At 39.0% G+C, this 280226-nt stretch overlaps 5 protein-coding genes across 11 annotated transcripts; 2 read left to right on the top strand and 3 right to left on the bottom strand.

Moving 5' to 3' along the window:
* Nucleotides 1-404: 404 nt before the first annotated feature.
* yap1 (Yes1 associated transcriptional regulator) lies at nucleotides 405-36086 on the bottom strand. Of its 2 annotated transcripts, none has more exons than XM_047391987.1 (8): nucleotides 35289-36086; nucleotides 32620-32855; nucleotides 17667-17785; nucleotides 17000-17116; nucleotides 8609-8763; nucleotides 5397-5524; nucleotides 4313-4425; nucleotides 405-3163 (listed from the first exon to the last, which is right to left on the bottom strand). In XM_047391987.1, exons 1-8 carry the CDS (start codon nucleotides 35487-35489, stop codon nucleotides 2928-2930), a joined length of 1305 nt encoding a protein of 434 aa, XP_047247943.1. In that variant the 5' UTR covers nucleotides 35490-36086; the 3' UTR covers nucleotides 405-2927. The 2 variants fall into 2 exon arrangements, with proteins under 2 accessions (XP_047247943.1, XP_047247944.1); XM_047391988.1 differs by having other exon boundaries at nucleotides 17000-17113; nucleotides 35289-36084.
* Nucleotides 36087-41115: 5029 nt separating this feature from the next.
* cep126 (centrosomal protein 126) lies at nucleotides 41116-56207 on the bottom strand. Of its 3 annotated transcripts, none has more exons than XM_047390888.1 (11): nucleotides 55896-56207; nucleotides 55526-55666; nucleotides 53344-53489; nucleotides 53145-53253; nucleotides 49920-50055; nucleotides 44836-46768; nucleotides 42932-43050; nucleotides 42520-42577; nucleotides 41514-41708; nucleotides 41347-41411; nucleotides 41116-41253 (listed from the first exon to the last, which is right to left on the bottom strand). In XM_047390888.1, the coding sequence occupies exons 1-11, from the start codon at nucleotides 55928-55930 to the stop codon at nucleotides 41176-41178; spliced, it is 3015 nt and encodes a 1004-aa protein (XP_047246844.1). In that variant the 5' UTR covers nucleotides 55931-56207; the 3' UTR covers nucleotides 41116-41175. The 3 variants fall into 3 exon arrangements, with proteins under 3 accessions (XP_047246844.1, XP_047246845.1, XP_047246846.1); XM_047390889.1 differs by having other exon boundaries at nucleotides 55547-55666; XM_047390890.1 differs by lacking the exons at nucleotides 42520-42577; nucleotides 42932-43050.
* A 4998-nt stretch (nucleotides 56208-61205) lies between these two features.
* Nucleotides 61206-65098, top strand: LOC124884683 (short transient receptor potential channel 6-like). Its single transcript, XM_047392739.1, has 3 exons — nucleotides 61206-61409; nucleotides 64647-64865; nucleotides 65082-65098. Exons 1-3 carry the CDS (start codon nucleotides 61211-61213, stop codon nucleotides 65096-65098), a joined length of 435 nt encoding a protein of 144 aa, XP_047248695.1. The 5' UTR covers nucleotides 61206-61210.
* A 142-nt stretch (nucleotides 65099-65240) lies between these two features.
* On the top strand, nucleotides 65241-68834 carry LOC124883728. Its single transcript, XM_047390980.1, has 4 exons — nucleotides 65241-65539; nucleotides 65970-66083; nucleotides 67917-67959; nucleotides 68157-68834. The coding sequence occupies exons 1-4, from the start codon at nucleotides 65486-65488 to the stop codon at nucleotides 68291-68293; spliced, it is 348 nt and encodes a 115-aa protein (XP_047246936.1). The 5' UTR covers nucleotides 65241-65485; the 3' UTR covers nucleotides 68294-68834.
* Nucleotides 68835-71194: 2360 nt separating this feature from the next.
* LOC124883739 (Down syndrome cell adhesion molecule-like protein 1 homolog) lies at nucleotides 71195-256940 on the bottom strand. Of its 4 annotated transcripts, none has more exons than XM_047390994.1 (35): nucleotides 256732-256940; nucleotides 243610-243930; nucleotides 224196-224342; nucleotides 144448-144594; nucleotides 143800-144078; nucleotides 141340-141615; nucleotides 139983-140282; nucleotides 120805-120947; nucleotides 120461-120590; nucleotides 116214-116492; nucleotides 115028-115156; nucleotides 114744-114923; nucleotides 113285-113490; nucleotides 109872-109968; nucleotides 109618-109746; nucleotides 109338-109505; nucleotides 109116-109186; nucleotides 108388-108628; nucleotides 103147-103293; nucleotides 102091-102246; nucleotides 97683-97822; nucleotides 93477-93630; nucleotides 89826-89943; nucleotides 89450-89613; nucleotides 89232-89330; nucleotides 85143-85331; nucleotides 83481-83609; nucleotides 83167-83325; nucleotides 82860-83018; nucleotides 79571-79601; nucleotides 79308-79426; nucleotides 79051-79203; nucleotides 78574-78768; nucleotides 78166-78474; nucleotides 71195-77335 (listed from the first exon to the last, which is right to left on the bottom strand). In XM_047390994.1, exons 1-35 carry the CDS (start codon nucleotides 256772-256774, stop codon nucleotides 76758-76760), a joined length of 6285 nt encoding a protein of 2094 aa, XP_047246950.1. In that variant the 5' UTR covers nucleotides 256775-256940; the 3' UTR covers nucleotides 71195-76757. The 4 variants fall into 4 exon arrangements, 3 of the variants coding, with proteins under 3 accessions (XP_047246950.1, XP_047246951.1, XP_047246952.1); XM_047390995.1 differs by having other exon boundaries at nucleotides 79090-79203; XM_047390996.1 differs by lacking the exons at nucleotides 71195-77335; nucleotides 78166-78474; nucleotides 78574-78768; ... (12 more) ...; nucleotides 102091-102246; nucleotides 103147-103293 and adding an exon at nucleotides 104526-105424.
* Nucleotides 256941-280226: the final 23286 nt, after the last annotated feature.

Raw genomic sequence — 280226 nt, 5'->3', positions numbered from 1 at the left:
TAAACATCTGGAGATTGGGTCGTCTAGGTCTCCGCCTTCGTTTGCTGCCTGATCCTCTTTGCACCAGAATGGTCTTTTTACGTTTTTTTGATAAACATAAAAAAATACCAAAATAGTTTTCACAAATATTGTGCAGTTATGCACAAACAGGCTGTATCGTTTAAAGTTATTAAAAAAAGGTCCAGTTTTGAATTTGTTTTAGCTTTTCAGCAAATGTGCTTCTCTTAAAGTGCATGCATGTGGTGGTGACTAATTATAAATTTACTTAACCATCACTTTATATTAAAATTGTGCCTTTATGAAGTTTAATTAATTCATCTTTAACTGTTTAACTGCAAAGGGGTGGTAAGAACAGAACATTTCTAAAAATGTCAAAGAATAAAAACACTTTGAACCACAAAAAATAATTTTAACACAAAGTATATACTTTATTTAAGGCCAGTTTCAAAATATATGAAGAAATGTATAATGTAACAGAATGTATTGTTCTACACATGCACATATCTATCAAAAATGAAAAAAACTGTCATTAATGAATATAAATTCATTTTGTGTGCATTCAAAAAACTAAATAAAAAAACTTTAACTTGTGATTAGTTCTAATGCTACAATGAGTCAACAGCTAATAATGTTCTTACAATTTACACTAGGTAAGGATAAAATCAGATGTGTGACGAAAGTCATTGTTGCGATAAAATTAAAACTAGCCATGTTATGGAAGCATTGTGGTGTACCACCTATTTTAGTCGCATTGCTTTCACCAACACCGCTTAAAATCCATGAACACGTGGTTTCATGATCAGTAAAAATCAGGACTAAAAGGAAGTTCTCAAACAAAATAACAACAAATAAAAAAATGTTCATGTCCTCTAATCTAAAATACATGTATATGCATGTGTTCCATCAAGTTAATGCTATCAGTTCACTGTTGGCTGGCAACAGAATCAGTGTGCCATCCAGCAAGGCCTCAATCAAGATTATCCAAAGGTTACTGCAGTTAATGCACAGGTGTAGCCATCATGTAAACATCGGCATGACCATGAGAAAAGCTGTCAGTGTGTCGTCTGCACAGCCGCTGGAGCAGTTTTGTAAATTATGTAAACATGTGCACACTGTTCGACAATCGCTTCTCTGTTCTGAATCCGTCGGGTCAGGCACTCAGCCATCTAACAGAACCTGTCAGCTAGAACTACTCAGATGTGTCCGTTAACACTTGAAAACACAGAAATCATCTCATTAGCTTATATGGTTTTGTTCAAACAGAGAATGATTTAAAAAATGGCGACGTTTCTCAATGATTTAAGTAAAAATAAGGGTAGTGTCATTAGAAGAAAAGCACATCTTTGGAATCCTGACTGAAACATCTGATTGTTTCTGAATTATCCCATTAAAAATAAAACAAAACACACACACTGTGTAACTTACAGCAATTAGCCAAACTCTTCCACTACATTACGCTTAAGCATGACTAAAACCTGCTTTAACTTGTCCAAGCCCACTCTATTAAACATTCCTGCTTTTATAAATGCTCAACACAGTATCACATAGAGGGTGGTGGGGGTCAGTTTCAAACATTGTGAATTCATGTAATTCATGTGTCCTGTTACATGCTTGAGTTACAGTGTCTGTTGGGCCTTCTGATCTGCCTGTTTTTGGTTCATATTTAGCAGAGATGGCAAAAAGCTGCTTGTGATGAATACAAATACAATAACACTAATAAGTATGTCTAGTAAAGCAAAAAAAGAGAGAAGGAAAACAAATTACCACATATATATATATATATATATATATATATATATATATATATATATATATATATATATATATATATATATATATACATACATATATATATATATATATATATATATATATATATATATATATATATATATATATATAAAAAGCATGCCGGAGTGCTGAAACAACATGCTGCGATAAAGGTTGACCCTATTAAGATATAGAAATTAACACAAATACTAGCAAAAAAACGCCATTTGATCTAAGCTTTCATACGTGTGGCAAACTACAAATAAAAACACAAGGTTAGGCTTGGATAAGACTGAGATAAAAAGAAGCTAAGGGTTAGAAAACATCCCCATAATAAAAGTATAATACAGTTTGATTATTAAACAGTTAGGAATCATGCAGCTTATATGCATGAATACAGCCTGACGCCTGTTGTTGAATTATACATACTGGGTAAATTGTTCGAGTCGCTCGCGTCTTAAAAAATACATCCGAAGGCACTTGATCGATCAACGGTTTAACTTAGACTTGCTGGCACAGCCAAGCAGCAATGTAGTCAGTCCCCTGCTTCAAACCCCACCCCCTACCACCCACCCCAACAAAAAGCAAAGCCACTATCTCCAAATCGCGCCTCACATTACCTTTGCTCCAAATCAGTATTGTTCTTTATGCTTCAAATACATCATTTTTGGTTTTTCAGGCTTGTTGGAAGAAAACAAAAACATTTGAGGCAAACATAAAGCTATTTAACTAAATTCAATAGTCCCAAACACAGATACTTTGTGGCACTGCAAAAACAGAGCAGCTCCAGAGACTCCAGGCGGGAAGCAACTTGGGAAGTCCTTGCAGAGGAGCACATGCACTTGGTCAGTTCAGCTATGATCTGATAAGCTGACAGCCTTGTGAACATTTTTGGGGCCCTTGCATAACTGTCTGTTCATAGGCCAGCCTTGAAGACACAGACAAGTTTAAAAAGATAAAAACACTAGTGAAAAGATCCGAATACTGCCTGAAAAGAGGTTAGGCCTTACGCGCTGAGAGGCACAGAAGTTCAGAGAGGCTCGCTGAAATGTCTGGTAAAAGCATCTATGAATCCTTCATAGATCAGAGCAGGCAAAAGTTCAGAGTGCAGCGGTGAACAAGGATTAAGGTGCGCCCCACCCCTCTGCTCGGGTCCTCTATAACCATGTCAGGAAGTTCTCCTTGTCGATCTTGGTAGCTGCCAGTACAGACTCCATGTCGCTGAGGATGTCGGAGTTCAGCGGCTCCTGCAGACTGGCCATCAGCTCGTCGCCCTCCACCGCCATACTCTCACCCTCCAGTGTGCCCAGATCCACGTCTGTTCCCGGGATGGCGTCCAGGTAGTCAGGGAAACGACTGGGCTGCGTTGCAATGAAGGGTGGGAGAGGGTCTCCTGATAGACAGAAGAGGAAACATTTTTTGACCGAGCCTCAAAAAGAGGTGATGACAAAGAAGTAATGAGTTTGGTGTTAATTTCTGTTACAGACAGGAAAAACAGTCATTTTCTTTTACTGTTTTCATTCTAGCAACACACTCAAATAACTTTGCATCTATGCATATATATGAAAAAATAATATTGAAGATTCTATAAAAAAAACAATAACTTGATGCCCAGGGAGGCAACAAAAGAAGCTAACAAAGTGCTTCTTCAAAGAACAGTTATAATTGTAATAAGATTAAAATACATGAAGGTGGACTCGACTTTCAAATAAGGTGACCTCTGACTCCCAACAAATAGTTGGAATTCATCGGAATTTATTTAGGGTTATCAGAGGAAATGGGGGTTGATTTCAAACACAATCCACCCTTTTCAGGTTTTTTTTTATTTGATAAAACATTTATTTGAAAAAACATGAAAACCGTGCATCATTTTCCTTCAGTTCATATTTCTACACTCCTTTGTGTTGGTCTGTTACATGAAATTTTAATCTTACAAATGCTCTGAGGTTTGTGGTATAACATGACAAAATGTGGAAATGTTTAGGAGACAATTAGACAGTGCTTCCTCCCAAGTTTGGTGCCAGAACTGCAGATCATCATCAGCAAGCAGTGTAAAAGTCAGAGACATTCATGGTGAAACTCATGGCTTGGAAGACTTGCACATGGGTGAAAAACTTAGTGTTTTTAGGAAATTGAGAGAAACAAACTACAAGCAAGGGGACACATTTTCCATGGAAAGTTGTTCATGTTCATTGCCAGACCTCAGACTTTAAAAATCTCGTTTCACGGAGGCTGTTGTGTATGCTTAACTGGCCTGCCTGCAGTCCAGATCTGTCTTCTATTAGAAAAGAATCAGAAATATTCCACAACTGCTGACAAGCTAAGGCAATAGGTTCGGAAAGCCACACAGCATCAGAACGGTTTGTATCACTAGTTGCAAAGCAAAGAGTAATTCAATGAAAGACAATGTATCGTATCTTCTTTAATTTTTGAGGCGTACCATCAACATTTCTTAGCATGCCAAATTGCCACAATGTTCTGTCGGTTTTGTTGCCAAAACATTACTGGAGATGCAGAAGAGCTAGCACCAAGCATAACTTACCCGTATCCATCTCGTCCACACTGTTCAGGAAGTCATCTGGAGTGCGAGGAACACTGTAGCTGCTCATACTCAGTCCGCTGTCTGTGCTCTCATCCCTGGAGTGGTAGGTCCCGCTGGGAACCGAGAAACACGGATTATAAACTGCATGAGACAAACTAACTTAAACCGAAACTTCAATGCGCTTTTTGTCTCAAGTTGACTGACTTTTCTTTGCTCTCAAATGAAGCTGTGTCCAGGACCTTCTGTATTTGATCATTGACATCTATTATTATCATAACGAATTCTCATACACCAGCTTCACTTTTTCACCCAACATAACAGAACACAGGAAGAAAAGCAATAATGACAGGGACAACAGAGAGAAAAGGAGAAAAGAAGATATTTGACAAGCCTATACTAATTAGCAGAAAAATATGTAGGCAGAGTATGGCAGAGGCAGGATGAATGAAGCCTTTGTGAGAGAGCAGGGGGAGAGAAGGGAAGGGGGGGGGGGGGGGGGGGGGGGGGTGAGATTAGTTTGGCCTGTCTACTGACCGGACCACATGTTCTCATGGCCTGCTTGCTATTCCACTCTTTCCACACTTTGTCTGCTCGTAGACTGGAGCTTGAACTGCTCAGAATTACAGTCCTTTATGACGCTGCGCTGCATTTACATGCAGAAAATCCTGGTGTCCGTGCAAACCAGCTGCTTCCGATGTGGCTCTTCACTAATAAAGGCCTAACAAAGTGCTTTTCATAACACGCGCCACCATTTTAGCTCTGATTTACCTTTATTGCGACAGCTGTACACCAGAGGTCATTGTTGCGCAGTAAACCTCCAGCCTATCTGCGTCTGTGTGAGTCATTAACATGTGGATTAAACCCAGTGACAGGCCCTCTTGTTTTTACAACTTGCGTAATTCGGCCCTGAGCACAGCTCCAACGGCCAAGCGCACCGATACCCTCAAACGGGATGCAGTAAGCATGACGAGCTGAACCAGAACTGGAAGTTTTTTTGGCAGGCATGCTCATGTGAGTCAGATTCTGCTGCAACAGAGGATGACTTCCTTCATTTTCCTTACAGAGCTCTCTGTGTGAGACTGACCTGTTGAGGAATGGGTCCGAACTGTTGACAGTCATAGTCCGAGCATCTTGGGCCAAAGGGGAGGACACAGGGTTTGTGCTGCCGTCTTGATCCATACTGGTGGGCAGCTGGTTTCTCAAAGCAAGCTCCTGTGGGTGATGACAGAAACAGATTTTGAACAGCTGCAGGATCCTAAAAATATGCCTGAACTGTCTAATACCATGGTACCACAGTTGGTACTTGGCTTGTGCATATTATGGCATTCATTATTTTCAAGATAAATACAAACAAATCAACTGTGATGTGCAGCTAATAAGCAAAAAAAGCACAAACAGCCAAAAAGATGGAGTTTATCAAGCCATGGATTGATAAAATCCCAGAAGGAACTATAGAGGAGCTAAAGAGAGAGTGTTGGTGGCTGTTGTTACCCCTAAGGTCAGAAGCTAAGATCTGAAAATGAAACTAAACCTAAATTACCGTGAGAGGAGTTTGAAAACCAGTGAGATTCATTATTTGGCATGTTCACTGCCAAACCTAGCTTACTATTAACAGTGCATGCTAATAATGTACACTTCTGGATTTTTCTTCCACTTTCAAACACTGTACATGTTCACTAATGTACGCAAATAATCTTGTTATTTTTACATGGCATTGCAAAATTATTCATAAGCATAAAACTTTCCCACATTTATTCACATGTACAACCACACGACTCTGTATTTCATTTAAACTACTGGATTTTTACCTTAGGGGTATCAAAGTAAAAGGGGTCTGGATACAAAAGCATGCCACAATGTTGAGATTTTTATTTGTAAAAAAAAAAAAGAAATGCTGCGCATCACCTTTCTTCCACTTCATAATTGCTCACTGCTTTTGGTTGGAAAATGTAACAGTAAGATCCCTGAAAGTCAGTATTCCGAGTGGGAAAACTGTGCTTGTGATGAGGCTGGGGTTGGTGGGAAAACTACAGTTTTCCCAAAAACAATTCCAGCTTCTGGGGTACGTTCTGGAAATGTTTTTTTTTTTAGCTCTAGAGGTGGAGATTTCACCTTCTGACTAAAACGGAAGTAAACCATGAATAAAACCACATCTACTTTTTTGTTTTCTTGACATATGCTGAAACAGCCCAGATCTTGTGTTACTACTCTTGTTAAATCCCTATCCACATGATGATACTCGTTAGAAAAAGTTCCACTGGTCTTACACCTCCCTGCAACCCCCTCTCAGAGTGTTATGTTACACAAGGGGTGAGCTGCCACAGTCCGAGACAATTGTTTTCTACACATGCTGCATCAGATAAGGCTGAGGATATGATGTCATGTTGTTCTTTTCCAACTCCTTCAACGGGAAGGTGAAATGACTTGACCACAGTCTCTATTTTGAGAATATGCTTTTACGAGAAAAAGGCAAAAGGAATGCTGGTATTCGCTGGGGAGTGAAGTTTCTGCACAATAAGTTACTACCCAACAGCATTGGGGGGGGGGGTTCCTTGCAGTTTGGGATATAACTTATTTTGGCAGCTCTGCAAAACAGGTCCTACTAAAACAGAAGTCACAGATTTCCTTTTGGCATTTGGGTAAAACTAAAACGTGGCTGTCGTGTAAAAGCAGCTGCTTTTATTTTCTGGTTTACAGTCATTTTGTTCTATAATGTTTCATCATTACACCACCCTAGATTTCTTTCTCTAGTGAGATTGGAAAGTCGTATTCCGTCCAGCACAAGAAGTCCTACTTCCCGATCAATGAGGAAGGTAACATCAGTGCCAGGCTTTGCTAACTTGATAGACAAGTTGGCTAATCCGCAGTGTTATCTGCGAAGTCACCCGTTGAGACTTGAAACGGACTGGTACTTTCAATAGCAGGTTACTGGATAAAGCAAATCCACTTCCAAATACCAAATTAGGTGTTGATGTGTTTGTGCACAAAAATAGAAAATAAATAGGTTTCATTGTTAATCAATGCCAAAGCCCTACACCTTTTCCCCTGTGACTAGTCATAGATCCTGTTGGGTCTGACCTGCAGTGTGAGCATAAACGGAAAGTTTGAAGGCGGACAAGAAGGATTCTTTTGTGTGCTCTTGTAAATCTCAAAAAGAATCAACAAGCTCCACAAACTAAATGTAAACCATGTACAGATGGCTGTAATAAATACTCGTTAGAACATTTAAAACCCTGCGACAATTACAAAAGGGTTTAAATGTCTGACTTGAACATTGAGTGCATCATAATTCACATTTTTATATCAAACATTAACTCAATACCAAAGCTGATACTGTGTGAGAGGTCAGGTAGCCATGGCATCAATGCAGAAGAATTAACAATGGATAAATGATCTGACCTTTCCTTATAAAGACCTTAATCTTATTAGGATCTAATTCCAATTTTATTTTTCATTATTAACTCTTATTACCTGTTTTTTTATGCCAACTTGGGGTTTAGATAACCAAGAGGTTCATTGCTGCTGAAACAATAGTATGTTTTAGTATTTACTAAACTTTATCACCATATTTTTATGCACGTACAATTTTAGGATAAATGAACGCACGTTTACAAAATACTTTTGTAAAGATAAAAAAATAAAATAAAATCAGTTAAACATTTTTAATTATCCAGGAAAAAGACTTCCTGCTGCGGTAACCTTTCTGTGGAAACAAATATTTCAGTCGTCCAATGTTTGATAAGAACTCCACAATAACCTAGTTGCTTAAACCTCAGCACAAGATCAGATTGCTATATTCTCTTCACAGCTCAGTGCGTGTACACACACGGGTCACTTGCTACACCATGAACTTTAAACAACCCATGTGAACGGCAGGGTAAACAAAGTGTCCAGCACTCTCATTCATAACCATAATGCTCTGTTTCTGGTATTATGACACAGCCCTGAGTAAACCAGGAGGTGCTGCGGCACCACCCTATGTGGGCAGCACTGACATGTCACACGTCACTGTTGGAAGTGATAAAATTACCACAGATGACTCACACGGCAGGATAGTTGAACAATAAAATCTGATCAAAGAGGCTTAAGATCCACCACTATGCTCGTGTACACATGACTCACTGAAAGGTCCGTTGAAGAATTACAGCCTCTGAACAAAATAATAATGCTGTTGCCTTTATTGAACCGGTGAGTCACTGAGGGTCCAGTGTAATTTTTTGGACTCACGTAAACACACTGAAAGGAAATGATCTTTCCTGAAAATTATAGGACTGAGACTGAACCGTGATGGCTGACCTGTGGTCTGTGCTGCTGCAGTCGGAGTCTCTCTTTCTCCATCTGCTGCAGTCTGAGCTGGTTATTTCCTCCCAGGACTCCACCATGGGTGCTGGAAGGCAGCTGCCCGGACGGTTTCACCGGAGCACTCTGTGTGATCTGCTGTTGGTTCAGTGCTGCAGAATTCAAGAAAAGTTCAAATGTGAGACTGTAGCATATGCACAGTGCTGCTGGTGCAGTTTTGTATTTATTTACTTATTTTTTATTTGTGTAAAAATAGTCCTAAAAGAAATAATATGAGCATGTATTCAGGGAGGGAAAAATATACATAAAAAAAATTAAAGCACAGTAAAACCTGTTTTGGATTTCCCCAGCCAGATAGCCTATATTTAGGTAGTGCATGTTGCATAAAAATGTTTTATTTGAACTTCTGATGGGTTGTATCACATTAAACCAGTGGCACATATAACTGTGCAATCTCTATTTGTGGACATGTTTCCTTAAAGTGTAAAAGCAGAAAAAGGAGAGAAATAGGTTGTTTTAAGCACAATGACTAGCAAATCCCACTGGTTTTTCCTGACATGCAACTAGAACTCGCTCTACTTGGGTGCAATGTCATGCTCTCATCCAAGCTCCACCTTCTAAGACAAAATAAATGCAGCAATAATATGTCCAGGATTTTGATCTTTGATTGGTATTTACCAGCAGCACTCTAAGCAGGAGGTAAACACAAGACTTTAAGGAGGATTTGTTGACATTTGGGGAAATTAAAAGGCCAAAAGAGTTTATGAGCAGAGTGGCAAACTCTGTTCACTTGTGAAATAGTGATTGTGAGGGCAATTCTATGAAAGGGGTATGGGTCCATGTTTAAACTAAATTATGAACATTAATACAAAAAAAAAAAAAGAAGAAAAACAGGCAGATCCATGTTGAAGCTCTTTGGTTTTTACAAGAGTAATGTAATTTAATGCAATTTCATATGTAACAAGAATATTCAATAAAAATAGGTCACTAGTCTGGAGCATTTTGATGAAGTGTAGTCCCCCTTCAAATATTAGGTTATAAAAAAGAACCGAGGACGGGAGAAGCACTGCTGACACCTTTTAACCCCAAAGCAGCGGGAGCACCTGTCTAAGAAGTCATGTGTTTACTCTGTCAGCAGTAATATCCATCCACCAGTCTTAGCTTGGTTGCCATAGTAACCAAGTGATGCATGTCCATCTGTAAGTGTTCAGTTTTCATGGTAACCAACTGTTGAAGTGGCCAATAGGTAGTGGTACTTTCAACTAATTATTGAGTTTGGTTTTCAGTCAGACCTCGTTTCTGTTTTAAAAAGAACAAAACTAAGTTGAGAAAAGGTGCCAAGACAGCACCAGTTTTAACTGCCATCTGTGGTTTTGGTGATGGCAACAGAAAAAACTAGTGATAAGCAAGCATGAGAACCAGTTTAGCACCAAAACTGTTTTGCTGAAATAAAAAAAAGAAAGTTCACACTACATGACACATGTTGCTTTGACAAAAAACAAAAAACAGGTTCTCAATCAGATCATCAATATTCCAGCAACTGATAAACTTCCGTTTTGCTCAGCACTTGGCTTTAAACCATGACAAAACATGACTGACAACTTGCACATTTGTCAACAAGTTGAGCATTTAGAACCGGCGATCCAGTGCAGCCGGTTGTGTGGGACAAGAAGTCCCAGTAAAGATTTTCTACCAACTATCTGAAACAACCATTCCTGTAAGACCTGATCCCCTCCCACTCACTGACTAACACAAGCTTTGTTGGCTTTCTACATTGCATCAGGCATGACATATCCTTTCATTATGTCTTTTGTTTCCACTTAAACAAGTCTGCAGATCATCCCTGAACACTGACCTCCTCCTTCCCCCAGCCTGACGGGTCCTCATCAGCTGATCAAATAAATCTGACATTGCCCTCAGTAATATAGCCCTACATCAGCTTGTGTAAACACAGAACCACGATTAACATAAGTTTCTTTCACACAACGAATGTAATTGTATTGAGCTTTAGCAAGCGAACTACGTATTTACAATATCAAATGTTGTGATAAAAACTCAGCTGTTCCCCAGTGAAATCTTTGTTATTCTTAGCTTTAGTGGGAATGGACCTAATAAACATAAGGCAGCAAAGCAATGCCCCAGTCTATGCATGCGAAGTAGGTCACACGCTTTATCATTATAGTAGAGACAGGGGAGTTCCAGTAATGGAACCAATGAGGTGCGTCGTTTGCGTATGTACTTCAAGTAACATCTAAAACAAAAGCTTGATAGTGGCACAATTTTCATGCGTGTCTCTGTGCTGCGTTGTCCTGCCCTCCCCGGCACCTTTCGCATCCCCATTCAATCACTGTCTGTTTACACCCCAGCATGAGCTGAATGAACTGTAGCTCTGGGCTCTCCCTGGGAAGCTCTGAAGGTCCCACCCTGCCCTGCCTCCTGTATCACCCCCTCTATCCCTCTCTGTGTCCACACAACCCCTCCCCCACGCACCCACATGCACATAAACAAACAGAGTCACAGAGTTACCTCCCCTCTCCAACACTCATTATCTGAACCCATAGGGAGTGTGTTACTTCTCTCTGCTTCTTATCTTGTGCAGATACCGAGGTCTTTGGAGGCTGGATCTTTCCGGCACCATGGCACCCTGTTCTCAGGACAGTGTACCTGTGCATGAGCAATGTCAACACGAGTGCACCCATCAAGACCCAAGCTTTGACGAACAGATATATTAAACTAGTGGGAGCCAAATGGATATACTGTGACTGCACATTTACAGTCACAGTAAACTGCATCAACCTGGAAAATTTGTTTTTAATTTAGATTTACAGACACACTATAACAGTACACATACAGCACCTTGCAAAAGTATAAAACTTTACAATCATTTAGTTCCACGTTTTTCTAGCTTTACATAGATAGACACAAAACGTTTTTTACCCATTCTTCGCACAATAGCTGAACCTTAAATTGGATGGAGAGCTTCTGCGAACAGCAATGTTCAAGTCCTGTCGTAGACTCTCAATTACAGTTAAGTCTGGACTTTGACTGGGCCAGTATAACATGAATGAGCTTTGTTTTAAATAAGTCCATTATGGCTATAGCTATATGTTCCTGGTTGTTGTCTTCCTGGAAGGGGAACCCCCACCCTAGTTTCAAACCTTTTGCAGCCTGGAGCAGGTTTTCTCCAGGATTGCCCTGTATTTGCATCCATCCATCTTCCCACAACCTATGACTAGCCTTCCTGTCCCTGCTGAAGAAAAACATCCCACAGCATGATGCTGCCACCACAATGTTTCACCATAAGGATGGTGTGTTCTCAGTGGCAGTTTTCTGTCATAACCAACGTTTCGCATGCAGCCCAAAAAGTAAAGTTTTGGTCTCATCTGACCAGAACGCCTTCCTACACGTTTGCCATGTACTATCAACAAATAATCCCATCTGAGCTGTTGATCTCGACAGCCTTCCCAAAGTTGGGACTCTTGGCTGCTTTACATGGCTATAGGACTTCTTATGTCTTTTATGTCTTATGTCTTTTGTTTCTTCTTGCTTCTGTTTCATAAATACCAAATTTGGCTAATACTTATCCTATCGACAGAGTCTATCATCTGTGTCCTGGATCTCTTCAGCTCCTCCAGTGTTGCCATGAGCCTTTTGGCTGCTTTTCTGATTAACACTTTCCATGCTGAGGTTCAAGTGGACGGTCATGTCTTGGTAGGGTTGAAGTTGTGCCAAACTCTTGCCATTTTCAGATGATGGACTGAACAGTGCTCTGTGAGATGCACAAAGCCTGGTGTATTGTTTCATAACCTAATTAGTGATGTATGATATATCTGCATTAACATCGGTATCAGCTGATGTTACGTATTTTTTAAACATCTAGGTATCAGTCCCATTAGTAAAATTGGACTGATAATAAGAAGTAATGTTATTTATGTTTGTGCATGTGTTTTGGGAGGGGAGGGGGTTAGCCATGTGGTATTTGCTTGAGCATGTGACATGATAGTGATGCAGCGCCGGATTGTGGGGTGTTTAACTGAAGCAGAGAAGCAACGTCAGTGGTGTGGTTGTTTTTTTTGTTTTTTTTTTACTGAACAGTTATGAATTTAAATGGAATTTTTTTTCCAGGGCTCCTGAATTTCTGCTACGCATCCGAGTCAAGGTTTCCCTCACAGACAAAACATCAAGAGGAAACTATTCACAAACAGGGATGATATCTAATTGAATCCGTGGGAGACAGAGGTGGAAAAGGACGCATTTGGTTCAGGATGATAGTTTGGAATAAGCACTGTGTCTGAACATTCAGGATGTGACTGTGTGCCCGTTTGTTTGGTGTAAATCAGCAGCACATACAGGTGGTGATTATCGGTGAGCAGAGCCGATAAGAGACTAGTTAATGCTGTCTGCCTTTTGTCTTCTTCACGCACTTCTGCAGCACAAAGATCCAGCAACTTAGGGCCTTATCAGCCGATCTCTCTAGCAGACATATGCAGCACAGGATCAACTGGGGCAGGTAAAGCTGAGGGTGTGCCAGCTGTAGGAAGTTCTTAGTATGACCAGTGCACTGCACCTTTGAAGGTTTAGTAAATGTTTGTCTTCTACCGACTTAACAAGTTTAAGAAAAGGCCATTTGTGTTTCTCGTGTCGAGACAAGCCGATGGAGAAATAATCTGGCAGTGAATGAAACACACCTTTGTTGTGTACTACACAAAGGTCTGGGTAAAGCACAACAATAAGGTGCCTTTCAAAAGTATTCAAATTTCTCCACATTGTGTCATGGGTGCTTTATTGGGGTTTTGTGTGATATACTATTGCAAATTATTGTATAATTGAAGCAGAAGGGAAAACTTAGATGGTTTTCAAAATTTATTAAAAATAAAGATTTATATTCAGACCCCCGACTCTGACCTCCACAAGTTAAGTCCAAGCATTCTGAAGTCACTTAATTAGTAAACAGAGTCCAGCTGTGTGCAATTTTATCAGAGTTAAATATAGATGTTCTGTGAAGATCTAAGAAAAAATAATAATGAACAGCATCATGTGTACAACTTTACAGCAGAGTTAGGTTATAAAACTATATCCCAGGCTTTGAACATCCAATGTAATGTTTCAGCAGCAGACCTACCAAGACATGGCCATGCACCTAAACTGACCGGTCATTTAAGGAGAACATTGATCAGACACGCAGCCAAGGGGCTGGAGGAGCTGCAAAGATGCACGACTTGGGTGGATGAATCTGTCATCAGGAGAACCCTTAGAGTGGCAAAGGGAAAGTCACTGTTGAAGGAAAGTCCTAAAAATGTCATTTGCAGTTTACTACAAGCCATGTAGAAGACATGTAAGCCTTAACCTAAAAGGAAAACTAATAGTACCAAATTAGGTACTTTTATAGGTACCGAACAAATTCCTTGAGTACTACCAAGTACCGATTCACGTAAAATCAAACGGTACCATGTTTCGGTACCTAAACGCATCACTGTGACACTGAGGGAGCGGAAAAGTGGGCGATTTTCTATGCCGGACATGAACACAGCATTGCACACACAAGAACGTAAGGACGTCAGTAGCCGCTGGTACCGTCAACAAAGCATGGCTGATAGAAAGCACTCAAAAGTATGGCTCCACTTTTCAAAATGCAATGCAAATTACACTCGCTGCAATATTTGTGAAGTGCAAGGCCAGTGGCGGGAATACGTCTAATCTGAGGAAGCATCTGGTTAAGAACAAGATTTGAAGAGTTCACAATTTTCGTCAGCCTCAAAAATACAATACAACTCCTGCATTCGGCACCGTTGGCACGTCTGTAACAGTCAGCAGTTAACAACATGACTGGGTTTTAATTGTGCATTATTTTGAAGAAAAAAAACAATGCGTAGACAGTTGAGAGTCTTCATGTTGAAGAAATGTTTGAAACAACCGAGATGCTACAATACAAACAGCAGGATTCCCAGGTTCTGGGTATCGGTACTGTATTAGTTCAAATGTGAAAGGTACCCATCCCTAATCAGGATGGAGCCAGGACAGGCCAGTCCTCTATACCCATGTATAGAGGCTACAGTCCTCGAAGCAACCGTCCCGGGTTTGAGTCCCGGACCCGGAGACCTTTACCGAATGTCTTCCCCCTCTTTCTCCACCTATTTCCTGTTGGCCTACTGTCGGAAAAATAAAGGCCTCTAGTGCTGCAAAAAAAAAAAAAAAAAAAAAACAACAACAACTGATCTTCACAGATGTATATTTAATAGAGACATGTTCCAACACTTGCAACTGTAACTGCAATGAAAGGTGGCTCTACAAAAAACTGATTTAGTGAGGTTAATAGTAATGCACATACCAGTTCTCAGAAATTTCAAAACCATGGTCCATTTTCTCTCCACTTCTTGTGTAATGCACTACATTTTGTTAAATAATGTAATGTTGTAAAGTGACTGAATGTGAAAAGGCTCAAGGGATGCCTTTTGTGAAGTGCTGTGTCAGGAAAACAGGACCGAATATCTAAGAAAGTTTTATAATATGTTATTTTGAGGCCTGTTTAGCTCAGAGTTTTTTAAAGTGACAACTTTGTTGATTAAGTAGAAGCCTAAAAACTTATGCAATCAAGAAACTTCTGCATTGTCCGTTTAAAAAAAATAACATGTCCACATCAGCTAGCCCCTTTTAAAGCCAGTCACTGTACACTTAATACTTGTATTTGCTGCTTGCCACCTCTGTGGGACCTTGAAGAGGAGGTATACTTATCCCATTGGCCTTTTCCCTCTACTATCCCAGTCTCCCCCGCCCCATTCGCCTCGCCTCTCCCAAACTCCCCCTCCCCCGTGAAAAGGTCTGGAACAGATTAAGAGTTGGACCGCAGAATAAAGAGGCCTGGCAGAGATTCAAGTCTGTCTGGGGCTTGAGCAAAATGGGGCCGTGCCTGCGCTGGGCCTCACACAGGGGAAAGCCAGCCGGCAACAACCCTTAGTTAAAGGCGCTCGGCTGCTTTTCTTCCTAAAGCTTAAATTAGCCTCTATTATCAAAGGAGCTAGCATATAATTGGAAAACCTACAAAGCAGGGGAATTAATTGCAAAAATGTAAAGTATACACTTGTAAGTTTGACTGCTACAAATAAAAACCGGATTTTCCTTCTAGGACCAAAAATGAATGCTTTAAAAACATTTAAAAACAATTGATATGGAGGTATAAACTGAAATCATTAACTTATTAAATAGTCACATTGGCTATTTAATAAGCGGGAAAATTGTCTGTGGCCCCTCATGAGTTAACAGTCTTTCTAACTCTCCCCAGCTTTTAGGGGCCCAGCCGCCTTGTGTGTTCAAGACTTAAAAATCTTCAAAGAGCTTTGCCACCGCAGCCGGCATCTCCCTCCCCAGCTGCCCTGCTCCCCTTACAACTCTGTTTTGAACTTTCCAGTCCGCCCTCAGTGCACGACACGACTGCTTACATAAAACCCATGCTTTGAGTGCCTGGCCTCGATTAAAAACGAACGCTAAAATTAAAGAGGATAACATACTGCACGCAGATTCACACATGTTGCCTTTGTGAACCTGGGGGCCAGCTTCCATGGGGAACACGGCTGCAGTGAAAGGATGGCACCTGAAGCAGAAATGAGTCAGAGTGACACATGCAAGAGCCTTGATCTCTGCAAGCCTTGCTAACACATGGGGGATTAGCTCATTCCCATGGCTGCAGAGACGTTTCAGCACATGTACCTGGACCTGTCACTAATTCACCAATGCCAACTGTCAAACTTCAGCTCGGCCAGAGGGATCAATGGCTAGCTCAGCTGTTGGGCCAACAATAAAATGGCTGACAAAAGGTTAGGTGGGAATTTTAAGGGGATGGAGGGGTGGGGGCTTCGGAGAAATCTGGTTTGAACCAACAACTGTTGATTGAAAGCTCCAAACAATGTAAGCTGATCAAATGAACTGTGACTCACGACGAGATTAATCACTTCTTACTGCGATGAAAACTTGTTTTAGAAATAAGCAATGATATAATTCTTCCCAAATTACTTTTTATAGATTGGTTACATAAACGAATAAATAAAATGAAACTGATCTGAGATCTCAAAGCAACATAAATGTAGTTTTTTATTTTAGTTCAACTACAAAGGTTTTATTGTGCAGCGATTTCTCATAGTGCCTGTTTTTAGACTGAAACAAACACTACTGTGATTGTCTGACACATTTACATTTGTGGTAATCATTAAGGCTGGCTCAGGGTTAATTTCACCCTTCAACAACTTATACCCCCCCATTTCATCCCAACCCACTTCCATTTTGTATCTGTGCTTGGGCCTTTGCTGGGTCACACATGTAAAAAATATTTGTATGTTCTCCTAATTTTCTTAAATCAAGGAATTAACAAGACAAAAGGAACTTTAGTAAACTCACCATAACGTGGCTCAAGTCGTGGGTCCAGCCAGGATGTGGTCTTGTTCTTGTGGTTGATATAGTAAATTTCTCCCTCTGGTGTTATGGCCTGTTCCCAGCCATCAGGAAGGGGTCCTGCTGGAACACAAATCGAAATAATGCTTACCAGATAATAGCAAGTCACAATGACAAGATTTGCCTATACAGCATTTTTTTGTGCAACATCAATACATGTAACTAGGGAATACAGCTCTGTATACTAGCCACATAAGCTTCTAAAATAAAAGCAAAGATAAGCTCCAAAATCGTTTTTTCATAGCTCAGATAAATACCCTTGAGAAGTCTGATTTACCAACATTTGAAGCTTTTTTCATTTAACAGGCAAAACTGAATCAAGTGGAGACAACGGAGCTACCTCATTTGTAAAACACTAGTTTTACAAATGAATGATACTCAGGGCTCTCAAACAATACAGGAGACATGTAACATTCTGCCCAAGTCTTCTCTAACCTGGGGCAAATTCCATCTGCATGGTCAAAACTAAGAGCAGCGACAAGCAAGAACTAGACCAAACCTGTTTTCTACTCTGTGCTTTGCAAAAGCAGCTGTCCGTAAGTCCATTGTAATAATTCTGAGTTAAAGCAAAAGTGAGAAAAAAAGTTAAGAAATTGTATGATATAATACACACCATTGGCGGGGTTCATAAGGGTTTGTTGCTGGACTGGCACAGAACTGGGGGGAGCAGGCTGATTCATCTGGAGCAGGGACTTGCGAGGATCCTGCCAAGTGGTGGTTTTATCAATGTGGCTGAAAAAGAAAATACGACAAAATAAATGAATATGTTGCATTTAGATTTTTTTTCTTCTCTTTTAGCAGTACAAAGTTCAACCCAGGAGCATGTTAATGACTCAGCAGGTTTTTCTGCATAACATGATGTTACAGGAAGCCAAAGTTACTAATCTGACTCAATACTTCACCACACACTTAAAAATAAAAAAAATAAGATACATCTTATTCCAAATAAAGTTGTGTATCATCAGCATACATATGAGAAGAGATGTTGGAATAGCCAATAATATTAGCTAGGAGGATCTTACAGATATCAAGTAAGAGTAACCCAAGAATAGGGCCTCGAGGAACCCCACATGCAAAGTGACACAAAGTGGTCCTGATCCACTAAATGAAATGCTTAAATTAGCTTGGTGTAAACATTTTCACATGCAATATGACCTTTGTAATAAATACAGTCAAAAAATGGCAACAGCACATGAGTGGAGCAGAATATGTCCTGAGAGCTTCCAAGAGGCTGTACTTGGTTTCAAAATGGCTATTATAAATGTCAGACAATGTTGCTTCATCTATTTTTCAACTATCTTTGCCAGGATGGGACAGACAAGGTGGGGGGAATGGGGGAGCATTGTGTGCAACTCTGTGAAGGCATCGATAATTAGTGCTTTGTTGGCACTTGTTGCTTGATTAAGATGGAAAGCTAATACAGGAAGCCCTCCTCTCCCAGGCAGGACCCTCTCTATTGAGGGAGGGTCAGTCCCAGGGCTCAACGCAGGGGGTCCCTTTTTCCTGGAAGCGGCTCGGACACCGCGGAGTGTCAGGGGTTTTAACAATCTGGCGCCACATTTACAAAGCTTTCACCTGCTTGACAAAAGCACAGACTGAGCTACGACCTAAAACCTAACTATTCACTTGTTTTGTTTTTGAAGCATCCTATTTAGGAGAGCAGCCCGACCCCCTTCTCCTCCTCCTCCCTTCTCCCCATTTGAAATACAGAAGGCACCAAACTCCAGTAGCTTGTTTGTGCAATGCAACAATATTGTTTTATTGTTGTACTGGTGAACGAATAAGCAGGCATGACAAAAATAAGACTTTATTTGTGATGCCAATAAATACTATCATTAGACTTTAATAACACCCCTTAATACGGATGTGTTCTGCTGCCTGGAGTTAATTTGATCCCAAAGTGCCATTAGGCCAGATTCTGGAACAGCTGGGTATAGTGAGAGATTCAGAAAGTTTCTCTTGGCCTGCCCAGTAATCCTAGCCTGCCAGGCCACTCTCCATCCCAGACCAGAGAGTGAGTGGGCCTGACTCAGCAACTCCTCCCCCTGACACAATGAAACCCATTTTGAAGCCCCCCTCTTGTTTATGCTTTATTGATCAAAGGAGCTGCCAAATCCCTTCCCAGCCCCTCCCCCAGCCCTCACACAAACACACACACTAACACAAACTACACACAGTGAGCTAGAGCCCTTCCAACTGAAGGTGGCCTTTAAGAAAGTCAGGTCACATGGAAAAGAGTGGAAACAACAAGAGAAGGAAAAATAAGTTTCCAATTACATTTAAAGAATTTAACATGGCTACATGTACAGTCCCTAGGACACCAATTTCATTTGTAAAAAGTCACTTGTTCTTAAAGCCATTTTTTTATCTTGGCTCTTAACCCCGTTTGAGCCAGTCGACTTATAAGGTGACAAATTAGGGCCCCTGATTAAACCAAAATATGTAACTCCAATAAAACACATCTACCAGCAGGAGGTCACTCATATGAGGCCTTTCCTTTACAGCAGACTAAGATCACAATTAAGAAAATTGTCTTAAATTGCCAGTTGTCAAAGCAGGTACAAATTAATGCCTGCTCAGTATAAAATATTCAATGCATTTTGTACCTGTAAAAATCAATCAGATTTTCGTAAGAGAACACTTTTCATACAGCATAAAACTGCAAAGGTATAAAATTGCAAAGGGGCTAAATGAAAAGCATTTTCAGTATTAATCATATGCCGCATTTAAATTTGCTGGATTACCGCTCTTGTCTTCATTTTTGCTGAATGGAAATCTTAAAAATGGTCTATGCACTGCTGGATAACAGAAGCAGCAAATTTTCAAACATTTACAATAACATTTTCCTTAAACACTTATTGAATATACACCCGACTTATTATACGTTTATTGAGCTTTAAGCTCATTAATCGTGATAAATTACTTGTTTTCTGAAAATTGTTTTAATAATCTCATGTAAAACTGTAACTACAGGAAGTTCATTGTTCTATTTTAACATGCTTTTGTTTCTCTTTTTTGTAAATAGTTGATGATGACAAATAGGAGACAAAAACAGCACAAAAGTGCATTAAGACTTGTACAGAATCTATCTATCCACAGGCCCTATGAGTTGGTGTAGTTTTGTCACAGTTGGGGTGTCTATCCTGCTCCTACGCGAAATAAAGACAAAAGAAAAAAATACAAAAAAAGTGGGGAACGGAAACTGTGGGAGAAGACTGGTAGCCAAGCATTAAGGTACCGGAGAGGGCCTATTGTAAAAAAAAAAAAAAAAAAAGGAGGTCGGAACATTTTGGCACACCAACACAAAAACAAAAGAAAAGGAAAGGCACAACCTCAAAGCTTCAAAACATGATTTTTTTTCTTTCCAGACCTGTGCAAAGATCTTTGAGTAAATATTTAAAATAAGATACTGTCTTAGATACTACATTTTGTCTGGATAACAACTTTTTGTCTCTTCATCTGTGGAAACAGTTATAAACAAAGCCCTCAGTTCAAAATAGAAGCAATGATAATCTAGAGTATGTGATGAAATCCAGACGTTATTTGAACTCAATACTGCACTGTATTCAAAGAGCTTAAATGTGGGAATTGGGAAAACGGGTTAATCAGTTACCAGAAATCAGTAATTCACCACCAGCTTTTAAAACTAAAAGATAATCCATTCAATCAAAGCTGCCCGGAACTGTCCGTATATGGCCAGCTGTACAGCATGTCCCGTGGGTGAAACATAAAACAAAACAACGTCATGGCAACTGTTGGGACGGCTGGAGGCCACCAGTTGCTGTTAGGAATTGCTGATGAACAGTAAGTGCAACAGTCACAACTGCTCCCTGCTGCCTTCATACATCTTTGATGCCATCCGAAGCTTTGCAAGACTGCAACTGCACCTTTCCTAAAAATCTGTCCTGACTTTTAGAGGAGGCAGTGGATATAGAACAATGCTTGTGAATGGAGATTTTTTTATTTTCAAGAGATGCAACAAACAAAATTTTGTGGCAGTTTCAAAAGGGTTTACTAAAGTTTTAACATGCCAATACTGTTTTTAAACTTTCCAGTATCTCTTTAGGAAGTATAAGAGGGCACAAACACAGCACACCAATTATTATTTATATTATCTGCTAAAATCTTGCTCTCTCTTGCTGTCCCGCAGCTTGAGTGAACCACAGACTTGTCACCATGTAACGTAGAGAATAGTTTCCTTTTTAATGGCTCCTTCTAGCTCTGTGCTTCCTCTGTTTTTTTTAAAACATCCCACTTATTCTCTGATTGGTCAAAGGTCAAATTATTGAGTTTGTAACTGACTAGTGACTGGTCAATTGCCAATTTCTTGGAGGATCATTACTAGCATGCTAAATGGGCAACTGTTCAAACAGATCGTCTGTCGTCAATACGTCAGACTCGAGGCCATTTTGTCCTTCTATATACTGACCAATACGGCATTGTAACTACCTCATTTGGTGGCTTAGAAGCATAATATCAGTGGGTTGACTTCAAGCCTACATTTCAGAAATCAAACTTAAATGGCCAGAACACATGTTAGGTTGGAAGTGTTTTCTATAAAGCAGTGATGCACGAGGCAGTTGTCAATTGTCAAATGTCTGTGATTGGCTCAGACTGGTGATAAGTAGGTCAAATACTGAAAAACAAAACTCAGATTTTTATCTCGTTGAATAAATGCCTCAATTTCTTTTTATCATTTTCAGTTGCATTCAGTATTTTATGGCTAATAGAAGCGTTTCATTTTATGGTGAAAAAATATGCACCACAAAGCACAGAGGGCATCAATGAATGGGTTGAAGATTTAAATGTTCCTGCAGGGGATTCGTTTGGTCTTATGATTTTACAAAAGAGTTGAGGTCATTAATTTCAATCTGTAGTCCAACTTTTCATATGCATTTTTGTCACAATGTAAAGTACTTTGAATTGTATTGTTGCTGAAATGTGCAACACAAATAAATGTGCCTTGCCTAATGTTTACTGCAGAAAAAAAAAAAAGAAAAAAAAAAAGGGGTTTAGCAGAGTAGCTAATTATTTTGCAATAAAACTTTTCACTCTCAAGTGTCTTCTTCTAGCCCTTTAGTAAGAGTAAACATCTTAGTTCAATTCCCCTTTTTATTATTATTATTATTATTATTATTATTAGACTGATCAATTGTTTCTTGTTGCAGTCTGGGTTTTGAACAGCAGGCCAGAGTGAGATGTCTGCATTTCTATGTCCTGTTCTGTCAACCTACAACTATCATCAGTTTTTGTTACATCTCTCATTGATTGTTACTAAACAGAGCAAGAGTTGGGCTCATAATCCAACTTTATCCAATCTATTGTTCAAATTATCTTATACTAATATCCCAGTTGTTAAATAGGCATAATTTTAGCAGCGCTATTTATGGATATCTGTTCTAGACAGCCTAAACTTGACTTTGCCTAAAATATTTAGGATATAAATTTCCATTATTTTTCTCCAATCAGAAGGATTTGGTACCTAAACATAAGTTGTTGCACATTTTGTGTTGGAATTCTGATGAAAGTAACGTGGAATGGGAAGCCCATCATTTCAAATTAACGTTAAATATCTTGGTCACACCAAGCTTTAATATAAGTGTGCTCAGTAATAAATCATCTTTAGGGTTTAAAGCAACTTGAAACCAAATTGAATGTTTGCTCCACTGACGAATCTCATTTTAAAGCCAGACGTTAATATCTGTGTTTCTCTGGTGTAGAATGGGAGGGAAGCCATGGAAGTGCAGCAATGATGAAATGCCCCCACAGCTGAGTTGTCAAAATGTAAAAAATGGACTCCTCAGGCCGCAGGGGCTCCACCCTGGGAGTGTAGGCTTGGAAGGTGGTTGAGGTGGATGAGTGCAGAGTACACTGAGGGAGGCCAGATGCAATCAGTCTTCTGTGATGAGGATGGTCACCTCCTCTCTGGTTGACTAGGGAGGCCTGGCTGCCTCTCTATCAGCAGGACATCATCAAGGGAGATTATTTAAGTGACCTCGGTGACCCTGCTCTGGCTTTAAGTTTCCCTTTGAAGGACGGCTTGTTTCATTAAACGTTGTAATGAAGAAACTAATCACCAAAGTACCAGGACTGAGCTGTTCATTGTCAGAATGAGTTGAAAAGAAAAGACAATGAAGAAAGTGTCATTTTAAGGTTACACTTGTCAATTAATCAAAAACGTTATCAAGCGAGGGGACAAGACAGAAAATTCACAATTATTTAGTAGATGAATATTACAACATATGTCACATTCTAAAACTTGTAAATGTTTTTATTCTATAGCACAAATGTCCTTTGCTGTGAGGCTGAGCATTTTTTAGGAATGGAAAGCCCAACCTTGGAGAATCCACTTCTCAGATACTGCATCTCTGTGGAGATGCCCTTGGCGACAGTGGAGGCATTGATGTCTGAAACAGAGGTGTTACATCAAGACTTTGTTAAACACTAGCTTGACTTTCTCACAGTCCCGTTTGTGTACCGAGCTGACAGGCCACAGTTGAACAGGAAGGTTCTTGTCTGTGTGTGGTCAATAAACCAAAAGTTTGTCAAACACAAAGTTGCTCCAAATGAGGGCTTCACACAGGCTTCACATTGGCTTCCAGGTCAGTCTTCCCAGCGACATTTGTGACCGACCACATGGCCTTTGCTTCAAAACGGCTAAATGTGGAATCCGACTTGTGGATTGTGTACAGTTAAAGTCCCGACAAAATACTGTGCATCACATCAGTATGAGCCAAAAAAATGGCTAAAACCTGTTTTACACAATCCAGTCAAAAACAAGACACCAAAAATACATTTGATAGTGAACAAAGGTGTCTCAGATATATTAAGGTTTTTTCTAAACTGCTATTGCATTTATGAAAAGAATTCATCTATTATAATACAAAAAGTTCTATCATTTTGATAATACAATAACATAAATGGTTATTTTATTTCACAAGATAAAAAAGCATCAATTAAGATTGGTCAATTATTTCCGTAAAAGTTGAATTGTAGGGGTGCACCGAGAAATTGGCGGATTTTCAGCTTGATTGGGCCAATGTAAACACAATGAAAAGAAAGGTAAACTGCTAAACTATTTATCAACCTGTTGAGTGCCATCCACGAGGATGCAGCAAATAGGTGCAAAAAACCATCTGCGGTCAAAGAATGCGTTCGTCAAACCACATTACAGTAATATATTTGATCAGTTTTTGTCATTGTTTAAACAAATTTGAATGATGACGACACCCCCCGACCCCCATTGTGGGAAACCAGGCCCATAAAAACATTTAGAAATCCAAGTGTGAAAAGACAAAAGTGTCCATCAACACAGAGCTCTACCTGCCCCTGAGGGCACACAATAGCCTCTCCCTCAAAGCTCTCCTCTGCTTAAGGCTGACTTCCCACGAACTAAAAGGCCTTTCAAAGCTGCATTTAATAAGCCCCGGAAACAGTGATTACCCCACTAAGTTCACCAGTGTGTCTAAATTAGAAACCTTCATTAGTTTATGACCTGGCCCTGGAGAGCGCGGCTCCCCCACCTCCCTGCCTCAGCATCAAGCAAGGTGATCCAACCTCAGTGCCCCTGCTGCCATAAATCAAAAGCCGCAGTAAACTGCTGGAAGAAAGGTCAACAGACTTTGTTGACAGTATTCCAGTCTTTGTTTTTATTTAACAGATGAGACAAAGAAAATGTTTTAGTAGATTAGCTCATACCTCCTATTTCCATGTGCACTGCAACTACCTGTTCCTGGCAATGATGTTTTGATTTTGACTTTTTCTTGATAAAAGGTTTTTCTGTTAGCTGACAAGTTTTGTTTCCTGGAGATCTAACACCGAAATGCTCTCATTATTTTAGTGCTGCTATATTTAAAATAAAAAGGGCAGAGCTGGCAGATTAGAACTGTTCAGGTGTAGAGAACATGGCCAAATATCTTAACAAAGATGATGTTACCCCCACCGCCATCTTTAAGCTTCATGTCAGCCATTTGTCCATTTTGGGAAGGCTCACATGAGTCTCAACAGGCCTGTGGTCTGAATAAAGATCACAGTTACACTCCTGGGACAAAGAGAGGGCCAGAGTTTCTCCTGGCCCATCTTCTAGTCATCGCCACATGGCTGCCATTTAACTCCACCGACACAAAAGAGGCATCATCACAGAGCCACGGCTCCATTCATTCCAAATCAGAGACGGACTTTTAAGGGGAGCAGGATGGAGGAATCTCCTGGGCCATGGAGACTGTCAAGGAAATCATTACCCACAGTGTACCAATAAACAACTGAGAAAGAAGGAGAAACTGCGTCTTCCCTTTCACGCGGAGTTGATTTATCTCTTCGGACAACAGCAGTCAGAAGAGTGAAATGTGAGCCCACACTCTGCTTGGTTCTGCTAGCTGGTTGAACTCCCCCACCCCCACCAGTCCACCCCTCTGCTCGCCCACACAAACACTCGCTGGCTCTGATTCACTCCCTCTGCAACACGTCTCAGTCAGACAACCCCCGTTTATAAATAGGAGAATGTCTTTTCCAGCAGGTCCGCCGAGGCCAGGCCACCTTTATGTCAGATGGAGTATGGGCTCTTTGATGTGGGCTGTTTGGAAGACTTCTCCTGGCGTTTCCGTGCTTAAACACAAATCTTCAGTAGAACAATTACTGCAGTTGCATAACACACCAGCTGAAACAAGAGATCCTAACTGAACTTTCTGAAGTCCAGCAGTTTCGCAAACTTGTCTGTGGAGTTATAAAACACTGTCTTTTCTGACAAGGCTCCATCTTTATTAAAACACAAAACTAAATATTAATTTTTTGTATAGCTCTACTGACACAAGTTGTAAAAATGCTTTAGTTTTGTTCAGCTGTGTCTTTTTCAATGTCAAACAACTACTGTATATGTTTAACTGTGGTGCCGGTCATAACGCCTCAGTGTTATTTTGCACTTTTGGCTGTTTGACACTTTTTTGGATAATAAAAGAAATCTTCTGCCATTGGATGATTTGCATCGACCACATGCCAGAGAAGCATAGAGAAATCAACTGGAATTCATCTGGAATATGATGAGTTTTAGATTTATTTCCCCGATCAGTAACTGGCCAGTCGGAATTTTTTTTTATTTCGATCATTGTACGTAATCGTTACCAGGTTGCGCTGACAACAGCCCTCTTTAGTAAAGAAGCAATTACTGATTGAAGAATTGATCTATTAGTAGTACCAGTGAGAGGTTGAAAGTCAGAGGAAGGATAGATTTAAGTAGCAATCTAATTAAAAGGAAACTATTTTCTACAACATGTCAAGACACGGGGGTTGGACAATGAAACTGAAACACCTGGCATTTTAGTGTGGGAGGTTTCATGGCTAAATTGGACCAGCCTGGTAGCCAGTCTTCATTGATTGCACATTGCACCAGTAAGAGCAGAGTGTGAAGGTTCAATTAGCAGGGTAAGAGCACAGTTTTGCTCAAAATATTGAAATGCACACAACATTATGGATGACATACCAGAGTTCAAAAGAGGACAAATTGTTGGTGCACGTCTTGCTGGCGCATCTGTGACCAAGACAGCAAGTCTTTGTGATGTATCAAGAGCCACGGTATCCAGGGTAATGTCAGCATACCACCAAGAAGGACGAACCACAACCAATAGGATTAACTGTGGACGCAAGAGGAAGCTGTCTGAAAGGGATGTTCGGGTGCTAACCTGGATTGTATCCAAAAAACAAAACTACGGCTGCCCAAATCACGGCAGAATTAAATGTGCACCTCAACTCTTCGGTTTCCACCAGAACTGTCCATCGGGAGCTCCACAGGGTCAATATACACGGCTGGGCTGCTATAGCCAAACCTTTGGTCACTCATGCCAATGCCAAACGTCGGTTTCAATGGTGCAAGGAGCGCAAATCTTGGGCTGTGGACAATGTGAAACATGTATTGTTCTCAGATGAGTCCACCTTTACTGTTTTCCCCACATCTGGGAGAGTTACGGTGTGGAGAAGCCCCAAAGACGCGTACCACCCAGACTGTTGCATGCCCAGAGTGAAGCATGGAGGGGGATCAGTGATGGTTTGGGCTGCCATATCATGGCATTCCCTTGGCCCAATACTTGTGCTAGATGGGCGCCTCACTGCCAAGGACTACCAAACCATTCTTGAGGACCATGTGGATCCAATGGTTCAAACATTGTATCCTGAAGGCGGTGCCGTGTATCAGGATGACAATGCACCAATACACACAGCAAGACTGGTGAAAGATTGGTTTGATGAACATGAAAGTTAAGTTGAACATCTCCCATGGCCTGCACAGTCACCAGATCTAAATATTATTGAGCCACTTTGGGGTGTTTTGGAGGAGCGAGTCAGGAAAGGTTTTCCTCCACCAGTGTCACGTAGTGACCTGGCCACTATCCTACAAGAAGAATGGCATAAAATCCCTCTGACCACTGTGCAGGACTTGTATATGTCATTCCCAAGATGCATTGATGCTGTATTGGTCGCAAAAGGAGACCCTACACCATACTAATAAATTATTGTGGTCTAAAACCAGGTGTTTCAGTTTCATTGTCCAACCCCTACATGTTTATGGTCTATTTAGGCTGTGAGCCAGAGAGAGCCATACTTTGAGCAGATAACAGGAAGGCTGAATGCTGTACAGTAAAGTTGTTCTGTTTTATTTCTTTGAGCTCTCAATCACTGTTTGCAATGGAACAAGCAGAATCTGAAAATGTTGACAGCCTTTGGGAACTCTCATAGTGAGAGTATAGCTCTACATGCTACTAAATACACACCTTTTAATTGTTTATATAAGATAGTAAAGACAGTTTAAAATATAAAACCCTGTAGTCATTTTTTCTTTGTTCTTAAACTGGTAAAACCATCCATTACTGTAACAATAACTAGTCACTGCTAGGGGAAGTAAGGCTACAAGAAATATTCTGAATGCTGCAACCTCATATTTCTTAAAGACAAATCGGAATCAAACTGTTATCGGAACAACTAAAATCAGCCACAAAATCCTAATGGGTGCATCTCTACAATAGATCCAACTTGTACCCGCCTTAAACATTTCATATCTGCTATGACAGACAAGGATTTAGGGTAATTTTCTTTCATAATAGCCTGTCATAAGGAAATGGGGTTATACAACAGCAATAATGAACATATAACAGCTGGAGGTTATTCATAGTTATTATGGTTTGATCATAATAAGGGGGGTTGTAACCTCTCACAATTATATATATATTGCATGTATGTCAAGAGTCCAAAATGAAAACCAGAAACACAGTTAATAGAAATATTGCATAATTCAAAAATTCAATTCAATTCAAAAATACTTTATTAATCCCTAAGGGAAATTAAATGTTGTTATAGCTCATATTATGTATAATATAATATGAAATCTTTAAAATGGCTTGGTTGGGACAAAATGATGTGTAGGTGTGAAACAGTGAAATGAGGTGGTGAAGGGGTGAACTGACCTCAGGCCATTTAACCAAAATGTTTAGCAAATATCTGAGTCTCTTAATAACATTTAAATTTAAACATGGGGCTAAATCCCTTAATTAAACAATGGGAGACCTCACCCCAAGTCTTGTTTTGGTATCAATCAGGACTGGGAAATATGACGTAAAACGAATACTATTTTCTTCTTTTTTAATTATTGCACAATGTGTATCACAATACATTTTGAGATCTGTCTTAATAAGTGTGTTCTTGTGTATTCATGTAGTTATGCCTACAGTCCAATGGCAACTACTGACTCATAAACTTAACAACAATAAAAACAATACAGTTTAGGACTATCCTCCGACATAACCCAGCAGCAGAGCTGGCTGTTAACCATTCAGTTCAAAAACAAAAGTTAAGGTGCAGTCGGGCTGTCCAATTTAAAAACAGTAGAATATGGAGTCCACACGTATTATGCAAAAGAAAAACAAAACATTGAAATCAATGGTAGTTAAAATGAATACTGCACAATAAAAAACTGATTAATTAACATTGTCACTGTGAGATTTCACAAATAAGCCAAGTACAGTCACATCACAAGGGAACCAGTGATGAGACCAGCCTCTGCAAAAATATCTACACCTCTTGAATTTTTACCTCTTCAATGTATTTTATTGGATTTTTTGTGAAAGACCAACACAAGGTAGTGCATAAAAGTGAACTGGAAGGAAAACAATACATGGCTAAAAGTCTGAAAAGTGTGGTTTTCAGCCCATGAAGTCTATACTTTGTGGAGCTACCCTTTGCACATATATAGAGAGGGGGTCTTTTTTTCTACCATTTACTTTTCTGGGAAAAAGCTCAACCTCAGCCACTTTGGATAGAGAATATCTGTAAACTTCTATTTTTAAGTCTTCCCACAGTTTCTCAATCGTATATTGGTGTGATCATTGACTGCCATTTTAACACATGAATATGTTTTGATCTAAACTACTCCATTCATTGTAGCTCAGGGTACACACTTAGGATTGTTGTCCTGCTGGAAAGCGAATCTCTCCCTAGTCTCAAGTGTATTGCACCCTCTAACATGTTTTCTTCCAGTTTTGCCCTGTTATCATTCCTGTACCCTGCTTGGATTCCCATAGCATGAAGCTGCCACCACCATGATTCATCTTGGAGATTGTGTAAGACATTTTATGAGGTTTTCTACCACACACTTTGCTAGTAGGCCAAAAAGTTCTGTTCTGAACTGCTTAGACCAGAGCAACTTCCTACACGTATTTGCCATGTCACCTACATGACCTTTGGCAAACTGCAAACTGTATTTCTTACAGCTTGCATTCAACTGTGACTTTTTTGCCACATTTGTGAAGAGCAGACCAATATTTGTCACAGTCGAGGTGAAGCAATTCAATGTGAAAAGGTTCAAGGGATATGAATACTTTTGCACAGCACTGTAGATTAAGTACATTCTGTAAATCATCCACCCCTTGTTTCAGAAAAGCTGCCTTAAGCAAAAAACTGTATGCATTTAAGCACTGCTTCTAAAGAGAAAATAAACAAAGAAAACAGACATATCTGTAAAAACTAGAGAACCAAATGTTTACAGGTGGTTCATGAAGTGTGAATTTCATAAGGGTAAATTTTCAGGTACACTTGTTTTGTTTCCCCCCCTTTTTGCAATTTTACAATTTTAGAAGAAAATCTTGGACAAAAAAAGGACCAGATGTTCCCCAGATGTAAGACTTTTAAACATCTGGTAACGAAACCTCTTTTTTTGATCTGACTAAATTTGTAGCCATCATGTTTTTTTCCCCCTCAGACTCTTTTGTTGCTGGATAACGTTTCTAAGAACTCGTAACTTTTTGCCTTTAAAAAGGGCAGGAATGACATTTACTGAGCTCAAATCTTCTCTAAACATAAGCTGCAGAGCTTTCAAAAAGGTCTGGAACATTTCACAAAGGCTGGTTTATATTAACAGAAATTGTTGACATTACATCATTTTTATGAATAATTAAAACTGTACACAGAGCTACACAGTAAATACGTTGAACAACCTATAAATATGGAGAGTATTAAAACGGGGAAAAAAACTTCCAATTCCATTTACACATTTAAATTTTGTGACAAACTGAAATGCCTCGCACGTACTTGCTACCTACACATTTACTTTGAATCGGCGATGTGGAGAAGATCAGCGGGTTAGCAGATGAGTATAGCGGGGCTGTCTGTCCTTTGCTGTCTGGAGCAACTACAGTGGTCCATTGTTTCTACTGAAACCTGAGACCAAGAAAAGGAACTCCACATACAGCAGAGGTCCTTCAAGACTTCTCTTGTACGCCACCAAATTTAATAACCTACAATCTAACTTTCGCAATTGTCTCCGTATCAGCACACTGGCCACTATTGTGCACTGTAGTTGTCAATTTTATTGTCAGCACAATGCATGGGGGAGAACTGCAGTATGAGAGAGAGAAAGATCTTCTTTGCTAACTGCGACTATTCTTGACCTTTACGGAGACGTAAAAATGTTGAACCCTCTAACAAATTTGAAGGTTTTACTCCGTGATTGTCAAGATGTTGAGCTATATCATCACAAGTTTCTAAACTTCTCTGTTTAACCTTAAAAAGTTACTGAACTGTAACTTTGAACTTCAATATTGTGTTTAGTGACTTTGGGAAGATTATAATAATAATAATATTAAATAAATAAACTTAAAGTACTGTGAAAATACCTCAGCTGGCTAACCTTTAGCTGCTACAGATACAACAGTTAGCATATGCTTCAGAGTTCGTCTTCGAGCTAATCTAAAGGGCTATTTTTTATCCTATTAAAGCTATTAGGTGTAGATTATTGAAATAAATATTTTTTAAGACACCATTTAAAAAGTCATGAAATCTTTACTCCATTTGTGAAAACATAAAAAGGAAAAATCTTCAATGCCTTTGTTGAAATTAGGACAATGTTTGAGGCAAAGATGAACAACACAATATGTAGACCAGTGAAACCTTGGAATATTCTGCACCCATTAGATTCTGCAAACCATAGTTTGTGACTTTTGGAAAACAAAAAAAAAACAACAATTGTTTTTCTGTTTTCCCTCAAACAAAAACCATAAAATCTTTTTTTTTTTGGTCTTGTAAACCAAATATTGTGTAGTGCTACCTCACCTGAGCTGGATGTACCATCATCCTCTAACTAACAAGGTATTGGCAACATGTAACATCAATTCTTGCCAACAATGATAAAACGAATGTTAAGGATGTCATGATCCTATCAGGCCATTTTAAATACTTACTTGTTTCAAACCCACTAGCAAGATATGAAGCTGTATTTTTAATAGCAGCATTTTTCACAATTACAGCAATTTTTTGTGTTGCAAAACTGTATTAAAAACTCTGTATATTATCTTGTTGATCTAATAAATTTGAGTTTTCCCTAACCACCCAAGCAGTCTACAATACAGTCTCAGGTGAAAGACACAATGCATTAATAATCACTGCTCTCTGTGCTCAGATAAGCCAAGACAGCGCTATGCAAAATGCAGCTGAAACACTACTCAAGAAATCTTAAAGACGTTCAAAGCAAAGCACGAGTTTTACAAAGTAGATGAACAGGTTTTTTCTGTCATTTTGAACAGCACATGATTATCTGAAAGCACCTTTAAATAAGTTACAAACCAAGGGATCAACAAATCATATCGAAACAGAGAGCAGACGTGCTAGCGTTAGCCTAGTGTGTCAGAAAACAGCTTCAAATGAAATGTTCGCAGCACCACAGAGTTTATGTAGGACCTTTTGTTGTAGGTTGTGTCACATCAAGTACATTTAGAGACAAATGATAAAGCTAAGTAAATTTTAGATAATATGCTGATAAAGCACTATTGTAACCTTCTTAATTGAGTACCCATGTAAGAGCAGTATATAGCTGCAGAAACCCCAGTTAAGACAAAACATTTATTTGTGTCAAAAGAAGTGAAATTATTCTAAAATTTACTGTGGTATCTTACTACACCACTAAACTACTGAGTTTTTCAATAAGTTTGTCCCAATTCAGCTGCAAAATTGCAAATTTCTTCTGTAAAGATGCAAACATTTTAAGTTTTTATGGGGACTGCAAAAAGTAAGAAAATTGCTACAATCATACTTACTTAAGAAAGTATCTCTGGCCAGAGGAAGTCTTGGCCATCTCCCACCCTGCTGGCAGGGGCATGTCATCAGGAATCTCATATGAAGACTGACGGAGATGTTGAGGAGAGGCCCCCGCAGAGGCCATTCCAGAGAGGGAGCCACCATTAACAGCTCCCAGCTGCAGGGAGGCTGGGGAAGAGTGTGCACGGACGTGGTGGGGGGTAAGCACTCCGCCGCTCCCAGCATCAGTGCTGGCCTGTGAAAAGGATAGAAAAGACAATATCAATTCAACAAGTCTGTTTTTATTACATATTAAATTTGTTTTCGTTGTTTTGAACAGTGTACGTGTTCCATAATATAAAAAGAAAGTTTTGTTTAAGAATAATAGAAAGGATCTACATAACACCATTATGAAAAGGAATTTTGGAGAGCATTAAAAATTAGCTATTGAATTCTTTGAAATGGTAATCAAGCATATTTGTTTGTAAACATAATGTTCACTAATGGTTGAGTTCTAACACCATTTACTGCTTTGTTTTGGTCATTCTACCAAAACATGTTCATTTGAATTTATGAAGATGTTGGTTAAGTCACCTAAACAGTAAGGCAATGTTTATGTGAGTTACACTGTGAGTGAATTTATCATCTTAGTAAAAAGTTAAACTGTCTACGCTGGAACAAGAACTTTAGTTTGTATCCAGCCAAAGCAACAGTGGTACTGCTAACATCAAAGGGGCTAACAAGCTGATCTCCTTAACTCTGAAGCTAAGTACCCTATCAGCAGTGGTCTCCACAGAGAATAATAACATGCTAACAGATTTAACAGCACAGATTTTTAAACCATTTCAGTCTAATTGTATGATCTGACCAGTTTAGCAACGGCACTAATGCTAAAGTGAAACTTGCTAGCAGGCGGAGCATCTGAAGCCTGAGGCAGTTCTTGCTAATGAATGGCACACCTTAGCTGTGGTTGTCAGGGTAAAGATTTACAGGCCACCTTGTTAGGAAAAATTATATGCCTTAATCACAAACCAGTTCATATGGCTTGTTTCTTTTTAACTAGGAAGGACAAAACAGATGGGTAAAATGATCTTCATAATTAGTTACTAGTTAACTTATGGTCCAGTTATACTCTAAAAATATCTACGTAAGAATATTTTAAAATGGTAAGGAAATAATAAGTGTATTTTAGCTTGTTGAACATACATTATTTTTACTCAGTAATATTAATTAAAATCTACCTTAATTTCTGTTACAGCAATTTAATAGATTAAATTTGCTGTTTTATAAGTCAAAGAATAAACGCTTGGTTTCCTTTACAATGTGATGTCTTTTGAAGAACAACTACTATTTTTTAATCCATAAGGACAAGCATTTAAGATCCTGTGGTTCTTAAAATAGTGGTACAAGTACTACAGGTAAAACGTGGGCTTCCTTTAGTAGTACTCAGATACAACATTGTAATCACTATCCATCCATGGTTGTGGGGAACTTTTCAAAAAGGGACATGGATTAGAGATGTTTTTCACATCTACCTGTAAAAGCTGACGAGGAAAGCAATGAATCATAAAAATATAATCTCAAAACTGGATTAGAAAATTACTTCAAATTAAACATAACTGTTATCCAATTGCAGGTTTAAAAACATGTTGGCTTTGCTAACCTCTGCTCAGTGCCTAGGCTAACTACTATTAAAAATATGAACTAATATTGTGTTTTTTAAAAACTTTTTACTTTCAAAAACTGCAACATCTCCACCAAAAGATAATGAATTAAAAAAAAACTTTTATGAAATCAAATTCTGTTTCTCAACAATCCCACATTCCAACTTTAGGGGACCTTTCTGTAAGTTATGTTTTTCCAAAGTGATCCTTGAAAATGGTAATATTCTAGTAAAACCGAAATGCTAAAACAGTTGTCTTCTTTAACTACCAATGCTGTCTCAATGGATAAAAATGTTTTCCTCCAGTTTACTTGCTTTTATGAAATACCACAACAAACTTAGAAAGTCTGAGACTTGTACTTCTTTTTTTGTCTTGTAAACCTAGTATTTGCTTTGCAGGAATTTGTTCTAAAACGTTTGAGAACCACTGACCTAGAGAATAGATTCACGGCCTGTGTGGGACAGAAGAAAGCTTTACTGCTAAACAACGCATGCGCATTAATTCCAAAACTTCAAGGAGGGAGCAGGGGGGACGGGGGGCGGCTCGGGGGAGGGAGGGGGGATAGGATGAAGAAAGAAAACAAGTTATCTTTGTTGCACAGAATCATAATACAAATATCAATTTAATTGTGTCAATATTAGTTTTGATCTTCTACAAGCAGACACAATAATACTGACGTGGATGTTAGCTAATCTATTCAAATCCATTCATTTTGTAATGGAAAAAAACATTCCCCTACTTTAAAAGCAGGTATTTCTTTACGTACGTAGAAATTTCTTCATTTTCCAAATTTCTATTAAACGTGCCATTTAATACACTAAAACGCTTTAGATTTTGTAATGGTTTTCGATTTGTAAAACATGTAGAGACACCAAATATATGTCTACAAATGACAACAAAGAATGATGATATTTGTGTTAAAGAAAACTAACTTGGTGAGAGTCACGTACTGAAGGCCCACAGGAAGGCCCCAGCTTGAATCGTGACTTCTCAGCATACACACAGCACAAACAGGGAGCGCTTACTTGTCTGGAGTGGGACTTGGGTTCTGGGGGCGTGAAGAAGGACTTCGGCAGTTTCCTCAACCTCATAGGCAGGGAAGCGGGGACGTTGCTGTTTTTCGTATTCATCGCGCTGTTAAAAAGTAGCTCCAGGTCAGTCTGCGAGTCGCCCCTTACGTGGACGATCTGGTGTCCGGCTGGAGGGTTGTGCTGGTTCGGATCCATTTTCCCCCACCAAAAAAAAACAAAAAAAAAACGCAAACAACTGTTGGCTAAACTTTTATAAGTGTCTCGAAACGATAACGCGCAGAAACTCAGTCAAAAGGAAACTTGAGCCAATCCTAAAACCTTTGACACGCAGCAGGAAATCTGGAAAATCTCGACGAGACTCAGTAAAGCATATCCAGAGTCATTCTAAAAGTTTACTTCAAAAGTTAGTTCTTTTCTCACAAAATGTGTTAGCTGTCGGAATCTGCAGTAAAATGCATCGTTTTCCCGTTGTTTCCTGCTGGCATTCTTGTACATGTAACAAAGCGCATATCTACTCCACTCAGGAATCTGTGTTGTCGTCCGCGGCCCCAGCTCTCGAGAAAAAAAAAAAGGAAAAACCGCAGAGGCAACCGCAAAAGACAGGAAAAAAAAAACAACAATATGAACGTTTGGCCGACAGTGCCCCGCGGTTCTTCAAACGATTATATCTCAACTATCTGTTATCTTTAAAGAAAAATCGTAGTTAGGCTGGGCAAATCTCCGCTACTCACTGGCTCAGGAAAAAAATAAAAAGTTTCATCCTGTTGAGTCTAAACTTTGGGCAGGACATCAAACTTTATGGCTCATGGGACGTCTCTTCTAGAGGCGGGGCTCACTTCCAAATGGGATAAGAAGCTTTAAAGGTACAGTCCGAGAATAAGAGACCTGACAAGTTGGTGCCCGTACTCCATTAAAGAACCGCAGAAATAGTTATACGATCATGACAAACTTATTTATCAATTCAAATAAATTAAAATAATATGACTACAATCTCTATCTATCTATCTATCTATCTATCTATCTATCTATCTATCTATCTATCTATCTATCTATCTATCTATCTATCTATCTATCTATCTATCTATCTATCTATCTATCTATCTATCTATCTATCTATCTATCTATCTATCTATCTATCTATCTATCTATCTATCTATCTATCTATCTATCTATCTATCTATCTATCTATCTATCTATCTATCTATCTATCTATCTATCTATCTATCTATCTATCTTTCTATCTATACGCACTACTGGTCAAACGTTTTAGACACTTTCTTATGTAATGGTTTTCTTTATGTTTATGATTATTACATTTTATATATATTCTCACTGAAGGCATAAAATTAAAAGTGTGATTGAACATGGAATTATGAAAAACATGTTATGAAGAATATGTTTTATATTTTAGATTCCATAAAGTAACCACCCTGATGGAAAAAGTACATTGAGTTATGTAGGATGAGTACCTGTATGAATATTTTAAACCATCCCAACAGCAACTAAACACAGTTCATGAGATATAAAAGGCTATATAAAATAATGTCATATTTCACAGCAGTTTTAAGAAATCACTCGAAAATATGAGGAGATGTAAGGGAAGTTTATTCCAATCATTCTAAAACAATAACAAAAAAAAAACAAAAAAAGAAAGAAATTTCAGGCACGGGAAGATCTATCAGTATTTTTAATCTGACCTGGTATCATGAATAAAAGTACAGTATGTCAAGAACTTAAAAAGGGAAATAAATTAATTACTAAACAAAGCTTATGTAGTTAACAGCAACAGGCACATTTTCTCATCCAATTTAAAGGGATTCTTCCAAAAGATTCATGCAAAGTGCAATGATGAGTCCTACTATTCATCCAGACTGAGGGTTACACAGGGTTTTTTTGCTTTTATTTTTTTAATGAATAGCTCTTTTGCAAATACTGTATTTTTTTTAAGTTTCCAAAGAAAATGTATGAGCCCATGTGAAGGAAGATATTGTGTGTTACTACCAACAAATCTTTGATTTTTTGTTTGTTTTTCCCAGGAGGAATACATTTTAAAACATCTCTAGACATTTGTAAAATATAAAATATTTTATATTTATATACATAAATTCTTATGTAGATAAGGCCTAAATAACTTGAAATAACTATCAATCAGTTGTAATTTGTGTGCTTAAAAGGAACCTGTGTGGGTATGGCATCAAAACAGGCTCTAATCCAGATGTCCACATCCCGTTAAATCCAGCCCTGGGCGCAATGGTTAAGGTTTCGTCTCTGTGACTTCTTGTTTCTATTCAGCTCTGATTGTATTTGCATTTTTTTTTTTTTTTGTATTTTAACATTTTTTATTGTCATTTCAAATTTCAGGCATTTATAGTTGTATATTTTTTTTATTATGTTTTGATATTTTGTTGTCATGTGGGTCTTGTTTGTGTGTCTATGAACCTGAGTCTGCTAACTGTACTTGACTGAGACTAAAACCAAGTAAGAAATACCCAATATGTTTTTTCAGTGTATACTACCTAGCAGCAGGTCTGGATCATGATTAAAGTAAAAAAAAAAAAAAAAAAGCACCTTTTTATGTTTTGTACAATCCACCCTCACCCACACACACTCTCTCTCTCTCTCACTCCCTCTTATTTTTTTACAGTGTTCATGGAAAGTAGACCTTTTCAGTTCCCACAATTGTTATGGTAATGAGGCCTCTCTTCCATTGAGAAATCATTCTGTCAAGATCCTCCCTCTTTGAATGTAGAGGCTCTGCTGCATCTTTTCCCATACATCCCCTGAATAAATGATTATGAAGCCCTATTAAATATCAACAGACAGAGTAAAGCTCCTAGCTAATGTAAAGAGCCTGAGATTTTAGCCACCTTAACATATTTATGAACTGATGCAAATCTCGGTTTTGAGTTGTTAATTTACCCAATCATTGTTGCTAAACACTAATATATATTTTTTTTACTGAACTAGAACTTTAAAACTTACTAAATAGCATCATGCACCATTTATTACATCTTAAATAAATATTATATAAAAGGATATAATTCCACAATTACCTTGAATGTTAATAGTGCAATACTTACGTTACAGCAATACTAATAATTAACTAAACATTTTGGGGCCAATTGCTGCCAGTCAATAGATTCCTAATGGTGTAGTTGAAAGTGGTCATTTTCATGCCATTGTAATGCTCTCAGACACATTAAGAGATGGTCTTGAACAGTCAGTGTAGCTCTAAAGAGACCACCCACTTAGAAGAGTTTGGTCACTTCTGGTCAACATCTCCCCCTACTCAGCCCCCAACTCACAGTGATCCATATCGTGTTGCAAGATATCAGTGGAACAGTTTTTGTTATTGGATGTATTTATGAGAATGATATTTTATATAGGATATGTTACTATTTCAGTCCATCTTATGCAAACACTTTGGCCTGGTGGTGACATAAAAATACATCGATATGATCTCGGATGCCCCCTGCTGGCTGTTATTCTTAGTTACATTTGACTGAGGCTCAGTTGTCAACTGCTACAGTACCTGTAAAACGGACCAATCCGTAACCCATGTCTGTACTATCTGTATATTTGTATCAATTTGCAGCATAACCCTCCTTTTTATCACATATTAAAAACAAACTGACATACAGTGCCTTCCAAAACACCCCAGGAAATTTTTCATACTATCAGGTTACAACCACAAACTTATTTTTATATTGTTTTTATGAGATAAATCAACATAAATTAGTGCACAATTGTGAAAGGAAAAGAAAAATGATACTTCTAATCTACCAAGACATGGCCGCTAAGTTCAACTGACAGGCCTGGCTAAAAGAGCATTACATTTCATATCACCAAGAAAACACCATACACATAGTAAAACATTATGGTGGCAGCATCATGCAGTGGGGATGCTTTTCTTCAGGAGATATAGGGAAGCTGGTCAGAACTAACGGTAAGATGGATGTAGCTAAATACAGAGCAAGCCATGGAAGAAAATCTGTTAGAGACTTCAAAAGACTCAAGACTTTATGGTCAACATGCAAATCTATAGGTGTGATGGAGCAATAATACTGCACATCACCCAGAATACAACATTCCCACAGCTAAACATGGTGGTTGCAGTGTCATGCTATTGGGATGTTTTTCTTCAGTAGAGGTGGAAAAAGACAAAATGCAAAGGTTCAAAGAGTACATTTGCAAGGCACCACACACACACACGCACACTCGTCTTTTTATAAAATACTACCATCTTGCCACAGTTCGTTTTGGGTTTAATGTACTATTAAAAAGCAAGATCTGTGGGATTAAGCCTTACAACAGACCACTGCACAAGCTTGAGCTTGCATCTCTGAAAATCTCCTCCTATTATTCTCAGCAGTCTCGACCTTCCTTCTTGCGTTTCAGGGTGTTGGGCTAGCTAGAAGTCAGAACCTTAATGGAGCAGCCCAACCAACTTCAGGTCAAACCTGTTACAGAATACATGAAACCCTCAGTAGATCCTGTTTAGTTTTAGTGTTTGAACAGATTAGTTCTGTATGCCTTCATTTACATCTAGATTACCCAGTTAAAATTAGGGCAAATCATGTGGCCAGATTTATTGCTATTGTTCTCTACTTTTAAATACAGTGTATTTTGATCAAATGTATAAAATGTAATACCAAATATTGCCACTACAACAAAGTGTTAAATGTCAGTACTTATCCGGCATGCCTATATTAGTATATTTTTGTATCAACAAGTTTATTCTCTTTAATTATATATTACATCAATGTCATTCTCTGATAAAAAAAAAAAAACTGCAAATCTAACTGATATTGATCTCTTTGAACACAACTTGTCAAAACATTCCTGCTGCAGGCATCATTATACAGTGGACCAAAGAGGATAATAGAGAGCCTTTTTATGACTGTTCTGTTTTGGTTTAAGATAAAAAAAGGGGAGTGTGAATGACTGTATATGGCAACAAGACAACGCTGTCACATTGTTATTTATAGTTCCTTCTCGGATCACTCAAAGCAGCTCATGTTAAACCAGGAAAAGAAATGCTGCAGCGCTATAGAAAAGAACTTCCTAACACGTCTTGGAGCAAGTCCTAGCAGGTTCACTAAGGGGCAAAACGAGACACGCTTCTGAAGGAGGGGCAGCTACCCCACATCAGTAATCCCTACAGCTTCTTCCCCCCTGATGCACCCATTGTTGAGCGAGGAGGGCAGAGAAGCTGGTAATTAAAAACCAAGGAAATCCACTACCCCACAAGCAAAATGAAGTAAATACAGTGCTGTCTTTTGATGCCGGTTTAATTTAAAGGCATTAATTAATATAACGAGACTTAAAAGTAAAGTTCAGCGAGGTCTGAAAAAAGAAGACTCTTCTTGCTGAGCCAGTAAGTCTGTGAAAGCACATTCAATTATTCTGTAGTCATAAAACAAAGACAAACACACCTTTATCACTGCGATGCTTTATTTAAACACCGTTTCCAGGGCTCAGTCAATTTATTGACTGCCCTATAAATGGTAAAGGAAGTGATAATATTGCCAGACTTAACCTAGTCAGTTAACAATGTGTTGACAACAAAGGTTTATTGAATTTGCTGTCAGCTGGGTCAACGAACACTGTTTCTATCAAATTATACTTTTAAACACAAGAGCTTTGGGAAATACATAAAATGCAGTTTGTTGTGTGTATGTTTAGAAAGTAATGCATGGTGTTTGCAAGGTATAAGTGCATATTGTTTTTGGATTATAGAAATGCGTCAATATCATATTCATAGGCATTTACTTTCATTCCCTTTCTTCTTTGAGAAACTCTATAGGCACATTTGGTAAAATACGTTTTCAGTAATAAAACGTTTTATGTAAGAACTGGTGAGACTGAAGAATAAAACATGTTACATTTTCTTCTGGTAATGAAGCTGGATTGCAGATCCTCGGTGCTTGTGATTATTTGAAATTTTTGCTTCTTTGGTCTGAAAACAGAGCAACAAGGTAAGAAACAAACACTTCGAATAAACTCAATTTTGATGCTGAGCCATAGAAAAACATTCTTTAAATATACTTACAAAGGGTGTACCAGTAATTAAATTACCCTTATTGTCATCTCTGCCCCCCGGATGCTCTTTCAAACCTACGAATATATTAGGAGAGTAAGTTCATGAGATGTATGCCGATATCAAAATTCACTCAAACAACTGAAGTCTCCTGCATATAGCCTCCACAAATGGCTTACAGTACAGCTGGCGGTTGAGTCTCTCCAGAGACAGCATGATTTTCCTCTCTTCTAGAGAAAGGGTGGTGAGGCCCTCCTGCACTCTTTCATGGCTCTGTGGTTGGGCTCTCTCCATGATGGCCACAATCTGATTCTGTTTAACAAAGCCTTCAGGATGCACTTCAGCCATCTGTAACTGGGCTGCACTCTCAAACCCTGGAAGCCAATGGGCAACAGTTATATTGATTGACGCATATATTTTTTAGCTACAGCGCTGTGAAAAAGTATTCATAGCCTTTTAACTTTTTCACATTTTGTACCAATAAAATCAGAAGCCAACAATTATTTTATTGTGCTTTTATTTGAAACAAACTTAATTAACCAAATTGTGAGCTGAGGAAAAATGATATATAGTTTCTAAAATTTTCAACAAATAAATATCTGAAAAATGTGGCATGTGCATGAAATTCATTTAATACCCAGAAATTGCTTTCAGAAGTCACCTAAAAGGGTAAGTAAATCAAGAGACAGGTCAGGGAGAAAGCCGCTGAGAAGTTTTAAGTAGGGCTTTGTTTGAACTTCTCATGACCATCATCCACAAGAAGAAAGAGCATAGCACAACTACCAACCTATCAAGACATGACTGCCCACCTAAGCAAAGAGGCCAGACAGAGAGAGACATAATCAAAGAAGCAGCCAAGAGGCCCATGGTAACTCTGGAGGAGCTGCAGAAATTAACAGCTCATTTGAGAGAATCTGTCAAACTTTATAAATCTGGTCTTTACTGAAGTGTGGCAGGAACAAAGCAGTTTGTCAGAGAAAGCAATAGATAAATGATAAATGTCTTGACAGAGTAGCATTAGCTGTAATTCTGAAGCTTTTTTGGATTTCATTTGGGTATGTAGTCAATAACATAGTGCTCTTATGGAATATTTATCCTGATTGAGGAATAACATACCATTATTTTAAGAGAGCAATTAAAGCTGAAAGTCCTTTGAAAAAAATCTGAAAATACAGAATGCAGTACCTTCGTTTGGAGAGACTGTGTTGCAAGTTCTTGGACCTGGTCTGATTACCTCAGTGTTCTGGGTTGTAGGCCACAAAAAACAAGATAAATTTGTTTTACTTCATCTATGTTTCAGATAGGCTTTACATTGTGATTATATAGCTTCGATAACACTGTCAAACCTTTAGGTTCTAGGGATCAACACAGGAATTAAAACAGCAAGTACAGGTCTATGCTTATCTTTCATAAAAATCAAGATCAGCAGGTATATCTGTCTGTGACTATCATGAAATGTCTGTTAATTTAATTTAGACAATGGATGGCATTGAAGCAACAAGCAAAACAAGTTTAAACTTTCCAACTGACTCATATTTTATAATTATGCTCACTTTCACTCCCCAGAGGGCATCTGTGGACCTGTGCAATGATTTACCTGAGAACTCTGAAGAAGTCTTCTGCTTCCTGAGCCAAGAGGTTGTGTGCTCTGCTCAGTACAGGGTTTTCTGCAGACTTTCATGCTGTCCAGGGTTTGCTTTGTAAGGACAGGTTTAGCTAAAACAAGATATTTCACAGATATCACCATGGATTTACTCATGCTGCAAACCTTACTTCTAAAAATGTTATTGGCGCCTTTATTTCACATAGACAGAGGCAAATGAAATATCTTTCAGTTTAAATGTAACTAAATAAATAAATTAAACATCTGCAATGTGCTCAATAAAGAGACAAAATAAAAGAAGAATACATCAGAATTTTAGATTTTCTTAGTAAGGATGAGTTTCTAGCATGTTGCACGTAACTCTTAGACATGTCCCCCTCTTGTCTGTTGTTGTGGGCAAAAGGTGCAAAACCAGCATCTTTGATAATACAGGAGTATATCAATTCCCATAGAAAAGTTTAGTTGCATATGTATGAAAGTTACATTGATGCTGGGGCATATATATTCTCAAGAGACCACCTGTAAAGTATGTGTGTTTTCTTGGAACACTTTTTGGTTCTGCATGATTTAAACATTCTTTGTGAGTCTTTTGACTACATGCTTCTTCTTTGGCTGAATAAGTACCTACATATGGCATAATATCGTGAAGAAATGGAAGACCAGAGTTTAAATAAAGTTCCTCAGACTATTCGTGGTTTTGTGAAGTCTATTGTGTAGAAAGACAAATGGCTGACACAAACTTAGATGAACATTGTCCTGCAGAAGTACATTAGTGAACAATAAGCATCGTGAAGACCATGGAAAACATCAGCCAACTCTGGGATTCAGCTGTGGAGAGGCTTAACGCAGGGTTAGATTATAAAGATATCCCAAACTTTGAACATCTTACTGATTGCTGAATTATCCAAAAATGAAAAGGGTTTGGCCCTAATGCAAGCCTACAAAGATATGTGCATCTACCATAACTGACAGGTCAGATAAGGAGAGCTTAATCAGTGAAGCAGCCAAGAAGGTCATGGTAATTTTGGAGGAGCTGCATAGAACCAACTCCACTGAAAGAATCTGTTGATAGTACAACTAGGCGTGAACTCCACAAATCTTGGCTTTATGGAAAGTGGTGGAAAGAAAAGGAGTAAAAGGAGGCCACAAAAAGTCCAACCTAATGTTTACCACAAGCCACTTGGAAACACAGGAAATGCGTGGAAAACAATGTTCTTGTCAGATGAAACAAAAAGTGAGCCCCTTGGATTAGATGCAAAATGCTATGTGTTGTAAAAAACTAACACTGGACAAAAACCTGAAAACACAAGCCCCACTATAAAACATGGCGGTAGCAGCGTCATGTTTTTTTTCTTCAGCAGGAACAAGAAAGCTGGTCAGAGGTTATAAGATGCATATAGCTAAATGGTCAATCAGGGAATAAATCCTGTTAGAAGCTGCAAGAGACCTGAGATTCATTAGGCAGGACAAGAACTCCATCATAGATCAAAGCATATTCGTGTGATAGAATGACCCAGTCAAAATCTAGGCCGACAGTAAATCCTATTAAGAATTTGACTGAGCTTGAAGAAGAATGGGGAAAAATTTCAGTCTTTAGATGCTCAAAGCTGGTACTGACACACCCAAAGGACATGCAGCTCTAAATGCAGTGAAGGATGGTTCTACAAAGTATTGACTCAGGGAGACTGAATACACTATTCATGTCAGTAAAAACTATGGATCATTTTCCTTTCACTTTACAAATATTTACCACTTTGTGTTGGTCTATCAAATATAATCCTCAAAAAATAATGGCTGTAACATAATGCGAAAAAGTCAAATGGTATAAATACCTTTGCAAGGCACTTTATAAATAGCATTTAGCAGTGTGAGTGGCTGCCAGTGAAAATACACATTACCATCCTTTGTGTTTAGGGCACTGCGGACTCCATGCCAGAGCTGTGAAATCTCCTCGTCTGTGGGGGTGCTGTGCAGACAGAGGCCTTTCTTATTCATCATACCTCTTCCTCTATTGTTGATGTCGTCAGTCCCCTGATGTCCTGAACTGGGTTTGCCCTTTGCGTTGGGGTTTAGGAATGGGCAGGCTGGGCAGGGATATGAATGTGGTGTTATTGTGTACATAACAGTAGAGTCTGCTGTGACTGGATGATGCTTGTTAGGTGAGAATATCTCCATTGAGTTGTTCTTGCACAGAGCCTCCGCTGTAACGAAGGCCTGTTTATAGCTGAAGGTGGTGTGGTTTGTGCCAGATGGAGTCGTGCTGATGCAAGATGTATTTTCTTCCAGTGGCTCTGTCCGAGGAGGTGGGCGGGGCACTATGATCTTCCCCTGGGTTTGAGCAATCTGACTCACCTCGGTGGCAGATTGAGGTCGTATGACAGTGCCCTTTCTTGTCCGTGAGGAAACAGGACCCCCACCAGCTCTGACACTACGATTCCTCTGAGGGGCCCTTGGCCCACCGGTCCTAGCGCTGGTACGCAGCACCTTGACCCCGTCTACTTGCTCCTGGGGCAAGTTGACTTGAACCCCAACATCTGTCCATGCTCCTTTTGTAAAGTGATAACCAGCAGAGTCTGCAGGGGTCATTTTGGGTCCAGACTTTGAAGAACTCGATTCCATAGTAATACTTGGATGGTGGTCCTTTGAGTTGTTTGTTGGGTGAGACAGACTGTAAGGCATGTCTTTATTCTGTTTCATTGTGTTTTGCTCTTTAGCCTCCTTTTCTGGACGGACTTCATCAAACCAACGAAGCTTCTTTTTTATGGTGTTATTGACCACCTTATCCTTTGTTTTTGCTCTTGTCAATTCAATACTGTCTCTTATCGTTAACGCTACATGCTTTGCCAAAACTAAATGTCCCGAGTCATACAAATAGGAATCTTCTGAAGTATATGTGGACTGTTTTTTGAGGATTCCTTTAAGAAATCTGACGTCACATACTGAATGAGAAGAGGCCACTGACAAAGGTACTCTTTTATCTTCTTCTTTTGGACAGTTAAATTTATCTGACTTTGACTGAATATTAGATAAGCTTTCATGTGATAGCGATACTGCATTTATGGGCTTCTCTGTTTTGTACATTAGGTTTGAGACTTTATTGAGATTATTTATGGAAGCACAGGTTTCTTTTTCAGATGACAGGTGGAAGTTTTTTTTCTCTGTATGGAAAAGGACTATATCATTTAAGTGATTTTTGGCTGTGCTTTTTTTCAACTGTGTCTCAAATAAAATGCCATTTTCAGTAGAAAAAGGAACGTATTGAGTGGAAGGATAGTTTATCTGACTGCCATCATGGACCATCTGAGATCTAAAATCCAACAAAGCCTTTTCTCCAGGATATAAAGCTTCCACTTCAGTATCAACAGTACCACCTTCATTTGTTACCAGAAGGTTGTGACTGTTTATCAAGCACTTTACCTCAAAGTGCTTTGAGTCTCCATTAATAGGTGTCAAAAGAGTTAACAAGTCACAATCCTTAAGAGGGAGGGGATTGTGAGTGAGGTCTATTTTAGGTGTTTGCTTTTCAGGTGTGAAAGTTTTAGAAACAACCACGTCATTATTAGTACACTTAGAATCTTCTTGTTTTTCTTTCTTGCATTCATTAATTTTTCCAAGCTGGGCTGGATTTTGATCAAGAAGCATCATTGCTGAGACTGAAGTTGGGTCTGATGTTGGAGTTAAATCGTATCGCTTTCTCTGGTTCTCGATGTCGAGAGAAAATGATGAGTAGGAACTCTGGGAACGTAATGTGCTTTGGTTTGAGTCCTCATTCTCCAAGCTGTCCTTACTTGATAGGCTTTCAGAAACACAGGAATCAGACAGCTGGCTTCCCTGAAATATGGAGGCATAAAGGACACAATGACTGAAGTAAAAAATCATTCATAATTTTACTAATATTTTTAGGTGGAAACCAAAGCTAGGATAATTTTAGAAGGAAAAGCAGTGAGAGGAGTGACCCTGACATCTTACTAAGTTAATGGTTTGATAATGTGCAACCCCAGAGAAGATACTAATGATTTTTCCCTAACCAAATAAAGTACATTCAGATCAGAGCAACAGACTCTAGTGACAGGCATCAGTGATGCTGGAATTTTTTTTTTTATTGATGGTTAAAACGAGTGAAACCCAAACTAGTTCTCTCTAATAATAAATATTTCAGCATTAATTAAAAAATTTATTCAATGAACATTCTGATCAAGCCACTCTAATCAACTTTCTTGTGTCTCATTCATTCAGGTTTCTTAAAAAAACTGCCCTTCAAAAACAGAGTGAGACCAATTCATATACATGTCTTTTTCTACATCATAAACCATAACTAAGCATTACTTAAAGGTTGTTGGCTTCCAAGAATACTGAACAATGGTCAAAATGCTGCCCCCTAGGAGTTATATAAGGCACTACAGAACACATTTAAATGAACATTTTTAAACTACATTTCAACTTTCTGACATTTTATCACGACAAAACCACAAGTATTTTTTTTAGGATTTTATGTGATAGACCAAAAAAACTAACAAAATAATTGTAAATAGGATGAAAAATGATACATGTTTTTTAAAAACGTTTTTTTTAACAAACATCTGAAAAGTGTGCTGTGCATGTACATTTATATTCACCTACTTTTACTCCAAAAAAACATAAACAAAATCCAGTTTAACCAATAACTTTCAGAAATCACCTAACCAGAGTCATCTCAGTTTAAATACAGCTGTTCTGTGAAAGGGGCTACAAGGAGGAACTGTGGTTTGCACTTATGCCTTGCAGCAAGAGGCTTGTATTGCCCTATGATGGAAGGCCACCTGCCCAGGGTGTATCCTGCCCTCGCCCAATTACCTCTGGAGATCCTGACCCTTGGTAGATAACACTAGTGAACTGACATTATGATGAAGACCAAGGAACACCGCAGTCATGTCAGTTAGACGTTTAAAGAAGAGTTTGGTTATAAAACAATATTCCAGGCATTGAACATCTTATGGTGCATTGTTCAATTCATCAATGTAAAATGAAAAGAGTTTGGTTCAACTGCATATCCTACCAAGACATTGTACTCCACTTAACTGAAATGCTGGGCAGGTAGAGCAATAATCAGAGAGGCCACCAGGAGGTTTATCTTTACTCTGGAGGAGCTGCAGACCCAGAGCTCAGGTGAATCAGTTGACAGGACAACTACTCCACAAATCCAGCCTTTATTGAGGAGTGGCGAAAAAAGTTGTTGTTGATAGAAAGCCATTAGAAGTCCTGTTGAAAGTTTGCTACAAGCCATGTAAGGGACACAGCAACCATGGGAAAGAAGGTGCCTGGTCAGATAAGACCAAAATTGAACTTTGCAGCCTAAATACAGAACACTATGTATGGCAGAAAATCTATACTGTACATTAACTTAAACGCACCATTCTGAATGCAAAACATGGTGGTGAAGCATCATGCTGTGGGGATCCTTTTCTTTATTAAGGGCAAGGAAACTGGTTGGAGTTTATGAGAAGACTGAGCGATGAAGCTAAATAAAAGGCAATTCAGGAAGAAAACCTTTAAAACTGGGGTTGTTGTTCAGTTTTCACTAAGACATAAACAACAGCCAGAACTACAATAGGATAGTTGCTATCTAAAGATATTTGTGCATTAGGATTGTCCAGTCAAAGTCTAAACCCAAATGAAATTGATAATTTGTGGTAAGAGTTAACAATTAATGTTCCCTTAGACTCAACATTCAATCAGTGACTGAACTCGAGACTGAAATTGAGCTGTTCGGCAAAGAACAATAAGAGAAATGTTTGCAAATATCCAAACACATTCCCTAAGAGTTGGAGCTGCAATTACAGGAAAAGGTGATCACAAATTCTTGAATCAGGCAGGCTGTATACTAATGCAAGTCAGACGTTTGTTGTTTTTATTTGTAAATCATTTTGAAAACCTTGCAGAATTTTGCTACCACTTTGCAATATTGCACTCTTATCTGTTGGTCTATCACTTTAAATCCTAATAAAATGCATTAAGGATTGTGGTTCTTTTGTGACAAAATATGAAACAGTTTACAGTAGAATTAATACCTTTGCAGGGAACAGTAAATTTTGCTGTTCCCCATAAGTTGAAGGTTTTTGGGATCCAAAAAGTGTGTTAATAATACAAAACTGTGTACAAGTGCTCCCCCTAGTGCTGATGCAAAAATACTTTATTAATCGAAAAAGGCAAATTAACAACATTTAATATCTCTTCTTAATAAATAACTTAATATATAGATATATATAGATATATATCTATATATATCTATATATATATTTTTTGTGGCACTAGAAGCCTTTATTTTTCAACACTAGGTAGACAGAAAAGAGGAGGAGACATTCGGCAAAGGTCACCGAGTCCGGGAGTCGAACCTGGGACAGCCGCATCAAGGACTATAGCTTCTGCACATGGTCGCCTGCTTAAACCCTACTCCACCAGCGCCACGCCCATAGTAAAATAATTTTAATTGAATTGAAGAAAATATATTCTATTACGGTCAAACATTATTTATTTTGTGGTTAAATGATATGAGATTGTAACTATCATGGGAAGGCACATTGTAAACAACTAATTAGATTGACATTGTATTTATAGGTTGAAACTGACAAATATGACAATTTGAACAATTTTGCTGACTGAGAACAGATAAAAAATAAATTTCATTAAACTTGAATTGTTCCGAATGAAAACATTTAAGAGAGGAGGATTTTTGTTGCCTCCCCATTCACGTCCTTTCTTTAACAACTGTTGGCAGCCTGGCTTTAATATAAGCACATTTAAAATAACTCTGCTGACATGCAGAGTAAGCAAATTCAAGTGGAATAAAATACTAGAAAGCATCAGTTAACAAATCTTTTGGCCCATCAGTAAAGTGGAAACATGTCACATATTTAAACATAGCACGGAAAAGTTGACCCCAGTAGGCAAAGTAATACAGCTCTGTAAGCTCGTCTAAGCTGTTGAAATGGAATAACATAAATACCTCTGGACTGTGATCCTGCAGCCCATCCTCTATCGTGCGCTGCTCCTGAAGCAGTTTAGCGTAGGCCTCCACAGCAGAGAGTGCTTGGTGATGAGAGGATTTAGAACCTGTAGGAGGCTTCCTAGACAGAGGGCAACTTTTTCAAACAGACAAGACAGAAAATAAAAATGTAATATTACTCCTTCAGCTGGTATAACAAGCAACAAAAATCTCAAAACCCAGCAAAAGGCCACAACCTGAAACTAACCAAATAGTTAGGAGCATCCCAATGGAAAGCTGAGACAGTGAGTAGTTGTAATTTCCCTGAATTTCCCTGCCAGAAAATACGTGTTGTAGTTTTTAAAAGATGCTACTTTGTCTTCAAATGGACAAATTATTGCTCAACATTAAGGAAGAAATACCGCAAGGGAGAGTGATGGCTTTGTTTAGATAGGGTTCTATTTGCAAAAGCTCAGTTATGGTTGAGGCTCAGTTATGGTTGAGGTGCAAACACACCCTCCATTTCTGCTACCTGTATGGCCCCCTCTCTTTCCAATGGTTAGGGTCAATCTGACAGAGAGAGGTATCCCAATCGTTGTGGTTTTTAGTATAACAATGGCCATCAGTGGGCTCTAGATGGACAAACTGTCTACTTTTAAGGCTAGGCTTAAAACTTTCCTTTTTGATAAAGCTTATAGTTAGAGTAGCTTAGGTTATCCTGAGCTATCTCTGTAGTTATGCTGCTATAGGCTTAGGCTGCTGGAGGACATAACGACCACTTTCACCCTCTTTGCTACATTCTCACACTACTCTCCAATTTTGCATTATTTGCTGTTATTTCAGCTTTTAACTTTATGTTCTCCCTCTTTTCTCTTCCTAGAAGCTACACCTGGCCTGACTCTGTGTCTGCCTGTGACACCTTTCTGGAGAGGGGCATCGTCCAAACTTCTGCTGGCAACAACTTAATGCTCACCCTCTACCGATGATCCACATAGCCCTGTCTTTCAGTGTTTAACCCTTTCTCTCTCCTAGACATTGCAGTTGACTGAGCTTTTACTGTAACAAACTCTATGTGCTCTCTTTCAGACTCTAACCTTGAAAACTGGCTCAGAGTTTATCTGTTCTTTCTTTCTAGATGAAACGACTAAAGGAGCTACATCCATTAACATTTACTTTTCCTTCCCATAGAAAGTACTCCTGGATCAGTGCTTCTGTGTTCTCTTTGTGTCTCTGCTCTGTTCTCTCAAACCCCCTGTCGGTCGTGGCAGATGGCCGCTCACACTGAGTCTGGTTCTGCTGGAGGTTTCTTCCTGTTAAAAGGGAGTTTTTCCTCTCCACTGTCGCTACATGCATGCTCAGTATGAGGGATTGCTGCAAAGTCAATGCCAGTGACTGTCCACTGTCTCTACATGCTCATCCAGGAGGAGGGAATGCTACAAATCTCTAACTCGATGCAATCTGCTGGGTTTCCTTAGATAGAAAACCTTTTTATCCAATTTGAATAAATAACTGAATCTGACTGCACTGTTTGATAACTAGGATTAATTGGAATGTATGTACCTGACTTTTGTGAAGTGCCTTGAGATGACATGTGTTGTGAATTGGCGCTATATAAATAAACTGAATTGAACTGAACTGAATTGAAAAGAGCAAAACTGAATTCTGATGCAATGGACAAAGATCCTAGAGCCTGATTATTCATGTTTTCCTCATTGCAGAGTGATGATGGCAGATAAAGCGATGCACCATGCAACATACCTAATATAATGCCAGAAACTGTGCTTTGTTGCAAGTGGGACGATAGTGAACAACAAAACTTTTCCTTAGTGCACATTTTTTCTTCAATGATGACACAGATTTATGTTCACTAGCCACTTTAGTAGGTATACCTTCCTGCTGCCAATTTAGAAATTATTTTACCTTCAGAATTGCCTTAATTTCTTGCGGCATGGATTTATCAAAGTGTTGGAAACACTACTCAGATATTTTGGTGTCTGTCAAAAGGGTATTGTCCTGCAGTTGCTGCAGATTTGTCAGCCAAACATGCAAATCCCTTGCCTCATCCCAATGTTGCTCTGATAGTTCTGTTCGGAAGTTGAGATCTGGTGACCGTGGATGCAAGTGGAGCAGAGTAAACCCATTATCATATTCAAGAAACCACTGAGATTAATAAAGCTTTGTCACATGCTGCATCACTCTGCTGGAAGTACAACGGATGGATGGTAACAATTCTCATATATTCTGTGATGACAATACTCATTTGGTTCTAAGGTGTCCAAACTGTGCCAAGAAAATATCCTGCACACCGTTATTTCTCCACCACCAGACTGACCTGTTTATACAAGGCGGCATGAATTCATGCTTTCACCTTGTTAATGCCAAGCTGCGACTCTCTGGATGTTGCAGCAGATATTGAGACTCATCCAACTCATCCCAATCAGACGATCTGGAATTGTTCAATTTTGGTAACCTTGTGTGAGTTGTAACCTCAATTTTCTATCCTTAGCTAAAGTGCCTGTTGTAGCATCGGAAGACCATGCAGAAGACCGCAGAAGACCATCGGCTTCAAAGTTCAACACACTTTGGTTGTAACAAGTGGATATTTGAGCTCAGACCAATCTGTCCATCCTCCTCCATCATCAACAAAGCATCACTACTCACTGGATATTTTCTCTTTTTATTACCATGCTCTATAAACCATAAAGACGGTTTTCCCAGCAGATCATTCAGACCAGCCCATCTGGCACCAACAACCATGCCACGTTAAAAGTCACTTAAATCTCTTTTTCTTCTCCTTCTGGAACTTCAGCCAGTTGTCTTCACGATGTCTACATGCCTAAAATACACTGAGTTCATGCCATGTGATTGGCTGATTAAATTGTGTTAACAAGCAATTGACCAGGTGTACCTAATAAAGTGGCCAGTGTTTTCCAAGACAGAAATCCCAGGATTCTTTAGGCTGAAACTGTCTCTTACTGAGCACTGCAGAACTTCACTGAGAATGGTTAAGATTAGCTAGAGAAACCTTTAAGACTTCTTCTTGACATTCTTGACACTTGTCAAAAAATATTTCGGTGGAAGATGTTTGATTTATTAAATCCTAAACCAAATATTAGACTAATATCACGTTCCTTGAGTAAACAGCATGTATTACAAATCAAAATATTGGTGACAGTAGAAAATGTTATTCAATAGCTATATTGAATAACATTTATTGTGTAAGAAATTTACAGTCAGCCTTTTTACCTGCGAGTGTTCGTGGTTGACAGAACAGAGGGGTTCTGGGTATAACAACTCAACGAGCCTTGGATTTGACTAAGTGCGTCTTCAATATTTGTGGCATTTTTTCTGGCAGCTTTACCATAAAAGAAAGCAACAATGTAAAATGTAGTTTGTCAATGAATTGTCTCTTAGTTGTAAGATGCGTGTAAAACACGACACTAACTTTGCCTGTATCTCTCCGAAGGAGGTAGATGGGCTCTCTGAAAGCGCTGGGTTGCATCCTGTACTTGCTGTCTACGCTGTTGAAGGATGTTCTCTCTTAGGCGCTGCTCTTGAATGTCCCACTGCTTCCGACGTTCATCCAAAGCCCTGAGCCATAAAAACAGTAGTAGAGCATCCATGTGAGGCACTTTCTAGCATGTTAAATGCATCGCAGAGATATTTTAGATGCAGAAATCTCATTCTGTTCCTTCAGTTATGTTTCATGATAGTCTTTAATACATTACAACAGCTCATTGTAGCACTGGCTTAGGAAGTCAAACATAAAAACAACTGAATATTAAATTAATGTAAACTGAAGCAATATGCAATAAGCAGCTAAGAACCTCTGAAAAAATAGTTTAAGATAGTAAATATGTATACTTATTTATTTTAGACATACAGTGCATTGCAGAGTTTTCATTTTCTTTGAACTTTTGCACAATTAGCCATGTTACAATCGTATACTCTAACATCCCTTTTCCATGGGCTCCACTTTGGCTGGCTTTTCCAGCTTGGTACTGGCTTTCTTGGTACCTGCTCATCAGCAGGTCCCATCGGACTGAGCAAAGCCCACATGTGACAGCCGTACATCAACATGAGAAAGCGCTCGCCGAGATAGCGAAGAGATTGACAAGCCACAGATTTTACTGCACACCACAGTGCCGGGAAAGGCGAAGAAAACTCAAGAGAGACAACAAAAATATTAAGGTCCAAAATGGCCGGAGCGGGTCAAACTGAATGTGTGGAGGTGTGGCTTCCAGCCATAACTCCAGCCGTCAGTGTGTCAATGGAAGACGTTTTCGTGTGGAGTAGAGCGAGATCAAGCGGAGTGGAGCTGTGCGGTGCTGGAACCATGAATGGAAAAGAGGCATAATTCATGTTATTGTGTTTTTATGTCGTAGACCAGGAAAAAGATAAATGTGTTTTTTTTTACAAAAAAACGCTGAGAGTGCCACTTGTTTGTATTCAGCCCACTTTCCTCTGATACCCTAAATGAAATCCAGTGAAATCACTTGCCATCAGAAATCATCCTGATGTGTGTAATTTAATCGGAATTCAGTTGTTCTGTGAAAGCCTCAGAGATACTGTTGCTGAACAAACAGCAACATGACCACCAAGAAACACACCAGATAGGTCAGCAATCGAGTTGTGGAGAGGTTTAAGGTAGAGTTAAGTAAAGAAACAAAATCCTAAGCTTTAAATATCTCACAGAACATTGATTAATTCATCTATAAAATAAAATTGAGTGGTTCAGTGGGAAGAGTAGTCGTCTTGGATTTTGAAAGTTATGGGTTTGACTCCAGCTTCCTCTTGGCACATGTTGATGTGCCCCTGGGCAAGGCACTTAGGCTCAAATTCCCTACTGCTCTGGGTATCCGTGTATGAATGTGTGGGATTGGGTGAATGTTGCTCTAGCGTAAAGAGCTTTGAGTGGTCGGTATGACTGGAAAGGTGCTACATAAGTTCAGCCCATTTACAATTTACCCTCTATCAAAAATGGAAAGAGTTTGGTACAATTGTCAGTTCACAAAGACATGGCTGTCCATTTAAATTGACAGTCTGGGCAAGTCGAGTATTAATCAGGGAAGCAACCAAGAGGCCCATGGTAACTGAACAGGATGTAGATAAAGACAGCCCAGGTGGGATAATCTGTTGAGGAATAAAAAAAAGGTAACAGAAAAAAAAGAATTCTGCATTTTCCATATCTCCTACAAATATTTGTCATACCTCATGAAGATACGTTCTTTAGAGTAACACGATCTCAGAAAGAAAGAACAAAAGAAGATGCGTTTTTTTCCCCATTATAACCCAAACAATTTTGCTTTTTGATTTAAAAACAGAGCCTCATACATTGAGCTCTTGCTGATAGGGAAACACATTTTAGGGCATTACAATGTCAGGGATTTAGACTCATGTGGGAATGACCTTTCCAGCTTCAGCCCTCAGACATGTGACTGCGCTAACTGTAAAGCTGGCACGCCTCCTTTCAGATCTTGCACTAATGAGTGATAGGTTATGTTGCGCAACAGTGACATCTTCCAAGGTGAGAGACGGGTCCATAGGTCCAGTAACCTGAGTCTAACCGGGTTTGGGTTGCGACCTGCAAACATCTTGTCAGAGCAAGCAAGAAGAATAAGGCTTACAAAGCAAAGATGTAAACTGACTTTCTGCGTCGATTGGTTTCCAGCAAAAATTGGCGAGCTCGGGCTTTGCTTAACTTCTGCTGCTGAGCCAAATGTTGCCTCTCATTTTCGAGATTTCCGTCAGATCCCAGCCCGGAATTTCTAGACGTACAATGCTAAGGAGAAAAGCGTTATAAGAAGAGTGTAATACCTTTGACTTGAGAACACCATGAATAATCTCATCAATTAAACAGACTTTAATTAAACAAATTAATAAAACCCTCATAAACTAATTTCAAGCTTCACGACAGCATGTTCTCAGATTTCAGGATCTGAAACACAGACTTCCCTGTATCTACAAGACTAATAAAAACAAATCATTTTAGGATACAAGAGGTAGGAGAAGTGTCCTTGTAGAGCGTGCATCCTCCCAATATCTGGTTTTTAATGAACAAGACAGGTCCAGGTCCAACTCTGAGCCGCTGCCTGTTTTCACTACGTCACGTCGTTAAATGTTAATTCAGTCATCCGTTTTCAGTGTACAATATTCAAATCTAAGTAGTGACATGTTTTCCCATAAAGACCGCAGGAGTCTCTGGGTTTCGTTTAAAACTACAGGGAAAAGTCATTTGATGGAGAAAGGTACGAGTTTCCGCTTCTGCTCTGTGTACAGTCCCTCCATGATAGCAACCTCAGACGCAGTTCCATGACAACGACGACAACACTGTCGTGCTGCCTTCACTTACACCAAAAACTGTCGGAATTACATAAAAAGAAGACAAAATACCGTTTAACATTCTGGAAACAAGCAGGTGCTTACTCATAATCACATAAAAACAAGAAATGCTTAAAAGATAAAACCACATATACGTGGCAATTTTTACTATTGAATTTGGAAATAATACGTTTCGACCAGACGTAAAGAACACATTTATGAAAATAGTCCAATTCTGAAGGCACCTTTTAACATTTGACAATCGGGTTAATTAAAGGAATATTTTCCTTATTTTTAGGGAACAAATTCGAGAAACTAGGAGGCGCGAAGGGAGAGGTAATATAGCCATAACATAACATAACATAACATAACATAACATAACATAACATAACATAACATAACATAACATAACATAACATAACATAACATAACATAACATAACATAACATTTCTTACATTATTGTGAATCTTGTGTTTCCATTAGCTGTATGCCATTATAATCCAATTTGAAATATATACGTAAATGCTTGAAATAGTTATATTTATAGATTGTGTAAACAATCTATATAACATATACATGTCAGCGTTTGAATTGGATTATTAAATTAAATATACTTTTTAACTATTTTAAATATTTATAATATAATTTGGATGAACCTATATATTATATATTTTGTCTTGTAGCAGCAAACTCCTGAAAAACAATAGCTTTTGGTTTTTGGTGTGTCTACCTCAGATTTTAAGTGGCCCTCATTTGGTCACACCTTAACAAACACTTTCTTGGGTCACCAGTGTGTGTAAGTGATTTTAAACAGTCTACAAAAAAAGGCTAACATATAATGTATATTTAACACAGAGAGATGACAGATCAATCTCAAAACAATGACAGATCCTAGTCAGTAATAGTATATCTGGTGAATGAGTGGAATAATGAATTGAATAGTGTTCGTGCTTACTTGTAGACCCCTTTCGAAAAGCTACAAGTACTTTCAACCAGCCTATATATAAACTCATTTCAGACGGTGTGAGCTGATTATTTTCCTTGCTTAGGATGAAAGCTTATGTGTGTTGGTAACCTTTTACCTTTTATTTTTGATTGCATCATAAGTTAAGAGGATTTGAGAAAATCCGCTTTTTCATTTGTTTGCTGTCCTCAGAACAAGGGGTAACATTTTAGGACATTGCGCTGTCTGTATTCACAGTGTTGAAAACACACACTGAGACAGACTCCTATCTAAAACCAAAGGTGGATGGATTCTGTCTATTTAAATGTGTGCCTTAATCTAAGACAAATGCATGGTTTTACTTCAGTTTTGCCAGAATCTGCTTTTACTTTATAAAAACCTACCATACTATCTTGCTTTCTAAAAGCTTGAAGAGGCATTTATTGAAAATAAAATAAAAGAAATAATCCTGATTAAGGACACACCTTTAAATCAGCTTGAAACCAGCACACTAGGTTCACAAACACAAGCACTATGAGAACCATAGGTGGTAGGCACACTGTGACAGTGTGTCAGTCTGACAGCTGGTACTGAAGCAAATATGAGGCGGCTCCTGCTGGAGGTCCAGCTGGCCATGTTTGGATACACTTTTGCTTCTATATGATTTAATATATAAATGATGTAAAGGTTATTTGGTGGAACAGTCTATTCTGAGGTGAGTGGAACATCTTGTTGGATTATTTCAAGTTAATTCTTCGTTTTCCTCTTATTACTATAAAACAATCTGATTGCCGAGCACAATATTAAATTTTATATCAAATCCAACTGTGCATATATTTTCTTTTCTTTACTTTTACAGATATTAGAGCCATTAAATCCTGACAAGCATCTTGGGTTCCCTATCATCATGATAAGGCGCAGCAGGACTCTCACTTTAAGGCACTCTCAGAAATCCTGTTTAACTGGAAACAACACTGGTTTTAATAAATGCTTTTTGAAGTTATTTATTTTATGTTGAAGATCATATATTTTTTTAGAATTTAGGATTATCTTGCCTGCTCTTTCTGAACAATTGGCAGCATTTTTTATTTAGATTATTTCACAAATGTATCTGAAAACACCCAGGGAAGGAAAATATTCTGCAGTAAAATAAATTAATAAATCTGTATTTTTTGCATGCACATGAGGTTGCTTAATGGTGCAGAATAAGGTTAACACTAATTATTGCTAAATAAAAAGGCATTGTTCTCATATGTCACCTGCAACAATTATGCTAAAGCAATTAGTTTCAGAGATAACCATGTTATTCAAATGCAATTAACTGAACACAGTTCTTTTACTCATTTGACAGTAACACAAGATATAAATAGTTTTAAAAATAGCCACGGACAGATGATTTTACTGCTACATGTTTTTCCAAAATCTGGCATGTTAAAAAGGCATGATTACTCTGTAATATTCAAGAAACGCTAAACAAACCCCAGATTTGGAATAGTTTGCCACCAGTAATCAAACATTTGACTAGCCTTAGAATGTTTCTCCTGTGATAAAATGGCTCACAGAGAGACAAATATGTGAACACTAAAACTTGTACTAATTGCAGTGTTCATCACTTTATTAATTTTAACTTTGCATAGTTTTGTTTTGACACTACAGCCTAATTTTATTGTTGGTTTTAAATATGTTTCTTTGTAATAATAGTGTAAAGGTTAAATTCTTAATTGTATTGAAATCTTATTTTACTGTTTGTTTTAAATAGGTTTCTTTGTATTATTAGCTGTAAAGGTGGACTTCTGAAAGCCTAATCAGGGACTAGGTATGTGAATTGACCTTTTGGCTACAGGGTCTAAAGACAGGACAATGGTTTCTTTTAAATCTAACATTGTTTTATGTCTTGTCTTGTCTTGTCCTGATGTGGAATAATTTCCTAAACATTTCCAAGGAATAAAGGCTGATCTGAAACAAATATTTCTGTAAAAGGAATTTAGCAGGAAATTATGCAGAGGCATGCTGCCTTGCAAAAGTATCAATGCCCTTTGAGAACATGCAAACTCCATGCAGAAAGTCCCCTGGCCGGAAGTTGAACCCAGGACCTATGTCAGGGCAACAGTGCTAACAACTGCGCCACCGTGAAGCGCCATTTCATCAAATATTGTTTAATTATCTAAAGGGACATTTCATGGGACATTTATTTCTTTTATGATAAATTAATTTATTCAATTTGTCCTTTTTGACCCTCCTTACACCTCAGTGGTCACATCACGATAATTCTGAAAATCATCTCGTGACCCCCCGGGGGGTCCCAGCCCCCACTGTGGGAACTCTTGTGTTAGGCCAAAGTAGTAAATAAATGTGAAGGAAAATGATGCATGACTCTCAAAATGTTTTACAAATACAAGCCTGAAAAGTATGTCTTTGTGTTCAGTCCATTTACTCTGATGTCCTTTGATGTCTAGATTGTAAATCGCCTCCAGTATAAATAGAAATATTCTCCTAAGGTCTCAGAGGTTTGGTCAGAGAACATTAATGAAAAAACACAACCAAGGAACACAGCAGGGAGGTCAGGAATAAAGCTGTGGAGAAGCCTAAGGCTGGGCAAGGTTATAAAGCAAAGTCCCAAACACCGAACATCTCACAATCCATCATACAAAGATGGAAAGAGTATGGCATAGCTGCAAACCAACCAAGGCATGGTCCGTCCACCTAAACTGTCCACCTAAACTGATAGCAATGATCAGAAAAGCATGCAGGAGCCAAGTGGTAACTGCCGAGATCAGGTCAGGTGGGAGAGTCTGTCCTCCAGGACAACTATAAGTTGGGCTTCACAAATATGGCATTTGTGGAAAAGTGGCAAGAGTCAATCCATGGTTGAAAGTAAGAAAAAAGATGTTTCACATTCTATAGAGGGAACACAGTAAAGATGTGGAAGAAGGTGCTTTTGCCAGACAGAACCAAAGCAAAAATTTTTGGCCTCATAGCAGAACACTATTTTACAGGGGGAGTGGTGGCCTAGTGGTCAGAACAGGAGGTTTGTGTTCTGGAGGGGACACAAGGGGCCAGGTTCGTATTCCACAGATTGCCACTCTGGGTCCCTTAGCCCCAGAATGCTCCCGGGCGCTGCACAATGGCAGCCCACTGCTCCCTATAAGGGATGGGTTGAATGTAGAGGACAAATTTTGTTGTAATGTACATGTGCAATGACCAATAAAGATGATTATTATTATTTTCTACTGCAAGAATAACAATACACAATACCCTAAATGCACCTTATCCATTCTAAAACATAGTGGTGGCATCATCATGCTGTGGCAGCTACCCACATGGACAAGCAAAATGTGCCAGCAGAGGCAGGGAAGCTGGTCAGATTTGATGTAAAGATATATGGAGCTAAATCGATGCTAATCATGGAATAAAACCTGTTTAGACACTGCAAAACTCTAATAGACTTTGGTGGAAGTTCAGTTCCAGCCACAAGAAAACAGCCATCAAGACCATACAGCCAAAGCTACACTGGAATGGTTCTAATCAAAGCATATTCATGTGTTAGAATGACCCAGTCAAAGTCCAGGCTCAAATCCAATTAAGAACCTGTGTTACAACTGGGATTTTCATGTTCACATATGCCATCTCATCCGAGTGTGCTTGAGCTATTTCATAAAGAAGAATGTACAAAAATGTCAGTCTCTAGATGTACAATTCTGGTAGAGCATAGCCAAAAAGACTTGCAGTTATATTGCAGTAAAATGTGGTTCTCCAGTGTATTGAATCAGCAAGGCTGAATTCAAATTGTTTTCACATAGAAGAAATATTGAATAGCATGGATCATTTTCTCTTATATTTCACAATTATGCTCTACTTTGTGTTGGTATGTTATTCAAAAATACACATAAAACATTGGGATGAAGTGGCAAACTGAAACAATGTAAAATGTTATGAATACTTTTGCAAGGCAAGTTGCAGTCTGTGTTTGCATCTTTCTTATTTAAACATCACATGACAACAACATGTTTATCTGTCTTCAGATGGATCAACTAAAGGCGAGCCTTGATGATGGGGCATGTAGGTGCCAAACCTCGGAGACAAACTATGCGGGGAGATGGTTACCTTTTCCAAGCTCATCCTTCCTCCTGCCTTTCCATTACTGAGGAGGTGTTTCTAGAAGCTGCTGAGTACGACAACATCCCTGAAGTGAGGCGGATGCTGGAGGAGCTTCCACACCTCAACATCAACTATGTCAACTACATGGGTCAGAATGCACTGCAGCTGGCAGTTGCAAGTCAGCACTTAGAAGTTGTCAAGCTTTTGCTTAAGAACAAAGAACTTGCAAAAGTAGGAGATGCCTTGCTGTTAGCCATTAGTAAAGGGTACATTCGCATAGTAGAAGCCATATTAAGCCACGAGGCCTTCACAGACGGTTAGAGGCTGACAAACATTCCCAGTCAGGGGGAGAAACAAGATGACTTTTTCTCTTATGATGAGGATGGCACACGTTTCTCTCATGGTATCACTCCTATTATCCTGGCGTCCCAGTGCCACAAGTATGAGATTGTGCACATGCTACTTTTGAGGGGGCCCATACAGAGCGGCCCCATGACTACTTCTGTCAGTGCAGGGCCTGCATTGAGCAGCAGAGGTGTGACTCCTTTTGTCACTCACAGTTTCGTATTAGTGCTTACAAAGGTCTTGCAAGTCCAGCATATCTTTGCCTTTCAAGTCAGGACCCTGTGATGGCAGCTCTGGAGCTGAGCAATGAGCTCGCAGTTCTGGCCAACACTGAGAAAGAGTTCAAGGTACAAAAATGAAATACAAAGATTTAATTCTGTCTCAACCAAAGCAAAATTACTACATCCTCTTCCATCTACATCTAAATATGCATATATGGCAGACTGAACCTGATCAGGTTAAAACTGGAAATAAAATATGAAGTCAGTCAGTCAGTCATTTACTACCGCTTATTCCATAGTGGGTTGCGGGGAAGCTGGTGCCTATCTCCAGCAATCTATGGGCGAGAGGAGGGGTACACCCTGGACAGGTCGCCAGTTCATCGCAATAAAATATGAAGTTAAAAAGGTAAATGTGACTTTATTTATGAATTATTATGAGCTAACTCATATAGTGAGGGGAGAATGGAGCGGGAGATCGACAGACGGATCGGTGCGGCTGCCACAGTAATGGGGTCACTGTGCCGGTCCGTTGTGGTGAAGAGAGAGCTGAGCCAAAAAGCAAAGCTCTCAATTTACCGGTCGGTGTACGTTCCTACCCTCACCTATGGGCATGAACTTTGGGTCATGACCGAAAGAACGAGATCCCGGATACAAGCGGCTGAAATGAGCTTCCTCCGTAGGGTGGCCGGGCACTCCCTTAGAGATAGGGTGAGGAGCTCAGCCATCCGGGAGGGGCTCGGAGTAGAGCCGCTGCTCCTCCACATCGAGAGGAGCCAGTTGAGGTGGCTCGGGCATCTATACCGGATGCCTCCTGGACGCCTTCCTCGGGAGGTGTTCCAGGCACGTCCCACCGGGAGGAGGCCCAGGGGACGGCCCAGGACACGCTGGAGGGACTATGTCTCTCGGCTGGCCTGGGAACGCCTAGGGCTCCCCCTGGAGGAGCTGGAGGAGGTATCTGGAGAGAGGGACGTCTGCGCGTCTCTGCTGAGTCTGCTGCCCCCCGCGACCCGGTCCCGGATAAGCGGAAGACGACGAGTACGAGTACTATTTATTAAATCACAGCCTGATACAATCCGCTCTTTAATAATCTTCACCTACTCAAACATGCAAAGTTCTACACAAAAAGGGGGTAAAATATCCAACTAAACAAAATAAAGCAAAACAGCAGTGGGTGTGTATGGGATCAAACCAGCAGTTATGGCAAAAATGATAATATGACAAAGGGATGTGGTGGTGAGCAGAGGTTGGGAGCGTAGCCCAAACTGTAACTCAGTAATACTAAGTCATAAAACATCCCCCAACTCTGGGAGGGGGTGAGCACACAAAGAGTTATAAAACTTTTGGCGGCAAGCTAGTAAGCAGTAAAGTTGAAGACAAAGAAAATGGTGAATTTCCCCATGAGGTTATTATAACAATTCAGTTCCAATGCGTGCCTGCGCTTGCTCTCAGGTGTTAAACAACCCCGCAAAACACACACAAAGCTGGGTAGCATAGCGGCTTCAAGACATCCAACACAGCACATCAACGTTTCAATAAAAGGTTGCATGCACATTTAATTCAGAACACATTAAATTAAATGGTGAATCTAATCGCACTAAAACCTCATCTACCTTGCCCAGACTATTTCTAAGAAAGAAGTAAAAATAAAGGATGGGTTTTACTTGTCGTTGTCTCCTCTGAGCAGAGGGAGAGACAGGGGGTGGGGGGAAAGCTGGACATTAACGTGCGTCCACAGTTAACTTCAGGAAGAGCGGTCAATCTTCGTCCTCTGGCCTCCTTGGCGAAAGGGGAAAATATGATCTGACTGTCAGGAGTCGACTGGACAAAACAAGGTGGCGATCTGTCTCCTTGAAACCTCCTATAGGTTTTTTTTGATTACGTGTTAAACTCACGTCTTTGATCGGCAAAGTGAAATTTCTGGCCTTCTTATTCCAGAAACCTCTTTTATGAATGTTTCTTTGGCCAACAAAGGAGGATAAATGAAAACTCCACGTGGGACCTCTTCTTCTCCAGAGGATGCTTCAGTTGCGTGGTAACCGTGTCAAGGTCTCCAGCTGAAAGCAACTCCTTAAAGGGGGTCACCTTCCTTTATAATCTCCTGTCACGTCAGACTTGGGACGCCACCGTCATATCAGCCGCAGTGGCCGATGGGATTTGTAGTAACGGACTGTCCTGGATACAAAATGGCCGATGACGTTGGAAAGGCATAGTGGCGTCCAGCAACATGCAAATGGTCCAATATTCAGCAGACAAGTGGTCCAACAGAGATTCTTATAATTTTTTGGGTCATAGGTATTGTGTAGACCCGGGGTCCCCAACTAAAATAGCAGGAGGTCCACCACCTCCATCATCCAAACACTTTGAGGTCCAAACATTTTAAATCAACTTATTTTATGTTTATTTAACATGAACATGAACATTGGAATTTTTTTAACTACTTATCAATTATTCAGATGCCCATGAAATCATCTAAACAGAAATGTGCAATCCAATTTAAGTAACAATATTAAACACACTTTGAATGGCACAGTTGATAGCCATCAAAAATACGAAAATATATGTTATATCAAACTAAGGAACTGCTTATATACACTATATGTTTCAATATTATTATATGATTCATCATGAACCAAAAAGACATTTTTGATATTACACTTTTGACCAAAATCTATAAAATTCATGGTAAATCCAATGTTTCACAATCAACTTATAACTTTATTGTGTTTCAAGGTTTGCTGTGCTGGTGTTCATTGTTGTATTTGAAAGAGCAACTTTGTAACTTTCAGCAAATTAATACACTCTATTTGTCTTTCCAACAGGTAAGATATGGGAAGAATGTAAAGATATTTGGTCACAGGACACCAAGGAGTACATCACAGAACCATGGAACCTTCTTGACTTTAGCATTTTGGCCATTTTTATGACCTCTTTCATTGCGAGATTAATGGCTTTCTGGCATGCGCATTCTGCACAGTGCTACATTGACACGCATCCATCTAACATCACCTTGCCCTCTGAGGTCCAATATTTTCAGCTGGGTAAGTATAGATCAAAGCTATATATATATATATATATATATATATATATATATATATATATATATATATATATATATATATGCAGTTCAAGAAAGTACATAGTAAGAATGATTTAACATCTAGTTCAGAAGGCCCTTATATGAGGTAGTAGTTTTGCTGTACACTAGCAATACACTAGTTAGTCCGACTTATTTCTCCACTTTTGTATTGCATCAGTGGGCATGACGTTTTAACTAAAGGAAACATTATAATATTAGCATTATATTTAATCAATATGCTACTTGAAATTTATCTGACAAAAACTGCAAAGTTGTACGCACATCTGAGGAATAAGTGTCCTGCAGAGGTAAAAATAACAGCTTGTCTATTTCTGTCCTACAAAGCTCTTTAGCAGTCTTACCCTCATGTGTCTGGGACTGCGAGCGTGAAGAGACTTTGTGGACATAATCAACACTGTCTTCAACTGGCCTTTCATTGGGAGAACCTCACTGCATTGTACGTCTGATTGTTTGGACTTATTTTTGCATGGACTTTTAATTTTCCCTTAGCTGGACTAAGGAGTGCACCAGAAAGCCAAGACCTTAAGGATTATAAAAGACTCAAAAGGATTAGTGGTCAAGATGTTGATCACAATGCTAACTGCCATGTATGTGATGGTTAAAGTTGTAGAATTGGTAAGCTAATTATATTACCACATGTCTCACTAATAGACTACTAAAGATAAAAGAGCTGTGTATAGCCTCATTAGTGCATCTGTTAACCAAATAAATGTTTTCTCTTCTACCAGTGGTTTGTGTAAAGAACTGAATTTTAATGTGGCTTCCCATTGGCAATCATTGCTGCAACGATTAATTAAGTCTCTTGCACTGAGTCAGTTTAAATCCTGCTTCTTCAAATAGCATCAAAATCTGTGAATGACTTGTACATAAATTGACCTTTAATTTGAACTTTAAATTGACCTTTGATTCTTAAATTTCATTATGCTTCAAAAGGAAGAAGAAAACACAACAACCCCAAATATGAAACCTCAACTGTGAAATTATATTTTTTATTTGACAGACATGGAATCTAATTTTTAACCTGAACCTCTTTGTTTGCTTTTAGATTGGGGTCCAATTTGTACAGCAAGAGGAGCCTTTGCCTTATATGATATCTCAGCCTTTGCCTTGGCAGGTTCACTCTGTGTCTCACAGCCGGAAGACCAGCAAGGCAGAAGAGGTTAGTTTTTACAAGATCAGGTGTCTGCATCTTAGGCATTGCCAGACACATACTCCAGTACAACATTCAGCTAAATATTAGGACCATTAAAGAACAAGTTCCTGAAGATTCACTTTAGAAGGCTATACGATAGCCCGATTGCAGTACTATTTGTACAGATTGGATTGCTTTATGAGGTTTTATTTAAAATGTACCATAAACATTCAGAACACTTAAGGAATCATACATAATCAATCTAGTTTTGTATTTCGAAGATAACAGGATGTTGTGTTGAAAAGATTACATATATAAAATAAAATCGGAATTTGAACTAAAATGTATTTATATCTGGATATTGTACTGGATGGACTACAATATCTAGATATAAATACTATAGTACCCCAGTATAAGTACTGTGGTACAATATTTGAATCTTGTACCCAAGTACAAGATCCAGATATAAATACATTTTGGTTCAAATTCTGATTTTATTTTATATATGTAATCTTTTCAACACAACATCCTGTTATCTTTGAAATACATAGAAAAAGTAGATTGGACATGAAAGAAGATGGAAAAAAAACAAAAAACTTCATTATCTGATTAATTTACAGTCTAAAAACAAGTCTTGTTTAATGCAAAATGCTAATTTAGAGCTTCATGGATATTGCAGTATTTCTGGATATTGTACTGGGGTACAATATCCAGAAATACTGCAATTTCCATTGATTCTGCTGGTCTGCACTACACAATAACATTTATTAAAAAGACAATTTTATTTGGACTTATTAGAAATTACCTTTAAGAACCTGATGTATCATTACCAACAAGTCCATTTGTGTTTGAAAACAATTGGAAACTATTTACAAAGTCTCAGTTTGCTCTCATGCTCAAGAGTTTGAAAAGAAGATTCTTAAAAAACACATTTGTGTCAAGTCCAGTTTCATAATATCTGATTTCTAATGAATAACAAACTGTAGTCAGCTAGCAACTTGCTTGTACATTTGATTTGGTTTTAGGGACCAGGTTTGAAATTACTTCTGTAATTATCTGACTTCCATCCCTCCATCGTCAAGGGGGGGCTGGTGCCTATCTCCAGCAGTCATTGTGCAAGAGGCGGGGTCACCCTGGACTGGTTGCTGGTCCATCACAGGGCAAAACAGAAACATAGGACAAACAACCATGCACTCGCGCTCATACCTAAGAGTAACTTACAGAAATCAATAAATCTAACAGTCATGTTTTTGGAAGCAGCCACAGTACCCATGCATGGGGAGGTCATGGAAACTCACTGCTGAAAACCCCCATTCTGGGATAGGAACCTTCATGATGCAAGGCAACGCTGCTACAAACTGTGCCACCATGCAGCTCTGGCCACAACTTGAGTTCACTTTAACTTTGGTGAGAGTAGAATGTGGACCCAGTGTTCAAGCTGATGCAGTCACACAGCCAAATCTGCACGTAAGCATGCTAAGTAGGCCCTGTTCTCAGACTCTGGCTTCCTCACCGGTCCTCCACTTGAGCTGTAATCCCAATCAAGAGGATTTGTGTTTGATGTCATTATTCAAGCTCTGGATAAAAAAGGGCACACAGGTGCAGTCACACATATGCAGTGACCAGATGCGTCATGAGGACAGCACATTTTGTGCAGTTTAACAGATTCTGCAAAAGAATGTGTGATAAGCTATCTATGTGCTTGATCTTGTAGTGTCAAAGGAATGTGAAAAATGTGTACTGTAAGTTTCAGATAACTTTTTAATGCTGATAATTTCAAATGGTTTTATCTGTCTCATCAGATGGGGGCTTGAGTTTGAACAAGCCTTCTAACAGAGAGCTTTTTGCCTTAATTTGCAGTTTGAAGGCTTCAGGAGGAACAGCATAGGCGTATACAGAAAGAGTAAGTCTCCGGAAACTCTTTTAACTGTTGACCTTTTACACCTTAAGATGGACTCTTGAGTCAGTCGAATAGTTTATTTTGCTGAGTTAAACTTGGGTTTAAATAAAAAAAAACATACTGCCACAGTAAAAACACAAAAGGAACCAATGTATTTCATTTGATCATTATTCCTTTCAACTTTATTGCTTCCTCTCAAGACTCCAGTACCAGCAATGGCACAAGTGGCACCCCTTTGGTTCCTCCTCTCAGCCCCGTTGAAGTTGAAAAAGCAGCCTCTACCATCCAGAGCCACTTCAGGAAGTTCCAGCAGAAGAAACATAAGAATGACAAATAGATGAATGGAGAGGGTCAGCGTTGTGGTGCAGCAACTTTCAAAGGCAACAGGAAGCAGGTGGGGCGTATGGATTCACCTTAGGTTATATGTAACAGCCTATAAGTAAATCTACATATATACTGAAATTTAGAGTAGTTCTAAATGTCACAGGAAACTAAACATTAACATTAAGCATTAGCCTTCATGGCAAACACTGCTTGTTGTACCATTCAGCATTCAAGATGATGATAAATGTGACTTTATGTATCTGAATGAACAGCTTTCATGCGCAGTGTGGACAGGTGGATTGTTAAAATGTGTGTTTTTGAGCATGTTGTCATTTTCATGACTTTTATTTTGAATTTATAAAAGTGGCAAAAAATTGTAAAAATATTTTCCTTTGAAAACAACCTTGTTGAATGTCAGGATTTAAATGAAATTGTCTTTCGAACTTTGCTCCATGTTTCTTCTCTTTAATGTTTTCTGTTTGTTTTTAATGCTTTTTGTTTTTTCAAATTTGGGAATAAAATGAAAATCCCTGGTAGACAATTAGGCAACCTGATGTGGTGTCCTGGTTATGCAATATTTGCTCACAGATTAAACATTAGCTGCCCAAAACAGGTTAATTTAAGGCTTTAAGAGACAGGGAAAGATTTTAGTTTTAATAACAGTTGTTGCAGATATCTACATACAGAATACCATAAAAAGAGACATAACCTTTTTTTTCTCATATTTAAGGCAGTTAAGATCACGAACATTATTTCTATTTGCTAAATGCCAGAATAATGGGATAATTTTATTTAATTGTTTTCTTCAAATTGAAAAGGTTATATACCTTACGATTATTTTCCCCTTAAACAATTTGCAAAAGCTACGATGATGATGATGCTATGGCTATGTAAGCTTCTGGTATTGATTCTGAGGTAATTCATTTGATGTGAGGCACACCTGGGGATGCATTTTAAGTGGGTCGAAGCTGCAGACAATAGAAGCAACAAGTACAGAGGGGAAGACAAAGAATATACTGTATAAACATCATTTATTATACACTTTGCTGTCTCGCTACCAGGGTTTCCTCCCACGGTGTGTAACGCCCACTGTTGATCACTCATGCTTGGATCCCAAAACTGGGGGAAACGCACAACGGTGCTCAACAAAACACCAAAATTTGGAGCCATGCTCACTTAACCGGTTTAAGAATATTACATATTGTAGTTGCTTATTGTGGGTTAAATTACATTCAACTTTACTGAAATATCCTGAAAAACACTATTTTCCAAAATTATTGAAACCTCTTGAAATTATTCCCATTTTGACTTTGTAATTTTGACTAAATTCTGTAAAAAGGTTTTTATTTTCCAGTATTACATGGCTAAAAGGTACACATTTTTACTTTCAATGCTGAATGAGCTTAGACTGTATTCACACCAGGAAAGTCCCTTGCTCCACTTGTTAGATCCAAACTATTATGACAAAATTCATATTTAACAAAGGGCGAGATTGAAGGTTGTCACTCAAATCAGTTTTATTATACCCAAGGGAGAAGAAGTTTTACAGTGTCAGATATGTGTTCACTAACCCTGCAAAAACCATTCTGACTAGACAAAGTAAGAATTGTCTTATAACAGCTTCAAGGTTATTCCCATGAGACCCAGACAAAGGGACCACGGTGAAACCTGCTATAATTCCTTCCTAGACATGTTGACTACGGAATTTGAAACCTGCTCAGTCTGGGGTAAATCTTATCTTAGACTAAACAGAGCCATCTGCCCTGAACCATACCACAAATCAGTGCTGCAGGAGGCGGAATGGGGAGGGGAGCGAATACTTTTGTCAGGTCAGAGTATCAGGTCATAAACCAAGGCATTTAAATTTTCCTTTTTTTTTTTTTGTTTAGTGCGGCACATTGTACTTTTTGCAATTGAACTATACTGTAAACAAAGCCACGTAAGTGACAAATGTTGCTACCATTGGAGAGAAATGACTAGGGCAGCACAGAGCACAAAAGTCCACAAAAGCCTCCACAGCAAAAGGCATAAAATTTGTCAAGAAGTTAATGAAAAAAGCATTTATTGTCAGGAATCTGGGGTTTTGTGTCTTTGTGGTGGGTTTTATGTTTGTGGAGCTTAAGGTCTCCACTGGAGGGCGCAGTTGGACCAGAGCAGCTGGACTCCTGAGGAATGGATTGCAGCAGGTGTGTTTCTGCACTGGTTATGAGACCAAAAAGTAAATTGGCAGATGAAAAAAAAATGTTACCTGGGTGTGGTGGGAGAATCAACTTAATCAACTTGGTCTTAAACTTTTAATTAGGTGATGAACTACTAGATTGGGTTAGAATTTGATTTTTAATCAATTTCATGCTTTATTTGTTTCTCTCTTCCTCATGTTTCTTCTTTTTCCGTTTAAGAAACTCAAAGTTTTCTGCTACCTGTGCGACCTCTTCTCTATTTCAATGATTATAATCAGTCTGACAGAGAGAGGTACCCCCAATCTTTGTGGTTTTTAGTATAACAATGGCCACCAGTGGGCTCTAGATTATCAGTGTATTATTTTACTTAGTACCCCTGCACATAGCTCATTCTAAAATGTCCAAACTCTAACACTGAGTAGTTTATTCTAACCTCCCCAACAACCCTGAGACGACATGTGTTGTGAATTGGTGCTATATAAATAAAACTGAGTTGAATTGAACCTACTACCTGGTTACAATGCACATGAAATGTGACTATGTGACTATTCCTTTGTGTTCAAAAATGTCCCAATTACCAAGGGCTTTACAACTCTTATTTTCCTGGCTTTTATTAATTTAGCAGAAGAAATAGTTTCTAAAATAAATATATAAGGTAAGCCTAACATACAAGAAACATTATAATGTTATTTTAGCTTTACTACTAAATAGATCTGGAAAAATAAACAATATCGTCAGGTTTATAAAAAGATAGCTTTATTGCACAAGGTTTTGAGCACTCTTTTTTTCTGCTTTTGTTTGTTTTGATAGAAAAGAGAATGTAGAGTTAAACACAAGCAATTGCAAATCGAAGCAATATTTCCCAATAAAAGTTTAAAGAACAACTGCTGGATTCTTAAAATTCTTATTTTTTTATTAACCTCATTTGAAACTGTTCAAGTCACCTTATTCACCTTTTTTCTTTTATAACCAGGAAATTTTCAGAACATGCAATGCTGCTGCCCCTCCCCCAAAAAGCTGATTAACAAAGAAACACCTCTAAATAAAGGAACCTGTGATAAAGTAAAACAAGAAATAGATACAAAAATAAAAATTAAAACGATGCAACAAAATGCCCAATGAAATCAAACAATGTCATTGGTTAACATTTTATGGTCCATTCTGACATGTTTTATCTGGCCCATGAATGAGGATAATGCAGTTTAATTCTATAAGTTTTCATTGAATCATCACCACATTACCTGTATTTCAAAGTTTACATTGTGCCCTGGTTGCTAGTGAAGATGTCGAAAATAGTACTCATTTATACAAAACACTTTTCCTATGTACACAAGTCCTTTCTTATAGTGTAGAAACAATTGTATAAAGGTGGGCAAAAGGCTACAGAGGAGCAAGAAGGGGGAGGTTCTGATTGGTTGATAGATGTAGAAAAAAAACTGATGTAAGGTTGGTCTTATATGTAGGTCAGTTTGAAAGCATGTTGTCTCATTTTAAAGACAAATCCACCCAAGATCAGTTCCAGTTATAGGCATAAATTAAAATGAATACAAATTTGGGGCATTCAATGATTTATTTAAACTGTTCTTTGTGCAGGATGGAATGATTATACAACGTTGGTCAATGTTTTTAAAAATAGGAACTGGGTGAACAAATTTTCATTTACTTTATCGTCTCTGATCCACACAAGGTAGAAATGACTCATTCACACTCAATATAAATTGACTACCTTTAATAGTTGCTTAAATGGTGTTAAGCAAGTTGCAGAGATAACTGTTTTTTTTTTGTAGCCATCAACAAGGCTCTGACATAATTCTGGCTGGATATTATAAAATGTGTTGGTTTCCTGGATCAGACTCACATTACACTTCTTGAATGGTCAAGGAAAGCAACACATTTAAATAAATCCAGTTAGACAATGATTATAAACACACATTGTCCAACTGGAACACCTGTTTATGCCTAAGTTTCAAACATCAACCTGGTAATTTAAAGTAAACTTGAAGAATCAGGAGGTAGTCCTCATTTGTCATTATTCCACCTATTTTGTACAATTCACCCATACGACTGGCAAAATACCGCCTACAACATGATGCAACCACCACCATACCACAGTTGGTACAGTGTTTTTAGGTTTGAAAGCCTATCTTGTCTCCTCCACAAACACCAGTTTTTGCAGTCAAGTAGCTCAACCATTACCGCTTCTGATTATTCATCTTGCCAGAGGACATTTATCCAAACAGTGGGGGTGTATTTGAGCTTGTACAAATTATTAAAACAATGCGTGGATTTCAGAAAGTTCACAATAACTGGAAACATGTCCACCCTGGTTCTATTTTTAAAAATCATTGAAGTTTTATGCTGTACTTTCCACTCACCCTGAAATATTTCATTAAAAGCCTAAACGTAATGGGATTTATGCTCATGACAAATGTCTTGAAACCTTATCAGAAATGTAATTCTACCATAGAGAACTTGCCAAATTAACTGATTAAAAGCATTTTGAAAAGAAATCTCTCCAGTAGACATCTCTCGAATTTACTAAAATTGTGTCAGTATAAATTAAAGAGTTTAGATTTATTAAACACAGGAAAACAGCTTACAATTTCAGTTGGCAATTAACAGAATCAATGGTGGAATTTCTTTAAAAAATATTACATTCACTTTGAGCAAACTGACTGAAAACTGGAGGGAAACCATGTTGGTTAGAAGTTTATTTCATCAGTCCAACCAATATCCATACAGCTGGAGTAAGAAAGCCCTTATGGAAAAAAAAAACAGGCTAAATCCTTTACTGAACTCATGTTTTTCCCAGGACAAGTGTTTGCATAACTTCAAATGAACAGGCCCAAAAGGAAATGCATTCTTAACACTACGTATAGAAATCAATATGTATCCATTCTTGAATTTCAAAATACATAAAAAAAAATATTACGGTTATTTGCAGACATAACTGTCATTGGCCTGCAGAAATACTCAATCTGTTTGTGTTCATTATTTGTAGTTTGGTAGTGTCATTGAGTCTGTGAACACAACTATTTGGAAGGTACAATACAACAAAGCACAAGAGGCTAAATCACTTTATAGGCTTTCCTTTTTAACCGTTTTCTTTTGTAACACCACACTTCCTGAACTGTCTGAGACCACAATAAATCAGCAACACATCTAACACTATATTTTCACTTTACTGTGCTTGTCCTTTACAAGAGGATGACGCCTCATTTCTGAAATCCCAGTTTCACCAGTGACTTTCACGCCACTTCCTTTCTTTCCAGGGTCTTCCATCCACAGTTGTGCTACCCGTTTAAACCTCCTGTCTTCCTTTTTCTTCCTTCTTTTAGTGTAATGCTTCACTTGGAGCGATTGTCTTGTGATCTTTTTATAAATATTTCAATAAGAACGGCTTTTATATGTCTCTGCTCTTTATTCATATATTTGCTAAATATTTGAATAGAAATATATATGTACATACTATTTGAAAACAAACATATATGATATCTTACTTTTTTCTACTGCGAGAGCCCTGATGTTACGTTTTACGAATGCAAAACTTTTGGAGCAACTGTTTTTGGAACGGTCATTGTCATGAGATTATAACCTTTGGGATAAGAAGTGAAGAATGAAAAACAGGAAAAACAAGTAACGTTTCAACCATAGAATTAAAAATTAAATTATGAAAGATGGTGAAACATGAAACATCTTGTTTAGCAAGTTCTTCATATCATGTTAACACCGTAAATAAGTACCTGCACATTTATTCAAGATCATTCAAATACATTTCTCTAATAATCTGCAGAATGTGTGCATTCAAGTCATCACTGAATGTTAATAATTTCTGCCCATATGTGCATATGAGATATCTCTTCTTCAATTGGTCTGTCCTTGTCTGCATCACAGTGACACTGTATGGATATGATGGAGGATATGGTAGGAGGAAGGAAGAGTGGGAAATGAAAGTATGATGAAGGTGATGTGAAATGATGGGATTGTGAACTGAAAAGGGGTTTCATAAAGTCTTTGTTTGAGAAAAAAGTAAATGAACAAAAAGGACCTTATAATGCCTTGCAAAACTTTACATACTCCTTTAGCCTTATCACGTTTCGTTAGCTGTAACCCCAAACTTCAATGTAGTGTGGGGATTTTATGTGATAGACCGGCACAAAGCAGTGCATAATTGTGAAGTGGAAGGAAAATGATACATAGTTTTCCACTAGAAAATCTAACTCATGAATAAGCTTTGATCTAAACTATTCCCTTTTAACTCTGGTTGATTTTTAGTGCGGTTGTCCTGCAGGGAGGAATTTCCAAGTCTCTAACTGATTTTCTTCCAGGATTGACCTGTACTCAGTTTCATCCTTCTATCCATAAATCCTAAGCAGCATCCCAGTTCATGCGATAAAATTACATCCCAACATCATGATTCCATTCCATTCCCATTATGCACAGTGGGAATTCTATATTTAGGGTGATGTTCAGTTTTTTCACACATAGCATTTTGCATAGGGGTTAAAAAGTTAAATTTAGGTCTCTACAATTTAAACTTCTAACTTTAACAGGACGTCCTATAGATTTCTTTTTAGTGCTAGACCATAAAGGCCAAAGTTGTGGAGCCACACCTAATAGTTGTCCTGCCAGACAAGTTTTTCACCTGAACTGTGCATCCCAGCAACTGTTTCAGAGTTACTATGGCCGTCTTGGCTGCGCCTCTGATTATTGCTCTCCTTGTCCACCTTATCAATTTAGGTAGACATCCATGTCTAAGTAGGTTTGTCTGTCTGCTGCGTTCCTTGGTCTTCATGATGCTGTCTTTTTACTTATGTTCTCCAACAAACCTCTGAGGCCTTCACAAAACAGCAATATACTAACATGAAATTACACACGAGTTGACTATTTTCTAAATAGGTCACTACCGAAACTAATGGGTGCCCAGGATTTTATTTATGGGTATAAAGGGGGCCACACTTTTCACCTTTTATGTATAAAAAATGTGAAACCCATGTATCATTTTCTTTGTCCTTTAGAATTATGTGCTACTCTCTCACAAAATCTGAATAAAATACATTATTTGCTGTTGTAATGTGACAAAATGTGAAATAATTCAAGAGGTGTAAATACTTTTGCACTTCACGGTATTTCTAATCCTTAAATTGACCCTTGTTTAGCATTTTCAAAGATCACCCATACCATGTCGTTAACAACAGACAGCAAATCAAACCTAAAATGAAAAACTACTGCAAATTAAGTTTAAATGGTGTTAAGTTGTCAGTATCAATTTTATCATACTGTTTCTTCCTAGGTACGAAAAGAAAATAGAAATGGGGAGGGGTTTCTGTTTTGACACAGACATCTGCCCAAGAATTCAGCATACAGATTGGTTTTAAAAAGGTCCATTGTTGGTGTGTGCCTGCCACATGTACACATATATATTTACACATATACATCCACACACACACTCACTCACAGGCTCGTGACATTTCTGTTACTTTTCTTAGTGCACATGGGATTATATTTCCATCATCTCAAAATCTTTTGGAAAAAAAGAAACTAGATTTCACTCAATGATGCTTGACATTTTTACCTTCTCTTTTATAAGTCTTTCTATAAAAGCTTCAGTTATGACCACATTGCTGAGCCATCCATTGCATGTACAAGAGTACGAGAGTCGTCCCACTGCCTGTAATGTATCAATCTATGATGGATTAACCTTACAGAGCCAAAGTAACACCAAGGCTGGTGGTTTGTGCATACAGCAAAAGCATCCTGCCATGGCACAATGCTGAGATATGAACTCATCTTCCATCAGAGAACAGAAAAGTTACATATTTTAAAAAAAAGGAGAAAGAAATTAAGCCTTAACACACATCTTAAGCAACCTGGTTCGATCTACAGCTGTCTTGTTATAGAAATCAAGACAGTGCAAGTTAAAAGCATTTTGTGCATAAGTTCTGTGTCCTTGCCAGAAAATAAAAAGATGGACTGAATAGATCCATCATTTTTGTTTTGGCAAGTGATTTCCAGGGTGAAAAAAGAGAGAGAGAAATGACACAAATATAACAGAAAGCAGTCAGGCAGAAACAAAGGCAAGCCCCTGTGCTGTGGACACCCAACTCTGACTCCTTAAAACAGTTGTGTTGACTGGAGCCCAACCAGCTCCCTGCAGGCTGGCACAGCACAGGCACTGATGGGTAAGCTGTGCATGTGTATGTTCTTCACCCCGATTCATCATAGAGGCTCCAGGCAAGTGCTGGCTGAACCAGCATTGTATTAAGAGTTACAGTGACAGGCCTCGATAATGGCAGGCTACACAAGTGTGTAGGACTTGGAGTAGGCTCCTGACCCCCCATCCCTCTGCTTCTGCAGTCTGCCTAATCCCGATGAGCTGCTCTCCAGGAGAGAGTCTCTGGATCCTCCCATTTTGGAAGAGGAAGAAGCACCTCCAGGGGTTCCCCCTGTGGCCCCTCCGCCAGAGGAAGATGAAGCCCCCGCTGCAGCAGCAGTGGCTGCAGCAGCGGCAGCAGCACTCTGAGCCACAGAAGCAGAGGAGCTGGGCATGGTGAGAGTCCGCTGAGGAAGCGTGGAGCTGCTGGAGCTAGCAGACAACCCTCCACTTCCACTGCCTCCACCGCCTCCTCCTGTTGCTCCTCCAGAGGATGCCCCAGAGGATGTGAGGTTTGACAGCCCAGAGTGGCCCATTGTCAAAGCCTGTTGCTTTGCAGAGTCCATAGTCACATGACGGCCCTGGCTGTGGTATGCCCGTTGGGCTAAGCCACGAATAGAGGCTTCGCGTGGAGGAACAACTGGACATGGGTCATGATGTTCTGACTGCTTTCGAAAAAACGGATCTGACTTCATGTAGAGGGGTAGGTTGCAGTAGTCACCTGGAAAGAAAATAAATTATGTTAAATCTAACTTTTAAATTCTTCTCAAAACAAAGTACTATAAAATCTGTCCTAAAACCGCTTAAAGTTATCTAAATCACTAAAGTCATTGGATTTAGCAGGCAGATTTATTTGAATTATGGCTTAAAAAATTTACACAAAGTTTAAAAGTTAGACCTTTTTGTGGTGCAGACACCCTTGATGTTTTCACATTTGGTATTATGCCCCAATGAGTCAATACCTATTGACCACCTTTTTTTTTTTGTCATACATAGTTTTGCAAGTAGGTCAAAAAGTTAAGTTTGGCCTTATCTAACCACAGCAGCAAGGGGGACACCTTTTTGATTTATTTCAGCAGCTTTCGTCTTTCCACTCTTCCATGAATACTGAGATTGCATTACATACATGTGGACTTTTTTACTGTTTAGGTGACGTCTGATAACCAGTGATTACACTGGATTTTGTTTAAAGGTATCAGAATAAAGCGGGATGAATACAAATGCCTGCCACAGTTTTCAGATTTTTATAAAAAAAAACAAAAACTTTGTTTTTCCATTACAAACAATTTTGATAAAAAAGCGTTAAGGTTATAAAATCCCAAAATTTCAATATAGTAGTCTTGCTAAGCAAGCACTGTATATAACCTAGATTTACAGAAAGTGCATTCTACACCATTTCTGTGGTATCTTTCTCTTTCCAACCAAACAAATGTACTTTAACTAACATTTTACTGTTTTCACAAAACCATTTGGGCCCTAAATACAGATCAAATAATTTTCAACTACACATAAATTACAAAATAAATGTTCTGGAGAAGCCCCGCCACTTACTCTTGGCACGGTGTGGAATGGGCACAGCTACATTCTTGCCACGGTCATAGTCTTGGGGTTTAGGTGGTGAGGCAGTGAAACGGCAGATACCAGGCTCTGATGGTGTGCTCATAGATGTCATACTGTCTGCATTGTCATTGGTACCAGTAGTCATCTGATCAGATGAGCTGTCAGAAATAAAGCACTCTGTAATCTCAAATTTTGCATGTTGCAGGTGTTCCTCCAGCTTTGCATGCTCATAGGCTCTTGCCAGTTCCTCGTAGGTGGAGGAGGCGCTCTCTGTGGACACCATGCTGTTGCGCCCCTTATCTATGACATAAGAAAAGTGTAAGCATTAAAGTGCTCAAAATGACATTTTCTTTCACTCCGCACAGTTTATGTGGTAAATGTTAACGGCCTTGTACTAACCTGTGTCCTGTGAGAGGCTGGCACTATAGCTGTCACTCTCTGTGACAGTGATGCCATGCTGTGAACCAACTGTGCGCCAGTCAGAAGTGAGAGTGCGGGCTGGCGTAGAAGCCTGACACTTTGTCAGAGTCCACTGACTGGAGTAGCGGTTCCTGATGCTGTGGGCTGACTTAACACTCTTCCTTGACACTGGGTCTGGTGGCAAATGGGAAAAAAATGAGACTCGCAATTGTACAGACCATGTTTACAGTCAATAAACTGGATGAACATTTACAAAAAAACAAAAAAACACAATTTAACTTTTGTGAACCAATATTTGTCCTCAATACCGTGACAGAAAGTTGAAATATGACAAGCAATTGAGCAGAAAAGCAGAAATTTTCACAGTTGATGTTTACACCAATTACTCTATGATAAATATGGCATTTGCACTAGAGGTTTCTGGTAAAATGAACAGTGATGGAAAAGAACACATACTGGTTCCCGGTCTGATGTCAGACATGTCTATCAAAGGACCTGTGTTTTGGATGAGGGCTGGGTGATGGACAGAAACACCAGTGCAGAAGCTCTGAGGATTCCCAGTTTGGTTGAACTCTGTGTCTGTCACAGGGATTGTAGCCTTGTCCTCTCCTACAACAAATAAAATTAATTTAGCCCATCAGACTTACAAAATCTGATGATCCAATAATTGTGTGAAACATGCACAACCTTCTCACCGTTTTTTTTTTCCTTACCAATTTGCTTGATGCCTTCTTTGTCCTCAATTAGCAGCTGCACTCTGGGGATGTCAATGTGTAGCCGTGGGCCCTGAGGCGGTCCTTTCACTGGTGTGTCAAAGCTGCGGTTGTTTTTACTAATTCAGAGAAACAAGATACAGCATACATAATCACCTGTGTTTTTCAGAAAATGTATAAAGATGATTTCCAGGGTAAACTGAACTTTAATTTAATGAACTTAAACTTTTTTGAAGCTGGGTCACAATAAAGCTTCATCTCACCTGATGAGCATCTCTGCAAGGCTTTTGGCATCTAAAGAGGACAGGAAAAATTATTATTCTTTAAGAATTTAGAATCTGAAAAAAACATTTTAAAATTTTATGTCATAATAGAGGGACATTTCAAGATTTTTAAAATGAGGTTCGATTAAAAGGTTTATAAGCAGTTAACATCTTAGCTGCAATAGAAAACTCTCTTTTTGTTTAAATGCATTGGTGCCACAATGGCAATGATTGATTGATTGATTGATCGACTGATTGATTTAAACTTTATTAATACCCAAAGGGGACATTTGTTTGTCCCAGCATAATACACAACACTAAAAACAAACAATATACACCAATAAAAATCTAGAAGACACACACACATCACTCAATGAATTATATAAAATAGCAGTTATCTAGGATGCACAGTTCTGGAGGCTACATGTAGGTTCAAAAGTCTGACAGCCTCGGGCAGAAAAGATGTGTTGTAGTGCTCCTTAACACATCAGGGCTGCAGTGAGTATACTCCTTAGGCCATCTACTGTAGTGCGAAGAGGGCGAGAGACATTGTTCATAATGGCTCTGATCTTCCCCAACATTGTGTCTCTCATCACTTCCTCCAATGGAGCCAGCCTGGTCCCAAAAATGGACCTAGCCTTTATTGTGAGTTTATTTATTCTTTTTGAGTCCTTCGCCTTTATTCTGGCACCCCAGCATACCACAGCAAAGAAGATTGCACAAGCCACAGTTGATTGATAAAACATCTGAAGCGTTCTACTACAGATACTGAAGGACTTGAACTTGCGGAGAAAATAGTCTACTCCTGCCCTTTTTGTACAGTATGGCCAATAGCTACAAAATTGTAGGCCCCTGACAATCATAATCTTTTCTTATCTTTCTTCTTTTTTATAAACGAAAGTAGGGAAGAAGAGGATCAGGTTGAATGAGTTGTAATGCTTATTTAATTATTTAGTTTTATTCATTTACTATTACCTCTGCCAAAGAGGTTATGCTTTTCTGTTATCCAATTTTGCCTGTTTTTCGAACTTCAGACTGACGAAAAACAGCGTGCACCTGGCTTCTCGTTTCTCGCTTCCATGCTTGTTATGACTTGAGCTTGCTCGTTGACCTTCCATCTATGCCCAGTTCCCGTGAAGCTGGCTCTCCTCTGCCCCTCCCTTCCTGATGTTATGACTCTGCCTCTGGCTCCCAGGCCATGGTGCCCTCCATATCTGCTCAGCCTCAAGCTTTCTAACATTTATTTCTCTACTTGCTCTCACACCAGTTACAGCTAAAAAAAAAAATCACTTCATTCTTTTTATTCATACATCACAATTGATTAACATTATCCCTCTTCATTACATTTAATAATTGTTGAAAAATAGAAAATCATCATACATTTTTATTTGATTATACTTGTAGTTTTCTACTTCTGAAAAAGATAAGACAGTCACAGTTAATGTGTGACTCCATACAGACCTCTTCAGTCCTCAGTTCCAGAGTGCAAAGATATATTAATTTTACTGTTTCCTGACATCTTATCCATGTAACATGATCATTATTTATTTGATACTCTAAAGATTAGGCTCTCATTTCATCATATGTGATTGTTGTTAAACTCAATCATAGTGATACACTTCTGCAAAAAAAAAGAAGAGTTAAAACATACACAAAATGGGCCCCCTAGACTTCACAGCTTTAAAATGTGAACATTTACTGCTGTATATTTCATTGATCTTATTATGAGGGTTTAATTAATTTCTGCATGGATACATGGAAGGATCTCACCTCATTTTGACAGCTTTTTAGTTTAGTTTTTTTGTCTGTGTGCGCGTGTGTATGTGTGTGTGTGTGTGTGTTTGTGTATGTGTGTTTGTTAAACTTTACGCGAAAAAAAATAAAAGATTATAGACAGATTCTTATGATTTTTTTTACCAAAGGTTTGTCTAACCCAAGGAACAATCCATTAAAGTTTGGTGGTAAGAAGCCTGTAATCAAGCCTCCTCCCTTGTTGGGACCAGGCTTGACTACAGGCGTCTTTTTTTCCTTTTTATTTCCATATCCATGTCCTTTGCAATTGAAATGATCCAAAAGCAGTTTCTAATAAAGTTTCTTAAATAGATATCAAGCGGAGCATTATAGCGCCATGATGAAAGTAAATCTGCTCGGCACTCAGACAACAATTCTGAGTGCTACTTTGGACAGTCAGTCTTTTTCCGATAATGCCATAGTGGTGTCTATCTCCAGCAGTCTATGGGCGAGAGGCGGGGTACACCCTGGACAGGTCGGCAGTCCATCGCAAGGCAACACACAAACAAATATGCACACACGCATTCACAAACCTAAGAGCAATTTAGAGAGTCCAATTAACCTAACAGGAATGTCTTTGGACTGTGGGAGGAAAGCAGAAAGGCATGAGTTGAACCCAGGACCTTTTTGCTGCAATGCAACAGTGCTACCAACTGCGCCACCTTCCAGCCCCACTGCACCACCAGTAGTGCAGTATGCAGTATGCATGCAGTATGCAACCAATACTCTGTGTAGCGACCATCAGGTTCCATTCTTTTGGTCGCTTCTGGGTTTGGGTTTGGTTCCAACGCGCTTACAAATAATATCCAGACTACTAAATATGTTGGGGAATGCTCCCATTTATTGGACAGCTTGCGAGGTTTGACTACTTAATCCATTGGTCTCTATCACAACACAAGATCACCAATAAAAGCTAGGCTGTGGCCAACAGAGCGGTAAAAGCTGTAGGACCTTCCCTCACCCAAACCTTGTGTCTTCTCCTTCTGCACCTATATAACTTTCACCCCACACCGCCACCAGTGGTAGAATGAAATATAGGTCAGTGTGTAAACCAGCCAAAACAAACCAAATAAAATAATTCAAACTATAACCCAACACCAAGAACATACACTCTGTTTTTGGGGAACAAAAGCAATTTAAATATTTTTTGGAATAAAAAAAACACAAGATAATTAGGCAAGTGTCAAAGCTGCGATGTTTGGAGAAGTCAATACTGCACTGATTTATACCATACAGTTTGCAGATTCTGTTAAACACAGTATGGGGTTTGTGAAAACTTTACTATATTTGTGGAAACAAAAAAGGGTATTTTATACCCCCACAATATTGTTATAATTATAATGTCATGAACCCAGTATTTTGCATCTTATCTTGTGAGCTGGACAAATTATACCTGTGATGCTAAAAAAAGATGCAAAGGTAAGATATTGACTGCTTATACTGTTTCAGCGGGACCTCACTTTGCTTGGCTTTTCCCACTTGTCACACATTCACTTACCTCGTAGTCTCTTCAGCCTCTTCTCTTTGCGTTTTTTACGGATGGCAACAAACAGAAGCGCAACACCAAGGGTCACCAGAATCACAGGACAGCCGATTGAAAACAACTTCTTCACATCATCGTTTTTTTCCAAGGGGGATTTAATGGGAGGGATGGTGCCTGTACACAACCAGGAAGATATTGGCTACAACCAGCTTCTTTGTGACTATATAAATATAGGTCTCCATCTTAAAAAAAAATCCTATTAAACCAGCAAAGATAAACATTTATACAAATAAAATGCAAATAAAAAAACCTATCTACTCACTGCCATCATAGTTTGGTGTTGAAAATTGGGAACTCTGGTTGCCACAGCCAGCACTGTTACAGGCTTTCATCTTTAACTCATACCAGGTGCCTTCACGCAGTTCTGCCAAAAACACATCTGTGGTGGCGTTGGTACGGACATTCTGCCACGTCCACATACCTGTACAAATACAAACTCTCATCTTAAGTCTGTTTTTTATGGGATTCCACAGACAACTGACACTAAAATCCTGAAATCTAAAAAGATTTAGGTATTTTTAGAGGTTTTGTTTAAGAATAATTTTAGCTGATTGAAACTGAAGACAAATGTCCCACCTTTTGGTCTGAACTCCAGTGTCACAGAGGTGATTGGACAGCCTCCACTGGCCCAACCCTGCAGATTGAGGCGGGCGTGGGTGGAGTTAACGTAGGTGAAGACAGGCTGGTCCTTGTTGAACTGAGGTTCTGAAACAGCGAAAAGTATGATGCATCAGTTTATACCTGTTTATATACATCAAGGACATTAGCTATTGTGACGGCGTCTGGGGTAGATAAAGTATTTTGCAACTAAGAAATAATAATACAGCATGCTTCTTCCTCCCTTAGTGGCCATTCATCCAATATCACTATGGGACTTGCTAACAACCAAACTTCAGACCTGTACAATGTATTTTGCTTTTGTTCACAAGAATTTTGCATGAGAACATGTTCATCTCATGAACATAAAACTGTCTCGCTCACAGTCTAGGTTATGATGGCTGGACATTCCCATGGCATTCAATTTTCAGAATAATTTTTAAAGATGAATGTGGCATCTTTAGGTATCCAGAATTTGTACTCAAAGATGAACAAAACATGTTGACATGTCCACAGTTCTCCTTCTGATAGTGTACCTGATTTCTTTTGAGTTCCCAATAATGTATCACAAGGAAGCAGTGTGCTGAGATGTCACTTAAAAATACATCCACAGGTGCCCCTCTACTTCCCCCTTCTGCACTTCCCTCTAGGCATGCACTGTCTCCTCTGACAAAACCTGACATAAGATCCTTCTAAGTTGCTCATTGTTGGCTTTGATATTAACTGCATCGTTATATTCTACCCTGTAAGTCATTTTGGATAAAAACATCTGCCAAATGCATAAATGTAAATAAGGTCATCAGAACACAGTCACGAAATGATTAACCTGGTGTTCCCTAAATGTTTGAAGATATAGCAATATTAAGGTATGTAAACTTCTTACTTTGAATAAAGAAATAAACAATCTCTCTCTCTCATTGTTCTGGCATTTATCAAATTGAAGTTTGTTTTTGGTAATCATAACTGGCTTAAAACAGGAAGTATTTAATCTAATTTAATGTCAGGGTGCAAGAATAAAAGGTTATGTGTCCTTTCATACAGTGTAATCATCTGGTTTCAACTATACAAGTGTATTGATTATGTTATCGCTAAGTATTTGCAAAGCTTGGCTCTGGACAGCAAATTACATAAGTTTAATTGTCTGCTGCTCGCTTTGTTCACATAAACTGTGTTTTATTCCCAACAATGCTGTTCAAATATTTCCCATCTGTAGGTGTCAGAAAGAAAACTGAGTTTGTAACTTTGATAGAAAATGTACCCATTAGGTCTAAATTTCTATAGTCATGGCCACAGTGTACAGAAACTTACACTCATGCACACAGCAGGCCCTACACTTTTATCTTTGAGGGAAACTGTTGAAAGTCTTTTTGGCTTCTGATTTCAAGTTCTTTGTGTAAAAAAATAACATATTTGAGTTTAAAGTTCTGCAAAAAGTCAATTTGCCTTGTGAACATTTATTTGATTGCCTTGGTGTACAACACTAATGTCTGTACACAAAGGTTTGTGCAAAATTTGGTAGAAAGATGCATAAAAACTACATAATATCAACAATTTTTTTAAGAGGATATCCTTTCTTTTTATCATTTTATCGTTTTCTCTTTTATTTTTCCATTAATGTCATTCAATATTTTACGCCCTTACCTCGCCCGTGTGTCTTTGCCTCAATTATCTCACTGATGCGTCCAGCTCCTACGCTGTTCTTGGCAGCTAACTTGACTTTATACCAGGTCCCACAGCGCAGGTTCTCCAGTTTAAACGAGCGTTCAGTTGAACTGATAAAAACATCTTTCCATTCTTCTGTGTTATCCACAGAATACTGCAGCACAAAACCTGCACAGATAGATCAACATACAATATTAGTACTTGTTATTTTGTATTTTGAGTCCAAGGAATCCAAATCAACAAAAGAATGACTTAAGTTTGCACACCTAATGTTGAACTTTTCTAGTATGTTTTGCTTCTATCAAATTTGTTTAAATTCTTTTTTATATGTGGAAAATGTTTTTTTTTACATCACAAAAAACATTTTTTTTTTTCTAGGGGTATATACAGTTTTATGATTCACCAACCACATAATGCATTCTGAGCGTTTTTTGTCAGCCACTTCGAAACTTTCTGATGTTGGTACCTTTTACTGTCCACCAGATGGCAATAAAAGAATACCCCTTGCTTTCAGTGAAGCCCAAATAGGAGGAAAGTGTCGCTGCTTTCCATCTATGCCGCCATTAGTTACCTACAAACCCAAAGCCTGGGATGGCGCTGACTGAGCATCTATGCAAATGTGGGTTTGCAATATGGTGACTGTTTTTATAATAAGCTTCCTTGCAGAGCTAGTTCCCTTCTGCTCTGAGAATCTTTCTATCAAATCCTCTGTCTGTCTTTGTCTCTTCTTCATCTGTATGTAATAATGCAAATCTCAATGTGTCCTCTCTGTGTTTTAATTCTTTGTACTGTCTGTTTTCCCTCATTTTTTTTTCCAACAGATGGTGTGATGGAGTCCAAAGCATTGCACTGGTTACCATGCAAAATTTGAGGTGTGTTTGGAAGTTTTACAGTCTCCCACAGAATGGAAGGGCACAGTTAAAAAGCTAAACAATATATGGGAAAAATGTAAAACTGATTTAAAAATACTATTGATTTTGTCAGCTAAAACTATTTATAAATGTACCTATTTTTATCTTTCCTTTCCTGAAAGAAAAACTGAGAAAAAGCATAAATGTCTCCAGGTGCTAATTTAGAAATAATGCAGAAATGTTTCTGCATGGAACCTTCAGTATTGCCTTGTACAGATGGCCTCACAAACAGACAGGCATTTTGGTATTCACATAAGATGTACATATAGGATTATGCATATATGTAGCACAGGAGAATGTCTGAAATCTAATTACTTTAAAGTTTAGCTTTTTTACTATCACTTAATGCAAAAATTCGAAACCTGGATTAAGCTGTATATTATGGTAGGAAATTACAGCACGATTTGTGTTTGATGTGTCATATAGAAAACAAACTGTAGTATGAAATCAGACACATGACTTTGCAACACTCCCACCACCCCCTATCCTGACAAATACAATGAACAAAGACAGCAGCTGAAACTCAATTTGCATGCATGCCCATTCAGCCACACACACTACAGCCTTACACGCATAGAGACCACATATAATACGATAATCTTTCAGACACAGTCAACAGGGAAACATAAAAGCAGCACTCAATGAATTAAAATAGTACAAAAACACTTTTAAATTACAGTGTTCTGAAATGTTTGAAAATGTACAATATATACACTCAATACTTGGTCAGGCTCCTTTTGCATGAGTAACTGCATCATTGTGGCGTCGAGGTGAATAATAGTGCGCTTTAGTTCATATGCATTGTGGGGTATACTGGCCTGTATACTGGCTGACTATGCTTGCCAATCAAGTACATTATTAAGTTATCATATTTATGAAAGGAGGTAATTTTGGCAGTGTGGGCAGACTATAAGTCCTCCTGGACAATGAAATCAACATTTGCATAAAATTTGTCAGCGTTTGGAAACAAAGTGCTCTAAATATTCCTTCACACTGGACTACAACTTTTCTGTGCCTCTTCACTCTTCCACACTCTGGTACCTTGATTTCCAAATTAATGCAAAATGTACTTTCATCCAAAAAGTAAACTTTAAACCACCAGCAGTCTAATTATTATTTCCTTTGCCCACCTAAATTGTCTCTGGTTTAGACCATCTCCTGGATAGGTCTGTGTATGAATCACTAACTCCAGTTAAGGCCCACACCTTTAATAATTACCCACAAACTCCTGATTGAGCTTTACATCACAATCCACTCCAGGTTGTGGATAACCCTTTTGTTCACGGATCTTCTTTTGGCACACCTTTTCCTTCCATCAGCTTTCCAAAATATGCTTGGATACATACAGCAATTTGTGAATAGCCATCTTTTTTAGCAGTGACCTGGCTTACCCTCCTTGTAGAGGTTGTCAAAGACTGTTAGTTTGCGAACTTATCCATGAATTCCAGTCAGTCAGTCATTTTCTACCACTTATTCCATAGTGGGTCACGGGGGAGCTGGTGCCTATCTCCAGCAGTCTATGGGCGAGAGGCAGGGTACACCCTGGACAGGTCGCCAGTCCATCGCAGGGCAACACACAAACACTCATTCATACCCCTAAGGGCAATTTATAGTGACCAATTAACCTAACAGGCATGTCTATGGATTGTGGGAGGAAGCCGGAGTACCCGGTGAGAACCTACGCATGCACGGGGAGAACATGGAAACTCCATGCAGAAAGACCCCTGGTCAGAAATTGAACCCAGGACCTTCTTGCTGCAAGGCAACAGTGCTACCAACTGCGCCACCGTGCAGCCTCCATGAATTCCATTTTCACTAAAATATTTATTTTTGGTCATAAAAAAAATGCAGGTATTCATTTTGTGTTAAAGGAATCCATATACAAAACAATTCAATAAATGAGAATATTATTAAAAAGGTAATTCATTTCAGTAACTAAATTCAGAAAGTGAAAAACTATCAATTACTTTCACAAAGACTAGTTAGTTGAAGCCTTTGTTTCAGTTAATTATGATGATTTTTTGCTTACATCTAATGCAAACAAGAGTGAGTCGGGATGAGTGGGCAAAGTCATGATCATGAATAATTATTCAGTTATTATCAACATTTAGCTTTGTCAGTTAATGTAAGTGTGAGCGCTTGAAAAAGCATTCATACCACTGAAACTTTTCAACATATTGTCACATTACAACCACAAACATAAAGATATTTTATTGGAGTTTTATGTGAAAGACCAACACAATGTGGTATACAGTTGTGAAATGGAAAGAAAATTATACATCATCTTTTTATTTTTTTTACAAAAAAAACTGAAAAGTGCGGTGTGCAAATGTATTCAGCCCCTATTATCCCAAGCACAACCAATTTTCTTCAGAAGTTACCTGTTGATTGCTAATGACTAAATAGAGTCCACCTCTATGGAATCTAAACTCACTACAAATACAGTTGCTCTGTGACGGCCACAGAGGTTGGATTAGAGAATATTGTGGTGCAAACAGCATCATGAAGTCCAAGGAACACACCAGACAGGTCAGGGATAAAGTTGTGGAGACTTCGGAGACTTAGGCTATTAAAATATTTCACAGGCTTTGAATATCTCACGGTGCACTGTTCAATCAATCATCCAGAAATGGAAAGAGTATAGCACAACTGTAAACCTACCAAGACAAGGCCGTCCACCTAAACTTACAGGCTGAATAAGGAGAGCACCAATCAGAGATGCAGCCAGGAGGCCCATGGTGACTCTGGACGAACTGCACGGATCCACAGCTCAGGTGGATGCAACTATTAGTCGTGCACTGCACAAATGTGGTCTTTATGGAAGAGTGGCAAGAAGAAAGATATTGTTAAAAGAAAACCTTTAGAAGTCCTGTTTGCAGTTTGCCAGAAGCCATGTTGGGGACACAGCAAACATGTGGAAGAAGGTGCTTTGGTCAGACGAGACCAAAATTGAACTTTTTGGCCAAACTGCAAAACGCTATGTGTGGCAAATAACTAACACTGCACATCACTCTGAACACACCATCCCCACTGTCAAATATGGTGGGGGCAGCATCCTGCTCTGGGGGTGCTTTCTCTTTATTTGGGGAAAAAATGGGCATTTTTATTATCCAGAATATTGCTAAAATTATATCTTGTCTCATGCTCATTAACTTACCTCTGATGGAGCTGCCTCCATTGTCCCCTGGAATCCAGGCGAGAGTAATGGAGGAGGTGGAAGTGGTAGAGACGGTTAGACGAGGCTGATCTGGAGGGACTGTGGAAGAACACAGATAGTTCAGTGCTCAATCTCTCCTGTTCTTATAGAATAATAGCTGTCGCATAGATTCTTTTTGACAAATGTCCCATGTTCCAACTGTAACCATGTGCTCATACCTTGCACCAAAAGGTTGACTATGATGGTGTCAAAGCCCAAGGTGTTGGTGGCTGTGCAGGTGTAATAACCAGAGTCCTCAGCTTTGACAGATCGCAGCACCAGCGTCCCATTGGCCAGGATAAGGCGCTGTCCATCGAGCAACACTGGAATTGCTGTGTCCTCACTAAAATAAATAAAGAAAGAAATATTGTAAAAGAACAGTGAAGGAGTCATATCAAAGTACATCATGATGGGATGAATTTGTTCCAGCACAATGGTGGAAAGCAGAAGACTAAAAACATTTTTGCAATCAACCTGATACTATAAGAGTGATTTACTTGCACATACACATACTGTTAGTTGGTTTTGCATACTAAATCTTGAAAAGATGATCACCTGTCTTTGGTCCATTTTATTGTAGGTGTTGGTTCACCCACAGAACTACAAGGCAGTCGTACCTCCTTCATCCAAGGAGTGGTTACTGTACCTCCAAATGAAAGGATTTTGGCTGGAGCTGTTCAAGAATGTGAAGAGGAACATAGAGTGAAATGAAAGTGTGCATTCAACCTATATACAGGTCCTTCTCAAAATATTAGCATATTGTGATAAAGTTAATTATTTTCCATAATGTCATGATGAAAATGTAACATTCATATATTTTAGATTCATTGCACACTAACTGAAATATTTCAGGTCTTTTATTGTCTTAATACGGATGATTTTGGCATACAGCTCATGAAAACCCAAAATTCCTATCTCACAAAATTAGCATATTTCATCCGACCAATAAAAGAAAAGTGTTTTTAATACAAAAAACTTCAACCTTCAAATAATCATGTACAGTTATGCACTCAATACTTGGTCGGGAATCCTTTGGCAGAAATGACTGCTTCAATGCGGCGTGGCATGGAGGCAATCAGCCTGTGGCACTGCTGAGGTCTTATGGAGGCCCAGGATGCTTCGATAGCGGCCTTTAGCTCATCCAGAGTGTTGGGTCTTGAGTCTCTCAACGTTCTCTTCACAATATCCCACAGATTCTCTATGGGGTTCAGGTCAGGAGAGTTGGCAGGCCAATTGAGCACAGTGATACCATGGTCAGTAAACCATTTACCAGTGGTTTTGGCACTGTGAGCAGGTGCCAGGTCGTGCTGAAAAATGAAATCTTCATCTCCATAAAGCTTTTCAGCAGATGGAAGCATGAAGTGCTCCAAAATCTCCTGATAGCTAGCTGCATTGACCCTGCCCTTGATAAAACACAGTGGACCAACACCAGCAGCTGACACGGCACCCCAGACCATCACTGACTGTGGGTACTTGACACTGGACTTCTGGCATTTTGGCATTTCCTTCTCCCCAGTCTTCCTCCAGACTCTGGCACCTTGATTTCCGATAGACATGCAGAATTTGCTTTCATCCGAAAAAAGTACTTTGGACCACTGAGCAACAGTCCAGTGCTGCTTCTCTGTAGCCCAGGTCAGGCGCTTCTGCCGCTGTTTCTGGTTCAAAAGTGTGAATGTGGCACCTGTAGCCCCATTTCTTGCACACGCCTGTGCACGGTGGCTTTGGATGTTTCTACTCCAGACTCAGTCCACTGCTCGTTGATTCAGATGATTAGGTTCATAGCTCGTTTAGAGACCCTTTTAATAATATGCTAATTTTGTGAGATAGGAATTTTGGGTTTTCATGAGCTGTATGCCACAATAATCCGTATTAAGACAATAAAAGACCTGAAATATTTCAGTTAGTGTGCAATGAATCTAAAATATATGAATGTTACATTTTCATCATGACATTATGGAAAATAATGAACTTTATCACAATATGCTAATATTTTGAGAAGGACCTGTACATAAATATGGCTTAAGATAATTGTTGCAAAAAGAACCGATCTTGCATAAGCAGAAGACAATGGATGGATGGCCACAAAAAGACCACAATGCAGACATTAATTGAGTCTAATGCCTCAATAAACATATTTTTCAGCACCCCTGGCAAATGAGTGAAATACAATAAAGTCATGTTTTATTGCATTAGCACAAACTCAAACAAATAAATATTGAAAAATCATGTCTTTAATTTGAGCATGTTTACTTAGTTGAAAAAACCCCCACTAATTAAAGAATAATTATTCTTTTTTATGACTTGGACCATACATATTGGTGCTCCTATTGTCCTATTCTTTTGGTAACAGTACATGAATAATTGCTCTGTAACAATTTACAAAGTTGTATGGTGTCTTATTTTCAGCTCAGCCCAAAATTGGTCTATTGGAAATAATTCTGCTGACTGAGAAGCCCATAGAAAAGGCTTATAATTTAAATGGTGAAGCATTTTTCTTTGTTTATTTGGTCATTTGTTTTAGATCATTATTGGGACAAATGATTTTGGTTAATATAACAATTGTGCTTAAATTGAAGGTTGGTTTTTCTAAGACTTCTGTAAAATTATGTTACCGATTTTTACACATCTTTTCCCGGGTTACAAATATATGTGGGGGGCACCGCAATATAATCTGTTTGGACATTGTTACCACTGTTCAGCAAACCATTTTCTATAATACTGAACATTCTCAGTGTCTTAAATCAATACAATTTCATTATTATTGTGAGTATTATTATTATTATCATTATTATTATTACATATATAAATCCCTGGATGAGCATAATTTAAACTATCTTCCATTTGTTTGATATATAGAGCTATCTATGAGGAAAGTCAATTTTTATTTTCTATGATTCATAAGAAAGGTTATTTGACTCGAATGTGATGTTATAGATAAAAATAAAAAAACCCTGATGAACATAAGAGAGGACAAAGAGCACAGAGGACACAAAAAATCCTCTGGCAGTAGCATAACCTCTTTTTTTCAATGCTTCTCTACCACCTGCTCTCTTTTTCTTTTCCACACTTGGTGTCTAAATAGTTGAGCTCTAGTGCACTTACCTTAAGTTTAAATTAAGTATTGAGTGTGCTAGTCTGGAGGACACTGTTTATTACAGCTGCTGATCAGATGAGCCAGCACGCCAACAATCCTTTGCCCTCAGAGGTCAGAATAATGAACACATGAAGAAAATGTTGTTCATTCATTCACCTTTATTTTACCTTGGAATCCAAAAGCCTATTGCAGAACTAACTGACATGAGCATTTCCTAAACACTCCGCCTCTGTCTTGTGTTGATTAGGAGTTTTCTCTACTCCTGTTAAACAATTTTCTCTTTCCCCTTTTGCCTTCCTCCTGTTGTTTTTCCTGCTGTTTGTCTCCCCTCCTGATCATCCACCTGGCTGGAGGCATTTTATCTGGTGGCCTCTGAACTCTAAAATCAATAGCACACCTCTGTGAAGTCTTAACAGGCAGCAACTCAGAAGGAATCAAGAGAAAACTGGATACCGTGAGCTGAGCAAGAGACAAAGTAAGGAGAAGCTGAGTGATATCAAGTAAAACATCCTTCAGGAATATTTTCTTTTTTTCTAACAGAGTCGACAAGAGGTTTGAAGAGCAGCAACTACTCCAACTTAAATAGTGTCAAAGCGGTTCACATGAATGAAAGCAGAAGATGCAAGCAGTAAAAGAATAATCAACACAGTTCACTCAAAAATCAGAAATTGCCTTTAGCATTAAATTGTTTTTATTTTTTAATTACCTGATAATGACAACTTTCAGCTGCCATTTAAAAAAGACTACATCTGTTAACGACAGAACATATGGCTAAATGATTTAGGGATGTTGTCCAAAACATGGATTAAAGATGAGACAATTATTTTTTAAATAGATAAGCCTTTTTATTTAAAGTAACACATTTTTAACAGCTCTGAGTCGGTTTTTTGCTCTTACTGTTTCGTGCTAAACATGACAAATCTTTTTAGTAGGCAACAGGTTTTGACTGTAAGCCGGATACCTCATTTAGCTTGAACAATGCTAATTGTGACTGGTGTATAGAGGATATTTTTGAGTGGCTGATTTTTAACTATACTCTTAGTTCAAAAATAGCTGAAATATTTAACACAATACAGCCCTGATCTATTTCTCTATGACATAAAAGCACTTACCTTTGGCAGCAGGCTCCACTGTAACTTTGTCACTGAAGTTACCACGGCCCGCAGTGGTGACAGCAGCAGCCCAGATCAGGTACTGTTGCCTATGGTTCAGATGGGTGATTCGGTAATGTAGGAGCTCTGGATTAGCTTCATATTCACTCGGCAGCTGAAAAAAAAAAAAACATAAACAAAGCATGGAGTTAAACAGGAAAGACAAATCTGGCGGTGTTATAAAATTGTCACTGTGTTCTAATACTCCTTGAAAGGTCTAATAAAAAAAGAGACCAAAGAAGTAAATTAGTGTTAAAAAATGTCTATAAAAATTTGTTTTATCTCTAAAAAGTAGTTAAGCAGGTCTTTAACGGTGTCTCTACCGGGGCGACTGTGGCTCTGTGGAAAGAGTGGTTGTCCAGGAATCCGAATGTTGTTAACCTGAGCAAGGCACTTAACCCCAAGTTACTTACCGATCTGTGTATCAGAGTATAAATTTGTTGGACATTTGTGTGCTTGATTGGGTGAATGTAGCTATAGTGTAAACGCTTTAAGTGGTCGGTATGACTACAAAAATGCTATATAAATTCAGTCCATTTACTATTTATCATTTTATCAGCTTTGCACTGTAATCTTCTGAGTTGCATTTAGGTCTGAACTTGGATTGAGATACAGTATGTTTATGGCTGTTCTGCTGGGTCCTGAAACTCTACTACAGTCTGACTCTTACAGGACTGCCCCGTATTTAGCTGCATCCATCTTCCCATTACTTCTAACCAGCTTCCCTGTCCCTGTCTGCCACCACTATGCTTAAATATTCAGGTCACTTTTAAAGGTATTGTTTGCACTGGATTTAACTTAGGGGTAAAATCCATTGAAAATAAATGCAAGACACACTTTACAGATTCATATTTTAAAACTTTTAGAAAAACTGTTTCTATCCATTTAGAATTTAGAAGAGCACAACTCTGTTGTACACTGTTGTTTGTGTAATGTGACAAAATATCAAAAGGTTTAAGGAGTATGAAAACTTTTACAAGGCACAGTAAATGTGATGTGAAAGACTGAGTTAACATCATTGTAATTGCAACCTATATGCAGGGTTTTTCATTTTACGTGTGTTTGAAGTAGAAAAGACAAAATGATGAGATTAAAGTTGTACAGGTTTGGGGGCATGTTATACTTGTTTTGAGGCAAAACTGTCTGAACGTATAATGCTGAAGGCAGGGAGGAAAGTGGGTAAAGATGGAAGAAAAAAAGATGTTAAGGTTGGACTAAGGGAAAGAAAACCCTTCATCCCTTCATCCACTGTTATCCTCAGGGAGGGCAAACACAGATATGACAGAGGAAGAGGGAACAGACAAATGAGGCAGTCAGAGATATCATGGACAGTCATATATACAGAAGGGATCTTCAATGGCGGAGAGGCGATGAGAGTATGCTTGAAAACACATAGAGGAACATACCAACACACATGGATGAAAACACTGACACATAAAGAGATACACACATAGAGTGGCATACATGACCTGGAGGTGGATGTGTAATTGCAGTGTGTTTAACCCAGCCATGTGTCTGCTGTCTAGACATGTACGCATCACTGTCCCCTCAGCACACACTGCGCACACACACACACACACACACACACACACACACACACACACATACAATCACGCATTCACAGAGAAAAAAATCACTATTTTTTGTTACTGCTAATAACCATTCCCCTACCCACCAATTATGCCTGTATTCCCTTCACTCCTACTCTACACCTACTCTTTAGCTAACGCACCCTTCAGGTGGCACACACACACATAGTATCCACATGAACAGACACACACCTCTACACAGTCGTCCTCGGACATTCAGTCCATTGCTGTGCTTTCAACTATGAACAGAGTAATAAAAGAAAACAACATCACAAATGTAACACATCTGTGTGCTGGCACCATCTCACATCTTCCACTAGCTAAATCTTGTTTTACCACACCTCAGTGATTTAACAATAACCTTTCTGACAGACAGAAGCTTCATGAAGTAAAACCTGTGATATGGGAGTCAAATGGGTTGAAAAGAGAAAGAGTCACATGAGGAACATCTGTGAAGCCAATACAGTAGCTAAGTAATGATTGGTGTTAGTACTATCTGCTGGTGAACCAGAATTGGCAGAATATCAATTTGATCAGTATTGATAGCCAGCAGTCAATCTGAACCTGGATCTCTTTTTTTTAATGGTGAATGTACCATACCTGTATCTCTATCAGATCATGGTACCACCATTCTTCAGTGTGGATAAAGCTACTGAGTCAAAAAGACACTAAGATAGCTACTTTTTGTTATTTATTGAGGTATTTTTAAAATAAAGTCAGAGGAAGTCAGACAAAACACCAAAGATATAAGAGCTATATAAAAGAAAACTGTATTTTCTGTGAAATGCCAAAAATTGTTTGCAAATCACTGAGACGGTTGGCAACTTATGCTAACCACATCAAGTGTGTTAGTCACTTATATGATGCAACAGCAAGGTTAATATATTACACAATCATTTGGTTTGTTTTTTAATTAGGTAAAATCTTGTTTTTCAGAGAAAGCTCTCTCACACACCCAGTTTAATGTCACCTCTGCTCCTGCTAAAAAGAATTAATAACTGCTCATTGTAGTAAAGCTAGAAAAAAATTAGATGTTATTCTGATATCTTCTTATACTTACTCAAGAGAATTTGCTATTGTTAATATAAAGCTTTACAGAAATTGGAGGCTGAAAATTACCACACATTTCTGATTGGTGTATCTAAGTATAATTCGTGTTTTTTTTTACATTCACGAATAAGTCATCATTGTCAAATCTACTGAAATTTGTATTTAATGTGTTCATTCCCTTTTGTCTGTTCCACCCTTATCTAATTTTCCTAACTCTTTATCCAATGCACCATCCTTTCCTTTCCTTCATCACTGCTCATCCATCTCTTCATTTCCCTCTGTCACCACTTTCCCCTGTCATTCCATTTATCTATGCATCTATCCACAGATAACCTTTTTTATAAACCATCCCTATATGTTCCCACCTCCCTATTTATGTATCTGTAAGTCTTTCTCCGCAAATTTGTCCCTATACTCTCTGCAGTGATTGGGGGAAAAAGATAGAGGGAGTGACACACGGATGGAAGGATGATTGCACAGTATAGCTTGGAAGGTCTTGGGAGGAAGGATTGACAGAGTGTGCACTGCTGTAACGGATATTAAAATATTCCTCTAGTGTGGAGATAGCGGTGATCCGGGGAACGATAGAGCAAGATAATGAAAAGAGGAACAAAAGTACTCCCCGCACGGAGTGTTTGACCCACCCCCGCCCCCCCATCCCTCCTTCCCTTTCTCCAGTCGCACTCATTTACATAGTAATCATCCCAAACTCTGCATGGGGGCTTGGGAGGCAGAAAGAGAGGACGAAAGAAAGAGATAGATGGATAGATGCGTAGATATAAAGAATGATTTGTGAGTGAGGGAGGCAAATAACAAGATGCATTTATATTTCTTGAAAGGTCCGTGGGGTGCATGTGTGTGCTTGTGTGTGTATCAGCGGCAAAAATGTTTCTTGCTTTTGAATTCATGCAGTCATAAAAAAACATTAAATGCATACTGTGTATGAATACAGCAATGTCTGTTTTTCTCACTAAATGTGTGTGTGTGTGTGTGTGTGTGTGTGTGTGTGTGTGTGTGTGTGAGTGTGTGTGTGAGAGAGAGAGCGAGAGAGAGAGAGAAAAATAGAGGGAGAGAGAGAGTGAGAGTGTGTGTTTGCTCTCGGCTTGTTTTCCACCCAGGTTGATGAACAGATGAGGTTGTCCTGGCAACGTGATGAGACGCAGATATGTAAATGAGGCTGGAGGGTGAGCTTGCATGCACACACACTGCAGTATGAGGAGAGCTAATTTCACACACACATCTTGCTGAGACTGCAGCAATAGACCTTAAAACACACACACTCATAAACAAAGACAGATACATAGAAACACAGAAACAATGAAAGCCGAATTTTCCTTAATTAAATGAAACTGCCATCATCCACACAACATACAGAATGCACAATAGAAGGTATTTTTATTTATTTAAAAAAAAAGGTTATCTCCTTGCTTATCACTAAGCCATGTTAAAGCCTGGTCTGCCCCCATCTTACTAGTCTGCTCATTAATTTTTTAAACCTGAAATTCAACGCACCCCTCTGGTAACTTACCGGTTGACCAGAGCCAGGGCTGGAGCAGTAGATTGTGTACTTGCGGATGATTCCATTTGGCTTGTGAGGGGGTAACCATGACACTACGACACTGCTGGCAGACGAGGGCACTGCTTTAATGCCAGCTGGGGGTCCAGGATCTGAAACACACAAGTGAAAAAACATTAGAAGACATATACTGCACATTAAAATGTAAAATTCTCAATATTTTGCTAAATTGTATTTATTATTGAGGTAAAATGAAAGATGTTTTGAAAAACAATGTTTGGGAAAAGATGTAGTTTAAATAGTGTGGCTCAGACAAGGCTAAATAATGTCTCTCTTCCTGTTTTTAAGTTTCATAAAAGGTATGCCTGGTCCAGTGGTTCTGTGTTTAGCTGTGTCTTTTTTAAGGACAGAGTCACTGACTAAGCTATTGCTTCTATTAACCTTGTCTACTGTATTTTTTTTCTTTCTTTCTTATTCAAATCACACCTTGCTCAGTGCTTCTGAGTGTATTGATTTTGCTATGATTGTCTGTATCACCACCCTTCTCTCCATAAATAACCAGGATTTGGAAAGCGAACAGCAGAATAAATGCCTTGGAGCTGTCTTTGACAGTAACGTATCCTACATAGACTTGGTGTGTAAAAAAACACACTAGTGCATGCGCATTTTGCTAAGCTTTGCAGTTTTAATGTTGATATAACTTTTATGAAAATGTTTATATATACATAAATATCATACTTCAAGAAGGGGCCGTGGATGGCAGTCTCAGAACTAGTAGTACTATGTGTGTTTTTCTGTATTTGTACTGTAATTTCCAGCTATTCTCCAGTTACTTTCACCAGAAAGCAAACAAAACGGACAAGCTGATTTTTCTCAGCACAAGAAATTTGGATGTTTGTAGATTTTCCAAAAACTACACGGATGCCACCCTGATGTCATAAACTCATTTGAGCAACTGGTGTTAAAGCATCAGCAGGACATCGCAGGCCCCCTGCTAGACCCCCCTGCAGTTTGCTAACTGGGCAAACAGGTCGGTAGACTAAACTACATCCTGCAACACCATCAACCCAGACTTCCTCTCCCAGAAGCTCACCCAGGTCACAGTGGTGGCCTCCACCTGACAGTGGGTCATCAGCTTCCTGACTGACCGACAGCAGCAGGTGAGGCTGGGAAGCATTTTCTCCCACAAAAGAACCTTCAACATTGGTTCTGTTCTCTCTCCACACAGCTTCTAAAAAATGGCAGCTAACATCTCTGCAGACCCTACACATTCTGGACACAATCTGTCGGCACTACACAGCACTATTTGCAAAATCCAGTCACTGCAGAAGCAGTTCCTCCCCCCAGGCTGTCTTGCTGATGGACACATTGAATATTTTACAACCAGAATAGTCAGCTACTTCACTGTAAAACTAAATTAGCATATTTGTAACGTCATAACCTGTCTTAAGAAAAGAAAATACTGGGTGATGATAAACAAATATGTACGGTACATATTGTTCTTTTTAACTTTTATTTTATTTCCTGTAAAGTTTATATATTTATACTTAATGTCTGTACTCTGTGAGTGTATGAAACTGTTCATGTACTCAAAAATAGTCAGTAAAGCTGATTCTATATTTTATTTTGTTAAACAGACTCACTTATTCTTTTAGATGCCGGTGCCGGTTGCTTAATGTCAAACAGAAGAATTGCCTTCAGAGTACTGTAAAGATGTGTGGTAAACGTGTTAAGACCTCCTTTTAGAACCTCAGTGAACCAAAACAAAGCCTGATCTATCCTGGCTAATCCAAGTCATCCATTAAAGACTGACTTGGTTTTCCTTAAATAATTTCAAATCATTTAGCACATATGCCCTGCTACGATGCATAACTAAAGAGTTAAGAAAGTCACTCATACAATCACTTAATGTTTTTTAACTAACTAACTAACTAACTAACTAACTAACTAACTAACTAACTAACTAACTAACTAACTAACTAACTAACTAACTAACCTTGTATCTTGGTTGAAATAAAATGTTTTGAAATATTTGTTTTATTTAACAGACCAGTGCCTTTTTTGTGTCTTGAAGAAGTTTTATTTTTTTTTACTAGTTGGCAATAAATGGTCAGCTGGATTTGAAGCAACTGTATTATGAACTGTGAAAAATTGGATGTTGTATGACTGCATTTTTTTTGACACCATAAACAGTTTGGCATTATACTGACAGGTGTCATTATACTTTGATTAGCTGGTACCAGGTGGTAGGGATTTTCATTAAACTGTCTTAACCTTTATAAATGGGACTAGCTATGGGCTCAAACAATGTGTGCACATAGATCTGTGAAACACAATGAGACAACAATATCTGCTCTCACTACTCCCCCACCTCACACATATTCACTAACTCTCCTTTATGACTACATCGACTGTTGGATCTTGGGCCTAACAGTTGTTGATTCACTTTCAGCCTCCATGCTGCTTCGGTACTAAAATAACTTACTCAGGGAGCAGAAAAGGATATCTCAGGCCCTAAATGAAAGTGTTTTGTAAAAGAGGCTCTGGTTCAAAATATGTACAGAATAAAGTAGCAAAAAGGTGGTTCTTACAAATTAGTGAAATCATCATAATCTTCAACAATTTAATTTGACCTAAAATCTCATCATAGTTTTGGAGAAAAGCTGGCATAGAAAAAAAAAGTGTATTTATTCCAGCTGTGGATTTGTGCAGGTTTTCTCACAGTTTTACTTTCACTGTTATAATTAAGAACTTGTTGTTCCATTAATGATTGTAAACTGTCTTAACACAGATCCGGTAAGAGGTGATACCTGACTCTGTCAATTGTGCAGCATAACATTTCCAGATTTACTATTTTTCTTTAAAGCAAGGCTACCTTTAAAACAAAGCTCCGCTATACTAAAGACATTTCCTTCCTTTGATTTGTCCATAAAACTTATCTTACTGTTGCCAAACTGCTTTTGAGCCTCAATGTTCTGCATAGATGTAATCTTAATGAGGTTTAAAAAAAGAAACTTTTAGTTTATACGGGTAAAACCTTTACTTGGGTTATAGGTTAACCCAAGGACGTTTGTGACCTTGCGCTTGGCATGACATTTGACCACATATGCAACATTTACATTGACATTTAATTCATGACTGAGATAACATGGGTTAAATACTTTACTCTAACATCCCATTTAAATTAAGCTAGAAGTTACTTTAATTCACATGAGAGACTGTATGGTATAACAATTTCCAAATGTTTTTATTTACTTGGTTCTCTTAAGCTATTTTACATTCATAGCAACCTAACTTAAATGTAATCTGACAAATATAAAATTCATAAATAGCATTGTAAGTTTGAAACAACAACAAAAAAAACACAAAAAAAAACACAAGGACAAATAACCTCTAGGGCCTAAAAAGTATTGGGGAAAAAAGATGAAAATAAATGGCCACGTTAAAAGTTCTTATGTTTATTGTCCAGCGTGTTTAGGCATCTAAGAGACAGAGGCATAACATGTCAGGCTGAAAATTGGCTGTTTGCACAATTTTATTGCAAACACTTTTCTGTTTGTTACAGACAGAATTGGGGGCAAAGGGAAGGGTTAGGCCAAGATAAGATCTATTAAGAGGTTGCCCCTGGACACAGTGTCAACACATATCAGAAGTAAAAAGACAGACTCCGACAGACACACACTCAAAGAATAAGAAAATACACACATTTGAAGAGCTCTTGCACCAAGGCCAGCTCATAAAATTGAGATACGGCGAGGAAAATAGAATAAAGGCCCTTTTTTGAAATGACACTTCTTAGAATCTCTACCCCCACCTCTTTCTTGTGATCCCTCATTTTCTCCATCTCGAGACGCCTGCCTCCTCCACTGACTGGCCCCAGGGATGTAGAGGAGAGGCGGATACGGATGTAATCCACAGCCCGCCAGTGTAAGCACAAAATTAATTCTCTCTAAGCCACAAAGAATTAATCCCTTTCCTCTTGCTTCGTTGTGAGCTAGACTTGCACACAAACACTAATGAACATGTGCACACATGCAGTTGTAGGTGCACACCAACTCAAAGACATGTCTGCATGCAAAGACACTTCTAACACCCCGAATCTACACACACACCCACATATTCACACACACTGACTGACACCCTTAGGGTTCTTAGGCGCACACACTTTTTGGCTTCTTAATTTTCATTAGCACTGGTAATGGCACATCTGAGCACAAAGAGGTTGTTAATCAGCAACCTCAGCCTTACAAAGACCCCCTCTACACCCGCCGGCTTCCTGCCTCCCACACTGCTGCCTAAACCTGGAGGAAAATTCCTTAAAGCTGCTTCAAAAACCACGTCAAGGCAATTTGAACATTATTGTTGGTTATTAAATTACTTGGCCTGTCTAAGTTGATACAGCATTTCAACACATACTTACAGTCTTCACGGGTTTGGATATATAGGACGTTGCTCCGAACACCATCCCCAGCCTGGGTGAAAGCCAGCACCTGGATGCTGTAGTTTGTAAACTTCTCAAGGCCTTTAAGCTCCACCTGCTCTTTGGTGGTTGTGCAGTTTTGCATTTCACCCCACTCTGAGAACAGAAAGAGCAAAGGTCAAACTTAAAACTGAGGCACTGAATATTCACAATTTGGGGAAAGTATTTACAAGCTACTCGACATTTACTGGCACCCCCATAAACAAAGGATGACATAACTTAATTTCTTACTGCTTTGTTGTACCATTATATCAAACTGAAAAATTCAGAAATCCTATCTTAACTTTAAATACATACATTTACTTGGGAAAAGGGGAGAGAAAGGGTCTTTGGCCATTTATCTCCTATGATCTCTTCTTTCTAGCTTGCCCCACTAGTTCTATATGTGATTTAGGTCTGGCGAATGAGATGGACATGGAACGAGGTTACATTTGTGTCTGGTAAACAATCTATGTGTAAAATTGTCCATTTGATTTGGATCATCATTTTTTTAAGTTTTTTATTTCAATGAGTTTATTATGCCATGCATTCTAACAAGGGTTCCAGGAACATGGAAGAGAAACAGGCCCACAGCTTCACACGTCCTCCACTACAGTTAATAAAGGGAATGCTTTTCTTGTTGCAGAAATGCTTTTTAAAGTCTTGATTGACCAAAGTACAACTCCTTTTAGAGACACCACAAGGGTTTAGTAAACTCACTTCTTTACATTTGCGTTGCTAGGATAGATTTTTTTTTTTTTTGGCATGCCAACTGGTTGGCATATAGAAACTTTTATGGAGTCTTTTTCACCCAGGCTGCCGTAATTTGCTGCAATCAACAATTAAAAGTCCATGGTAAATATAAAATTAAGTATAAATAAAATCAATGCCTTAGTAACATGCATTATGAAGAGATTGACTGATTGGATAATGGATGGATTGAGACAGACAGACAGACAGACAGACAGACAGACAGACAGACAGACAGACAGACAGACAGACAGACAGACATTGTACCTCCATCTGGGAAGACAGCCCAGAAAACAACACGATATCCCTTCAATACACCATGGAGAGTCATTCTTGGAGGCTCAGCCCAGTTGATCACCGCCTCGTCTGATGTTACAGAGATGGCTCGCACGTTCTGAGGAGGCTGACTGGGCACTAAAAGAGAAAGGGAAAACTATATATGTATTGCTTAGGTGTCTTAAGCAGTTAACCACATTATGTTAAAACGTTTATTTAAATAATAGGTATGTTCGTGGAAGGGCTAAAATAATAATAAGTTTGTTGACTCAGAGAAAGTCCAGAAACTTTTGAAAGTGGACATTATGTGGATAAAAAAGTAAAATTGCAGGACACATACAGTTTTGTCCATGGGACACACTCCTTTTTAGATTATATGCAGGTGTACACTAAGAGAAAAGTTAACCACATATTTGTTGAAAACCAAAAGGGCCACATTTGTTTTTGTTTTTCCAAATATAACTTTCCCTTTAGGTACTCAGCGAAAACCCAGAGGGAGTCCACCTGAGTTTAACAATGCTGCTGATTCCATGTAAGTTTCTAAAAACAATTATACCCGTTTAAAGACCAAATCCCAAATCCTACCAAAGAACTTAAACATAACCAGTTTAGGAAAGTTAACATTGTAAAATTTGTTTATTTTATTTATAAAGACATATAGAGCAAGTGTGGACAATACTGGTCCTCGAAGGTTTAGTGTCTAACATATTTTATATGTTTTCTACATATTACATGCATGTAAAAATATGTAGTACACTACATATTGGGCAGCAAACGTGCTCATCCTCTAGTCATGTTGCACAGTTTTTTTTATGAACTAAAACCTGAAAATTGTGTTTCAAGTGTTTCTAGTTCACATAGGTTTCTAATCCATCAGAACTAGCTGAACAACCACTAAAGTTCTTAATTACAACCAATTAGTACCTGTCAGTTTAGAAGCTTCATTTAATGTAGACAATCAGCTAGTGAGTTAGTAGGGTGATTTTTAGCTTGACTAGTCCTGACCTTTGACCATCCAGTCAGAAAGTTAAAGGTCTTATCTATTTTGATCAGGGAACACACCATAACTAAGCACTAACAGTTCACCAAAACCATAACATTCTTCAGTGTGGAAGTTGTTACTACGTAAAGAAGACGGACTCTGCGACAACTTCAATATTAGTGAGGTGATTAAAAACGAGTTTAGAAGAAGCACCCTTGCTATTTCAAGAGTACAGCGGGTACAATGGGTATAAAAATTAGTGGTATGCCACAACATGGTAATTTGTACCTGCCTTGGGGAATTGACCTGGAGCCGACCTTAGAAACACCAGGAAGGCTGAGCATATTACTGAAAAGTTGTTCTATTTTATTCTTAACTTTCAGTTTCTATATGTTATGGAAGCTGGATTTGAAAAGGTTTGAACCCTTTTGAAAATCTCAGAGTTAAGATTATTGTTACAAGGAGACTGATGGTATTAGAAATCGTGTAAATCTCTAATATAAGATTTTAAAATCATTCAAAAATGTCAACTTTGTAATAATTTTATCTAGGTTGTTAAACGAGTAAAACCATGTAAACTATAGCGTAAATGTACAAAAATTCAGAAAGGGAAATTGGCCACAAAACTGATCGTTGCTTCAAATCATTGTGCCCATCTTTGGTCTGTGGGAGGAAGCCAATGCAGGCACAGAGAGAGCAAGCAAACTCTACAAAGAAAGGCTCCAGGTGCCCATAAAATAAAAAAAAACTGAAACAGAGTTCACCACATTTTTGAAAAAAGGACAGATAAAAACAAATGAAACAATTATTTTTATGTAGATAAATGTATCTAAAAAAAAAAAAAATACAATTTCAGCTTGAGAAAGGCATGATACATAATAATTAAACATAGTTAATTTAAAGGTTATTTCCAAAAAAAATAGCTTAGAAACCTTTTTTTAACACCTACTGGACAATTTTACATTCAACCAAAATTGAGTAAACGCAGTATTGATTGATTAAAACACCAACAACAACAAAACCCTGCAAGGCCTCTACTTTGATGTATAGGTTCATCTCTCTTTCTCTATACAAGCCCCACTCTGTCTCCTCCAGCCCAGGTGTCTTTGCTATTGGCTGCCACTGACCACCAGCCATTCAGGCTTTGAATAACTCCCACTGTTGAAGATGAACAGAAGTCAACTTGTGAGAGGCGTAAGGACCGGAAGGGAGGAAGAGAGTTGACTAAAAGACAGCATGCAATCAAAGAAGGAGACTGCGCCAATCCACCAGAGAATTTCTCTGCAGCTGGTGGAGAGAGAAAAGGAAGTAGGGAGGAGGATGGAGGAAGGGTGTCAGAAAATAAACAAGGGTTAGAAAACAAAAACAGGGCTCTGCATTAATAGATCTTTGATGTTAATGATACATAATGAGGATGCATCAAAAGATAGCCCAATATTCCTATTTACACCTTGCACAGAGGCAAAGTAAAAATTGGAATACAAGCAAAAATGCAGATGCCTACAAATTTCTAAAATTAAGCTTTTGTTTGGCTGCCTAATATATCCATATGTCCATTAGAATAATTAACAAGAGGAACACAAGAAAAACTATATATTTTCAGAGGTAAACTGGAAATATACTGAACGACATTGTGGTCTTAACCTGGAATGAGGAGTAGATGTGAAAAAGGAGCAGAGGAAAAAGGGAGGAATTGAGGAGAATTAAAAGCAAAGGGTTAGAAAGATGAAAAGAGGGAGCAGAGAGACAAAGCACTCAGCTGTGGATAATTACAGCAGGAAGCCAGGAGAGGTAAAGAGAGAAAGACAGACAGAGAGACAAGCTAATTATAATTATTTTTAGTATGCTTGTTGGTATCATTATTATCATAATGGCCATCAATATCACTGTCGCCAGGGTTACAACCACAGGAAGGAAGTAGAAGGGCTATGTCTCCTCTGGACCAATGAGGCTCAGCCAACTGTGGACAAATACATGACGCATGTGTTTATGTGTACATGAATGCCTTTTTTGTACATGATAAAAAATGTGGGAATTGGATTATGAATAGGTTGAAAAATTATGCCCTGCAGCATTGGGAGCAACTGCGTGAGTCTAAATAAAATTAACAAAAGGGGTGTTCTTTAAGGAGAAACTAAAAAACATATTGTTTTTCTTAATTTAGGGCTGCACGGTGGCACAGTTGGTAGCACTGTTACCTTGCAGCAAGAAGGTCCTGGGTTTGATTCCCGGCCTGGGGTCTTTCTGCATGGAGTTTGCATGTTCTCCCCGTGCATGCGTGGGTTATCACCAGGTACTCCGGCTTCCTCCCACAGCCCAAAGACATGCCTGTTAGGTTAATTGGTAACTCTAAATTGCCCTTAGGTGTATGAATGAGTGTGTGCATGATTGTTTGTGTGTTGCCCTGCGATGGACTGGCAAACTGTCCAGGGTGTACCCCACCTTTCGCCCATAGACTGCTGGAGATAGGCACCAGCTCCCCTGCGACCCACTATGGAATAAGCGGTAGAGAATGACTGACTGACTGACAGAAGCGTTCATTCATATGTACTTTTGCTTCTGTGACTGAAAGTCAATAAATGACTGTCTGACAATGATGTATATGACAGTTTGGTTGTTTTGTACCAAACATTTTTGTACTCAACTTTTTTGGGTACAAAATGTGGGACGACGTGTACCCACCATGCGTAAATTCTTTTTCAGCTCATAGGCTAAAGTAATTTTCCATATTCAACTCTTACTTTAATATAAAAAAAAATTATTGCTAAGCAACAAATAACATCAACGAGGTCGAATAGCGATACATTTAAATTATATGCAGATCTAATCGTACTTTAAGAAACATACAGTATTAAAAACTAGCATAATATTTAATTTGCCTAGCTAAACACAAAACCACTGAACTTTAACATAAATGTAAAGTTGCATTAGGACTGAAAGAACAGAAGCCTGCTGTCTCTTATCTGCCCATCACTTTTCGTATCAAGTTTATATAAGCCAATGTGTTTTCATTTCTCACTGAATCCCTAAAATGCCTTTATTGATTCAGTCCTTAAACAGTATCAGTCTTTTAATGTCACCAGGTAGTTAATAAAAGACGTTTTTCTTTTGGACATGATTGGCTATGTGTGTTTTAGTTGTGCGCTCTGCACATTTTCGTATTTGTTTAATTTTTTTTTCTTGCTAAATACTAAATAAAAATTTCCATTTTACATACGTTTAATGAAGTATGTAGTATATTATCTTATCCTATCTAAAATCCTGCTTGTGACACTGTGTACAACTTCTGTTTGCAGTTTTGGTGGTACTGATGAAAAATCAGCTGATCCAGGTTGTGAAAAGCTCAATATTTGAAGTTTTTTTTTAAAACAGTGTTAAAAAATTACAATGTTTTTAGCGAGTTAAGCATATGGCTCCAAGCTGGCTCTCTGGCTGTCAAGGTTTAGCTCTGAAACTGGAACTTTTATAAAGAACCTTAAATAGGGAGCTGTAAAGAATGTCAACAGTTTTGATAACATTTGTTAAAATGTTGCAGTAATGAAACAAAATTAATTCAGTTTGAAAAATGTGCATCTATGCACAACAACTATGAATTGTTGGAATGTGCTGTTGATAATGTTGCTTTTTCTGATTGTATCTTCATTAAAATAGACATAGACATCCCATAATTATCTTTCATCATGGCTATTGACATTATTGACTCTATCGCATACCAGACGCAGACAAAAGAGTTTCAAATGTTGTTCCTAACTGTGTAATCTCAGAAAACATACTATAGCAGCTCATTTATTTGTGAGATATTCAGAAATATTCTGTTTACCCCTCAGCAGTCAGGGGCACGGGAGCTTCTCCACATGTATCTACTGAGATCACTCAGTTTCCTGCAATGCACTGTGCTGGGTCTTTGAGACTATCTGTGTCCTTGATGCTGAAGCATTTGGATTCTAGCAGCACAACTTTCATTGTTGTGTAGAGAAGAGTGAGAATGTAATAATTGTGAATTACAAAGCAAGGCGTGATTTGACAGAGATCTGTCAGCGAGAAAGCTAAAACAACACTGGAAAAAAAAGATTGCAGTAGATTAAGAACCAATGAAAACGAAGACAAAGGGTGATAGGATCCATTTCACTCTTTTATCTTCCACTGTTTACTATGCTACATGCTGATTAACGTTTTTCTCTACTCGTGGTCACCAAGATATCTGAATTGATAATACTAAACAGTTGAATCACCAGTATGATAAACCTTACCATCCTCCAGTGTTGTCGCATTGATCTCTGAGCTTGAAGGACCCGTGCCTGCTCTGTTGAAGGCCTGGACAACCACACCATACTGAGCAAACTTCTTAAGGTTGTCGAGGGTGTAGACCTCACTGTCCCCGGTGGCTTTCATCTCAACAATGCTGTACTGGCCATTACTGCCGGGGCCATTCTCTCTGTAACCGATCTGGTAGCCTCGGATAACCCCATTCTGTAGCTCCTTCCTCGGAGCCTGCAGAAAGATTTAGCAAGAAAAATAAAAAAAACACTCTTTAGACTTAGTTCAGAAAGTTTTTTATTTTAGTTTACTATTTTGTGGATTAGTTATGTCAATTGCTGCTTTCAGATTTCGCAGCATTAAACTGTCCATCTCATGAACTAAAGCTCCCGTCAGCATGTGACTTCATCTGGTGCAGTACGTCTAAGTGTCTTTGAGGTTGTCACCCTGTTGTATCCATGTTTAAAATTTTGAAATAACACAGGAAGTAGTTGTTGAATTGCCCTTTTGTTTCGATTGAGTCAGCTAACAAAGACTTCTTGCCTTGGTAGGCCCATTTTGTAAAATGGATGTACTGTTTTACCCCTAGTATTGCGGTATTGGTTCACTTAACATACTGAAAAGCAATTGGAGCACAAAACAATCTAAAATGTGATAGAATGACAAAAGGCAAGTTAGCATTAACATTAAAGGAGCCTAGGCACATTTTGAATATACTTGCCTTCCAAGTGACTCGGATACTCTGGGAGGTCACTGGCTGAAGGATCACTTCTATCGGAGGACCATCAGGCTCTATGCAGCAAGAGACAGAAAGCCTGAGTGCATTTCATTAATCTCCATCAAACAGCTTAGGGTTTTACCATTTCCAGTGAATTATTTTTAAGAAAATGAATTGTAATTAAAATAAACGCAAAAGTAAAGGTAGTGCCTTTAAGGAACCTACGTGCTTCTTCTGTGCTGATGGTGAGCTCTTTACTGGCCTCGCTCCTGCCTATTGCATTGTAGGAGAACATACGAATGCTGTAGACAGATGCAGGGTGAAGGTCCACTATGTTGGCCTGATTGTTTGTGGGAGAGATATTTCGAGTGGCATGCTTCAGCTCCCAAGTTTCTGTGAGAACAAAGAATAAAATTTCAATAGCTATAATTTATTGTTTTAACAATGACAGTAAATCTTCAAAATGCTGTGTTGATGTGCCAACAACCAGTCTCGTTAAAGTTACCTGTCTTGTTTTTATATTCAATGTCATAGGACGTAATGACACTGTTTCCATCAAATCTTTGTGTCCATCTGAGATTCATGCTACGATCTTTCACTTCTCGCACCTCCAGCTCTGGAGGGTCTGGAGGCTCTGAGAATTCAAAGGAAAAATTAAGAACAAAAAGACGCAAAGAAACAAGATGATACCACCAGAGGTGGCAACGTGTTAGCAATAAAGATGGTAAATGATACAATAATTTTGACTTAAATGGATACCTTGCACAGTGAGCTGGATAAGGCCTCGTCCTTCTCCATAAGAGTTGATGGCATGACAGGAGAAGAAGACTGAATCCTCACGCTCTGCTGGCTTTAGCTACAATGTAAAAAGAGAAACGTCAAACAGACAACCGACCCATTCAGAGTTCGGGATGTAACATAGCATTATAATAAAGAAGTGCTTTAATGATTGTTTCTACAAATAGCTTGTTTGGTAGTGACACCTTAGGTGATTTGTTCCACTGCATCGCAACATTATAGCTGAAATAATTAAACACCAAAGGAGCATCTTTCATAACAGGAGAAAGCTTTGATTTAATTTGCCATTCAGTTACTAGAAAAAAGGCAATGTCCAAAATTGTCATTTTATTAACTGATGATTGTTGACTTATTCTTAATTTTTAATACATAAAGATTAATCCTCCATTGTTCAATAATTAGTAAATACCCCTTTTCTGATCTTATTAGTAATGTGAGCAGAGAGGGATCCTCACATAGATCACATTGTTTTTATAAAGTATATTTGACATTTTTCGTAAATATATACCACTCAAAAATTTTTAGATCTGGTGATCGTGTCTTCGGTTTGAAGCTTCTATTTTCTGCTGCACTCACTGTTAAGGCAAAACCAGTTTTAGTGTGGGATATAAGCTTCAGAACCCTTAATGCCCATTAAAACAATTTTTTAAGACAGCAACCATGTTAGAGCCAGTCAGTCAGTCATTTTCTACCGCTTATTCCATAGTGGGTCGCAGGGGAGCTGGTGCCTATCTCCAGCAGTCTATGGGCGAGAGGCAGGGTACACCCTGGATAGGTCGCCAGTCCGTCACAGGGCAACATACAAACAACCAAGCACACACTCATTCATACACCTAAGGGCAATTTAGAGTGACCAATTAACCTAACAGGCATGTCTTTGGACTGTGGGAGGAAGCCGGAGTACCCGGTGAGAACCCATGCATGCATGGGGAGAACATGCAAACTCCATGCAGAAAGACCCCCGGACGGGAATCGAACCCAGGACCTTCTTGCTGCAAGGCAACAGTGCTACCAACTGCACCACCATGTTAGAGCATCATACTTTATTCATTCTCTATAAAACACGTCCATCATTCTCGATGGACGTGTTTTATAGATGTTATAGATGCAAATTTATTGTATTCACATTAAATAACATGAGTACTTTGGAAATAAAAAAGCAATGTTTAAAATAGGGCTGAACTGGTAGCACTGTTGCCTGCAGCAAGTCCAAAAAAATGACTGTTAGGTCAATTGATTACTCAAAATTGGTATCCGTATCAGTATGTGTGTGGATGGTTGTTTTCCTGTGTGTCTTTGTGGTCCCCTGTGATGGACTGGCGACCTGGAGAGATGGGACCAACCCTTTTACTCGCAATATAAATCCAGCTGTTCGAGGTTAATTTAGAAACACTAATGAAAATGTGGCATAATGAATATGAAATAAAAGACTAGGCAGATCAGGGATAAAGTTCTTGAGAGGTTTAAAGCAGGGAAAGAAAACAATATCTAAGACATAGCGACTAGTTTGAGGAGATTCTCAAAGTGCTCGTTCCATCACTCGACAATGACCTCAGTCTGGGTTCACAGTTCCCATCCCAAAAAAAAAAACACAGTTTGGGATGGTCCCTTTTCCTGTTTTCTGAGTCTCTAAACAGTTTACCAGAACTTGCACAGACATAACCACAGACAACAGTCAGAACCTACCCTCTTGCAACCTAAGGTCGCAAAAAGGTGATCCTTTTGCTTATGTGCTTACCAAAATCGAGGCACTCTACCAGGGGCTTGTGAAACTAATACTCTGAATACATTGAACCAACTGTGAAACACATTTGTGTCAGCATCATGCTGTGAGCATACTTTTCTTCAGAGAGGACAGGAAACTGGTCAAAGTTGATGGGAAGGTGGATGGAGCTAAAAACATGGAAATTCTCAAAGAAAACCTATTAGAGACCCTAACATACAGCCAGAGCTAGAGTGGAATCGGTAAAACCACATACATGTGTTAGAATGGCTAAATAATGTACAGAGCTAAATACAACTGACAATCTGTGACAAAATTTAGTTTAGTTTCTTAGGTTGAACCTGACTGACAGTGTTGCCAGATCTTGCGAGAAAAACAAGCCCAATGGGCAACCACCACATTATGTAAAACAGAGGACAATTATAAACATTATAAATGTATACAATTATTATCGCATTATACATAAGCAACAGCAAAATTATGCTAAACACTTTAACCATGAAAATTTAGAATAAATCAAATTCTTTCAATAACTCCTACTTTTAAACTCTGATATAGAGAAAAGTGCATTTTGCATACATAACAGCAACATAACAGTAAACATAGTCAATAGAAAAACTTTCTTTAAACTGTTCAAAAGAAAAGACACACATGAGCCAATTCAAACAGGCTCAGTGTAAAACCATCTTTGTTTGTGTTCAGAAATCACATATGTAAAAATTAGCATAAAGCCTGGCCCAGATGAAAAAGATGTAGAACGGCATTTACCTGGACTACAATACATCATTGCTATTTTCCCCACTTACTGCAGCTCATACTCCCGCTGTCACTCTGAGCTCCGGCGTGTGTGTGTTTGGGGTCTGTGGTCAACTCAGGTGGGTGGCACAATAACTAGGAAACAGGGACGTGGAAAGGACAAACTACCTTCCACTCATGTTATGCTTTATTGTGGGGAGCTTGGAGATAATCGGGGTATTTCACTTGGAAAGGAAGTCAAGCCCAAATAAGCAACTTCACATTTAAAAACAATCCCAAAAAACTGCAACCCGCGACTCATGAGATTTGCAAACGACTTAAAAAAAAAATAAGCCCAATGTCGCTTATAATAAGCAGACTTGGCAACACTGCTGATTGAGCTTCAGCTATTTAGCAAAGAACAATAACCTAAAAAACTTCAGTGTCTAGATGTGTTAATCTAGTAAAGACATACTCTAAAATATTTGCGGGTGAAATTGCAGCAAATTGCTTTCTAAAAAGTGTTGATTCAAGGTGGCTGAATACACATGGTCAATTTCATAAATTCTCAAAATAATGCATTGAAATGTGAAAAGGTTCAAGTGGTATGAATAATATGTAAGGCACTGCTAACAGCCACTAACAGTTGTGGTGCCCAACAATGCAGGTACAAATCCAGTTTGGTAATTATTTCCCTCATCTCATCAGGCATTAAAAGTACAAAAACTGGCAAACCAGATCCGATTATGTTCTACATGGTTAAACCTCTAACTGAGAGCGTTTGTGGAGAACAGGAAAAATAAATAAATAAAAAATTAAAGTCAGTAAACTGAAAGCTATTTTTCAAAGATGTAAGTCAGAAGCACAGTGCTGTTTTAATCAACTAGACACTCTTCTATAGACAAATGTTTTTTACCTTGAGTGTAGACAACACCTCATCTGTCTTTTCATTGGGACTCGTAGTTATAGAATACCGGGGGTTGCGATCTGGGTCAATCACTGTGTCACCTCTTTCCCAACGGATGATGATGGGCCATTCTCCTCTGGCTGTGCAGTTCAGCTCCTTCACATGACCCTTCTTGGCCATGGTAGTGTTAGGGTGACTGGTGATCATTGCTGGGACTGATGGGAGAGAGGAAATTGAGTGTGAGATGAAGGGAAGGTGTGGACAAAGCAAAGGAAATCGCTAAACAGATAAGGATGTTGGATGACAGAGAGAGGTAAAAGAGGAATGAAAAAAAAAGAAAGAGTAAGTGGATAATAAGCAGAATTTAAGTGAAAAGAGAGAAAGAAGTTAAAGAATAGAGAGAAGTATAGGATAACTGGCAGGTAAAGGAGGAGCTCAGAGTAACAGAGTTCCATTGCATTAGAGCAATGAAGAGCTGTGGCCATTGAGGTAAAGTCAATAAACCTCTTTTCTCATTCTCCAATAGTTAACATAAGGGGCGTAAGTGAATGAAGAGGCAAAAAACAATACACTCCACCTTTTGTGTACGCTCGATACACATATCCCTCACATACTCAATCTTCTAAGTCTATCACACACACACCAGGTATCGATCTGACGAGGGTTCTGCTGTTTTGTTTTCATCACTTATTCATCCCACCCTCCCTGTTTTCTGCTTTTCCTTCTTCTCCGCTGAGCGAAACGGACAGAATTGAGGGAGGCAGAGGAGAGGAACGGTTTAATCAATAACACTAACACGAGAAGGAGAAAGAGGGAGCGCACCGGAGAGAGCGGGACTGCCCCATGGATAGAAAAACATGGTGAGAGCAGTAAATGCATTTATGTGCACCTTGTTTTTACTGGCTTGTGTGCACAAGTGTCAAAATATCTGCCAGATATCAAGCTTAACATCTCTCTTATGAATACAACTGAATTACAAGATTAATGAACAGCAAGTTACAGAAAATATTAGCCTTAGATGATGCTGTACTTGACACTGATGATCTTTATTTTTGGATTTATGGCTGTGTGTAGATATGTGGTTTCTATTTCATTTTTATACATGGTTTTATTAGGGAGGTACCTGAGAGGCAGAGCAGGATACAGTCATTGATTGCAAATAATGATCAAGCTTAAAGTGTTTTTGACTGTCTCAAGACAGTCCCCGTGAGTCAAAAGATCAATGACTCAGTTGCCCTCTTGCTGCCTATCACAGGTTTGCAAACAAACTGTTCTCACTCTGGACTGCTCTCTGTTTTCCCCTATGTGAATTGTCACCTTAGTTTTATTAATCCAAGATTATTGTCAGCTAATTTATTGGTTTGACATCATTAGTGAGTGTAAGGATGATAATAAATGAGAATCAGAGCCTTCTAAATGTTCTATCTCTACCCCTACCTTGTCTCCCTGTGTGTATTTGTATACTCACTCTTAACTGTGAGGACCATGCTCTTGCTGATGTCTGAACCCACACCATTGGAGGCCTGACATAGGTAGAAACCTCGATCTTCCTCCAGGACATGTCTGATGAGCAGAGAGCCGTTAGTCATGATCTGAATGCGGCCAGTCAGAGGAACCGGGTGGTACTGCTGTGGGTTTCCGATCCCAGCTGGACAAAAGGTACAAGGGAACATTATCATAAAGGTTTTTTTAAACAAAATCTGACAGAAGAACAAACCACATGCATACAAGTATGAAAAGAGGTTCATGTACCTAGTGCTCCTCTGGCGTGCTTCCACATGACCTTAGGGGGAGGGTATCCATCAACAGAACAGTTTAGGATTGCTGACCTGCCATAGATCCCATCCTGGTTGTTGGGCTGCACAACGAATCGTGGAGGCACTTGGAAGTCATGAGATAAGGTGAGTAAATGACCATAATAAATTGCAGTAAAAGTCAAAGGCCAATTCATTTTAAATCAGCTGAGTGTCACAACTTTTGATGTGAGTCTGTGTACAGTTTTGTACTTGCTGCATACACCATTGGTTCGCAATGTTTTTTTTTTTTTCTTCAAAGCCCCTTGCACCTTCAAAACCATTTAAATCCCTCCTCCCCATGCTTGCATATGCACTTGTGCATGATGGTCACACATTCAACCTCATCCATGCAAAAGCAAAAAGAAAACTTAGGTAATTTATTATTTCTTTATCAGTAATATTTTCCAGATATTTTTTAACTTAAAATCCACAGCTGCTTTAAAACCTTTGTCCAGAGATTAGATGTGAGGATGAGCATGCTGTTGCAGGCTTGTTTTTATTGGGACAACACAGAGAATTTATCCATGTGCATGTATGAGGGACTGTATTGGCATCATTAAACCATGTTGTCCAAACAGGATTGAGTTTAAATACATATCTGATACGAAAGAGATGCAGTGTAAAAATGACCAGAAAACCTGTAAGATATGAGTTGTTTTAAATAGCAGAAATTCTGATGCTGACTCTGCTGTGAGCAGCTACACCTATCTGCTGTAATGAATATAATAATACTTGTAAGCAGTCTAGAAACGCCCACTTCAAAAATATGAACAATTGCCACAGTATTTTATGTGATAAGTGACTCCGTCAAATTTATGTTATGTATGTAATAAGCATGGAGGGTAATCATTTTGAAAATAATCTATTCTTTCCTTCAGATGTATTGTTGCTTTTTTTAATTTAAAAAAGGCAACTAGCAGTTGTTTGACATTGCCTGTAAATATGTTTTACAAGATTAGCAGTGAATATGTTTCTCCACTAAAAACACTAATCTATGAGGTAAAAATAGTATTATGAAAGGAACATTTAAGTTACAGAAGACCATCTGTTTATGTATTTGCCTTTTTTATTTTCCAACTCACCTCAAACAAATGTTGTAATTATAGTAAATATTTCTGTTTATAGCCTTCTTCTGCACTTACCTGTAACTGTGAGCTGCCTCTCTGTGCTGACAGTAGCAGCATCATTGCTAGCGATGCAGGTGTAGTTGCCATTGTGTTTGAGCGACACTTTGGAAATCTGCAGTGAGCTCATGAACTCCTTTGTGTCAATGGTTATCCCTGAGGAGGGCACAATCTCCTGGCCATCCTTACGCCACGTGATGCGTATGGGCATGTCTCCAGATGACACCACGCAGGCGATGTACATCAATTTACCAATGGACGTTGGGGGAAAGTCAAACGGCTGGATCAGCGGGGGTACTGAAAGGAGCAAAGAAAGAATATATACAAGAAAAAACCCAGGTAAAGGAATGAGAAGAATTTATCTGAAGAAAAACAGTAAAAGGTACAGTGAAAAGGAAAAAATGTGCAGAATCTTGCAGAATCTGGTCATTTTCTCCTGACAATATTATTAATAAATGTGTAGCACATCCTTCTGTCTCAATCAAAAGCATCATAAACATGATATCTCATCTGTTTTTGGCCCTGATGTCTTAAAGATCCATCAACAAAACTTAGGCTACTAACCCACTACACCCTCCACAGTAGCCTGTGCCCCTAAATAACTCCTCCACTCAAACACACCCTGCCCTGCTCAAGCCAACCCATAATAGCTGCTCTAATTAGAGCGCCATCCATAGGGGGAAAGAACTGTGTTGCCATGGATATCAGCTGAAATGATGGCGATGGTTTGGAGTGGGGGATGACAATGTGTGCATGTGTGTGTGGGGGGGCACTTGGTGTTTCAGCTGAGACATCTGGGAGATTTAATCTGGGCCTCGTTAACATTCATCTAATAAAATCAAAGGCATAATGGCACAAATTCAAATAAACATGTACCTACATCTACATATAACGTGCATATGCACACACACATAAGCAGTAGCATGCTTCTAAACGTAACATGTACAGGAACACTGAAGTATAAAAAAGGACGCAACAAAAATGTCACACATTCTAAGAGCGAACACAACCCACACTCACAACTTCCTGGAACAAACATGTTGTTCTGGTGTAGCTAAGGACAGAGTGAAACATTAGAAGGAAAAAATATTCACCATACACATTTCATTTATACTAACACGTGCAATGAGCAAGGAGCACACACACTCACAAAACTTATACAATAGAACTCCTGCTCTGTGTAACTGCTGAGTGGCTGAGAGCTTGCACTTGGCCACTCAGCTCCTTAATCAGGGGTTATTAGAAGCAATGCACGCAGCTTTGTTTTTTCTTCTCATTCTGTTTCCCTAAAACAGTCCTGCTTCCAGCCATTCCAATAATCAGTCGGTTTTCTGCACTAAAACCAAACTAGATTCAGAAAGATCATAATTCCTTTTGACTTTTTTTTATTATTTGTTCTTTGGCGAGTGCTATGAATGACAACCCTAACAACCAAGATCTGGTTTACATATCCTTGATAGAACATAATGGAGGAGATAGAAATATGAACATCCTCCAGCAGCACTAGTTAACATATTAAACAATTGCTTGATTTTAGATTCATTGAGGGTCAAGCACAGACCGAACTACAGGTTGTCTCATAGCCAAAGAGGAAAGTGCAACATAACAGGGTGAACAGGGGATGAAAGATGTCAGTAAGCAGAGCTAAGATTGCTAATGTCTCATAAAATTAATATGCACAAGAAGAACACTGAAGTACATGGGTTTCATAGAAAACCAGACCCAAGAGCCTAATCAAAAAGAAACAGAGAAAAAAGAATTCTTAAAATTTTTTTGGTAAAGGTAAAGTTAAATGAACTGAGCTCCAGAAAGCTAAATCACATTTGATAAGGTTTGTGTTCTACACAGTGCATTCTGAGGCTTTCAATTGTTCGTAAATTGCACATCGGCAATGAGTAGACATTGTGTAAAATATTATAAAAACTATGGTGTCGAAAACATGCATTATATAATATTGCTTTGGTCCTTCTGTGAAGGCAAACCAAAATGTAGAACCTGATCTATTAGTACTGGCAAGAGGGACTTTGAAGTATTCTATGTCAGAAAAACGTAGGAACACCATATTGTTACTGTACATATAAAATGTTGTGAAGGTTGCAAGAGTTAACTATGTCTTTGCTCTGCTGACAGGCTGTTTCACAATAAATGCATGGGACGCACAGTACTGTACAATTTCTAGTTGTGAGCTAAAAGAAGTTGCAGTTAGATCCAGAATTATTCATACAACTGGTGAATTTCGATTTTAAGGAACCTTTTTTTTATTTTAACATGTTTTTTTTTTCTAATAATTTGGAGTGACCCAGCCAGAGGACCATAACCAAGATGAAGCTAAAGATGAGAATTATTACTTCTAACCACAAACATTTGGACCTCATCACCAAAAGTAAATATCAGTCAACATGCAAAAAGATTTTTTAGCAATAACAATAAATTTCTGGCTGCTGTAATGCTATTACTGGCCTTTCCTTTGCTTGTTGTGAACCCCGCAAAGCTTTATGGACATGATTTTAAAAAAATAAAAACATAATTTATTTTTGTGTGACACCCCTTGTTCATTGTGTTTTATCTTTCAGGACATGCTTCTGTGACATCTGCCAGGGTTATGATTTATTTTGGACTCACCTGTGGCATGGTCATGATGCACAACAGTTAGCAAATCCCAATGGTTTCCCCTACTGTCATCTTGAGCTCTCTATACTGGGGTGTCACTTCTACGAAGGCAAGTTGAATGCAGAATTAAAACCGTTTTGATTTGGTGATGGTGTGAGAGCACATCACTAGTATTTTACATTACAGTCGAAATTTACATGCCAGATTTTCATTAATATTATTAGCGGCATGAATATACAATGTACAATTTTGGATTTTGAAGAAGGCATCAACATTGACAAAACTAAAACTGACAAATATTCCAAAGCAGAAACCCAAATACAAAAGAATGGTGCTAGATTCAATTCAATTCTATTTAGTTTATTCACAAAACAACAATTCACAAGCAAATGTTGTTTCAAGGTGTTTTACAAAAAAATAAATTGCATACATTACCAATTGATCCTAGTTATCAAATAATGCAATCAAGTTTTATTATTCTCGAACTCCAAATATCTGAATTTCAAATCAGATGAATCAAATTGAGTTTCTGGACTCCACTGTTTTAGAGGGTGGAGATCTGTGTTCTCAGGTCGAAGCAACGCACACACAGGAGAAAGACTCATTTAGCAACCAGTTACAAAGTAAATATACACAAGAAATGGTTTAAAGATAAAACTGTTCCAGAATATTAATTTCTAGAGGGAAAAAGAATCAGGAACACATAGTCGGAATGCACGTGTAGCAATCGAGATGGTGAAGCTAAATGAGAGTCATGAGGAATTAAAAAGAAAGGATAGTGAGGAAAATCAGAGTTAACCAAAAACTGAAAAATACTCCTCAATAGTAACACTATTTCAATTTAGAGAGGAGAAGATGCATTTTGTGTACTCAAAAGTCAGAATGTCCAAATTTCAAGTAAAAACCAAAAAAAAAAAAGAATGAAAGAATAGAGAGTTCCAAAACAGAAGGAATTCCAACCTGGAAAGTTAGAGGTTGCTTGTCAACCTTGAGTTTATATTCAATGTGACCTTCACAGAATAAAAACGGCTGTTTATGTCCTCTGTAGGTATTTTGATCTCATTGAACCAATGGCATACATAATTCTGTAATAACTTTATTTGTGGCTATTAATTCATAAAATGGGGAAATCTGTGTTGTTCTGACCCTGTATTGTCAATTGCACATAGGACCTCAACAATTAGCAAGCCCCACTGGTTTTGCACTTTCCAGTTAGAATGATTGACTAAAACAACTTAGAACCATCTTCACATAAAAATGTCCCCCCCCACCCTATAAGTACTTCACTTAAAACAAGGATCTTATTTGAGAACTTAGAACATAATTTAACTTCTCTTTTGCCTGTCAGAATCCACCAAATCATCATCTAATTAAAAGATAAGACATTACCAAAAAGAGAATCTATTTAGGATACAACTAATATAGCAGCAAAAGTGTCTTGACAACAACATATTGTAGCAAATTGCCATCTCTATCCTCAAATGGTCTAATCTCAACTCCAACTGCATCACTTAGATGAACAGACATCATGTATTAAAATACTAAATGGAGCAAGTGTCCAGCTGTATTGTCAACTGAAGAGTTTTCACACATTTCAGTAAGTAAGAACCTGTCAAACAGTTATCATGTTCCGCAGCTTCATCTCTGTAACTGACCTTTGACGGTGACATAAACGGTTTGTGTGATGAATAGCTGTGGCTGGATCAGCACACTGCACACATAGGCACCTTCGTCCATGCCTTTCTGAACATCGCTGAGCTTAAGTGTCCCGTTCTCAAACACCACCTGGACAAATATCAGCATTGTATTAGTTTGCACTAATGCACTAATTAATACACAAATGGGTAAATTTGAAGGCTTTGATATGTTTATTGGACTGTAGGGAGAACATAAAAACTCCCCACAGATGTCCCAGACTAAAATGTAACTTTCTGTGAAATAGCATTTTCCTTCCTTGTGATATGTGTAATGTGTTTTATGAGTAAAAAGGGGACCTCACCTGACGATGGTTGTCAGGCAGCAGAATTCCCTCTTTGTACCAGTTAATCGAATAATAAGGATACCCAATTACTCTGCAGTTTATGAAAGTGTTTCTTCCTGCCACTGCTGTAATATTCTTCATAGGCCTAATCCTTGGAGGACCTGGTTTGGAGAAAGGGATAAATACAGATAGGTAGAAAAAGAAAGAGAGGTACAATCAGAGAAAGAAAAAGAGGGAAAAACAATATTATTAGTTCATGGTGCCAATAGCAGGTCTTGGAATTTTAAGAATAATGGTGAAGGGGAGGTGTAAAAGGAAGGGACTTGGGGAGAGGGGTAAGTAGAACAGACAGAAATTGAAAAAGGTTTATAAAGGTTTTAAAAAAGATAGAGGTTTAAAATATCCTTTATTTCAGTTCGGTAACTAATGAAAACCTGCAAAATTTCTAGTCTATATCACAAAGATTTTGAAAACTGACAAGGACCCCCACTTTAATAGTCTTGTCAATTTTCTATTAAATAAGATTTAAGTTTATGCAGTTCTAAATCTACAGTACTTCACGTTGTCTCCAAGTCTCTAAGAACTTTGTACATCTAGAGACTCAAATGTTTGCCAGTTATTCTTCAAAATAGCTTAGGTCGGTCAGATTGGAGAGAACGTAGACATAATTTTAAATCTTTAGATGGATTCAGGTTTGAACTTTGACCGGGTCATACAAGCACATGCATATGCTACAATCCTCCACAGCTAGCTTTAGCTATATGTTTATGTTGACTGTCCTGCTGGAAACTGAACTTCCACCCCAGGTGCAAGCCTTTTGCAGTCTCTTGCAGGATTGCTCCATCAATCTTTCCACCAACTCTGATCAGCGTCCCTGTTATTGCTAAAGAAAGTCTCTATGTTAGGGGATATCTCAAGATGAAACCCAACTGCATGATCAACTTTGTAGGCGGGCCACATTGATGTAATAGTAACCTGTGTTTGTATGACCATCAACCATTTGGATTATGTGTGTATGTGTGGAAATAAATGTGTTTGTGTTGAGCGGGTGTACGTGAGCAGGTTTGTCACCTGGAGTTGCACAGTTGTTAGAGTGACGAGAGTGGTAGAGGGCCTGCAATACACTGAAGAGCAGCAAAGGACAGACAAACCCAGCTCTGGAAAGCCACAGCAGCCCAGGGCAGAGCTAGACGGGGCACCACCCCAGGGCAACTGTATGCCACACACAGAGGTTGGTTATCAGCGAAGCAGAGGAGCAGCAGCTCCCAGGCCAAAGGCAAAGACAGGGGGCGCCGAATACTATTCCTCCCTGGTGAGTTAACCTCTGGGAGGTCAAGAGGGAGAGCTGCCCACCAGAGCCCCGCACAGCCCCCGGGGCAGGCCCAACACATACCCTGAAGCCTTAGCCACCTGACGGAGCCCACCACTCCAGGATGTGGCCCGAGCACCCACATAAACAACACCCATCCTGGAGGGGGCCCTGCTATTTCCCTAATTGCGCCTTTAGAGACCCCAAGGCCTACCCACGCCTCCATTCCCAGATGAGAGCAATAGAGGACCAAGGTGTGACCCCCAAGCCCAGCCCCTCCACCCCACGTTGTTTGCTTGTGTGTCTGTAGTGATGTGAGTTGTTTCGATGAATGCAAATTTGTAAGCCTATAGTGCATTAGAATCGGGGTTCTAGCTGGGGAGTGGGAGACTCCACTACTAGTACCCTGACCCCAAAGCCCTTAGTGGGTATAAACATAGCGGTGGTGGTGGGGTGTGGGTGTGCACTGCATGGTGCTCCCCCCATTCGTGTCCATCGCCCCACACCTCAAGACACTTTGTGTGGTCTGTCTAAGAGATGATGAGATGATGAGTGGCATGTGTAGTATGAAAGATACGGCTGTGCTCATAATGACTAAATATCTTAGCAGGATAATTGATTTTGAAGTAATTTTTCAGCGAATGTGAATGATATAAATAGAAGGAACTAAAACTACCAATCAGCTGTCTTCAATATATAATAATGGAAAATAGGGGATTCTGCTGAAACCTGGACACAGTTTAGCCAGTAAAAATGTTTGGGATTCAAAGAAAAACACCACAAAAAACTACAGAAAACACAGAGGACTCAAAAAAGTGATGTGGCTGTTGTAAGATGCACAATAAGGATGTAAGTAAAGTTAAATAGGTTGCATGATTTAGTTGCCAGATAAAAGCCATTACTGTACCAGAGCCACAAAGCAGTCCCCTTACAATATGCCAAACAGCAAAGAGACAAGTCTAAAAAAGATAATTGGAAAGATGGGAACAAAATTGAAATTTATGGTTACGTTCATGACATTTTTTAGGAGGAGTCAACAGGGCAGGGCCTATGATGAAACGACACAATTTCGTCTGTAAAACATGGAGGTTTGAAGGCATAGGAAAAACACTATCAAATTGGAAGAATGTATTGTGAAAACATTGCTATTATGATGATTAATATGATGTTAAAAAGAGTCCATTCTTTTAACCCATGAGGGCTCTTTTTACAGCACAAAGATTAGATACTTGATAAATGGAGTTTGTTCATAATGCTGTGGCTGTGTGTTAAGGCGCTTACAATTTTCTAGCTTTGTACTGATTTACTCTGGTGGTGTCCTGCCTATACGTCAGCAAGTAAGCTGTAGTTTGTATATGAAAAGCTATAGAAATGAGATTGTGCCAAAAGAAAATCACAGAGTTTATGATTTTATATTTAAATGCCAAAGATATTACATAGAAATATTACAAAATTTGCCTGTTTCCCTGAGCCTACATAAATCATAAGACAGCATATCAGACTCAGACTGGGCCAAAGATAAGATTTTATTTAAAGCTCATGATAAATAACCTGCAAGGAACACAGCTGACTGCATATAACTATACTACAAAGATGGAGAATAAAAGAGTTAGAAAGTGAGTGGGTGTAAAAAAACTAGCACTAGATGGGGTTTTTTCAAGGTAATTTAAATGTTTGTAGATTATTATAAGGAAGTAGATTTCTATGTAAGCCTAGCAATAACAGCCCATTTATTCATGCTAATTGACTGGTCTTAACAGTAAAATACCTCCACTGCGTTCCCAAATACAAAATCTTTCACTACTCAATTATTGATTATTTGTGCCTTCATGCGTTTTATGCATTTTTTATTTGTCCTACAAATACCAAAGTATGTTTCCTCTGCTATTTTGTTTAGGCTAAAATTATGAAAAAATACAAGACTGATTTTTATAACATTTGCTGGAATCATTGTCAGAGGAAGAAGGCATGACAATTGTTAATTACAAGTTTTTCATCCGCAGCAGTGTTTTTCCAAAATGCTTTAATTAAACTTCCATATTTTTGAAAAACATGCAAAGACTGCGTGTAATTTGACAGAAAAGGTTGTTTTAGTATTTGAGAGCCCTCTCTCAGTCTTCTGTCACTTCTTTGCTGACCTTATCACCACTGTCCATCTTGTTTTTGCTGGTTCTGATGCCCCATCCTGCCCCTGCTATCTTTTGGTCTCTTTTTCTTTCCTCCCTCTCTCAGCATGTTCTGAGCTTTGAAGTCACAGCTCAGACGAGTCAAAGATGTATTATTCAGGAGCTCCGTCACATACATACACACACTTGTGTGAACACACACTCAGGCTTAATATAAATATGTATTCAGCTATGTCTGTGAGTTTCTGTTTACTTGGTGGTGGTTGCTCAGTAAATGGGATACTTTAAATGAAACAAATGTCAGTAAAGCATATTAGCAAGGTTCGGCTTTCTGAAGTGTAGTCATAAATATGTGTGTCAATGTATGTATGGCAGCAGTATTTGTGACAGTTTGTGTAGCATGGAGGGCTAAAACTCTCTGGCACTGGGGCTCATTCTCACTTCATTGATCTTTCTGGCATGTTTGCTTAGAGCAGACTTGCATGCCACAACTACATATCTCACCAAAAGCACCAAGAAAAGGGACTGATAGAAATTGAGAGAGAGAGAGAGAGAGAGAGAGAGAGAGATAGTGATACAGCTCAGTCCACTGGTGTCATTCTTTATCCTTGTCATTCCAGACGACAGTAACTTCATCAATCCTGTCATCAGAGTTTACCATCAGCTTCTCTATTGATAAGAAGTTCTCCTCTTCTTTCCGCTATTCTCTTGTTTTGCCCTATCTTTCTCTGGTTCTTATCATCTGTTTCATTCTCATAAAAGGTTTCTTTAGCAAATTCTTCCACCAAGACTTTTTAACTGCTATGACTCTGTGCTATGACTCTGAGCTAATGTACAGTCTGCTTTTAAACAATAACTGATCTATAGAATATATGTGTACAGTGCCTTTCATATTCATACCATTTTTTATTTTCTCATGTTATGCACATTTATATTTTATTTGGACCTTATGTGAAAGACCAAATGCGCTGCATAATTTTGAAGTAAAAGGAGTCAATACATTGTAGAACCACATTGTAGAGATAAAAAATGTCTCAGCATTCTTCCTCACAAGACAGCTCATGCTAGGTTGTGTGAATGGATAGCTTTTGACAACATAACATCACATCAACATCACATATTTTCAATGGGCCATTCTGACAAATAAATGTGCGCTGATTTGAACCAGGGGTCCCCAAGTCCAGTCCTCGATTGCTACCACTGTGCAACGTTTAGATGTATCCCTTCTCCCACACACCTGAATTGAAATGACTGAATTCTCTCATCAGCATGTCATTCAGCTCTGCAGAGGCCTGGTAATGAGCCATTCATTTGATTCGGTTTGGTTGGGAAGGAACACATCAAAAAGTTGCAAGATTGTAGCTCTCACTGACTTGACTTGGACACCCCTGATCTAAACTTTCCATGGTTCCTCTGGCTGTATGTTTAGGGTTGTTGTTCTACTGGATGACAAAACTACTGCCCCCGTTTCAAAACCTTTGCAGCTTATGACAGGTTTTCCATCCATTTTCCATCCATTTTCCCATCACCTTTGACCACTTTTCCTGTCTCTGCTTAAGAAAATCCTCCCTAAAGCATGTTGTTGCCACCACCATGTTGTTGTGCGCCAGCCATGGGATGAAACATAGACTGAACTGTACATGAACAAAGACACTGGTAAAAACTCTCCATCTTTAAATACAACATTAACCTACTTTTGGTTCAACCCAGGAAGGAGAAGTCACTGCAGGAATCCCTATGACGTCATGAAGCCACTGAGAAAACTGTTCTACCAGCTACGTTTCATTCTCATTTACCCACGCAAGCAGAAGCTGGTCATAATGGGGAGGGAATGTGCAAAAGAGTCTGAAACTCACTGGCTACTACTTAGAAAAATCTTTGGATCCAAAGTTGACTACGTTTTGGTGTTGGAATACTGGCTGATGGAGGACAACAAAAGTTAATTAATGATCTGCTGTAGTGAATCCAGCGTTTATTCATAAAAAAAAGGAGTAATTAAGACAATCTTGTCTTAAACCTTTCTTTCTGTGCTTATGCCAGAAGCTCCCAGAAAAGATAGTGTCTCTAATCATGTCGATTGAAACTATAAGCCTTGAGGCTAGTCTGTTTGTTCTGTGTTGTGTTGAAGTTGATTCAAACTTTATGTTCAGTCGGGCATTTTAACCTGCATAGTGGCGCAGTTAGTAGCGCTGTTGCCTTACAGCAAGAAGGTCTTGGGCTCAACTCCTAACCGGGGGTCTTTCTGCATGGAGTTTGCATGTTCTTCCTGTGCATGCATGGGTTCCCTCTGGGGACTCTGGCCAAAAACATGACTGTCAGGTTAATTGGTTTCTCTAAATCATGCCTTGGTATTTGTTTGTGTTCAAACTTTAATCTAATCTAATCTGCTGCCTTGGCATCACAATATTTCAGCTGAACAGCTCCTTATTTCTGATCTCTTTTTATTTTCATTTCCTGTCTCATTTTATCCTACCACAATTAAGACACCTCAAATATCATTCTCAGGAACAATAAAAACATAAACCTGTACATCTGCTCTCAATTTATTCACAATATCCTGGTTCTCAACCTCTCCTCCAACCCTGACAACCTAGTAGCTACTTTCAAAGATATTCTCTACCCCATACTAGATTCTCTTGCCCCTGTTAAATCTCGCTCTGGCACCTTCTCCCACTCTGCACCATGGTTTTCCCCTAATCTTCACATCCTAAAGGTAAAATAATGACAGCAAGAGGACCTTCAAAAGAAGACCAGACTGTCAATTAACATGGAAATGAACAGAACCCACTTCAATTTCTACAGAGATAAAATCAAAACAACAAAATCCATCTACTACTTCTACTTAAAAAATAAAAAACCTTAGCAATTCTTTAATTCTCTCTTTTCAATAAGATAATCAAAAATTCAAACGTTCTCTCTCCCCACATGTATTGCAGCGACACCTGACTCTCCCTGGTTTCATATTTTAATGACAAAAATTTCAATATTCCTCTGCACCTCAATTTTGTTGTCCTACCTACCCTTTCCTTTGAACTCCCTCCTCTTTCTTACAACAAGCCGTTCTCCTGTTTTGTCCTCCCTGACATGTCCACCATATCAAACCGCATCTCAAACCAATTCTAAATTATCCACCTGTCTCTCTCGATCCTCTTCCCACAGTTTTTGTCAAACTCTGCCTTTCTTCTGTGTTCCATTCCATTACCACTATTATCCACTCCTCCCTGACAACTGGAACTGTTCCTACTTGCTTAAACGTTGCAGTCATTCCTACAATTTTAAAGAGATACCCCTCTCCTGGTTCCATTCATATTTGTCTGGCCGCACTCAGTTCATTCAACTGAAAACTTTCTGTTTCCAACCCTCTCCTGTCACTTCTGAGATACCCCTGGGGTCTGTCCTGGGGCCGCTTCTTTTTATTTTTTACAGCATCTCCTTCCCCTTGGTTCCATCTTACACCACTTCAACATCCAGTTTCACTGCTGCGCGGATGACACCCAGCTCTACCTCTCCTGCAAACCACCCACCACATCACCACCAACCCCCATCTCTCCACTTGCCTCTCTGTTATCAACTTCTGGCTCACAAGAAACTTTCTTAAACTTAATTCAGATAAAATGGAAATTCTCTTAGTTGGTACCAAATCCACCCTCTCTAAAACCAATAACCTTTCTCTGAACATCAACAATTCCTCAATCTTCCCCTCCCTTCAGGTAAAGAGTCTGGGTATCATCCTCGACAGCACTCTCTCTTTTCAGTCTCATTAATAAACAAAAAATCCCTCCATAAACTTCAAATGGTTCAGAACTCTGCCACTAATATCATCTGCTAAACCCATTCCTTTCACCACATCATTCCCATATTACAACAACTGAACTGGGTCCCCATCAAATCCAGAAATCAATTTAAGCTACTCCTCATTACATTCAAGGCCATAAACAACCTTGCCCCACCTTACCTGTCCCAGCTCCTCCATATTCACACACCCTCCCGCTCCCTCAGGTCTTCCTCATGTACCTCTCTGTTCCCTCTGTCCACCTCAGCAGCGGAGGCAAAGCCTTCTTATACTCTGCCCCCCAGCTCTGAAATCAGCTGCCACCTGATATCCGTAATATTGACTCCCTTTTTGAGTTTAAAATCTGCCATAAAACTCACCTTTTTAAATCTGCATATTCCCTGTAATGTCTTATGTGTGTTGAGTTACTGGTCTTTTGTTGGTTTTTTGTGCTTTGTTTGCTATTTTTAACCTGTCTTGTACAATGTCCTTGAGTGTTATAAAAAGTGCTTGTATATGAAATGTATTATTACTAATACCACAAGGTAGACAGATTTGTTTATAACAGAGTTAGTTTCATTAATTGTTAGATTATCCACAGCAACGGAGGTTAGCTGCAAACTAACTCTTTGTTCACCGTGGATGCTTTCCTCAACTTCGTTTCCCCGATCAACTTCTCCTCAGCACAGTTCACGTACAAGTTAGTGTTTGGGCAGAGAAGGGTATTTTAGAGTTAAATAATCTAAAAAACGTTTGTTTAATGGCATTTGTTTTTGTTTGTGTTGAGAAACTCAGCTACTGAAAGTGCTAGCAAACTAGCACTCAGCTAAGGATGTGTTCTGTGTTATGTTTTAAGAGTTAAGACAAACTTTATTTAAAAGGTGGTTTTTAAATACAGATCAGCCATAATGTGCTTATGCATTTCAACCCTTTTATTAGTGGTAATTTAAAGGTATGTGTTTAATTCTGGCGACAAGCTATAAGTTTATTTTGTTAGCTCCAACCGCTAACGGCTAAGAACACGTGCTCGCCCACTTCATGAGTAAGCTTAAGATTTTTCACCCACAAAGGTTGTTGGTCCTCATTCAAAATATTTCCTTAAATATTATTTTAACATTTCCTTAATAAAATGTCCTTAAACATTATTTGAACTAGGCAAAGCCATTTATCCAAAAGGTTTGGTGCTTATTCAAAATAAAATTTCCTTAACCTGTTAAGCCCTAAGGGGATTTAGAGCAAGTTCCCCCTGAAATTACATACTTTAAATTAATCAAGTATAGCTCCACAGTTATGAGGCCTACATGCAAGCCTTTGGTACCTGTGTAAAGGTAACATATAAAGGAGTATTTTTCCAGTGGAACCACTGTTGTAACTGTTACTATGTCTGATTTATTTGTGATTGAACAAAGAAAAGGGCTGCACTGTGGCGCAGTTGGTAGCACTGTTGCCTTGCAGCAAGAAGGCCCTGGGTTCGATTCCCAGCCGGGGTCTTTCTGCATGGAGTTTGCATGTTCTCCCCGTGCATGCGTGGTTTCTCACCGGGTACTCTGGCTTCCTCCCACAGTCCAAAGACATGCCTGTTAGGTTAATTGGTCATTCTAAATTGCCCTTAGGTGTATGAATGTTTGTGTGTTGCCCTGCGACGGACTGGCAACCTGTCCAGGGTGTACCCTGCCTCTCGCCCATAGACTGCTGGAGATAGGCACCAGCTTCCCTGCGACCCACTATGGAATAAGCGATAGAAAATGACTGACTGAACAAAGAAAAAATAAACGCCAAAAGTTTTTCTAAATGAACATTGCAAAACACTATGGAAATCCTTTGGAATTACTGGGAGAACCCCCAGATTGCATTCATCCACATCTTTACAATAACGGCAGCAAATCTGGACTGAATAAGTTGAAGCATATATGTTCCACAAATGCTTTAGAGGGCAATGTACCAGGCGGAAGTGGCAGTTAGGCAAAGGGTGCCAAAACTTTCACAAATGTGTTTTTCACCTCATAAAAAGGAGATGAAAGGGAATCTGGTCAAATAAAAGTGCTGATTTCTGTTGTAGGAGTCCTTCTGCATATGACAAGCCTTTGTTATGACATTTATCCTGTGTATCATAAAAATGTACAGTTGCAAACACAACTGGAAGCTGGAACCTGTAGCACGCAAGCTAGCAGCTGGCTTGACAGCAACCAGCAGACTGTAATGTGCAAGCAAATTACATCACCAGAGAAGAGGCTAGAAAGACAAGTTATGCACTGTTAGAAAGTAGCGTATCTCTAGTTAGTTATTATATGAGACATGTGGGGGTGTTGCATTGAGAAAGGTGCTTTTTGAACTGTTTTGTTTACAGAGTCAGCAATGTCGGAGGGATCTTAAAATGTCATCGCCTGTGTTTAAGTTGTTGTAAAACAAAAATCTATTTGTGCAAAACTCATTTGGGGAATTGTTTTGTGAAGATTAAAGCCTCATCTTACGATATATCTAAGAAAAAAAATGGTGGAGTTTTACCTAGTTTTATAGACCATCAAAAAGGGGTGTGGCCTAGCTGGGCAGCTGGGCCACGTCCCTTAATTAAACACTGTGCAGAATTAGTCATCCAGAAGGTTGGTTTTATTCAGCAAATCATTCTTTAAAATGTTTTATTAAACTAATGTTTTATCTGAACTTGCATTGTGAATGGTTATTTGAAGGTATACCAATTATTGCCTAAGTCAGATTCTTCAAGATAATCCTTGGTTCTCAAAGATAAATAACATTGCATGGTAATGTTGCATGACTCTTTGGGTCTTGGTTTTCAACCATCTTTGATTCACTTGTTTATATTGTACATTGCCCTTAGTCTTCATTATTCTTTCATTTTGCTTCATAGTTTAGTTGGGTTGTTATAGCATAGTAAGGAGCTTGCTGATTGAAATATGTTTGTCTATTTTGGTTAATAAATTCTTGTATTTTAAGAAATTGTGTGACTTCATTCTGTGTGTGCACAGATTTTTGCTGTTCAATAATTTTGTCCTAATACCACTGCTTAATTGGGCTGGTTTTCACAGCACAACCTTTAACAGATTGAAATATTATTTAATAAAATATTAATGTATTAATATTAAATATAAAATAATATATTCATAATTACACATTTGGCATCCCTGGGTGGGCATTATTTTGAACAGCTTGCATTGTACATATATAAGAAGGAATATTATAACTCGTGACATTCCTGGAGTTCACAATTTTAGACTTTTGTCAAAGTTAATAACTCCAATAGTGTCTAATAGTGTCTAATCACTAGTTCCTCCCAAAGAAGGGTAAGGAATTAATGTTAAAATGACAAAATATCCCTAGAGAAAGGGGCAGCATTGTAACACTTGGAGAATAGTGTTGTCATAAGTCACAGGTTAATTGGTCAACCTGTGCACCCGTTTTACACTCATACAAATGTTTCCACTAAATGTATAGTCAAAGATACATATATAGCTGCACGTACATTCGTTAGGTTATTCGTTAGGTGTGTGTTGTTGTTGTTGCTTTTAGCATTCTCTTAACTTTGTTTGTAGTGTCGGCCAGAATGATGGAGTCATACTCCGTTATGAACACTGCATACACAGAAATGCAAAAGGTTGTTGTTGCTGATCTCATATGTTTGTCTCCAGGTGAGTGGAAGGATTTGAATCATTTTAACCTTGCTGCATGTGATAAGAAGATTCAAAAATTACTTGACCTAATTGAAAATCCAACTAGAGAGATTCGGATTTCAGATGTTGTTGGTAGGCTTACCCCGTTGTATCAGCAGAAATTACAACTGAAAGTTAAAATATATGTGACGCGCCACAGGAAAACCAGGAACAAGTCGGCAGAGCACAAACGGAGAAAATGAGGAAAAACCGTCAATTTCTGAGAAAATAGTGATTTTCGTTTTATTGCAAAATGTGCAAGTTGAAATTACGAAGTATCCACTCAATTCTTTAAATGACAGTTTCAGAGGTTTTAAAATGGTAATTTTTATATTTAAACTTGGCTTGTTTTCAGCCTAAAACTCAGCCAGCTCGTATTTACATGTTGGGGAGAGGAAACGCCTCAGCTCAATTCTGTAGCAGCTTTGTTTAGCTCCGCGCTGGCTTTTGTTCTGCTTGTCGACCAATAACCAGGGTGCTTCAAGAAACCTCGTGGCTACCTAACAGCTCCTATGAAAAATAATGTTTCTTCACGATGGACCAAGCTCAACGTGTTGCAAACGAACTGAATTACAGCTGTTACAGCGCTTCGCTGTGGGAATACATGTTCAGCAGTACCGCCGCTGCCGGACTCTCTTCAGATTCTGAATCAGAAGGAGATGAAGCGGAAGATGATAGCGACTGCATTACTTTAGAGAACATTCCTAGTTTGCAGCTGTCTTCAACCCAAGACGAGAATGACGAAGAAAGCTTTGAACTGGTGGCTGAAGAGCTAGAACGTAAGATATCAGAAGCTATTGCTATCACAACATTTGAGGAAAATAGAGACAGTGAAATGGAGAAGATATGAAACTTTGACTGTAACTGCTAGGAGAAAGGAGAACTCTTCACTTGGGACACAGTCCTGTAGCCGCAAACGTTCACCAGAGATCATGTACAACATACGGATGGATTCTTTAGCAGCAGAAAGGGAGCGGCAGGACATGAGAGTAATCGGACATCTTGAAGCAAACTGGCGTACAGTAGAAACTTCAGCAACAACCACATCCACCAAGAAGACACCAAGGAAAAGAAAACACGCCAGGACAACTTATTCCATCGGAGGCATCGAAGTCTGCCAGAATACCTTTCACTTTCTCATGAAGTGAGTTTCATAACTTTTAAAAAAAATATTATGATGCATCATACTGTAAATAAATCATGTACTGAAGCGGACAAATCAAATAAACCTGACCAGTCAAATATTAAAATTGACTTGAGTGGGGTTTGTGTTTGTATTTTTAATCTAAGCTTGAGGTTGTGTTTTTTTTCTTCCCCCTGTGCTGGGTGATCAGTGGTCACAACAACAGTCTTTTGGCTAGCGTAGATACACGTGTTTAGCCGGACAATCACTGTATCCCATGTGAAAATTGACTTGAGTGGGGATAGGGGGTTGTATTTACAATCTAAGCTTGAGAATAGTTTTTTGTTCCCCCTGCACTGGGTGATCAGTGTTCACAACAAATGTTTTTTGGCTAGCATAACTACACGAGGATAGCATCTACTGTATCCCATTCACAATGTGAAAAGCGACTTGAGTGGGGGGGAGGGGGTTTGTATTTTTAATCAAAGCGGCCACAGGATCCCGATTTTATCAGCAGTTCGCAACTCCGCAGAGTTTTGGAGTTCATAACTACGCAGAGGATCACGCCATCATGCTGCCTGGTCGACTTCCTGGCCACAGGGATTGGCATGTGAAACTATTGCCAACACATGTCTCAAAGGCCTCAGTGTAGTGTCTCTATATGAAGTCTGCTAAGGAGCTTGGTATGTATAAAAATATATTTTTATAGGACAGTGAAATTCTTCTAATGACCAGTGATGTAAAACTTCATCAAAAATTAATAAACCTGTGATATTTTTCTATTTTTCTTTCAGGTGAGCGTGCAACTTGCAAATCAAGCTTCAAGGCGCTGTGGACCCAGCTACTCCCACACATAAGAAGCTGTAGGCCGACCTCTACTGGCAGTGCCAACAGAATAATGACCAGCTTATAAGAAGTGCAAACTTTCCAGAGGAGAGGAAGACTGCAGCAATCAAGAAGCAACAGAATCATCTTCAACTTGTTCAAAAAGAGAGGGGCGTCTACAACGAGACAAAACAAAAACAATTTTATGTTGTGGTATGGCACCTGGCGGGTCGCACACAAGCTTCACTCCACACTAAGCATCCACTTCCTGATTGCTGGCCACACCAAATTTGCCCCGGACTGTGGCTTTGGGCTTATCAAACAAGCATACAACAGGACCAGGGTCAGCACATTGGCAGATATCGCGAAAGTAAACTATTCCATCTGATAGAAAATCGAAGAAGAAAGTCAGTCATATGCATGAAAACTAATATGTTTATTTCTATTATGGTCCTTCTGTGTACAGGTAGTGGAAAACAGCTCTACTGAAAGTCGCCTCAACATTCCACAGCTGGTCGGACTGGAAGATGGCAATTTGTAATGTGTATAGAGTTGTAAATAAAAATCACATTTGTGACATGATCAAAGTCAAGTTATGGCCCATTTCTCTTCCTGGGTCCATTAAAGTCAAGAGGTATGCAGACATAAAATTTGATGGGTACAGATTAAATAGCTGTAGCACCAGCCTCTTCTAGATTAACACGTATTCAAAAGGTGTAAGCTATTAGCACATAGCTCTATTCATACCTGCACACATAAAAGGAAGACTGATAAACAATATTTCTGCATGCTACAATAATCTTTGGACATTTCATATTACATATTAAGAAAAACACATCCCTATTACCCGGATATTTTACTAATTGCTGTGAGATAGGATTTCAAACTCGGCCTGAGGCAGAACATTTAATAGACTCGAACTTTAAGTGAGACTTATCTAAAATCAAGAAGAAAGCAAACCAATCACCAGGATGCAGACATTAGGTAGCAGTCATAAATGATATAAAAAAAAATAGATTGTAATGCAGTGCTGTACATTATCTTTACATAAAAAAATATTATGAGTTAAGTGACAGAAGTCTGTTGCAGTTAGTTGGAGCTTATGTTTACAAACAGTTGGGGGAGGTGGGCTATTTAAAGTTATTCAAATTAGCAGATTTTGTCACCGCCCTGCTTTCAGGTAGAGAAAAAAATGAATCTTTCAGTGCTGATTTCTCAGAATAGTAGTCTGTTGAGTCCAGACATTCAGATGGTCATATATTCTTCAATTCTTTTTCGATTTCCACAAGTTTGACATCATTGGAAAGCTTAGACTCCACTCTTTCAGGATGTGTAAATAACTCAAAACCCCAGGTAGACTTGTTCCTGGTTTTGCCACGGCCAGTCACATATTTTCAGTTACAGACTAACCATCAGATGGCCCTTCAAAGAGTTAATCCTGTGAAGCTTGAGATCTCAGAAGCTGAGGAGAGGATGGAGAAAGCTAAAGGACTTAAAGGCAGATAAGCTCAGGTAAGATTCAACCTAAAAGGGGGGACAGACCTCCACCTCTCAAGTATCTGATTTGCATTTTCAGCCACAGCAGCTGCAGCAGCCACAGCAGGAGGCAGACTCAGACAACAGGCATCCAGTGCCTACAGAGGCTCCCCATCCTAAACTTAGTCCAAGTGTTCAGTTTACTTCCACAGACCCTAACAAAAGTGTTGGAAGTCAGATGGTCACCAGTGGTGTCCTGCCACCTCACATTGCAGAGAACAACCACCATGATGACCGAGTGCCGGACTCAGCAGGTGCAAGTGGTCCGATTGGGTGGAAGGAGCAGCCTTCCAAACTGATCTGCACCCCTCTCCCATCTGACTCTGTGTTGACCCCTAGGGGCCAGGAGAGATGCACATGGTTCTCAGGTGATTCGATCCAACCTGACCCACCACCACATGCACAGGTCCACTCATTTGAAAGCTCTTATTTAATTAATGAAAAAACTTGTTTTCTTCCCCAGAGGTTACATCATGATCTTCCATCCTTTCATGAACCTAACCAGCTTGACATCTCAGATGGACATGGTCCTCCTTGGGAGCATGGTGTCCGTTTTAAGCACCTTGAGTCCCTTGCTAAGGACATAGAGGTCTTTGATCCAGGTAGTCAGGAGTCAAATATTGATGCTTATCTGCTTGAGGTTGAACATTGTCTTCTTGACTTGTGTTCTCGTTCTTCTCGGGAGAAGCTGATGCTTATTTGGAAAACAACAGCTAAGACTGTTTATGTGTTCATAAAAACTCTCCCTCCAGAAATTAGTGACAGCTATTCAGCTCTGTGCCAAGCTCTAAGAGAAGAGTACTATGTTTACAGAGATGAAGCCACTGCCACTATTGATGCTTTGGCAGTTCTGCAAAAAGAGAATGATCCTCCCAGAGAGTATTTCCAAGACTGCTTTCTTTGAGGGATGTTATGCTCCAGGTCTTGAAGAAGACCACACTTGTAACGATGGACTTGTTTCTTCACAGCCTCTATGAAAGCGTGCAGTTTGATATGACCATGCATTGCATAAAAGAGAATCTCTACATGCAAGAGATTCGCAGGATTGCTCTGCTTGTGTGGGAAACGTGTCAGTTCAGACAGAGCAGGAGTGTTAAACATTCAAAATGAGAACAGGCCCAAGAAAAAGCGCAAAGTCAGTTCCAAAGTGATGCAACAGATCCAGGGGGGTGGTAACTGGCGTCAGCCAAAACCCAAGCCGCCTGTTAAAAGACAAACATATTTTCACAGTGCAACATCGAACTGTAAGGTTGGTGGTAAGAGTGGAGCCACTCCAAAGATTTCATCACAAAGGAGGAGTTTGAGATAATCTGCAGGTGCTTTATCACTGAAGTAACGTTGTTCCTAAAAGACATGGCAAGCATGTAAAATCTATCAAACAAGGTATGAAGATGGTAAATAATTTCCAACATCCTATATTCTGTTTTAATCTTGATCTTTTTTATAGTTTTGAACTTGAGAAATTGTTTAGGTTTTAAAAGCAGTATGATGATGGTGTGAAAATTATTATAGGGTCCTTTTCTTTTGTTTTTAAACATTTTATTAGTGTTAGTCTCCGCCCAAACCTGCCTCACTCTTGTCAAAACACTAACCTCCGAACTGAAAATGAATTGTTGAACTATGCCTGTGTACAGGAGCCCAGTTTACTCTTTTCACATGGGTAAGGACTGATGTTTAGCCCCAAAGACTGTGAAGGTTGTTTGAAGGTATACCAGTTATTGCCCAAGTTACCTCTAAGACTAACTTAACTTCCTTTCCAGATTCTTCAAGATAGTCCTTGGTTCTCAGACATAAATAACATTGCATGGTAATATTGCATCACTCTTTTGGTCATGGTTTTCAACTATCTTTAATTCTCTTGTTTATATTGTACAGGTCCTTCTCAAAATATTAGCATATTGTGATAAAGTTCATTATTTTCCACAATGTAAAGATGAAAATTTAACATTCATATATTTTAGATTCATTGCACACTAACTGAAATATTTCAGGTCTTTTATTGTCTTAATACGGATGATTTTGGCATACAGCTCATGAAAACCCAAAATTCCTATCTCACAAAATTAGCATATTTCATCCGACCAATAAAAGAAAAGTGTTTTTAATACAAAAAACGTCAACCTTCAAATAATCATGTACAGTTATGCACTCAATACTTGGTCGGAATCCTTTGGCAGAAATGACTGCTTCAATGCGGCGTGGCATGGAGGCAATCAGCCTGTGGCACTGCTGAGGTCTTATGGAGGCCCAGGATGCTTCGATAGCGGCCTTTAGCTCATCCAGAGTGTTGGGTCTTGAGTCTCTCAATGTTCTCTTCACAATATCCCACAGATTCTCTATGGGGTTCAGGTCAGGAGAGTTGGCAGGCCAATTGAGCACAGTGATACCATGGTCAGTAAACCATTTATCAGTGGTTTTGGCACTGTGAGCAAGTGCCAGGTCGTGCTGAAAAATGAAATCTTCATCTCCATAAAGCTTTTCAGCACATGGAAGCATGAAGTGCTCCAAAATCTCCTGATAGCTAGCTGCAATGACCCTGCCCTTCATAAAACACAGTGGACCAACATCAGCAGCTGACACGGCACCCCAGACCATCACTGACTGTGGGTACTTGACACTGGACTTCTGGCATTTTGGCATTTCCTTCTCCCCAGTCTTCCTCCAGACTCTGGCACCTTGATTTCCGAATGACATGCAGAATTTGCTTTCATCCGAAAAAAGTACTTTGGACCACTGAGCAACAGTCCAGTGCTGCTTCTCTGTAGCCCAGGTCAGGCGCTTCTGCCGCTGTTTCTGGTTCAAAAGTGGCTTGACCTGGGGAATGCGGCACCTGTAGCCCATTTCCTGCACACGCCTGTGCACGGTGGCTCTGGATGTTTCTACTCCAGACTCAGTCCACTGCTTCCGCAGGTCCCCCAATGTCTGGAATCGGCCCTTCTCCACAATCTTCCTCAGGGTCCGGTCACCTCTTCTCGTTGTGCAGCGTTTTCTGCCACACTTTTTCCTTCCCACAGACTTCCCACTGAGGTGCCTTGATACAGCACTCTGGGAACAGCCTATTCGTTCAGAAATTTCTTTCTGTGTCTTACTCTCTTGCTTGAGGGTGTCAATAGTGGCCTTCTGGACAGCAGTCAGGTCGGCACTCTTACCCATGATTGGGGTTTTAAGTGATGAACCAGGCTGGGAGTTTTAAAGGCCTCAGGAATCTTTTGCAGGTGTTTAGAGTTAACTCGTTGATTCAGATGATTAGGTTCATAGCTCGTTTAGAGACCATTTTAATGATGTGCTAATTTTGTGAGATAGGAATTTTGGGTTTTCATGAGCTGTATGCCAAAATCATCCGTATTAAGACAATAAAAGACCTGAAATATTTATGTTAGTGTGCAATGAATCTAAAATATATGAATGTTAAATTTTCATCATGACATTATGGAAAATAATGAACTTTATCACAATATGCTAATATTTTGAGAAGGACCTGTACATAGCCCTTAGTCTTTGTATTCTTTCATTTTGCTTTATGTTTTAGTTGGGTTGTTTTAGCATAGTAAAGAGTCTTTGATATGACTTATTTTTGTTAATACATTGTTGTATTTTAAGAAATTGTGCGAATTCATTCTGTGTGTGTACAGAGTTTTGCTGTTCAATAATGCCAGAGCTTGGCTCATCCCTTTCAATTTTGTCCTAATACCACGGCCTTATTGGGCTGGTATTGACAGGACAACCCTTAACAGACCGAAATATAATTTAATAAAATATTAAAGTTTTAATATGAAATATTAAATAGTATATTCTTATTCATAATCACAACAGTGTTCTGCACGGTGGCCCAAAAAGTTACATTTTAGTTTTATTTGGCCAGTGCACCCTCTTACACATGTTTGCTACATAACCTTTTGAAAACTAAAAACGTCCTCTGGTTTTCTTTCTGCAATTTGTTACTTATTGCAACTCCTCCAAAAGGTTTGTAAAGTGCATAGCTGATTGCTGCGATGTCAATGCATTCTCCTGCCTGAGCTATGGATATCTGTAGCTTCACCTATGTTACTATGATCTCCTTGTCTGCTACGATGATAAATGCTCTTTTTTCCTTGGTTGACAGTATAGATGGGCCATCATGTCTGGAGAAATTAACAGTTGTGCCATTCTCTTTCCATTTTCAGACGATGGACTAATCAGCATTCCATGATATGTTCACAGCTTGTAACATTGTTTTAAAACCTAGGCTCACATTAAATTTCTCCACAATTTCCCTGATCTGTCTATTAATTCTGCTTCATGATGGTGTTTGTTCACTAACAAACCTATGAATCCTTAACAGAACAGCTGGATTTATGCGAAGGCTGAATACAAATTTAACAAAATTGAAATCATGTGTCATTTTCCTTCCTGTTCACAGTTATTATGCACTACTTTATTGCATATAATCCATATATAATACATTGGAATTGGTGGTTGTATGAAGATATTTAGAAGTTGCCTTTAAATGGTTGTTCAAACAGGTGAAGGTATAGTTGTTTACTTTTTTGCATGCATTACCACTGCTGTAATACATGTTTAGAGGTACATAAAATGGCAGAGTATGGCACAAAGAAAGACATAAACAAATATGATTTCCAGTAGCGACAAGAAATCAACTTTAAGAAAGGTAAATGCGGCAAACAGAACAAATATTTAAAAAAGTGTAAAAACTAAAACCATTTAGATGAGGAAAAACACATACATACAGAGATAGAAATAGAGCATTAGGAGGGTGCAGTAGAGGGTATTGGTCAGGGAGGGGAGGGGGTCAGGCTATAAGAAGCCTCTGTATGACTGATATTGAAAAGTAGACAGGCACCTCTTACGTTTATGCGCGCTTGGTACTCGGCACTACCAGCCGAGTTTCGTGCGGCGCACCGATACACTCCTCCATCACGAATCTGCGGGCTGCTGACGTTTACGAAGCTAACGGTGCTCCCATCGGAAAGAGTATACTGGCTGGATCTAACGCGTGACAGATCCCGGGCCACAGGCTCGTCATCCAGGGTCCACGTGATCGTAGGTGGGGGGGCTCCTTTGGCAGCACACATCAGGGAAAATGGCTCACCAGGGACCACCACCCGTTCACTGAAGGAGGCGACGATACGGGGCGTACCATCTAAAAAAAAAAGGGAAAGAAAGAGGAAATAAATCAACTATGACTCTCAATACTTTATTGGAGCTCTTATTTCTTGTAGGCACCCTAACCAAACACTTTGCCTGCACTATCAAGCAATTAGTTTTAAGAACAAAGTGCTTTGTGCTGTATATTTCATGATATCTACCCACCCGGTAAGGTCTTCTAGGACTCTCTGTAAACCACTGAATGAACCCCAGATTTCTGTGATTGTGTGGACTGTGTGCAGCAGCACAGAAAACAATAGTCAGAGTTTAAGGCCAAACACATAGCAGTTAAAAGAAACAATGGGTAGGATCATGAGCACTTAATTTTTTTTTTATTTACGTTTTCTTATCCTAGTCTGAGCAGAGTGTTTAAACCAGCATATTATCACCCCCTATGAGGCTATAATAAAAACAGTATATCTCTGAGTTAAGAATAGTATGAATAAGGGCACTTACTTGTCTACGAGGTACCAGCAGCTTATTTTTTATGGATGTTGAGAGGTATGTCAAGGCTGCTATTGGTAAAAGGGGGTTTGTACAAAATACTGATATCTTGGTACTGACAATTGTGCCACCAGTGATTTTGCCACCAGTGATATTGTTGAAAACAGTTAATTTTTACATTTTTCCCTACTGTATATATATGAACAAATTAAGGGTTCAGTTTCTCAATATTCTAGGTGAGTTTACTGCAAAATAAGTTTAGATTTTAACACCTTTACCATAGATGCTAGTAAATCTGTCTGGCACTGAATGTACTGAACTGCAAAATTTCTGGTTAAGCTTTTAGATGTCCCCTCTCAAATCAATAAATGATCAGATTGCCAATTGACTACAATACAGTTTTGACTCATTAAGCAAAAGCACAGCAACCTATTCTCCAATAATTTAATTGGTCTACATATGTTCTTTAAATAATGTTAAAGTATTGTTTTATTCAGACTAAAAACAAACTCCTACTGTAATCTTACTGCGAGTATGATTAGAGAATAGTGCATAATTTGATTACAATTTAGTGCAGTAAATTGTTGGTAATCAGTTTTTCTCTTTACCTTCCAGCAGTATGATGGAGAAGTCCTGGGCAGTCTGGCCCTTTCGCGAGGCAAAACACTGGTATGCCCCAGAGTGTCTTTTTTGTGCAGCAGAGATGAAAAGTGTCTCATTGTGAGCTCCCTGGATGGAAAAGTGCTGATCAGGCATCACAGGTTCTGTGTTACGGTACCAGGACACAGTAAAGTGGGGGGAACCCTGGACGGCACAGGAAAGGATTACTGTACTGCTGATCCCCGTCTTCAGGTTCTTTGGAGACAAAGTGACCCGCAATGGTTCTAGAAATGGGAAGAAAATAGAAGACAATAGCACAGATGGAGGCAAGTAAGTACCTACATATTGAGAGAATAAAACTTTATATATGTCAGCATTTCAGGCATAGGATGGACATTTTTTTAGGGGTACACTGTGCTGGCTAAGCAACACAAATCATATTTTGGTGTGCATGTCTTGTCTTTGCTTCAGTTCATGTTTCTGTCTGCATGGGTGTGTGTTTGTGTGTGATTGAGAGTGTATTTTGAGTAGCGAAGAAAAACCGAGACAGGAAGACAGAGGGGAGAAAATGTCAGTGAGCAATAAAGTAGCTGGTGTGAGGAGAGAGGGGGCTGTTGAATTTGTGTGAGAACATGTGTCTATGTGCCACTACGTCTGCATGGGTAGGATATTTTCTTCACATGTTATAAATTAATGTACATTATCTGTGACTCAAAATCTTGACTTACCTTACATGATCAGTCATTGAAGGTTTTGAAGGTTACACAGTGATGTGCTCTGTGGTCCCTCTACCCAGCATTAGCTAACCCTTATCTTCTTTCCACCCAGCAACAACAGACCTCTATCCATATTACTCACAAGTATGACCTCTTCTCAAGTGTGGCTCCATCTTACATCTGTTCCACTGATATATAAAATTAAAAAATTACAGATTTTCTTCTACTTTTACATGTCACGTCAATAACATAATAAATTTGCATGGCCCCTTTCTTTTCTCCTTCACCATATATACCCTTCCCGGATGATTGGTATTGTTGCTAATAATTTTTGCTCTTGTTTGTTCAGTTTCCATTGAAAAGCATTAGAGATCAGGAGAACAGCCCAAGTCGTATGACTTTAACTGCAAATACAAGTCAAATCTTAAGTCTTTAATGGCAAGTGCATATCAAGTCTTAAATTTCTATGGGCAAATCCAAGTCAGGTCTGAGGTGTTTGAGGGCAAATCCAAATTGAGGCTTAGGTCTGTAAAGGGAAAGCCTTCAAGTATTTAAGGCCAAGTCCAGGACAAGAATCACGTTTCTGAGTAGCGAGTTCATAACTGGCATAAAATCTTTAAGGGGCCTTCAAAATCAAGTCTTAGATCTCTGAGGGTATATCCAAGACAGGTTTAAGGCAATTGAGTAGCAAATCAAAGTCAAGTCTCAAGTCTTACAGAAGTAAATCGAAGTTTAGTCTCAAATCACTGAGCGGTAAGCCGAAGTCAAGTTTCAGGTCCATCATATGTGAGTCCAAATCTAGTTTTGAGTGTTTCAGGGCAAGGTCAAGTCAAGTCTCAGCTCTTTGAGAGTAAATTCTAGTCAAGTCTTATGTTTTGAGGGAAAGACCTCGTCAAGTAATAAGTCTTTGAGTGGCAAATCTAAGTCACCTCTCAAGTCCTCTAGTAGCAAGTCCAAGTCTAGTCTAAAATATTTGAATAGCAATCCTAAATCAGTCATCAAGTCAAGGTGTAAGTAAAGTTGAGTCTTAAATTTCTGATAGCAATTTCAAATAAAGTTGCAAATCTCAGAGGGCAAGTCCAACTCAAATTTCAAGTCTTTGAGCAGCAAGTCCAGGTGAAGTCTACAGTGTTTAAGGAATAAGTTAAGCCTTGCGTCTCAATGACTGAAATGGACATTCTATCAATGGGTTCTAGTGTTGCTTGTATGCTCAAGACACTGCACTGCTGTAGGTAATGAATTCAAATCATATAATGTTTGATCTTTAGGCCCAATTATGTGATCGGCCTAACACTTGAACATTTGACAGTTTTCTTTGTCATAACATTTAATTTAGGATGCTAATAACTTATAAACTGCTGTAAAATAAGTATAACATCTAACCCGATAAAAACCGAAATTTCTGTTCAAAGATATCATGAAGTCGTCATTCTAAAACCAAAGCAAACATGTTTCATTTGTTAGAAGCAATTACGAGCCCATGCAACATGGACATAGCTAGAAAAGAACCCAGCTAATTAATAAAAAACTTAAGAATATACATATTAGGACGTATTAAGCATTGCGGTGTGTGACATACTGACCAGCTTGATTTCATCCCTGATAATATGAGCTAAACAGACCAAAACAATGAATCTAACAGAATGAGTCTGAAGTCCTTGTTTTTGTTTCACCAGAGTCTTAAAATTAGACTTAAGTCACAATTTCTGCAGACAAAATGGCTCTGTGAAGATGTCCAGTATGTTTACCTACCTATAACATTAAGGTGACCCGTCACCTCTTTGGAGCCAAAGCTGTTTGTGACTTCACAGATGTAGTTGCCACTGTCCTCAAGTCTTAAATCAGAGATAGTGAGACCTGTGATGCGCCGTGTCCAATGGGAGTCGGCTGGCAACGGACGGCCATCCTTCAACCATCGGATGGTGGGATTTGGATATCCAGAGGCAATGCATGGCAGCTCTACGCTGTGCCCCACCTGCATCTCACCGGACTGGAAACTATCCAGCACAGATGGGGGGGACTCCTTAGGGTCTAAATGTGATCACAGAAATATGATTTTGATTCAAACTGTTTAGGTCAGCGGTGTCAAACTCCAGTCCTTGAGGGCTGGTGTCCCGCAACTTCTTGTTGCATCCCTGGTCCAACACACCTGAATCATATGGCTAAATTTCCTCCTCAGTATGCAGTCAAGTTCTCCAGAGTTCTGCTAGTTACCTAATTATTTAATTCAAGTGTGTTGAAGCAGAGACACATCTAAAAGTTGCAGGACACCGGCCCTTGAGGACTGGAGTTTGACACCTGTGGTTTAGGTCATCAAAAGATTCTCAGAAACCAAAAACCAAAACATAATAGTTGATTCATAACAATGTGAAAAACTGAAACACAAGTTTCTCTGCCTACCCTTTACAGAGAGCCTGGCTCCATTGCTCTGCCGGGTCTCTCCACTGTACTTGTGCTTTGTGATGCAGCGGTAGGTGGACAAAGCATCTTCCTTCTGCACTTCTGAGATATATAAAGCGCCAAATGAAGTCAGGAAGAAACGGTTACCTGTAAAAGAGGAGAGAAGTGGTTGGATATTTTTTTCATTCTGTTTCCCTATAGGCTACATCATGGAAACATACATTCACTTTCCTGGCAAAACTCATTCTGCAAAACATGCCTTTTATGTTGTAACTTAACAGAAACACTAAAATCTAAACAATACTGTGAATATTTGATTTAGACAGATGGAAAGTGGATGGACTGAAAATATACAGATACAGATTTTACCAATCACACACTGTTTAAAATCATCTGTCATCACAGGAAAATCTATCCAGGTGTTTTATTAGGCTTTTAATGCTTTTCTTGAGTCACTCAAGAGGATGGTGTTAATGTCAAAGAAGCATTCAAAAATCTATTTTTGCTCTTTTTAAACATAAAATAAAGCTGTCACGTTTAAACAATGTTTAAACAATGTGCTTTCTATATGGAATTATTAGTCCAGACTCCTTAAAAGCACTTCAATTGGGTGCTGAAATAATATTCCCTTGTAGTATGCACATTAAGAAGTGGAAGCCATTCCCATTCACCAGGTACTACAGGTCCTTCTCAAAATATTAGCATATTGTGATAAAGTTCATTATTTTCCATAATGTCATGATGAAAATTTAACATTCATATATTTTAGATTCACTGCACACTAACTGAAATATTTCAGGTCTTTTATTGTCTTAATATGGATGATTGTGGCATACAGCTCATGAAAACCCAAAATTCCTATCTCACAAAATTAGCATATTTCATCCGACCAATAAAATAAAAGTGTTTTTAATACAAAAAACGTCAACCTTCAAATAATCATGTACAGTTATGCACTCAATACTTGGTCAGGAATCCTTTTGCAGAAATGACTGCTTCAATGCGGCGTGACATGGAGGCAATCAGCCTGTGGCACTGCTGAGGTCTTATGGAGGCCCAGGATGCTTCGATAGCGGCCTTTAGCTCATCCAGAGTGTTGGGTCTTGAGTCTCTCAACGTTCTCTTCACAATATCCCACAGATTCTCTATGGGGTTCAGGTCAGGAGAGTTGGCAGGCCAATTGAGCACAGTGATACCATGGTCAGTAAACCATTTACCAGTGGTTTTGGCACTGTGAGCAGGTGCCAGGTCGTGCTGAACAATGAAATCTTCATCTCCATAAAGCTTTTCAGCAGATGGAAGCATGAAGTGCTCCAAAATCTCCTGATAGCTAGCTGCATTGACCCTGCCCTTGATAAAACACAGTGGACCAACACCAGCAGCTGACACGGCACCCCAGACCATCACTGACTGTGGGTACTTGACACTGGACTTCTGGCATTTTGGCATTTCCTTCTCCCCAGTCTTCCTCCAGACTCTGGCACCTTGATTTCTGAATGACATGCAGAATTTGCTTTCATCCGAAAAAAGTACTTTGGACCACTGAGCAACAGTCCAGTGCTGCTTCTCTGTAGCCCAGGTCAGGCGCTTCTGCCGCTGTTTCTGCTTCAAAAGTGGCTTGACCTGGGGAATGCGGCACCTGTAGCCCATTTCCTGCACACGCCTGTGCACGGTGGCTCTAGATGTTTCTACTCCAGACTCAGTCCACTGCTTCCGCAGGTCCCCCAAGGTCTGGAATCGGCCCTTCTCCACAATCTTCCTCAGGGTCCGGTCACCTCTTCTTGTTGTGCAGCGTTTTCTGCCACACTTTTTCCTTCCCACAGACTTCCCACTGAGGTGCATTGATACAGCACTCTGGGAACAGCCTATTCGTTCAGAAATTTCTTTCTGTGTCTTACCCTCTTGCTTGAGGGTGTCAATAGTGGCCTTCTGGACAGCAGTCAGGTCGGCAGTCTTACCCATGATTGGGGTTTTGAGTGATGAACCAGGCTGGGAGTTTTAAAGGCCTCAGGAATCTTTTGCAGGTGTTTAGAGTTAACTCGTTGATTCAGATTATTAGGTTCATAGCTCGTTTAGAGACCATTTTAATGAAATGCTAATTTTGTGAGATAGGAATTTTGGGTTTTCATGAGCTGTATGCCAAAATCATCCGTATTAAGACAATAAAAGACCTGAAATATTTCAGTTAGTGTGCAAGGAATCTAAAATATATGAATGTTAAATTTTCATCATGACATTATGGAAAATAATGAACTTTATCACAATATGCTAATATTTTGAGAAGGACCTGTATATGCAAGTAAGCAATAGAAAACCCCTTCAGAGTGCAGCTCATTGGTCACTTTTTTGCATGGTTGGTCCACCAGGCTATGTGGCCATGAACAGAGAGCCATGTTACCATGTCAAAAACTGGCATTGAACACTGTTTGCATTTAGTCTTTTTGTGTCTGTGTAGACATTTCATTTCAGCAAAAAGCTGGGTTTCAGTGAGACAGCACTTAAGCCAGTCCCTTCTGGTCTTTTCAAACAATTATAGCAGACTGATACATCTGAAAATTTATATTTTAAAATCATGTACTGGCTTTTTATTTAGATAGGATAAATTCATTATTTTAGTATTTTCACTAGCAGTTGCGTGTATTTCTTGACATCTCATACGTTTTTATTTCTACATTGAATATTACTGACAAAACCGCTGATTTCCAGGGAAATATGTTGAAGAGGTATATGTTCACTTAGGTGAACATGGGGTGGAGGGGCTTTTATCAGATTCTAACCCAGCCATTCAAGGAGATACGAGCTATAGAAAGACTGAAATGACAAATGCATAATAAGGCTGAGAAAAGGGGGTTATTGCAAATGATAATAATGTATGTGTCATTTAATGTCATCCACTTCATAAAGCATGTATCAGCACAAGTGAGTTATTTCTTTATTTAACATAATGTCAGTGAATGCTTGGTTTTCCTCTGGTATAGCAACAAATCAATGAATAGAGAGCACACAGTGTGGAAATTTGAGTATGTGAGAGAAAAGCAGAAGAGATGAATGACAGAGAAATGTGGGTAGCATATTTCAATCGCTATGTTTCGCTGGGTCTGTTTGTACCTTGTAACCTGAAATTGTTATTTCAGAAAGAAAGCACTACAGATTTTGCAGTGAATTGCATACTTGTTATGTTAATGCATGTACACAACTCAAAGCAACAGGTGAGCTGCTGGCCACAGCACAACATAAGGAATGAAAGCTAAAGTAAAAATAAAATGTGCTTGTAGATGTTCAATGTGAAGGAAGCATCAATAATCCAGTTTATGAGAGCATGTTTGATTCTTGTGAGCAGCAACAGTCGATGTTTATGTTTATGGCCGCAAAGCTTTGTCCAAAGATTTATTAAAACACAGATCATTTATCTGGCTTCCTGCCACACACACAAATCTGCACACAGTCACACACACATCCATGTTTTACTATCTTTATGAGGACTTTTCATTGACTTCCATTCATTTTCATTAATTTATACAGCCTAACATTTAAAAAGCGTGATGACCAGGAACATGTCCTCACTTTGCTGGTAAAATATGAACAATGGTTCTCACTCAGCAGCGAGTCCAGGAACACACACACACAGACACACACACAAGAGAGAGATGTGATATGATTTAAAAAAGAGGCTTTACGTAAGTAACAATTTTTTATTTTTACTTTTTTTGTCTCCATTTACAACACTAATTGGGGAAGTACAAATTAATGCAATGTTATACTGAGCCGGTTTTGTCATCTTTGGTTTGTTAGATTTAAATTCTATAAATTATGCCTTTTAAGATGTAAAATCTTAGGAGGTGTAATTAGGTGTGAGATTCTACCAGTATGAAATCCAATAATTCTGTGTGGAAATTGTATCATCATAAGATAAGCTAAAGTGTAAAGTAAAAACTGTTATGATTTGGGTTTGTTTGGTTTTTTTGGTTTCAGGTTTTACTTTATGTTTTTCACAGTTAAGGTTTTGAATGGTTCTTCTGTCTATTATTATTATTATTATTATTATTATTATTATTATTCTTGTTAGATATTTGAATCATGTTTCTGTTTGTTTTTCTGGTCATGCTTTAGTTTTGTCATCTTGTTCATGTTTTGTCAAGTTTGGTTTTCGAATCTGGTTATGCTTTTGTTTCATGTTTTTCTAGTTTCTGTTAGTTTGTTTTCAAGAGTCTCTGTTTTGCTCCAGCCACGTTTTGTTCTTCTGTCAATTAACGTTATCCGGTTCACCTGCACCTAGTTAATCTGTCTTCTTGTTTCACCTGGTCACACTCCATATATACACACCTGTCCTGTTCATTCCTCGCGGAAACATTCTCAGATCATGCTCATTTCTTGTTTTGTGGATCAGGCCAAGTCTGTCCTGCCTGTCCGTTTATTGTTTTGTTCCTGCCTCTTCTGAGAGTGAGTTTCTTTTTTTTTTTATTAAATCGTTTTGCACTTACCGTCATGCTGCCTGCTAGTCGGCATTCCGGAGTCCTCTATCTCACAAGCCATAACAAAAACATGACCTATTTGCTTTTCTTTCAAATTTTAAAGCAACAATTTTTTATACAGCTGCTAAAATAATATTGCATATTCATTGTTACAGTTATATAAATGTTATCAATGACTGTTACTTACAAATATTTTCACATTTATAGACTTAAGCAAAATTGTAGAATAAACTTTTTTCAGATCAAGTTTTCAGATGCTTTTTGAGCAGAATTTTGCCACCCTGGGATTTATTCAGTAGCATTGTAACAAAGGGATATGACCTGATTTAAACAGTCAGACTATATGCAACTCATTGCTTTCCAAATTTAGTTTTAAAATATTGTATCAATAGGAGAGATAGCTGGCATATTTTTATTTTCCACACCATCACTTTCTATGTTTTTGTGACAAAAAATCTTGCCAAATATTGGAATCTGTCTTTTTTGTAAGGAAGGTACAAGTCTAGCAACCTTCTTTCATCCGGCTGGCCAGCACTTCACAGCGACAGTTGAGGGACTATGGCAAGCCAAAAAGGGTCAAAAATCGTCTGTATATTAACGTGTTGTTCTAATTCGTAAATAACGGGATGCGCCATTTTTTACGGCATTAATGCCTTTGCATTTAAAAAAACGTTGCATCACATTATTTACGGATTAGAACAACGTGTTAATATACGGACAATTTATGACACTTTTGGCGTGCCATAGGGACGGGGAGCAATACATTACTTCATACTCTGGCTTAGGAAAGTTCCAACACTTTCTCTGACATCTCATTTAAACTGGACTTCCAACTGGAGGATTCTTTGAAGGCAAATTTTGGTAACTTTGAAATAACCTTTGTAGCCTTTAGAACAATGCTGCTCACATCTTCACTAAAACTAAGAAAACAGAGCACTTCACCTTCCTTATGCAGGAAGCCTGTCAGAGAACAGATTTTAAAATACTTGTGTTAGTTTGTAAATCACTGAACGGCCTAGCACCAAAGTACGTTTAAGATTTGTTGTTGTTGTATCAACCTTCTAGATCACTCAGGTCTTCTGGTTCAAGTCTACTCTGCATCTCCAGAGTCAGAATCAAACATGGAAAGCAGCAATCAGATCTTATGCTCCACTAATTTGAAACACAATTCCAGAAAATTGCAAAAAGCTAAAACCCTAAGTTCCTTTAAATCAAGGTTAAATGCCTATTTCTTTAGAGTTTCCTTTGCCTGGGCTGTTTAAGCTGTTAACCGAAACATCATTAATTTCAGTCTGTAGTTTAACGTTTCTTTACATTCCTTTATTATGTCAATGCAATGTATTTTTTTATTTTCTTATGTTTTTAACATGCAAATCACTATGAATTTATGTTGCTGAAATGTGCTATACAAATAAAGTTGCCTTGCCTTTATTTATATTAATGTAACAATAACTGCCCCATGCCAAAAGACAGGATTCCTATTTGATCAGTTTATTACTCTCAGTTATAACATTTGTGCAAAGTTAAGTGAAAGTATACATTTTTTTAACCATAGTGTACATTTGTGTTTATATTACTTTTTATTTATATTTTTTTATTTAATTACCAATCTATCAATTATTTCACATCCATTGCCTGCACTACTGAGGACATGTTTCTCGGCCTAGACTGCTCCCTCAGGGTCAGGGGTTAGTATCTGCCTAAAGCAAAAGAGGTTAGTAATCTTGGTGGGTTCTTCCAAGAATGATGGTGAGTTTTAGGAGAGTTAAAGCCTTGTCTTCAGCAAGGCTTTAGGCAGTCACTGAAGACAAAGGTAAGTCAAAGAGCTAGTTCCCAATGTACTGGTCCATCTACACTCTTGAGTACCCTCTGTGCCCATCAGATATAGATCATGATCGAAAGACCTAGATCCTGGATACAACAAGCTAAACTTTATTTGGTGTGTAGAGTGCTCATTGGTCACTGAGCTTGAGTTAGGTGTGCTCCACATGGAAGGGAGTCAGCTGAGGTGGTTCGGGCATCTGAACAGGATGCATCCAGAACACTGCCCCATGGGGTTGTCTGGGAAAATTCACCTGTGAGGTGAACCTGGGCAGATTAAGAACTTTCTTGAGGGACTACATATCTCTTATGATGTGGACATACCTTAGAATCCCCCAGAATGAACTGCTGATGGACGGACGGACGGATTTTACCTTGAATTCACATGTAAGAATTATGGAGTTATCATTTTTCCTTAATATCCTGACATATATGATTGTCAGCCAGAGCACTTACAATCATTTCACACACACGTGTTTTCATGTGAGTCAGACTGTTGTGGTGAGTGCTAAGCAACGTAAGCTGTAATTTCAAAGCCTGCCCTTTTGTTCCAACCTGGGTATTATGCCTTACAGGATAATATGCACTTGCTGAATGGAGCCCTGTGTAACACGCTGCTACACCCTTGTCACAACATGCCTAGAGAAAGAAAGTCGGAGAACGTAGGGGGTGATTGGAGGGGAGTAAGAAATTCAGAGACTCTTACAAATGAAGACATAGAAAGGCAGCATAGAGGACATACATGAAAAAAAGCTTGTCAAGAGACAATATGAAGGAAACTTACTCCACTTGTCCTCCATTATTTTTATTCTCGTCTTAATGTTTTCATCAACACAAAACCAAAACCACTGAAAATCAACATTAAGAATGTTGCAGCCTGAAAAAAGCTTAATTTTGTGTACAGGTAAGCTATTATGCACTTATGACCAGTCAGTTCAAGTTTTTTTTTTTTTTTTAATGGATCCATACCCCATTAGAGATTTCAATAAATGTGCATTAGCAAGTTGTAGGTAAACTACACACTTATAATCATTAAGAAGCCTCTCACTTTTAGGCTGGAAGCTTGACAAATCATATCAGAAATAGTAGAGAACCTTTTAACTGGTTGCTTTCCTGATATGGATCAGGCTTGTACAAGAGTATTTAAATGTATAATATGATTGGAATCTGTACCATTCCAGAAGCTAAGCTTTAACCTGTTTTATTTTTTCCAAACCCCATTTTTGATCTGTGTTTGGGATAATTTTCCTGTTCAAACATTTAGTTGTATCCATATGACCTCAACTATTGCCGTTGAAAGAAATAAATTGGTCTAGTTGTTTAGAACATCCTAGGAACCACTTAGGCCAAACAATATCATAAACTGGAAGCTCGACTATTAGAATACTTGTTTTACTGTTCATAGTGAATCGAGTTTATCATTAACATACACTCAAATGGTATCAGTTCAGACAGCAGTACCTGCTAAAAATGACACCTTCATACTTGACTGAAATTTGCAGCTGCTCACACAAGAAACCTAAATGCCTTCTGGATAAAAGTTGTATGTTTAAAACAGATTGACCTGTTTGGCCAAAATAACAAAAAGAGTGTTTGGAGAGGTCAAAGTTGAAGCCAGAAAACACTACAAGTTGTCAAATGTGGTAGTGGTAGTATGAGGATGAGGGTTTGTTTTGCTACCAGCAGTATCAGTCCATTGCAAAAGGTAAATGGAATAATGAAGACATACAACTACCTCAACATTCTTCAGTTTCACCTCAAATCAACAACTAGACAGTTAAACAGATGTTACACTGGGAGAATGAAGACAAAAACAGATCAAAGTGGTTTTGGAATGGATATAGCTCTCGGGTTCTTAGACTGAACCCAACCTCAACTATATAAACAATTTGTAAAAAGCCAGGTCAGTTCCAGGAAACTGAGACACAAGTTTTAATCAAGTGATAAGATTAATAAGCATTAATTCAATCTATTATTGACTATTCAATAAAAAAAACAGTGTTAATCTATGGTTTATTTTAATAATCCCTGATTCATCAATTTCCAGGATGTCTTTCCCATTGTCTGCTCTCGTTTGTAGTCTTCTGGTTTTCTAATTTTTCCCCATTTTGCCTTTTTTGGCACAGCTTGTATTTAATTTCTAGTCACCGCCTGTCCTCCTGCTGTCTACAGAGATGAGACACACCTAAAACAGTGGAGATGGTGCAAGCAGGGATGAAGGGAGGCAGCAGTGAAGAGGAAGGGTCTGGGGCCTACAGGGAGGAGGATGGCAGATGGAGATTGATGGAGGGAGGGATGGGGAGATAAAGAGAAACATGCCGCTGGGAGTGACAGAAGAGGGAGTAAGAGTGATGAGGGGCCTACAGGCCCGAGAGCCGTGCACAGCTAAAAACAATTCCGCGTCTTTCTCCACCTCTCTCCACTCACAAACCTCTCCTCGTGGGAGTGATCAATTCTCGTCTAGTCTGCCTACGCCTCCAGGAGTTTGCTGCTGTGGTTGAGTGTGTGTTTGTATGTATTCCTGCGTCTGTATTTTTGTTTATTTTTTTTTCTGCTCTAGAAGGAAGGATGGGAATTTTGAAGTCTATCCCACACCAATGGGAGGTGCACAATCACCTCACTTCCTCCTTATTTTTTTCATAACGTTCCCACTTTCTCGAGCTCCTTTTTCCTTTCCGCTTGCCTCCCTACAGCCTTCCTTCTGCCCTCTACCTATTTTTCCCCTCATTTACTGTGTGCTTCTCTTCCCCTTCTTTGGGGCGGGGGGGGGGGGTCTGTGAGTAATGGAATCAGTTCAGCTGATCTGCCTGAGGCAGGAAGTCATGCCAGGAGCAGAAGCTTCTGCTGGATCGTTGCACATTTGCTAGAAATCCACAGACATACATGATAATAACGAGACAGAGAAACAGGAATGGAGAAGAAAGGATTATGGGGCCCTGGAGTATAACTTGTCTTTCACAAAGTTACCCCAGAGAAACGACGCCCCTCTTCTTAAAAGTTGAGAGGTGATTAATAAGATGAGGCGATGCAAGAAAGGTGCAACTAAATATGCCTTGTGTATGGCTGATATTTTTAACAAATTATTGTCAAGTAGAATGGATAAAAATATCAACATATGAGCTAAAAGGGAGCCGAAAGAAAAATAAATCTCTTTAATGCATGTATCCACATGGGAGGATAGACAGACATAGAGATAAGAAAAGCTGTTTATATTTTAAAACATTAACTAGATGATGGACATAAGATATAGGATAAAAACAGATACAACAGGAGGTGAAAGCAGGAAAAAAGTAATTCAGTGAGAAACAGAGCTGGAAAGGAAATGGCGTAAGTACTGGGGGATTATTCTTGGTGCTGCCATGCAAATGAGAGCAGCGCTGCAGCTATGCTAACTAACAGCAATTCACACTGTTGGACTCATCACTTATTAATGCTCCACGGCCCCACACCCCCAACATCCCTCCCATCTCTTTCTCTTTACCCATTCTCCCTCTTTCGCGTTCTCACCAGGATCTCTCTTTTTTGTTCACTCTCTCACTCGCTGTTGCTAGGGCCTGGGCACTCACGTGACAGCAGCTGGGTAGGGGGCGCTGCAGTGGCACACGACAAAGAGGGCGAGTGTGCGTTTTTGTGCACTTAGCACACATGCACATGTGTGCGACAGAGTACCCTTCATTAGAGGTAAAAAAAAAAAAAGAGGAATCAGCTATTTAAATGAAGGCGATGTAAATCAGAAGAGAGGAACTGCTTAATAAATTTGTAACTGATTCGGGGGCCCAGACTTTAGGCCACAGAGGGGCTTGTTGCATCACTCGTTGCATAATGCCACTTTATTTCACACTCCTGACTTAAAAAATACATCCTGGAGATTGCCATTTGTGTTATTGTCAAAGTTTGCCTTTCATAGTTCTGGGCCAAAGTGACCATGGGTACAATGCAATGCAGGCCAGCAGTTGCACAAATGGATTTCTTAGAAACGTGCACTCACTCAAACATGCACAATCTGTCTTACAGCCTTACTCCTAATGTTTCACAATTCTCATTTGGAGAGTGCACCTAACAAACTGTGAGCCACGCATTTTTACTACAGGGTTGACACAGCAATGAGAAGACAGTCGAGTACACTTACACATTCCTCATTTATTCGCCTCATCCTAATTTTCCCTGTTTTCACTGTTTTCATTAAAGACCCGGTTTTAACAATTAGGCTCTCTACCACACACAATGTAAATTATCAAATACTTGGATGTCTGCAGGTCTTGTCAAAGATACATGGATGTATTGACATTTATGTTGTTGGAGAACTTGGCTTGTGCCAACCAACAAACTGCTAGGCGCAGTGGAAGTTTTGTTGATCAGCTCTGATTTGTGATAAGCAGCTCAAATGCTAAAAAATACTTCAATATTTTTTCATTATTCATTAAATGCTTTAAAATTACATAACATCATATAAACATATGAACCACCTTTGAGTATTTTTATGCCCTTTTTGAGTTTGATAAAAATCAGATTAAGCTTAGCTTGTCAGCTTATAATTGTAAATGGTGCTGCTGTCTTGACAGGTCCCTCTTGGAAAATTATAAAAAATTATAAATTAAATTATATATAAAAATTATAAATCTCAATGAGGTTTATTATTATTCTTAGGGACAAAGGATTTCATGCATGAATGGAAATGTTCTTATATTGCTTTCTTGTTCTTTGTTGAATTCTAAACTATTACAGTTAAAACCAAAATTATTCATAACTATACCTCTATCTAAGAGCTTTGGGCAAGATTATTTTTTCGATTTATTGTGATATGGTCCTTAAAAATCAATCTGAATCAGCAGGTCAAACGATATAGAATATCTGATTTTACTGTTGGCAGAAAAAGGCTTATCAGTGCATTTTTCATATAAGTTTGCTGCTCATAGCTCCAACTGAAACTTCTTTATTTTTAAAATGCAAAATCTAAAATTACTTTAGTTGTGATGGTGGGGGAAGGAGATCAGGTAGAAATTATTGCTGCATCTATATTTTAAAAGCTTTTTTCACCTGTCTGTTAAAATACTGAGTAGGTGTGCCTTCTTTTTACAAAGTCTAAAGAACATGTTGTACCAATGTACTAATAAGTACATAAACATTGTCTCTATCAAACATTTAAGGCCAGTAACAACTCGGTAGAGCAATATCTCAAAATGTTTGCTTCAGGACCATGGACGGCTCTGATGTTGCATCACAGGTTGCTTGTGAACAATCTCAACATTCAGTGTCTCTGCATTATGAGGGTTGGCATTTCCTTTCTGCAGAAAATTGCAGTAGCTAGGGTGGATTTTCTGGCTGAGTAGTAGAATATGAAGTTATGTGGCCAACTAATTCAGGTTTTGAGTACTATTAGTTCTGGTAAGGAAAGAAGCAGTGGAAAAAAGAAAGTTAAAGGCTGAAGGCAGATTAAGACTGGGATACAGGTTCATCTTCCAGTTGGACAAACCCCCTTTAACATACAGCCAGAGCTGCAATTAAACTGTTTAGATCAAGGTACTATGTGTTCATCTGTCAAAATGGCCCAGTTAAAGTCCATACCAAAATCCAATCGAGAATCTGTGGCAATTCATAAAAAAAATTGTTGTTGACAATATCCAGTCAACCTGACTGGGCTTGAGCTAGTTTGCAGATAAAGATGGACTCTAGGTTTCAGTCTCTAGGTTGGCAGAGACATACCCCAAAAGACTTCTAGTTATAATTTCAATGAAATATGATTCTAGAAAGAATTGGCTTGTTGGAGCTGAATATACATACATGCCCCACGTTTTAGATTTGTATTTAGAAAATATGACAGCTGTTTCCTTCCATTTCACAATTACACATTACCTTATGTTGGTTTATACTGTACTTTGAAATTTATGATTATTTGGTAAGATCTAATTTTTTCTCCTTGCTCTGCTCTTGGTGGAGGACACATGCGTTTTCTCTCCCTCCCTCTTGCCTGCTTCTGCATCTGCTTTTGTCTGTGTTTTTCTCAGAGCTTCACTTTACATATCTTCCAAACTTGCAAATTATGGATTTGGTCAGCTGGTCTCTCAACGCAATTGATAACATTTTTTCCACGGGAAGACAGGGTAAAGGAGAACCCTCTTGCCCAGCCGGTACATTCTTCTCTGGATACACAATGGATTCCTGGCAACAGTGGAAAACTGTGTGCTTGACTACAATGTCGGTTGAGGATGCAGAAAACATTTATATATTTGGATTTTTGATAACAGGATTTCTGCTTTTTGGAGCCGGCGGTTACCTGACTTATTGAGTGAGTAGCAAAACATGGGCAGCTGTTCAAAGCATCCCAAAGCTGCCTGCGATGCTGGATGGAATCTGTAGAGCGATCAATGCTCAGACTGAATTGTTAAGAGAGCTAAGCTGCAGGCTGGATACAGTTCTTGAACAGAATCGTAGCCTGGAAGCGGCTTTTGGACTCAGAGGTGAAAGGATTTAATCATGGAGAAGGTTGTTCGCTCCAGAACTGCGGGAAAGTCCCAGGAATTTGAATATTTGGATTCGCAATTGAGAGATAACAGTAAAAACTCTTAAAGTGGTTGGAAATCCACACAACTGCTTGGACCAGAAAACTTATTGTTTTTCTAACTCTGGTGCCCCAACGTGGCCTTGGCAACCTCTGCTAAGTGGCTATCGACAAAATATCTCCTGGATGTTATGTAAACATGCCGCTCTTTCCCAGCACCCCCGAACAGCTGTGACCCAGATAAGACTTTCTGGCCGATTGAGAAAACTTCCATCTCTCTCCTCAAGGACAATGGCGCTCTATCTGTGTTGACAGTCTAATTCTTGCACAACAACACTCATTGATCGGAGATCGTGGCATCCAAGTCAATTAAAAGAGACAAACAACACTGCTTCCTGTCAAGAGCTTCAGTGATATCATTTCTCACCTTTATGACAGCTACAACAGTACTTTGATTTTTGTGAAACCTGACTGGAATGGTGACAAATAGTTTATGGTAATTATTTTACCTGTTCACTGACCAGTGAATCCGTAAAATAATTTTTGGCCATGAACTTTGATGCTGAAAGATGCCCACATGCGTGTTATGGTCTAGAACGAAACATTTATAGCAATGTTTTACGTTCTTTTTCCTGTACACGCCAATTAAGAGTAAAAAGGAAGTTGAAGTAGTTCTCATGTTGCAGAGAGACCAAACTGAACATTGTAGGTAGGTTAAGACCTGTTTGTAGTTCTTTGAAAAAAGTATGTTAAAGGCCATGAAAGCAAGGACTTACAACCAGATAAATTTTTGAGTAAACAGGCAAAATATAAAAAAAAATGTAGTGAATTAAAAAAAAGCCTAAACATAGCTTATACTGCACATGTTAAGGTGACTGTCTGCAAAAATATATTAACACTAATTCACTGAAAATTTTAATTTCTTTAGCCATTCCAATCTAGCCTAGAGAAAGATGTTGAAAGCTTGCTCATTTTTGCTCACATTTCAACCACATTTTCATCACAAATGACTTTATGTGGACAGCTCCTGTGGACAAAATTTTAACATTGTTCAGAAAGGTTATGTAGTCTCTTCTGAAAGTGATGAGAACTATGACCACCCATCAGCTGATACAATGGACACTGAATACAGCTGAAGGAGAGACATTGCTGACCAAAGAGTCTCAAGCCCCTTCAGAACATCTTTTAAAATCTATGATCTGCATCCATGGGGCTTGTTATCAGATGAGAGATGAGAGGTAGTCACAAACACACTATGAGCTATGAGGGCAAAATGGGATTGCCTAATGAGCATGCTAAGTTTGTAGCAGTAGCAGTTCAATCTGTGGAAGCAGAGAGCAGAGACACTATGATCCTCTAGTGTCCATCTAATCTGGGAGATACCTAAATCAGCAGAATCTGATGCAGATAACAATAAGATGAATATGCTAGAGACGTTTGTCTTCCTTTTAATGCACTGAGTGCTTTGAGAGATCCTGCTTGATGACTGTGCAACAAAGCTCAGATAGGAACACCCCCCCCCCCCCTGCATATCTTATGCATATAGCCAAGTTATAGACGATGACCCTTTGGTTCAGCCTTTTCAGCTACATTCTCTGAAAGTCAGGACCATGGTCTCTCCAGATCAACTTGAATGATGTGAAATAGAAAATAATCAATATAACGGGGAATTTGGTGGCATGTTTATTAATGTGAAAGGGGTTGCAGTTATTTCTTGGGAAGTGACAGGTGAGTGGCCTTTTCAGTGCTGTTGGATTTCAAATATCTAAGGACGATAGGACTTCATTAATGTCCTCTGCACAAGATATCACCAATTTTGATTAAAAAAGGGTTAATTGCCCTTTTTTAATTGACATTTACTATCAAATTTGAGTAGATTTGTTTGGATGGGTAAGGGAAAGGTACATATGTAAGCATAAAGCATGAGGTGAGTGAAAAATGCTTGTGCAGAAATGCATGCACACATTTGACATAAAGGAGGATAAAGATTGGATTGTAATAAAATGTCCTCATCCTACTAAATCCTCCTGGTGCCCTCTGCCCTACCTGCCATATTAACACACCCATTACAAGGGCAGATGAATGAAAATGAACAGAGCTGTGGTGTGGTTCCCTAAGTGTCAAATCAATACAGCTCCCCTCCTTTCTCTCTCTCTTCCCCTGTCACCCAACCAGCCCACCCTTTCCCCTTCATCTTTTTTTTTTTCTCTGCTGCTATGATTTTCCTATTCTCCTCTCCTCTGTTGGGTATGAAGAACTGGCATGTGTTTGACAAAGGGAAATCTACACCTAGTGACAATAGGCACTCTCCCTATCTGAGCCCCCTACTCCCCCCCTTCCCTTCTTTCACTCTCATATGAAATTAATAATGGTTGCTTCTCTTTCCTCTCTATTCACATTCAAAGCAGATAGAAATAGTGAAGTGCTTCTGAGAATGAATCCAATAAAGAAAGAGTCACAAGAACATCGTAATAACGGCACTTTCTTTAACTTAATCAGAGACAAAACTTTGCACAAGGACCGGTAAGAAGTTAAGTCAAAATAATAAAGGAAGGTTAAGAAAGAGAAAATGTGTGAATTTTCATACACTTGTTCTTTCTCTCTTCCTTCACAAGTTCGGAAAACTGGCGAAGTAATTTCTAAAGAAAAGGCAGATATACTCCTACTACGTTATCATTAAGCCAGTGTTCCAGTTTTTAGCTTTAACCCTAGACCTTCTCATCTGTCACTTTGGTTTGGTATGCTTTCCTGATTTAGATCCTCAGACCACTCAGTCAGTGATCTGACGATGGGTATGGTTAGGGCCAACACAGTTATAAAAAAAAACAGGCTTCACTGTCAATTCCAGCTGCTGTCCTCCTCAACACCACCGGGTCTGCTTATTTCTTGGTCTACCCGTCTTTCTAACTATCTGTTTCCTTGGTTTCTCCATGTCTCTCACTTTCTGCTGCTGCAACTCTGGATCTATTTCTATATCGGTTGTTAAAAGGTGACACACCACACACCCACGCACCCCTCAACTCATGCTTATGGGTGGATAGTTTGAAAAAGAAGAGCAAGAAGCAAAATAAATAAAAGAAATGCATTTATCTATTCATCCAAATGAAAAGATGTACATCTGAAACCTCCACTCTATGTTCTGGTGAAGCCCTTTAATGCACTTAAGCAACCTTAATCAGAATGACCATAAATATGCAAGCTGTAAGATGGAGGCAGTGATGTGTGTCTTATAAAGAGAAATTTGGAATTAAAAGCGGGTGCAGTAACATAAAATGACACAAATGACACATATTGCAGTTTCAAAGATTTCTACTTTCCAAACTATCACCCAGACATTTTTCAAAGCAGATACAGGGTGCCAGCTAAATGTAACACACCATGCAAAATTCATATTACTTCAATTACATTTATTATGTACTTTAATGGGATGTCATATGAGAGGTCAAATACAGTGCCAGTTTGCAAAGTGAAAGGAAAATGATGCAGTTTCTCAAAATATTTTACAAAAGAAAAAAACAGAAACTGAAAACTGTGTCATGTATTTGTATTTAACCCTGTGAGTCAAAACGTCTGTACAACCAGACTTAGCTCGTGTCAGCTGCATGTATTTAGGGTGTGTTTCTACTTGCTTTGCACATCTTAATCATTCTAAACTCTGGCTTTATGTTTGGTATCATTGATCTGATGGAAGGTGAACCTCCGCCTCCGTCTCAAATCTTTTCTATCCTCTAACAGGGTTTTTTTCCAGTCTTGTCTGTATTTAGCTCCATCCATCTTTCCAGTTTCCCTGTCCCTGCTGAAGAAAAGCATCTCCACAGCATGATGCTGCCACTACTATCTTTCAAAGGTCTGAAACAGATGTTTAAAAATGTCTTAAAGGCACTGAAAGAACCTTTGTTAGGACGGCCATAAATATGCAAACAACAAAAGATGGGGAGATGGGGATGTATGTTGCATGAAAAGCAAGTGGAGTTAAAAGGGGCGCCATAACATAAAATGAAACAACATGTCCTTTCCTTAGATCTTTGTCTTGTCTACACATAAAAAGTATCCATCTAATTGTACTCGTAATTCCTTTTAGTAGTTGACAATAGCAAACAAACACTAACTCCTGATCTGTCAACTTCTGTCTCTGTTGTTTTTAATTATTTATTCTCATCAATAATATACACAGACATGTTCAGCAGTCATGAGAAGGCTAACAGGACATATCTAATGCATCATAGATATAAAGACCATGATGCACCAGCTAAAAAAAACTCAAATGCTCAAATGCTGTCTTAGTGTTGTGTGATAAACTCTCACACAAATCAATAAAGCCTTGCCCTTTGTAAAGTTGTGTTCTCCTCAGTGGGAGTACTGTAGTCCCTCAGCATGTAAGCGCAGCACTTGTGACACATTCTGAATCGCAGGGAGCAGCGGGGTCACCGGGGAGCAAAGCCTGTGCATGAATGAGCGCACCTTGCACAGCAAGAGATATGAGTGAGAAGCAGAATGGGGGAGGGATTCCGCTTTCCATTGCATTCCTTCGGAGGCTCCCATCGTTCGCGGGGCCACTGTGATGATGTGCCCTCAACACTGTTGCTGGGCATCTTGGCGACACAGACCCAAAAGAGGATGAGGAGGAGGAGCCAGCACACAAGAAGTAAATGAGGGGTGACTGAAAGCAAAAGAGCTGCAGAGACAGATGTTGCAGATTGGAGCAGAGGAGTGGTGACATTCTAAAAGTGGGTCCCCCAGACGTTATGGGGAGGCCTAAGGGGCCTGGAGTGCCTGAGGTACATTCTTGGAAAAGGAAAGCAGGCAGGGTCATTACAGCAGAACAAGCAGCTATCTCTGCCTCAATCCCTGTACGAGTGTCTTTCTGTCTCTTCTGCCTCACTGCCCTCCTACACTCTGTCCCACTTTAGCCCAATGTCACTGCCCGAGCAAGGGGGAGGGGGCAGGGAAAAAGATGCAGGAGCAGGAGAAAGAGCAGGAAAGAAGAGAAATCAAGACAAACTTAAAGAGAAGGAAAATAAACAAAGAACAGAATGGAAATGAAAAAACTAAAAATGTAATAGTGAAAAACGATGGGGAGGACATAGAGTACTTAGGTCCATCATACTCTTTTATGTACCTAGATTCACTTACCTCCGATCTCTTTTTGTCTGCCTGTCACACAAACATATCACTCTCAAAATATGTAGAGTTAAAAAAGCAGTCAAGCCCACAGTCCCCAGTGCAAATACAGGGGTTGGACAATGAAACTGAAACACCTGTCATTTTAGTGTGGGAGGTTTCATGGCTAAATTGGACCAGCCTGGTAGCCAGTCTTCATTGATTGCACATTGCACCAGTAAGAGCAGAGTGTGAAGGTTCAATTAGCAGGGTAAGAGCACAGTTTTGCTCAAAATATTGAAATGCACACAACATTATGGGTGATATACCAGAGTTCAAAAGAGGACAAATTGTTGGTGCACGTCTTGCTGGTGCATCTGTGACCAAGACAGCAAGTCTTTGTGATGTATCAAGAGCCACGGGATCCAGGGTAATGTCAACATACCACCAAGAAGGACGAACCACATCCAACAGCATTAACTGAGGACGCAAGAGGACGCTGTCTGAAAGGGATGTCCGGGTGCTAACCCGGATTTTATCCAAAAAACATAAAACCACAGCTGCCCAAATCACGGAAGAATTAAATGTGCACCTCAACTCTCCTGTTTCCACCAGAACTGTATGTCAGGAGCTCCACAGGGTCAATATACACGGCCGGGCTGCTATAGCCAAACCTTTGGTCAGACATGCCAATGCCAAACGTCGGTTTCAATGGTGCAAGGAGCGCAAATCTTGGACTGTGGACAATGTGAAACATGTATTGTTCTCTGATGAGTCCACCTTTACTGTTTTCCCCACATCCGGGAGAGTTGCGGTGTGGAGAAGCCCCAAAGAAGCGTCCATCTTGTGCTAGATGGGCTGCCAAGGACTACCGAACCATTCTTGAGGACCATGTGCATCCAATGGTTCAAACATTGTATCCTGAAGGCGGTGCCATGTATCAGCATGAAAATGCACCAATACACACAGCAAGACTGGTGAAAGATTGGTTTGATGAACATGAAAGTGAAGTTGAACATCTCCCATGGCCTGCACAGTCACCAGATCTAAATATTATTGAGCCACTTTGGGGTGTTTTTGGAGGAGCGAGTCAGGAAACGTTTTCCTCCACCAGGATCACGTAGTGACCTGGCCACTATCCTGCAAGAAGAATGGCTTAAAATCCCTCTGACCACTGTGCAGGACTTGTATATGTCATTCCCAAGATGAATTGACGCTGTATTGGCCGCAAAAGGAGATCCTACACCATACTAATAAATTATTGTGGTCTAAAACCAGGTGTTTCAGTTTCATTGTCCTACCCCTGTACATCCATGGGCAGGCAGTCAGCACATGCCTGCAAACACACACACCAGGATGGCAAGTCAAGCATGTTTTACGGTCTTGTAGGCATGGTCTCCTTGCATGGTGATGTGTTATTCTTGGAGATAAGCAACAATATGCATCCACAGTGAGCTGACTATTGAATAAACATCATGTTTCTTTGACTGCAGTACAGCTACATTTGTTACCTGTGCCACTCACTATAACAGATAGTTACAACCAAGTGGAGATACTAACTGACCTTCACTACATAGTGTTGGGACCCACAGCCATGGATTTCAACATTAAACTCCGCTACGGACTTTTCTGGAACTTTTAAAATAAAGTGCATTAACCTTCCACAGCCAGGAAACGGGATAACTGCGGACTTCCTGTGACACCGCTACCCAAATAAAAGCACAGCTGTTGCTACATCTCTTCCACACGGCCTTCCAGAGGGACCAGATAGGGGAGAAAATTGCGCTGATGTCTCTTTGCTGGCAAACAGACATAAACTCTTCAACTGGATCCAAGGAAGCCATACGATCATCGATCATATGCAAAGATAAGTACGAATGAAATACTGTCTGTGTATCCGGTATTTTCATTCATGAACGGGAAAATTAAGGTGTAAGAGTCGCAGAGAAATCCCCAGTAGAGAAGCTGTTTCTACAAGCCGAGTCTGAAGGAAGGACAACGGCCCGCACCCCCGTGTTTACGGTAATGCACAACTGGTTGATGGACAGAACGGGCTGCCCAGCTACAGCTCCGGAGCTAACCCTTTTGTTCCCAGAGCGAACGCACCTTCAACCCTCGAGGTTAGCTGAAAGCTAACCGCTTGCTCACTGTGGATGTTTCTTCAAGCTTCGCCCCTTGGACAACGTTTCCTCACCATGGTTCATGAGGTTAGGTGTTTTGGGCAGAGACAGATTTAGAATGAAATGATCTAAACGTTTTTCATTTTATGAAGTTTTGTTTGTGTTGAACTCATCTATCTTGGTGCTAGCAGGCTATCTGCAGCACAAGTGTTCAGGCTGTGTTCTTTGTGTGTTTTTAAAGTTAAGACAAACTTTACTTGAAGGGTGATTTTTAAACAGAAGATTGATCATAACGCGCCGTCCGCGCTTGTGCATTTTAACCCTTATATTAACCCTGGTATTTTAAAGGTGTGTGTTTGTTTCTGGTGCTAAGCTATCAGCTTCTTTGTTAACTCAACTGCTAACCGGTAAGAACACGTGCTGCTGCTAACGAGTATTTAACAGAAAGGTTGTTAGTTTTCAAGCTAGTGAATAATAGTCCCTGAACATCATTTACTAGATTTGATAACTAAGTAAATACCATTAAGCCCTATTTCTCCAGAAAGATTTGGCTCTTTTCCAAAATACTCCCTTAATAATATTTCTTCAAATATTATTTCAATAAATAAAAGCAGCTAATTAGACACCGTTGAGAAATGGTCATCCAGAAGGTTGGTTTTATTCATCAGATCATTATTTAAAACATTATTTTATTAAAATAATACTTGATCTGATCTTGCATTGTGAAGTGTTGTCTAAATGTTGCTGATTATTTCCTAAGTTGGTTCTAAGACTAACTTAACTTCATTTCCAGATTCTTCAAGATAATCCTTGGTTCTCAAACATAAACATTGCATGGTAATATTGCATCACTCTTCTGGTCATGGTTTTCGACCATCTTTAATCAACTTGTTTATATTGTACATAGCCCATTAGTCTTCCCTATTCTTTAATTCTGCTTGGTAGTTTAGTTGGATTTTTTTAGCATAGTAAATAGTTTGTTGATTGAAATATGTTTGACTTTGAGTTGACTTATTTTTGTTAATAAATTCTTGTATTTTAAGAAATTGTGTGAATTCATTCCATATATTTGCAGAGGTTATGCTGTTCAATAATGTCAGAGCTCATCTCACACATTTCTATTTTGTCCTAATACCATCATCTTACTGGGCTGGTATTCACAGGACAACTCTTAACAGACCGAAATATTATTTGATAAAATATTAAAATATTAATATTAAATATTAAATAATATTCTCAGATTAATAATCACAACAATAGCACTTAGCCACAGTAAATTTCAGAAAACAATAATGAAATTGAGCTTATGAAAAAAAAATACCTTCATTATAATAATGGCATGGTTATTATATACCAACCAGCTAATGTCTACCTAAGAACTCAAACTGCTGAAGTTTGCTACTACTACTTTTTCATATTCAGCCATTATTGTCATCATCTTCTCCTTTTTGTTTCTATAGTCAGCTTTTAAGTAAACCGAACTTAGCTGATATCACTTCAGCAACCAATAAGAGCCCATGTCAACAACTTATAACATTTCATTAAACACATCTCAACACGTCACCAAGTCACCTCCTAAATCTTAATGGAAACAGAACCTTGTCTCGACAGCACAGTATTGATCAGAGAAGCAGCCAAGAGGCCCATCGCAACTCTGCAGGAGCTGCAGACTTCCATGGTTCAGATACTATGCTGAAGCCATTTTTAGATTTTTATTTGGACAACAATTTGAAAACGTATAATCGTCTGCTTTCCACTTCCGCTTTGCACAACCTTTTGTTGGTCTATTCCAATGAATCACAATAATATATATTGCAGTTTGAGGTTTAACCATGACAAAGTGTGAAAAGGTTCAAGGAATGTGAATCCTTTTGTTAATCACTGTATGTTAAGTATCCAGCAGCAGTCTTAACAATTTTCCAAATGCAGTATCATAACAAAATATTTCCTCCATTTAAATTCAAAATTATTCATAGCCCTGACAGATTCAGATTTAAGATTACTTTAATTCGAGCACGAAGTGTCTTTCTGGTGAGGCAAGTCTCTCACAAAACAAAATAAAACAATGTAAAATGGCATGTTGAAGATTATTTATACCTTTCTCAATAATCAATGGAAAAATTGTTTTTGGATTTACAGCATTCAAACCCTTTTTGTAACTGCTAAACAGCTTTTTGCAGTGTTTTACTTGTGTTACCATTGGTAATTTGACAATTTATATTTGGTGAAGAACTCCAAATCTTTGATGCTGGAAAGCCTCCTTGCCATCAACCTAATCTTTGATTCAGATATAATCAGATTTACATCGGGATTCTGGCAGTACCACTCATTAACACAACTTCCAGTCAGAAAAACCACTTTAGTAAAAGTAAATGATTATCCTTTAAACCAAACTCTGCCAGGATATGATTAATCAGGTGTTAGAAGAAAAGATTAACATTTAGTTTTCAATAGGACAGCACTTATTTGCTCTGCATAGAAATGTACCTTTATTTCTGCAACATTACCAATTTACGAGGTAGAGCATTGGGTGTAACGATAATTAAAATGAACATGCAGTCGGTTTTTGTGCCATCAACTCAAAGTTAAATGCCTTTCATTCTCAGTCCTTTGTCATGACCTCCTTGTGTTTTTTTTTCTTGTTGTCATTTGGATGTTGTGAATAAGGGTGTCTTCCATCTAGTGCAAACACACCCATGAATGAATCAAATGAATCACATGCATACATGTGATTCATGCCATGTACAGCAGAAAACCATAGAAAAGCAATTTCCAGTAGCCCATCCAAATGTCAACAATCCTACTGGTTTTATGTAAAATCTCCCTTCTCTTTTACTTGCTTTGTCCAGTCCCTCTGCAGCCTTGTAACATCAATGTATTTAAGAGGGAGGTCTCATCAAGGGCTGGCAATGCATAATTTGGCAAGAGGCAGCATCTGCCAAGGTCACTCAACATCCATGTGTTTGGCACAATCGCTGCTGTGTTACTTAAACCTAGCCCTTTACATTTAAACAAAAAAGCTGCACACACATTTGCAATTTTAATACAGTTTGTAAAGCTGCATGCAGAGCAGAGGCCATCTTTTGAGGGAATCTGTAATATTTAAACAGGCAAGGCTTGCTGCTGCCATAGCTGCTCATTTGTAAATGGGCCAGCAACTGAAGCTGAACCTCTAATCATCCTAATAAGAGAGAATGAGGTCTGCATATGCAAAGAAGGAAGAAAAGATGGTGAATGAGGAATTTGAGTATAGACAGAAAAAAGTGGCACCAAAAAATACACAGTGAAAGCAGTAAGGGATGAGGAAGAGCCAGACAGATTTCTCTGCATTTCTGATTTGGTTGGCTGATATTCTTAAGAGCGAAAGAGCACCGGGAGGAGTAGATGGAGTGAGGCAGCAACCAGGGTGAAGGGAATAGTAACAAAATAGAAGCATTTTTTGTATTTCTTAAAGCCATTTGTTAAGGTTTCCTGCTTGACAGTGTAGCTTGTTTCCTGCACCAGCCACTGCTTTTTGTATTTATTTATAAAAGCACAATTTTATTTAAGGGGACAAATTTAAAAAAAATAATTTGACCACATTTTGTACAATTTGTACAATTCTGACCACAAATGACAACAAATAAATTACTTAAGATTATTACAGCAAGTGGCATGTTTCACTGTAGTTATTTTGACGTATTTCCACGAATACTCAATTCATTTTCAGTTGTAATTAATCCCACACAAATGTTCACATAAGGTAAAAGATTTTAAATAATCCCTTTTACTGCAGTAGCATAATCTTAAACTGTAAAACGTTTATCTTAATTTCAGTTCATTAAGTCAGGAGGGAAAGGCATCCTTGTTAAGAGGTAATTGTTTTTCACAAACTGTGGTGCCAAACCAATGCCTTACTTTTTTACATTTGTTAAGAACATTTAGGAAATTTTATAATGAGTAATTAATGACTTTTGTTTCCCTGGATATGATGTGACAAATACCTGCTTCCCTTAGCCACCCAAGATAATATGCCATTGAAGTAAGACAGCTGTGTTAATCTTCATAAGTTTAAAAATGGCAACAAAAAAAAGGTTGTTCCTGTAAATGTGCCCATATCTACAAAGGAATAAATAAACTTTTTTAATAAAATGAAAGGGTGATAATCAAGGCTTTAACTGGCCAAAGATTGTCTCGTGTGAAACACAGTGAGGAGAATGGTAAGTGAGATATAAAAGTCCCCAAAGCTCTGTTAGTGGCATCATTTAGATGCTATATATGTAAAGATTTATTGCTTTGAAGGCATGGAAATGCAAAAGCCTTTTCTGTTCAAAGCGAACATGAATGTGTGGAGTTTGAAAGGTGCTTCCAGGATTTTAACTAGCGCCTGTGAAAATTATCTTATATTAAGCCTCCTGAAAAAGAAAATGCTGGAGGGACTATATATCCCTTCTGGCATAGGATTATCTTCCCCACTGAATAAATGTACTCAAACAAAAGTTTCGCATTTTTATAAAACTTTGCTGTAAGATTATGCAGCTGCAATAAAAGAAAGTTGATTTTAAGGCTTTTTACACACCGTTACCTAAAGGAGCCATACATATGGTAGACACTTTTGATAAATTACAAAATGATATAGTCCATATTTAAATGATGACCGTATTCTTAATTATTTTGAAGGATTTGAAGTAGAGAACATTTTCTTTTTAGCAATTTTAAAAAAAATCACAGACTGGTGTCATGAAGTTATTTTCTTGTTCTACTTACTCTCCTTGCTGACATTAACTGGACACATAGTGGGCCAACATGTAATGTGTACAAAAAAACGATGTTTATAATAAACATGGCTAAATAGATCATTTAGAATGTTCTAAAGAATCGAGAAATATTTAAAAACCTGTAAGCAACAGAAGCTGGGAGAGAAAGAAGGGTGCAGGGAGGAGGGGAATGAGGAAGAGAGGGAATGTGACAGAGTGGTGACAGAGAAAGAGAGCAGGGCACTCTCTATGTGTGTGTGTTGTCTGTGTGTCAGAACTGTGTGTGTCTCTGTGCTCGTGTCCCGAGGCGCAGGCAAACATTAGCTGCATTAAGTGAGCTGACAGGTCCCTCCCCATTACCACTACTGGTGGCCCAGGGAGGCACAGAGAGCTGGGCAGGAAATGGAAAGACACTGGCTCCAACCAAATGTTTGTACAACTCAAAGCAAATGTGTCCTCCTGTGCACATGCAGACATCATGACATAGTTGCTTGGCAAAACATGCCTCAGTGTTGGCCACAATCATGCAAAAACAGAACTCTAAGGAAACAATTATTACTTGCAAAACACCCACACACAGGAGCCAGAAAAGGTCTAAACCTTTTTTTCAATACACAGGCAATGTAAATTCCCTCATTGTGCAGGCAAACACACTCCATACATCATATATACTGATAGTGATTCACTCTCAGTATACACAAACACAGCAAACAGACCTTTGTGCATGTATATGTGTATTGCTTAAATCAATTGTTGTCTTGTCTGGGGGTCAGGGTTAAAGACCATCTACCACCTCTATCCTTCCATTATTCACTCATGGCATGACTAACCCCCTCTGCTACAACAAGTACACACACAGATTAGTCCCTTGGGGGCATTTCCATTTTTAGAGTATCTTAATAGCCTAATACTATACTTACTACATTGTGCTATGCAAAATGGCTTAGCTATCTGTTACTGTCACCCAGATGGTGTGTCCATCATACACATTAAATACAGAAGACAGGTACAGACAGATCATTACACAAGTCATTACACTATTTTTTTCACAGCAGAGTGGCAAGAGGGCAACCTTGAGACAACAATGTTTCCTGAAAAAAGAGAACAGAGGACAGCAATGAGATGAAGTAGGAGGAGAAAATGTAGAGAGCTCACAGAGAAAGAAGTGTAGAGAGGGCAACGGGGGAAAAAATGGATGATGTTGTTCAAAATAAGTGGGCAAGCCAACTGGGAGGTGAAGAAGAAGAAGAAAAGAAGGGAAAGACAGCAAAAGCAAAGGAGGTAGTTGACCTCTGGCAACAAAAAGCCTCACTCTAGTTCAAGAAAGTGGGGATTGTGAGGAGTGGGATGTTTGTTCGTGAAGATGTTTTTCCTCAAATACAGTGTCTCAGCGCTGCGGTCTGCATGTGTGCACAGATCTGTGTGTTTGTGTGTGTGTGTAATCTCCCCAGAGCAAATCTCCTTTTAGCCAAAGCAGGGAAGAATGGAGAAGAAAAGGAAAAGCCATCTTTATCCAAATCCAATTGCAGCTGGAAGGAGAGAGCAGCGCGAGGGAGGCAGAGGAGGAGAATGGAGGAGGAGAAGACGTTGTAATTTGTCTGAGGGATTACAAGAGGTGCTGGCAGAGCATGATTGCTTACTGTGTGTGCAAGCACACTTGCATGTGTGTGTATGTAAAATCAGAGGCAATATTTTTGTAACTCAAGTAGCACTGTAAAAAAATCTTAACAGGTCTTCTTTAAGTATACATTTGAGTCTTTTGTGGATCATATTGACAAACAGCAGATGGTTCCAATAAAGGGCTAACCACTGACCATCAAACATGCTCTGTTTTTTTTTTTATTATCCAACTATCTTTAGCTTTGCTGTGATCTTGTGCTGCTACACTGCAAAAATTAAAAACTTTGATATACTTAGCTACGTGTTGCGAGTAAAGGGCTGCACCCCCATTTTGCCTTCAGAACTATCTTAATTCTACGTGACACTGACAACAAGGTGTCAGAAACATACCTGAAAGATTTTGGCCCATATTGACATGATGGCATCTTACAACTGCTCACACTGGTATAATACAAACCTTGAATTGCTCCACATCCCAAAGGTGCTCTAACGGAATGAGATCTGGTGTCTGTAGAGGCCACTGGAGTACAGTGAACTTATTGCCATATTCAAGAAGCCAGCTTGAGATGATGTGAGCTTTTGACATGTTTGACCAACAAGTTCAACATGTTCTGTGTTCAGAGATGGTGTTTTGCATAACCTTGGTTATGACAAGTGATTGAGGAACTGCTGCCCTTACATCATCTGAAACAGTCTGCCCATTTCAATCTGACCTCTGACATCAACAAGGAATGTTCAGCAAACAACTCCTGCTCAATAAATATATTTTTTTATTTGGATGATTCCCTGCAAATGTGACAGATGGTTGTATGTTGAAATCCCAGTAAATAACCATTTTTTGGGATATTCATGCCAGCTTGTCTGGCACCAATAAGTATTCCACATTCATAGTCACTTAAACATTAATTTCCCATTTGGATGCTTGGTCTCGATCAAGTCTAGATGCCTAAATGCATTGAGTTCTTGATTCCCTATTAATATTACAAGCAGATGTGCCTGATAAAGGCGCTGGTAAGTATATGGCTAACACATAGTCCAGAATAATACCCAGGATGTTGGATACGTGCACCTGAACCTCTTTGTAATTCATGGCCCACTCTTGTAAGAGGGGTCAATTTGTCAATGCGTTCCCTCGTCTGTGTAAAATGTTTGTATTTCTCCATTAAAAAACATATTCAAAACAGCGGGTGAAATGAATTAAGTGTTTTCAATCAATGGGATGGCAGTCAGATATGAGTTGGGGACATGGTTTTTAACAACAAACATAGAGGTCAACAACAAACATAAAGTGAGCTGAGACAACAGTTTTCATGGCATAGCTTTTTTTTTTTTTTTTTTACTTGTGACTAATAAAAATAGAACTGTGCAGGTACGGGTTTTTTAGGAGAACGTCAAAGTGAATATTATGCCATTTGCTGCCACTGTATTGTTTACTCAGGAGTAGGACACATAAGTTTTTGCAAGGTCAAAAATGTGAATGAGTATAACTTCCAATCAACTAACATCAATTTATTTCAAAGCTTTATGGGTCAATAAATAGAGAAATACTCTTAAAATGTTAGTTGTAATATTAGAAATATGTATATTAAAGCATGTCATCTAATATACCAAAGCTCTCAAAACACCTACAAGTGAATTAAATAAAGACAGAAAAGAAAATTTTTTTAGGAAAAATACAGTAGTGGATAAATTTACCTGTCATTTAAATCACCAAAATTTGACTTATGACATATTGTTATAAGTCAAATTTTGGTGATTTAAATGACAGGTGAATTTATCCACTACTGTATTTTTCCTAAAATACAGTAGTGGATAAATTTACCTGTCATTTCTCCAGAAATTCACTTTCCCAATTTTCCATTTTCATCTTGACAAGACTAGTTTACAGCATATTAACTAAAACTGATTACACTGGAGCAAAAATAAATTGCACTTTTGCACTGAAAATAGTCAGCTGAGGTGGTTTGGGTATCTGTTCAGGATGCCTTCCTGAGCCTCCTTTTGAGAGTTAAAGGAGGCTGATAGGGCTTTCCACAATAGAGGATCCAGTTCTTAATCAAGGCTGGTGGTTGAGCAAATTCTTTACAGGTTCTGTAAAACAACCGGTTTGCTCGTCCACCATCTTTATGGAATCAAGGCAAAGTAATCAGCTTTGAGTGCAATTGTTTGCACTGCATGTCATACTTAAACTCTGTGATGGGTGATTTCCAAATGAAACTTCAGGGTGATAAAGGAAAGTAAGATAGTGTGTTTGTGATGTTAATTCAACATATTATCATCCAATTAAGTGCAAGGTTTTTACCATTCTATTGTTTAACATTTTACTGAAAACTACTTAAAAAAACTATTTTAAGCCTGCAGTTTAAAACATTTTCATTTGGCTGCTGCTTCCTCACTATTCTAACTCCTGACAGAAGTGGTATTTCCTCGGTTCCAGCAGCGAACTGGAGCTGTATCCAGAATAGCACCAGTTTTTCGGGTTTAGTCCTAACGCCCTGGACCGATAGGACTAGGCCCTGTTAACAGTGAATGTTAACTGTTCATGGATGGATGGATGGATGGATGGACCTGAAAATACCAACCATGTATAGAAAACGGATCTGAAGATGGTTATGAATTAGCCCTATTTTTTAAATTAGATTTGTTGTGCATTAAGGCCATAACAGTAAACTGAACCAATATAAATAGTAACATTGGTCATTTCATATTTTCTTCAGGTACAATAAATTAAACATGATTTGAAGGCCAGATTTGTCTTCCCACGCAACATCAAAAGCACAAAACTAAAAAAACTACAAAAAAGAGTGATTCATTTCATAATATGTAGCCTGTTAGAGTGTTTTAAGATTGCTAAATGAAAGAAAATGGGGGAAAAAAAAAAACAAGTAAAATTTGGTACGACAGCTAAAGAATGATTGTGGAAGAGAGGAATGGGCTTGAGGTCAGAGTTTGGTTGTCAGTTTGATGTGATATGACTGTTAGAAACAGAAGAATGCTTACATCTGCCTGGAGCAGGGTAAGACTTAAGGACAGTGGAGTCAGATAAGTGTCAGTGTAAAACAGCATCAGTGTCTTTCTGAGTTTTTCTGAGTGACAGTGATACAAGGAAGTCTGCCTGAAAACACACACATAAACTGTGCAACAACACAAACATGCACTAACACGGCAGCCCAGAGGCCTTATGCAAGCGTAGCTGTTTTGGTGTGACACACAGCATACACTGCACATCACATCAGATCCACAGCAGCGTCTTACCAAGAAACCTGTGGACCTCAATGACACATAGATACCCTGCCTCAACAAATGATTACACACTCCTACAGATATTTTATATTGTCAGGCTGCATATAGTTTTTTTTTCCTGTGCACAGAATCATCCTGCTGCGTTATGAGAAAAGGAGCAGCAAAATGGATTCACATTTCAGCCATGTTAAAAATTGTTTAGTGCTTTGCAGGGCAATAATACATTACAAACAAAAAGATTGCGTTTGGTATTTTTAATATAAGAGTTTTTATGATTTTGAGATGGCAAACACTTTTGTTTTCAGATGGTAGGCAATTTAGGGAGTAGGGTTGCATTTATAAAAAATACTTTAAAAGGTTTGGAGGTTCTCCTCCTTGAACCGCCACCTTAACGTGGTGGAGGGGGTTGAGTGCTCGAATGAGCTTTCGTTGTACGATGAGCTAACCCCTCCCTCCTACTTCCCCATGTCTAAAGGGATTGCTCAATCCAGCTCTCCATCTAACGGGTCCGGACTTCCCTAAACCTGAAAAATCTTACTAAGCAGGTTTACTGAAAGTTCTGTTTAAGCTGGTGTCTGGAAATGACTCGCCTAGCCTCTGACAGCCTTCATCCAAAAGTCTTGCCTTTCTTCAACTGGAGGTCCGGGCGACCGAGTAGCCTATTGCAGTCATCCACACCTTTGACAGTCACTTGTGTTCACGGCTGCTCATTCCCTAATTTACAACTGGCTCTTGGTATATGGGCTGGGTTAATTTTAGTTGCTCAGCACGAGCCCCAAGGGTGTTGTTTTAACAAACTTGACTAAGGCAACCTATAAAAACCTCCTAAAATATCTTAGAACCAGGCAACAAAACTTTTTACCACCAATGAAAAACCAACAATACGGTGACTCAAATAATTGAATGTCCACGATTTAACTAGAATTTGATATGCTTTCTTTAATTAGTAACGCTTTTGCAGGGGTCAGTAACAGCTTAAATTCGGCAACACAAAATAATTTCAATAATAGAATGAATCAATCAACTCAACCTGTCTTTCCCTGAAGCTGAAACTGGTAAGTTTGGAGAGGCTTTGAAGACGGAGGCTCATCCATGCACTTGATGGAGAAGATTCTTCTGGTAACAACGAGTGATTTCTTGAAGAGAATACAACTTAATCTTCAGTTTTCTTCCTTTAGGTGGCAGGCACTGATGCTCCAGACTTTGATGGTTAAACAGGATCTTTGTTGTTATATGTCTCCAAAGACAGTAGCTTCCACAGGCTGAAGAGTTGAAGGAAACCCGGGGACATAAATTAAGTTGATTCAGGACTTCCAGAAGCCTGAAACTTAGAGCAATCAGCTGTTCACCGATCAAGTTCACTTCTGTTGTCTGGATAAAAAGGCTTTAGATTAAATCAGATTCTTAATCTTGAGGCACAGTCCTTTCTGGGCATACAGGTTGATCCTCTTTTTAATGCAGTCGATCAGTTGGGCTGTGTCTCTGTTCCTTTTCCATCCAAGCTTATTTTCTCCATCCGAACTTGTTCGCTGGTCTTCTGCGAGGAAACACCCCGGTTTCTGCTCTCAGCATTGTTTTTATAGCGCTTGATGCCCTCACCGGTCAGGCCCTTATTAGGCTTCTTAGTTATTGTGCAACCAACTCAGCTCAGCTTCTTGATTATTGCTCAATACTTTAGTCATGGTCACTGTGACCTACTGATTCTGTTTCTCAGCCTTGGAGATGCCGAAAATAGCCACGCTGGTCTGTAGTCGCATCCTCCCTTCCTCCCGTTAGCATGCAGCTGGCTCTCGTCACTCCTTGTCATCCTCCAGTTTTTTCCCTAATCTGCTCAGTTTTAAATTTTACACAGTATTACACATTTCATTCTTCAGCTTTCAGCATTCACTTTAAAACGCCATTGCAAAACCATCACTTCATTCTTTTTATTCACGCTTTACAAATGATTAATGTTATATTTCTTTCATATATAGCTGATTGAGAATGTCAAACCTTAATGTTTTTCCTCTAATTCTCAGTTCTTAACCACATTTCAATCATACATCTTTTAACTTGTTAATCAAAGACTACTAATTTTATTCAATATATGTGAAAGAATGTAAAATCATCATACATAATTTCTTTGGATATACTTGTTTATATTTTTGCAAAAGATAAGACAGATAACATGTGGCAGATAATATGTGGCTCCACACAGGCCTCTCCAGTCTCTCAGCTCCAGAATATGAGAATATATAAGGATATATATTATATAAGGATATTTATTGTAACTTTTATGGAGTTAACTGTGAGCAGTTACTAAATGTTGCATGGATTACATGGAAAGATCTCACCTTATTTTGACAGATCCAAGAGGCTATGTTGTCTGGGGCTTCAAATGCTCCTGGTAGGGTCAGACAAAGAGCGGTTCGCATTGTGGTTTACCCCAGTGGATGAGAGGGTCGCATCCCTGTGCCTTCGGGTTGGGGACAGGTCTCTGAGTGTCCTTTCGGCCTATGGGCCGAGCGGTAGTGCGGAGTACCAAGCCTTCTTGGTGTCCCTGTCCCGGGGACTCCATTATTCTGCTGGGGGACTTCAACGCCCACGTGGGAAATGACAGTGACACCTGGAGAGCCATGATCGGGAGGAATGGCCTCCCCGATCTGAATCCGAGTGGTGAATTGTTATTGGACTTATGTGCTAGTCACAGATTGTCCATAATGAACACCATGTTCAAACACAAGGGTGTCCATCAGTGCACTTGGCACCAGGACACCCTAGGCAGGAGGTCAATGATCAACTTTGTTGTCATATCATCAGACTTTCGGCCACATGTTTTGGACACTCGGGTGAAGAGAGGGGCTGAGCTGTCCACTGATCACCACCTGGTGGTGAGTTGGATCCGCTGGAAGAGGAGAAAGCCGGACAGACTTGGCAGGCCCAGGCTTATAGTGAGGGTCTGCTGGGAACGTCTGGTGGAGCCCTTGACCAGGGATGTAGTCAACTCCAACCCCCGGGAGAGCCTTAACCAGATTCCGGGGGATGTTGGAGACATAGAGTCCGAGTGGACCATGTTCTCCGTGTCTATTGTTGATGCTGCTGCCCGTAGCTGCGGCCGTAAGGTCCACGGTGCATGTTGCGGCGGAAATCCCCGAACCTGATGGTGGACATCGGCAATAAGGGACACTGTCAAGCTGAAGAAGGAGTCCTATGGCTGTGGTTGGCTTGTGGGACTCCTGAGGCGGCTGACAGGTACCGTGAGGCCAAGCGTACCGTAGCCGTGGCAGAGGCAAAAACTTGGGCCTGGGAGGAGTTCAGTGCGGCTATGGAGAAGGACTACTGGTTGGCCCCGAATCGATTCTGGCAAACCGTCCGGCGCCTCAGGAGGGGGAAGCAATGCTTCGCCAACACTGTTTGCAGTAGGGGTGGGAGGCTGCTGACCTTGATTGGGGTCATTATCGGGCGGTGGAAGAAGTACTTCGAGGATCTCCTCAATCCTGCCATCACGCATTCCCTGGTGGAAACAGAGGCTGGGGACTCGGGGTTAGACTCTTTCATCACCCAGGCTGGAGTCACCGAGGTGGTTAAAAAGCTACGCGGTTGCAAGGCTTCGGGGTTGGATGAGATCCGCCCTGAGTACCTCAAGTCTCTGGATGTTGTGGGGCTGTCATGGTTGACACGCCTCTTCAACTTTGCGTGGCGGTCAGGGACAGTGCCTCTGGACTGGCAGACTGGGGTGGTGGTCCCCCTTCATAAGAACGGTGGCCGGAGGGTGTATTCCAACTACAGGGGGATCACACTCCTCAGCCTCCCTGGTAAGGCCTATGTCAGGGTATTGGAGAGGAGAGTCTGGCCGATAGTTGAACCTCGGCTTCAGGACGAGCAGTGTGGTTTTTGTCCCGGCCGTAGAACACTGGACCAACTCTATACCTTCTACAAGGTTCTCGAGGGTTCATGGGAGGTTGCCCAACCGGTCCACATGTGTTTTGTGGACCTGGAGAAAGCATTCGACTGTGTCCCTCATGATGCCCTGTGGGGGTGCTCCAGAAGTATGGAATCAGGGGCCATTTATTAGGGACCATCCGGTCTCTGTACAAGCGGAGCAGGAGTTTGGTCCGCATTACCGGCACTAAGTCGACCTGTTCCCGATGCATGTTGGACTCCGGCAGGGCTGCCCTTTGTCACCGGTCCTGTTCATAACTTTTATGGACAGGATTTCTAGTGCACAGCCAAGGGCCGGAGGGGGTCTGGTTTGGGGTCCAGAGGATTTCATCTCTTCTTTTTGCAGATGACATGGTCCTGCTGGCCCCCTCTAGCCAAGACCTACAGTATGCGGTGGGGCGGTTCGCAGCCGAGTATGAAGCGGCTGGGATGAGGATCAGCTCCTCTAAGTCCGAGGCCATGGTTCTCGACCGGAAAAGGGTGGCTTGTCCTCTTCAGGTTGGAGGGGAGTTCCTGCCTCAAGTGGAGGAGTTTAAGTATCTCCCCGAGCGGGAGATTGACAGACGGATCGGGGCGGCTGCCGCAGTAATGGGACACTGTGCCAGTCCGTTGTGGTGAAGAGAGAGCTGAGCCAAAAAGCGAAGATAGGGTGAGATGCTCGGCCATCCAGGAGGGTCTCAGAGCAGCCAATTGAGGTGGCTCAGGCATCTAAACCGGATAATTCCTAGACGCCTTCCTCAGGATGTGTTCAAGGCACATCCCACCGGGAGGAGGCCCAGGACACGCTGGAAGGACTATGTCTCACGGCTGGCCTGGGAACGCCTTGGGCTCCCCCCGGAGGAGCTGGAGGAGGTGTCTAGGGAGAGGGATGTCTATGCTGAGTCTGCTGCCCTGCTACCCCCGGTCTCGGATAAAGCGGAAGACGACGACAAACGATGAGGCTTGGAGGTTTTTATCGCATATAAAACAGAATTCAGTGATTTACAAATCATTCACAGTGGTTGTGTGCAGGCTGGGTGTGGCCTGCATGTTTGTGTGTGTTTTTTCCTCTCATTTCCAGGGTGTGACTGGCAGGTGTTGCTACACAGCTGTTGCTCATCTGTGAGCAATCAGCCTGGGCTTCATAAGGAGTGGAGAACCAGAGGGAGGCGTCAGCTCGTTGTCTCACTAACGTGGGAGTGTTACCCAAGCTTCTGTGGATTTTGTGCCTCCTGCTAATTCAAGCCATGCTCTAATGAGTATGGAGATTCAAGTCTCGACACCTCTGATGTGAGCCTCCACTCTGACTACCTCCTGGACCCAGGCTTCCTTGAGTCGCGTTCTAACTGCGGCTGAATACCTCCAATTGCCTGTCCACCCTCCGACGGGTTCATCCTCTTTCCAGGAGAATCACCGAAAGGAGAGAAACACAAACTCTATGCTTTTTCTTACTGCTGCACCCACCTGCTGACCTCCGCCATCGTGGAAAAGACTTATCCCTTCCAAATCTCAATGAGAACTCAGTCTCTGTAAGTCAGACTCAGATGAACCGTTATTTCAATCTGAAAAGACTCACAAGAAAAGGGATGGCAATTAGAAAAGTTTTAATGATGTGAAATTACATGGTTATTTCTTTGGCGCTCAGACCTGGGAGGAAGACATGAATGCTGAGAATGACATGAGCTAAGATGAACATTTGTAAGGTTTAGATTTAGAGATGTCTTCCACCACATCTGACACTGGTGGTGGATTGGCGGCCAGGGAGTGAGGAAGCCAGGAGTAGATAGGAATGAAGATGGTGGAGGTGGGGTGGAGGAGGGAGTAGCTCAGCTGACAAGCGAGGATGAACACAGCAGAAGGTCCTTTAAAAGCAAGGTGTCGGAAGGTGATTGGATGGAGAATCAGGCGGACAGGATGCTGATTGGAAGGCTGGGAGACGCACAGAAGAGTCATTGGAAGGTGGAGGCGGTGAAGGTTAGTCTTATTCATCAAAACGTCATTTATTAATAAATGACCTTTATTTGGAAATTCCTAAGTCTCCGTGTTTCTCTTTTAGAGTGATCCCAATCCTGCCCGCTGATCCAGTCCTGGTTCCTGATTCATTGTCTTTTTGTAATGTTAAATAAACTGTTAAAAGGCTACCCTGGTTTCCTCGAAGTTGTGTCTCTCAGAGTCTTAAAACAACCCAATATGACATAAACAGGTTCAATTTTGAGAATGTAACATCCAAGTGTGGCCACAGGTTTCATTTTCAGCATGAGTTAGTGTTAACCCATTCCCAGAGAATTAACATTTTTCCATTAGATTCACAACAGGTTCACTTTTAAGCTTGAATAAACACATTTAACACAGATCCTTGTTTATTTTACAAAGCAAACACTGGCATGGGTCACTGTTCTCAGCAAACGTCTACACACCTTTTACCTAAAGGCTTCAGTTCAAAATTACAAAAGTCAAGAATCAAGGAGGTTATATTCAGAACATCATACATAAAAAGCTTTATTTCCTTGTGCCACTTTTCATAAACATTGCAAAATAACAAATTCAAAAATTCTGAAGTATATATTATGATAAATTTTATTCAAGCAGGCATATGTAAATGTGTATTGGGGGCAACTGTGACTCAGTGGGTAGAGCATTTATCTTGCAATCTGAACATTTTGAGTATGAGTTCAGTTTTCTACATGTTGATGTACCCCTGGGCAAGAAACTCCAAGTTTCCTACCAATCTGCATATCAGTGTATGAATGTGTGCACATTTGTGAGTACAACTAGTTGAGTGTAGCTATACGGAGCAGCTCTTAAAGTTGTGGCCATGACTAGAAATGCTAAATATAAATTTATTCCATTTAACATTTAAAGACACATAATGTTTGTCGCTCTTTAGCGCATCATTTAGCAAAAAAATGAAGATACTGGAAAATTACAAATATATTATTTATTTTTTGATATATTTAGCAGTTTAATCTCTTTTTCTGTATTGCTTTTTTATTTAATTATGCTGAACACCTTCATTGAATTTTAGATGTGTATATAGGTCCTTCTCAAAAAATTAGCATATTGTGATAAAGTTCATTATTTTCCATAATGTCATGATGAAAAATTAAAATTCATATATTTTAGATTCATTGCACACTAACTGAAATATTTCAGGTCTTTTATTGTCTTAATACGGATGATTTTGGCATACAGCTCATGAAAACCCAAACTTTCTATCTCACAAAATTAGCATATCATTAAAAGGGTCTCTAAATGAGCTATGAACCTAATCATCTGAATCAACGAGTTAACTCTTAACACCTGTAAAAGATTCCTGAGGCCTTTAAAACTCCCAGCCTGGTTCATCACTCAAAACCCCAATCATGGGTAAGACTGCCGACCTGACTGTTGTCCAGAAGGCCACTATTGACACCCTCAAGCAAGAGGGTAAGACACAGAAAGAAATTTCTGAACGAATAGGCTGTTCCCAGAGTGCTGTATCAAGGCACCTCAGTGGGAAGTCTGTGGGAAGGAAAAAGTGTGGCAGAAAACGCTGCACAACGAGAAGAGGTGACCGGACCCTGAGGAAGATTGTGGAGAAGGGCCGATTCCAGACCTTGGGGGACCTGCGGAAGCAGTGGACTGAGTCTGGAGTAGAAACATCCAGAGCCACCATGCACAGGCGTGTGCAGGAAATGGGCTACAAGTGCCGCATTCCCCAGACCTGGGCTACAGAGAAGCAGCACTGGACTGTGGCTTAGTGGTCCAAAGTACTTTTTTCGGATGAAAGCAAATTCTGCATGTCATTCGGAAATCAAGGTGCCAGAGTCTGGAGGAAGACTGGGGAGAAGGAAATGCCAAAATGCCAGAAGTCCAGTGTCAAGTACCCAAAGTCAGTGATGGTCTGGGGTGCCGTGTCAGCTGCTGGTGTTGGTCCACTGTGTTTTATGAAGGGCAGGGTCAATGCAGCTAGCTATCAGGAGATTTTGGAGCACTTCATGCTTCCATCTGCTGAAAAGCTTTATGCAGATGTAGATTTCATTTTTCAGCACGACCTGGCACCTGCTCACAGTGCCAAAACCACTGGTAAATGGTTTACTGACCATGGTATCACTGTGCCCAATTGGCCTGCCAACTCTCCTGACCTGAACCCCATAGAGAATCTGTGGGATATTGTGAAGAGAACGTTGAGAGACTCAAGACCCAACACTCTGGATGAGCTAAAGGCCGCTATCGAAGCATCCTGGGCCTCCATAAGACCTCAGCAGTGCCACAGGCTGATTGTCTCCATGCCACGCCGCATTGAAGCAGTCATTTCTGCAAAAAGATTCCCGACCAAGTATTGAGTGCATAACTGTACATGATTATTTGAAGGTTGACGTTTTTTGTATTAAAAACACTTTTCTTTTATTGGTCGGATGAAATATGCTAATTTTGTGAGATAGGAATTTTGGGTTTTCATGAGCTGTATGCCAAAATCATCCGTATTAAGACAATAAAGGACCTGAAATATTTCAGTTAGTGTGCAATGAATCTAAAATATATGAATATTAAATTTTCTTCATTACATTATAGAAAATAATGAACTTTATCACAATATGCTAATTTTTTGAGAAGGACCTGTATATTCCACTGGCAGGCAACTTAAGCTCCTGCACCCATTACTGTGTTGCTAAATTAATCAACACTATCCAAGAAAAAGTGGAGCGCATATGCAATTCATAAAATAAAATGACTGTTTGATTGGGCCCTAGGGAGGGAGCAAATATCAATGCTTGTTTCTAAGTACAGAGTCTTTCTTAGTTGGTCATAATAAAAACTGCTGGACATTATAGTTGGAAAACCCTTGAGAGATGTCAGTGTTTTAGTTGGTTGTTGCAGATGAAGCCAGTCTATCCAAAACAATAAAATTAAAGGTAAGTTTAAAAAAACTCACAAAGTATTCTGCTATTACAAATTTTGAGATAGTAATGTATCGCTAGTGTAAAACCACTTCCAAACTTAAACGTTAAAAATGCTCAACTTATGATAATGGGCAACAGCAAAACGAGGAAATTAAACCTAAAGTAGAAAAAAATAAATAAAGGCACAATGGAAAACTTTGCGTAACACTAATCGTACACTGAGTGTTGACCAGCAAGTCAAAAAGTCCAATCTTTTTTTGATCAGTGAATGCACCATGCAGAGATCTACAAGACATTGGTAGCAACAACAGTCTTTGGTGTGGATGTTACAGCTGGAAGTTATCTATTTTTATCAGTAAAAATGTTTAAAACGATACACAGTTATAAAAAGCTATTTAAAAGTAAACTATTTTGTACAGACATATCTAAAGTTAATTCAGGCTGCTGCAGGAAAGAGAGAGAGAGCAAGACTTGTAGCAGAAAACAGGAAGGTTGAAGCAAAAGTTACCCTGTTTTATTCTAATGAGCTTTCAACATCTGTCTATCATCAAACATGCTTAATCTACATTTTCTAGAATCTAGATGGAGAGTGGTGTTGCACTGCTAGCCATCCTAAAATGACTACTTTAGGATGTTAAAGCTAGTTTAAAATCCCAACTCTCTAATATATATATTTTTTAAACTATATGCTCCTAACACATACAATTTACCACCACTCATGGAAGATTGAATCACAATTTCCAAAATTTGCACAGTGGCGCAGTTGGTAGCACTGTTGCCTTGCAGCAAGAAGGTCCAGGGTTTGACTCCCGGCCATGGGTCTCTCTGCATGAAGTTTGCATGTTCTCCCTGTGCATGCATGGGTTCTCACCAGCTCCTGCCCATAGACTGCAGGAGATAGGCACCAGCTTCCCTGTGACCCATTATGGAAGTAGTATAGAAAATGACTGAACATCAGAAGGTCAAAGCTTTACAAAAAACTGATCACAAACTAGCCACAAAATTCTGTTCAGTAAATCGTCTAATAGTAGAAGCAGTGCCTCACAGGTTAAACACCAAATTTGTTGCATAATGAGATGCAACAAAACAGCTGAAAACCAAAATCAGGCAAAAGCTTTCTTCAACCAATGTGTCTTATGAAGGTAGTTTAAAAATGTACAAGTCTTTACAGTAAATATTTTTAGCTGTACACTTACATGGCAATTACACATGCTGTCATGAGCTGTGCTTGGCATAAGCAGCTCTATAACATTCCCAACCAGGCAGCAGATGGCTTTGCAGAAATAAGGAACAGTTCACTCAGTGTTTATCTAGAGTAAATACTTGTCAAATAATTTAAATTATGTACTATATGTATTTTGTTTTCAGAATTGCAGTCAGATTTAAAATAGTAATAACCACTCAATACAATCCAAAATATAGAAGTGTGGTCTTACTGACTCTGAGGAAGATTTAAATATGTATTCATAGAATATGTTATTCCTGTGTGTTTACACATATATTATGTGCAAAGTGTTGTGTCAGTGAGTCATTAATGCTTAATAAAATCTCAGTTTTTGTTATCTTCAGTCTTGCCTGATTTCTATGGAAATATAATAAATGCACTCAATCTTTAGGCATTTTGCCGATGTACTTACACAGAATGGTAAACATTGTAGAACTCAACTTGAAAAAGCTTCAATGCTGAGCTGATACAATGTCTAAAATTGTGCTCCTGGGGCTTGGGAAACGCATGCAAAATGCTCTGGAAATATACAGTTTACTAAGTAACACTAAGTCAACATATATCAGAAGCCGGAAAAATTGCTGTACATGAAAAACAAGTCTATGGCAAGAAGACAATCAGAGAGAAAGGTAAACCCCATGCAGCAAGGGATGTCCTTGCAAAGTCAAACTAACAGCAGTAGAAAAAGCAAAGAGAAAGAAAGGAAGAGAAATTTCATGGAAAATACATGCTTGAGAATGCTACGCTCACTTAGAATTACACAAAGGAAAGAAGAGCAGCGAGATAATTGTACATTAGAATTATTGTATATATTAAATTGATTATGCACGCCCTCCTCCTCCCCTCAATACACTATTCAGCTGTCATAGAATAATTAACCAGCTAATCATATTTTTTGATTGTTTCAAGATATGAGGAGAAGTCCAGGTAATTATGTTTAGTGTAATAGGTCTTATTTTAAATGGAGAAACATAGAAATATGGTCAGTCTAATGAGAGAGAAGGAAGTATAGTAAAGAAAATTGATGGCCGCAGAAATAAAACCCTGGTCACTTGTCTTAACATCAGTAAAGTGTTGAAACAAAATAATAATGAACAATGTATACAGTGCCTTGGAAAAGTATTCCTAATCTGTAAAATGGGGTTTATGTCATAAAGCAACACAAACTAGAACATAGCTTTTACATGGAAGGAAGATAGTACATGGTTTTAAAATAAATAATAATCTAAAAAGTGTGACATACATTTGTATTCTGCCCTCTTTACATTAATGCCCCTCAATTAAAATCCTGTGCAGACAATTGCTTAATAAAAGGCTCAATAAATTGGATCTACCTGTGTGTAATTTATTCTCAATATGAATACAGCTGTGCTGTAAAGGTTTGTTTAAGAACATTAGTGAACAAACAGCACATGAAGACCAAGGGATCCCAACAGACAGGTCAAGAATAAGGTTGTGGAGAAATTAAAATCCAGTCCACTATACAAAAACAGAAAGAGTATGGTACAACTCCAAACCTAAACTGACAGGTTGGACAAGAACAGCATTAGTCAGAGAATCAGCCAATACGTTTCTGGGACACTGTAAACATGTGGAAGATGATATTTTGGTCAGATGAGACCAAAATTTAACTATGTGAACTTTCAACATGTAACATCTTATGTGTGGTGAAAAACAAGCACTACACATCACCCACCGCAATGCTAAAACACATCTATGGCAGAATCATGCTGTGTTGATGCTTTTCTTCAGCAGGGACAGACAAGTTGGTCAGAGTGGATGGATGAATGGATGGATGGATGGATGGATGGATGGATGGATGGATGGATGGATGGATGGATGGATGGGAGGATGGTTGAAAAATGACCCTAAACATACAGCCAGAGCTAGAATGTAATAGTTTAGATAAAAGCCAATTCATGTGTTAGAATGGCCAAGTCAAAGGGGTTAACATACTATTGAAATGTTTTGTGTTTTCCTTTTTTGGCCCACCTTGTGCAATTTTTTGTGTACATTTTATTTAGTCAATAATATTAATCTCAGTTAATATAAGTATTGCTCTCTTTGTGCTTTCTCACTTGTTTTTTCTCTACTTTTTTATAATCTCCCCTTGTTTATGGATAGTTTTCATGTTTTTCTCTGACAAAGCAACAGGTAGGTCTTGAGTGACTGGAGGAGATTGGAGGGATGGAGAGAAGTAAAAGAAATGAGTGAGAGGGAACAAAAGAGCAAAAAGACAAAGAACGTAAGCCCCCACTGCAGCACTCAAAGTAAGTATGCATTATTGATGAGGAGACAAAAGGGAAACATTTATTTATCATTGCAGATGTGTAGTAGCTAAGCTGACCCCCACAGAGTTGGAGAAGAGCAAGAAAAAGAGAACATAACAGGGTCAAGTAATAGGAAAAAATGCTTTGTGAAAGATGTATAAAGGAAGCTTCAGTGTTTGTGTTTAAATAATATATAGGTTCAGGACTAAGATATGGCCTGTACATTTCCCTGATCTGTTGAGGGATTTCCTAAGGGCTGAAGGATCAAGATCACACCATAGAATTATTTATGAGTTCTAAACAGGCAGCATACCATTCCTAACACATCACTACACTAAATCTGATGTTCCAGACCCATTTTCATACTTTGGCTGTGTACACTATCATTCTCAGCTTATTTTGTACTCTATGTCCAGAGTTGGAAGCAACAAATACAAATGAACACCCATAATTTACTAGACTAGTTTTACTCCACATTTGATTTACTCGGTTTTTAACATTTTATCATGCTGATTGATTTACTATTTTGACAAATATTGCCCACAGTACCTAATTATGACATGGAATGAAAATGACACATGATATTCAAAACCTTCTACAAAGCAAGAGCAGAGGGCATGAATAAGCAACCACCCATTTGCAGAGGTGTGATGTGACTTGTGTCACAATGCTAATAGCTTTAGACACGACTTTATAAAATCACAAAAGACTTAGAACTTGACTGGGAGACTTGAGCCGCTTCACTTGAAAATGCTATTGTTATCATGTTATCATGGAAATGCACCTGCGGGAAGGAACTGTGGTTGGAGTGCAGGCCAGCCCATTCCTTGCTTTTGGCCATTCGTCAAAATTTCCTCATCCATGCCAGCAAAGAAGCCTTTAGTGCCGAAAAGGGGCTGTCATCCAGTGCTACCAAAGAAGTGTGAGCAAAGTTGGATGAAGAAAAAAAGAAAACCAAAAGCTGTGTGCACCATTAGTCTGTGGAAAAATGTTAAGGCATCCTTAGTATCATTTTAAATGCAGTCAGAAGCACGTGTTTTAGGACAGACATTTAATTGTAAGCCTGTAGACATTGACAGTGGCGCGAAAGTTGCCAACACTTGTACTACCACTTTGTACGGGATGCCAGAGCTGCCACAAATGCTTGGGCATTGGGTTGGGTAATGGTTCCAGGCTACAGGAGAAATTGTTTTCATGTGCAAATTTTCAAGATATAAGTTTTTAAATGAAATAAATTTATTTTAAGAGGGTCCACTCTACGTTACAAAGTGTCACATTGAATTGGTTAAAGTTTACATTATTAATGTTGAACTATTTTATAGGGTCAGCCTAAAATACCCAGATCTAACAAAGCAGGGAAAAACAAGGTCCTGGGATTGAGCAATGACATTATTTGCAATCTCAAATTATAAAGTAATCAAAAATTTATAGATTTCAGTAGGTATGACATGCCCTGAAAACTATGGATAAAAAGGCATCGACATCTAACTTTCTTTTAACATTTAAACTTGGATAAAGAATGATGAGTCAAAGTTAATATAGTGACTTATGTGCAGGTAATATTATCTTAAAGTCTAAGTAATTGTATTGACTTATTTATAAATCATGAAGCCTGACAAATCATTTTGAATACAAGGTCAAATTGTTGTAGGTTCCCACTCAGATATAAACCGGGATAGAGGACAAATTAACTATTTAATCAAAAGCACTACTTTGCAGAAGTAATGCTAAATTGTAACACTAGGAGTATTTCCAGTATCAAAATTGAATCACTTCCTCTGATTATTATGTTTACGAGTCTAATCTCTGTGCTTTGATCCTGAAACACAGTCATTGCATCCAAGCTGGCAAGTAGCAGCGCCACAATCATGTCTTATAAAATCAACCTGATCAGTAAGTTTACTTTTAAATAATTGTATAAATAATTATATTGGTTATTTTAATGATCTGATACTACTCATGAAATATTGTAAATACAAGTTTGTACTGTTGTAGATCAAGTTACTTTTTATTATGAACCAGCTCGCTCATTATTTTCTGAACTTACTGGCTTAGTTTCATTTGTTACGTGTAACATTTACAGTAATAAGCAACATGAGTACAGATTTTTTGATGTTACTTATTTGAAGTTTATTTTCTCAACAAATACACCTTTTAATGTACCTATTTGATCGAATGACTTGAAAAAAACACTTAAGGTATTTCATGACTTTGGACTGGACTTGGAACTTACATGTCTTTACTTGGGACTTCACTCAAACTTTGGTGGAAAAAACGTCCGGCTGACTTGACTTGCAAATAATGACTTGGTCCCACCACTGGTCATATTCAATTCAATTCAATTCAAAAATACTTTATTAATCCCAAAGGGAAATTAAATAATGTATATATTATATTAACTAAGTGGAGACAATATTAATAATTTAGTCACTTAGCAGTTTACCTTAACCCTAATTATATAAGATACAGATGGTGCCTTAGACTTGAGTTAAAGAGCTCAAGTCCAATTCAAGTCTTTGCAGAGCAAATCTGAAGTTTATGCAACTTAAATGCAATCCTAGTTGTGTAATTACTGAACCCTCATCCCTGGTGCGAGTATACGTGTTTTTTCCTATCAGTGATTTTTCGTTTTTTTTAATAGGCATGGTTACCCAATCTCATAAAAATTCTAGAGATGTATTCACCTTTAAGGCTTTTATCCATTATTCTTTAACATATTTCAGTTACTAAAGTGATGAGGCTTTCTGTTAGCAGATCAAATTGGTACCAATAACAAGCACTAGGCTCCTTTTCCACATGTCAGATTAGTCTGATGTTTGCTCTAAAAATGACCCATTGTCCAGCTGGGACAGATGGATTTCCCAGGAACTGACGTGTGAAAGTGGCTGAGGCTGCACGTATGTACAGCCCGGTTTTATCAGCATGGCTGTTCATTGTGTGTATTTGTGCTTGTGTGCAGAGGGGGCCGTTAGGGGACAAGCACTCAATAACAGCTGACACTGAACTGCCCTCTGCTCTCGCTCACACAAAGAACTATGATTATATTACTGTTTGACTGCCTGTCCCCTTTCCCTCTACCCCCCACACCCCCCACCATCAGACCCTATTCTGTAAAGCCCTATGTGTGCTCCACGGCTAAGATAATTACCACTATTGTGTGTTGCACACATACACACGCCCATGCAAAGTGTGCCACGTGCTTGCCAGCTACCCCATCTGTCTCCTACTCTTAGTACCATTTTTTTTTCTCTTTCCTCTTATGATTTTTGTTATTGTTTCTGTGGCAACATTTACTATCTGGTAACAGATAAATCCTTTTTAAAGAGGGAGAGATTGGTGTAACATTTTTTTTTTCCTTTACAGTCAGCAGTTTGCTTTTATTGAGACAAAACACAAATAAAGTCGTCCACATTTCTTTCATCTATTGAATGGGCTGAGACATGCAATATAAAGCTACATATATTATATGGCAGACTTATTACTGAATACCTATTATTGAATCGATTTCCTTTTCAATATATTATTATCTGCACTTCATTCCTCTTCATCAGCCTTTCATGTATTCCTAACCTCGCCATTTAATAAAGAAGATAAAAAGCAGAGAATTAAGATTGAGTAGTTATTGAATGGAGAATAGCTTGTGCAACAGTGGTGTCCTCTATCTTTCATTCCTTTTCCCTTCCCTTTCATGCCTTTAAACTTTAATGTGTTTTCCCCACTCAAGTACTTAGGGAAACTCCTCACAAATGGCTTTGGTTGCAAAAACACCCGAGTGGTTGTCATGTGGCTTCTGTGTGTGTGAGCTGGTATTGTCAGAGGTTCAGATTTAAGAGGGCTGTCTCTGTCTGTGTGTGGTGATGTGTGGGGCAACAATATGATGTTGAAGTGGTGTTTATACGAGTGAGCAAAGCTATGGACAAATGTAACAGTTAATACAGAAAGGTCTTTCTGCACATTCTCCATCAGTCCTTTTTTTGCTTCATTCATTCTCTTCTGCAAGCTGTAACAAACATATCCGAACTATGCAGTCTCACAGTTTCTTTATTTCTTTTCATACTAAAGTCCGTTAAGGTGAAAGTAATTTTAAACAGAAAGCTTTTATGCTTTATATGAGGACTTTGTTTGCTAGAGCTCAATGAACAGTAACCTCCAAAATTACAGGAACCCCTTCTTCAGATAGGCCCCTGGAAGATTTAGAAGTAAAGTACTCTAAACATTTCCCACATGTTTTATTCTTACTGCCTTTAATATTAACATTTTGAAGCGGCCCCAACAAGAGTCCTGACTTCAACCTGGAAGAGAATCTGTGGAGGGAGGTAAAGTTTAGAATGATGGCAAGGATGCCTTTCAACCTCAAAGATGTACTGTTCGTCACCAAATATGAGTTGTCAAAATCCCTGTGGAAACATCCAAAAATATGGTTAGCAATTAAAAAGGGGTTTGATTGCTCTAATGCCAATAAAGATTTTCATTTGATTATTGAGAAGGGTGTAAAAACCTTTTGACATGTCATTTTTTTTTAAATGTTAATAAAAATTAATACATTGTTTTCTTTAAAATCCAAAATGTATCTAAATTTATTTGTCTTTTGAGTGAAGCCTTTCTCATTTCCAGTCCAAACAAACTTATTGGTTAAATGAAAATAAGTTTGAATCTACATCTACCAGCAGGCTAAACACCTTAAAATAAATTTAACTTTTAAAAAAAGAACCACTGAAAAAGGTTGTTTTTCTAAATTCATTTGACCATATGTTGTAGATCATTATTCTGCTAAAAGATCAAACACATTTTAAGTTATCTGGCTGAGGTAAATTGATTGTTACTTAAGCTGTTCTGATATTTCATAGACTTTTTATGACTTAGTTTTATCTGACCAAAGCACACTATCTCATTTGAAATGTCAATAGATCCTTAGTAAATTCCACATATTTACAATCTACAGTGTATATGACAGAGAAGGGTTTTTCTGACATGCCTTCCAAACAACCTTTTGGCATGTAGTTATTCTTGAGCTGGTGCACCTGAATGCCACTCTTTGCTGCAGTTTTACAGTAGGCTTTACAGATTTATATATCTCAATTAGCCTTATTAACTATTAGTTCTGATGAAAATTAAAAAGAGAGATCATATTTCCCCTCCTTTAGCTTCCCTTCATTGTTCTATACGTTCCTAACAGAGCACTTTGTTCTCAGACTACAGGTTTACTGGTGGTTCCTAGAGTCTCTAGAAGTAGAATGGGAGGCAGATCTTTTAGTTATCAGGCTCCTCTCCTGTGGAACCAGCTCCCAGTTTTAGTCCATTAGGCAGACACCCTGTCTACTTTTAAGGCTTGGCTTAAAACTTTCCTTTTTGATAAAGCTTATAGTTAGAGTGGCTTAGGTTATCCTGAGCTATCTTCCTCCGTCTTCTTCCCTCCCTGTTGGTTGGAGTAAGGGGGAGTCAGGTTTAGCCTAAACCGGCTCAGTTATGGTTGAGGTGCAAACACACCCTCCATTTCTGCTACCTGTATGACACCCTCTCTTTTCCAATGGTTACAATCAATCTGACAGAGAGAGGTATCCCAATCATTGTGGTTTTTAGTATAACAATGGCCATCAGTGGGCTCTAGATGAACAAACTGTCTACTTTTAAGGCTAGGCTTAAAACATTCCTTTTTGTTAAAGCTTATAGTTAGAGTGGCTAAGGTTATCCTGAGCAATCTCTGTAGTTATGCTGCTATAGGCTTAGGCTGCTGGAGGACATAATGACCACTTTCACCCTCTTTGCTACATTCTCATACTACTCACCAATTTTGCATTATTTGCTGTTATTTCAGCTTTTACCTTTGTTCTCTCTCTTTTCTCTTCCTAGAAGCTACACCTGGCCTGACTCTGTGTCTACCAGTGACACCTTTCTGTAGAGGGGCATCATCCAAGCTTCTACTGGCAACAACTTAATGCTCACCCTCTACCGATGATCCACATAGCCCTGTCTTTCAGTGTTAACCCTTTCTCTCTCCTAGACATGGCAATTGACTGAGCTTTTACTGTGACTTACTCTATGTGCTCTCTTGCAGGCTCTAACCTTAAAAACTGGGTCAGAGTTTATCTGTTCATTCTTTCTAGGTGAAACGACTACATCCGAGCTACATCCATTAACATTTACCTTTCCTTCCCATAGAAATTACTCCTGGATCAGTGCTTCTGTGTTCCCTTTGTGTCTCTGCTCTGTTCTCTCAAACCCCCAGTCCGTCGTGGCAGATGGCCGCTCACACTGAGCCTGGTTCTGTTGGAGGTTTCTTCCTGTTAAAAGGGAGTTTTTCTTTTCCACTGTCGCTATATGCATGCTCAGTATGAGGGATTGCTGCAAAGTCAACGCCAGTGACTGTCCACTGTCTCTACATGCTCATCCGGGAGGAGGGAATGCTGCAAGTCTCTGACTGGATGCAATCTGCTGGGTTTCCTTAGACAGAAAAACGTTTTATCCAATTTGAATAAATAACTAACTCTGACTGCACTGTTCAATGGTTAGGACTAATTGGAATGTATGTACCTGACTTTTGTGAAGTGCCTTGAGACGACATGTGTTGTGAATTGGCGCTATATAAATAAAACTGAATTGAATTGAATTATACTCTCTGTCTTTGGTGAAAAGATAAATTGTTGTTTTAACCCTTTTAACTATTCTTCTGACTTTGGATAGTAATAACTAAAACAAATACAGTTATATTTATTTCTTTAGAACTGTTAGGGTTGCCAATAAGTGTAGTACCAGTGATTTGAACAAAACAAAATTAGTGAAAAAAATTTGTATGGGATACTTATACTTGTGGAATAAATGTACTCAAACTATAGGGTCCATTTTTCTCAAATTTCCTGAGATTATGTTGATGCAATGGAAGATTAATTTGTTTTAAGACTTAATTATCTTTTACTAGGAGTGTCATTAAGTGTGGAGGGTGTAATACCCTTAAGACAAGCTTCCACAATGAGGTTAAAAGTGACTGCTGCTGGAGAGAAGGACAGAAACTGTTAAAGTAAAGTAAGAGAGAAGGGAAAGAGGAGCACCTCCCTTAGTGGCTGCCATGTGGCTTTAGCCATCTGTTGGTAGAGTTAAAATTAATTAGCTCCACTCATTACTAGTTACTACACCAGACAACAGCTCTGCAACTTTCTTGTGCTCACCCGTTGTCTGACAGAAACCGTCCCACACTTCCTGAAACTGGAACCCGTTATAATCCATAAAGTCAAATAGAATTTTGTATATTCAAAGCTAACTTTCAGAAATTATTAAAACCGTTAAACTGGTAATGCTTTATCTAAAACATAGTGAATATGCTTTATTAACAGATGATTTCAGACTCAAAAAAGAGGAAATTGTCAGACGGATTTTTATTTCTGACTCAGGTGTATCTGATTTTAGGTAACGCTTCAAAAACATACCAGGCAACTCCAGCTTTCAAAGCTGCTCTCCTTTCCCCAGCTCACAAAGTCAGAGTGAGAAGGAAAATAAGTTATTTTTGAGCGTTTGGGAGGGAAAGTACATGACATTAAATCAAATAAACCAATAGGTTCACAGCTACAAAAAAATTATTTTGGAGGGAAACGTTTAATTGAATTTTGCTTTAAAGTGAGTACTTTGTGGAGGTCCAATCCTGTCATAAACAAGAATACATACAGAAATAAATAAATGACTTAATAAAATAATTACTTGGCCAAAAAATAGCTAAAGATATAAATTAGAGTGCCGTTAAATGCAACAAAAATAATAAAAAGAAGATATTTATTCAATAACTGACTAACTGAGCAGATATAAAAATATATTTTTATGGTAATCTTGCTGTAAATTATCTCTTTGCCATTACGCTTATTTTTCATTTAAACCACTAATTTTCATTCATACATTTCCCCTTGAACTCTGTATTTGTCTTTTGTTTATTTAATGAAAAGTTACTTTTTTGCAGTTTTATTTATCCCAGCTGTTTTATTTTTTTTTATATTTATTACCACCCAAATATATTTAAAGCATGTTTTTTTCCTCAAAAAATATATTGCTTTTCCAAATTTTTCCTTTTATTTCTGAAGCACTGATTTTTTTTTTTTTTTAAATACCCCTGCTGTATTTCTTTATTTATATAATCAAATGGATTTCCCTGAGTCCGTTTATTTCAGTCTTTCTTTTTTACATTACTCTGTCTTTTCCTCCTCAACATGCAGCTGGAAATGTAAATACAAATAGACAGAAGGGGCGGTCTATGGAACAGCGTCACCACCTCAGCTTCTCGATTATTAGCTAAGGTCGAGCCTCTAGGATGTAGGTGCTGAGTCTCATTATGGCTGTCGGGTTCTGAAAAGGAGCTAGCAGAACATGTAACTTCTCTCATGTTGTCGCTAAAGATGTCAGGGGCGTTGTGGATTTGGTTGTAGATAGCGTTGTTAGTCAGGAAAGTGTTATGATTCTGGCACGTCTGCTCTACCCTGTCTCCCTGGCTGCAATCAGTAGATTAGATGCACCTGGTGGCTGCTGCAGTGCAGTGCAATCTGTGGAATGCCAAGCACCTGTATCTTCCCTGATATATACTGACTGACAAGCAGACGGTGCCAGATTTTTGAAAGCCATTGTGTGAGTAGATATCCGGCATTCCTTCCTGTCTGATCATTGTTCTTGACCTTGCCTTGCCTTTTGGATTTATGCCTCTGCCTGCTCCCTGTCGGACTATTTGGATTTTGGTTGTCGACCTTGTTTCCTGCATCTGGTTTATGCCTCTGCCTGCCCCTTGCCTGACGCCTCTTGTTCCGATCGTTGACCTTGTTTCTGTCCTTGGATTATTGAGCCAGCCTAGCCCTCGGATTATTCGGCCTGGAGTCACTTCTTACCTGTGCTGTGGAGATCACTGCCTGCCGCCCACTGAGGTTTCCCTCTCTGGGTTTCAAGTTCCAGGCAAGACAAAAGCAGGTTAGTGACTTTTCTGATCCCTGCAAAATCTGGAGAGACTACAAGTCACTAATCCCTCTTCCTGCCTCAGTGATTCGTGGAAGCTGTGAGGAGTGTTACCTGTGTGACGTTTTCCTCTGGCTGAATAAACCTTTTAAACTTTCAGTACTGTGTCTGGCTGAATCTTGGGTCTGCCTTTTTCTGATTCATAGCAAATAGTTTTCTGTATGCAGTTGACTCTAACACAGAGAATACTTCAGTGTGCCAAACTACTAAGAGGCATTCATGTTTATGGACCCGCTTTCAAAATAAAAGCATGCATCAGTGACAATTTGCATTCTCAATCTAACCAGGGTAAACATATTTTGACAACCTTAATGTTAAATTTGCATCTTTAAACATTCCTAACAATACTTTTTGAAAATATTCAGCTATATATTTTTTAGAAATAAAGCCTGGTAAATATAAATTTGATTCATCATATTAGTAATCTTTTTAATGTAAACTGTCATTCAAGGATGATTTCTATCCTGATCCCAAGAGTTTGGTTTCTCTAGATGTATCCCTAATACTAAAAGTTTGTATCCTAAAAATAAAAAAGCTAATAAAACCCAAAGCAAATTATTAAGCAAGGGAAATACAAGCAACAGGTGGAATCAATGTGGTGAAATACACACACATCTAATGACCCATTAAAAGCACAAAATCACATGAGTTACTATGTTTTCTTTAGATTTATTCCTTTGCCTATAATGCCAGAAACTATAGAGATGTTATGCCACATTTTACTGTCAACTACAGTGATTTTGAGATATATACAATAAAAATGCAACCACAGTTTTCACCACTGATATTTCCAAATCCTTAGATGTCATCTATTTGAACACACCTTCTTCACCCTTCGCCCTCCCTTTTCTTGCTCTTTTTTCCTTCCTCTGCCCTCTTTTCCCACTTTCCTCTCTCATCCTCAGGGACTGCTCTGTGCCACCACAGAGACGACAGATGGGGCTCAACATCATCCAGAGAGGGAAAGAGGTGGGGAGAGAGAATAGGGGAAGGCTGCATTCATTATTTACATGACTTGGTATTGGAATATTAATGCTAAAAGCAATCGGGCAACCCTTCATTAAATTAACTAAAAATGTAGGAAAAGAGAGGAGAGGTGAGATGGAAGGAGACGAGGAAGAGAGGCAGAGGCAAGGGAGAGAGAAAACGGCACACTCAGTTAAATGGGTCCTAAAATTAGTGAAGCAAAAACACCTCCATTAAGAATGCCTCCATCTCTCTTCCCTCCCTTTTCCCGCACTCTAACTCTCCTCTCCTCACTCCCTTATTCTAAACACCTCTTTGTCCCTCATACTTAGAAAAATCACTGCTTTACTCTCAAGTGCCTGCTCAGAGAAATATGCATCAATGTACTGTCCCTCTTAAGTGCCTGTTCAAAATTTAAACATGCTTATCGTGGCAGAATGTGTCTTTGGTCTCCATGTTAATCTCCCCAGAGAGAACTCTGTCTTTTATTCTCAATATCACTCCCTTCTTGCCAACTGCTCTTTTTCTTTATGTTGTATCCCTCTTACCACTTGCATCTCTTAATCCAACTTCTCCATCTCTCTTCACATTCCATGTGTGTGCAAGTATGCATGAAATAACACACAACTGCATATGTGCACATATGCAGAAACATGCAAATGCCTATTTAAAAGTATAAAATTATGCATACATGCAGTCCAGATGAACACACAAACTGACAGAAGCAGAACGGTACTCTGTTTCACAGCAACACATTGGGTAAATGCAAAACCACTCCAACCTATTAGTGGAAAGCTGCAATGTGCTGTTGACTTCTGGAGAGGAAGCGATACTATTGTTTCTGACATTTGTTTACTGATGCCACTGTTCCTGTAGGAGCCTAAACTATGTGTTATGCAGGGTGTTTGTTAGTTATGAGGCTGGTAACATGCTTAATTTGGTCAGATGATGTGGGTGGAGCCTAGGGAAAGAAGGATGGTCGAGGTGGCTGATGGAAAAGATGGGGAGTGAAGCCTAACAGTCTTTTGACCTCCCTCTCTCCTTTTTGTTTAACTAAAAACATGTGGATAAGTCGTTTTTCCTTATTTTTCTCTTTTGTTGTACATGTTCGGTTCATTAAGTAAACAATATAAATGCAAGACATCTCTGAGAATTATTATTATTATATATTTTTTTGTTGGGATGAGAGACATGTGGGAGGTAATGGGAGCGTCAGGCACAGGTTTCATTTAATGAGGATCGACATTTTTGTCAAAAGACTGCTTCACATGGATTCTGGATTTAAAAAGACATACTAGACATTTTTTGGATTAAAGATCAAGCTGGAAAGAATGGACAACGGAAAGCTGTAAGTGGCAATATTTTCTGTTGATGGATAGCTGATAACAAGGGCCGCTGCATGGTTGATGTTTCGGCTAATTGCTACCTTGTGAGGACAGTCAGGTGCAGTGGATTTCTGCTATTTTATACGTGTTTTTCGGCTTTTAGTAAATAACGAGTGGATAGCTTGCTCTATATGGATGAACAGGATATTGGAAAGCGGACAGTAAAAATTATTGAAAAAGCTATGGAAGAACACAGGGGTAGACAAATCCAAGCTCGCAGATACAAGTTATCCCAGCTAAATACCATGAAACAAAAAATTGAGCAGTTAATGGACGATGATGGAAATGCTGACATAGTAAAAAATTATCTCTGTGTTGATTTTAGTAGACTGCAGCAGGAGTTTTCTGACTTAAAAGTAAGTTTAAAACAGTACATGACAGAGGAGGAGTTTTTGAACGATCAAAAGGACTGGTTTGATCCCAAAATGGATACAATCAATACGTTTTTCTGGAAATACGAGGATTGGATGAAAGAGGTTTTAAAATGTACTCAAATGGCTGAAATGTGTGATAAACAGGTAGCACCTGAAGACAGTAGGTCAGCTTTGTTAAAGTATACAAGGCGCAGCAAGGATGGATCACAAAGTGGAAGCATTTCTTCAATGTCTTCATCCATACGAATAAAGGCAGAAATGGAGTGTGCATCATTACAGACTAAAGCTGCTGCTTTGCAGGAAAAATTGGCAATTGAAAGGGAAGAAGCAGATTGGCATGCACAGAAAAGATTTAGATTAGCTCAAGAAAAACTAAGAGATGCAGAGTTTGAAACTGAGCAGCAAAGAGTGGAAGCGGCTATAAAGGCTAAGAAGGAAATGCACGCCATACAGACTGCCTTGGCTGAGCCAGACGCAAAAATGGAAGTTTTGCAAAAATATGAAAGTACTCAGGAAGTTAAAGGCATGGTAGGAACAGATGAAAGGGGGGATAAAACAAATACATATGCCACCTTACCACAGCAGCTGTACAGTGTGAAGCCAATGCCTTCTGAAGATCATGTTGTTCAGTCAATTAAACCACGAAGTTCTCCAAATACTCCAATTGGAAATTTCAATGATGGATCGGTGCTAGATGGTCTTTGCAAGGCAATATCTCAGCAGGCAACTATAACTGAGTATCTCGTTAAGAATCACAAAGCATCACTTTTGCCTGACCTAACAATTCCAATATTCAAAGGAGACCCATTGGAGTACAAATCCTTCATCAGGGCTATTGAGCATGGGATTGAAGGTCGTACTGACAATGATTCAGATCGTCTTCAGTTTTTGCTGCAGTACAAGGTGGACAACCACACGACCTAGTAAAAAGCTGCCTCCACATGGAACCTTCAGTTGGTTATGCTCATACTAAACAGATGTTGAAGGACTTTTTTGGTGACGACTATAAAATAGCTGAAGCATATATAAATGAATTATTGAGCTGACAGACAATCAAGCTAGAAGATGGCACTGCTTTACAATCATTTGCATTATTTCTGACAGGATGCTCCAATGCCATGGCAGATATTAACTACATGGAAGATTTGGATAACACGACTAACATCAAGGCTCTGGTTAACAAGCTTCCGTACAAGCTCAGAGAAACATGGAGAAAGAAGGGTTTTGACTTGCAAGAAAACACAAAGAAAAGAGTGAAGTTTAAAGACTTTGTTGACTTGCAAGCTAAGTAGGCTTCACCCGCTATTTTGAAATATTAAAGATTCAGCAAATGTAAAGGAACCTGCAAAACAGAAATTGAAGGAGCAACATTCACAAACAGTTAAAAAAAAAAGGGTATTCACGACGGTCTTTCACCCCAAAGGTGAAAACAGAGATACAGACAGCTGCAAGTCTTATTCAAAAGGGATATAATCAAGTTAGAGTGAGCAATGAAGATACAAACCGACTCAGGTTTCTCTGGTGGCCTGATGGGAATTATGAGCAGGAGCTCATAGAACACAAGATGTTGGTTCACCTCATCACCAAGCATTGCAACATTTGCACTTCAAAAATGTGCAACAGAGTTTGAGGAAGAGTTTGGTTGCGAAGCCGCTAAAACAGTTAGGAAGAACTTTTATGTGGATGACTGTTTTAAATCCACGGTTAATGAAGACACTGCAATCTCTCTTTGCAATGATTTACAATCCGTGTTAGCAAAGAGTGGATTTCGACTAACAAAATGGGCTAGCAACAGCAAGAAGTTGCTGAGTTCTATTCCTGAAGAGGAAACGGCCTCAGGTTTTCAGGATCTGGACCTAAATAAGGACAATTTGCCAATGGAGAGGGCATTAGGAATCCAGTGGTGTGCTGAAACGGATCAGTTTAAATTCAAAATCAACATCAAAAATAAGTCACACAGAAGAACAGGTCTGCTGTCCCTGATTAGTTCAGTCTTTGATCCTTTGGGATTCATTGCTCCTGTGGTACTGCCTGCCAAAAGAATCCTGCAGAATCTGTGCCAAGAAAAATATGGATGGGATCAAAATCTCCCAGAAAACATTGTAAGAAACTTTAAACAATGGGCTGAAAGTTTGCAAGCTCTTAAAGAGTTTGGAGTTTCCGGATGTGTTAAGGAAAAACAGTTTTGTGCTTCAGTCTTTGCACAGCTATATCACTTTGCTGATGCTAGTGAGGATGCTTACGGAACAGCAAGTTATCTGCTCTTGCGCAATGATAAAGGAGATGCTCGATGCACCCTTATGATGGCAAAGGCAAGGATTGTACCAGTTAAGGCTCCAACTATTCAGAAGATGGAACTGACTGCAGCCACAGTAGCAGTTAAAATTGATGAGATTCTCAGGAAAGAGCTGGAGTTAGAGCTTAGTGACTCTGTGTTTTGGATTGATAGCACTGCAGTGCTAAAGTACTTAAATAGTGAAAGTACAAGGTTCAAGACGTTCGTTGCTAACAGAGTTTCAAAAATCCTAGAAAGCACTAAAACATCACAATGGAGGTATGTCAATACCACTCTTAATCCAGCTGATCACGTCTCTAGAGGACAGAGTGTTGAAGTGTTTTTGAATTGTAAAAACTGGCTAACAGGACTAGTCTTCTTACTCAGTCCTCAAGATCAGTGGCCCAAGAACCTAGATCCTACGATGTTGACTTTGATGACCCAGAGGTCAAAAGAATCACTTCCGGACAAGTGACTGTTGTTCAAGTACAACAGGATGCAACAGATCAGCTGATGAAACACTTTTCTTCTTGGATAAAGTTACAGCGTGCTGTAGCATGGTTTCTGAAATTGAAAGACCTTCTGAGAGAGCTGACAGCTAGCCATAAACAACTAAACAGCTCTGATAAGAAAGAGAGGAAAGTTCAAACTCTGAACAGAACTGGCAAAGAAAGGCAGCTAACCTGTGAAGATTTAAAAAAGGCAGAAGCAGAAATTGTGAATCCCTGTCAAAGAAATGAATTTAATGAACACTTAGCAATGCTGAAGGAACATCATAAGGTAAAAAAGTGCAGCTCACTATACAAGCTTAATCCAGTTTTGCAGGATGGTGTCATTCGTGTAGGAGGAAGGCTGAGTCGGGCAGCTTTGACACATGATTGTAAGCAGCAAGCCATTCTGCCAAAGAATTCCCACATCACTAGGCTTGTCCAAGGACACATTCATAACATGACAGGTCACGCAGGAAGGAATGATATGTTGGCTGAATTACGTCAGAGTTACTGGATACCTGGAGCAAACAGAACCATTAGAAAGTTTTTGTCCACGTGCATCACATGCAGAAGACTGCATTGCATACCTGGCAACCAACTTATGGCTGACTTGCCAAAATGTCGGGTCCAATCTAATGGTCCACCATTCACAAGAGTTGGAGTTTATTATTTTTGTCCATTCATGGTAAAAAGGGGAAGAGGACATGTAAAAAGATATGGTGTTATTTTTAAATGTCTCACCATACGGGCTGTAGATTTAGAAGTTGCATCATCACTCGAGACAGATACATGCCTCAATGCTATAAGAAGATTTATAGCCAGAAGAGATGTATTCTGACAATGGAACAAACTTTCGAGCCGCTGATTTGGAATTGAAGCAATCTATTAATGAATGGAACACAAACAAGATTTTGAAGACGCTGCAGCAAAAAGGTGTTCAGTGGTACTTTAATCCTCCAGCAGGTTCCCACTTTGGAGGAAGCTGGGAACGTTTGAGTCGCTCGGTGAGAAAGTTTCTGAACACCACTGTTAAGGAGCAGATGTTGGATGAAGATGGGCTCCATACCTTGCTGTGTGAGGCTGAAGCAATCTTGAACAGCAGGCCCATAACAACAGCATCCTCAGATCTGAATGATTTAGAAGCGTTAACACCTAATCATCTGCTTTTACTCAAAGTCAAATCTGATTTACCACCTGGAGTGTTCAACAAAGATGATCAGTACGTTAGACGCAGATGGAGACAGATCCAGAATCTTTCGGATGTCTTCTGGAAACGATGGTGTAAGGAATATCTTACCCAACTCCAAGAACGACAGCGATGGTCCACATCAGGAAGAAACTTGCGTGTTGGTGATGTGGTGCTTATTGTTGATGACAGCTCACCCAGAAACTCCTGGCTTCAGGGGAAATTAACAGAGACGTTTCCTGACAGTAAAGGCTTTGTCCGTCAAGTTAAAATAAGGACCAAGACCAATGAGCTTTGCCGCCCGGTGACAAAGCTGTGTCTCCTTCATGAATCTGAAGAAGAATAAGGTGTCAGGATGTGAGATTTTGGACTTTGTTTGTGGTTTGGTGTTTTTGTTTTACTAGATGCTCTTGTTTGACGTTTTGTATTCTTGTTCATCACTTTGTGTTCTGAAAATTCTGGTTTCCTTTTGCCTCCCTGTCTGTTCTCCTCTCATCATTAGTTTTCCTCTTTTAGTTGTTAATTACCCAGTTTTTGTTCCCTTTACATTCATTGTCCCTCTTAGCTCTGTTTCTTCTGTTTATCTTTATTCTCCAATTCCTCCTTTAACAGGTTAGCTTTAGTTACTGTTTACTTTTATTCTAGTCATCTTTTCTCCTGTTCTGCTTGGGTCTGTGTTTCTCCTTATTGATTAATCTGTTTCACCTGCTCCCTCTGCCTCCCAGCCTCCTTGTGTCACCTGTTCCCTGTTCCTCTGATTACCTGCCCTATTGTTTCTTGTCCACCTTTGTCTGTATTTAAGTTTGCCTTCGTCCTTTGTTCCACGCGGTGACGTTATGTCTCTTTGGATTTTGTTCTTGCTGCGGATCCTGTTAAGTTCTAGTTTGAAGATGCCTTGTAATCAGGATTATCCTGTCATCCAGTACCTCGCCTGCATGTAAGTGGACTCGCTTTAAATTAAAGGAGTTTTTTCGACCACCTCTCTGCTTTTCTCCGTGCTTGTCTGCCTTTTGGTCCACCACTAAATAGAATTATGACATTAGGACTTTTCGAAGGTCAATGCTTCATTATGGACATTATGGGATAAGACACATTGTTTGACTTTTTTGTTTTTGTTTTTTTCTTTAAAAATAGTTTAGACATTTTGAATAAGAGTTTAAGAAATTGTTCCAAAGATATTGTTAACAATTAGAGGCTGGTGATGTATGAGCCTAAACTGTGTTATGCAGGGTGTTTCTTAGTTATGAGGCTGGTAACATGCTTAATTTGGTCAGATGATGTGGGTGGGCCTAGGGAAAGAAGGAAGTTTGAGGTGGCAGATGGAAAAGATGGGGAGTGAAGCCTAACAGTCTTTTGACCTCCCCCTCTCCTTTTTGTTTAACAAACATGTCGTTTTTCCTTATTTTTCTCTTTTGTTGTACATGTTCAGTTCATTAAGTAAACATTATAAACGCAAGATATCTCTGAGAATTATTATTACTTTTTTTTTTTTTGGTCGGGATGAGAGACATGCGGGAGGTAATGGGAGCGTCAGGCTCAGGTTTCATTTAATGAGGATCTACAGTTTCCTACCCCTCAAACTATCCACAGCCTCCCACAAAGTGTGGGTATCAAGTGCTCCATAAGTATATGAATAAGGTTTATATTTGTTTAACTTTAGAAAACACAGTGTACATGAATATATATGTCATTTCTAGTTGGCTGAGAATGATCCAGAAAAGTACATGAATGAGGTTGAAGAAATCTGTTAGCTTTGCTTATATTTCCATTAAAGGGGACCTATTATCCAAAATTCATTTTCTGATCATTTTCATACTTCCATTTGGGTCTATAATGCTTCAACAAACAGTCCACATGCAAAAAAAAACAAAACCATTCAGCCATTTTTTGGCTATCAATTAATGTTTTATTTTTTCTAGAAAGCATTTCAAAAGCTGTGTAATAGTGACATCACAATTACACCGGCACCTAGCAACATTACCTGAGTTCAATCCCTAGCAACTGAGGCGAAGCTCCACCCACTTGATTTTCAGTAGAGGATCACGTCTCGCTGAGTGGTTTCACCTTACACACGCTTTACACCCTCAAAGGCAGATGTTCTGTTGGCTGCAAATGAATAGCTGTTGTGAAAATAAATATTTTGGGCTTCTTCTTGGCACATGTCACAGGACACATAAAGAAAAAAACAAACTAAGTGATGCGTTCATCTTTGGTAGCATCGATTACTGCAACGGTGTCTTCACAGTTCTGCCTAAAAAGTCAATCAGACAGCTGCAGTTGATCCAGAATGCTGCTGCCTGCGTCCTCACTAAAATTAAGAAAGTGGAGCACATCACCCCAGTTCTAAAGTCCTTACACTGCTGCCCCGTATCTCAAAGAATATACTTTAAAATACTTATGTTAGTCTATAAATCACTGAATGGCTTAGCATCAGAATACATTACAGACTTGTTGTCAGTGTATCAACCACCCAGACCTTTCAGGTCTTCTGGGTCAAATCTACTCTGCATACCCAGAATCAGAACCCAAACATGGAGAAGCAGCTTTTAGTTTTTATACTCCACTAATCTGGAATAAATTCACCAAAAAACTATAAAAGTGCTGAAACCCTGAGTTGCTTTAAATCAAGATTAAAAACCTATTTGTTTAGAGTGGCCTTTGACTGTGCTATCTAAACATTATTAATCATTTTATCATAAGTTTTTCATTTTAATCTTATCATCTTACCATTTTAATTATTTTTATCCTTGCCTTGCCTTGCCTTGCCTTGCCAAGTCAAGCCAAGCCAAGCCAAGCCAAGACCCACATGTGTCCATGCACATTCTCCTGCTGTCGGGTAACAGATATTTGTGGCTTCATTTTATTTTTGCGGGCAATGTTTCAGTCACATTTCCTTAGACAGCAAATCACTTTGAGAACTCACATCATTATAGCCAGGATTTGCAGAAAGATTTAGACTAAAGAAAAATTCTGTCCCTACTGTTTGTGGCAAATGTGCAGATGACAAAAATGTAAGTACTTATTGTGGTTTCTTATAAGTTTCGGTTTCGTTTTCAGTGTACGAACTGCTGGTTGGGGGTACGGCCACACAGAGCTAATTTGCATAAAAGTGACAAAGCACTAAAACGGCTCATTCTGAAAGGAGCTAAAACAAAGGCTGGTACTAAGGAGGTAAAACTATTATCTGAGAATGATTTTGTGTGAAAAATGTGATTAACATGTTTTGTATTGCCCGTAGACCTATCCCAAACGTTTGAAAGGAAGTATAATAGGTCACCCTTAAGGGTAAATTCAAACTATATACTGACAATACATTTCAATATAACTAGGTGAAAAAATATGCATTTAAACTAATGAACAAAGACGACTGCTTAGATTTATGTTACGACATGTCATTCAGATTTTTGCCACCTAAACTGAAATCCAACAGCATCAAGCAAAATAAATCATAAGGACACCATTTACAAAAAACTGTAAACTGTCAATTGTTAAATGTCAACACATTACTTTTGATGTGTACTTTGAACCCCAGTCTTCACTGAAACTACATTTAGTAGCTTTCTAATCTTCTTTTGGCCCATGCAGTAAAAGATAATGTCTCACAAGAAATCAACATCACCTTTAGGATTTTCCTTGCCAATGTCATATGTCCACATCACCGCAGATACCACACCAGTCCTTCTCTTGCACCATTTTATCACTACTCTTTGAAAAAATTGTGACATCTTATAACTCCCCACCTAATGTAACCCGAATTATGGGTTGGAAATCCAAATATTTTTACCAATGTGAGAATGCATTCACATACACACAATAGTCTAATGCAGATTAGACTGGTTCATATTTTTAATTTGGAAATATACAAATAAAAGTAATTATGCAGTGATTTGAATTCATTAAATCAAAGATGAAGAAATTAATGTGTTTCATGACTAAGGAAGCAAGCAAAGTATAGAGCACTGTCTGCCTTTTGCAATGGTGTTAAGTTCTGATCACAACTGCCTTCTTGTGTTACACCTAAAGAAATAAGAGACAAAAGATAAGCACTCTTTTCTGATGAGGCAGTAGGTAACCATTTGAAGCAAACGTCACATTACCACCCTGCTTAATCTAAATCTAAATCATCAAGTTTATTTTGATTCACTGTTTCACAGTTTTAAATCTTCTATGTGAATGTGATCTATAACTGTCTTTATTAGGTTAAGTGCTCAATAACATAGATGACATATTTATGGTTTGGGGCAATTTGACTCCCTCATTTTTCCATTTTGTATCCACTCATTTTCATTTTAACTGATACTAAATTACTGCATTGCAGTTTATTTTGTTCAATAGTTAGGAATCCTGATGAATTATGGGGATAAATGATCGTCAAAATGCTCAAATTGCATGCTTGCTGCATATTATTTTTGAAGGTTTTACATAACACCTTTTTTGTTAGTATTATTTATAGTCATATTTAATAAATCAGACTATGCATTCTGATGAGGCTTCTTTGTCAGATTAAAAGTACATTTTAAAAATAATAACAGTTAAGTATGTATTAAATATACTTTTCATTAACCCCATATTACTGTATTAAAATGTTTTTAATGGTCTGTTGTAATATTCTAATCCTAAATGTTTTCATTATCTGTTATCAGAAAATCATCACAGTTAACAAAAATAAAGGCTTGAAAACATTGGTTTGTGTGTAATTAATCTACATAGTGTGTTTCACCTGAGTTACTGAAATAAATAAACTTTTCAATACTCTTCTAGTTCACTGAATATGACTAAACAGTATTATATTTTAATATATTGTTTGTTATCTTCCAGTCATACCTCAAAGTAGGGAAAAACATCCCAAATTAGCTTAGAAATGTGCAGTTCTGGACATATAAAATATCTTCAGCCACATGTAGCACCATAAATTCCTACAGTTAGTGTTTTCTTCTCTGTCTTTGTGTGCTCAAGCTTCTAATGTTATATGCAATGTACCAAAGCATGCGACAATTGAAGCTAGTATAATAGATTTCATCATGTAGAGAGGCTGCATGTGACACGCCATGTATTTTCAACTTGCCTGCAGAATTGTAGTCAACAAGGATGAATGAGCTGTAGTACAAACACTCAACTGTCAATCTAAGCTCATACATAAGAGCATTGTCCACAAGAGCGGGCTAGGCATAGGCTGCTGGGGAGGGGGGTTATCATGTCTGTGCTTGTGTGTGCTGGTGGCTGCAGAAAGAATGTGGAAAGGCAAGAATGACATTTAACTTAAATGTATATGAGATTCAAATTACTTCTCTTTTCTCTCTTTTTACTCTCCCTTTTCAATATTCACTCACCTCCTGCACTTTCTTCTGTGAGCCTTACTAAGCTTTGCGTCAATGCAAAAACATTTTCTTTTGCTTCTGTCTCTCTCTAACAAAACAGAACACAAAATCCAAACACATACTTAGACTGTCAATGGACTACATATATGTTTAAAGGAAAAAGTGAAGTCTGGATTCTAGTTTTTTACTTTTTAATTTTAAAAGTTTTTAATTTATTTAAAAAATTTCTTTAATTTCTTCTTTTTTATTAAAATGTTTTGTCAATTCGAGCATTGATTCCTTTCATATAAAGCACCCTGTTCATTTATTGGCATATACGGGAAAGATATTGATAGTTTCTCATTTCTTCAAGAGTGTCAGAGATTTTTGGTCCTTTTAATTAGTAATCTATGACATCTTCTTTCCCTGAAGTATAAATATGACTACTTATTTCTCTTACTCACTTTTCATGATTAGAAAGATAGCAGAAAATGCCATTGAAGTAAGGCAGATGTGAAATTATCTTCAGAGACAGAAAATAGCAACTTTAAAAAGACTTGACTAGACCAGTCTAAACCTGTCCATTTAAACATTCATTCATCCATTTTCTAAACCCGCTTCTTCTGTACAGGTCGTGGGGAAACTGGTGCCTATCTCCAGTGGTCTATAGGCAAAAGGCTGGGTACACCCTGGACAGGTCGCCATTCCATCACAGGGCAACATAGAAACACAGGACAAAAACCATGCACACACCCATACACACATAAGGGCAGATGAGAGAGACCAATTAACCTAACAGTCAAGCTCTTGGACTGTGGGAGGAAGCCGGAGTACCCAGAGAGATCCCACACATGCATGGGGAGAACATGCAAACCATGCAGAAAGACCCTCGGCTGGGAGTCGAACCCAGGACGTGCAGCCTGCCATTTAAACATTTAGAGCAATATTAAATAGTTTAAAACAACTGGAGCTGCAACAAACAAAGTGTAAGAAGGACCCATGTTTATTTTGCTACCACACAGAATGATGAGGGTTGTATGGGAGGTAAGATAACCTCCACTGCTCACTATTAGAAAATTGCAGCCAAGAATGGCTTCATAACAAACATGATATGCTATTTATTTTCCAACCGATTGTTTAGAGAACACGCAGGAAAAGTGTTTTCTGTCCTACCAACAGATACCTAAAGATGTATAGCTTGGTTAACCTGTTGTAGCTTTACCTAGAATCATGTGCTCAGTTGAGCTCAAGATTGAGGTTTTTGCAACAAACATTCCAGGTGGGTTAGGTAATGAAAATTCCCTCATTCCCACTGTTACGTACAGTGGATGATTTGTGATGCTGTGGGTCTGTTTTTCTTTAAAGGTCCCGGAATGCATGAGACCATAAACTCTTTTGAAAACCAGAAGATTATGAAATGAAAATCAGGTGGTGCTAGAAAACAGAAAATGTTTCATCATTGGGCTTTTCAGCAGGCTAATGCTACACAACATTATTAACACCAAAATCCAATAGAAACTCCATGAGATGGATAGAAAAAGAGTGAGTGAGAGTGGAACCCAGCATTCTAGATCATCTCAAGAGATTGGGCAAAGAGAGGTGATCAAAGACCCCTTCCTCTTTATTCTCCAGCGTTGTAAAAGGATTTGGGGCTCTACTGGTAAAAAAGACACAGGGACAATTAAACATCCAAACTAGAATAAAAACACATCACTCACAAAACCTGAAAATTACATTCATTTTGCAGAAGGTATTCTAGGTTAACAAGTTCTTTCCCTAAATTCCATTCATGTTTTAAAATGAGTATTGTATATTTGCCTTTGCAAATTTGTGGTTTTGGTGATTCCCTGATTAGCCTTCTTGATCAGCTGGTAAGTCATAAAGGATAAAGTCCAATTTAGTTACCTATTGGTGTGTGAGCAACAACAGATCCATCACCTAATATTTTGGGTACATTTATATGACTGGAAACTTCCTGCCTTTCATTCTTCTATTTTGGCAGAAACCTACTTAAATTCAATTGAACTCCAACTATGACTATGCTTAAAATTCTGGTCCGATGAAGTCAACCAAAACAACTTTAAAAATATGCAGTTCCAAAGTTCATGAACCAGACACTCTCATGCCTTAGGCTGTGCCTTAGGCAAACAAACTTGTTGACCATGCACAACATTGACACTGTCACAGAAAGTAAAACACATTTTCTGCTGAGAAGACAGGCAACTGCAATCCACATTAACCAAAATAATTCTACAGTTAGAAATCTTTCCAACCTCATATAACCTCTATGGCAAGGTAAGGTAAAGTGATTATTTACATATTCAAAACTCACATTTTTCTAGCAGAATCAGAGTTTAAGTCAACTAAAACGGTATCAAACAAACCTGCAACATTTACTGCTGTAGGAAATTAGGCCATTTTGACAGCATCACCGAAAAGTATTGCTGCACAATATCAAAATGTTCAGAATTCGTAAAAATCAATAGCACCACATGCTAGTTTAACTCAGCAATCAATACCAAACTGTAAACTGGTGACAGGTCAGACCCATTTCTACTAACAGGAGGTGCAAAAGCCACTACAGCTGATTCTAATCAATTGACTACAGGGGAAAACACTCAGCATGACACCATCAAGGTAATTTCCCTTGGTATGGTTAGAACGACAGAGGACTGATCTGTGCCCACTTTTATTTAGTAGTTCCACTACAAGCCCTGCAAAGCCTCTTGGAAAAAAGGTCAATTGGCGTGCTGAAGATATTTTCAGTTATGTAAGGAAGAAAAGAAGAAAACACAGCAGGCTGGAGTTTTTAGGAGGTTGCATCATTAGTTTCAGTCATGTTATGAAATTTTCTGGCACAGACAAAAGTAACTCTACAATTTATAAATTGGTTGTAGTTGTTAGTGTTGAATTCAGAGGTAAGTTTCAGATAATAGCAAACATGGCGATGGTGGAGTAGGTCATGAAAACGTACATTCTCAGAAACTGATATAATTCAAGACACTGCAATAGATGAAGATGATCAGTATGGCCATTAAATAAATTGTGGCAACAGAATGAAGAAGTTACACCATTTCTGTCATCGTCTTTTTCTTTGTCCATTTTGCTCTGATAGTTGTTTCTGGGTAGGAATCTACAAACTTTATGGTGATGGCCTAAAATACGCATAAAATGCATCCAGAAGATGGACAAAAGGCTCTCTTCTAATCTATCTGAGTATTTAATGTCAAGCATAAAGAGCCCTTAACATTAACATTATGTCCTCCAAAGTAGTACAAAGTAGATGACTCTTGATTTCTAAAATGGATTTGACCTATCTCTGAGAAGAGGTGGGACCAATCCAGTATCAGACCTGATGCCAACATAATTATTGGAAAGGATGTTGGACTGATCACAGGACACCGTGATCAGTCTAAATGCCATGGTTCTTTTTTGCTCCAGGTCATATTTAGACTAATTTTACTTTGTACATCAACCCTTACAGTCAAACAGTTGCTGCACAGTTAGAACATAAAAGGTACTGTACATTGTACTCACATAACTGTTCTTATATGTAACTGTTCCATCTAAAAGATTGCTTAAAACCTTAGACATATAGCGGGGGTTGTTACGTAAGGTCATAGTCTGCTGCTCAGCATGGCTTTCTTTGGATATATTTTAGTGATCAGTAGGAATCGGTACCGAATTTCGTCAGTACTACCGAGTACCCATTCACGTAAAATCAAACGGTACCATGTTTCGGTAGCTAAACGCATCACTGGGACACTGAGGGAGTGGAAGAGTGGCTGATTTTTTGTGCTGGACATGAACACAGCATTGCACGCACAATAACGTAATGACATCAGTAGCCGCTGGTACAGTCAACAAAGCATGGTTGATAGAAAGCGCTTGAAGGTATGTTTCCACTTTTCAAAATGCGATGCAGATTACGCTTGTTGCAATATTTGTGACCTGAAGTGCAAGGCCAGTGGCGAAAATATTTCTAATCTGGGGAAGCACCTGGTTAAGCACAAGACTTTTCGTAAGGCTGAAGAGTGCACAGTTTTTGTCAGCCTCAGATCTACAGCTACAACTCCTGCATTCAGCACCATTAGCACGCCTGCATCCGTTAACGACTCGTCGTCTGCAGCCAGCAACATGGGAGAAGAAATGTTTGGAACAACTGAGGTGTTACAATAACAACAGCTGGATGTTTTGATATATTCATTAAAGTTTATATATTGAGAAACAAACATGTTAAATTGAAAAATGTTGAGATTTTGTTATTAAACACACTAACATTTATGACCACATAAACACACACAAAAATACAGAAAATTGGTACAATTGAATACCGATATTGTATTCCAGGTACCCGGCATTGGTACCGTATCGGTTCAATGTGAAATGTACCTATCTTTAGTGATCAGAATAGAAGAAATAATAATAAAAAAAACTTTTCTTTATGAAGTTAACAAGATGGCCTTTTTTAGCTCTGATACTCTATTTTTCATGGATGTAGGATTTGAAGTGTTACCAGCTTCTTGGAAGACTTTGACACAAGGCTGGAATATTTGCAGTCTAGAAAATACACAGAGACTGCTGTAACAGCTAGCGATGCTAACTGCACAGACCATTATAACCACTAATGGAAGTTGTTAAAATCCATTAAAAAGAAGTCACTAGAGATTAGCTTCTTGGATGTGCAGCTAAAAACTCTAACTGTTTGATGTTATCATGTCAAAATGAAACAAAATTTCTGCAGAATGTTTCTGACAACTTTCTGAATCTCTGCCACAAAAAGTTTTAAAGTCATGTAAACAAAGGTTGTGATGGCTTTGCAAATCTGTTTAGTTAGACATCAATACCATGGCAGTTATCACTCAGTTTACTCTTTATCAGTCCAATTGTAACAACTGCTCAGAGTTTGAGTGGAAGAATGTTGTATTTAGGTGATAGATAACGAGTCATAAGCTCAGCTGACCAGAAAGAAAATCTGACAAAAGCAGAGAACCCAAAGGATATTGTCTAATGCTTGAAAGTCAACATTTCTTTTTTCAAACCATATCTATAGCAAGATACAGTTGGAAGAAAGCACTGCCCAGGGCACTTTATAACAATGCCTACAACATGTTCAAACTGAAAGAAATAACTATGTATAACAAGAGGCAATGAAGGGGCCCTGATGAGCACTTGGCAGGAGCAAATGTGAAGTCAGTCAAGAAGAAGAACCTTTGAAGGCTGAAGTAAATGTGACGTTGAGTGCACTGAGTGCATTTAAAAAAAATATGCCATGGAAATGAGGGAAAAAGTCTGAAACCTACAGTAAATGTAACATTTCTTCACTATTATACAACTATTATAAAACCTCTGTGGTTAACAATATCACCTCACAGCACATCTTCAGGTCAGAAATGCAATTGTGCAGTCATTTCCATGCTGAGTTCACTCATCTCCCCTTTGCAGTTGAGGATTTTTACTTTGGATATTCAACTTTTCATAGTCCAGAAACGCATGTGAGGTGAAATGATTTAAAGAAACAATAATAAGACCATTTAATCTAAGGCTACACTATGCTGATGCTCTTTTGGCACCAATGAACATTCATTTACCTTGGCATCTCTAATGGTTGAAGTAGTTACAACTGGCCTATTCTCTGATTAATTAATATAATAATAAGCACCTCAAAACACTATCATTACACTTTTGTTTATCTGTTTTTTGTTCCAGCGACATGGGAAGACACATTGCCACAAGACACTGACATTGCTTTATTGCTTTATTGCACATTTGCACTTTAGTATACACATTTTCATCACCAGATACGTTAAGCTGCCATCAATTATACAAAGAGGTTAACAAAATTCATCTGCTCAAGCTTTGAAGTTTCCACACAGTATATGCCACACAAGCAAGCCACTGCTACCCATCTGTCACAGAATTAAGTTAATAATAACGTTACTCTTACTCTACTCAATGCAGACACTCTGACCTTAGCATGCTGGATGCTTAAAACTGAAAGTGAAATTGATGGTAGGACCTACTTTCGGATCAGCTTGGCTAATAATTATCGGACCACTCAAATTTCATTCCAAGAGGGTCAGCTGATCATTTAGTATGAAACAAAAGACAGTGATGACACAGAAAAACTTGCGTACCTCAACTCGATACAAAAGAGAGTGAATTTCATATATTTAATGCCAATCTACGTGCACTATTGAGAATGGAACCACAGCAAAAGCAACACCCATTCTTCAAAGGTTTAACAGGATTTGATATTCCACATTATCCCGTTCATTTACTCACATTATGACCTAGGTAATGCATTTTCAATACCACAACATGCTTGGCAATATAAGAAAAAGAGTGTGACATCAACCTTTAAATCTTCATATCACATAATCTGGCAACATATTTCTTTGTAAAGTACAGGCAATTGTATCCAGTACCTAAAGTTTTACATTACAAGTCTAAATATAATTTATGCAAAAAAATGGGACCAGTATAAAAGGAGTACATATAATTTCACTTTGTTAATGTTCTTTCATGTAGAAAAGAATAGAAGGGGAGAGGAGCATCTAAAAATATGTGTTAAACTCCAGTGAACTATTGATGTGTGAGCACTTAGATGCCAGCATATGTCTTACGGGAGTCCTCAGGCCATAACATACATCCCAGAGAGCTCATTGATTAGCTATTAATAAAGCACAGAGATTCCATTGCTGACATGGGAGATCAGTGGGCTCACACACAAATCCAGATACACACTCACAGCTGCACAACAGAATATAGAAGATTCAACCATGGTTCCTTGAGCAAAAATAACAGAATAGGTATAATACAGGTATAATAATACAATTAGAAATTAAACATGAGAGATGAGAGTATGTCAAAAAGAGAGAGAAAACAGAGTACACGTACTAAAAATAGGTATTGTGCAAATTTAGTTTAGCTTATTTTAGCTTTCCCCCTTTTAACCAAGGAGATGTTTCCCTTTCTCACTGCATTTTATCACTATGAAACCCAATCTTTCCTTCACTCCTTCTTAGATACACTTGTACTGCTTGTTAAATGTCTAATAGCAGTCCTTCAATGTAGCATATTAGCTCAGTTGAGAACAAGTAAACATCAGGCAAGTGCCAAAGTGCCAAAAATGAATTAAAAAAAACATAAGGGGTAATTCAAAAGCAGTTAGACCTAGATAAACAAAAAAACTTAATTATGCACCAAACAAGAAACATTTGCATGTCTTTTTACCTTATTTTGCCACAGTTTTTATTAATTTTGTTCCTGATCCTCCACCCCAGCGCTCTTTACCTCCTCCTCCTCTTCCTCCTCCTTCCTTTCAGTCCCCCTTCCACTACTCTGTCGCTTGTTTTTTTTTCTTCTGCATGTAGATCTTCAGGTCACGGGTCATTAAGTTAGTTCCAGCAGGGATGTGTTGGAACAGAATATTCCTCAAACTGCCCTGCCCCCATGGCACTACTAAAACACAAATGTGCATAAAAACATGCATCTTTGTGAAAACACACATACTTCTTTCCATTCCTTCTTTGACACATACCTTACATGTTTTCTAACATGTTGGTCAGTGTATTCATATAAGAACAAAATATTACAATGCATAATTTATTTGTGCAAAAAAAATTCAAATCAGATTTGAATGCACTATCTACATACTGATGTATGTAAACAAAAAAATATATTTATTTGTAAGATGTGATAAGATAAGATAAGATAAGATAAGATAAGATAAGATAAGATGTGCCCATTTTGTTATATCGTTGAAAGCAACAACAACATAGTCTCCCAGAAGTTGTTTACCAAAACTGCTTCAAGATTGCATCAACGACTCATCAAGAAGGGCACAGAAAAGAAAAAATAACAACATCTAAAGCACTGCAAGACCCACTTGCTTCAGTTAAGATGTAAGTTCTTGATTGATGATAACAATTAGATAATTGCAAGGTAAAAATAACTGCAAAACACAAGGGGCCCATCTCAAGATATATGTGAAATATTTTGGTAGGTGTTCGTCCCATTACTAATAGAGTATTTAAAAAAAGGACAACATACCAACAGTCAAACATAGTGATGGAATTGTAATGATGTAGGAATGATTTCCTGTTTCAGGATCTGAACGACTTGCCATAACTTATAGAACCACAAATTATGCCCTTTACCAAAAAATACAAAAAGAGAACATCCAGTCATAAGTTCATAACATTAAGCATATGCACAGTTGTGTTATTAAAGAGGACAATAATCAAAGTACACCAGCAAGTCAAGCTCTAAATGGCTGAAAAAAAGACAAAAAATAAGGTTCTGGATTGGCATGAATAAAAGTCCATAATTAAAGCTGATTGAGATCTTTCGGCATAACCCTAACAAGGCCACTCATGCTTGAGAACCTTATAATGAACCCTAATGTGGTTGAATTAAACAATTTGGCAAAAAAGTGTGGGGAAAAGTTCTCCCATAGCTATGTGAAAGACTTATAAAACCTGATATAGCAAATGTTTCATGGCCGTTTTTTTTTTTTTTTTTAAAGGGTGAGGATGACTGTTTTTTTTTAAGAAAATAATAATTTGAAAGTTTAATTTTGTATTTACTCGCATTTTGTTCATGTTAAAATTAGTTTGACCATTGATCATCTTTTCCACAGCACTGTATGTGTGCAACTTTGTCATAACCATGCAGAAACTGCACATGCACTCTGAAGAGTCCATGAACACATATATAAATGTGCATATCAGAGCGATTCTCCACGCTGGTTGTTGTGCACTGTCAAACAACATTAGATGGCACAAGGTGTCAGTGGGATAATTAGAATAACACATTCACTGCATTCTTCATTATATGTGTCATCATCACTTACTGACTGAACTTCCTCACTGACACCACCCAAACCTTCAAACCCTCATACCCAATCACACATCCTTACTCCAACCTGAGTGATGTGTCTTTTTTGGAAGGGGCAAGATCCTCATTAAAAATGGCCTCCAGTAAAAACCAAATTGTCTGAAATTACATTGTGTATCTTTCTACTTATTAGTTCCTTAGGAAGGCAACAGCAATGCACAAAGTTGAGGAGCAGCAGCATGGTTTCAGAAGGAGGGTGTTGGCAAGAGATCATGGCGGAAGATGAGTAAGGATCTGATGTCGGCTTTGGATTTGGCAAAAAATCTGGCAGCAATTCTATCTGTTTTAACTGCAATGGAAGGAAGCAGTGAGGCATGTGCCCACAGAGTCAAAAAAGATGTTGAAAAAAAACCCCAGACAAACACACAAACGGCCTTGTGTACACCTTGTGGTTAATGAATAACTTACAAGCAGAGAGGAAAGGGAGCCTTCTTTCCTGTGTGAGGCCAAATGAATTCACAGAAGCGCTATGCAAATGCTCCCTGGGCTAACGAGACTGCCTGCATGATTGGAGTGCCATTGAAATTCTCCTCGTGCACAGCCCTCCCTCACTTCCTACCTCCCTCCTATCCTCTTTCGATCTCCCTCCATCTCTCCCGCCATTTCAGTCTGAACGTCCATGTTCTTTCTTTCTTTCTTTCTTTCTTTCTTTCTTTCTTTCTTTCTTTCTTTCTTTCTTTCTTTCAGAGATATCTATCTATCTATCTATCTATCTATCTATCTATCTATCTATCTATCTATCTATCTATCTATCTATCTATCTATCTATCTATCTATCTATCTATCTATCTATCTATCTATCTATCTATCTATCTATCTATCTATCTATCTATCTATCTATCTATCTATCTATCTATCTATCTATCTATCTATCTATCTATCTATCTATCTATCTATCTATCTATCTATCTATCTATCTATCTATCTATCTATCTATCTATCTATCTATCTATCTATCTATCTATCTATCTATCTATCTATCTATCTATCTATCTGTCTGTCTTCTTTTCAGCATTCAAATCAGGTTATCTACACAGATACACGCTGCAGGTCTATCATTGCCTGGATGGCAGTGAATGCTCCTGTGTCTGACTCGACTCTCTCTTTCTGTCTGTCTCACCGACAAACACACTCACACACACCTACACCCTGCCCCACACACACACGTACACAAACACAGAGTCCGCTCAAACAGAGCGAGCTCAGAGTTGCTCTGCACCTGTTCTCTCTGTAAAACATCCAAACACGAGTACTGAATAAATAACCCAACCCAACACACATCACAGCCAGGTTCTCACACACGCACATGGACACACCACATCCCATAAACACACATAAATAAGTAAACACCACCCATTTCCCCTCCGTGGTTACCCCCCTGCCTGCCCTCTTCTTTTTCCTTTTATGTGAGGTAAAAACTGCTCCGCTCCTAAAGGAAAGCACGCATAGATATGTATAATGGTTAATGGTCAAACACTAACGGGAGATACTACAAAAGGACAAAGAGAGATAGAGGAGAGGAGATGGGGGAACTTGTCAGATGCATCTTTAATGATCGGGGGCTTTAAAGCCACTGGCCTTCTCCTTTTCCCTTGGGTGCTGGGGACAGCAAGAAAACTAAAGCATGCACCCCTCTCATATGCCTCATCTACCTGCCTAACGTATTTCTTCGTCTCTTCACCCCATACTCGCTTTGCCATCTGCATAATTTAGCATGTAATGCTTTGGTGCCACTTTGTATTCCCCTGTTTTTTGCTTGTTCTGTAGTTTTTGGGCTTACCTCTATTTCACTTAAAGGTCGGATGGAGTGGATAGAATAGGCCAGGCATTGTCACTTCACTATCTCCTAATAAGTGCCTCTAAAAAGGAAGGACGAGAGTGAAAGAAAGTTAGGAGTGGATAGATGGAGGGGTAGAGAGAGTTAGCAGGTCACTGCAGAGAGGATACAAAATGGAGACTAGGACAGAAGCTGCAGCAGTTGCAGTGAAACTTCACTTTACTCAGAGACTCACGCAATGCATGTCAAAGAGACAGGGGATTAAACAGCTTCAATCAGACATCACAGTTTTTTCCCTACCTTCTTCTTTGTGAAACAGTCACCGCTTTTCTATTTTCCAGCTACTAAGTTGCAAGTTAAAAACAAAGCAGATAAACCTATAGCAGAAAACACAATTTCTTCTGAATTATTAAAGATAACGAGTAAAGGTATTGAAACATGACTCAAACACAGAAAAGCTTGTAATTACTAGTATTCAAAATGTTCTGCAGTGTTGTGAAAAAGTGTTTGTTCACTTACAGAAGATGACCTGAATGAATACTAAATGCACTTTAGTCATAAGCTGTCCAAACCAATATAAACCCATGTAAAGATCTCAAACATTAGGATTTGCTGCTACTGAGCAGAATTCATGGTTCCATCAATTACAGCAAGTCTGAAGTAATGGTCTGAAGCAGCAAAGCTAGCCCAAACCATTACACTATCACTACCATGTCTGAATTTAAACATGATGGGTATTTTCTGTAGTGCTGTGTTAATTTTACCCCAGATGCACGTCTCTGAAGATGTTCCAGGAAGGCTGACCACTGCTGTGAAGGTTCAACACTCTTCCAATTTTTCTCCATTTGTGGATAATGGCTTTCCCCTAAAATTGGCTTTGCAATACCTTAGTAAATATTAAATTAGTTAAAAATAGATAGGCAATAGGCACATATGCCTTAGTGAATAAATACTAATAATCCTGTAATCGAACAAGGAATATCTGCATACTGTTTCACTTTAATGCACTGCACCACTCAAAAAGATTTCAATCGATCGAAACTTGAATTAGCCGGCCAATCCTCAAAGAAAACATAAAATGTTTGAAGCTATGTAATTGAGATGATCAAAGTCAGTGCTTTCAAACACATGCTAATCAATATCAAAAACCACAATGAGATATTTCCAAATTTAAAGGTCCTGCAGTGTTCCTGTCATGGAAACTGTTACCAATTTCAGCTAGGACAGTTTCACTGTCCTACATTTTAAGAGAGAAAAGAAAAATGCATTTCTGTTCTCCTTTCGCTTGTGTGTATGCATGTGTGTGAGCATAAGTATGGTGATGATCCATGGTGATGCACTAATAAAAATCAAGCAGCGATGCATCCTCACACCTTCCTCATTCCGCCTACCGGATTGCACCGGTTTCCATGGTGACCGGATAAAACTCACACTGTTTTTTCTCCAACTGGTGGAGTAGATGCACAGTCTCATACGCGCACACAGATGAAGTTCCTTATCACACATCTCTCAGATTGTACTCCTGCAGTTCCCTAACTGACAAGAAAACAAATGCAAATTTTATTATAAGTGACGGCAAAACCAGCAAACCATCAATTAACCGAAGAGACGCAGCTATATGGAGAAATAGTGTGAGAGCAGCAGTTATGACAGCTGAGAAAAAAAACCACAAGAGCTAGTCAACAGATTTGGCCGTCCTCTGTTTGACTCTCAGCCGGTGTGCCTGTAAATTTATCCATACCCCCCAACATTGCTCTATGAGCAGGCCACAAAAGCAAACAAATTTGGCTGTCAAATACTGACACGACACCCAAGAAGGGTCGAATTGCAGTGAGGCCAGCTGTCAGCAAACACCCTCCTCCCTCTTCATCAAAGCCCGTTCAAACTCAGTTTTATTGACCAACACAGCCGTCTGTGTGACATGTGTCATCTTGTCACCTAGCATACACTGTCTCTAATAAATGGCAAAGCACCAGAGCGTCTCAAGTGCTCAAGTGAAGGCTGAAAGTTGAGCATGCAACCAGGAGCTGATGGATGGACAGATAGATGGAGGCATGCACAAACGCCTCTGAGTTGAACTCGGTGTGTCAGTTTGTGTGTGGAGCCATTAACGCAGGCCACCAGTCTGTACCAGGGAGGGAAAGAGATGAGAAGAGCCTTTGAGCGGTAGATGGCCGAAAAGAAGAGGACCACTGTCTTACTACTAGGACCAATTTACCAGCTGTGGAGTGAGAGAAAGAGTGAGAATTAAGAGATAAAAAGCTCCACAGTGTCTTCAAATATACACATTGACCGGATAGGAGTGCCATTTTTTATTTAAAAAAAACAAAAAAAAAACATTATTACCAGCTATATTCAGAGGTAAAAGTACTTTATCATTAGCATCTTATTCTCTTTACTCCAAAAGGTGTTGTCCTGCTGATATTTTTGTAACTGCTCGTTTGAAGTTTTGGTTGATTCATGCGAAATTATCATAAACTTCAAGGAGACATATACAAGCTATCAGCAGACAAGCTTTGTACAACTTCAAAAATAAACTTGATGATGATTTTGTTAACTTTTCTATATGTTTGTTCCTAAGTCAATTTTGAAAGTATGTTTTTTTACTTCTAACTATAAATTGGACCTATAAAAAAAGTGTCTGTTTTTTTTTATTTTTGCATTTTCAGGGCACATTTTAATTTTTTTGCCTTGTAGGCCTGAGAAAAAAAGGATACCCTGAACCAAAACTGGACACAAACATACCTTATATCAGTTTATCTTTGAGGCTTGATATATAATTATTATATTTCATCTCCTTTATTTGTCTTTGTTTTGAAACTGCAATACAAAAAAAGCAAGAATTATTTCAGCAGACTAAGTGATACTCATTTGTGAGGTACTTCCACATTTACTCTTGTTATTGTCTGATCTTACAAACAGTTTTTGAATTTAGGTACAAAACTTGAGCATGTAGAGTTAGAACATATATATATATATTTTATATTGTTTGAGTTTTACTGCTAAGTTCCCTTTTAAAGTGCAATAACAGTTCTGAATGTGAATCTTTTTACACCCCTCGTTAAATAAATGAATCATTTTGTGAACACTGCATGCACTTTAATGTTGCAGTAGGATTGATCGTGGGTGCAACCTCTGGTGAGACAGCAAACGCTACAGTAAAGCAGTTTGTTTTGGTAGCTAATTGTATGAGCTCCAGTGAGCTGTGTTTTGCAATTTAGCAAAAGTTATTTTCTTTGTTTGTTTTGATAATGACTCACTTAGTGATATGTACAACCTGTTCCACTGTTTGGGATTATTTCTGTGATCAGTAAGTAATTTTCCATCTGTTACGAACAGCCGAGGTATCAAGACGAATGTGGTTGAAAGATCTAAATCAGATATGTTTCCTCTTTCACTTTGTCAGCAAAATGTCTCTGGAGAAAGAGCTTTACCCTACGTTATGGTTGGACCACATACTGTAGGTACATACCTACTCAAGTATGTAATAATTTACCAGTAATTGATATACTGGTCCCAACATCCCTGAGAACACATTCCCAGCCTACAACAAGAAATTCTCACTTAAAAACTCATATGCACAATTAAATAAAAAATCAGCAGAATTAGAATCTGGAGTCCTATCTGTATTTCTCCTGACCATGACACTAGACTCCAAGTCTAGTGTCATGGTGTGGATGTGCGGTGTGATGACTCCGACTGGGCTATATGTTTACTTTGAGGTGCATGAAATTTTGCTCGACCTTCAGTGAGCTGAAGTGATGGAGTTGAGGAGGCTTGATGTACAGTATATGTCAGAGACTATTTCTTTATGTAATTCTCCCAAGTTTTGAAAGATAAATTGACAAACATGATTATGGTATTTTGTTGAGTAAAAGCTAAACATTTGCATCTGAATACGTTTGTTTACGTATAAGAATGCTAATCTGTAAGCTGTTAACAAAATTAACATAAAGCATGAAGGGAAAGAGGAATATGATGCATAAAAATGTATAAGCAGTGATCCAAAACTCCATATATATTTATTATAAACATCAAGAAACAAAGAAAAGAAACCAACAAGCTGCAAGAAGCTAAGGTTTGGCTGAGTCCTTTTTTTAAAGACCTGAAATTATTTATTGAAGATTGGATAGTTTATACATTTTGTCCTCCACTTGATCTGAAAAAGTACCGTTAATAACAGTATTTTTTTTTTTACTTAGTTTTTACAAAACCAGAAGCAATCATGGGAGTTAAGCAGTTAAGTAGTATAGATTTGTATCAGATGTATTTATTGATTTCAATCTATCTATTGTTTTCTGCTTATCTGAGATCAGGTCATAGGGGTAACAGGCTTGGGAGGAAAACCCAGACATTCCTGTCCCCTGGAAAATCCCTCCAGCTCATTCTGGGGGATCTCAATGCGTTCCCAGATCAGATGATATTTACAGTCCCTCCAGCAAGTTCTGGGTATTCCCCAGGGTCTACTCCCAGTAGAAAGTGCCCAGAAAACCTTCAAAGGGAGCTCCTCCCAAATGATGGAGCTACTCATCCTATATCTAAGACTGAGTCCAGCCACCCTACAGAGAAGGCTCATTGGCCATTTGTATCTTGTTATTTATTTATCTTTGCAAAAAGGTGCATCCTAATGCATTTTTTTCCAGGAGTTGTATCATCATTGGAACCTTCAGGAAAACGCTTATTTACACATGTATATATATGTATGTGCGTGCGTGCGTGTGTGTGTGTGTGTGTGTGAGCGAGAGAGAGACTATTCCAACAAGTTTTTACTTGTTTATGTGTGCATGTTTTACCAAATGATCAATACCATGCTCCCACTGAGTGCCTAGCACTGAATGGTCATTACACTGGCTTTAACCAACAAACACACACACACACATAGACAGACACACACACTGAGCTATGAGTCAAACAGATTTGCCTGGTCTCACCACTCTCACACTGAGAGATCTGTGACAAGAGAGAGGGGAATCCAACAACAAGCTTTATCGATCCAGACTGGAAACCCCCCTTAGGCCACACACATACACATACATACTAGTGTTGTGTTGGATCAATGGGTGCTCCTGTGCTGCGTGAAAGACAGAATAATACAAAGGAGCACAAACACACCTTTTAACACAAAGAAGCACTCACTGTGGAGAGATGAAATGAGTGCACCGCATCAGAGAGGGAGATAAGGGGCAGAGAGAGCAAAACGTATCATCTGACCTAAACAGTCTCATCTGACATTCTGCAATTTGCCATTGCTCTATGGAGCAGATGTTAACACTGTGCCACGCAAACCTGAACACTTTCACACACACACACACACACACACACACACACACACACACACACACATGTCAATGCACAGCGAAAGAATAGCATGTAGCAGGCTCAGTTTCAGACTGATATTACTACTTTGTTGAATGATTTAAACAGAGGATCAGGTGGAGTAAGGAGAGCTTCTCCAAGATACAGCAAAGATGTTGCTGGTCACCTTTTACATGAGCAGCCACACAAATGTATCACTTATCACACTGTATTCCAAACCATCTCCAAAAGTTAAAACTGTGCTTGAAAATACCACATTTTAACAGTTTTACTTTATTTATAAATGTTTTGAAAGAGTAGTATAATATGATTTAAATAAATGGTATGCCTTTAGTTTCCACACCATGTCTGTCTATGTTTTACGTGACCAGGAATATTTTAACACAGCTGAATTTGTCTTCCTTGAATGCAGAGGGGAAGTGTAGAAACGTTCTTTTATTGAGCTGACCGGGAGAGTGCAGCAATAGTTAGAGGATAGGCAGCACTGCTCCAAGCAGCTAGAAAAACCTTCACTCTCTCTAGAACTTCCTCTGGCACCTCATTTAAAAAACATTAAAACAGTGGAAAGGGTTTGGTGAAAAATGTGATTCTGGAAACTAGCACATGCTAACACCAAATCAATGCATGCAGAATGAAGCATATTTATCCCTGTAATATTGTCTCAGTCAGTCTTCCGTCTTTTAAACTTCTTCTCTAATTTCTCACTGATGCAAACAAAACATAAACTAATTTGGCATATCAGCAAAAACAAAAAACCGAGAGAATCATCAGTTTTTTAGTGTTTGGCTGAGCTTACGTGTCAAACAAATTCATAAGTGCATTGTTACTCTCTTTATACATTTGTTAATTTTGGTTTCTGATGAATTAGTGATGATAATTGTTGTAATTGTAATGATAATTGTAACGTCCTACCAGGGACGATGGAAACTGTGTCTTTCTCCCAGGACACCACGCTGACGTACTCCTGAACAGCCGAAGGGATGAGGCACTTGAATACGGCAACATTACCCCGCATGGAGTGCTGGTCAGCCACACGGACTGTGTAAGGCTCCCTGAACACTGGGTTTATAGAAAGAAAAGGAAGGGAAACTTTTGTTAGTCATCTACAGCATATAGATTGTGTCACAGCTCAACGTACTTGATTCTTTTAACAGGTAGCTAATAAAATTCAAACTGCTACGAAAACACTTCTTTATGTGTTTAAATTAAAGTGGATCTTCCTTTGAGAAGTTGAAAGAGAATATTGTTGAAATACATTATCAACTAATAAGCAAATCATCAAATTATTCTCCTTACAAGCAGAAATAACAAGCTTTTTGAATTTTCATGTGGTATTGACATGCATCTTTGTGTTTTATTAAAATTAAGGGTAACTAGGTCTAAAGAGAGCTAAACCTGAAGAAGCAATAATGTTTCTCAATTTGAAGTGGTGTAGATTATCATACGTACACCTCATTTTACCTTGACTTTTTTTTCATTTTGTCACATTACAACCATACATTTGAGTATATCTCTTGGATCTACACAAAGTAGTACAACAGGGTATCAAATTAAGCGGAAGGAAAAATAAACATTCTTTTGAATATTTGTTTACAATTTTTTTAATTACATTTATTCAGTCCTCTTGACTGAAGTCATTTTTTTTTTTGCAAATCATGTTTATCTGTCTGTAATGTATTTCAAGTATAAATAAAGATGTTCTGTGAAGGCCTTAGAGGTTTTTAGACAACATTGGCAAACAGTATTATGAAGACCAAGAACATGCCCAACAGGTCAGCGATATATTTGAGGAAAAGTTAAAGCAGAGTTTAGTTTATAAAACAATATATCAAACTTTTAATGTTTCATAGAGCACTGTTTTCCATCATCTAAAAATGGGGAGAGTATAGGGCAGCCTAAAGCCTAACAGGACCACCTAAACTGACCATGTTAACTCTGGACAAGTTTTCTGTATCCACAGCTTAGTTGAGAGAATTTATTGGCAGGACAAACATCTGTCGGGTAATCCACAAAACAGTATTTATGGAAGAGTGGCAAGAAAAAAGCCACTGCTGAAAGAAGAAGAATGTTTTTTGTAGTTTGCCACAAGACACATAGGGAACACAGTAAACATGTGGAAGATGGGACCAAAACTGAACTTTTTTTCCTGCATGCAAAGTGCTGTGTTTTCAATTTAGTTTATTTATAGTGAGCTGATTTCAAACTAATGTTGTATCAAGCTACTTTACAAAGAAATAACATGGTGGTGGCAGCATTATGCTACGGGGATGCTCAGGAAAAATAAGGAGGCCGGTCCAAGTTGATGGGAAAATTGATAAAGACAAATACTGTACATGGCAATCCTAGAAGAAAACCTAAGGCTGCAGAAGACTTGACACTAGGGTGTTTAAAATACAGCAAGACAAAGAGCCTAAACATGCAGCCTATGATGCAGTACTATAAGGGAATGGTTTAGATCAAAGGACATTCGTGTGTTGGAAGGCTCCAGTCAAGGCTCAGACATAAAACTAATGGTCACATGCATTCTTCATACAGTTTTATTGAGATGGAACTATTTTGCAAAGCAGAATTGACAAAATGGTGTAATGAGTAAAGCTGAGAAGAACACACCCAAAAAGACCTAGCCTATGGTTTTAATTGCAGTAATTGCCTTAAAAGTTGTAGGGGGTGAAACATCACACATTGTTTCTTAACAAAAGTTGAAACATGTAAAGTGACAACATTGTGAAATATAAAAATTTTGTAAAAGCCTTGTACAATCTAATTTGGTTCAAAGCCTTTTTTCACATCCAACAATACAGACATATTGTTGCAGAATGTAAGGAATCTTTGCAAATAAAAGAAACGTACTGAGTAGCATTCTATAGGTACATATCATGATCTTAAAGGAAAAAAAAAAAACAACTTAAAAGCAAAACTGCCCTGTTTTTAGATGTTTTATTTTTTAACACTGTGACAGTTAACATTTTTTTGTTCAGTTCCACCGATGATGAATGCAGGGACAGGCCAGCAAACAATGCAGTCTGGTGTTCAGTTTAACCACAATAGACCAGCGTTTTTTAGCCCTAGACGTAAAGCCATAGTTTGACTGTAAGAAGGCCTGACTTTAAGCTGCTTTGAAGGGGATGCACAGTGATCGGCCCCTGGCCTTTTAAAGCGCAGCACCACAGATGCTATGAGATGGCGAGGAGTGGAGGACCGCTCACAGCCGATAGAGCTGTCACATGCAGGCGCCAGGCATCAAAAACACACCCTCTGCTCATGGCACGAGCACTAGACTACGAATCTGTGCCAGTGTACAGAAAGGATGGGGGTGATTAAGACGAACTTAATGATGAAAACAGTAGCCTGTAGCTAACCAAATTATCTCTCCAGTTAACTCTGTCACATTTAGATTAGTGAAAAAATGTGAATTGTTGAATCAGAGCATAAATTTTCATTAGATAAATTATGTAAGGTGAAATTAAAGAAATTTATTATTTTGATAAGAAGGAGAGACAGGTAGTTTAAAGGCACGATGACTAGACTTAATAATGAGTGTACTGTTATCTAAACTAAACTGTGAGGCTTATTTGTTTAAGGAGAACTTACGAGACTTTTTTCTCTAGTAACTTTGACATGGACAAAAAGGAGACTATCTTACATGAGTAAGATGAGAAAAACACAATTACAGAAATCAGATAGGGTCTGAGCTGATATTGGGGACGGATTCTGGCAATCTATCAACCGGGCCTCACTTTAGAAATTAGGACAGTAATGGCTTAACAATGTAAAACATACACACATGCACACACATACACATGCACAAGTCTGGGATTGGCCTCACCCCTCCTGCTCGCTTCCCCCAGCTCTCCAATGATATAATTAACGCCTAGCCTGAAGGCCAGTTTCCTTGGTCATTAATAATGCTTTATGCCAGCCGCTACTGTCACTGGAACCCAGTGGAACCAAAGCCAATGTCCTTGTCGAAACGGTGGAGAGTCTTTTTCCTTAAAGTTTAAGCTTTATTCTCCTAAGTCTTTTGTCTCATTCTATCTATTGATTTCACAGTTGTACTTTATTCATAAGCACCTGAACGTTGGACCCTGTCTTTCTTCTTTGGTGGCTTGTGAAGGAGCAGAGTGTATCGGAACCTGCAAAAACCAAATTAAGCTTTATTTAAAAGGTTTTTTGGGGTGTTGGTGGAACAAAATAAGAATTATTGACAAATCTTCCTGTGTTTGAAGATTCATGTTACAAAACCATTTTATAAACTTTACAAAGACAGGATGACAGAATATTTTGTAAATATGTTCATACCCCTTAAACCTTTTTGCATTTGGGTGCATCATGACCAAATAACTCAAAATATTTTATTGTGATTTCAATTAATAGACCAATATAAAGTAGAGCATCGTTAAACAGTGCTAAAATGTGTTGTGTATTTACAGGGGTTGGACAATGAAACTGAAACACCCGGTTTTAGACCACAATAATTTATTAGTATGGTGTAGGGCCTCCTTTTGCGGCCAATACAGCGTCAATTCGTGTTGGGAATGACATAGACAAGTCCTGCAGAGTGGTCAGAGGGATTTTAAGCCATTCTTCTTGCAGGATAGTGGCCAGGTCACTACATGATACTGGTGGAGGAAAAAGTTTCCTGACTCGCTCCTCCAAAACACCCCAAAGTGGCTCAATAATATTTAGATCTGGTGACTGTGCAGGCCATGGGAGATGTTCAACTTCACTTTCATGTTCATCAAACCAATTTTTCACCAGTCTTGCTGTGTGTATTGGTACATTGTCATCCTGATACACGGCACTGCCTTCAGGATACAATGTTTGAACCATTGGATGCACATGGTCCTCAAGAATGGTTCGGTAGTCCTTGGCAGTGACGCGTCCATCTAGCACAAGTATTGGGCCAAGGGAATGCCATAATATGGCAGCCCAAACCATCACTCTGGGAATGCAACAGTCTGGGTGGTACGCTTCTTTGGGGCTTCTCCACACCGTAACTCTCCCGGATGTGGTGAAAACAGTAAAGGTGGACTCATCAGAGAACAATACATGTTTCATATTGTCCACAGCCCAAGATTTTCGCTCCTTGCACCATTGAAACCGACGTTTGGCATTAGCATGAGTGACCAAAGGTTTGGCTATAGCAGCCCGGCCGTGTATATTGACCCTATGGAGCTCTCGACGGATAGTTCTGGTGGAAACAGGAGAGTTGAGGTGCACATTTAATTCTGCCGTGATTTGGGCAGCCGTGGTTTTATGTTTTTTGGATAGAATCCGGGTTAGCACCCGAACATCCCTTTCAGACAGCTTCCTCTTGCGTCCACAGTTAATCCTGTTGGATGTGGTTCGTCCTTCTTGGTGGTATGCTGACATTACCCTGGATACCGTGGCTCTTGATACATCACAAAGACTTGCTGTCTTGGTCACAGATGCGCCAGCAAGACGTGCACCAACAATTTGTCCTCTTTGAAATTCTGGTATGTCACCCATAATGTTGTGTGCATTTCAATATTTTGAGCAAAACTGTGCTCTTACCCTGCTAATTGAACCTTCACACTCTGCTCTTACTGGTGCAATGTGCAATCAATGAAGACTGGCTACCAGGCTGGTCCAATTTAGCCATGAAACCTCCCACACTAAAATGACAGGTGTTTCAGTTTCATTGTCCAACCCCTGTATATTTAGTCTGCCTGAGTCAGTAATTTGTACACAATGCAATTACAGCTGGAAGTCTTTTGGGGTATGTCTGTACCAGCTTTTCACATTGAGACAAAGTAATATTTTTTCCAAAATAGCTCAGAAACTAAGACAAAATGGAGAGCATCTGCAAACAGCCATTTTCAAGACTTGTAATGGATGTTTGACTGAGCAAATTTAACACATGAATATGCTTTGAGGTAAGTTTGAATATGGTAGCTCTAGCTGCATATTAGTCATTTTGCGTATGTAAACCTTATTAAGCACGCAACATACGTCCAGAACCACAAAGTGCTTCACAATAAAACGTACAGGCAAAAAAATAAAGACACAAGAATACTGCTGGAAAATGAATGTCTGCTCCAGTCTTTGGAGGTTTTCTTGTAGCATTGCCCTCTATTTAGTTATAACCATCTTCCGAGTGTCCCTGTCTCTGCTGAAGAAAAGCACTCCTATGGCATTATGCTTTTACTACCATGTCTCATGGTGGTGATAATATTTTTTGGGTGACATCTTGTGTTCATTTTCAGCCACACAGCTTTTTGCACGCAGGCTTAAAAATTCAGTTTTGGAACAGTGCAAATTTAGACCTACAAGGTTTGCATCAAACGGAAAGCAGGCCTTCTTCTGGAATTTTTTTCAACAATGGCTTTCTTTTTATCTCTCAGGTTCTTCCAACTGACCACTGGAACTTTGTAACTTTGCCAAGGTACCCATAGGCATCTTGACTACTTCTCTGATTAATGCTGTCTTTGCCCATTCTCTCAGTTCAGGCGAAGGCCATATTTTGGTTGATTTATAGTTGTGCCATACTCTTTAAAGTTTCAGAGGATGGACTGAGATGTTTAAAGCTTCAGATATCGTTTTAAAACCTAACCATGCTTTAAATTCTTTACCCCTGATTTGTTTGATCTGTTCTTTGAATTTAATGACGGTGTTTGTTGGATTCTATTTATGAAATTAAGTGACTTTTGAAAGCAGCTGACTAAATTAGATTTTATTTAGGGGTATTAGAGTAAAGGTCTTTGAATACATAACTGTGAAACACATTGTATTTATTTGGTGGTAACATAACAAAATGTGAAAGAAGGGATCTGAATACTTTTGCCACCACTCTGGACGCAGATATCAACATGAGCTCAAAAGCTAAAATACAAGTCATTCTAATCAGACCTTTGTTTGACTTCTTCATTTAAACAACCCTAGAATTTCATTGATGTCATCTAGCAGCGGATCAATAGTCTAGATCGACAGCGCAGCCTCAGCTGTTGTGACCGAGCCAATCCTTTCAATCATTTATTTACTCTCCGACTGACCCGGCTGCCTCCTGTCAATAGCAAGTAAAATCCCAAATGCCCACCGAGGCTCTCCGAGAGTGTTTAAAATCAGCTTGACAGCTTGTAAATACTTGCCGCAATGATGACAGATTTCACATTTTTAGTTCAGTTCAAATCCTGTCAAGGTCACTTGTTTTACTTTTCACACCCTTTCAGAAGCTGTTGTGTTACTATTCCTTTTCCCACTTCAAATCTGTTAAATAAGCTCTAGATGCCCCTGTAAAAACCCAAGGTGACCACAATAAGAAGCAACTATTGTGATTTATAGCACAATATTCAAAGATCTGAGAAAGACATGGGGGTTGGGGGTCAGAAATTCATCCTCTTAAGCTTTGTAACACGATGCAAATGGTAGCCTGACTCATTTGTGTGTAAATTGCACTCCCCCATCATTGCATGTACGGCAGAATTATTAGGATGTTACTGATGCCTGACTATAAGCAGCCAGGTTGCCAGGAAACGAGCTACAACACAGGTCTGGACAACTGGGCGCACTGGGAGGCGAGTCTTGTATCACTGTCGCTTCAATAATTAACGACAGTGAAACCAAATACTGTATTTACTTATTTATAAAGCAAGCTGAGAATATGAAAAGATGGTGGAGGAACATAATGAAACACAAGATATCCTAATATATAGGGCTTTCATTGCTAAATGAAAATAATATGGATTAAAAAACAACAAAACACCCTTTTTACACCCAGTTTTTATGTGTTAGAAAGAAGCTACTAGTCAGAAAAGTCATGCTGAAGACAAATTAAGACTAAGGATCTATTTAAACACTTTCTAGAGCTTTGTTGTTTTATGTATGTTAGTTGGAACAAAGAAAAGATAATGTTAGCCTCAAAGAACAGGTATCCCCCTTTCATTGTATTGTCTGTGTAAACAGCTGTTAGGTGAATGAAACCATAACCACAGACTCCTACAGCTCATTATCCAAGCATAACATTATGCAATGTTTGCAATAAAGTGCCGTGTAAATAATTTATACTAAAACGTATATAAAAAATAAAAACAATTACTGCTCAGGGATCAAGGTAAAGGACAAAAACTGTTAATTGACCATTAGCATTTCTGAATGCATGGATTTTGGTTTTAGGCAAAAGAAAATATTTGAAGAAATCAGACATAAGCTGACTAATATGGTTGTCACAAAATTCCAGCTCTAATAAAAGGGAATTTAAAAGGAAAAAATATTAACAAAAATATTTGGTATTTTAAACCTGATGACAACCATCATCAGTATAAGCAGAGGTCAAACTGACAAGACAATGCTGTAAAACAGAGTTTGCCACATTGAAAATATGAAAGGAAATGTCCTATCCAAACCAACCTGGTAAAATACAGAAATATAGTTACCCCCCTGTTAAACCGTGAATAAACGGTGGTTAAACTCAATCTTTGGTTGATTTCATTAGCCAAACCTAAACATAATTACTGTCAGACTGGCAGAATCAAGAAATCACTTAAAGAGAAACTGTCTGACAATATGCAGTAGGCTAAAAGTCATTGACAGCTTTCAGTCTGGAAAGGGTTACAAAGCCATTACTAAGGCTTTGGGAGTCCACTGAACCACAAACACAGAACAGTGGCGAACCTTCCCAGTAGTGGTAGGCTTAAATAAATCACTACAACAGATTACCACAACTCATCTAGAAGACCGCAAAAGAACTCCTAACATCTAAAACACTGCAGGCCTTACTTAACTCAGTTCAGTAAGGTCAGTCTTCATAGTACAAAAATAAGAACGAAACTGGGCACAAATTACATATCATAGAAGATTCCAAGATGAAAACTGCTGCTGACCAAATCGCACATTTCCCGAAAAACATCTTGGTGATCACAGTTTTGACAAAATATTCTGTGGACTGACAAGATTAAAGTGGAAGAAGTGTGTATCCTATTACATCTAGTGTAAAACTAAAAATATATTTTTCACAGCACTGTACAGACAGCGTCAAACTGGACTGTGTGTAACTTGATCTGGAGTATGGCAGGCCTTTATGTGTGTTATGTGTTTGAATGAATTGATTTATCTGTTGGCACATTTGGGTGCATCGTTGCCTGCAGGAAGAAGGTCCTGAGTTCAAATTCAGACTTTTTGCATGCCATTTGCATGGTTTTTCCATGCAGGATTTTTCTCCAGGTACTCTGGGTTCCTCTCACAACCCAAAAACATGCATGTTAGGTTAAGTTATCTATCGTGTGTGTTTCTGACTGGTGACCCATCCAGTGTGGACTCTGCCGAAAATAGGCACCAGTTCCCTGCGTAGATAAAGTGGATGAAATGAATTAATGAATTTAGTAGAACTGAGTTGGAAACTGCATTATAGGTAAAAGAATGACCTTTTAGTTCTGTAAAGTAATTTCAAATTACATTTGTTGTTACATGGCACTACTATATAAATAAATGTAACAAAATGTAATTGAATGAAGTATGTCCAAAGCCATTATTGTAATTTTGTTTCAGATGCAACTCTATAATCAACGATATACTTCAGTACCTCCAGTCATGTTCTAACTTTTCTTAACTTTAATGTATTTCTTTTAAAATTGACCCCCTTCACAGAGGCAGGTTCAACCCAGGTTCTCATAATTGGTTGTACCTGCCTTGATCACCAATCTTAGAGACTGGTAAACATTTTAAATGTCTTTTACTGCTATTTAAGTTTTCCCTACCTATTATTGAACTCAGAATAGTTTTGAAATGTCTTACAATACTTCCCAGATTTATAAACAGCAACAAATTTCCCCAGGATTATTGCTGCTGAATGTTTTGCACCTTGACTTTTGTTTTGTCATTGTGATCACTTATTTAGAAAGATTTGCTTAGCAGGACCGTCTTATCTATTGACGCAGTATAGGAGCAGGATTTATAAATTCAAATTAAATTCAGTTCAAAAATACTTTATTAATCCCAAAGAAAAATTAAAGGCTGTTGTAGCTCATTATGTGGGTTTCTTCAAAGAGTCGTTGTAGATGCTGATGGCTGTGGGCAGGAAGGATCTCCTGTAGAGGTCTGTCTTACAGCAGATCTGAAGAAGCCTCTGACTGAAGACACTCTGTTGTTGTAGGACAGTCTCATGAAGAGGATGTTCAGGGTTCTCCATAATGTTCTTCATTTTATGAAGAATCCTTCTTTGCACAATGGTCTCCAGAGGTTCCAGAGGTGTCCCCAGAACAGAACCAGCCTTCTTTATAGCTTGCTGAGCTTTTTTAAGTCCCTGGCTCTGATGCTGCTTCCCCAGCAGATGATGGCAGCAGATATCACACTCTCCACAACAGACTTATCGAAGATATGCAGCATCTTGCTGCAAACACCAAAGGACTTAAGCTTCCTCAAGAAGTACAGTCTGCTCTTCCCTTCTTGTAGATGGCTTCACAGTTGCATCTCCACTCTAGTCTGTTGTCCAGGTGAACACAGGTATTTATACTCCTCCACCACCTCCACCTCTTCTCCCATGATAGAAATAGTTTTTGACTTATTCCTGTTTCTCTTAAAATCTACAATCATCTCCTTTGTTTTAATCACGTTCAAAATGAGATGATTGTTTTCACACTATGCCACCTTCCTGTACTCAGCTTCTTGTCCATCTCTGATCCACCCCACAACGGCAGAATCATCTGAGTATTTCTGCAGATGACAGGAGTCTGTCTGAAGTGTACAGAGTGAAGAGGAATGGTGAGAGTACAGTCCCCTGTGGTGCTCCTGTGCTGCTGACTACCTGGTTAGACACACAATCCTTCAGTCTCACAAACTGTGGTCTGTTTGTCAGGTAGTCTTTGATCCAGGAGATTGTTGAGGCCTCCACCTGAGTCTTCTGGAGTTTCTGACAAAGCAAATCAGGTTAGATTGTGTTAAATGCACTGGAGAAATCAAAGAACATGATCCTCACAGTGCTGCTGGCTTTGTCCAGATGACAGTGGGTTTGTTGAAGCAGGTGTATGATGGCATCTTCAACTCCAACTCCACAGCGATAAGCAAACTGAAGGGGGTCCTGATGCTTTACTGTTTGCTTACTCAGGTGGGCCAACAGGATTCTCTCTAGGACCTTCATGATGTGGGATGTCAGGGCAACAGGTCTATAGTCATTGAGGACTGATGGGTGAGTTTTCTTTGGTACCGGAACAAGACAGGAGGTCTTCCACAACAGTGGAATTTTCTTCTGAGCAAAAATAATCAATTAGAATGAAAGGCAACAGAACTACTCCAACCTGCTGCCACCTTGAGCGGCGCAATTCTAGAATTCAAGCAGGGCATTTTGTGTCATGTTGGATTGTAGTAAAATTTTATTTATCTAATTTCTAGCCTGGTCCTGGATGATTTTAAACCTTTTTTAATACATGATTTCTAAGAGTTACAAACACCGTAATAAACTTTATGTCTCTTAACTTTGAAACGAAAGTTTAACAGGTGCCTTAAAACTATGAGCACAGTCAACTATAAGATTTGCATGATCTGAACAAGCATAAGAACAGTCAGGACAATTTACAACTATTAGTTAAACAATGGAAAACATTAACTTATGTTCTGTGTACACAACGTATTATCATAAATAGAGCTTAAGGGATAAAATAAGTGCATTTAACCTAAGGGTGCTGTCAGCTTTTACACTTAGACAGTATTGCTTTTTATCAGGGTGGTTAACAAAAATAAAGAATAACATGAGTTTGCAGAACTAAATCTGTTTAACTGAAATTACAAAAAAAAAAAAATGTTTTGCAAAAAACAGAGCCAAGTAAAGGATATCCAGGAAAAAAAAAAAAACAACCCAGTTATTTAGACTGGTGATGATATTATTATTGGACCACTATTGGGATGCATGGAAGAGATAAAGGAAAATAGGATAGAAAGAATAGAAGAATCACAGAAGAGAAACTGCACGTATGGGCAGGAGGGGGTGGGGCAGATTTTTGTGGAAGGTGTCTCACTGTGTCTTGTCAGCTGTCATCATTCTCGTGCACCACCTGAAACGGGGCAGGCCACACCTCTGTGTTGCCCATGGCAACTACAGACAGAGGGTTTTCATATGCACGCACGTGCGTGTGGGAGAAAGAGTGGAGGTGTGCCTTTGTGCTGCGTTAGGCTCCAGAGGTAATGAGGTGCGTACACATGCACGTGAGCCTGGTTATGGAGCTGTAGAGTTGTGGTTGCTTCAGCATTTAATTGATTAATCGTTGTAATTATTTGGAAAGGAAGGTCACTTTAACACTTAGGCTATCTGGAAGGTCACTCTGATGCTGGAGGGACTGTTATCCTCTGGGGACCACACAGGCCATAAGGGTGTGTTTATGTGAGGAGGAGATTTCAGAACCGTTTTGGAAAATAAATTTACCTGTGTATGCGGGAGGGAAGCAGGGAACTGGTGACTGCCTCTTTATGTGGGTACAATGAACGAATTAAACAATGTGTGTCTGGCTATTACTGTGACCCACAAATTCACCTCTTTTCATAATTCTTTTCACATTTTTATATGTCTGTAGCTCAGTCTTTTCTGCCAAACAATCTGACAAAGAGCTGGCAGTCAAACATTGTGCAGTAAATGGCTACGTGTCCATGCGTGTCTGTGTGTATATAAATTAGTATGTACGTGTGTAGTTTTGGGACTTTCCAGTCCATGGACAGATGGAAAGACTGGGAGACTAGCTTGCTGGCATAAGCTGTACACAGGCTGGTGTGCATGAGAGTCTGCTTGTTGTCTGTGTGAGTTCAAATGGGTGTGAATATGAATGTACGAATCTGCTGTATGCATACCTACATGTATTATATTAATCACACGAGGATGTGTGTGTGTATGTGTGTGTGTGTTTGTGTGTGTGTGTGTGTGTGTGTGTGTGTGTGTGTGTGTGTGTGTGTGTGTGTGTGTGTGTGTATGGGGTTTTTGAGTATGTCTGTTTGTGTGTCTGAGGATGAGCAATAATATCTTCTATCAGCGTGTTCATCACTTCCCTGCAGCTCTGACCTTGGCAGGGAGTGCAGACGGGTCACTGAGCCAACTGTTTGTGTGGTTGTGGGTCTGTCCTTTTACTAAATCACAGAGTCACAGAATGGCATTTTAGGAAACGTCAACAGATATTAGACCAAGATAACTGGTATGACAGTCAGTCAGTCATTTTCTACCGCTTATTCCATAATGGGTCGCGGGGAAGCTGGGGCCTATCTCCAGCAATCTCTGGGCGAGAGGCGGGGTACACCCTGGACAGGTCGCCCGTCCATCGCAGGGCCACTGGTTTGACAAGTGTTGAAAATTACATTATACATAGAAAAACCGAAAAAAGATTATTTTCAATATTTGGCTAAATGTTATCTGCAAGGTTAACTCTGTTTTTTTCTAAACGTTTAATAAAATATATCTCAAATTGTAATATTGAAAAGATCTAGCACCATTTTCTCACAGAAGGTACAAGTTGAATTGTTGCAGAAATCTTAGTACACCTATAGCCTTTCTCAGCTGGACATGTTTTAACCAATAATTGTAATATGTGTTATCGGATTTTATGTGACAAACCAATGTGAAGTGGAAGAAAACTGACACATGTTCTTAAAATATTTTCACAAAAGGAAATATGGAAACTGTATGATGCATTTAACTTAGCCCCTTTTATTCAGATACCCCTTACTAAAATCCAGTGCAGTTGATTCCCTTCAGAAGTCATGCAATCAACAAATAGAGTCCACCTATTTGTAATCTAATTTCTGCATAAATACAGCTGTTCTTTGAAGTGCCTCAAGGGTTTATTGGAGAACATTAGCAAACAAACAGCATATCTAATACCAGGGAACACAGCAGACAGGTCAAGGAAAAAGTTGTAGAGAGGTTTAAAACAGGGTGGGGTTATAAAGATATACCAAGCTTTAAAAGTACAGATAAGGTTATTATAGTGGGGGATTTTAACATTTATGTTGACACTGAAAGTGATAGCCTAAATATAGCCTTTAATGCTATTTTAGACTCAATTGGCTTTGCTCAAAACATTAACAAACCTACGCACCTTCGTCTTCATTCTATGGACCTTGTGCTGACATATGGCATTGAGTGTAAAGACATAATATTTTCTCATAACCTTGTCCTGTCTGACCATTTTTTATTAACCTTTGACCGAGTACTCCACACCTGAAAGAAAATTTCATTATAGTAGATCATTATCAGAAAATGCTGTAACAACTTTTAAATAATCTGTTCCACTTTTAATTTCCTCATTATCACAGAAAAACACAGTGGAGGGAAATAATTTTGTTTCTTCCCCTTCACAAATTCATTCTCTTGTTCATAGTGTTACTTCATCATTGCGTGATGCATTAGACAATGCAGCCCCCTTGAAAAAGAAGGTAATCATTAATAGGAGGCTAGCTCCTTGGCTTAATTCAGAGCTGCGTACTTTAAAGCACAATGTTAGAAAATTGGAGAGAAAATGGCGCTCTACACACCTAGAGGATTCCTACTTAATTTGGAAAAATAGCAAAATGCAGGGTTAATAGTGGAGTACCACAGGGCTCAGTACTTGGGTCAATTCTCTTTACTATATATATGCTTCCAATAGGTAAAATTATCAGGTGCATAGAATACATTTTCACTGTTATGCTGATGATACTCAGCTTTACTTATCTATAAATCCTGATGAGCCCAACCAGTTAGACAGACTACAAGCATGTCTTGAAGACATAAAAACTTGGATGACTTGAAATTTTCTGCTTCTAAATTCAGACAAGACAGAAGTTGTCGCCTTTGGACCGGAGTCTTTAAAAAAGAAACTGCTAAGTCAATCACTTAACCTGGATGGCATTAAATTGACCTCCGGTAATAAAGTAAAAAACCTTGGTGTTGACCAGGACATGTCATTTAAATCCTATATTAAACAGGTTTCTAGGATTTCCTTCTTTCAAATCTGGAGCATTGCCATATATATCAGGATGTCCACAAAATAGAGTTAAAAGCCTTCAGCTGATTCAAAATGCTGCAGCAAGAGTTCTGATGAAAATTAAAAAGAGAGATCATATTTCTCCTATTTTAGCTTCCCTTCATTGGCTCCCTGTTAAATCCAGAATAGAATTTAAAATTCTCCTCCTCACATATAAAGCCCTTAATGATCTAGCTCATCATACATCAGAGATCTGATTGTTCCATATGTTCCTAACAGAGCACTTCGTTCTCAGACTGCAGGTTTACTGGTGGTTCCTAGAGTCTAGACGTAGAATGGGAGGCAGATCCTTTAGTTATCAGGCTCCTCTCCTGTGGAACCAGCTCCAAGTTTTAGTCCGTGAGGCAGACACCCTGTCTACTTTTAAGGCTAGGCTTAAAACTTTCCTTTTTGATGAAGCTTATAGTTAGAGTGGCTTAGGTTATCCTGAGCTATCTCTGTAGTTATGTTGCTATGGGCTTAGGCTGCTGGAGGACATAATGACCACTTTCACTCTCTTCACTACATTCTCATACTACTCTCCAATTTTGCAATATTTGCTGTTATTTCAGCTTTTAACTTTATGTTCTCTCTCTTTTCTCTTCCTAGAAGCTACACCTGGCCTGACTCTGTGTCTAACTGTGACACCTTTCCGGAGGGGGGTATCGTCCAAGCTTCTGCTGGCAACGACTTAATGCTCACCCTCTACAGATGATCCACATGGCCCGGCCCTGTCTTTCAGTGTTTAACCCTGTCTCTCTCCTAGACATAGCTACTGACTGAGCTTTAACTGTGACTAAATATATGTGCTCTCTTTCAGACTATAACCTTGAAAACTGGCTCAGAGTTTATCTGTTCTTTCTTCCTCATAGATGAAATGACTAAAGGAGCTACATCCAATAACATTTACTTTTCCTTCCTATAGAAAGTACAGGTCCTTCTCAAAATATTAGCATATTGTGATAAAGTTCATTATTTTCCATAATGTCATGATGAAAATTTAACATTCATATATTTTAAATTCATTGCACACTAACTGAAATATTTCAGGTCTTTTATTGTCGTAATACGGATGATTTTGGCATACAGCTCCTGAAAACCCTATCTCACAAAATTAGCATATTTCATCCGACCAATAAAAGAAAAGTGTTTTTAATACAAAAAACGTCAACCTTCAAATAATCATGTACAGTTATGCACTCATTACTTGGTCGGGAATCCTTTGGCAGAAATGACTGCTTCAATGTGGCGTGGCATGGAGGCAATCAGACTGTGGCACTGCTGAGGTCTTATGGAGGCCCAGGATGCTTCGATAGCGGCCTTTAGCTCATCCAGAGTGTTGGGTCTTGAGTCTCTCAAAGTTCTCTTCACAATATCCCACAGATTCTCTATGGGGTTCAGGTCAGGAGAGTTGGCAGGCAAATTGAGCACAGTGATACCATGGTCAGTAAATCATTTACCAGTGGTTTTGGCACTGTGAGCAAGTGCCAGGTCGTGCTGAAAAATGAAATATTCATCTCCATAAAGCTTTTCAGCAGATGGAAGCATGAAGTGCTCCAAAATCTCCTGATAGCTAGCTGCATTGACCCTGCCCTTGATAAAACACAGTGGACCAACACCAGCAGCTGACACGGCACCCCAGACCATCACTGACTGTGGGTACTTGACACTGGACTTCTGGCATTTTGGCATTTCCTTCTCCCCAGTCTTCCTCCAGACTCTGGCACCTTGATTTCCGAATGACATGCAGAATTTGCTTTCATCCGAAAAAAGTACTTTGGACCACTGAGCAACAGTCCAGTGCTGCTTCTCTGTAGCCCAGGTCAGGCACTTCTGCCACTGTTTCTGGTTCAAAAGTGGCTTGACCTGGGGAATGCGGCACCTGTAGCCCATTTCCTGCACACGCCTGTGCACGGTGGCTCTGGATGTTTCTACTCCAGACTCAGTCCACTGCTTCCGCAGGTCCCCCAAGGTCTGGAATTGGCCCTTCTCCACAATCTTCCTCAGGGTCCGGTCACCTCTTCTCGTTGTGCAGCGTTTTCTGCCACACTTTTTCCTTCCCACAGACTTCCCACTGAGGTGCTTTGATACAGCACTCTGGGAACAGCCTATTCGTTCAGAAATTTATTTCTGTGTCTTACCCTCTTGCTTTAGGGTGTCAATAGTGGCCTTCTGGACAGCAGTCAGGTCGGCAGTCTTACCAATGATTGGGGTTTTGAGTGATGAACCAGGCTGGGAGTTTTAAAGGCCTCAGGAATCTTTTGCAGGTGTTTAGAGTTAACTCGTTGATTCAGATGATTAGGTTCATAGCTCGTTTAGAGACCCTTTTAATGATATGCTAATTTTGTGAGATAGGAATTTTGGGTTTTCATGAGCTGTATGCCAAAATCATCCGTATTAAGACAATAAAAGACCTGAAATATTTCAGTTAGTGTGCAATGAATCTAAAATATATTACTGTTAAATTTTCATCATGACATTATGGAAAATAATGAACTTTATCACAATATGCTAATAGTTTGAGAAGGACATGTACTCCTGGATCAGTGCTTCTTTGTTCTCTTTGTGTCTCTGCTCTGTTCTCTCAAACCCCCAGTTGGTCGTGGCAGATAGCCGCTCACACTGAGCTTGGTTCTGCTGAAGGTTTTAAAAGGGTGTTTTTCCTCTCCACTGTCGCTACATGCATGTTCAGTATGAGGGATTGCTTCAAAGTCAATGCCAGTGACTGTCCACTGTCACTACATGCTCATCCAGGAGGAGTGACTGCTACAAGTCTCTGACTGGATGCAATCTGCTGGGTTTGTGAAGTGCCTTGAGATGACATGTGTTGTGAATTGGCGCTATATAAATAAAACTGAATTGAATTGAATTGAAAGGTCTCACCGAGCTCTGTTCATCCCATCATCTGACAACCATAAACAAACATACCAAGATATTGTGGTCCGCCTAAACTGACAGGCCAAGGAAGGATAGCATTAATCAGACAAGCACTCAAGAGGCCCTTGGTAACTCTGGAAAAGCTGCAGAGAACCACATCTCAGGGCACAACTGACAGCTATCAGTTGAGATGTTAAAAGAAGAGCACCCTGAAGAAAGGCTTTGTCAAAAGAAAGCCAATAGAAGTATTTTTTGTAGTTTGCCACAAGCCATGTGAGGGACACAGCAAACATCTGAACGAAGGTACTCTGTGACCAAAATTACCCTTTGACGTATTTATGGTGGAAAACTAACAATGCACAAAATCCTAAACACACCATCCCCATTGTGAAAAATGGTGATGATAATATCATGCTGTGGGGAAGGTTTCCTTCAGCTGAGAACACAAAAGCTGGTCAGATTTGATGAGAAGATGAATGGAGCTAAAAAAAAAGTGGAATCCGGGAAGAAAACATGTTAGAGGCTGCTACTGACTTGAGACTAGGGCAAAGATTCTTCTTTCAGCAAGTCACCAACCCTAAACAGACATCCATATCTATAGTAGAATGGCTTAGATAAAAGGATATTCATTAGATGGAATTACCTATTCAAATTCCAGACCAAAATCTAATTAGCAATCAATTTGCAAGACCTGAAATTTGGTGTTCAAAGTCGCTCTGCATCTAGTCTGACTGAGTTTGAACTTTTTGTGCAAAGTAGAGACATTCCCTAAAAGACTTGCTGCAATAGTTGCTGCTAAAGATGTGTCTTATCTACTAAGAATCAGGACGCTAAATACAAATTCAGGTATTTGCAAGATAATGCAGTAATAAAAGGTACTTCTTCTGTTGTTTTAGAGTTTGAGACCAAAAAAAAAAAAAAAAAAAACAAAAGAAAACCAGCAAAATGTTCAGTATTTATCCTGAGACTAGTGATGTTATATCCAAAAAACATTTCTGAACATTTTAAGGATATTTGAGATTTAGGTAGTGCCTGCTTCAACTTATAGACCTGATCTATCAGAACAGATTGGAACAATTAAATAAAAAAATTTTGAACTCCCGCAAAAGCATTACAAATCTGTTTTCTTTACTATGCTAAAACCCTGTATAGTGACATAACATATCATATTTTCATTAGGAATAAAGTATCCCTTTTTATCTTCTGTAGAGGCAGGAGTGTGGCCAAATTATGAAAAATTATATGTTTCATGTTAGAAAATACAGCCTAAATGGTAAATTTAAGAGCTGCTGGGTAAACACTGTCTCCAACCCATTAACTGCCGAAACATCAACCCTAAAGTGGACGCAACATGTTTACAGTCCAAGCTTTTAGGGCCTCTTCATGTCAATCATAATAGAATTACCAAGCCAAACAAGGGTGCTACTGAGCTCACTGTGCAGAACCACACCTAACTTTGGGTGATAAATGAAAATGAATGAAAATGTGCTGCTTTAATTTTATGCCTTAGATGTATTCGAGTTCATGTTTTATTGGCCAATATGATGGAAATTTGTTGAACATACTTTCAATATTGGAGTAAACTGCAGCAGTTAGTGAGAAAAATAAATCTCAAATTGAAAAATAAATATTTTAAATTAAATCATTGTGCCCCTGCTGTTAATACTTTGTACAACCCTCTTTTGCAAATTAAAAAGTGTTTAGACTTTTCTTCACATAGTTATTGAGTCATACAGAGACAGATATCTGGGAAGCGCCATGAAAGAAAGTGGATTTTATTCCTGGTGAACTACTTTTGTGTGGATTTAATCATCCTGTGGAAAGCCCCAATGCTGACCCATTTTTAGTTTTCTGGTAGGGCCAGCATATTCTTTTCATAATCTTTCAGCATTTCAAAATCTTTTAAAACCCAAACGCTAAACTGGGGTGCCCCGAGGTAAGTGTAAGGCTTACAACTGAGTTACACCAGGACCATGTGGGATGTTGCTTGTGCCTATCTCCAGCTTAAGGTTTTCTTTGTTAAAATTATTCTTAATGAGAATATGCTACTGAAATTAATTTAGGATACTTTATTGCTTTTTACAATTCTTTAACATAAGCACCAATAATTGTAGATGACGCTGTTGGAGTCATATTTATTAAATCAGTATATGCATTCCAATGAGGCTCGTTTGTCTCATTAAAAGTACCTTTCAAAAATAACAACCTTTAAGCAGGTATTAAACATTTTTTTCATCAACCCCACTTTCCTGTATTAAAAATGTTTTTTCCTGGTTATATATAATATTCTTATGCTAAATGTTTTCATTAACTGTAAGCAGAGAATTATCATAATTAACAAAAATAAATGCTCGAAAGCTTCAGTTTGTGTGTAATTAACCTAGATAATGTGTTTCACTAAGTGACTTATTGGAATAAATAAACTTTTTAATAATATTCAAAATTATTAAAAAGGTCCATTTACACAATATTTCTGATTATTTACTTCACATGCTTGCAGTTTGTCTGAGCCTCACCTGCTTTAATGTGGATGCTGGGGCTTCGGATCTTGCCCGCTTGATTCTCAGCGGTACAGAAGTACTCGTTGTCGTGGATGATGCTGTTATAGGCAGAGGGGGAGAAAGGGTAGAGCTGGAGGGTGCCGTTGGCATGTACGTGGCGTATATGGGGCACGTCGTAAATGTCGTCTCCGGCAGCCAGGTACCAGCGCAGGATAGCATGGGGGGCGCCGCCCGCAGGGCAGGGCAGGGACACCCCCACTGAGCTGGAGAAGGTCACTCGCTGCAGGGAGGCATTCACAAAGTACAGACGAGTAGAGACAACATCCTCACTGTTGGCTGTTAGGGTGACAGAGAAGGGGAGAACCTGTTAGAGATAACTTGATGTACCAAACAAGAATGAAAAAGACCTTCACAGTTAATTTTTAAACAGCAGGTAAAACCTCAGCACACAAAACTGACAAATCTAGACTATTTGCAAAAAAAAAAAGACAGTCATACCACTCCATTTTTGTACAAGAAACACATATTTACAAGAGCAGCCATTAACCCCTAATACTTTCAATTCTTTTTAAAACTTCTACCTAAATAATATCTTAAATTTGAACCAAATCAGCTTCACAACTCTATGAAAAAACTTAACAACCTTAGGTACTCTTGATAAGAGACTGCTAATAGAATTCTGTAATACAGTAAGCTTTTTTATTATTGGTATAATAGTAAAGTAAACCTGTAAAAGAAGTCCACAAACTGTAAAAATGAAAGAAAAAACAGCAGCAGAACAATCTAATTAGTTGCAAACCTTTAGTCACAAGAATATCTCTTGAATTTAAAGTTGCAAGACCTAAACTTTGGCCAAAGTAATAAAAATAACATAAATTTCGAACTAGAACTGCAGAATATATGGAACTGTACTCATCATTGCAATACCAGTGGGTGCAGTGTCACAGTCACAAAAAACTGCCTGGATGCACAATTTGGTAGACCATCATAATTCAGGTGACATGCATTTAAACTAAATTTAGCCAGCTGGAAGAACTTTCACAGTATTTTGGATTTACATTAGATAAATATTTCAGTGACCAAGATGCTAAAGTTTCAGGAAAGTGGTGAGGACATCATGATGATGGAAAGAAAGAAAATAGTGGAATCTATGTGGGTTCATTGCAACCCATAATGGAATTGCAATTTTTAACAATACTATCATTATTTTATGTCATGCTAATATTATATAGCCCTAATTTGAACAAATGGTCTACTTTAATAAATATAAGTTTTAAACAGAAAAGCTGATGTACAACACAATGTTCAACATTAAATTCCTTAATTATTGCACATGTCCTCATGTGCCTATTCTTATCTGTCTCAGATTTTCCGTCTTTAATAAATGGGGCAGTAACATTTTTAATGTTTAATATGTTTAATAAGCAATTTTAAAATATTGACTGATTTAACAAAAATTAATAAACATACACATCCATCAGGCAAGCAGGTTACAGGGCAGTGGAAAAGGATTCTTATCTTACTAAACTGTTTCACATGTTGTCAGCTAACTATAACAAACCTATAATTTCTTACAATTCTATGTGACAGACAAACACAATGTCATTGATTTAGTCTGGATCATTTAAACACATAAATATAGTTTGATCTAAACCAGTACCCTGTAGCTTGGTTTCCTTTGGGTTGTTGACTTGCTGGAAGGTGACACTCCACTCCAGTCATATTAAGGTAACACTACCCTGCTTAAAACCTCTCCACAGCTTTATCCCTGACCTGTCTGCTGTGTATCTAATGTGTGCTGTGGTTCTAATGTGACAAAATGTAAACCAAACGTATGCAAGGCACTGTATATACATCAAGTTTACTTTAACAAACACAGCTTCCTCCATGTGCCAAAATACTGCATAATGTCTCATCCCATATGCATTATCCAGCCATCACTAATATGATAAACTGCACCCAGTGAGTCTTTAAATATCTGCCTTGTATTACCTAACTTCAGCCTATGTTTTTTTCTGATTATGTCCTCCAACCTGGAGAGAGCTAAATAAGTTGCTATTTGTGATTCTCCTGGTCTCAACTGTAGGACGTCTTCTATCTGTTGCTGTTTGAGCTAAGGAACTGGAAAACACACATGTTCACTGTAAAACAACACTGCTGTGGCACAGATTAAGCACTGCAAGCAGATTATCCCCCCCCCCCTCTCAAAATACCCTTATTCAAACTAAAGTGGGGTATTAAATTATCCTTTAAAGTCTGTGTATTTCTGTGTATGTTTGGCTGGGATTAGGGATGGGAGGGAGGGGGGATTGAGGATCATAAGGAAGTGCTGAGCTCAGCTTGGCTGCAGCCCAGGGAGAGATGCGACACCCCAAGCTAGAGAATTTTCATCTCAGACATTGATAATTAATTCCTTTTTTCCTGGATTGCATCAACAATGCCTGGATTTATTCAATCCAATCTATTCAACTTTCCATATCCTCAGGGAAAACAGAGCCTAATTTATCAATAGATGTATAAAGATCTCTTTAAATTACTCTTAATGTTGAATTTGTTTGTAATTATCCGCTTCATTATTTGGAACCGTTGTCAACTACAAGATAACAGAGAGAGGTCCTGAATTTTGTTTTTCTAAGCTCAGAGTACAAAACAAAAATGTGAAAAGGTTTTGGCTGCATGATAGTGCAGCTGTTAGCGTGGTTCCAGTCTGGACTCTTTCTGATTGGTATTTGCATGTTCCCCATGCATGTGTTCTCACTGAGTACTCTGACTTCTTCCCTCCGTCCCGACACAACTGTTAGGTTGAATTAATTTTATTTAAGAAGAGACAGCGGATATTACATGAATAAAATTATAAATTAAGAGGATTAGGATATGGTTAAACTGAACTTAGATGATATTCCCTCTGATAGTCTGTTGTCTGCCACCACATTCAGCTATGTTATCTAAAGATTTTGGTGATTTTTTTATGGTGAGGTACAGTTGATAGAAATGTACACACAGCCTTGTAAAATGGCAGGGTTTTTTTATGTAAAAATGGCCATAATAAACAGTTTACAAACATTTTGACCTTTAAATGTATATTTATCTAAAAAAAAAAGCAACAAATCTCTTGGAAAAATATAAATTACAAACAGGTGCAATACCTTATGGCACACACAGCGTTAAACTAATATATTGTTAAAGCAACAGTTTATTTAATTTAATCTTTGGCTGGGGACTATCAGCATGCCACATCTTCTCTTGGCGATATTGCCCCACTCTTCCTTGAGTAAGTTCTCAAAATTCAATAGATGGCATCTTTTGTCTACAGCTCTTTTGAGGTTATCCAGATGATTATTTACCAGATGTAGTTCTAGGCTCTGACAAGGGGCATCCAAATTATTTTCTTCCAATTTATCAACTCTTTATATTAAAACACTAAATCCCTCCTAATCTTGAAAGCTGATTGTTTTTTTTTTTATTGGAATTGTTCATTTTTTTTATCCACCTTGATAAAAAGAAATGTGGTTCCAAGCTGAAAAAAGCAACCCCGAGGCATAATGCTGCCACCAATGTGTTTTACTGTATACACTGTGTGGTTCATGAACCAAAAATATATGGAACAAAACCAATCCTTGCCAGAAAGTCTTGCAGCTCCTTCAGTGTTGTTGTTGGTGTCTTTTCAGCCTACCTGACTAATTTCCTTCCCTCTGTGTATCTTTTAGCCAAACTACACATAATATGTGGGATTTTAAAGGTGGGAAAGGTTTTGAAATTATTTATCATGATCTCACACTGTACATCAGGAAAATCCAAATTGTGTAAATTTTATACCCGATGTATTTATTATATCAAACCCACCACCTCTTGTCTTTCCATGTCACTTTCCTGACAGGCAATGTTGTGTCATTTGCTGGCCAGACAGAGAAAGTTAAGCCCACATAATCTCCTTTCACATTTAACACACATTGTCTATCCACTTTGTAATTACACTGCTGTGAGAAACTGATGTCCGGCTTTTCTGGTTTTCATGTGTGTTTGGTTATACAGCTGACACAGAGATCAGGAGTGCATTAAATGGGTGACTGGTTGGGGGAAAGGCTCTCAGCTACAAAGGTGCTCAGATGCAACTGAGAGAGTGAATGTGTGTGTGCTATTTTCTGTGTGAGTTGATGTCAAAGGGATAGAGAGGTTATTGTTAAATCACTGCCTCAGTTTTGATGTCAAACCCAGCCAACAGCAAAGGCAGGGGAGTACAAAGAGAAAGAAAAAAATGCATAGCTGCTCTGTTGTATGTGGATGGGGCCGTGAATCTATGTAAGCAAAAGCACAGTAAAGATGACAAGCAGGTAGTGAGACAATGTTGTAGCAACTACTCTCTCCAAAAATAAGAATTTGGGTCAAGTTCAATCCATTTTGCTGTTTGATTCCATGTCAATCATTTTCAAAGGCTCTGAGGTAAGCCTATCTGCACTTTCAGCACCATGGAGAGCACCACGATGTGCTGCTGAGCAACACTAATGAGTGATGCTAAAGTGAGTAAATAAGGAGGAAAACAATAAAAGATTATGTCAGTGTCAGTGATCTGTTTTTTTGCTGTCAGTTTTACCTTCTAAAATCACACATTCCCATGACAAAAACCATGCAAAAGAAAACAAGGTATAGCTGTACTGCTCCAACAAAAGGAATGACAAATGGTGGGCCTGCAAACATCCCTTTATATAGACCTGCAGGGACAGGAGAATTGTGTTACAATGTTTAATATTTCTAAACCAGTTATTTCCACACATCAATTAGAAAGTAGTCAAACAAGGCAATTTTTTTTATTATTTAAATTTGATTTTTTATCTTTTGATCCCCACAGACTCACAGGCAGATCCCAACAGACAGATCAACAATCAGTAGGTTTAGCAACCCTGTTTGCACACACGTTTACAATGCATACTTTTCCTTGTGTTTGATATTTTTGTCTCTGAGAATATCCCACATTTGTCATAGCATTTATTTTTTCTCATACAGTATTTAATCTTAAACTATAAAGGTCTTAACCTACCTTATGCTCTTTCACTATATTTGGCTCAAAGATATACAAATAAACTTTCTATGATTTCATACAATGCCTGCCACATTCATTAAGTGGTTGATAACGTCTATTTCGGGGCTGTATGGTGGTGCAGTTGGTAGCACTGTTGCCTTGCAGCAGGAAGATCCTGGGTATAAATTCCGACCTGGGGTCTTTCTGCATGGAGTTTGCAAGTTCTCCATGTGAATGCATGGGTTCTCTCCAGATACTCTGACGTCCTCCCACAGTGCAACAACATGACTGTTAGGTTAATTAGTTTCTCTAAAATTTCCTAAAAGGTGTGAGTGTGTGTGTGCATGGTTGTTTGTCCCCTGCGTCTCTATGTTGCCATGCAATGGTCTGGCGACCTGTCCAGGATGTACCCCGCCTCTTGCCCAATGACGGCTGGGGATGGGTACAAGGATAAGTGGGTATAGACAATGGGATAGATGGATAACTTGCTGTTTAGAATCATCATCCAACTGAAAAGGCCAATGTGGTGCACTATCAAGGTTCCCATGGTCTTCACTGGAGATTCAGGCCCATAGCATTAGAGATCCTCCATCGTACTTAACAGTGGACATGAGGTGCTTTTCCACATATTTACACTTTTCAGCAGCAGCTAAAGGTTTTTCTTGGTCTCAGGTGACCAGATCACACCATTCCAGATTGTGATAGTAGAGTTTACCAGATTTGATCTTTGTGCTGTTAGGATGGAAAAGACTTTATCCTAGCATGTCTCCAAAAGAACTGGTTGGCATGTAGATGGTATCTAATGGTTTTCTACGGAGACATGATTACCCTAAGATGCCACTCTTTGCTCCAATTCTTTGACAGTGAAATTTGTGAATTATTTTCACATACCGTACCATCCTGTTCACTATGCATGGTGGCAAGATTACCCTAACCGTAATCTGCTATGTGAATATATTTCCTCAAATTTAAAGTTTTCTAAAACTTACAGTAAGAGATTATGTAATTGCAATAAAGGATGCATTCATTTTAAGGCTTTTAAACATCTGCAACATTGGAGCCAATAAATCTTCAAGGCTCTGTAGCAAATTTTAGAGTAAAGGTCATAAAGAAAACAATTGTGTTTTTTACAGTGCATTTTTTTTGCAAAACAAATATACTCATACCTTCAGGGGAAGTACATAAACTAATCTGATACAATATTATAATTGTCTGTCTGAACACAACAACATGGTTTTATTTTATTTTTATTTTAGATGCATCTAATCCCAGATGCTACCAAGGCCTTTCATTGCCCCAGGCTTCTTTCTTTTTGCCCCGCCTCCTGCAGATTAATAAACTGCAAGGAGCAGGCCTGATTCTCTTCTCCAAGCCTGGATGCACTGGCTACAGTGAAGAAGATCAAAGCTATTCTTTGTGAAACATACAGAAACTTTTTTGTCAAGTGAACGACTAACCTAACTGCTCACGTGTTTCATGTTTTGGTGAATGTTTTTACGTAAAGCTTGTAAAACATTTGGGAAAACATTCTTTGTGAAACATAGAACACCCCTGTTTTTGCGCTGTGGATATGAAAATGGAGTATGAATATGTATGCTGTAGGGGCAAGGACATTGCCTATGGTGAACCTCTATGCATAATGCAGCTTTTTCTGTCTCATCTAGATTCATTCAGAAACACACACGTGCACACACAGAGTGAAATTCACACCATCACCACAAAGTGCATGAAAAACAGGGCAATAAATCCCTCACTCTGCCTTTTCAAATCTGAAAGTAGATTTTGGATGAAGCTACAGTTCTGCTTAGCAGTTCACATACACTAATCATATGCATGAATGTCAAATAAACAAAAACAACAAACAACAATTGGCTGCACAACTTTCAGTTTAGTGGAGATTTTCCTAATCCACACAGGTTAAACACATGCTCTAATATATACATAAATCTTGAGGTTGAAACAATTCTTTGAATGATTTGATTAATAAAAAATCTCTGATTCAGTGTGTCACTTTTTTTATATACCTGCATACTGTGCAGTGGCCATGTCTTTATCGTGGTCACATGTTTCAGGGGGACAGGTATTGACCTTACACAATATGAAGGATGTTGACATTATATGTAAAGGAGAAAGCAGAGATAGAGAGAAGATAATCTGAGAGAAAAAAACAGAGAGTCAGAGGTTTTGGCCTGTATGACACAAAAATACAATGTCAACAACTGTGCAGATAGGTACATTTCTGATTCTTTAAATGGAATAACCAATGGGCATGTTCAGTCTTTATTATTTGAGCCTCAGGCAGATTCAGCATCTTAAATAAAGAAACCAACTGAAGGACATAGAAAAAAAACTTTATACTGTACAATGGCCTGCAATAATGTGCCCCACAGAAGCATCTTTTCGTACAGATTTTCTAAAATATCCGAGAGAAAATGAAGTCCCGCTTTTGATGTTAACACACTTATAAAAGGAATCAAAGTTGGGGAATTTCTACTTTTACAAGAAAGACAACAATTTAAGAACAAAGGCAACAATAATCAAGGGGCATACTGTTGTATTCACACACCAAATAGTTTTAGATTATTCTCATGATGCCTCCCCAGTTTATTTAGGCCATTCTACCTCTTCAAACCAACTGCTATGTAGACAGAATAGGTATGTGAGGAGAAACAAAGGCCTTTAGCCTAATGCTACCGGTAACTTGGCAACCCATCTCAGAACAAAGGTATGTAAGACCAAAATTATGAGCATTTTTATTACAAAACGTATCCTAGGTAGAGTTTCTGATATTTAAATTGTAAATTAATTTAATTTGACTGTACATCATAAAAAGGGTTGGATGGGGGCAAAGCTGTTCAATGAAAGTAGTTTGAAAGAAGAGAGAGCACTCATTTCTTGTATTCATCAAAAAAGTAGTGCCATAATTCTCTTGTTGACATAATTGATAGTTCATTTAATCAGATATGTTTCAAGGCATAGACTATTTTTAAACACAGTCCACACATTTTTAATAAACCTGAAGTTGGAGGCCACTCTAGAATCACAATGTTAGCTCACTTTATCCATTCCAAAGACAGTTTTATGTCTTTATTTTGGTCATTGTAATTTTGCAACATTCAGCTGTGTCCAAGTTTCAACAATCCGAGCCACACTGTAACTTCCAAAGACAAGAAAATGGCAAGAATCTTCAGAAAAGGGGTGGCACAGCAGTGGAGCGCAGCGGTGGACCATGTACAAAGAGGCTTTGGCCCTTGACGCAGCTATCCCCTGGTTCATGTCCTGGCGTTCTGTGCCTTCACCCAATTTCCTGTCTGCCTACTTTCAAAGAAAAATGACAATGAGGACTCAAGGTGAGGCTTCCAAGCTTAAGAACACTGTTCCAACTATCAAGCAAGGTAGTAGCAGCATCATGCTGGGGGTCTGTTTCACTGCCAGTGGTACTGACGAATTGCACCACTCCTAGGAAAAATGAGGAGGAGCACTATTACAAGATTTTTTTCTTTCTTTCTGTAATTATGTGCAGCTAATTCTTATTTTTAAAATTCAGTGTAGCTCAGGTGTATCTAATTCCAATCCCGGAGAGCTACTGTCCTGCAACTTTTAGATGCACCCTTTCCAGCACACCTGAATCAAATGAATTACTCATTACCAGGGCTCTGCAGAACATCATGACATGATGAGGAGGTAATTCAGTCATTTGATTCATATGTGTTGGAGCAGGAATGAGTCTAAAGGTTGCAGGACAGTTTCACTCCAGGACTAGAGTTGGAGACCCCTGGTGTAGCTGAACACTGGAACAAATAGATAAGCACAGATATAAGCAACCTTCTGACTGGTTCTGTATACAGTTAAAAACCTAACACATGCAGTTCAATAAACCGTTTTAAATCATGCTGCAGCATGAACTCACAACATAAAAGGCACAAGAAAGATATAATAATGCGCATTATTAAACAATGATTTCGGATTGGTATATGCATAAAAGTTGGATGGCAAAGTTAATCTCTGGTTCTATTAGCAAGCATAAAAAGAAATGACTGTTTTGCCTCACAGCAAAAGAGAGAAAAACGGGTGGACTGATGCATGTTTTTGTTTTATTTTTGTTGTTTCAGTCAGACTGTCTGTGCATGCGTAAAAAGAGAGCGCACTGGTGCAACCGGACTCCACTGCTGCCCAGACCTATAAAACCTGTTGAGTGCATACAAAATGTAATTAGACCCCGTGACATCCGCAAATAAGACTCCTGTGCTAAACCACATAACTTCTGTACGTGTGTTGTTTTTTGTTTTCAATGAGCGTAAAAGCTGTTTTTGTGTAAAAAAGAGGAGCTCAACACGACATTGGTTTTTGTGCGTATATACTTTCGGGGTTTAGGTCATTTTAAAGTTGCTAAGTCAATTTTGTCGACATATTTCTCGCTTTGATAAGACGTGCATTTGCCTGAATGCTTTGCCTTAGAAGCATTACTTCACGCCAAGCGGCCAATGAAGCAAACGCGTTTCAAAACAGACACAATGTTCCGATAGCATGTAAGACCGAGTGACTTTTGTCTTACGTTGGTGCTGCATTCATCTGCCAAACACTCCACAATAAAAAAACAAAAGCAGCTGGCCTGATCACAACGACGACAGCAACTTGACTTGAAAATTATGTTTAGAGGTCATTCTGTGGTGTTGTAGAAGCATGTATATGAGTCAAATCTGACTTTGAAGGAGATTACGCGGAGAAGATAAGAGTTATTAATACACTGTGAAGCATTTTCATAAAAGACTGGATGGAGGAGCTTTCATTTTAACTGTACACGATTTTGATTAGGTCGTACTTACTTATTTGCATGCAATAGAAGTGTCACAAACTCCTATAAGTTCTCCAAATCCTATCAAATTTGCCAAACTGCACAGCTCCCCCAAATAAACGACACAGTTTTATTTCTATCATCTGCAGACCTGAATTTCTAAGCTAGAACCAATGTCTGCAAATCCGTGATGAGGGCGGGTGTAGTCTGACTCATACAGCAGTTACTGGGCTGGCATTGGCGCTACCAGAAGGGGGATAGCGGTGGCGACTATGACCACCTCAATAAATGTGCTAAAAATATCCTTATGTATTTGTTTATTTACTCATTCATATGTCTGTTTGTTGTATCTTTCTTCATGTGCCAACGTGTCTGTCTGTCTGTCTGTCTGTCTGTCTGTCTGTCTGTCTGTCTGTCTGTCTGTCTGTCTGTCTATCTATCTATCTATCTATCTATCTATCTATCTATCTATCTATCTATCTAACTAAAAATACAAAGTCTGATAGTAATTTTCTGATAGTAATTTTGGTGTGCACACACAATCCCCCAAATTCAACAAACAAGAGTACAATCCGTTCAGAGTAACAACCAGGTGCGCCTCCAGAAAGTTCTTACAGCGGTTGCCAGATGGGGGGCACTGATAATCATAACAAATATATCTACAGTTAAAAATAAATGCTACATCTCGTTGAAACTTGTTATCTGTCCTGTTAATTTTTCATTTATGGAATACAAGTTTTGGGGTGTCTGTCCTTAAGGGCAAAGTATATTTATGGGGTAAATATCAACCCCACACACTATCTCCACACCCTCTCCCTCCATTTTATTGGCGCCACTGTTCATGAGGTCGATCACAAGAAAATGTGCCCCATAGAGAGAGAAGATAAACTAACTACTGATCTTTTAGGATACGTGAAGTTTTAAAATTCAAGTCATGCTTCACTCTTTTTTAAAAGGTGTGTATTTTTTATTTGTTTGTTTTTAAGAGTTTTTTTTTTTTTCTTCTTCTGTACTGCAACAATGTTATAATATTAAAAACACAATAAATTCAGTTTAGGGAAGGCGGTCGAAAACAAGGTGGTGCAGATTACCATATGGGGTTTTCTTTTAATATTTGTGCAGTTAGTGGTTGGTGCTTTTAAAATAACACACTTAAGCGACGACCCTGTTCCGGCAAATGATTCTACAATCGATTGATTGCAATAATTATTTAAACCCTCTTCCGTTTGGCCATGCTCAGATCCGGCCTGTCAGGCACGGGAGAAGATTCCCATACATCCTTAAACTTATTTCCATAATATGACAAGCAGCCTTCCAAATCATGACAAAGACGAATAAGTGTTTCCCTCCTCCCTTACCTACATCTATCCATTTATCCACCCAGTCCTCTCCTCTCTGCAGACATGGGTGTAGATTAATTGATACGCAGCAGAACTAAAGAAACAAACGAGCATCAGTGACAGGCAGAAAATGAAAATACAGATTAAAACGTTTAAGCAAATATCTAGTTCTGATATAGAAAACACAAGACGCAAACAGATAGTGTTAGTGTGCCAAACTCGGTGGCGCAGCAGTGCCAGAAAAATACGCAGTAAAAATGCATATGCATGTATGATAGTACCTTCGCCTTTTACCGTTAAAATGACCAATATTCTAAATGAACTGATATTCAAAACACAAAAGCAATCAGACTTTTGATCCGTGCAAAACGAGGGATAGATGTCTCTGACAAAGCAACGGAAAATTTGAAGTTTGTTTTCCACTGCGTTATCTACATCTCTCCCATCTCAAGCACTCTTTCCGCTCCAGTGGCCGCTTGCAGCCCCCAACCCTCCAACCTTCACCACACATACACACACGCTTATTCACATGGAGACCTACACGCACACACCCACTCACCCACACACACACACACACACACACACACACACACATGCACACACAGACACGATAGATTTCGTTCAGGGACAGGGGAATGTACAGTGCGTATAATCGAAATAGACCCCGTAATCCAATTACATACAACAAAAACAGCCCAGAAGTCCCCCACCGCAGGTGCACCCTGGCAGAGGGCACTGCCGAGGCCAGCGACTACAAACAGCCAATACTCACGTCATAATAAACAAACACTATTCCATATAAATGAACATAAAAGTGCCTTATTATACTTGAGTATTTTGATTCCGTTATGTGTGAAGGCAGCAAATTAGAATTAAGATTCTTCTGATTTTCTTTTTTTTTAATGTTATTTTTACAAAATCATTCACAAACAATAAAGTGTTTTAGTTTTAAAAGGGCAAAAAACGAAACACTATCTCGCATCTGCAGTATTCAGAGCAAGGCCAATCAGTAGAATGTGGTGGCACAGAAAATGGTGGATGAATAATTAGAGCAGGGATGATAACTGAGTCACTCCGACATTTTAGCAGGAGAAAACCAGCTACAACTGCATCTTTCTCGCATTTTAAAACATTAAACTGGAAAACATTACCTAAAAATCCCTCTTATCTCATAAAAATCTACTGACCCTTGATCCTCTGCAGGCGCAGCAATTAACCAACTACCCAAATCGCCTAAATCATCCATTTTGACACCCATTTCTAAGAATCAAAAACACATAGAGAGGGAAAATGTGCTTTAACCCTAGAACTCCATACCTTGCCTTCTATATCTCTCGACACACACTCAAACACACTCACAAACTTGCTCATAAGGATCTTGTTTGGACAGAAAAAGTCCGAAAAGCTTTAAACTTCTCTGTCCACTCGGACTTTTCTGAGCAAACAGCCCCACAGCTGCGGCCAGCATCAGCGCTCTTTCGCTCTTTATCAGAGCAGATTCCTATCAGCGTCTCCTCCTATTCAACAGCCTCCATATTCACGGCACATCCACATATTCATCATGCAAAAAATGCTAATGGCGCTTCTTTTCTTATTGGTTGCAATAAAGATCCAGTTTGGGCTCAACTTTAGATATTTATGTTTTTTCTGCACAACAAAAATGAAAGTGCATGCAGATTCTATGTTCATAGTAAGCCATTTGTGTTTTTTTGTTTTTTTTCGCCTAATAAGATTAATGACCATGAGGGCATGCGGACGTTATTTCAAGCACCAGTTTATGGCAAAGGAGGAATGTCCTCAAAAATAAAGGAAAAAGTTACTTATCTTCTTGCAGTAATTTAGACTTTGGATCGAGATCTATAACTTTCATTTGGAACCATGTTTAATTCTTAAGTCTAGCAAAATCCATCAACCAGACAACTTCAACATCTTTTTAGAGAGGAGATAACATGCAGATAAGGCAAATACTCAAATCTGCAGCTTACCTTCTTGCAAAGAATACAGCAGGAGTAAAGTTACAAGCCACATGCCATTAATAGCAGTTTTATTTCACAGGAATGTTGTGCAGCCCCCCCCCAAAAAAAAGCGCACGGCGCCACGTTCGTCCAGGCGAGGCTCCCGTGCACAGGACTGGATCTTTTCGCTGATGCTCCCCGGCGGTCTGCTCCAGCCCTGGTCCCAACACTCTACGGCGCCGAAAAAGTGAAGAGCCGAGGAAAGAACCGCCTCTGCTCCCCGTTCTCTCCTCCCCTTACCGGGACAGGCTGCTGTTGTCTCCACCCCCGCTCTCCAAATGATGCGCCGTATATTGGAGAGATAAACCGATAAAGCGCCAATGTGGCGATATATATGCAAAAACAAACCCACTGGAGCCAACTCTTTTACGCGCAATAAGACGATGAGTTCATCCTGGAAACTGGTGGGAATCCAAGTGCAAACTTTTCAAAAATTAATGTCTTGCATGGAAGTTTAAGATGGTTATAGCTGACGTTCTCAATCTTAAAATATGATACAGCCAGGCACCAGAAACGGGGTCTGGCAGTTAATATAAAAAGGACAATATAATGTCAAATTTCCAGGTGACAGGGAGGAAAACAGAGCGCAGATCGATGCTGCAGAGTCCCCTTCCTTCAAGCGGAGAGGCGGAATGCGCTCAGCCGCGTAGCTACAGATGTGTACAGAGTGTCCTTTACACAGAATGATAATTATGATTCTAACATGAAGAAAACAGTAATCTAGAATCCAACGAATTAAAAAAAAAGAGAAAAGAACCAATGACTTTACTGGGGTGGTCAAGTTCTCTACAGAGATGTAAATTCAGGGCCGGCCCAAGATTGTATGAGGGACAAAGCAGAAAGTAATTTGAGGGGCCACTTCAGGCTAAGGTCATTACAGTTATTACAGATTTATGCAATTTTGGGAGGAAGGGCAAAGTTTGATGCTTTGTTTTTTTAAGTATCCACATAGAAAATGGCAAATACTTATTAATCTCCTTTCAAACAGTTACGGTGTGCATCTCAACTTTTTGCCCCTTTGGTCATTTGGTACCTGATGACAAAGTACATTTTATGCCCTATATGTATCAAAGTGCTCCCGCTTTGGGGACATTTTTAAAAACAGATAATTCAAAGATTTTGCAATGTTCTTTCATGGTCTACTGTAAAAGAAATGTTGGTAAATGACTCCAATAAATATATACTAGCAAGAGGTTGCCTTTTTTAACTGTGGATTGATCAGGAGTCAAAATATCATATTTCATAAGGAAATGCAAGGGTATTTATATAGCACCTATCATCCACAGGACAGTCCAAAGTGCTATACATTACACCAAATGAAAAGATTAAAGTCAGTCATTTTCTACCGCTTATTCCATAGTGGGTCACCTGGAAGCTGGTGCCTATCTCCAGCAGTCTATGGGCAAGAGGCAGGATATACCCTGGACAGGTCGCCAATCCATTACAGGGCAATACAAACAACCATGCACACACTCATTCATACACCTAAGGGCAATTTAGAGAGACCAATTAACCTAACAGGCATGTCTTTGGACTGTGGGAGGAAGCCGGAGTACCCGGTAAGAACCCACGCATGCACAGGGAGAACATGCAAACTCCATGCAGAAAGACCCTCGGACGGGAAACGAGCACAGGACCTTCTTGCTGCAAGGCAACAGTGCTACCAACTGCATCACCGTGCAGCCCAAAAGATTAAAGTATTTCCTAAAACATAACGCTTAAGTATATGAGTATTGCATTAAAAACAAATGCTCCAAACAGTTCATCAGTCAGATTCTTTGATCAAAAGCTGTGGTAAACAAATGGTTTTCATTCCTGATTTAAAGCAACAAACATTTTCTTCACATCTCATGTTTTCTGGAAGTTTGTTCCAGGGTTGAGGAGCATTGCAACTAAATGCTGCCGCCCCTTATTTCCCCTTCTGGTCCTGACAAAAAGCATTGAGTAGATCTCTGAGCAGCGAGTGATCCACATGGGTTTCGCTTGATAAAGAATTCAAATATATAGTGCTTTATTGAACAATAGCAGAGTTTTAAAATATATTATTTGACAAACAGGTGATTTAAGAATTGGTGTGATATGATAAATTTTCCTTGTGTTGGTTAGAACTCTGGCAACAGCGTGGTGGATGACCTGAAGCTGTGTATTTTTTTACAGAGGCCAGTAAATAAACTTTTGCAGTAATCTAACCAAAACAGCATAAATGCATGCACCAGTTTTTCTGTGTCATGTTTTGACAAGAAACCATTTATTTTGGATATGTTCTTAGGATTACAGTAAACTCTTCATATATAGATGAAAAACAAAGTTAAAACCAAATACACTGCATACAGCTTTAAATGTCAGGTTTGAAAAGAGACACAGGCAAGTATTTTGCAAGTTCTGCATCAGGGGGCAAATTTGAGTGTATTCATAATGCAGCCCACTGAAAACTGTCAAAGCCATCAAAACCAGCAATAATTTCTTCAGCACTTTGAGCTACAGAACTTTTTCTATTGTTGTTTAAAGTGGAACCCAAATATGAAGGAAATAGGTGAAGAACGGGCCCTATAAGGGACTGTTCACAGATTACGTAAAGGCCTCATGTTAATTGCCTTTACAGGTGTGATGCAGGACAACTCTGGGTGAAAAGTTGATCCATATGATTTCTATATGTGTTACTTAATTCCAAACAATTTTCTTATTACTCATTTGATATGCAGCTAAGACCCACACGGGTTGCTCAATTTGACTTGCCGTATTTAGCAAACCAAGTGGGTCTGGCTAAATACAGTAATCCCATTTTGGAATCCCATTTTGAGCCCAAGGCCACTTAATACCCATTCAGCCTGAGCAAAACCCTTATGAGACATGTTGCAATAGACATGGATCAGCATGGGTACCTTGACTGGTCTGTTGCTATGCAGCCCCAAGAGCAGGAAATTTCAAGAAGCAGTGCTTCATGACACGGTTCTGTCAGAACCAGCATGAACGTTTTCATTAATTTGAGCTAAAGATTTCTGCTGTTGGATCAGAACATATGGGAGAGCTTTAGCTCTCCATATGCATCCATGTACATTGGCTACCTATGATCCTGTCACCGGCTGGCCACCATTCCTTCCTTTGACCACTTTTACTAATTTCTGACCAGTGCAGATCAGGAAATTAGCCCTTTACCTTTACCAGGTAAAGGACTAATTTTCTCCTAGGTGAACAACTTTATTCCCTAGTAATGAACCAAAATCATTAACCAAACCCACTGACTTTACCAATATTTTACAGCATTTTACCTTCTTGCCATTTTTATTTTATCCTGACAAAGAGGTCTATTGAAGACTGATCAGGTCAGTTGATGGTTAAAAATGGCTGCATGTGAAAAATAGCATTTGGGATAAAGAAATGACCCAGCGGTTTTTAGAGTGTAAAGCGATTTATTGAGAGTGCTAACCAAAAAGCATTTCTTGTTATTTAGTGGAGCTGAGGCAAGCTGTGGAGCTTTTTCACTCCCACTGAGGAGTCGCTGTAGTGTGCCAGGGAAGGAAGCAGATTCTGCCTCCACTCTTTATTATGTAACAGGTGGAAACCCCTAAACCCACGCGATCTGTCTCTCTTTTTTTTTCTGACACACACAGAGCCAAAAAACAGAAATACACAAACACCATACAATAAAGGTGACATACAGAGGCAGAGTGTGAGCACTTATGTAGATAAATATCTTTTGGAGCATCAGCAGGGCCAAGCATGGGCTGGTATGATATTCTGATGGTATGATAATATTGATTAAAAAAATTACACAGTTTTGTGGAATTTATGTAAATATTTAAAACAGAAATTTATAACCTGGTCAAAATGCTTGTATTTATTTTGAGTGTGATACAATGACTAAAGCAAAGATATAGCAAATGAAAACCCTGTCAAATTTAAAACCAGTTCTTAAGAAACTTTAAGCTTTATCACTTGTTTTTTTTGTTGTATATTTTGCAATAACACATGAAAATATGACAATGTATTTTTAAAAAATCACAGTCTTTTTAGCAATGAATCTGTCACTGTGCATGTTCAGAGTCCACAAACACAAAAGCTGCTTAAGAAATAAAACATACATATTATTAAATAGACAACTATAGCACATAGGTTACAATAAGTACAACAGGTATACCTTAAAACAACACAGAGTTCCGTTCAACAATATTTTAGAACAAATTACTATTTCTTAAATAATGCTTTCGTGGAAGCAACAATGGACAAATATTTTAAACACTAAAAGTAACAAAGCATACAATACAACTGTTTGCAATCCTTGTCAATTATAATATATTGTTGTCTTGATAAATCACAGTATAACAATATATAAAAACTTCAGTATAACTGAAAATGAAACAATATGATAATCCCAGGGAAATATTGTGCAAAATATAATAACTTTTGGTTACGTTGCTCTTTACAGAGTAACACATGTATAACAAGCTCATATGACCTGGCTAATGTCAGGCTACCAGGTCACGTAACAAATGTGCACTCAGACACAGTACTTTTACCTTGCGAACTGTAGTACTAAAATAGTTTTACCATAAGATGAGTGAAGGCTGGCACTCCATTAGCCATTCCCGGGTGGAAATTTTTCTACATACCTGCATTAGCTTTTTCTTGTACGCAAGGTAAAAGTGTTATTTTCATTCAGCTGAGTGGCAGTAAGTAGCAGGTGGAGGAGGGAGAGTGCTGGGATTCTCTAAGCTTCAAACAATAGGAGAAAATTCCAGTACACTACAGCACTTTTTGTGGAATTTTATTTGGAGGACTTTAAACTGTAGGAACAGTTTAAAGGAAAATTTTAGTTCCTTTAAAATCCTAACTTTTTAAAAACTTTGAATATGTTGATATCAGTATCCTGCCATGTCAAGCCACAACCCTTTGTCCAGGTTTAAAAGTGTCATCTGACAGTTGATTAGAAATCTCACCACTTTTTTTCCTGTGCATCTTGTATTCTGCTTACCCCTTGGTCTTCCACCTGCATTAGTGACAAACAGTCCATTGAACAGGACCCCACACATAAAAGCTCTTCATACAGAAGCATCAGCCATCTGCCTTGTATGATAACACACAAGGTCTGTTTCCTAAAAGCAATGTTGCAAGATGGTGATGTGAGTTGGTCTGACAACACCAAGCAGGTTATACTATATGTCAGCCAGTGATCATAATGGAGAGTGACAGGTTAAGCTCGGCCAGTCAGCCAGCCAGGCTGTTCAGAGAAAAAGCAAACAGTTCCCAGACAGCTCTGGAGACTAGGATTGAGGACAGCGGTCCAGGACAGGCAACGCTCGATTCATCTTGGCTCTTTCCATATGTCTCTGCTTCATTATTGCCTAAATATATGCAGGTGAGGATGATATACATGATATGTAATAGGAAAAGTGAAAGGAAAATAGTTTGTTCCCTAAAAAAAAACAGAAGGGCTAGATGATAGACAAATTGCAAGTGTGAGGTAATTTGGGTGATAGTGCTTTGACAACCAGACACCCCTCAGGCACTGGCTACATGCTAGGATCATATTTGCATTGATGTATCCAGAATTAATGCCTTGCCTAAAGCCCAGAGAAACCTCTGCAACATTAAAATTAGGAGAAGGGTGTGAATGGGTTTGCTGCTCAGCTCTGCGCAAGGTCACAGAGATCAGAATGAGAATGAAGAGTGCATGCATGGGAATGATAGAGGACAGTTTTGATTGGTGGAGCAAAATGCATCACTTGATTGGTCAAATGGTGTAGTGATTCCTTAATATAAGATCATTTTAGGGAGAACACACTTTAGAAATACACAAAAGAAAGCACAATTTGTTATAGACTTTTGTGTTATTCTGAGTTTCTTAGCAGGGCAGCCTTTTGGTCGCTGCATGCTGTTTTGAATGAACAAGCCTCTGCATTAGGCTAAAATGAATCATACATGTCCATGCAGCAGCACATTAACAGGAAGCTACCAGCCTATCCTGTGTTTGCCTTCAACTAAGCATGCGTGATAGTTGTAGCAGAAAGTGTCTCAGCACATCTGAGAATGCGTATGCATGATGGCGAAGAACAGGACAAATATCTCTGGCTGCTCTTGTCAGGGTTTCATTTGCTCGAATGTGGTTGTGTTTGCACATGTGTGACAGTGCATGCACATAAGACATCATGGAGTGTTAATTTATTCAAATGAGCTGAAGAGGATAGGGATGAGATGGGGTGAGGGGCAGTGGAGGTGTATTTTCTGTAAATGGGTGGGGGGGTGTCTTCAATTAATGTGTTCATATTTTCTTTTTCTGCTATTTGTTTTTTTCACCCGAATTTGAAAATGACACCATCTGCATGCTTTGAGAGAAGCAAGGGGTGTAAAAGATAAAGGGAATACACTGATTTTGAGTGAGGAGATTCAGAAACAAACATAGCACCTTCCGACACAAACATCATGCTAAGATGATAGCCATACTTCCAAGATGGCTGCCGCTGGAGGCGTCCTCTGTGGGACTATCTGGAGACTGGCTGCTCTTACTCCAGATCAGGTGACACCTCAACACATTTTTTGGCTTTAAGTTTCATCCTTAATAACATAAAGTAAAATCTGCACTGCTGAGTAAAGAATTGGTCAAATTATAGTAATTTGAATATGTTAAAGACCTTAGATATGAACCTTATACATAGATATTGATCTGGTGACACCCAGTGGCCACAGTTAAAGATGTTATCAATAATATTATTACAGTACATACTGCTGCAGTTTTCTGTTGGCTGTTAATTAAGTTTAATGTGACTGAAGTATGATGTTTAATTTAATCTTTTTACCTTTCCTTAGTCATAGATTTTTGTTATATATATATATAGTTTTACTTTTTTATGATATATCTGGAGAGATGCTTTTCTGAATGTTTGAGAGTAAAAATAATATGTCTCCAAATCTACAGGCTGAGAAAAATTTGTTGGCAAAACCAAAACTGGTAAAACCTAAAACTAAATTAACGTTTTATTACAGTTGCATATTCTCACACCAACAATTAATTTTTTAATTTTAAGAAATAATAATTTTTAAGAAAATTTCCACTGTCAAAATTGTTGGTACTCCTGCTGCTAACATACACCTTTTACCAAAAGAGCAACTACTTGTCGTCTCAAAAAACATTTCACAAGGTTGGAGCTGACAAAGAGAGGGATCTCTGACCAATTCTCCTCCCCAGTCTCTCTAGATCATCCAGAGTCCTGAGTCATCCCTTGTAGTCTTCTTTTTAGCTCATTCCACTGTTTTTTTAGAGGGCTTTGGTCTTGGTTCTCATATAAACATAGAGGAAGGTTGATTTTGTGTCTATTTAAGCAATAAATGTTTTGGGTTTTTTTTCTAATGTTTTGGATCATCTGCTGACAGACCCAGTAATGACCATAAAGTTCAAAATGCAATGAACTTTAGGAAGGTCCCAGTATCTTTGCAAGACTCACAAAAATGCCATAGATTTTCCACCATATGTAACAGTGAACTTGAGTGAACATGTATTTTTTTCACATACTCATATGCTGCACATTTTTTTCTGGCATCACTTCCAAACAACCAGTTGGTATACAGCAACTAATGGTTGTCATGGAGACTTGGTTCCCTCAAAAGGCCACTTTTTGCCCCAGTTCTCTAACAGCTTATTTAGAGAATTATATTTCACCTCCATTACCAACTTGCTCACAGTGAGTGGCAGCAACACAAGTATGGGTCCATATCCGGCCTAGTGCCAAATAAAACTGGGCCTCTGTGTCGCATCATATTTATTAAGCAAAGAAACACAAATATATTACCAGTTAGTAAAATTGTCACGATACTAACATTTCAAACTCAATACCAACACTAAGGAAAATAATCAACACTCGATACAGCCACAACCTTTTCTAAAAGCATAGGTTCTTTCAGAAAAGATTAGAGATACAAAATCGATTATATTATGACAGTATTTTCATTGTAGGAAAAAAAATCATCAAGCAGCACCCATTTAGAAAAAAAATAAAACTGTTGCTTTCCTGTGTAGTAAAACAGTGGACAAAATGTCACTTGAAAAAGTCATTAATATCCTTCATGGAAGTATGCACCTTGAATTTAGTTGTGTAAATAATTGGTAAAGCAGATATTTCTATTATGTAAAACTAGACCTGGGTCAAACAATTTTTTACAGTGGTATACCACAGTACAATACAATAGAAGGTAACACAAACCCTGATCTCACATATGTTATCGGTGTTAACTTGAAAAACTTAGTTGTACTAAATGATGTGATTTATATGTCTACCAAATGTATCTAGAAACCAGAACGTACAGCTACAATCAAAATTTGAGCACCCTTGGTGAAGTCATAAAATAAATTAATATTTTATTGCAATAGCATGATCTTACACAGATTTAATTTGTCATTGGGGTTTTTGTAATTTACCGTTACTTTTCACAAGTGATCCATTACTTGCTATTTTGCTTAGATGTAGCTGACTACAATGTGACAGAGAGGCCCAAGTCTCTCAGCCACTTTTCAAAATGCAAAAGACAAGAGACGACAAGAGACATCCTTCTCAAGAAAGGTGTATTAATCTTTATAAGTCAGGAAACAGCTATAAGACAATGTAATTAAAATTTGTTTATTGTAATTTTAAAATGTATTTTATCTTTCTCAAGTGAAATGTTAAAAACAGTAAATATATGCAGAGAGGATCTAACAAATATGAAGACAAAGACAAAAGTCAAAATACATGAAAAAACTTGATAATGATTAGTATGTTAAAAATACCTAACTGCATAAGTGGCAGATTGTCTTCATATTCTACTTCAAGGACATATTGTACATCTAAAGGTCAGTTCTTAGAGTTCAGTTTTATTACAGAACTCGGATAGAAACTGTTGTTTTCAATATGGTTTTTAAGGACCTAAGAGGCCTCTCTGAAGGCAGAAATGTATAGAGATTGTGGCCTGGGTGTTATAGGTTTCTCAGAATATAGCTACTCACCTAAACTTGAATAAACTACAGTCACAGCAATAATTAAAACACTTAAAACAACTGGAATGATGACAAACAAGACTGGGCAAAGACACTAGTTTTCCATGGTATCTGCATAACAGCCAGGATGAGTGTTTTATGTCCCACCATCACACATGTAAATGTGTGGAGTTTGCAAAACTTACTGGGACTTTTAGTGGAACCGTGTGCTTTGGTCAGATTAGCTTTTGAACAGCGAACACTCTACGTGGGTTAAATGTACAGCAAAAGATGATTTTGTGGAAAGCCTCTCATATCCACTGTTAAGTATAGTGGAGAATCTGTGATGCTGTGGGCCTGTTACTCTTACAAATGCCCTGGCAACCTTGTTAGAGTGTGTGGCATCATAAACATAAAAAAAAACAGGACATTTTAAATAAAAATCTTGTAGATAACCTGTGGGGTGAGCTGAAGAGAAGAGAGCGAGAGGACCCAGGACTCTAGACCAGGGTTTCTTAATCCTGTTCCTCAGGGCCCCCTGCCCTGCATGTTTTAGGTGTTTCCCTGCTATTGCACACCTACCTTGAATCAATGAGTGATTAACTGATGCAGAACTAAATGGTATGCTGAGGAGATCAGGTTTGAATCAGGTGTGCTGGAACAGAGACTGGAACAGAGGCACATCTAAAACATGCAGTGGGGCATGAGGACCAAGGTGAAGAAACTCTGCTCTAGATAATTGTGCAAAGAGTAATGGTCAAAGATCTTTATCTTTGTAGGCTCCAACCTTGTGAAAACTCATAGAAGAAACTAAGTTATGTCCTATCGGTAAGATGGGGTTTGACAATATATTAACACACCACTAGATAAATTCACTCAAATCAAAAGTTGGGTTTTGATAAATTTTTGCGGAAGAGATACTGCAAGAAAATATTTATTTGGGGACTTTTTATACAACCTGGGTTAACAAAAATTGGGAAGAGTGCTACAAATCTACTTCAGTGCCAAAACACTCGTAAAACAGTGCACTGATGCATGTTTAGATGTGTTTATTATGATTAAAAATATTGTCTAACTGCTGAACCATATTTGACTGTAGGTGGGCAAGTACATCCTTTCAAACAAACCTAAATTTGGAAGAAAAAGGATGAAGAGCAGTTAACAAATTAGAAGGCTTCATTGTTAGGTGAGAAATGAAAACTCATAAACTGTCCACTGTGTTCCACGCACTACTTGGTGACCAGACGTCCTTGTTTTTTGATTGCTTTCACTCAAACTAAATTGTTTATTATTCCTGACTGAGCTTTTGCAGCTATATTTAAAACCTCACCTATATTTTTAGGTGTGCCTTTTACCAATTTCACTTGTTTCTTCAACTTCAGCTTCAGCTGTAGTGCCTACAACCTATCTTAGAATGGGCTCTAAACCAAAAGACCTGTGCAGGGTTAAGAAAACAGCATAGCTTGTCTTAAAATAGACCTTCTAACTTTGTTTATTTTATACCTGGTAAAATCTGTCTGCAGAGAAAAATAAGCAGGGTCTAGGTCACTTGCTTACTCCTGATATTTACACATTTGAGAATGCAGCACGCAGCTAAATACAACAATCAAAATGCAGAAAAAAGGCAGATTCTATGCTTACTTTTTTAAAAGATGTGCTTGCTTTGGAGAAAAATACCCAACATTATATTTGTCAGAGTCTGAGTCTGTGTGTGTGTTGGTGTGTGTGTGTGTGTGTTTAGTGTACTTGTCTTCATAACCATTCAGTGTTTCCCAGCTGGCACTGGAGTTCTCAGGTGCACAGGGTGACAGGTGTCTCCTAACTGCTGATTGCTTGGAGGAGTACTTAAGCGGGAGGCTGCCAGCACTTCAGTGCCAGAGTGTTTGCTTTAGTGGTAACAAGCTCAGCCTCTACTGATCTTTTGCTTCGATTTTGAACTTCAAGGAACTTTGTAATTTGTTCCCACGCAGGTGTTTACCTTGCTGAGTTCCGACTTCGTTCCAGAGTTTCTCTGAGCATCTGGATTATCCACTACTGAGTTAAGGATCTATCTTCCCTGTGGATTTCTCTCATTACAGTCTGTACCTTTCGGACACGGACCAGGCTGGCGGCTTCCCGATTCCTCCAACTCCAGCACCCAGGCATCAGCATACCCTGTCCCTTCCTCCATCTCAAATATCGGCACCTGAACTCCATTTGGCTGGCACCAAGATCACAACAAAGACGACAACTGAACGATCTTCCTTCGCAAGTTAAGACTCTGAATCTCTCTACCCCTGGCGGTTCAAGCTACAGCAATTTAGTAAGCCATTTCTCAGATCTAAGTAATCAGTTATTTCATATCATTCGTTTGTTCACCAGTTCATTCTTCTTCCTTCCCGTACAGTTGGTGTTTTCAGTCCTCATCCCAGATTACTTTGCTGTATGTGGGTCAGATCTATACCAAAAATGACAGAACACTCTGGCCAACAAGACCCTGCAGAAACACTCCAAAGAACCCTTTCAGAACATGCAAATCAGCTTCCTTCTCATGATTCATCTCTCCATTTTCTTACAGAGCAGCAGCGTCAAACTAACCATTGCAGATCACCTCCATGCTACAGTAGACCCTCAGTACCCAGTCCACCACACAGGTAGATTGCGCTGCCGCATCCCTGGTAACTCCACAGCCGCCTCACTCTCGTGACATCATTTCCCTTAACCCTGATAAGTTTTCTGGAGAGGTGGGTAATTGTAGAGGGTTTTTACTCCAATGTGCCCTAGTTTTCAACCGCTCTCCAAGTTCCTTCCCGCATGATGATGTTAAAATTTCATACATCATTGGTCTATTGACTGGCAAGGCTTTGCAATGGGCCGAGGCCCGATTTCAGCTTCTTGTAATTTTGGTTGTACCTTTGAAGAATTTATTTTGGAATTTAAGCAAACATTTTCCTCAGAATTAGATAAGTTAGACACTGGACGGCAGCTGCGGGCATTAAAGCAACGCAATTGACCCCTCACTGAGTTTTCAATAGAATTTTGTATTTTGGCAGCAGAAATCAATGTGCCAGAGTCTGGAGGAAGACTGGGGAGAAGGAAATGCCAAAATGCCAGAAGTCCAGTGTCAAGTACCCACAGTCAGTGATGGTCTGGGGTGCCGTGTCAGCTGCTGGTGTTGGTCCACTGTGTTTTATCAAGGGCAGGGTCAATGCAGCTAGCTATCAGGAGATTTTGGAGCACTTCATGCTTCCATCTGCTGAAAAGCTTTATGGAGATGAAGATTTCGTTTTTCAGCACGACCTGGCACCTGCTCACAGTGCCAAAACCACTGGTAAATGGTTTACTGACCATGGTATCACTGTGCTCAATTGGCCTGCCAACTCTCCTGACCTGAACCCCATAGAGAATCTGTGGGATATTGTGAAGAGAATGTTGAGAGACTCAAGACCCAACACTCTGGATGAGCTAAAGGCCGCTATCGAAGCATCCTGGGCCTCCATAATACCTCAGCAGTGCCACAGGCTGATTGCCTCCATGCCACGCCGCATTGAAGCAGTCATTTCTGCAAAAGGATTCCCGACCAAGTATTGAGTGCATAACTGTACATGATTATTTGAAGGTTGACGTTTTTTGTATTAAAAACACTTTTCTTTTATTGGTCGGATGAAATATGCTAATTTTGTGAGATAGGAATTTTGGGTTTTCATGAGCTGTATGCCAAAATCATCCGTATTAAGACAATAAAAGACCTGAAATATTTCAGTTAGTGTGCAATGAATCTAAAATATATGAATGTTAAATTTTCATCATTACATTATAGAAAATAATGAACTTTATCACAATATGCTAATTTTTTGAGAAGGACCTGTACTGGGTCAGAACCTATGTTGATAGGACGCACCCGGTTAACCCCAGAAGAGAGACAGAGATGCAGACAAGCCAAGCAGTGCTTTTACTGTGGTTCTCCTGACCATTTTGTAGCTGACTGTCCTGTTTGTCCCGGGCAGCCAAAAGACAGGGTCCGCTAACCAGGAAGGGGGGGTTGGCGGACCTTTCATTAAATAGTGAAGCCCCTAGACTCAGCTTGCCAGCCACTATCACAGTTAATCAACAGACGTTGACTATGTTCACTTTTATCGATTCCGGAAGTGAACAGAATTTGATTCAGGATTAGTAAGCCAAGCCGGAATGGAGGTTGAACCTTTTGCTTCCCCTTGATCTGTTAGCCCTTGATGGACAGGCCTTACAGTGAATTACGCATCAGACCAAACCCATTGACCTTTTACTATCAGGAAATCATAGTGAGAAGATATATTTTTTTGTATTTCCAGTATTACAGGGCTCTTTGGTCATGGTTACATAATCCTCATCTTGATTGGTTAAAAGGTCGTGTTGAATCTTGGTCCATTAGTTGCCACTCATCTTGCCTTCAGTCAGCGTTCTCTCCGAGCTTTTCTGAACAGAGTAGTGAGGAGAACGGGGACATTGACATGTACCCCCAGAATATCATGACCTCAAGGGAGTTTTTAGTAAGAACAAGGCTTTGTCCTTAACACCCATAGGCCTTATGACTGCGCAATCGACCTTCTCCCAGGCACCCCCTTACCCTCCAGCAGATTATATAATATATCTCGTCCCGAACAGAAGTCGATGGAGAATTATATTAATGATTCCTTGTCTGCAGGATTAATCCGACCATCTTCTTCACCTCTTCGGGCCGGATATTTCTTTGTAGGGAAAAAGGATGGTTCATTAAGACCCTGTATTGACTATAGGGGTCTTAATCAGATCCCTGTCAAAAACAAGTACCTTCTTCCACTACTTTCCTCAGCTTTCAAACCAGTTCATGGTGCTACAGTATTTTCTAAACTAGATCTGAGAAATGCTTACCATCTTGTTAGGATCCGCCAGGGGCATGAGTGGAAGACGGCCTTCAAGACTCCACTCGGCCGCTTTGAATATCCGGTCATGCCTTTTGGTCTATGCAATGCTCCTGCTGTCTTTCAGGCCCTGGTTAACAACGTGCTTAGAGATTTTTGTAACCTTTTTGTTTTTGTGCATCTAGACGACATTCTGATTTATTCTAAGGATATTGAGGAACATCGTCACCATGTTCGCCAAGTACTCTACAACGTCTTTTGGAGAACCGTCTTTTTGTGAAGGGTGAAAAATGTGAATTTCACCAAACCTTAGTCACTTTTCTAGGATACATTCTCGATAGTGGACAAGTACGATCTGACCTCAAGAAGATTAAGGCAGTCCTGGAGTGGCCTGTACCAGACATCTGCAAAGCATTACAGAGATTCCTCAGATTTGCAAACTTTTACAGACGCTTCATAAGAAGTTACAGTCAGACAGCCACACCACTTACTGCCTTAACCTCTTCAAAGGTTTTATTTTCATGGCCACCCAAGGCTGAAGAAGCATTCCAGGCACTAAAGAGGAACTTCTTTCAAGCTCCCATCTTGATGCACCCTGACTCTTCAAAACAGTTTATTATAGAGGTTGATGCCTCTGATATTGGAGTTGGGGCAGTTTTATCGCAGAACTCTGAGGATGGGAGATTACATTCTTGTGCCTTTTTTTTCACACAGACTAAACCATGCAGAGAGAAACTATGACGTCGGAGATGGAGAACTACTAGCTATTAAATTAGCTCTTGAGGAATGGCGCCACTGGCTTGAGGGCGCAGAACATCCTGTCCAAGTCTGGACGGACCATAAAAACTTTGCTTACTTACAGTCGGCTAAAAGATTGAACCCACATCGGTCCCGGTGGTCTTTGTTCTTTTCACGTTTTGATCTTTGTATTTCTTTCAGCCTGGACCTAAGAACACAAAACCTGATGCTCTTTCCAGACAGTTTGCAGTAGATGACTCAGTAAAGGAGCCAGCTCCCATTCTACCACCCAGCTGGATGGTTGGGGCACTCAGGTGGGAGATAGAAGACATAATCCACAGAGCACAACAACAGGAACCCGACCCTGGCACAGGTCCACCCAATCGTACCTGAGTCCCTCTACAGGTTCGTCATAGACTCATTGATTGGTTGCACACTGCTAAATTTTCTGCTCATCCTGGAGTCAGCAGGACAATAGCTCTCATACAGAGAAGGTTTTGGTGGCCTTCAGTTCACAAAGACGTTAAAGACTTTGTTCAGGCTTGCTCCACGTGTGCCAGAAACAAAACCAGCAATCAACCACTCGTGGGTCTCCTTCAACCACTTAACATTCCTAGCCCCCCTGGTCGCATATCGCTTTGTTACCGGTCTACCCCTATCCTCAGGTATGACTACCATTCTCACAATCACTGACCATTCCTCTAAAACTTGCCATCTCATCCCTCTCAGGAAACTTCCATCAGCACTGCAAACAGGTAAACTTCTCACCAAACACGTTTTTCAGTTGCATGGGATACCACATGATATCCTGTCCGACCGATGTCCACAATTCTTTCAGGTCTGGAAGCACTTTTATTTAAATCTAGGAGCTAAAGTTTCATTAACCTCTGGTTATCACCCTCAATCCAACGGACAAACAGAGACTCAATCAACAACATGAATCCACTCTACGCTGTCTCACTTCCACTAACCCAACAGACTGGTGCTCATACCTACCATGGGTAGAATATGCTTTGAACTCTCACGTTTCCTCTGCTACGGAACGTTCCCCTTTCAAAGCATCCCTAGGTTACCAGCCACCTTTGTTTTCTGCTGATGAGACAGACATCACGATTCCCTTGGTCCACCACCACATCCATCGCTGCAAATCCGTATGGAACTCCACCATCCAAACCCTCCAACGAACCGCAGAACAGAACAAACGATTTGCTGATTGATGACGCTGACCTGCCCTGGAATATCAACCCGGCTAAAAGGTTTGGTTATCAGCACGTGATGTACCATTGAAGTCTATGTCCCGACTTTGCCTCGTTTCATCAGACCTTATGAGATTGAGACAGTGATCAGTCCCTCAGCGGTTCGTCTCCACCTACCTGGAAGCCTTCGCATACACCCTTCTTTTCATGTATCTCAGATAAAGCCTTGGATCCCTAGTGCTTATATACAGAGTGTTTGCCTTAGTGGGAGCAAGCTCAGCCTCTACTGATCTTTTGCTTCGATCTTTTCTTAAAATGAGTATCAGTATCATATGATATTTAATGGATTTCTTAGCATTAACCACGAGCTCAGTCTTAATTAGTTTTTTAGTTGTTATAAAGTGGGCAGGACACTGTTTGGTGTATCTTTTAGCCTTATTTCCTTTGAAGTAATGCACGCAACATCAGTAACATCAGTGATTTCATACAACATTCATAGTTGTATGAAATCAATAGTGAAGGAAATTGAGCAGGAATTCAAAGTAACTGTAGTAATCAGATCATTTAAAGAGTCGGACAAATACGGGTCCAACAAACTCAGTGAAACTATTGACACATATTTATGGCTTTCTGGTCTGTTACATCATATTAAGTCAACAAGAAATGATTACATAGAAAAGAAAGACACCCAAGACAGAAGAAGGTGAAAGGTGTGACAAAGCATTTGCACTTAGCTGAGGAAATGTGTTCATTTGAAGCACTTTGTGGGACCATATCACTCATATCTTAAGCTGACATCTAACCTACAAAATGCAAATAATCTCAGAATAATTTAGCAAAGGTACTGTCAAACAAACAAAACAAAAAAAACAATAAAACATCTTGTTAAAATTATACAAATTATTTGTTAGCAAATGATTTACTATTTAAAGCGACCACAGCCACACTAGTACAGACCAAATACTATTTCTTATAATAGTGAAGCAGTGTGCAAGGAAGCAACGTTTTTAAGACAAGTTGCCTGTATTTTGTCAGAGATTACTCGTTTAGTTCTGTGCTTAACCTGTTTACCTTCATAATTCATAGACGATGTATAAACTGAAACCAAAAGAATTAATATTCCATGACATATTTCACATTTTGTCACATTACAAACACAGATGTGTATTTATAATTCAAAATATACATTTGGTGTAGTTTATGGGGTTTTATGTGACCAAAACATATTGAATAATTCTGAAGTGGCAGGTAATACACATAGTTTTTAAATTCAAGTCTAACAAGTGTGGTGTGCAATTATAGTCTGCTGCCTTCACTCTGTTAGAGGATGCAAAACACCTGAGCCTAGGAAAAATGGAGGTGCTGAGATGAAAATGTGAACAAGTTGAGGGGGTGTGAATACTTTTACAAGGCACCGCTCTTTACTTTGTATCTTAAAGTTTTAATAAGAATACTCAGTAAAGAATTGTTAAATGTCTACAGTTGTTTGTTTCTGCCAGTAACTAGCTGAGGCTGTGTTGTTTTCTGGGCAGGCCTTTGAACAGACCTATAAATGCTCGTGGGAACACTATCTGATCTGCTCTCTCACACCTGTCCAACATAATTTGCAACAGTATGTGTTTCTGTTGCTCTCCAAACTTCCTTCTGCAGCAATGATGTTATCAGGTGGCTTCTAATGCTTACCTCAACTGAAACCCTTATGGAAAGCAGCTGAACGAAGCCCTGGGGAGGCTGCTGGTATGGGAGGAAAAACTGCCTACTTCATTACACAGCAGCAACTTTTACAACTTCATTTTTAATAAAGTCCAGAGGCTGGGTGGGAACAAAGAAGAGTGACACACAGAGATGGATAGAGAACTGAGGGTCCTTGGGACTCACTCGCTTGACAGCACCTGTCACTGTCTATAATGACTTATTTATTCTAGGGTTCTTAATCAGGTGTGGTTTTCTGTTGGTATGATTTATATGCTGTGTCAGCTATGAAGCCGTGATTAAACAACGGCAAATGCCACGGATCAGTGGATTTTGATATAAGGGCAAAGTGCTCAGTTCAGTTTACGTTTAGTGACTGAAGACAATAGAAGATCACTTTTCTCATTGAAATTATGAAATATGACACATCTTCATCCATCTGATAAGCGTCATCTGTCCTATTCGTAGAATTATTGCCTGTGTTTATGTTGTTTGCACAAACATTTATTTATCTGTCAGATGTTGTCAAACTAATTCTCCACTAACTTGTTATATCCCGCAGTACTTTCTGTGTCCTGAGATGGAAGCTTTCAGTTTGGCCTTAGTTTTCTGGTCGATCATGTGGTGTTTGCGCTTGTCCAACAGCCCCATCTTGTGTTTTTTCTCACTGCCATGCTAAGAAGCCAAACATCCAATAGATCATTTTTGTTCAGCCCAGAATAATTTTTTCATGTGTCACAGTGAAGTATAAAGAAAATTATATATGATTTTCAAAGTTTTTACAATGAGCAGTCTAATAAGTGTGACATGCATTTGTATTCTGGTCTGGACCGAAAATCTTTTGGAGTATGTTTTTATTAGCTTTAAACATCTTGAAACTGTACTTTTTAGCTCAGACAGAGGTGGAGAGCAATTTCAGGTTTTGCCACAGATTTTTAATTTTAACTTAGTTCTTGGTCTTTGATTATTTCATTGTGACACACATGCTTTGAACTAAACCATTCCATAGCCTTGTAGCCCTAGTTGTATGTTTAGGTTCATTGTGCTCCTGGAAAGTGAACCTCCAACCCTGTCTCAAGCGTTTCCAGCCTCAGGCTTTATTCCAGGACAGCTCTGTATTCAGTTTAATGAATCCATCCACCAACTTTGACTGGTTTCTATATCCCAGTTGAAGAAAAGCATCTCCACAGCATAATCCAGCCTCACCTTGTTCACCAGGGTGATGGTATTTCAGGGTGATATGCAGTGCTGGTTTTCCACACAGGACGTGTTGCCTGTAGACCAAAAAGCTAACTTTTGTTTCTAATCTGACTAAAGCTGCTGTTTGCTCTAACCCCAGCATTGGCTTGTGGTAAACTTTAAAAGGGACTTTTTCCAACAAAGGCTTTCCTTTTAGTACTTTTCTATAAAAGTCTAGATTTGTGATGTGCGCAATTAATACAACTCTTGACAACAAATTATCTCACCTGAGTTGAGTTTCTCTGCAGCTCCTCCATAGTTGGCTCGGGCCTCCTGGCTGCTCTCTGAGTTTTGTTCTTCAGTCATATTCTTTCTCTTTTCAGATGATGGGTTGAACAGTGCTAATTGGGTTGTTCAAAAAGTAGTATTGTATTGTGTTTTATAGCCCTTTAAACTTGAAAAGTCTCCACAGCTTTATGCCTGACCTGCCTGCAGTGTTTCATGGTCTTCATGAAGCAGTTTGTTCTGTAAAAAACCTCCGAGACCTTCATAGAACAGTTGAATTCATGACTAAATTAAATGACACACAAGTTCATAAATTAGGTGATTTCTGAAGACAGCTGGTCAGAATGGGTTTTACTTAGGGGCATGACTGTACTGACACACCACTGGCATTTGCCTGCTGGCAATTTCCAGATATATTAAAATTAGTATTTACATTTTGTCTAATCGCAAGATATAAATAAATTCAAATTAAATGAAACTAAAACTTGTTCTGTTTATATTTTTATTGAGCTTTGCTCTCCTTTAGGGCTAGAAAACACTTTTTAAATTAAAATGTAAAATCTATGTCCTCAAATGTAGCAGTCACATTGCAAAGCTAAGAAATACACACCCACATGACAAACACCACAGGTAGACCTTTGTATAGTTTTACCATGCAACAGACTTTTAAAGAGTAATACTTTGCTGCACTGGGATTCTCTGTAAAGAGAAAAAGATGAAATATATAAAACTGCAGAAGTAAGAAAAGACAACCACAATGACTAAAAATAATAAAAAAAAACAAAAAGGTTAAGAACAGCTAACACTGGTTCGAAGACCAGAGAATAAAAGTATATTTTTAAACGAAACTTAAAATAGTGAGCAAGGATACCAGCCCAATATGTAGTGGTAAATCATTCCACTGATTTGGACCTACAACAGAAGAGACTGTCACCTCTGAGCTTGTATCGTGTTATTGGGATCTCTTTTGGTCAGACAGACCGACTAGGCTGCACAGTTCGACATGCGCAGCTCAACAGGCGTCACAGCTCTGACGTCACCCGGGATTATAAAACCCACGGAAACCAAACTTTACCGATTGAAGAGTTTTTGAGTTGCTCACCGACACGTGTCACTCTGCCCCCCCCCACACACACACGCTTTTTCTTCAGACCTGATCCACCCTCAAACCGGTGAAGAGAAGAAATCAACGTCAAAGCAATTTCTTTCAATTTTATATATTAAATTGTATTGGTGTATTTAGAGGTCTGGGCAGGGTGAGGCATAGTTGGTGATTTAGAGTCACCAGTAGTTAAACCAAGGTATCAACTTGTTGTAGGCAATACTGATTGAAGTGTTTTATGCTGAGCTGTTTTTGATTTGCTGTGCAAGTATGCTGAATCATGGAGCGTGGATGCGATCAGCAAGGTGTGTGTGTTTTTGTCCAGGCTGATCCCAAATCAGCCAGGAGTTAGAAGTTGGACTTTTGAAAGTTTTCCATTCAAAGCAGCTGCGGTCTGGGCCTCGTGGCCTGACCACTCCTTTGTCCCAGTTTTATTACTGGAGTTTTTCCACTGAGTTACTGCCTCGAGATTTGGGGCAATCAGCTGCTAGTGGCCAAAGGGCGCAACCCCATTGTTCTACCAGCTGATCAACAACAATTGAGACATCAGCAAACCAGGAGGGCTTTCTTTCCAAGTTAACCTAAATTGCAAATTTTTTCCATAAAACTGCTGATTTGATCTTCATAGACACTCAATGTGCATATATTTTCTTTTATTATTGTTTTTTTTTTATAGTTATTTTACTCCCTACTGTAGAATAGTGCATATTTAGTCAGGTGAAGACTTTTGGACCAGAATAGTAATTGTATTGCTATATGGTCAAAAAATGTTCACATATACAGGTCCTTCTCAAAATATTAGCATATTGTGATAAAGTTCATTATTTTCCATAATGTCATGATGAAAATTTAACATTCATATATTTTAGATTCATTGCACACTAACTGAAATATTTCAGGTCTTTTATTGTCTTAATACGGATGATTTTGGCATACAGCTCATGAAAACCTAAAATTCCTATCTCACAACATTAGCATATCATTAAAAGGGTCTCTAAACGAGCTATGAACCTAATCATCTGAATCAACGAGTTAACTCTAAACACCTGCAAAAGATTCCTGAGGCCTTTAAAACTCCCAGCCTGGTTCATCACTCAAAACCCCAATCATGGGTAAGACTGCCGACCTGACTGCTGTCCAGAAGGCCACTATTGACACCCTCAAGCAAGAGGGTAAGACACAGAAAGAAATTTCTGAACGAATAGGCTTTTCCCAGAGTGCTGCATCAAGGCACCTCAGTGGGAAGTCTGTGGGAAGGAAAAAGTGTGGCAGAAAACGCTGCACAACGAGAAGAGGTGACCGGACCCTGAGGAAGATTGTGGAGAAGGGCCGATTCCAGACCTTGGGGGACCTGCAGAAGCAGTGGACTGAGTCTGGAGTAGAAACATCCAGAGATACAGTGCACAGGCGTGTGCAGGAAATGGGCTACAGGTGCCACATTCCCCAGGTCAAGCCACTTTTGAACCAGAAACAGCGGCAGAAGCGCCTGACCTGGGCTACAGAGAAGCAGCACTGGACTGTTGCTCAGTGGTCCAAAGTACTTTTTTCAGATGAAAGCAAATTCTGCATGTCATTCGGAAATCAAGGTGCCAGAGTCTGGAGAGGAAATGCCAAAATGCCAGAAGTCCAGTGTCAAGTACCCACAGTCAGTGATGGTCTGGGGTGCCGTGTCAGCTGCTGGTGTTGGTCCACTCTGTTTTATCAAGGGCAGGGTCAATGCAGCTAGCTATCAGGAGATTTTGGAGCACTTCATGCTTCCATCTGCTGAAAATCTTTATGGAGATGAAGATTTCATTTTTCAGCACGACCTGGCACCTGCTCACAGTGCCAAAACCACTGGTAAATGGTTTACTGACCATGGTATCACTGTGCTCAATTGGCCTGCCAACTCTCCTGACCTGAACCCCATAGAGAATCTGTGGGATATTGTGAAGAGAACGTTGAGAGACTCAAGACCCAACACTCTGGATGAGCTAAAGGCCGCTATCGAAGCATCCTGGGCCTCCATAAGACCTCAGCAGTGCCACAGGCTGATTGCCTCCATGCCACGCCGCATTGAAGCAGTCATTTCTGCCAAAGGATTCCCGACCAAGTATTGAGTGCATAACTGTACATGATTATTTGAAGGTTGACGTTTGTTGTATTAAAAACACTTTTCTTTTATTGGTCAGATGAAATATGCTAATTTTGTGAGATAGGAATTTTGGGTTTTCATGAGCTGTATGCCACAATCATCCGTATTAAGACAAGAAAAGACCTGAAATATTTCAGTTAGTGTGCAATGAATCTAAAATATATGAATGTTAAATTTTTATCATTACATTATGGAAAATAATGAACTTTATCACAATATGCTAATATTTTGAGAAGGACCTGTATTTAAAGAGAAGTGTTTGTGTTTATTTCGTGTGAATAGTGATTTATCTGCCAAAATAAGATCAAAGTTCCCCCACCATACGGCGGGACAGCTGATTAAACAGTGACATTAACGTCGTTTTGGTTAATAATTATCAATTATTAGTGATAATAACTAATAATAATAGTTAACTAATTGTAATCATTAAGTGCTTTGAGCCCATAATCACAACACCAGAGGACATCTCTGATTTCTATTACCAAGCAATGATTTTTGGTTAAGAAAACTACTTTCATGAATTATGATTTTTTATTATAATTTTTGATAAATATTCATCAATCAATAATCACAATACTTATAGTGTGCATGGAATTGATGAAAGGATCTGATCTGCTGACCTCAGAGAGTACTGAGGGTAAAATGGCTGCAGCAGATCAGATAGATAAGAATGGGCAGAACTGTTAAGATATTTAAACATCCAAAAGGATTTTAAAATATATTCAGAAAAGACAGAAATGTGCTCCCTTTTGCCTGTACAAGTTAAGAATTGGGCTGCTGCATTTTAAACTTGTTGCAAGTGTGCAATGGAGGTCTGACTGATTCCATAAAGAAGCACATTACAGTGGTCAAGCATGGATTTTATGAAACATGCATTACTGTCTCAATGTTTCTTGTAGACAGTATGGGCTTCAGATGCCCTAACTGAAAAAGCATTATTTGACAATTGCATTTACATGACTATTTCATTTAATGGAAGGGTCCATTTTTTTATTGCATTTGGTATATACTGTAAGTTGTCCTTTGACAGTGTCGGACCACGCTTTGCTGAATACTGGACCATTTACATGTTGCCAGACACCACCAGGCCTTCCAGCGTTATCGGCTATTTTGTATCCCAGGACAGTCCGCTACTAGAAATCCCAGCGGGCACCGCGACTGATAGGACGGGGACATCGCAGTTCTGATGCCACAGTCACCTATATAACAGAGTATGAGACGGCCCACCATTGCTTTTCAGCTTGGAACCGAGACGCGGTTAGCAGCATCTGAAGCACATCCTTCTGGAGAAGGAAATCCCACGTGGACTTTCATTAATTCTCCCCGTTGGCCATCG

The sequence above is a fragment of the Girardinichthys multiradiatus genome, chromosome 18 (assembly GCF_021462225.1).
Source record: "Girardinichthys multiradiatus isolate DD_20200921_A chromosome 18, DD_fGirMul_XY1, whole genome shotgun sequence".
Taxonomy (NCBI): domain Eukaryota; kingdom Metazoa; phylum Chordata; class Actinopteri; order Cyprinodontiformes; family Goodeidae; genus Girardinichthys; species Girardinichthys multiradiatus.
The sequence above is the reverse complement of the archived record's forward strand: the minus strand, read 5'-3'. Positions and strand labels throughout refer to the sequence as shown.

Coding starts and splice junctions, on each gene's coding strand:
- yap1 (XM_047391987.1), bottom strand. CDS start 35,489: ATGGATCCGAACCAGCACAACCCTCCAGCCGGACACCAGATCGTCCAC. Junction 17,786..32,619: donor GGCCAGAGATACTTTCTTAA/GTAAGTATGATT, acceptor TTTCTTTTTCAG/CCACATTGATAAAACCACCA. Junction 3,164..4,312: donor TGTGGACGAGATGGATACGG/GTAAGTTATGCT, acceptor TCTGTCTATCAG/GAGACCCTCTCCCACCCTTC.
- cep126 (XM_047390888.1), bottom strand. CDS start 55,930: ATGCACGCTCTACAAGGACACTTCTCCTACCTCTT. Junction 50,056..53,144: donor TCAACCACGAACACTCGCAG/GTAAAAAGGCTG, acceptor TGTTTGAAAAAG/TTGCCCTCTGTCTAGGAAGC. Junction 43,051..44,835: donor TGCCCTAAACACAAAGGATG/GTAATGTGTATT, acceptor ATCTTGTTTTAG/CTAAACCTGTCCTTACAAAG.
- LOC124884683 (XM_047392739.1), top strand. CDS start 61,211: ATGATGGGGCATGTAGGTGCCAAACCTCGGAGACAAACTATGCGGGGA. Junction 61,410..64,646: donor CAACTATGTCAACTACATGG/GTCAGAATGCAC, acceptor TCTTTCCAACAG/GTAAGATATGGGAAGAATGT.
- LOC124883728 (XM_047390980.1), top strand. CDS start 65,486: ATGTTGATCACAATGCTAACTGCCATGTATGTGATGGTTAAAGTTGTA. Junction 65,540..65,969: donor TGGTTAAAGTTGTAGAATTG/GTAAGCTAATTA, acceptor GTTTGCTTTTAG/ATTGGGGTCCAATTTGTACA. Junction 66,084..67,916: donor AGACCAGCAAGGCAGAAGAG/GTTAGTTTTTAC, acceptor CTTAATTTGCAG/TTTGAAGGCTTCAGGAGGAA.
- LOC124883739 (XM_047390994.1), bottom strand. CDS start 256,774: ATGTGGCTTGTAACTTTACTCCTGCTGTATTCTTTGCAAGAAG. Junction 141,616..143,799: donor GGGTCACCTTAATGTTATAG/GTAGGTAAACAT, acceptor TCCCATTTCTAG/AACCATTGCGGGTCACTTTG. Junction 108,629..109,115: donor GTATCCGAGTCACTTGGAAG/GCAAGTATATTC, acceptor ATCTTTCTGCAG/GCTCCGAGGAAGGAGCTACA.